Source organism: Pseudorca crassidens, chromosome X, assembly GCF_039906515.1.
Source record: "Pseudorca crassidens isolate mPseCra1 chromosome X, mPseCra1.hap1, whole genome shotgun sequence".
Lineage (NCBI taxonomy): Eukaryota > Metazoa > Chordata > Mammalia > Artiodactyla > Delphinidae > Pseudorca > Pseudorca crassidens.
Genome location: NC_090317.1, coordinates 2,080,605 through 2,329,751, shown reverse-complemented (window position 1 = coordinate 2,329,751; position 249,147 = coordinate 2,080,605). Strand labels below are relative to the sequence as shown.

At 52.2% G+C, this 249,147-nt stretch overlaps 9 protein-coding genes and 2 long non-coding RNA genes across 18 annotated transcripts; 6 read left to right on the top strand and 5 right to left on the bottom strand.

The window, feature by feature from the left end:
- Window positions 1-20,607: 20,607 nt before the first annotated feature.
- IRAK1 (interleukin 1 receptor associated kinase 1) lies at window positions 20,608-29,132 on the bottom strand. 3 transcript variants are annotated; one of them, XM_067724443.1, is made up of 14 exons: window positions 28,972-29,132; window positions 28,721-28,888; window positions 28,448-28,579; window positions 28,225-28,328; window positions 27,888-28,073; window positions 27,673-27,737; window positions 27,354-27,468; window positions 26,557-26,675; window positions 25,872-26,079; window positions 25,486-25,551; window positions 24,110-24,346; window positions 23,159-23,594; window positions 22,520-22,663; window positions 20,608-22,131 (listed from the first exon to the last, which is right to left on the bottom strand). In XM_067724443.1, the coding sequence occupies exons 1-14, from the start codon at window positions 29,105-29,107 to the stop codon at window positions 22,070-22,072; spliced, it is 2,178 nt and encodes a 725-aa protein (XP_067580544.1). In that variant the 5' UTR covers window positions 29,108-29,132; the 3' UTR covers window positions 20,608-22,069. The 3 variants fall into 3 exon arrangements, with proteins under 3 accessions (XP_067580544.1, XP_067580543.1, XP_067580545.1); XM_067724442.1 differs by having other exon boundaries at window positions 27,673-28,073; XM_067724444.1 differs by lacking the exon at window positions 27,888-28,073.
- A 423-nt stretch (window positions 29,133-29,555) lies between these two features.
- On the top strand, window positions 29,556-32,039 carry LOC137217128 (uncharacterized). Its single transcript, XR_010940015.1, has 2 exons — window positions 29,556-30,459; window positions 31,079-32,039. It is a non-coding gene; the product is annotated as an uncharacterized lncRNA (long non-coding RNA).
- On the bottom strand, window positions 31,562-93,604 carry MECP2 (methyl-CpG binding protein 2). Of its 2 annotated transcripts, none has more exons than XM_067723582.1 (3): window positions 93,452-93,604; window positions 42,807-43,157; window positions 31,562-41,529 (listed from the first exon to the last, which is right to left on the bottom strand). In XM_067723582.1, the coding sequence occupies exons 1-3, from the start codon at window positions 93,511-93,513 to the stop codon at window positions 40,446-40,448; spliced, it is 1,497 nt and encodes a 498-aa protein (XP_067579683.1). In that variant the 5' UTR covers window positions 93,514-93,604; the 3' UTR covers window positions 31,562-40,445. The 2 variants fall into 2 exon arrangements, with proteins under 2 accessions (XP_067579683.1, XP_067579684.1); XM_067723583.1 differs by lacking the exon at window positions 93,452-93,604 and having other exon boundaries at window positions 31,562-41,365; window positions 41,475-41,529; window positions 42,807-42,894.
- Window positions 93,605-124,577: 30,973 nt separating this feature from the next.
- On the top strand, window positions 124,578-135,956 carry LOC137216562 (long-wave-sensitive opsin 1). 3 transcript variants are annotated; one of them, XM_067722666.1, is made up of 6 exons: window positions 124,578-125,476; window positions 128,326-128,622; window positions 130,494-130,662; window positions 131,828-131,993; window positions 133,297-133,347; window positions 135,730-135,956. In XM_067722666.1, the coding sequence occupies exons 1-6, from the start codon at window positions 125,365-125,367 to the stop codon at window positions 135,838-135,840; spliced, it is 906 nt and encodes a 301-aa protein (XP_067578767.1). In that variant the 5' UTR covers window positions 124,578-125,364; the 3' UTR covers window positions 135,841-135,956. The 3 variants fall into 3 exon arrangements, with proteins under 3 accessions (XP_067578767.1, XP_067578766.1, XP_067578765.1); XM_067722665.1 differs by having other exon boundaries at window positions 133,297-133,536; XM_067722664.1 differs by having other exon boundaries at window positions 133,019-133,347.
- A 126-nt stretch (window positions 135,957-136,082) lies between these two features.
- On the bottom strand, window positions 136,083-181,498 carry TEX28 (testis expressed 28). Its single transcript, XM_067722667.1, is given in 7 exon segments — window positions 136,083-136,350; window positions 136,353-136,495; window positions 136,498-136,612; window positions 136,887-137,022; window positions 175,427-175,715; window positions 175,718-176,159; window positions 181,487-181,498. Coding segments are annotated over 7 exon segments (1,233 nt in total). The 3' UTR covers window positions 136,083-136,254.
- LOC137217026 (paraneoplastic antigen Ma6E-like) lies at window positions 149,970-152,784 on the top strand. Its single transcript, XM_067723224.1, has 3 exons — window positions 149,970-150,681; window positions 150,916-151,059; window positions 151,168-152,784. Exons 1-3 carry the CDS (start codon window positions 149,970-149,972, stop codon window positions 152,610-152,612), a joined length of 2,301 nt encoding a protein of 766 aa, XP_067579325.1. The 3' UTR covers window positions 152,613-152,784.
- LOC137216384 (melanoma-associated antigen 8-like) lies at window positions 162,545-163,318 on the bottom strand. The gene has a single exon (XM_067722355.1). The coding sequence runs from the start codon at window positions 163,316-163,318 to the stop codon at window positions 162,545-162,547; it is 774 nt and encodes a 257-aa protein (XP_067578456.1).
- Window positions 169,574-172,686, top strand: LOC137217024 (paraneoplastic antigen Ma6E-like). The gene is made up of 4 exons (XM_067723223.1): window positions 169,574-170,105; window positions 170,196-170,393; window positions 170,841-170,948; window positions 171,075-172,686. Exons 1-4 carry the CDS (start codon window positions 169,574-169,576, stop codon window positions 172,517-172,519), a joined length of 2,283 nt encoding a protein of 760 aa, XP_067579324.1. The 3' UTR covers window positions 172,520-172,686.
- Window positions 181,499-184,884: 3,386 nt separating the features above from the next.
- TKTL1 (transketolase like 1) lies at window positions 184,885-211,785 on the top strand. 2 transcript variants are annotated; one of them, XM_067724609.1, is made up of 13 exons: window positions 184,885-185,018; window positions 189,703-189,802; window positions 193,379-193,476; window positions 195,093-195,284; window positions 195,366-195,493; window positions 196,713-196,906; window positions 200,007-200,168; window positions 204,151-204,307; window positions 205,823-205,953; window positions 207,661-207,744; window positions 209,990-210,089; window positions 210,219-210,338; window positions 211,613-211,785. In XM_067724609.1, exons 1-13 carry the CDS (start codon window positions 184,885-184,887, stop codon window positions 211,783-211,785), a joined length of 1,773 nt encoding a protein of 590 aa, XP_067580710.1. The 2 variants fall into 2 exon arrangements, with proteins under 2 accessions (XP_067580710.1, XP_067580709.1); XM_067724608.1 differs by having other exon boundaries at window positions 189,685-189,802.
- Window positions 211,786-215,132: 3,347 nt separating this feature from the next.
- On the top strand, window positions 215,133-222,534 carry LOC137216742 (uncharacterized). Its single transcript, XR_010939837.1, has 3 exons — window positions 215,133-216,192; window positions 217,056-218,832; window positions 222,304-222,534. It is a non-coding gene; the product is annotated as an uncharacterized lncRNA (long non-coding RNA).
- Window positions 222,535-226,396: 3,862 nt separating this feature from the next.
- Window positions 226,397-248,448, bottom strand: FLNA (filamin A). Of its 2 annotated transcripts, XM_067724567.1 has the most exons (47): window positions 247,964-248,448; window positions 244,647-244,895; window positions 244,446-244,543; window positions 244,179-244,326; window positions 243,675-243,793; window positions 243,504-243,581; window positions 243,250-243,412; window positions 242,949-243,149; window positions 242,286-242,423; window positions 242,073-242,196; window positions 241,821-241,957; window positions 241,527-241,720; window positions 241,278-241,391; window positions 241,044-241,187; window positions 240,329-240,452; window positions 240,082-240,242; window positions 239,905-239,995; window positions 239,648-239,817; window positions 239,257-239,374; window positions 238,896-239,158; window positions 238,073-238,670; window positions 237,810-237,983; window positions 237,562-237,724; window positions 237,324-237,484; window positions 237,060-237,230; window positions 236,539-236,662; window positions 236,293-236,449; window positions 235,455-235,644; window positions 235,277-235,300; window positions 232,752-232,999; window positions 232,573-232,668; window positions 232,301-232,403; window positions 232,073-232,213; window positions 231,836-231,964; window positions 231,467-231,640; window positions 231,209-231,370; window positions 230,912-231,115; window positions 230,683-230,835; window positions 230,446-230,568; window positions 230,061-230,327; window positions 229,787-229,924; window positions 229,473-229,588; window positions 228,814-228,946; window positions 227,916-228,092; window positions 227,534-227,752; window positions 227,246-227,449; window positions 226,397-226,878 (listed from the first exon to the last, which is right to left on the bottom strand). In XM_067724567.1, exons 1-47 carry the CDS (start codon window positions 248,334-248,336, stop codon window positions 226,691-226,693), a joined length of 7,944 nt encoding a protein of 2,647 aa, XP_067580668.1. In that variant the 5' UTR covers window positions 248,337-248,448; the 3' UTR covers window positions 226,397-226,690. The 2 variants fall into 2 exon arrangements, with proteins under 2 accessions (XP_067580668.1, XP_067580669.1); XM_067724568.1 differs by lacking the exon at window positions 235,277-235,300.
- Between the last annotated feature and the right edge of the window lie 699 nt (window positions 248,449-249,147).

Sequence of the window (249,147 nt, the reverse complement as noted above, 5' to 3'; positions counted from 1 at the left end):
ACAGGGGCCTGACCCTACTCTCCTGCCCCAAAGGAAACCACCGTCCGGAGTTGGGCGGAGTCCACTCCCCAACACGTTCCGAGACCTTTCCCACAGGGGAGCGGGGGGAGATGACCAGCGGTGTGCACTGCCGTCTCGCTCGTGCTGTAGCCTTCCCTAGGTGCACCACGTGGCCCTGATCCGTCTCCCACCGGCTCCGGGACCGGATCTGTGGGTGTTTTTGCCCAGGTCTCCTGGCTGCCCATCAGGGTACTTCCTCCTTTGGTGCTGCTGTCTGGGCCTCTCTGCCTGCGTGCGAGCACGTCGCCAGGGGATCTGCCTGTGCACATCTGCGCCTCAGCTGAACTACAAGTTGCCAAGTCCCTCGCCACGGTGCTGAAATGACTGCCCAGCAGAGTTCCCGTTGCTCCGTGGCCTCACCAGCGCGCAGTACTGGGAGAGGAGTTACCGTCTGCTGCTCTGACGGCAGTGACCTAGAACTTCACTTCCTTATGGTTTGCCTTTCCCGCCTTAAAATTGAGGTTGCCTGGGAAAATCAAACACAGGATCCAGCAATTCCGCTTCTGGGCATCTCCCCAACAGAAGAGAAAGCAGAAAACCAGAAATATAGATCAAGGGAACAGGAGAGAGAGCCCAGAGATAAACCCACGCACCTATGCTCAACGAATCTATGACAAAGGAGGCAAGGGCATACAATGGAGAAAAGGCAGTCTCTTCAGTAAGTGGTGCTGGGAAAACTGGACAGCTACGTGTAATAGTATGAAATTAGAACGCTCCCCAACACCACACACAAAAATAGACTCAAAATGGATTAGAGACCTAAATGTAAGGCCGGACACTATCAAACTCTTAGAGGAAAACACGGGCAGAACACTCTATGACATAAATCACAGCAAGGTCCTTTTTGACCCACCTCCTAGAGAAATGGAAATAAAAACAAAAGTAAACAAATGGGACCTAATGAAATTTAAAAGCTTTTGCAAAGCAAAGGAAACTACAAACAAGATGAAAAGACAACCCTCAGAATGGGAGAAAATATTTGCAAACGAATCAACGGACAAAGGATTAATCTCCAAAATATAAAAACAGCTCACGCAGCTCCATATTAAAAAAACAAACAACCGAATCCAAACATGGGCAGAAGACGTAAATAGACATTTCTCCAAAGAAGACATACAGATGGCCAGGAAGCACATGAAAAGCTGCTCAACATCACTAATCCTTAGAGAAATGCAAATCAAAACTACAATGAGGTATCGCCTCACACCAGTTAGAATGGGCATCATCAGAAAATCTACAAACAACAAATGCTGGAGAGGGTGTGGAGAAAAGGGAACCCTCTTGCACTCTTGGTGGGAATGTGAATTGATACAGCCACTATGGAGAACAGTATGGAGTTTCCTCAAAAAGCTAAAAATAGAACTACCATATGACCCAGCAATCCCACTACTGGGCATATACCCAGAGAAAACCATAATTCCAAAAGACACATGCACCCCAGTGTTCATTGCAGCACTGTTTACAATAGCCAGGTCATGGAAGCAACCTAAATGCCCATCGACAGACGAATGGATAAAGAAGATGTGGTACATAGATACAATGGAGTATTACTCAGCCGTACAAAGGAACGAAATTGGGTCATTTGTAGAGACGTGGATGGATCTAGAGACTGTCATACAGAGTGAAGTAAGTCAGAAAGAGGAAAACAAATACCGTGTATTAACGCATATATGTGGAACCTAGAAAAATGGTACAGATGAACCGGTGTGCAGGGCAGAAATCCAGACACAGATGTAGAGCACAAACGTACGGACACCAAGGGGGGAAAGCAGTGGGGGGGGGGTGCGGGGGGGGGTGTGATGAATTGGGCGATTGGGATTGACATATGTACGCTAATATGTATAAAATGGATGACTCATAAGAACCTGCTGTATAAAAAACATAAAATAAAATTCAAAAAAAGAAAAAGGAAGGGAAAGCAGGGTCTTGAAGAAATACTTGTACACCTGTGTTCACAGCAGCATTATTCACAATAACTAAAACATGAAAGCAACCCAAGTGTCCATCAATGGATGAATGGACAAACAAGATGTGGTCCATCCAATCAGTGGAATGTTGTTCAGCCTTAAAAAGGAAGGTCGCTCTGACACCTGCTACAACATGGCTGGACCTACAAGGCATCATGGTCAGGGAAATCAGCCAGACACAAAGGACGGACACTGTATGACTCCACTTGTATGAGCTGCTTAGAGCCGTCAGATTCCTAGGGACAGAAAGTAGGATGGGGGCGGGGCACGGGCTGGGGGAGGGGGAGGGGGGCTAGTGTCTAATGGGGACAGGGTTTCCCTTGGGGAAGGTGAACGGTTCTAGAGATGGATGGTGGGGATGGCTGCACACCACCCTGAATGTACTTAACGCCGCCCAGCTGGGCGCCGAAGAATGGTTAACGTGGTAAACTTGATGTTATCTGCATTCAACTACACTTTAAAAATCGACATTGATCTCTGCAGTTCACTAGCTGAGACACCTTGAATACGTTTTGTCAGCCCTCTGTGCCTCAGTTTCCCCTCTCATACGGCATGGCTGGTTGTGAGTACTGGTCGAGGTGACCCATAAAAGCAGTTCAGGACAAAGTGTCTGCTCAGAACCAGCTGTGGGTCCTGGCCGCTCTCCCCAGCCCGGGGCTGCATCTCTTGGGCTGCACTGTAGACGAGGAAACACGAATCATACTGGGAGTAGCTAATGGTTACTGAGGGCTTACTGTCGAGGAAAGTTAAGTTTAGAGAAGTTGAATAGCCTTCAAGTTTGTGGAGGTAGGAAGTGGCCAAGGTGGGGTTGGCCCTGGGGCTTCAGAATTCCCTCCCTGCTCTCGGCTGCTACGTTGTTATTTGTAAATAGAGTCCTTGCCACCATGGCTTGGGAGCCAAATTTCATTTTGAAAATACGTTTAAAGATTGAGGGACTTCCCTGGTGGCGCAGTGAGTAAGACTCTGCGCTCCCAATGCAGGGAGCCTGGGTTCGATCCCTGGTCGGGGAACTAGATCCCGCATGCATGCTGCAACTAAACGATCTCGCATGCCGCAGCTAAGACTCGGTGCAGGCTAAATAAATAAATAAATAATTGAGATAGGAATCACATACCACACAATTCACGTTTCTAAAGTGTACGTTCGGGCTTCCCTGGTGGCGCAGCGGTTGAGAGTCTGCCTGCCGATGCAGGGGACGCGGGTTCGTGCCCCGGTCCGGGAAGATCCCACATGCTGCGGAGCGGCTGGGCCCGTGAGCCGCGGCCGCTGGGCCTGCGCGTCCGGAGCCTGTGCTCCGCAACGGGAGAGGCCACAGCAGTGAGAGGCCCGCGTACCGCAAAATAAATAAATAAATAGAAAAGTAAAGTGCACGTTCCAGTGTTGTTTAGTATATTCTGTGCGACCATCACCGTGAATTCCAGAACACTGTTGTCAGCCCAGAAGAAACCGCAGGCCTGCTAGCAGTCTTCCCACGCTGCCTCCCAGTCCCTGGCAGCCGCTCAGCTGCTTTCCGCCGCTCTGGCTTTGCCTCTTCCGGGCCTTTCGTATAAACGGACTGATACACCATGTGGCCTTTTGTGTCTGGCTGCTTTCACCCAGCATCACGTTTCCGAGCTTCATCCGTGTTGCAGCATCTATCAGTACTGCATTCCCTTCGACGGCCGTATAGTCCTCCACGGTGTGGTTAGACCACCTTTTGCTTATCCAGTCATCAGGTGGACATTCGGGTTGTTTGTACCTTTGGCTCTTATGAGTAATGCTGCTCTGCACACTTGTGCCTAAGTTTCTGTGCGGACAGGGTGTTTTCCTTTCTCTTGGGTCGGTAGCTGGGAGTGGCCATGCTGGGACGGGGGCTGATTCCATGCGGTCCGGGAGCGGCCGGACCGTTCCCACCGCAGCACACAAAGCTTGTTACTGATTTTTGATTATAAGCATCCTCGTGGGCGTGACGTGGGATCTCATTATGCTTTGAAAATATATTCTTAATTTTCAAAACCCTCTCATCGGCACTGCACGGGCACACGCACCTGGCTGTGTCATGGGGCATCTCAGCTTCCCCAGAGAGTGCCCTGCCCTTGCCGGGCAGCCATTCGGAAACGTGTTCCATTTGAAACTATCTGTCCTTGCCACTCAGATGGGCTTTCTTTCCAGACTGTTCTTTATAGTGTACAACCCAAACAGGTGGTGGAGCTGAGCCTGTGACACCCACAAGGAGCTGAGCCAGCCCCACTAGCGGGGCTTCTGGGGTGGCTGACACAATAAACAACAGATGCCACCTCTGAGAGGACTTCAGATCGGGGAACTGTCAGAGATTACAGAGATTGTCACGCTGCATCAAAACCACAACCTCCAGGCATATGCTGTTTACTAGACACTCACCTAAAACATATGTCTGCGGAAAGATCACACGTGAAAGAAGGAGAAAAAAGATATACTCGGCACCTCCTAACCAAGAGGGAGCTGGCGTGGTTATATTAATATCAGACAAAACAAGAACATGTTAGGAATAATGTTAAAATAGCTTCAAAATATATAAAGCGAAAATTGACAGAACTCCAGGGAGAAATAGACAAATCCAGCACCGTAGAGGGAGGTTTCCATGGGCTTTCCTCGAAGGTATTTAGGTCAAGCAGACAACAGTTCTGCGAAGATTCAGAAAACGTGAAGGAGCGAGTGACTAAGGGCACCCTGACTGCCCCCGTGGCCGCAAGTGGTGTCTGAAGACGATGGCAAGTTGGAAGCTTGGTGTCAGACCACTGTATTTGAAGACAGTGTGATTAGGTTGGAAGTCGGTGCACGCATGTGCACACACACAGACAGACACACAATTGCCACACATTGTGAAGTTAAAAAAAAAAGGTGACGAGAATTTTAAAATACTTAGAACTACAGTAATAAAAAGAACGAAATAATAGAAGTGGTGGGTGATACTGAAAATGTTATTTAAAGTAAAATTTACAGCTTTAGGGGCTCACGTATCTGCATTATTTTTACTGACCCCAAACATATTAAGTGTAATCACTTGGACTTTCCATACACACAGCGGAGGCGCCATCACACCAAGCCCCAAACTAAACGTTACTGTGACCTCTAGCACTCCCGATTGGTTGTGCACGTTCTAGAAGTTCATATAAACGGAAGCTTACAGCGTGGGACAGTCATACACGTATCAGCACATTGATTCCTTTTTATTACTGAGTAGTGTGCGCGATATGGATATCCGACAGCTCTGTTGATCTGTTAGCCTGTTGATTGGCATCTAGCTGGGGGCTCATATAAAGAAAGCTGCTGTGGACACGCAGGTACAAGTCTTTGTATGGACGTGCTCATTCATTTCTTTTTGGTACACACCTAGAGCGGAATGGCTTCCTGGGGGTAGGTGAAGTTCAAGTTCATAAGAAACCGGCCAGCTGGCCCACTTTGCACCGCGGCTGGCTCCACTCCCTTGACGACACTTGGTATGACCAGTCTTTTTAGTGTTAGTCATCCTGGTGTGTGTGCACAGCCCTGTCACTGCGGTTTTCTCTTGCGTTTCCCCGCGACTGACGACTGACGAGGCTGTGCAGGAGGCGGGGGCGGGGCTGTTGGAGGAGGGGGGAGGGCGGGGGAGTGGGCAGGGCGCCGCAGGGGGGAGCTGGGGCCTCCGCAGGGCCAGCTCCTCATTCCTGAACCGCTAGACCCCGAGGCCAGCTGCCTTCTGGTTCCGAGCTGTGGCCTCGCCTCGCCCAGCTTCTCTGCGGCTTGGCAGCTGGGAGGCGGGGAAACCGACGTCGCCGACCTTGACCCCAGAAAGTAAAGACAAGCTTCCAAGTGTGTTTGATGAAACCGAAGGAACCTTCTCCCAGAAGCGCAAGAGCAGCACACAGGCAGACTCCCTGTGGCTCCCTGTCCGGGCTCCATTCCGGAGGTCCAGGCTGGTGTCTGGTGCCCAGTGGGCGCTTCTGGTCCGAGTAACTGTATGATCTGGTTTCCAGACTTGACAAAGATAACACACACACACACACACACACACACACACACACACACACACACACACAGCACAAAGGAAACTGCAGATCCTTTTCACTGAAATGTCGATGCACATTTCAAAAATTAAAAATTAGCTCAGACAGTCCGAAAGCAGATTAAGAAATGAATACACCATAACCAAGTGGAGTTCATTCCAAGAGTGCAGAGATGATCCAATTAGGAATGATGTTACTATGATTAGTAATATTAATACGTCCAAGGAGGAAAACATGACATCAATAGTTGTCAAAAGGTATTTAAAGCAATCCCACTTGTGGGTATCCACCCAAAAGAATCGAAAGCAGGCACTGGGACAGATATTTGTACACCATTGTTCACAGCAGCATTACAATAGCCAAAAGGTGGAAGCAACCCAACTGTCCATCAACTGATGAATGGACAAAGCGTGGTAGAGACACACAGTGGAATGTCATTCAGCCTTAAAAAGGAAGGAAATTCTGATGCATGTTTCAACATATGGACAAACCTTGAAAACATTGTGCTGAGTGAAATAAAACAAGACACAATTGGACAGAGCGTATGATTCCATTCTATCGGGTGCCTAGAGTAGCCCAGCTCGTAGAGACAGAAAGTAGGATGCTGGGTGTCAGGGCCTGAGGGATGGGAGGGGGAATTGTTGCTTAACGGGGAAGATGAAGAGTTCTGCGGATGGATGGTGGTGACGGCTGCACGCCAGTGTGAAGCATCTGAACTTAAGTGCCACTGAACTCACAGTTAAAAGTGGTCAAAATGGTAAATTTTAGACATATTTTTACCACAATAAAAAATGAAGGGAGGGCTTCCCTGGCGGCGCAGTGGTTGGGGGTCCGCCTGCCAATGCAGGGGACACGGGTTCGTGCCCCGGTCCGGGAGGATCCCACGTGCCGCGGAGCGGCTGGGCCCGTGAGCCATGGCCACTGAGCCTGCGCGTCCGGAGCCTTGTGCTCCGCAACGGGAGAGGCGGCGGCGGTGAGGGGCCCGCATACCGCAAGAAAGAAAAAGAAAAAAAAGGGAAAAAGGTATTTGGTAAAATTCAATTCACTTAATAAGAGAGGAATTGGAATAGATGACATTCCAGTTCACTACGGCTGCACAAGAAACTACCCCAAAACGGTGGCTTAAGGGACTTCTCTGGCGGTCCAGTGGTTAAGACTCCGTGCTTCCAATGCAGGGGGCGCGGGTTCGATCCCTGGTTGGGGAACTAGGATCCCACATGCCACGCGGTGCGGCCCAAAAATAAAAAAGCAAAACAAAACAAAAAAACGGTGGCTTGAAACAACGCCAAGTGCCCATTTTGCTGGTGGGTCTGCAGCGTGGGCAGGGCTCATCTCTGCTCTATGTGGTGTCGGCCGGGGCCAGCCCACCAAGAGCAAGTGGGTGCTGGATGGCAGCTGGGCGCTCAGCTGGGGTGACAGAGGCACTGATTCCTTTGCACACATGACCTCCGCGTCACCTTCCTCACCGCTCGACACCTGGTTCCAAGGGTGGTGAGCCTCTCGAGAGACGGACCTAGCCTTGGATGTCACGAGTCCCTTCTGCCAGACTCCATGGTCAAGGGGACTCTACTTCTTGATGGGGGAGTGGAAACGTTCTGGAAGAACAAGTGGGATGGGAAGTATTACTCCACCCAACTTTGGACAGTGAAATCCGTAAACAGATGCTAGTAGCTTCAGAAGCTGATGTGTATGTCTCTCAAGCCAAAAGGCCACGCTATGCTTTGTGGTGAAAGACGACATCCCACGATCGATCAGCATTATTATTTCACATTGGAAAAGATACAAGGAATATGTGTTGGAAACGACAAAGTTCTCATTATTTGTAAATAAGATGATTGTACAACTGAAAGGTCCAAGATAATCAACTGAAAAAAGAATTCTAAAACATAAGGAAACGCAGTCAGTTGGCTGGTTAGAAAATTAACACCGCACCAAAAAAGGGGCGGGTTTCTACGAAAAAAGAAGTTAGGAAACGTTGCGGGGTATCCCGTTCCATCCCCATTTCCTAAAGCCACACCAAGAACGGGAAAACTCGACAGTCTCGAGTCTCCTTTGCTGGGGGTCACTGCTCCTTTCGGCAACTGGGCCCCGCGTCACTCAGGGAGGTGTGTTTCTGATCCGGGCTAATGAGATGGCACGTGAGGCGGGCCTCGCCAGCCCGGATTCTGGCGTTCTGTGCTGGGTCTGATCTGAGACCGGGCATGGTTTTCTCTTTGGGTTTGTCTGGTTTTAGGATCGGGCTTCATGCCTTTAATCAGCCTTCACAGGTAGTCTCAACTCCTTGGAAGCATATGCATGAAAATGGTTTTATTTTTACCAGTAATTGCCCCCTCCATTGGGCTGTAGGAAATCCCCCTTAAGAAATGGGAGGCCGAGTCCGCCACTTCTCATTGTAGTCAGTCTCATTCTGGGGCTTAAATCCAACGGTGTTCATTTCCAAACGTCCCCCTTGTACCCGATTCACATCTCTCCCCTGCCCAGGAGTCCGTCCGCCTCGGGCTCGCCTTCTCCCTCGCCTCTCAACCCTGCCCACCCCACGGCTCTTGCTGCTGGGGGGTCCCTCAGCAGGACATCCTTGTGGGTGGAAGTCAGCGAGACAGCCCACTTGAAACGCACCATCTCCTCACTATGCCAGACGGTGGCGGGGCAGGCCGCCCGCGGCCGGGCCCCCCAGCACCAGGAGCTCCGCCACTTCCAGATGAGATGGGGATGACTCGAGCACCTCTGGTCTCCAGGGTTGGTTCTCTGGGGGCACCCCTCCCTGGGCTTTGCAGAGGGCAAGCCGCCCATGCGTTCCCCTCCAATACTACAGCACCGCCACCGGTGGCCCTCGTTGCCTGGTCGTGGGAGGGCCGGTTGTGCTGGAAGGTGCCTCTCAGCCAGCCCCAGGGAGAGGTGGCTTCCCCCACCACCAGGGCAGCTTCTGACCTGCTCGGGTGAGAACTGAAACCACGATCGCCCAGCCCTTAGCTCCTGGTGCCTGTACTGTGCCCGGAAATTCTTGTCTAGGACATGGAAGTTGCAAATAACTCTATTGTTGATTTCAGGAGCTTCCTCAAAATCCATTTATCCAAACATTAGATTATTCAACCGGCCCTCATCAGGGTAACAGCCTCCAGCCAAGAACCACAGCAGGCTCAGCGGGGCTTTTCAGAGGGCCCTTTATTCTTCCAGTTACCTTCAAAGCCTTCGCTTGGCAGGATCCGCCAGTCCTGAGCTGGGTTTGCTCCATCCCGATCAGACCCCCTGGTTGAAAGACCTGCCTTACACCAGACTGGAAAAACCTAATGAAAAACACCTCATCCTTGACCTCGCCCCTCCAAGAAGCCTCTAAGGCTCTGTCAAGGTCGTGGTCTCTCTTACTGCAGCTGCAATGATCTTGGCCTTTTTTGACCAACAAGTCATCTTGGTGGCCTCCCAGGGGAGCGAGTGGGGGCCGACAGTGGCCGAGGGGGTCTTACTTGTGAAATCTGACACCAGTACCCTCTCCTAGTCCTGTGTTAAGCTGCACTGGGAACAAACAGGCCACCCTGTCCCCACGACGAACAATTCTGGGACTGGGCATCCTTTCCCATTGCCTTGTCAAACTGGGAACGGAGCAGAGGACACTAGCGTTTGGCTTCGGGACGGACTTGCCCTAGGAAGGTAAGACTGTAACCCAACCCTGGGTGGAGCCCCGCCCCTAGGCTGTGTCCGCCAATCCAAAGCCCTGTCCCCAGGTTCCCACCTGGAAACCACTGCACGGCTCTAAGGCTCTGCGCCTTTTTTCTAGGTTCCTCTGTCGAGGCGGGTGTTCTTCCTCATTGCCTTGGCAGTGAGTCCAGTAAACTCAGCTTTGCCAGATCAACAGGTTTTTCTGGTGGTCATTTTGGGGACTCTGCCCCCTTGGTCACCTCTAGTGGCTCCGGTGGCTGCACACAGGTAGCAAGGGGCCACGCACACATCCTCAGCATAGGCGGTGTTAGGTTCCCAGGTTAATTAGCCAAAGATGCAGAATGGTCCGAAGCCAGATGGCCACACGGGGTATGGGGAAGGGGTGCAGACGCGGCCTCAGCCCCCAACAGGCCTCAGCTGGGGAGGGTCCCCGAGTCTCATTTCTGCTTACACTCGGGGATCCCTGGGCTTGTCCCACCGTGGGAATGCCTCTGTGAAAGGTGAGAACAATTTGCTGAACACGGGCCCTTTTCATATGATTCCATATCATATGTGATTTTTGTTGTACTCAGTTTTTCTACTTTTTGAGACAATTTTGGAGATTTTTATTTTTCAAAGAAAATCATTCATTTACTCTAGAATTTCAAATGTACCGCCAGCATAGGGACTTCCCTGGTGGTCCAGTGGGTAAGACTCTGCACTCCCAATGCAGGGGGCCCAGGTTCGATCCTTGCTTGGGGAACTGGATTCAACAAGCCGCAACTAAGAGTCCTCATGCTGTAGCTAAAGATCCCATATGCCGCAACAAAGAGCCCGTGTGCCGCAACTAAGACCCAGTGCAGCCAAAATAAATAAATGTTAAAAAAATAAGCTATTATTCCCAATGTACTGGCATAAGGTTACATTTGGTATTTAGTATTTTAAAAGATTTAAATTTCCTCCTTAACCCATGAGTAGTATTCCGCTGTATACATATATCGCATCTTTTTTTATCCATTCATCTGTTGGACACTTAGGTAGCTTCCTTATCTTGCCCATTGCAAATGATGCTGCTACGAACATTGGGCTGTATGAAACTTTTCAAATTAGTGTTTTCGTTTTCTTTGGATACGTACCCAGGAATGGAATTGCTGGATCACATGGTAGCTCTATTTTTAGTTTTTAGAGAAACCTCCATACTGTTTTCCGTAGTGGCTGCACGAATTTACATTCCCACCAACAGTGCACGAGGGTTCCCCTTTCTCCACATCCTTGCCAACATTTGTTATTTGTGGTCTTTTTGATGATGGCCGTTCTGACAGGTGAAGATTAGTACATTTTTGAATGGAAAGTACCAGGAACAAAGTTAAAGACACATCACAAATGAGGATAGAATACTTGTAACACGTATGATCTCGATTATGGAAAGAACTCTCCGTACCAATAAGAAAAAGACCCACAGCCCAGTGGAATCTAACCACGAATATGACTAGATAGCTCACGTGAAAAGAAATTCCAAAGGCCAATGCAGGCAAACCAGTGAAGAACGTCCAGCCTCACTTATACTGAAACGAAAATAAAAAGCAAGATATGCCTTCTCACCGATTAGATTTGCAAAGGTGGGGAGTTCCCTGGGGGTCCAGTGGGTAAGACTCCACACTCCCGGTGCAGGGGGCCCAGGTTCGATCCCTGGTTGGGGAACTAGATCCCACACACATGCCGCAACTAAGAAGCCCACATACTGCAACTAAGGGTCCGCATACAGCAACGAAGATCCCGCACGCGGCAGGGAAGATCCCACGTGCCGCAACTAAGACCCGGCACTGGCTAAATAAATAAATAAACATTAAAAAACCCAAAAAGCTTGCAAAGGTGAAACCTTTGCCAATACCTGGTGCTTTGGAGGCCAGGTGGGCTACACGTACCAAAATGACCTAGCGATCCAGCTCCTGAGGGCCTCGCCTAAGTGTGTAAAAATACACCTGCGAGGATGCAGGATTGTTTATGGTGGCAAAAGCACAAACAGAAGAAAGAACTAGAAACAACCCGACTCTCCGCAGAGGACCACTTACGTCACTTGATAGTATATCCAGACAGCGTGCGCACCAGGGCACAGCCTTTGGGGGCCCAGCTGGGTGCAGGGGGGCGAGCGTGGTCTGGGTCTCAGGATGTGGACCACTGAGGCTTGCGCGGCTGCCCTCTGCTCTCGGGGAGGAGATGCAGGCGGGGAAAGTGAGAAGGGGTTTGTCTTCCTTTGTACACTACACTCATGTACCGTTTGGGATTCCTCATAAAAAGCAGGTATTTTTAAAAGGCAGTGTTCTGGCTAGGAAAACATGACCGCATGGTGGCCAGGAATGGGACTCCTGATCCCAGGCTGGCTTTGCTCCCAGCCTGCTCACTGGTTGCCTTAGAAACCGGCTAAGAGAGGGGGAGCCAGTTATCTTGGGGAGCCATTAAGGCAGTGACTCAGCAGAAAACCCAACCCAGGAGGGAGGTCTCCATTCACTGTTTGTGCCTGCTGACTTTCTCTTCTAGAAAAACAACAGCGAGGGAGTATTTCTGATGTCACATTTGCAACCTGGTGAGATGATAAAAAATGAAGGTGATAGGACAAGTCGACCGTCTCTTCTAATTTGTCACTAGCTGAGCGGTGTCTCTCTGCTCTCCTGTCCCTAGGAGACCACGGGTCCCCTGCCCTCTGCCAGCTTGGACCCTCCCGCTGACGGTGCAAAGAAAGCTTCCTTTCGCAAGTGTTTACTCCAGGTTGCCACAGCAACTGATGGCCCGTAGAGCACAAGCAAACCAAAAAAACCACCCAGCATTAGCGGTGGAACTTAGTACAGTTCGTACCTTCAACAGAGAGAAAAGTGAAGGGACATAGGTTTGCTTGGACTTTGCTCTGGCTTGCCTGGGCACAGACCTGTCTTGACTGACAGCACAGTTTAACCTCTGAGTTTTGTGAAGAGACCCGACTGGTAGGAGAGAAGGCTGGAGGGCCAGGCAGGGGCAGGGTCCCCGCAGCAGGGGACAGCTGCAGCCAGCCGTGACAGAGCTGACGGCGGTTTGGTCAAGGCGGGGCTATGGAGATGGAACGAGGCAGAAGGGAGAAATCGACAGTGTGCAAGGAGATAAGACGTGCTGGCGACTTCTTCTGATTCTGGCCACGACTGATAGAGTATATCAGACTGTCACTGCAAACAGCTAGAGAAGCGGGACAAAATGTATATTTTTCAAGAACCATTTGAAGGCACCAGAGAACAAGCAGGCAGCAGAGGCCTGACTTGAGGGGCTACAATCCTTGCGATGAGGGTGCACTGGCTGGTTCTCAAGCAGCAGAGGAAAGAGGACAGAAGCAATGTATTTGAAGAGATGGTGGCCGGGGATTTTCCAAAAGTGACAGAAAGACACCAAACCCCAGGTTCAAGGAGGTTACAAACATTAAGCAACACAGACACCAAGAAAATCACAGCTAGGCACGAAGCACGTCACAAAGTCAGACCGTTGAACATCCAAGACAGAGAAGAAGTACTGAAAGCACCTAGAGGGAAACAACACATCGACTGCGGAGGCACTGTAATAAGACTGATGATGGCTTTTCAACGGAAATAATGAAAGGGGATGGGATAATATAGTTAAAAGTGCTGAAAGAGAAAAACTGCCAACCTGGAGTTCTATACCGAGCAAAATAGCCTTTAAAGGTGAAGGCAAAATAAATACATTTCGGGCAAACGTTGGGGCAACTCAACGCCAGCCTACCTGTCCTGTAAGAAATACTGCAGGTAGTTCTTCAGGCTGAAGGAAAACGATCCTGCCCGTGAAAGGACGTTAAACGTCATCAGTCACTAAGGAAGTAGAAACCCAAGCTTCAATACACTTCACACTTACTAGGGCGGCTATCACTGAAAGGACAGACGATCGCGTGGCGCTGCTGACGACGTGGACCACAGGTTGCCGGTGCGGCTGTAAACTGGCGCAGCAAAATGTTACGCATGCGTTAGCATATCACCTAGCAACTCCACTCCCAGAGAAATGAAACACAGCCACAGGAAAACTTACACACAAACGTTCAGAGCAGCCCCAAAGTGGGAACAACCCACATTTCCATCTATGGAAGAATGGATAAACAAAGTGCGGTCTCGGGACTTTGCTGGTGGCGCAGTGGTTGAGAATCCGCCTGCCAGTGCCGGGGACACGGGTTCGAGCCCTGGTCCGGGAAGATCCCACAGGCCGCGGAGCCACTAAGCCCGCGCGCCACAACTACTGAGCCTGCGCTCTAGAGCCCGCGAGCCACAACTACTGAAGCCCGTGCGCCTAGAGCCCGTGCTCCGCAACAAGAGAAGCCACCACAACGAGAAGCCCGCGCACCGCAATGAAGAGTAGCCCCCGCTCGCTGTAACTAGAGAAAGCCCGCGCGCTGCAACAATGACCCAATGCGGCCAAAAATAAATAAAAGAAATACATTTATAAAAAAATTTTAAAAATGAAGTGTTATTCCAAAAGTACTGACGTCTAGGCCATGGGATCCATAGAGGGGTTTTGGTGGTTTGCAGTAGTCGAGGTCAGAAAACATCTGAGGATGGGTCATGCTCGTTAATGCCTCCTATGGTGATGTTATCCTCCGGTTATTTTCTTGACCTTATTTTCGGTCAAGAAATGAAATCATCTGAGAAAGAAAGCAAGGGAGGGAAGGAGGGATCCAGGGTGGAAGACCAGAGCTGCGGGAAGGCATGCAGAGCGTTAGAAGGGGACTCTACGAGGTAAACACAGCATAAGTCAAACCACGCCGATGTGAAGACAGCAGCACCAAGGCAAGGGGGACCCAAGAAGGATGACACAAGTGACACTGAAAGAAGGTGAGAAAGGAAAAAGGAAGGAACAAAGAGCAGATGGGACAACACGGCCATCTCAGGAGGGAGAATGGGGCGTCACTGGTTAGTGGGCACAGGGTTTATGTTGGAGATGATGAAAAAGTTTGGGGGTTTCGCTAGTGGTGATGGTTACGCAACACTGTGAATGTATCCAGCGCAACTGAATCGGATCCAAATGGTTCACACGATAAATACTATGTCATGTGTATTTTACCACAACAAATACACACACAACCATATGGACAATTACATCAAAATGCCAATGACTAAACAATGATTGCCAGGCTGGATTAAATGGAAAACCACCCCCCCGACAATATGCTGCTTAAAAGAGTCACGTTGTATTTTGAAAAAACAGCTATACTGAGGTAAAATTGACATAAAATCAACGGCACGTAGTTTAAAGCCTAGTCCTGGAAAGTTCTATCTGTGAAACCGTCACCACAATTGAGAATGGCCATATCCATGACCTCCGAAAGTTTCCTCTCGCTCCTGGTGACCCTTCCCTGCCGCCCAGCCCTAGGCAGCCACCTATCAGCCTCTGTCAGGAGACAGAAGTTAGCATTTCCTAGAATTGTACATAAATGGATTCATCCAGTGTGTATGATCCTGTCACTCTGTAGTTATTCTGAGTCCAATAGTTTGTTCCTTTTTATTGCTAAGTTTTCTGCTGTTGTGTGAACACACAATTCGTTTATCCCGTCACCTGATGGCCGTTTGGATTGTTTCCACTGTCTGGCTGTTGTGACTAGAGCAGCTGTGAGCATTCGTGAACAAGTTTTTGTGTGGACATAGATCGATGTCTCTCAGATCGATGTTGGCGAGGGAAGAGCTGTATCATGGTATACGTGGATGATGACGTTTTAAGACACTGCCACACCATTTTCCAAAGTGGCTGACCCATTTTACATTCCCACCAGCAGTGGAGGAGCGTTCCAACTGCTCTACAATTTATATGGAAGTGCAAAGGGCCCAGAAAAACTACGACAGTCTGGAAGAACAAACCCGAGGGCTCACCACTCACAGCAACTGACACTTCCTCTAAGGCTGCAGCGATGAAGCCGGGGTGGTGCTGGCAGAGGGACACCAGAGAGCCTGGTGTCATGGAACAGAGGCCACATCTGGCTAGCAGACTGATGACAAAGTCCCCACTTTGATTCGGTGGGGAAGGATGGTCTTTTTACTAACTGGTGTGGGACAGACTGGATGTCCATGTGGGAAAAAAGGACAGCCTGAGGCAGAAACAAAAATCAATTTGAGATACAGCAGGGACCTAAATAGGAGACGTAAAGCAATGCAGTGTCTAGAAGTCTAAGGAGAATATCCCCACGACCCTGAACAGAGCACAGAAAGCAGTAACCCAAGCAGAAAAGATCAACATGCTGAACTTCACTAAAATTAAGAACTGTTAATCAAAGACGTCATTAAGAGAGTGAACAGGTAAACTCCAGAGTGGCAGAAGATACTATGGGACATATATCATCCAAGACCAATCCTCTGAATGGACACAGGGCCTCGTCACACAATGTGCCTTTCCCAGGAGAGGACCTCCAGATGGCCAATAAGCCAACGAACTCACGTTCATCATTAGTCATCGGGGAAATGAGAACTCGAACCACGAGTCTGACCCCTGTCAGAATGATTACAGTGAAAACGTGCTGAGAACACCAAGTGCTGGGGAAGGGGGTAAACTGGAACAGCCACTCGGGAAAACGTCTGTTAGAAACCTGCTAAAAGCGACCGCGCGCATCCCGCGTGACCCAGAAGTCCTGCCCCGAGTACGATGCTTGGGCTACTCTGCTCCCGCGTCACTCTGGCTGAACCAAAACAACGTTTCCAGAGTCCCGCTCGCCGTGTGGTCCCAGGTCAGCGTTGGCCACAGGAGAAATCTGCATGGGATCTGGCAGCTGTGCGCGTGGCTTTGTGCTGTGGGGTGCCCGCTTGTCTGTAGGCCACCTGCATCGCCAGCACTTGGATGCAGCGAGAAAGACGCAGGCTCCATTTGGGTTTGCTCTCCCACGAACGGCTGTCTCTCCCTTCCAGAGGCCAGGGCTGCTGACCTGAGGCCCAACACCAGAGGCAGAAGCCACAGCCTCATGGAGATTTGCAGGGTCTAACCGTATCTGTAACAATTCTTCTCTTACCAATAGTCGCTCTGCCTCTCGGCCTAAACCCTAACGGATGTAACATCCAAGAGGAAGGGGGGCATCCGTAACCAAGACATGCATGAAAATGTCCAGGGAAGCTTTATTTATACCAGCACCAAACTGAAAACAACCCAGACGTCCGTGAAGGGGAGAAGAAGGGACGAAACGCGGTCTGTTTCTACAACAGAACACCCCTCGGGCGTGAAAGCCCGTCAGCTACTGCTGCTCGCAATAGCACGGCTGCATCTCAAAACTACGGGCCGAGTGAAAGGAGCTGGGCACGAAAGGGCCCGTGCTACACGGTTCCACTTATGCGAGGTTCAAGAACACAACAGACTCGTCTACGTGTCTGAAGCCAGCCTAGCGCTCCTCTCGCATGAGGGACCTTTGCAGGGTGACGGAAATGCCCTTGGGCTGCTTTTCAACCCGTCCCTGAATCTTGACGCTCCTCCCATCAAAAGGTGGACTGTAATTCCTTTCCCCTCAAGGGAGCAGCAGAAAGCAGACCATGAAAGGTGACACAGCCTCCAGCAGGCTGTCTCAAGAGGTTCGCGCTTAGAAGCCAGCCCCGCACTGGAAAGAGGCCACACGGCCACAAGGAAGAGGTATGTGTAGATGTCCTAGTCCCAGCAGGGCCCCTGGCTAACCACCAGACACGCGCGGGAGCCTCTGGACGGTCCCAGCAACCAGCCTTCTGGTCACTCCAGCTGACACTGAGTTGTCCCATCGGAGCCCCGCCCAGGTTGCAAGTTCACAGGCAAAGTTACTGTCATCGTTTCAGCCCCTCAACTTCGAGGTGGTTTGGAACAACAGATAACTGGTACCGACTTGGATCTCAGCAGTGGCTGGCACCTGGCTGTTTACAGCTACACAAAGTCACTGAGCTGATGAAGGTAGATCCAGGAGGGAGGAGGAAATGGATCGTGCAGGAGAAAGATGGGGTGATCTCAGGATTGAAGAATTCCGCAGAAAAGAGGGGAAAGTTCTGATTCTGGCCAGAATAGCCCTCTCGGTGTGAACAACTAGGAAACCAGTCAAAGTATCCGAAACAACTATTTTCAGATAGTGGCCAACGGGCAGCGCACGACTGTGATCAGAAGGAAGACAGATGTGGAGATGGCTCCGAGCAGCCTGCATCTCTGCCTGGAGGTACTTTCCAGAATATGGTGCAGGAAGAGGGGGCTCCTGAGCAGAACCAGTGGCCTCAGTTATCAGAGCTAACAAACCAACCGCAGAGAAAAAATAGAACGCCAGAAATATTTGATTAATCCAAAGAAACCAGGGATAGAGGAGAAAAGGAACAAAGAACAGATGGGACAAATAGAAAATAAATAGCAAGATGATAGACTTAAACCTAACCATCACACGTAAATGGATTAAACAGACCAATTAAAAGGCAGAGATTATGAGAGTGGTTAAAAAAGTAAGACTGAGGGACTTCCCTGGTGGCGCAGTGGTTAAGAATCCGCCTGCCTATGCAGGGGACACGGGTTCAAGCCCTGGTCCGGGAAGATCTCACATGCTGTGGAGCAACTAAGTCCGTGCGCCACAGCTACTGAGCCTGCGCTCTGGAGCCCACGAGCCACAACTACTGAGCCTGCGTGCTACAACTACTGAAGCCCGTGCGCCTAGAGTCGGTGCTCTGCAACAAGAGAAGCCACCGCAAGGAGAAGCCCACGCGCCGCAAAGAAGAGTAGCCCCCGCTCGCCACAACTAGAGAAAGCCTGCAGCAACGAAGACCCAACACAGCCCAAAACAAACAAATAAATAAAATTGATTCTAAAAAAAAAAAAAAGACTGAAAAAGAAACAAACAGACAAAAAACAAAACAAAACAAAAAGTAACACCAAACCATATGCATCTATAACTGCACTTTAAATACAAAGACACAGGTAGGTTAAAAGAACAGAACCGAAAAAGTTATACCACGGAACAAATTAGGCATAAGGAAGTTGGGAGTAGCCACTCACATTCATACCAGATAAAGCAGGCGTCAAAAGAAAGAACATTATCAGAGATAAACAGGGGCATTAAATGATAATAAAAGGGCCAATTTATCAAGAACACAACAATCCTAAACGTGTGTGCACCCAATGATAGCTTCAAAGTACACGCAGCAAAATCCGACGGAACTGAAAGGAGAAAGGCAAATTCAGTTACAGCTGGAGACTGCAGTCCCTTTCTCTCAGTCCGCCAGACACTTGAACACTGTCAACCGCCTTGGCCTAACTGACATTTACAGAACGCTCCACCCAACTGCGGAATATATACTCTTTTCAAATACACATGGAACATTCACCAAGCTAAACCATAGGTTAAGCCACAAAACGAGTCTCGATAATCGTAAAAGAAATGCAGCTATACGGAGTAAATTTTCTGACCACAACAGAATTAAAAACACATAACGAAAAGATATCTGCAAAATTCTCAAATATTTGGAAATTAAATACACTTCTAAGTAAGATATTGGTTAAATAAATAATCACAAGGAAAATTAGAAAACATTATGAACTGAATGATAATGAAAACAGAACTTATCCAAATGAGTAGAACGCAGCTAAAGGTGTTCTCAAAGGGAATTTATAGCTTTAAATGCTTATGTTAGAAAAAGCGAGGTTTAAAATCAGTGATTTAAGGTTATGGTTTAAGAAGCTGAAAAAAGATGAGCAAAATAAGATTTATTACTCCAAAACAAGTAAAAGAAAGGAAATGATAGAGTGGAAAATCAATAAAACAGAAAATGGGCAAACAATGGAGAAAAACCAGTGAAACCAAACTTGCTTCTTTGAAATGATCAATACAATTGATAAGCCTCTATTCAAGCTGATCAAAAAGAAGGAAAGACAAAAATTACCAATATTGGGGATGAAAGAGGGGCTATTGCTATAGATCCTACAGACATACAAGGGTAAGGGGGGATTATTAAGTTTATACCAACTGAGATGAAATGGGCAAATTCCTTGAAAGACACAAGTTATGAAAACTGACCCACGAAGAAACAAAACCTGAAGGGCTTCATATCTAATTAAAGAAATTGAACTTATAATGAAAAACCTTCCCACAAAGAAAACTCCAGGTGCAGATGACTTCACTGGCGAATCCATCAAACATTTAAAGAAGTAACACTGGGGACCTCCCTGGTGGCGCGGTGGCTAAGACTGAACTCCTAATGCAGGGCGCCCGGATTCGATCTCTGGTCAGGGAACTAGATCCCACATGCATTCCACAACTAAGGAGCCTGCCTGCGGCAACTAAGACTTGGAGCAACCAAATAAATAAATATTGAAAAAAACAAAAAAGAAGTAACACGAAGGATACACAAGCCCTTTAAGAACACAGGAGGAGAAGGAGACACTTTCCAACTTATTTTATGAGGCCCTGACACCAAAACCAGATAAAGATATTACCAGACAACTACAGATCAATACCCCTCATGAACACAGATGCAAAAATTCTCAAGAGATATTAGCAAATGGAATTCAGCAATATATAAAAGGATAACACATCATGACCGAGTGCTGTTTTTATCTAAGGAATACAAAGTTGGTTTAATATTGGAAAATCAATTTATGGGGTTTACATTGACAAAGTACATCTATGACAATCCTATAGGTAGCATCATACTTAATGGTGAAAAGCCAACACTTTGCCCCCTAACATTGACAACAAGGCAAGGATGTCCACTTGCACCGCTCTATTCAACGTTTAACCAGAGGCCCTAGCAAGTGTTAACAAGGCAAGAAAAATAAATGAGGGAATTCCCTGGCAGCCCAGTGGTTAGGACTCCGCGCTTCCACTGCCATGGGCCCAGGTTCGATCCCTGGTCAGGGAACCACGATCCCGCAAGCTGCGCGGTGCAGCCACATTAATTAATTAACTAATTAATTAGAAAAGAAAAAGAACTGAAAGGCACACAGACGGAAAGGAAGGGGTGAGACTGTCTTTATTTGCAGATGAAATGACTGTGTGCATAAACTGTCCCAAGGTATCCACCAAAAAACTAGAGCTAAGGTGTGAGTGAGAGCCAAGGCCACAGAATGCAAAGCCAATATACAAAACTCAGTTGTGTTTCTATACACTGTCAATGATCAACTAGAAAACGAAATAAAAATACCATTTACAATAGCGTCAAAATCCATAAACCAGGGAAAACTTAACAACCTGTGAAAGTACTGCTGGGTAGTAGTGTTGTGGATCTGCCGCCAGCATGGTGGCTTGATGGGAATGGAAACAAGAACCTCCAGAGGACCTGCGGGTGGGAGGCTAGGGTCTGGGTTTGGACAGTCAAGAACACCGAGATGAGAAGCACTGGAAAAGCTCAAGGCTTTCAGTGCCACAAAGCCCACAAGTACAGCCAGCGATCAAAGTGTACGTATTTATTACTCCAGGACGACTTGGACTTCACCAGTGCCTAGCTTCGCGGGGCATGTAGTGTGACTCGTGATCGCAGACACAAGATCATCCGAAGCCTGTGCTACAGCCCTGGGCTACTCTCAGAGACACTCAGTTGCACCAACGCCGACTTGCTTCCACAAACGTGAGTCCCATTTTCATTTTCCTTCCTCTCTGTCTTGCTGCCAACTTCCTGCTGTCTTGGGGCTTCTCACTGTCTGGGTAACACAAGGTTTGGGCCTAGCCAAACCTGGGGTAGTGGCCCCTCTGTCACGAGCAGTGCCCGGGCCTGAGGCTGAGCCTGTGGCCTCTGGAGCCCGACCTGGCTCGGTGGCCTGTTAGGCTGGCTCCCGGCTCCCTGGGGAAGCCTGCGGACGCTGGCCTGCCGGGAGGCGCTGCTGCACTCGCTGGGGCCTCTCAGAACTCCCGCTTCTAGCTAGTGGACTGAACCACGGGACGGCCACAGCTCACTTTCCCCTTCCCAATTACAAGCAGCTGGGAGGGCCCCTGGCCTCATCGGTTCCCGTCATCAGAGTGGCTGCTTTTCCCCAGGGCTTCAGCAAGGTCGGAAAAGAAGGGCTAAGGGCTGCTGCTGTAGGCCTGGGCTGCAGAAGCCCCGCCCAGCTCTCGGGGAGCTGGCGCCCCGCTAGTCCCACTGGACCACTCACCTCTCCTCCTTGGCCTGTGTGGCCAGCAGCCTTCAGACCTGCCCTCCTCCCCGCCACCGGCCCCTCCAACGACATCGGCTTTCCTCTCCCGCGAATGCTGGCCTCAAGGCAGGCTGTTGAGATGTCCTGCCCTACTGACAGCCAGCCGCAGCCGGCCTGGGGGGCCCTGAGCCCTGCCCGTGCCCACGCCCCAAGAGCAGCAGGGCCACCACCTGCCCTCCTCCGTGAGGACGGAGCCCCCAAGGCTGCCGAGGGTTCGCGAGCTGTGAGAACTTCCAACCGTGAGAACTTCGACTTCTGGGTTTAGGGATCTGACCAGGCGGCAGTTCAGCTCTGAAACTCATCACTCTCTTCGGGCCCCTGCCTGTTCCCGTGCTCCAGGCCCAAGTCTGCAGAGGGGGGAAGAAATGCCAGTCAGTTAGCAAACAGGGGGAGGCACTCGAGGGCTGGGCTGCGCTTCCCCCTTGCTCCCGGGGCGCTCTCTGGAATGGAACGTAGCTGTGGGGGCTGCCTGTGTTCTGGGAGCACGGGGGCTGCTGCCACCCCCAGGCTAAGGGAAGGTGCGTGTTGTCAGGAGGAGGAGAGCGAGCTGGGACAGGGCTGTACCCAGAATACACGATGTCCCAAAGGAGGCATGGGGGCCGGCCGGGCTCCCGGCCGCCGTTCGAGGGGGTGACGGGCTCGGGGAGCGGGGGCCCTATCTGGGCCCCAGCAGAACGAAGGCTCCGAGTGGCCCAGAGGCCAGCCGCCCGGCCGCAGAGCACAGTCCTGGGGTACCTGGGAGGGAGCTAGATGACAGCAGCTGCAGGCTGTCTAGGACCCCATCCTCGTACAAGGCCAGCTTCTGCAGCATCTTCTGTCGCGCCGGGTTGATGACAATCTGGGGGGGTAGTGGCGACGTGGAGCCGCCCAGGAGCGGTCCTGGGGTGGAGAGAGGGCCCACTGAGCCACAGGGGCCGATGGCCCTGGAACGCCCTGCTGACACTTCTGGCCCCATGAGCCTTCCCGGTCCCCAGCCCAGCTCCCTGCCCTTCGGAAGGACAGAGGCCCTCAGCGCTCTGAGAGCGGGGCCTGGAAGGGGCCGTGCTAGGGCCCTGGCTAGCTGCTGGGCCTGGAGCCCGGTCCTGGACTGGGCCTTCCTTGCCCCCAGCTTTTGGGGAGCAAGGTCCTGGCCTCTCCTCAGCCAGCTGAGGCCGCGGTCTGGGGAGATGAGACGGCACGGGACCGTCCTCTGTGGGCCTTTCCAAGGCCGGGTGGGGGGCCTCCCCGAGACAGTGGCCTGGAACTTGCTAAGGACACAGGGAGCTTAACGGTAGGCCCCAGTTCTCTCCTCCCAGAAGGCCGGGGGTGGGGAAGATGGGGACTGCCACCAAAGGAGGCCGCTGGTCCCTCTTCTGGGCACGTGTCCCCAGGTACCTTCCACAGCTGTGGGCTGGAGCCCCGGGCTGCTCCCCCAGCTCGACTGTCTGGTGGCATCCCCTTGAGTACAGCCAGCCTGTCCGAGGGGTGCTGGCGCCCACACGGCGGCCCCTGGGCCAGGGCTGCCTGGCCGGGCTGGGCCCGGGGGGCAGCTCGGGGTCAGGTGCCAGGAATGCAGGGCAGCAGATAGGCCGGACATGCTCTCGTCGCTCTCCACGGGCTGGTTGGCGCCTTTCTGCAGCCGCTCTGGAGCCTGGGCCAGGGCTCCCGAGGGCGCCGCCAGGGGCTGCCATGGGCTGGCACCGCTCAGGGTACTGCCAGTGGTGGACACGTAGGAGTTCTCCTGAGGGGAAGGGGGGCTGCGGCTGGTGGCCTCTGGCTCCAGAGACGGCCCTGCCACTGCCGCCTGCAGCGTCTCCAGCTTCTGGTAGGCCTGCGAGGAGGGAGAGGGGCTCTCAGGGCGAGTGGTCCTCACAGAAGGTGGTCAAACTGCACAGCGGCTCCGGGTCAGGGATGAAGAAGAGAGTTGTAGCCAGCAAAGCTAAGGACTTAGAATGGCTTCTCTCTGTCTTCTAGGAAGCGAACCTCGCTGCCCTGGTGCCCTCGAATGGGGCTTCTTCCTCTTCTCAGAGACAGAGAGGTGGGTGATGGGGAGGGGACTCAAAAAGTTAGGTGCAGTGGCACAGCACAGCCAGAAGGGGGCGCAGTAAAAAGCCTCTCGCCTCCCTCTGTGTACCAGGCGGGGTTCAGTGGAGCTCCGGCCACTCCTAGCAGAAGCACAGGCAGGCAAGGCACGTTTGGAGACTTCCTCCAGAAAGAGGTCTGCGAGGGGCTGTGTCTGGCTCCCTACACGGCAGTGCCAGGAATGTGGCATTTCCAGCAGGCCACGGTCTCCCACGGGTGGCTGGCATCTCAGCTGCTTCCCTTCCCCCTGCCTCACAGGCCTACCTGGGTCATGGCGGGTCTCCTCTTGGCCCGGCGGTGCAGGCAGCAGCAAGCCAGCTGGCCCAGGGCCAGGCCCAGCTCTGGTGGGCACGGCCCAGGCCTGGGGTCCAGGTGCTTCTTGGAGATCTGGGTGGCGATCGGGGCGGCCCAGGCATCTGCAGCCAGACCTGCTTGGAGTGTGGTCTGGGTGCTTTTCAGGGCCAAACCAGCCTCCTCGGCTTCCTCTTCAACCAGGTCTTTCTGCGGGACACATAACGTGAGTGTGGTCACCGGGGGCCGTGCCTTCTGCTGCGACCCCCAGACCCTCGTCGCTGGTGGCCCAGGCCCCAGGGATCCAGCTACACACACAGCACCCGGGCCCGCTTTCACAGAGTTGACTTCCTGGGAGGGGAGAGACGCCGACATGCCTCTTAACCAATGGAAACTGCGGTAGGGAGGCCCACGGGGCTTTCAACTGGGGCCCAAGCAAGTGACACTTCAGCGGGGATCTAAAGGGATGAACTAGCCGGGGAGGGCGGAGCCGAGAGGGGTGGGAACAGGACCAGAGGCCACCTTGAGTTCTGAGAGGGGAGGGACTGGCAGGAAAGACTGGGGTTGGGTGGGGGGTTGGCCTTTCAGGCAGAGGGAAAGGCTCTTACAAAGGCCCTGGGGCAGGCATCGGGGAGTCGGCCCGAGTCTGGGGGGCAGGTGAGGGGGCTTCCACAGCCTCCGCACGGTTACGGAAACTCGCTTTGGCTGTGGCACAGAGAACCAGCGGTCAGGCCCGAGGGGTGTGGTGCGCTGCTCCGGGCGGGCGGAGCGGCCCACGTGGAGGAGGTCTCCTGTTTGGCTGCCCGGCTCTGGCACAGACCCACCAAGACCCGGCAACGGACAGAAATAGCCCCAAGCCCGGGGCGGAAGGCCAGGAAACACAGCAGCTTGTAAAGCGTGAAGCACACGCGCCAACCGAGCAGACGGGCCTGGCGAGGAGCTGGGCTCCTGGCTCCAGGTCAGGCCCCGGGCAGCTTGGACCCGCTCCACAGCACTCGGGAGGGCTTCTCAGAGGCGGCCGCATTCTCTGCCACAGCCTCTCCCGTCCCCACGCGCCCACCCGGTTCTGTTTTCCACTGTGGCTGGCACCCTCCTCGCCCGCCCCCAGCCCAGGCGGGGTCTGGAAGGGCCCACGGCATCCAAGAGGACAGACAGGTTTCTCCTCGGCAAGGTAAATGAAGCCGTCTGGGGCCCTGACTATTTTCAACGATGAGTCAGCAACGGCAGAGGCTGGCTCCCGTGGGGCACTGCGTTCCAGATCATTCCGCCCTCCAGGTCTACGCCTGTCTGTCGCCCAGAGCAGCACCTCCCGGCCCACCTTCCTCCCTGCCCTGCCTCAGGAGGCTCACCAGATACTTGGTCTGGGCACCGTGCATCCTCACAGCCCGCTGGCCGGTCAGGGTCTCCAGCACCACCTGGAGAGAGGACAGGCTGGAGGGCGAGGCAGGCAGGCCCACTGCGGGGGGGAGCGGTGCACAGTGGATGGGGACGCCCAGCTGGGCGTGGACCGGGGCTGACAGGGGCACATCCCTCAGACAGGCACACGAGGACCGACTCTCAGCAAGGACAGAGCTGCAGCCGTGGGACTAAAGCTCTGGCGGTTTGGAGGGCCCACTTGAAACAAAAGAATTCAAAACTACAAACGTGAAACGAGGTGCGGGACCGAGGAAGTGGCCTGCGCCGGGGAGGGCAGGGCCCTGGAGCTGAAGCTTCATCACAGGGCCCAGTGGCTCACCACGCCGAAACTGAAGGTGTCGGTCTCCACAGCCAGCCTCCCCGTCTTGATGTACTCCTCGGGCAGGTACGCCAGGGTGCCACGCACAGTCCGAGTCTGGGCCACAGTGCTGCTCCGGCTGGGGTTGGCGCCTGCAAACCGGCTGAGACGGGCCAGGCCAAAGTCTCCCAGTTTGGGCATCAGTCTCTCATCCAGAAGGACGTTGGAACTTGGGGAGGGAAGAGAGTGGTGTGGGCCCAGCCTTGGCCCTGGCCCACTCCGTGACCCCCCCCCCACACCTGCCTGGTCCTGACAAAATCAGACTGCAGACAGTGGCCGGTGCGCCTGAGCGTTCCAGCCACCTGGGGCTCCGAGCACGTGGCCCCCAGAGCACCCTCACACGGTTCAGCCCCCGTTCATCGGTGGGGCCCGTCGTTGGCCTCTGCTTCCACACCTGTCCCACACCGGGTACTCAGTGACCCAGAGCCCCCAGCCCTGACATCCCCAACCTGAGTCTCGAGCGGGAGAGGGTAGGCCCACTCTCATGGGGGGCGCTCAGGGCAAGGCTTCTTGGGCCCAGTGGGCCGTGGCGAGCAGGCACCACGGCTCCCTGCCGGCGGAAGGTTTGGGAGCGTGACCCCTTGCCGTAGACTATGTTCCTGCCACTCTGAGAGGCCCCGGGGGCCTGGCTGTGTCCCCTCCTCACCTCTTGACATCTCCGTGGATGAGGCTGGGGCTGTCTTGATGTAAAAACTGAATTGCCCGGGCCGTGCCCAGAAGGATGTCCAGTCGCTGAGGCCAGGAGAGAGGAGGCCAGGTCTGGGTCTGGAAGGGCAGAAGGAGCAAAGGGGCAGAGGGGAGGCTGCGGGCCACTGTTCTTTGACCCCCATCCTTCCCTCCACCTGTCACCAAGGGGTCTGGACGAGCAGTTGACTCTCTGGGCCTCAGTTTCCCCTTCTGGAAAACGAGGAGCAAAGTCTCCATGAGCTACTTCAGAAGAGGGTGGCGACTAAGCTCCTGCGGTGCTCTCTCTGCACAGCGCACGGGGCTGGGATCATGCCCTGGGGACCCCCCACAGGCTCTGGCAGTCCTGGCTCTGGGGTGATCAGGATGTCGTCGGAGGCTCTTTCCCCGCCTCCCCGCACACAGCACACTTATCCTGAGCCCTTCAGCGTGAGGTTAGAGGTGCTCCTGCCCTGTGTTCGGTTAGCCCTTGCGTCTTGTGGGTGCCTCCCTAGATGGGGCCCCGGTGCTGTCTATCGCCTCCTTCCCTCAGGGCAATGCTGACGCGACCCTTCCGCTACCCTGCTTGCAAAGGGGAGAAGCCCAAGTCAAGCTACTCCGAGTCCAGAACCCCCTTTCAGAGGCACCACGAGCCAGGCTTCTGGGCATGCGGGAGCAGCAGGGAGGGGCCCCGCTCGCAGAGGCCGAGAGCCCAGGCCCCGTGTCCCGCTCTGCCCGGGTGCCAAGTGTGATGCAACGTGCCAGCCTAGGTACGGCTACCTGGACATGGAGGCGGTCTTCCAGGGAGCCGTTGGGCAGGAAGCCATAGACAAGGCAGTAGAAGCCACTCTGAGCACAGTAGCCAGCAAAGTCCACGATGTTCGGGTGACGAAACCTGCTTGGAAAAGTGGGGTCTGAGCACTTTGGCCCCCAGCATCCACCACGCCTTCCATCTGACCATCGTGGGGACAGTCCCTGCCGTTTCCTCAGCTAGCCTGAGCCTGGCAGGCTTTGGGAGACCAAGGGAGCCAGGTGCGTGACACACGGTCCTGGCGGGCCTCTCCCGCTGCCCGCACCAGGAGGGACACCACAGGCTCACCGTGACAGCTGCTCCACTTCGGTCCGAAAGCTCTGCTTCACCGTGGTCCACTCCAGGTCTGCCTCCTGTTTTGGGCCCAGAACAAGCAAGGGGCGGGGGCCTTGGACTGGGAAATCAGAGGGCTGAAGAAGCCGTGTGGGGTAGTGGGGGGAGGACCAGAAAAGTGAGGGTCGGCTAACAGCCTTCCAGAGCCTTTGCCTGGACGCTACACACACCTCCTTTAGCCTCTTCACAGCATATACCGTGTTCCTCATCACAGCCCGGTACACACACCCAAAGCCGCCCTCCCCGATCTTCAGCTCCTCTGAGAAGTCGTGGGTGCCCTGGCAAATCTCATGGAGGGGCCAGCAGAAAGAGGAGTGGGCCCCCTGCAGGATGGACGCTGGGCTCTCTGGGCTCCGCTGTGGGAAGAAACCCCAGATCAGGCGAGGTCCCGCCTCCTCCCCTCTGCCTAGCCCACCCCTGCTGGTCTGGCTGGGGCTCCCCAGGGTACCAAAGGCTGCCTTCTCATCGCTTGTCTCAAACCTCTGGGTGGAGGCAGGACCCACCTACCTTGATACAGGAAGGGGCTGCCGATGGCAGTGGTGGCTGGAGGGCAGCAGGGCTTGGGACAGGGCCGAGCTCAGGGTCAGAATGAGTCTGGGAGCCTGGAAGAGCTTCATAAAGACACCAGTGAGAGGCAGACAGAGACCAGTGGCCGGATCTACAGCCGTGGCCAGTGTCAAGGGGCTCCTTTCCTCCGGTTCATCAGGCCAACCCCCGGGAGCAGCCTTACCTGGGGAGAGGAGGGTGGAGGCCGACGAGTGCAACTTCTGGGGGCTGGGGGCCGCGGCCTCAGAAGGTGCAGAGATGCTGTTAGGCCTCGGGGCGGTGGCGCTGGGGGGCAGAAGCGGGGCGGGAGGGTGCCCTGGGAAGCAGAGGAAGGAAAGGGCTGTTAGGCCCAGGCGAAGGGGGGGGGGGAGGAGCTCCAGGGGAGGCCCTGGGCGGCCCCTCTCCCGAGGTCCTGGGGGTTCTGGGGGTCCCAGGGGCTCCGGGGCCGCGCGCTCACATGCCGTGATGATGTCCCGCGCGCGGAGCAGCTGCAGGTGCGTGAGGATGCGCACGAGGTCGGCCACGCGGGCGTTGCGGTTGATCCAGGGCCACAGGACGCTGGCCGTGCGCTGCCCGGAGCGCTCGCATAGCCGCAGCTCGGTCTGGTCGCGTACGATCAGGGCGGCTGCGGGGCGGGGGTGCGTCAGGCCGGGGCGTCCGGCCTCCGCGCGCCCCCCGCCCCGCCCCCGCCGGCCCGCCACCACCCACCGAACTGGCACCAGTCGGCGGGCTCCAGGGCGTCCATCACTTTGTAGAAGCGGCACATGACCCAGGGCGGCACCTCGTACAGGAAGTGCTGGGCGCCGGGGACCGCGGGGTCTCCCGGGCCCGGCCCCCCGGCCATGGCCGCCGCCGCCGCCGCCGCCGCCGCCGCCGGGCCGGGGCCTGTCGGGGCCGCGGCGGGCGCGAGCCTCGGCCGGCCGAGTCCGCGGACACTGACTCACTTCCCCTTTAAGCCGGCCTCGTGCGTCGCCCGGCGGGGCGGAAGGGGCGGTGCCCGGGCCCTCCGCCAGGTCGCCCGCCGCCGCCGCCGTCACGAGCCCCGGCCACACGGGGGCGCCGCGCGCGGTCACTCCCAGCGGAGGCAGCGCCCCTGGGCCCGGCGAGGAGGGCGGGGCGGGGCGGGGCGGGCCGCCGGGAGGAGGAGCCGTCTGAGCAGGGCCCCGAGGGCTGGAGGAGAGCGGTTCTCGGCCCGGGGACGACGGGCACAGCGCAGGCGTTCCAGAAAGGCTAGAAGCGGGCCTTGTGAGAGACGCTGGGAGGTCCTCTTCGGAAGTTTCGGTTTCATGCGGGAGGCTGTGGAGAGTGGTCAAGAGATCCAGGTGGGACAGGGTCAGATGGTGTCACACGAAGGCTCCCCGGCTGACTCCCCTCAGCTGGCCGTGAGGCTGGGTGCAGGAAGAACGGTCTGGAAGCTCAGAGCATCTCCACCCACCTCCTGGGCCCTGGATCCCATCTTTTCCGCTCCTTCAGGAACCTGCTCCAGCGATTGTTAGGTCTTTGCAGTACCTGCCATCTTTCCTTCTTCGCTGGCTCCTTCCCACTAGCACATACAACGTGTTTACATGTCTTAGAAACAGGCTTTCAGCTCTGGCTGTCCCTCCTCTCCTGTCACACGTGAGGACGGCAGGCTCCGGCTGCTCCCACTCTCTTTTCTGAAGCAGGCACCAAGCTCCGTTCCCGGCCTGACGTCTCCCCACCTTCGTCCCACCAGGCTCTGCAGCCGCTGACGTCTCTGGACTCTCTGTTCCCTACCCTGCTGCTGCAGCCACCATTTTCCTGTCACCCCCCTGAACTTCTCTGGAGTCCGTCTCTTCCCCGCAGGCCCACTGCCCCCTACTACCTCCTGCCTAGATGAACCTAGATCAACTGGCTTCCCAGAGGCTTCCCTGCCTCATCTCTGCCTGAGGGGCCTTCCTTAGGGACAAATCACTCCACACCGACTTCCTGCTTAAGACCGTCCCTCGGTTCCCGAAGCCCTCCGATGGGATCCCGGCTTTTCCGCACGGCCTCCACCGTTGTCACGATGTGGCCCCTTCCTGCCCACCTCTGTCTGGCTCTTTGCACACATCAGCAGCCTTAAGCCATCCAGAACTCCTTGGGGTTCCAAGAATGCGCCGCGGCTCCCGCACCCACGAGTTTGCACCTATAGCTCCGTGGCCCTCACGCGAAGGTGGAGCTCAAGCAGCTCCTCAGGTAGGAGCTGGGTTGAGAGCCCCCGGGCCCCTCGGGCGGAGCTGCCCTCAGCCCCTGCTACGCCTGGTATCCCTGGTGCGTCCTTCTTCAGCCTCGGCACTCACCTGCCTCCCCCACCAGATGGGGGAAGACCCCCCCCAGAGCGGTAAGGGTGGCTTCCTCTTTTGTCTCTCCAACTGGATGCACGCTTGAAAGGCAGCAGGTCTTCCCTGGCCACCCCCCTTGCCCTCTGGATCCTGACCCCAGAGGGCTACTACCCCCCTCCCCGCCCCCAGGCTGTCCATCCACAGACTTATTTAAGGCTCTTTCCAGAAAACAGGTCCGCCCAAGATGGGCCTCCGTTGCAGCCTCTTCCTAGAAGCTGCAGCCAACGCCGGCCACTCCCAAAGAGGAGGCCAGCCACACCCTGAGCCCCAGTGGCTTCCCACGGGGACAGCCCTTACCGAGAGTACCAAGCCGAGGATGGGAAATTATTGGGCACGCACACACTGAGGGAACAGGCACTTGCTCGGTCCTACTTGCTCACTGCTGGACTGCAGCTCCTGGGACAGCCCTGGCACCCGAGGGATGCTCAGTATGCACACGGGGCGAATTTCAACCCTTCGTTTTAATGTTCCAGGCCAGGACTGTCTAGTGCTCCTCCTAGTAGGTGTGTCCACATGTGCCTGTGATTCTGGACTCTGAGCACCTGTCATCCGCTCCAGGCCATCGACAGCCTGATGGAGGACGGCTGTGGGGATGCCGCCAGCTCCTGAGCGCCCACAGCCTCACGGGAAGCCAGGGAACACGGGCAGCCGGAGCCAGGTCAGCAGAGGCCATGGGAGGGTCTCAGGCAGGAGGCGCCAGAGGAGTCGGAGCTGGGGGTGAGGGGATGGGGGGTTTCCAAAAGCACCTTGGCACATCCAGGACGAGGGGATGGCCCTGCCCTGGCCCTCGGGGAGCCCCGAGAGGGGCCGGTGCGGGGCGCAGGCTGCCTTTTCCTCCCGTGGCCGCCCCCGAAAGCGGCTGGCTTCTGCGTGTTCGGGGACAGCCAGAGTGGATCAGGAAATGCACCACCGTGCTGTCCTAGGAGCTGTCTGATAATGAAAGCCCAGACCTGGAGTCACTTTCACAGAGAGATTTATCGAGAATGCTAACAGCACAGGATACAGTACTTCCCAACAAAAGGTGCGAACGCGTCACTTAGAAAGGCATGCTGAGTATTCTTGGCTTTCACACGTATTAAAAAACTTACAAAAATAAAATAAAACTGCGTGCTGCCCATCTTTTCAAATAGTAAAAGAACCTTATGAAAAAATCACTTGATTTTACAACAAAAGACACAAACGGACATTTTTATGTAAATTTATAAGGCAAACTCTTTATATAATAAATAGGTTACAGGGATTCAGTGGGGGGGGGGTGTTTTTGAAACGTATACAGGTACATTCAGACAGGTTTACTGAAATGGTACAAATTTCCTTAATAAATTGCCTTTTGTTTTTAAATATATCAGTGCTTTCAGTCATTTGGCTATACACAAAGAACCTTTTTTTGAACACTACAAAAAAGCAATCAATATTTTTTGTTTTTAAAACGACCTACTTATTTTTCTAAAGTAATTGTCCCAAAACACAAAAACTGAAGGTGAATGCGATAGAGGGCTTCTGGAGACATCTCCAGCCAAGTCTGTCCTGGGCGGCTCCCCACGCCCCACGCACACCTCTCCCGCCCTTGGTCAGGCTTCTGGGCTTCGGGGCTGGAGCCAGCTCCCTCTGCACAGGGCGACCTGTGTCCCTGCGACTCAGGAGGGGGCAGCAACCCTGCCTGGTTCTTCCCGCTCCTAAGCCCCATGCACAAATGGTCACTAGGGTCAGCACTGTCCTTGCCTTTCAGAGGAGGGGCCCCCCGGGCGCTAAGGGAGCACGCGTCTGTCCCTGTTCCATCAGCCCTAAACAATGGGAGGTAAACGGCTTCTTTGAGGAGGATCGGGTTTTGCCATGAAACAAGAAGGGGGTTTCTCATGTCCAAATTTTGCTGGGGATCGGATGACAGTAAAGGGAGTGCGCCCCCCTCCACCATCATCTTCTCGTCCAGGAAAGCAGGGGAATCGAGAGGTCACGTTAGTGTCGTGCACTGCGGGATGGGGTGGGATGTGATGATGGTGCCCTGAACAGTAATGCCCACCCTTAACAGTAATGCCCTGTCAACATACACCTGACCTGTGGCCACGGTGGAGGTCTCCAGGGAGATGGCCATCCTCTAGCTGAGCCCCGCCCCTCAGGCCCACCCCAGCCTTCTCCCACTGAGGCGAGGTTGGCTCTGCTCACACCCCTCCTGGCTCCCCTTGCAAGAACATCAACCTTGTCTGTCCTTAAAAAAAAATAATGATGCTAATAACCTGGCGTGGGGGCGGTGCGCAAAAGAATTCACTGAGTGGAACAAAACCTGGTTTTGCTCTGACTTTGCAAATGGCAGCACGTCAGCTATTCGGTCCGTTGGCTTTAGGCTTAACTTCTTTGGGTGGCTTCTGGCTGATCTGGGCAGGGGTTCTGTCTTTGGATCTCCCCTCCTGGGGAGAAAGGACAGACCCTCTCCTCTCAGTTACCATCCCCTCCCTCCGAATTCTTTTGTTTGTAAAGAAAAGGTGTCTAGAAGCATTTGTCTCTGGAACAATTACTTTAAACATGGTTACAATACAGACTTCAGTTCAAACACAGAAGAGATTTACTTCGCAAAGTTCCTTTCACCCACCAAAAATTACACAAATATAAGCCTCAACACCACAGTTAAGAGGACCAGTAGAGAGAACCTCATGTTTGGAACACAAAAGGAGAAATAAAAACCAAACCAAACCCAAACAGAAAAACCCCAGAGAGACGAGGGGAGCGTGGAGGAGGAGGGGGAGGAGCGCAAACACAGCACACGTTACAGTGTCCGGGTACACGGAGCCCAGCGCGAGGAGAGGGCTCGGCACACACTGAGTAACAGTCCTGGTGATATTTGGTCATGTATTCATCAACTACTGACTCTGGAGCGGCTGTTATTGATTGAAGCAGTGACAACTCAAACGGAAAAGGAGGCCTTGGTAGCAAGGGAAGGAGCAGGCTTCGAGTTCTGCAAGCCTTTTGCACTCCACCGTCCAGCTCCCCAGAAACACTGAACTGGGTGGGCCCTGCTGCGTCGGGCGGGCAGGGCGAGAGGTCACCGGGTGAGGCTAACTCGGCGCTGATTTCAGATCTCGGGCAGAAAGCATATGCGCGCAGATAACGCGGACACCCACCTGCGAGGCCGGACAGCAGCGGCGGCAGCCTCCTCTGCCCCCGGCCCCGGGCTGGGTGGGAGAGCAGGCAGGGACCCACCGCTAATACTGAACGAAGGCGGGGGCGAGCCCCCAGGCCGGGCCCGGAAGCTGCCCCTGCCCAGGTCCCCCGAGGGGCCCGAGGGGAGCCTGGCCACCCAAAGGGCCTACGAGTGTTTCTCTTTTGGATTCAGGCCTCAGAAGTAAGTAATGATGCGGGGAGGGAAGCTTTTGGCCCTGGTGATTATAATGCTCTCTGCTTTGGAAGAACAAGTTTCTGGATTTATTTTTTTTTGGTGTTTTTAATTACTTAAAAAAAATGATCAAAAAGAACTGTTACGGCTAAACTCTCTAGCAGATATTGCTCATTAAGAATTACAAAAGCAAATGCAATTACTCATAGGTTGGAGGAGAAGAGGAAGGGACATTTCTGGAGTCTTCGCTACCTCCTGGAGGGGACCCACTGAACCTCACGTGTGGTTCTGGGGTCCCTGGTGTTCTACCTGGTACGGCTCACACTTTCAGAGACAAGACACGGCCTTCTGCCTCCCCTCCAGCCCCCAGACTCGGCAGAGCGGGGGCCCTGCCGGTGGGGAGGCCTGCTGAGCCGGCTCTCCACATACCATCACTCGGACTGGGTCGCTGGAAGGCGTGGGGGGACCAGGCCACCCCCATGGACTCCAGCTGCCCCACCCAGAGATCGAAGGGGACCAGGCAGTGCCATTCCGGGCTTTGCCAGAGCCAGGGAGCACTCTTGCACCCACCCACTGAAATGAGCCGTCCCGCAGTGGCACCCTGGAGCCTCTCTCACAAGCTCGGGAGAAACAGTGCAAAACCCGGTGCTGCCCGGAGCCTCCTTCACTCGGCACTGGGAAGCCCTTGAAAGAAGCGAGGAAAGACCACAGATCTGCTTGGACCGAAGTGACCAGCAGACGGATTTGTCGGTTTTTTTTTGTTTTTTGTTTTTGGTTTTTTTTTTTTGTTTGTTTTTGTTTTTGTTTTTTTGTGTTTTTTTTGTTTTTGTTTTTAAAATTTTCCCTTGTCCTATGCTATGGTTATCAGAAATATTGTAATTAAGCAACAGGTATAATTTTAACAGGTCTTCTTTTGTGTGTGGAGCCACAAGCAAAATGAGTTTATAACTGTGCAATATACAGATATATATATATAAAACTTCAACTGCTTTGTGTGTCTAGTCGGTGCATTAAATAAAAGGGACAGAAGAACTTAAAGCAAAACTAAAAGGCAAAACAAAAGCCCAGGATAGAAGAGACCAAGCAGGTCTATGCGTATAGTCTATAAGATACTGGATATAATCAGGGTCACCAGGAAGAACAGCTTTGTCACTTGACACACAAACACTGTGGGGAGAGGAACTACCAGTGGGCAGGGGCCAAAGCTTGTGGCCTTTTGATTTCATTTTCTCTCACTGCTGAGCAGGACCTGAGGAAAGGGAAGATAGAGGGGGACCCAGCACAGCAAAGGTAACTTGCAAGTTTCCCAAACGTTCTGAAACTCAAAGCTGGATTTCCCTCCGTGAGGGTCCTCGCCCCCGCCCTCCCTCTGCCCCGGGGGCGCTTGCGGGTGAGGGGCGAGGGGGCACACCCCTTCACCCAGGCCCCAAGAAGAGCAGAGCCGGGGGCTGTCCTTGGGGGCAGGCTGCACCGCAGGCAGAGGCTGGGGAAGAGACATCACCCTAGTTAGAACTTCTTTTTCCTGACAAATCAGCACTTGGGGTAGGCTCTGCGGAAATCAGAAAGGAGCAAGGAACAGGTGGTGCCGGGTAGCGAGAAGGTCACGGGCCTTCGGATTCACTGGTGAGCACTCTCCTTCCTTCCCACACCCAGAGCTGGGCTCCTGCAGCTTTGCAACAGGCAGGCCTTCTCCCAGGACCGGTTGGCAGCTGAGCCCTCAGGGACTGCTACCCACGGAGAGACGGGCTCTCCAGTGACACGAGGGCCCTAAGGCTCAGATCCAGCAGTTTCAGGCCGGATTCCCCTTCACCCGCAGCACTTGCCACACGTTAGGCCAGGCTCCAAGTACTGTTAGATCAGCGTTTCTGCAAAAGCTTGCTCTTATTCATTCAGACATCGAAATGTAGTTTCCTGCTAAATGTTTTTTTAGGTCTTCCTTCTGAATTGTCGACAAGGGGTTTCAGTGTTCACTTTTTTTCCCCTTTAACATGGAACTTTAGACCCTGGGGGAGGCAGTATCCTAGAGAATTGTTAACCATTACACTATGTTTTCTGAAGATTGATAGAGTTTCTAAAAGAGAAAGAAGCAAAAACCGAGACTCAACAAACCCCTCGAGTGGACGGGTTCACGGATGAAGAGAAGTGAGATGGGGCCCTTGCAGAGAGCAGCTAAGAGCCAGAACACGACGTGGCGGGGCCATCGGGCAAGAGAGCAGGGGCTCTACTACTAGGCCTGGTAACGTGGCCGTGCTCCCCCCCACCCCGGGGCCACTGGCCGGGACTCAGGGGACTGGCTAGGCCAATGCACACAGGGCTCTAGAGAGAGCTTACTTCCCGAGGTCTGGATGGCCTGGGCCACCTGTGTGGGAAACTCGCATCAGGAAACAATTTGGGGCCACAACCCTGCTAGCGATGGCTGGACAAAGCTAGAGCTGGTATCTGTGACCTCCCCTGGCCCCGTCACCCTAGAGAGCCTGGCAGGAACGCTCCGGAAAGGGGGCACAGAGCTCAGCTGCCAGGCTCCACTTGGGTTCCAGGAGATCCAGGTGGCCACACCTGGTGGATTCACTTCACACCCTCTGTTCCCTCCTGGGCTTGAGCTGCTTATTAAAAGTTACTTAAAATCCAGAGGTCCCGTCAGCTAAGGAAACTCCTTTCCCACTGGTTTGTTTGTTTCTGGCTAGTACCCTCCTTCACGATGGCCATCACGACGATGACAAGCTAGGCAGAGGGGCAAGCGACCACGTGGGGCTGTTCCAGGTCCCACCGCCACCATTTGTGGCCTCTAGCCTGGAATGCCACTGCTGGACAAGACTGGTGCCGGCACCGGCATGGGGTCTCAGGAGTAGAAGTCAGGTGCTGGCTGTGGCCGTTCCGGCGTCCCCGGGCCACCACCACGGCTTCCACTTTCTGGGGAGCTGAGGGGATGGGGCCCTTGGCTAGTTTGGCACTGACGGACTAGGGGCCGTGGCATTTCTGAGTGTCTCCTGTGCCTTTCGATACGGGAGTACAGCAGCAGCGGAAGGAGCTGAACTGGATGGAGCCTGGCTGTGGCCCAGTGTCCCCAGCTCACTGCAGTGTCAAGGCCAGCAACTACACTGGTTAGGACAAGCCCACCAATGGGCGGGGCGGGGCTGGGCCGGGCACGGTGGGAGGAGCTTGAGGACACACAGAATTCCATCAGGTGAGGAGGTAGTCACTAATAACCAGAATGAGGGCCGGGGAGACCGAATGTGACTCTGACCTAGCCCACGGGTGTCTGAAAGCTGTCGGTCAATTCCTGCCTTCTTTACACAGTCCCTAAGAGATGGCCCCCGATCTTCATGGTCTTCAAGTACACACAAAATCGAGGTCACACCCCCAAATTGGGCCAGACACAGCTGGTGAGAATTCCGTGGCTTAGGCCTTCCCTCCAACCTCCTGTCAACCTGACTCCAGGACAGAGGTGGTATGGGAGCTTCGGGGCCCCTGCCCAAAGGTGACTCACTAGTAATGCCTTTATTTGGGGAAGAGGGAATGTGGAAGAAAGGGGGGCGGGGAGAGAAAACCCTAAGGTGCCTCAGGCGCCACCTGCAGCCTTGAAACTCTAAGGGAAGAAGCCGGGAGTGAGGAAGGCTGCAGGTCGGGCCAGGCCCAAAGAAAATGACACTTGAAACTTTGTGTTCTCGACCACCAATGCCAGTCAGCCCCAGAATGAACTGTTATGGGTGAAAGGGGGGCAATGGCAGGCCCAGCTCTCTTTTGCCCAGGACCAGATGGTACCAAGCTGATGGGGAGGCCAGCTCTTGATACTGGTCCCAGGAGCCACATTTTACTGGACGAAAAGTGTAATTAATGCCTAAAAACCTGACCGAGCAAAAGAGATGGTGCCCCACGACAAACGGGCTGGACACCGTGCTCACGTGAATAAGAGTCCTCTGGGGGTTACCAGGAGTGCGAGGCCACTGCAGGGTCAGGAGCCTTTTGTCCTTGGAGGAAGAGGGATCCCGAAGGACTCTCCCCCTACTCCGACGCCCAGCCCTTCCTGGGGAGGAGTCATAAGTGAAGCCCGGAGGGTCGACAGCAGAGCAGGTTTGGTTGTGAGACTTGCTTCTGCAGCATCAAGAAATGGATACAAAAATGCTAGAAAGGCCAGCTACGACTCCACAAACAGAACGGGGCAAACTCCCTTGCTTCTAACCACTCTGGGAGAGACAGACATGTTTTTTTCTTAAGCTACTGATTGGAACTGTCAACTATGGGTCCTGATCACTAAGGACTGGCAAGGAAGTGCTAGACGGTTTCTAAGATGTTTCACTCCTTCATGGTTACACCGCAGTGAGGAAGCCAGGGGACAGTAACTGAAATACACGAGACAACACGCACTTGACAGTTCATGGCAGCAGCTCACATGGGACGTGCTTGTGGGTGTTTCTGGAAGCATAAGACTGCTGTCTCGTTTGCTACTTTGATAAGGTACTTCTCAGTTGGACAGATTTAGATAAGAGACATCTCTGTAAACACAGAAAAGGATATACCAATATGATGAAGATATGCAGTTAGATAAGGACTTCCTGAACAGAGGGTGAAAGCACGGGATCCTGAATTGAAACTGGTCAATGAACACCCCAAAACAAGCCCAAGCCTCTACGCGCCCACGCCACAGCCCTGGTGCACACGTGGAGATGCGTGAGGTACGAGCGCACTCCGTCTCCCGCAAGCAGAGGCCACACGGGGCCCGCAGAAAAGAACCTGTGCTCTGAGGAGCAGCAGTGGGGCGTCTGCACTTGCTCTGCCTGCCGCCCCGCCCGACCACCCCGCCCCTAGCCGGGTCCGGCAGAGGCCAAGGTCAGGGCCGGGCCACTCAATGACACTGGCAGGCCACAGTGGGTCTCTGTGCTGCCCTTGGCTTCGAAATCCATATCCGGCCCAACTTCTCCCTCCCCCACTTCTGCTGAGTGGGAAGGTTGAGAAGGCCTGGGATCCGGGGTCTGACCAGGGAAGGGGACTCCTAGGAGAGCAAGACCTTGCCACTCCCTTGCCCCTCGGAGGCCGAGGCACACTAGGGCCAGGTGGATTTAGCAGAGCCTGGGGCTTCCTCAGGACTCAGAATGGGTGGGAGGGGGGCTGGGGCTGACGGCAGGAAGGCCAAGGGGGGTGAGTTCTGGGGCCCTGAGCTGACAGCGTCGGCTCAGGGTACAGTTGGGCACTGCGGCTGCCTGGAACAGAAGGGATGAGGGTGGGGGGAGGGGAAGAAATGAAAGGATGAAATGGAAGAAGGCAGAAATTGAAGGAGAGAAGAGAAACCAATCAGGAAGTCCTTATAAATTGCAGCAAACACTTAGAGTTTCGGAGCTTCGTGGGAACCCTATGTGCTGAGCCCACTTTAAAACAAGCGCAGGTATATACAGATCCAGGTAGTTGTCAACACCGTCACGTCTGGTGGCTTGAGGGACAAAGTGTCACCAATTCAAGCCAGTTTGCTCTCAGAGCGTGTTTGTTTTGAAGTGGGAACATGAAGACTCAATAGTGCAAATAGTTCTAAGCTGTCCCTAGAGGAGTTAGAATTGGAAAGTTTTGGAAGAACATTTCCCCCTCCTTCCCCCTGGCCCCTGCCCCATCTACTAAGGCTCTAACTACCAGTCACAACTGCTCTGAGCGACTAGGAATCCCTTCCGCCTGGCCTGCTGCGCTCGGCGGTCTGGAGCCTGGGCCTGCCTGCCTGGGCCTTGTCCTGCGGCCTTGGCGGCCTCTCTCTAGCGCCACCCGCGGGAGGCCAGCCCTGGGCCATCGTCTCCTCTGGCTAAGGCCAGTCTACACCCAGCAGCTCAAAGGATGACTCCTTCCTAGCCAGGCCAGAACTGGGGCGAACAGGTGCTACTTCCCCGTCCTGTGAAATGTCCTTGTCGATTTTGGATTGGGGCCGGCGTGGGGCCAGGTTTGTGCCACCACAGGTGGGATCACACGGGCTATAGCCACTGGCCATCCGCATCTTCTCTAAAGGATCCACCTGCCTCTCTTGCCTCACACCTCCTTGTCCCGACGTGGGTGGGAGTGGGCGAGGCGGGGGAGCTGGAGGCAGGGCAGGGTGGGGGGAGGAGAGCTGAGACTGGGGCGCCAACGGCACCAAAACCAGGAGTGTCCTCTCAAGTGCTCTCTGCCCCTAACGACCACGTGGGGGGGCTGGGTGGGAGGGAGGTGCAGGCGCACCCTAAGAAGCCTGGGCAACAGCTTGTCTGGTCAGTAGTATCTGCAGCAAGCCTTGTTGAAGGAGCCTAGTTTAGAAAAGTGCAAAGCTACTTCTGGCCCTGGTTAGGTCTTCAACCTGACTGTGCTTGTCGGTAAGAAAAACATCCCCAATGCTCCAACTACTCCCACCCTGAAGCCACGAAACTCTAAGTTTACTGAAAGAAAAAAAAATATTTTTTATTTCAGTTAATCGGGAAGCTTTGTCAGAGCCCTACCCATAAGGAGAAGAGACAACAGCTGCCTTTATTCTTGTTGGTTTGCTTTGCAATCCGCTCTGTGTAAAGTCAGCTAACTCTCTCGGTCACGGGCGTCCGGCTGTCCACAGGCTCCTCTCTGTTTGGCCTTGGCATGGAGGATGAGACAATGTCTTTGCGCTCTCCCTCCCCTCGGTGTTTGTACTTTTCTGTGGCCGCGGCGGCGGTCGTGAGCGCGGGCTGAGTCTTAGCTGGCTCCTTGGGGCAGCCGTCGCTCTCCAGCGAGCCTGCTCTCGGCATCTTCTCCTCTTTGCAGACGCTGCTGCTCAAGTCCTGGGGCTCGGGGGGGCTGGCGGGGGCCTCGGAGCTCTGGGGCTCCGGTGGGGGCGGGGGCGGGGGCGGGAGCAGCGGCGCGGGTGCCTTCGGGGGCTCCACGTGGTGGTGGTGGTGGTGGTGCTCCTTCTTGGGGGGCGAGGAGGCGCTGCCGCTGCGCCCCTTGGGGCTGCTCTCCTTGCTTTTCCGCCCGGGGCTCTTGCAGGTCTTCAGTCCCTTCCCGCTCTTCTCGCCAAGGGTGGACACCAGCAGGGGCTTCACCACCTCCTTCACCTCGATGCTCACCGTCTCCCGGGTCTTGCGCTTCTTGATGGGCAGCACGGTCTCCTGCACAGACCGGATGGAAGACTCCTTCACGGCTTTCTTCTTGGCCTCGGCGGCGGCAGCCGCCACCACACTGCCCGGCTTTCGGCCCCGTTTCTTGGGAATGGCCTGGGGGTCAGCCTCAGCTTTTCGCTTCCGGCCGGGGCGTTTGATAACCATGACTTGGGCCGACGTGGTGGCCCCACCCCCTTCGGCCTTGCTGCCCGGCGAAGCTTGGAAAGGCATCTTGACGAGCAGCTTCCCGGGACTTTTCTCCAGGACCCTTTTCACCTGCACGCCCTCTGATGCTGCTGCCTTGGGTCTCGTGGTGCCGCTCCCTTTGGGGCGTCCCCGGCCTCTGCCAGTTCCTGGAGCTTTGGGAGATTTGGGCTTCTTAGGTGGTTTCTGCTCTCGCCGGGAGGGGCTCCCTCTCCCAGTTACCGTGAAGTCAAAATCATTAGGGTCCAGGGAGGTGTCGCCTACCTTTTCGAAGTATGCAATCAGCTCCACTTTAGAGCGAAAGGCTTTTCCCTGGGGACTGTGGGAACAAACGGAGAGACACAAAGAATAATCAGAAGCTTCCACAGCCATGTCAGAGATGGGGCAGAGGAGAAGGTGGTGGCAAACCCTCTGACAGGAGACATTCTGCAACTGGCATGCCCGACGATACAGCTGAACAAGAGTCACATTTAAGAAAAGCTGAGATGAGCTAAAACTAGGGAGCTGCGGCCTCGGTTACACAGGAAGCAATCGGGTTGCCCAACGGCCGTGGGCGCCCACGAGGCCTGCTCTGGTGCCAGAACGGCTTGGTGCTGACTGGATGCCCACGAGCAGCTGCCTGCCACCAAGCTCCTCTGGCCCCCAAAGGGGTCTGGCCTGGGGACCCTGTCTAGCTGTCAGGCTAACTCGGGTACGCTGCTTAGCCTCTTTTGGAATCAGTTTCCTCATCCGTCAGTAGGATAACGCTTTGCTCACCTTTTTCTGAGTTGCTGGAATTAAATGAGGCTGTCTGAAAGCAGCCTTTGAAAACTGCTAACCTTTCTGGAACCATCTAAGGGGAAGAACTGAAATGCACGCATTCACACTTGTCCTCTGAAGCTCTGGCTTCGAAGTTACTCTGTTTCAACAGGTAACACCCGACGACCAGCCCACAGCTGGACAAAGGCCCAAGGGACAGTGGGAAAGGCACACGGAGCCCATCTGGGTCTCTCCCCAGAGGCCCTATCAGAGAGCCCATCTGTCCCAACATGATTCACAGAGCAGACTGAGCCCTATGAACTCCTGTTTCTTTGGGTTCATGACGCAATGTCAGAGAAGTACTGTCCCAGAAAGAAGAGGTTAACAGGTTCTGAGGAGGGCCCCTCAGCTGGGAGATGGCAGCGAGCCCAGGGAGCTCCCTTGCATCCCCAGCCCAGGCCAGTGTGCACGGCAGGACCTTGCGTCCTCACTGCTTCCCAGGCGGCCTCTCCTGGTGCCCTCACTGAGGCCCTGGGTAGGCCCTACTGCTATTCCAGCTCCAGATGAGGCCTTGACGGCAGGTGCGGAAAGCCACACTCTGCTACCCCGGGCACATCTCATTCAGGGCAGTGACCTACGTACGCGGTCATTCCAAGCATACCTGGTCGCGCCCGCAAGCAGTGGTCACTACTGAAGCCCCTGACCCGAGGTGGGGTTATGCACACACATTTTCCTGATCAAGGAGCAGCAAAGAGCTACCACTCCAAGGGGTCCCCATCAGTTTTTCAGCACCGGTCCCTGACCCCCCGCCCACCCGGCCCTCCCCGCTCTGTAGAAACAGGAGTCACCCTTACTTACTTGATCAAATACACATCATACTTCCCAGCGGAGCGGCCAGATTTCCTTTGCTTAAGCTTTCGGGTCCAACCTTCAGGCAGAGTGGGGTCGTCGTACATGGGTCCCCGGTCGCGAATGATGGAGCGCCGCTGTTTGGGGGAGGCCGAAGCTTCCGGCACGGCTGGGGCCGAGCCCGACCCTTCCGAGGTCTCTGCTTTACCTGCCTCTGCCGGCTCAGCAGAGCGGTGGGCCGCTGGCTGCAGGGGCTCATGCTTGCCCTCTTTGTCTTCTTTCTTATCCTTCTTCACCTTTTTAAACTTCAAAGGTTTATCCTTCAGGCCCTGGAGATCCTGTTCTTCTGACTTTTCTTCCCTGAAGTATTAAACGAGTATGTAAGTATCACGGAGAACACACTGGTTTGCAGAAACAGTGAGCAACAGCAGGCCCCGGGCGCCCCAGCGTGGGCAGGGCCCTGAGAGAGGGGCTGCCCTGCCAGTGCTCGCCCAGATCCAGATGCCCTTCCCCTGCACACATCATTTTAGAGCCCCTGGGCTGCTGACGGCGATGGCCCACCGCACCCTACCTGCGCCGCGGCCTGAGTCCCACTCCTAGCATGCCTGCACTGAGAAGGTGACTTCTCAGTGTTACGAGCTGTGCCCGAGGGCCTCCGTGTATGACGGATGACAAGAGGCCCTCCTCGACTGCCGGAGAGGGACCTACCCACCAAAATGGAGGGGGGCTCCTCGTCACGAAGGACTGGCTTGGCTGTTACTACAGCTTCTGTGTTTTGGGTTTTCTCAAACGTGTGCTCAGTAAAAACAGCACAGTACAACTTGCTGACGGGAACAGTCCAACAGTGCCCCTTGGGCGGTGGCGCAGAGCACAGCGCTGTGGAAAAACACGCAGATTCGGAGCCAGCCAACCTGAGCTCAAATGCTGACTTTGCCATTTTCAAACGCGACCTGAGCAAGTGAGCTCAGCATCCCGTGCCTCGGTCTCCTCATCTCAACAATGGGTCAACACCCCAGAGGGAGAAGAGTCACAAAGGCGTTGTATAAACACTGGCGGACGTGGGTAACCAGACACTGATGCCCAGGGTTCTGGCATGAGAAGAGGAGCAATCCCAGGTCGGGGAGCCTTTATCACCAGACGCTCCTGACGACACAGGGCCTTGGCCTTGGCCGATGGGATGGAAGGGCAGAGAGAACGGAAAGGTGCAGAAGAACACGCTCCTCATTCCAGGGCGGGCACCTCCTCATTCCTTCATGCCAACAGAACAGCTCCTTCCCTATGCTTCTGTCCCACCCGGTAGGGTCCCCTCCTCGTGTACTTCGGCAATGGTCACTGTGAGGCCCCGGGATCAGGGTCTGGCCATGATGCGCTCATGGCCAGGCCAAGAGGGCAAGAACACTACCCGGGCCAGGGAGGCTTGGAAGAAGAATCGTGGGCTCGGAATCAGGCACCTGAGAAGCCCGCAGTTAGCAGCTCATCTCATCCGGGAAAAGAGCCAGACTCCTCTGTCCTTCAGATCTCAGTCCCAGAGCTGCCTGGGCCCACGCGGCTCACGTCGGCCCACCCCAAGTGACTGCCCTTCTTGGCCAAACCGCGGAGACCGCAACAAAGGCACCACGGCGTGCCCTGGCAACCAGACTCCAATGACGTGGCTAAGTCACCAGTGGTGAGTTCGCACCAGGAACACTCAGGTCAGGCATATGGGGAGACAGGGTGTGGGGAGGGCGCGCCCCGACCTCCTCCCTATCCTGGCTCCGCCTCCAGAAGTTTAGGGCCCCGAGTGTGAGCTCTAGCACACAGCTGACTTTCTAATTCTCCAGGCTTAGCTCCTTGATGGGAGATGAGGAAGAGCCATGGGCAGCTCCATGCAGCCCGCAGCCCACTGTCACCACGGGAACCTGGGCAGTCCCGAGCCCGAGAAAAACACTGCACCGATGGCAAAGGCTGGCTTCTTGAGAGCCCTCATCTGCACTCCCCTGATAATTTAACTACGGTGAAGTCAAGCACAAACCACACGCCCCAGGAATGCCTCTTAGGTACAAGCAAGGGTGCCGATGCCATCTAGGGCCAGCCCTTCTAGAAACCTACCCTGAAGAGACACCCACAGAAATGCAAAACAACAGATGCCCGATGTTACTGGCGACAACATTCTTTTCATCAGCTCAAGACTGTGGCCAAGCCAGACGGCCGCCGCCAGAGACCTGCTGGGCAGACGCCGACGTGCGCACCACGGAGAGCCGGGCGGCCCGAACCATGAGTGAGGGACCCCCAGGACCTCCTGTGAGGGGAACACCGTACACTGTAGGCAGCCCTCTGGGGGAGAAAAGAAGGGGACTTTAGGAAGCAGATGGCAAAAACGAAGGGAATCAGTCCTGGCACAGGGTAGGCAGGACCAAGGTGAGGACAGGAGTGAGGCAAGACCTCGCCGGGTGTGTCAAACCAGAATTTCAATTTCTGAATCATGTAAAAGTTTACATAACCAAAACCAAAATGAAAACAAAAGGGAACAGAAGGGAACATGCCTAGCATCCACGGAGGGGAACCAGGCTAGCCTGGGGAAAAGTGGGGGCTCCAGTTCTGGGGTGGCCTGTGGGGTGGAAAGGCAGGGCAGTGCACAGGGGTGGCAGAAGGGTCAAAAGGACGTGGGTTGAAAGGGCTCCTCTGTTGGGCTACGCAGTGACCAGGTGACTGTCCAAAAGAATGAACTGATTAGAATATAGTTAAGAAAAAACCCACTTGGTGATGTTGGGGGAAGTAGAGAAAGACATAAAGGAAATGAGGGTCCAATGGGCTTAGGGGGGAAGAAGGTTCCAGGCAGCAGAGAGGCCTCGAGGGGGCACGTGGGGCTGTGTCGGGTTTTATTCTGAGTGTGATGGGATCCCTTTGGCTACTATGTGGAGAATGGCCTGCCAGGGACCTAAGTGGGCAGCAGGGAGCCTGTGGGAGGCCTCTTGGGGCGCTCTGGGCATGTGATCCAGGGCGAGGAGGGCAAGGACTGGGGACGTGACCAGGAGGTGGAGTAACAGAGCTGGCCGGTGTGGGGACGAGGGCCGGGGATGAGCTAAGGGCCATGGCCAAAGCCTGCGAGGATGGTGATGCCACCAACCGAGGATGACGAAGCCTGGGCCAGCAGCAGGGGGGAGCTACAGCCACACCCGCGTCGAGAAGCTGAAGGAGCAGCTAACACAGCACCGTAACCAGCTACACTTCAACATAAACAAACCAAAAGAAGCTCAAGGAGGGGAGAACATAGTTCTTTGGCTACAAAGTGGGGAGGCCCCTGTGCCCGGACTCTGACTTAGCCTAAATGAACTGTTTGGATTTTTAGAATTTTTTATTGTGATAAAACAGACATAACATAAAATTTACCTTTTCAACTGTTTCTAAGTATACAATAAATGAAGTTTCAATAGCACCAAACATGGGAATAAAAAGGCCTTTAACTCTGTGATTATTCTAGCTCTTTTAGATTGAAATTACTTGGGACTTCCCTGGTGGCGCAGTGGTTAAGAATCCGCCTGCCAATGCAGGGGACACGGGTTCGAGCCCTGGTCCGGGAAGATCCCACATACCGCAGAGCTACTGAGCCCGTGCGCCACAACTACTGAGCCTGCGCTCTAGAGCCTGCATGCCACAACTACTGAGCCCGCGTGCACAGAGCCTGTGCTCCGCAACAAGAGAAGCCCCCACTCGCCGCAACTAGAGAAAGCCCACACCCAGCAACGAAAACCCAATGCAGACAAAAGAAAAAAAAAATTGAAATTACTTGAAGCAACTGTGAGAATATGGTGATTTTCAATTCTGTGCATTGAGGAGCACAGAGGTGTTTGGTACTTTATTTTCTGACTGCTACTTCTCCGCTTAAAAACAAATAAAAGCCCACGAAGAAGTCTGGAAGCCATTCTGCTGGGTGTGGAGTGGAGGCAAAAATGATGGAAAACAGGTAATCCAAATGAGTTTACCCTCGGCCCAGCCACCTGCTCAGTGCCAGGGTAACCTGAGGAAGGGGGCCAGGCTGGGGTACTAGGTGAGTACTCAAGGCCCCCCACCAGGAGGATTATAGGGTTTGCTGAAACACACTTTTTCAAAGAAACCAAACAGGGACTTCCCTGGTGGTCCAGTGGCTAAGACTCTGCGCTCCCAATGCATGGGACTAGGGTTCGATCCCTGGTCAGCGAACTAAAATCCCACATGCAAGCCGCAACTAAAAGATCCTGCATGCCGCAACTAAAGATCCCGCATGCTGCAACTAAAAAGATCCCACACACCACAACTAAAAAGCCTGCGTGACACAGTGAAGATCCCATGTGCTGCAACTAAGACCTGGCTCAGCCAAATAAATAAATAAATATTAAAAAACAAAGAAGAAACCAAACAGCCCTCCAGACCGTGTATCTCTGCATGCATGTGCGCACACACACACACCTGCTGAGAGGACCGTGAGAACTGAGCACCTAGTTCTTAAGTTCACACATTTTAGAGTTGGGGGTATTCACCTGTTCAACTCTTCAGTGTTATAGGTGAAAAGAAAAGCAAGTACAACCAGACAAGGGAACCTGCCTGAGGTCATGCCTGAGCTGACGTGTGTTCATCGACTGCCCTTGCCCTGAGCCAGCCTCTGCTAAGGGCTGGGAGGCCAGGGTAGAACCAGCATCATTCTCTGGTCTTCTAGAGCTCCCAATTTCGGGGGCGGGGGTGAGGGGAGGCAACAAAGAAAGAGCATCCTCTCCTCTGTTCCAGGCACGGAGGAAGCCCAGACACAGCTGGGTGTTTAGGGCTGAGGAGGAGTGCTTATCCCAGTCCCAGGCCAACAAGGAGTGCTCGGGGCAGGCTAGACCAGGTGGGCCCGGGCCGGCACTATCAATAGCCCTATCCTGTCACCACTGTGACGCCCCTCCCTGGAGGAAGAAGCGAGTCAGGATAAGCATTCTGTGTATGCATTCTGTGTATGCATTCTGGGCCAGCCCTCGCTCTTGTCTTCCGATAGGCCTTCCCTGCTCCACGCACAGTGCATTTTGAATACGCCACCCCGCCGCTCAACCCCCCAGACAGCGTGCATCTTCCTTCCTGTCGTCTCCCTGCTCGGTGCACAGGAGCAGCGCTTAATTCTGCCAAGGGATGATCACAACGCACATGTTATGCTACCTCCGCTTCCTCTGACGGCCCCATTCCCCTGCCCATCAGCTTCAAGTAGCACGGGCCTGTTTAGCACGCAAAGCAGTAGGCCTGAGTCAGTGAGTACATGATGACTTTGGACGCCTGGGCCCCGGTGGGTCGGGGTTGGCAGGAGATGACGCCGGAGTGGTCACCGAGGGCCCAGAAAGGCAGATGGTGACGTCTACAGTGATGGAGAGGGAGGGGTCACGGAGGACAGTCATGCTGGGACGACAGGTCCCACCCAGGCTTCCACAGATCAGCTCCCAGCAACGAGGCGGACGGGTCTGCAGAGACTCCTCTTGCTGAAACTACTAAAAATGCCGGACCGAACATCTTCTAGAAGATATTACAGAGGACAGTGTTTAAAACGTCTTACCTGTACTCACAAGCTGGCCAGAAAGTAAGGAATATGCAGGCTAAAGAGGCAGGGAAGGAAGGGAGGGGTCCTGTTGACGGAGGAGGCCGGCAGAAGAGCCAGGGAGAAGGAAGAGGCCACGAGGAAACGCCTGGGAGAGTCCAAAGAGAGGGGCATCCTACACGTTGGCGGGCCTGGACTCTTCAAAATGGGCTGCGGTGTGAGGAGCAAAAGGAGACTGAAGAGACAGGACAACGAGGAGCGACTGGCTCCCTGGTCTGAAGGCGCTACAACGGCAGCAGCGGGGGGTTTGGGCAACGTGAATATGGTCGCACGTGAGCTTGATGCTGAAGCCCCCGAGTGCACGAACTGCCCCGGATGAATGCTCTGAGGAGAGCCATCCTTCAGGGCTCAGGAGCGCGATGGAGCGACTGCCAGCGGCGGCAGGGGCAACGTGTCCACAAAGGGGCAGACGACAGCAACATAACCGGAAACTGCTGCTGGACAGGAATACTTAAGAGCCGTTTCGGTCAAGCTTCCTAACAATTAAAGAGAACGCCTTCACGTTACATGAATACATTAAGAGAAAAGGCTGAAAACCTCGCAGAAGTGCCTTCTTGTAGTGGCTCAAAGAACTGCAATGTTTTCAACAGCGTTAAGCTCTGTATGGTGAAGCCGTGAGTGTGAATGAAGGTGTTGAGGTACTTCCTCGTGTTAAAAAAAAAAAAAAAAAAATCACTGCCAAAGGCAGCCTTGCCTAGGACCTGACTTCTAATATCGATGGAACAACTAATCTGTGCACTGTGTGGGGGAAATGCAGGTATCACATTGAAGCAGAAGGCCTTCACAAATCTTAAATATCTACGAAGACTGAGAGAAGGCTCTTGTGTGAAAAAAACATCATTTGGTAATTTTGCTGCTAAAACGAAAACATGAGATCAAATCCTTCCTTTGATCTAGCAAAGGAAAATGAGAGTTGCCGGAATCTTGATTTCAGGCCAAATCATTGTATCCCGAGGGGTCTGATAGCACTCATTTGACCCGAGGCTCCTGTGCATTCCAGCGGTGCAATCAGCCAACAGCTGACATGTGCAGCTGACCAGACAACTGCAGCTGAGGTGTCACTACTCAATCTCCAAGGCTTCCATATTGAAAAAGAAAAGAAAGGCCACAAAGCCAGGTGAAAGCCACAGCTAAAAGGTGTTCTTCACTTGAATCTGAATCCTGCCCCCTCCAGAGTGAGCTCTAGGAAACCTCCAGAGCACCAGCAATATCCTGACCTTTCCCAATTTCAGTCATGTTTGCATCAGGCCAATCTCAGGAGATGGAGTGTCTCAGCACCTTTCATTCCCAGTCATCCACCCCATGGAGCTACGTAAGGAGCCCAAGTACCACAATAAAGCCACGAACCGGAAGGACAGGGTGGCGGCCACTTCCCCAGGTCAATGGTCAGGAACCAGAGGAGAGACATGGCCTCCTGGCAGTGGCTGCTTCCATCCTCCAGTATGAGCTGCAGAATCGCAGAATCAAGGGGGCTTCTCTGCACGAATCAATAAACGTAGCAGCGCTTTGAGACGCCAGCTTTGGCCCCTTTAAAGATCTGAGAGAAATCAAACTGGCACTGGAAGAGGGTCTCAGTGGTCTCTGGGGAGCAAAAAAGGGGATGGGGTTCAGCTCAAAGGCTTCAATGGTGGAACCTGAAGTTTAGCGGACCCGCTCTGAATTCAGTGTATTTTTTAACACCCCAGTTTTTAGAAGATGCAAGAAACTGTCTATGTTTTGAAAAGCTAAATAAAACACAGTTCTTGCCACCCAAAGGTAGAACCCTCCCCGAATGAAGGCAATGAGCACCACACGGTAAGCCTCACCTTGAAAGCGTGAGTCTACCACACACGGGAGAGAAGAAAGTTTGAAAAAACACTGCCACCGTGGAGAACAGTCAGGCAGTTCCTCAAAAAGTTAAACGTGGAGCTCCCATGTGACCCAGCGATTCCCCTCCTAGGTATGGACCCCAGAGAGTTGAAAACAGGGACTCGAACAGATACTTGGACGCTGATGTTCATAACAGCACAGTTCACAGTAGCCAAAAGGTAGAACCAACCAACCCAAGTGTCCAGGTACACATAAATGCAGAAACAAAATGTGGTCTGGGGCTTCCCTGGTGGAGCAGTGGTTAAGAATCCGCCTGCAAATGCAGGGGACACAGGTTCAAGCCCTGGTCCGGGATGATCCCACATGCCGCGGAGCAACTAAGCCCTTGCACCACAACTACTGAGCCTGTGCTCTACAGCCTGTGAGCCGCAACTACTGAGCCCGCGCGCCTCGAGCCTGTGCTCCGCAACAAGAGAAGCCACTGCAATGAGAAGCCCACGCACCGCAACAAAGAGTAGCCCCCGCTCGCCACAGCTAGAGAAAGCCTGCACTCAGCAACAAAGATCCAACGCAGCCAAAAATAAATAAAAATAAATTTATTTAAAAAATGTGGTTCATTCATATAATGGAATGTTATTCAGCTTTAAAAAAGAAGGAAACTGGGGAATTCCCTGGCGGTCCAGTGGTTAGGACTCCATGTTCTCACTGCCAAGGGCCCAGGTTCGATCCCTGGGCCTCGGGGAACTTAAGAGCCCACAAGTCCCGTGGTGGGGCCAAAAAAAGAAAGAAGGAAACTCTGACACCTGCTATAGCATGGATGGACCTTGAATTGAAGACGTTATGCTAAGCGAAGTAAGCCACACACAGAAAGACAAACACTGTATGACTCCATTTATATGAAATGTCCAGAACAGGCAAATCCAGAGATTGAAAGTAGATTATTCATTGCCAGGGTCCGGGGGTAGTGGGTAATAGGGAACGACTCCTAATGGGTACAGGATTTTTGGGGGGGGGGGGCGGGGGGTGTAATGAAAATGTTCTGGAACTAGATAGAGGTGATGGTTGCACAACATTATGAGTGTACTAAATGCCAGTGTACACTTCAATGGGTGAATTTCACAGTATGTGAATTATATCTCAATTTTTATAAGAACCCACTAAAATGACAGCTGACTTCACCCATTACCCTAAATCATAAAGGCAGGTTTTACAACGCTCAGGCAGGTAGCTCTGCTGTCCATGTGAGAGAAATTGGCGAATGTGGGGACCTACGGTGACACATGCTAGGCTGGACCACGCTGACCTGAATGCCATCTCTGAAACCCAGGACACGGTAACCACGACGGTCAGAAAGGAATCTAGTCCAAGAAGTTTAATGACTAGGCATTTAGCCAAGTTGAAGGTTGTTGGCTAAATATTCTGAGGGTGTTTGATCTTTCTTTTTCTTGTGGTAAACTGCATGACAGAAAATTTACCATTAGCAGTACTTAGTATTACTTAGTACATTCACAATGCTGTACAGCCATCACCACTATCTAGTTCCAGAACATTCTGTCACCCCCCCGGAGGAAATCTTATACCCACTAAGCAGGTACTTCCCCAGCCCCCCTTACTCCCAAGCCCCTGGCAACCACTAATCTCTTTTCTGTCTCTATGGATCTGCCTGTTTGGACCTCTCATATAAATGGAATCATATAACATATGGCTTTTTGTGATAGGCTCCTTTCACTCAGCATAATGTTTTCAAGGTTCTTCCACATTGTAGCATGTATCAGAACTTCTTCCCTTTCTATGGCTGAATAACATTCCACTGTATAGACACACCACACTTTCTGTTTATCCATTCATCTGTTGATGGACATCTGGGTTGCTTCTACTTTTTAGCTGCTGTGAATATTTGAGTACAAGTTTTTTGCACGGGTGTATGTTTTCAATTCTCTTGGGTCTACACCTAGAGTGGAATCACTGGGTCACACGGGTACTCCATGCTTGACTTTTTGAGGAAGCTCCAGACTGTTTTCCACGTGGCTTCCTTTGGGGGTGATGAAAATGTTCTGGAACTAGACAGGAGTAAAGTAAGGTGGCAGAAACTGCTTCCACTCTGGAATGCCTAGCAAGGAGGGGCAAGCTTTGAACAGAAGTCATCATGACAAGGACACGGGGAGCGGGGTGGAGGTGTTTCATGTCACCTACTCAGTCATTCGGTAGCTGACAATCTAGGTAGTGGGCCCGAGCTGTGCTGGGGCCAAGGCTGCTCCGGTAACAAGACACACTTTCTACCTGCATCCGTTTCTTCTCTTTCTCCTGGTACAAACCGTCTTCTAAAGCATACAGTCAATAATGAAATCATAGCGATTTTGCTGAGTGCTGTGAAAGGGGAGAGAGCGGGAGCCGGGGGAGCGCTCCGGAAGGCGATGCGGGGCCGCTGTGGGTGGGGGAAGGATCGAGCCCGGCGTGAGAAGCTGGTACAGTCGTGGAGCATGACTAAAGCCAAGCTGGGTGGCTTCACCACCAACTGTCCCCATGCAGGCCACTGCAGAGGGGGCTGGCCAAATGAGTTAAGAATGGGAGAAAACCAAGAAGCCAGTCGTTATGACTGACATTTTTGTGATTTCATCTCTTCCCCTGGACAGCCTGTGTCGTGAGCATTTGCTCCCCGGCCTCCACATCTAGCTACGTCTCTTCCATCGTGTCTCCTCCACGCCGCAGGGTGCTCACGGCAACCCTCCTCACAAACGGGGCAAAGCTGGCCTCCGGTGCCCTCACGACACATATCCAGCTTTCAGGTCCCCACAGCCAGTCTGCACAGGCGCTCAGGTCACGCCTGCCTCTTTGGTCCCCAGCAATAGATTCCCACAGCTCCTTCCTGCTGCAGTTTTCTGTCATTACTGTTTTCCTCTCACTTGAGGTGATGCCCTTGTTTTCATTGCTGTGCCTCTCACTAGTGTACGTCACCCCGCAGCTGCATGCCTGACAGACTTGCTTCCCGATGATGACATAGGAGCCACTGAAATGACCAACAATAGAAAAAAGGGGAAATGTGTCTGTCAGAGCTGGCAAACAAGAGGGTGCCACCAGTGGCTGAGGCACCGTGAGAGATGCCAAGGAGGGACCTGCCAGGGGGGTCGGTGGTGACAGGATGCCCCCCCACCAACAGAGGCCGAGGAAATCTTCAAGGTCACAACGGTGGGACCCAGAAGCCAGGCTGGCTGAAGTGCGGTTTGCCGGTGGCAGACGGAAGGGCCTAGAGGCCGACACGGCAAGGCCAGCAACAGGCTGAGGGGTTTCCCTGGGCACTGCTGGGAGCAGGCAGGGCCAGAGAAGGGCAGTGGGCAGCAGTGGGCAAGCAGTAGGGACTAATCTCTATCCCGTAAACAACTCTGGGGACCGGCTAAAAAGTAACTAACATGGGGCTTCCCTGGTGGCGCAGTGATTGAGAGTCCGCCTGCCGATGCAGGGGACACGGGTTCGTGCCCCGGTCCGGGAGGATCCCGCATGCCGCGGAGCGGCTGGGCCCGTGAGCCATGGCCACTGAGCCTGCGCGTCCGGAGCCTGTGCTCCGCAACGGGAGAGGCCACAGCAGTGAGAGGCCCGCGTACCGCAAAAAAAAAAAAAAAAAAAAAGTAACTAACATGCCTGGTGACAAGACAAATATCAACCAGTCAGCGGCTTCCCTGTGTACAAATACTAACGGGGTAGAAAATACAATGGGAACATGACTACCAGCTCTCCAGCGGAGACTGACCTAGAATCAGTGCCTGTGAACAACCAGAGAAAAACACGGAGGGGTGGCAAGGCCGTGACGTGCTTCTTGTGACCACTGCATCCTCCCGCCACCCAACAGCATCAATTCCACACGGATTAGACGGTTAGGTTCAAACGGCGGGTTACAACGTCCCACAGAACTCCTCTCTCCCAATGCCTAATAAAAGGAGAAACACACAGACGTGGGGAGGAGGAGTGTGAAGGACAGAATTCAGCAAACGAAGGAAAGGGACATAAAATCGAACGCAGTACATTTCGAAACCTGGCAGCCGAAGAAAGGATTCCAGAGAACAAAGCAGCAGCAAGACTGAGCTCCTGCCCCACCCCTGGAAACCGTGCTGGGGAGCCCACAACACCCCGAAACCTCTCCTCACTGAGCTGGAAAGAAGCAACTGGGTAGGAGTCTGTAACTTTTTCCTTTTAGGCCCAGGAACTACAGAAGCTGCAACCGGGAGGTGCAGGAGAAACAGGTAAAGCACCCAGCGAGCCAGGCCAGGGGACCACTGGGAACCTGGGGTGGCCCCTTCCCATATCCCTTATAGGAATGGCATACGTGTCCTTCAAGCGGCTAGACTGAACCCTGGCGTAAGACAATTAACACAATTCCTAGGCTAGAGAGAAGACTCCAGATGCTGCCGAAGAGTCCCCCTGACTGCAGCTCCCCCACGTGTACAGCTTGTCTCTGCCCACAAGAGAACGAGCTCATGACAGCCCAGAGGGGAAAGCAGTGAGAGAGGATGCCAGAAGACGGGGAAGAGAGAGCCAGAACCCCCCTGCTGCACCAAAGCAAACAGAACGACTGGATGGAGCCGTCTAAGCCTGAGCCAAGTTGACAAGAAACAACATGGTAACTCTAGAAACATGGCCAAAAGCGACAAAATAAAAGTGAGGCGGATGGCTCAGGAAAGGCAAAATCCCACCAAGAAGAGAATACACAAAAGGAAGAGAAGGAAATTCCTCACAACTTTATAAGAACATGTTCTCAATAACAGTTCAAAGATGAGAAGATAAAACACAGTAAGATGAAAGGGCAAATTCCCAACCTAGGGAAATAAACTGCAGACCAAAACACATCATTACGGAACTAATAAATACATTTAAAAACAGCCAGAAACAGAATATACGTAGCTGAAAATCAAACTAGACAAACAGTGTATGCAGATGAAAAAGATAAAAGCTAAAGCAATTAGAGTGTAGCTAATAGCACTGGAAGAGAGACAAAGACAACCCAACATAAGGATAATTCGTGTCCCTGTAGCAGGGAACCCAAAATGGCACATAGATGCCATCAAAGATATATTATAAGAGGACTAATCTGAAACGAAGTGAGCTGCATCTGCAGCCTGAAAGAACACACCATGTTCCCAGGAAAATGTGATAAACAAACAAACAAACACCACTCACCAGCGAGAGGGACTGTGGTTAACCTCCTCAATTTCAAGGATAAAGAATTCTTCAAGCGCCCCAAGGGATCATGTAAAGAGGGGCCCAGGCGTTAAGGACTAAGGACCAGCAAGAGCCAAGGACCCGACCCCAGGAACAGTCTGGCACGTTCCAGGAAAAGCAAGAATGGCGGGCTGGAGCCAGGTGAGCAAGGCGCAGAAAATGAGCTCAAAATGAGGCAGGCCTGGCTACATAATATGCAGGGCCCAGTATAAAATGAAATTGCAGGGCCTCTTACTCAAAAATGGAGAATTGTGACATGGCCGCAGTAGAACAGTAAACCAAGTGTGGCTCTTCTAAGCCCTGGGCATTATACAGGCTGCATGTCCAGGAAGCCGGCCCTGCTTCCAGGAAATAGACTTCCGATTTTATTTTGTGAGGGATGAGAGGCCCTCAGAGGGTTTTTCTCAGGGGAGTGACAAGATCAGATGAAGAGTCTGAAAAAGTTCACTCTTAATGGAAAATACAGTGTGAGGCGGGGACGAGGGGGCAGGCAGACGCAAGGTGCTACGGGGTGGGCTCACGGTTTGGGGTACTGAACATTTATTAGGGATTGACACTCGTGAACGGAAGGGAGAGGAAGCAGATCTGGGCAGGGGATGAAGCTGAATTGCAATGCAGGCTCAAGAAAGCTCCAGGCCACCTTGGGCAGTGATGGCAGGGCAGTGGTTTTATACCCCCTGCCTCATCCAGCCACCTGGGCACTGCCCTGGAATTGGTGTGACCGAGTGAGGAAGTGCTCACAGCTGAGGCCAAGGCCAAGCCCAAAGGAGCCAGCAGCTGGAGGCTGCCTGCGGACGGCACTTCTGGCTGGGGATCCACACAGTGGCCTCCTTGCCTGCTGTGTGGGGCTACTGCAGAGTCTAAGCAGACGACGCGGTGGCTGCTCTACGTGCCATCAGTGGAGGGCATGTGTGTGCTGGGGGCAGGGGGAGCGCAGGAGATCAAGGACTCTGACTTCCGTATTTTACGTTTTCGATGTTGAGGCATTTCGCCTTCTACAGGTCTAGGCTGGAGACAGAGATCTGGTAGTCACTGGTGCAGAGGTCTGAAGAGCCAGGTGAACAAGTGAGGGCACCTCAGATGTTTGTGTGTGGACAACTTTCCTCCTGTTATCTGGAGTTGTGACAAGGAGAAAGAGTCAGCAAAGGAGACAGACAAAGAGGAGTGAGGTATTAGAAAGACGATCAGGTGTATCTGTCCAGATTATTGGTGGCAAGCAACAGAGACCAACTCTAGCTGATTTACACAGACAAGGACTTGATTAAACAGCTACTGGAAGATGGAAGGTGGTGGTGATGTCTGCACAGTATAAATATACTTCATACCATGGAACTGTACACTTAAAAACGGTTGAAATGGTAAATTTTTTCATGTGTATTTTACCCCAATAACAAAAACTGGGGGGAATAAAAGGCTATTAGGTGGCCAGAGGGTTGGAGAAACAGGTTTGAATCTCGTTAGCCAAGAACAATATTCCAAACCCTGCTGCCAGCACTGCCTCTGCCACCCTGCAGGGGGCAGCAGTGGCCGCCAACACAGCAGCCACTGCGGGAGCTGGCCCTGCTCCCTTGGAGAGGGTGGGTCTGATGTGAGAGCCCGAGGCGCAGGGCCATACCCCCTTGGAGGGCTGAGGCCATTTTCTTCCGTAAAGGGCCAGATAGTAAGCGTTTTTTCCTGCTCTGTAGGCCTCACCGTCTCTGTCACACTCACTCAACTTGCCAGTGAAGCGGGAAGGTAGCTTCAGGCAATGCATAAAGGAAGGAGTGGGGTTGGACTGCAATAAAACTTTATTTACAAAAACAGGCAGTGGGCCAGACTTGGCCTTGGCATGTAGTTTACCATCCACTGTACCAGCTGAAAGGGAAATTATGAAAAGAAGCGTATGGCATTTTCAGCGACTACAGTCAGAGGTCACCTGGTCTCTCAGCAAACTCATAGGATGGGGTAAGAGTTCCCTCAAACAAAGAAGGGGGCTCAGATGTGAAAGTGGCCAAAGAAAATAAAACCGACTAAGCCAGTGATGCTGCGCCAGGAGAGGCTGCTGGTGGGGGTCCCCGAAGAGACACAGCAAGGGGATTCCAGGAGGGAACAAGCCTGTCAAGAGGAGGAATCACCACTGGCCTGGGTAACACAAACATCCATTAGGGCCGGAGCAAAGTGGGAGGTGAGGAGGGGGAATACTGAGTAGCCAAGTCTTGAAAAGCCTGGCCAAAGAGGGAACAGAGAACTGGGCAGGAGCTGAGGAGGGAGCGCTTGGTAAAGATGGGAAATTCGAAAACACGTTTGTATAGTGATGGGTGTGATTCACGAGAGGAGGGAAAATTGACAGATTCCTGGGGAGCTAGGAAAACAGGAAGTCTCTGTCACCAGTGGAGCTGTCTGTTAAGAGCTCCGGGGTGGAGCAGTTTCCAGTGATGACAAAGTCCAGGCTGTGACCTTGGCAGTAGGTGGCTGAGGTCACTGGAACAGAGGTGATCAAAAGTTGGGGGCCAAGCACTAGGAGGGCCCTCTATGTGCATGCTTAAGCCACCTGTGGGATGGAATGGTCAGGAACAGAGAGACAAAGACTGTGGGCCTGGCACCAAGTCCCCAGTGGAGGGGGGCTGTCCAGGGTGGCAAGCAAGCTCATGACGGGGAGTTGAGGGGCCTGCGCATCACAGCGTGCTTTTAATCAGAGCGTATATCATGAACACGGAGGACGCGCTCCTGCTCGGGGTGTGTGGGCTGGGACAGTCAACAGGCCGCCCTCTGGTTGTGAGGTACCTGCAGGGAGCCAGAGCTCAAGAGGAGAGGTCTGACCCAGATGGGGCCTGGGGGCCTAGGAAGGACTCTCTGCAGGAAGGGATACCCGAGGCGAGTCAAGAACCAGGAGGAGGGGGAAATGCAGCATGGGGACCCGGACAAAGGCCAGGAGTATGAGCTCAGTCCTACGTGGCTGAGGGGCACAAGGATGAGAAAAGGAGTGGTAGCGGAAGAGTCGAGAGTTGTGTGAGGGGCCTTGATGCCACTGGAGGACAGGGGCCCCACTCTCACGTTTAAAGCAGGAGAGTGAGATCTGACACTAGGGACTGCGTGGCAGGGAGAAACGTGGAGGAGAGCTGGAAGGCTTGGATCAGGCCGGTGGCGGGAGGAGGGCAAGAGACCGGCAGGGCTGGTGACACTCGGGTTCCCAGCCTGCGGGACCGGTGCTGCTATCTACCATGACAGAAACCAGAGGACATGGGCTTTGGCTGTTTAGCCTTCTGACCTATCCACCTTCTTTGGGGGGGGGGGGCGGTCTGGAGGGTGGTAGGGCAGGCAGTGGGTTGAGGAGAATGGGAGGAAGAAAAAGGGCAAAGCCTTTTACGTGCCTTGCATGGTAAAACCTGACTAGTGCGAGCCTTTCTCTCACAGAAGTGAAAACAAGTTCTAGTTCCTTCATACTCCTTTTCAGTGCTCTCTGTCGCCACCTAATGGGATGTCAGCTGAAACCCCAAGATTCACCTGTGGGGGACGGGACAGCACCCGGGTGGAGAAGAACCTACTTGGCTAACTTTAGATCTCTGAAAACACCTCTAGGGTCCACGAGACCCCCTTCTGGAAAATTAGAGCTTCCTGGAGCTAACAGAGACAGGTGTGTGTTGGTAACACCTAATTCAACTTCAGATCATTTTCCACAGACGAGCTTTGACTTGGCTTCTGTGCACTCCCAGGATGCACGATCAAGTCGAGGTGGCTGAGAGAACCACAGCCCTGAAACAAACGGTCCCTCGATGGGACAAAAATTCCAGGGCACTTGAACCTAGCTGAGCTGTTTCTGGTTCTAGTGTTTCACGTGCCACCTGTAGGTTGAGGCGGACTTACTTTGTAAATCTGAGAATGCATTAAAGTCTTCTACTGAAATGTCTTAGCTTGGGGGGTAATTTACAAAGAGCCACACCCCTCGCTGCTAACTGCCTTCCTCCCAGACCTCTGACGGACCTACAAATGTCACTCACCGAACAAGAAGAGTAACGAGTGCCACACCAGACATGCCAAGGGGAGGCTGTGGTGGGCAAGCAGAGGCAGTCACCGCCCTCAGTGGCTTCACCCTAGCAGGGGGCACATGCGGCAACAGACAACTTCATCATCATGTGGGAATACTGGGAGAGAAGGCCGCAAAGCCCAGTGTAGCGGGAGGGGATGAAGAGACAAGGGCCAAAGGACATGACCTGGTTTAACTCCCCTTTCTGTCAGTGAAGAGCTGCAAGAAGGAAATCAATATTTTCAGATGCCACGGAGAGGCTACTAAGATAAATGCTGAGTCTGGTAAGTTCTCACCTGCAGAGCATGGGTAAGGACCAGCCTGCCTTGTGTGGGCTGCTGCGGATTCCATGAGTGGATCCTGATCAGGCAGGCAGACAGCAGCTGGTCCGGAAGCACCGCACGAGTGAGTGAGTGAGTGAGTGAGTGAGTGTGTGGGGGGCGGTGGGGGGAGCGGAAGGACTGAGTGGAGAGGTGATCCCAGGAGCTGATCAACGGCGATGTGAGATCACAAACATAAACTCCTCTTTTGGAGAGCTTGGCACAGAGAAGATACGAAGCATCCAGAGGTAAGGGGTAGGGAGTCAACAGAAGGCCAAGACAGAAGATACACTAAATTTGTGATGGAATCTAAGTTAGCTTTAAAAGGCTGTTCACTGTTTTTCTTAACATGGGTGTCTTAGCTCGGGCTGCCATAACGAAATAGAACAGACTGAGTAGCTTAAACAACAGAAATTTATTGCTCACAGTTCTGGACGCAGGAAGTCCAAGGTCAAGGTGCCGGCAGATTCCTTGGTGAGGGCCCTCTTCCTGGCTTGCAGACCGCTGCTTTCTCACTGTGTCCTCATATGGCACATGGCAGGGAGTGAGATCTTTGGTGTCTCTTCTTATAAAGACACTGATCCCATTGGGCTCCAGCCTCAAGACCTCATCTAATCCTAATTACCTCCCAAAGGCCCCATCTCCAAACATCCTCACATTTGGGGTTAGGGCATCAACATATGAATTTGCGGGGGGCGGGTGGGGAGACAAACAAACACTTTAGTCCGTAACAATGGGGATGCTTATGTTCTACTGTGAAATGGTAAATGAAAAAGCAGGGTATGGTACTACATATACTGCATGACAACAATTAAAACTCATTCCAAGAGATGGTAGTACAACAGTTTGAATGTATTTAGGGCCACTGAAGTGTACACTTAAAAATGGTTAAGATGGTAAATTTTATGTTATGTGTATCTTACCATGATTAAAAAAACAACTCAATCCAGGAGAAGGCAAGAAAGGAGAAAAAAATAAAGAACAGAAAATGTGGAAAAAATAGAATGCACAAAATAAAATGGTACAGACAAATCTAAATGCATCAGCAATTAAACAGATGTTAACAGATATGACAGAATGGATTTTTTTAAATCCAGCTATTTGCCATTTTCAAGAGCTACATCTAACCCATAAAGACACAGAACGGAGGAAAATTAAAAGTGGCAGCGCGGACCAAAAACACAGGTGCTGCAGCACCATCACTATCAGATGAAGCAACATTCAAGGCAAAAGCACGACTAATTACAAAGAGGATCACTTCATGATGCTAAAGGGTTCGATCCACCAGGAAGACAAAACGGTTTCTAAAACTGAAAACCTGGCCTCAAAATAAATGATAAAGCCAAAATTAACAAAGCCCCTGGAGAAACTGGAGTTTGTGACACATGCTCCCCAGTAGCGAGGAACTCAAGTCGAGAGAACAACAGTAGGAAGAGAGGACGCTTTCATAATCCCAGGGATGAGATGAAGGAGACGAGCTTCTTCTGGCTCCTGCGCCCCACCGACAGCCCATGCTCATCTGGGTGGTCCCGCACTGCTCCACAAGCTGTGAAGCGGATGCCCCACAGACCACAGTCTTGGAGCATGGTGCCATTTAGCTAGGATCTTATTATTTATTTATTTATTATTATTATTTTTTGCGGTACGCGGGCCTCTCACTGTTGTGGCCTCTCCCGTTGCGGAGCACAGGCTCCGGACACGCAGGCTCAGTGGCCACGGCTCACGGGCCCAGCCGCTCCGCGGCATGTGGGATCCTCCCGGACCGGGGCACGAACCCGCGTCCCCTGCATCGGCAGGCGGACTCTCAACCACTGCGCCACCAGGGAAACCCTAGCTAGGGCCTTATTTTTAAAAATAGTAACTAGGAAAAAAACCCCCACAAAGCCATGTACTTGGAAATTTAAAAAACACATTTCTAAATAATTTGTGGGTCAAAGAGGAATCACAGAGGAAATTAAAAAAAAACCCTTTGAGCTGACTTTAAGTGGAGATGCGACACATTGAAACTTGCTCGATGAGCAGAAATCGTTTGAGGATCAGCTTTAAATGCTTATGTTTGAAAAGAAGGTTGAAAACCAATGAGCTAAGTTTAGAATGTAAGAAGTGAGACAAAGAAAACCAGAGAATGTACTCCAAGAAAGTAGAAGATATAATAATAAAGATAAAATTTTACATAACTTAATGAACTGGAAAGCAGACATACAGTAATACAGGACAATAATGCCCACAAGTTCACTCTCTGAAAGACTAATAAAACCCAAACAATTTTTACCAAGACAGGGAAAAAAGGGAGAAGGAAAAAGTAACAGCACTAGAATGAAAAAGGAGATAAATACGGACGTTGCAAAGGTTTATAAAAAGGTAAGCATGGCTTCTTGCTAGTAAACTTAGTAACACAGATGAAATGGACAAAAATATACTTTAGCCACACTGACCTGAGCAGGTGTAGGGAAATAAAAATAGGTTTCGAAGTGCGTGTATGTGCACAGAACACCTCAAAGACACATACAAGCCCCTGGAGGCATCTGTTCCCTGCAGAGGGGCCCGGGTGGCAGCAAGGACACTGAGAGACCAAGCATCACTCTAGAGCTCACACTTCCTGAGTTGTGAACCATGTGCATGGGCCACCTGCTCAATAGCGGATCCAAATGCACCCAGAGACGAGGAAAGGCCTCACCTGACGGTGCGTGTAGGCCAGCCCAGAACATGGGGCTCGAACTACGCCGCAGGAGCCAATCTCAACATTCGCTGGCACTAGGTCTTTTCTTTCTATTTGTCCTTTTAATCTTTACAAATTTGGTAGGTCAAAATGCCATATTCTTTGTTTCCATGTGTGTCTCTTTGATTATCACTGAGGCAGAACTCTTTCCCTATCTTCATTGGCCACCTGTATCTCTTCTTTATGAATTTCCTGTTCATATTCTTTGTTCATTAGTGGTGACTGGTAGTAAGTTAGCAGTAAGAACTGCTGCATTCAAGTCTAGAATAAAAAGGAAATTTAAAAATCTGCCCCAGTGCACTCACAACAATCACTGTTCCCACTGCCCAGTGGCAGGCATTAACCCTAGGATGATTCGCTGGGTGGTGATCTGCAGCTTAACTATTTTCTCCAAACACTTCAGACTCGCCCAGATCCCAAGAAATTGCACCGCAGCATTCCTCCTTTCAGCAAACAACCTCTGGTTGTCAAGCACCACTGTGCTCTGCTGGAGGCCAGGGCCTGCCGAGAGCGCTGCTCAGAGTGGGCCCCAGGAGCGCTCCCTGTCCCTTCTCATCCCCTGCCCAGCGGGGCCCTTTGAGCTGCTAACAGTACTCCTAGGTTGCTAACCCACTGCCCAGGTGATATACCGTCCACCAAAAACCTCAGGCTAGGATATGTTCCCAATACTTTCACTATCATCGCTTTACATACAATCTCACTGAATGCTCAGCAACACACAAAAGCAACATTTAAATGAAGGCAACACTGAGGCTCAAGGAGGAAAAAGTGACCTGAAAGCTAGTAGGTGAACAAGCCGGGATTTAATCCTAAAGGAACCTGGCTCAAAAAGCCTATGTTCATCCACTCTACTCAAGATAAAACTGCGAAAGCAAGGTCCTGGCTGCAAGCAACAGAAAACAACTCTAGCTGACCCCAGTCACGAAGGAGTTCCGCAGCAGCATGTGTAAATGAAGAGAAGACTAGAAAACTAAGCCCAGAAAAGCAGCTGCATGACTGAAAACGCAGCCAAGGTTGCACTGAAGGGGCCGTGTGCTTAGGACACCCACCCTGGGCAGCACCACCAGCAACTTCAGACATGAGCCACTGACACTGCCTTCCTGCTGCATGTGCCACTACCATGACTTATCTCTCACTGTCTTTCAAGAGCCAAAGTCGGGGAATTCCCTGGCGGTCCAGTGGTTAGGACTACAGGCTTTCATTGCCGAGGGCCCGAGTTCAATTCCCGGTCATGGAACTAAGATCCCAAAAAAAAAAAAAAAAAAAAAAAAAAAAGGAGTCAAAGTCCCTGAAGGGAGAATGGGTTTGGCCAAGCCTGGGTCTCATGGCCGCCCCCTAGCTTCTGGAGACCAAGGGGCAGGAACATCGGTCCCCCATGGCAGGCACTACCAGCTGCCCCCCAACACCCAGGTCCTCTGTCTGCCTTCCTAACAGAACCTTGCGCTCAGCACACCTCCCGCCCACTGGCTCTGCACGTGCTCACACATCTGGCTTCACTGATGGGACCGAGGAGGAAGAGACTTTAAAAGGCCTCTGTGGGTCTGCTCACTCCTCTTGGGCTCCTGACATCTGCCTAAGAAGAGACCATCTCTGACAGTTGCTTCTCCCTCCTGGGTCCTGGAACGACAGGCTTGAGAACAGATCTGAATCCCACCTTGCAGCTGACCCAGACCCATGAGTAAGAAATAAATGATCGCTATTGTAGCTGCTGTTTGTTCCTCAGAAAAAAAAAAATGATGGACACGGAGATGGAAATGGAAATTACTGAATGGGACTGGAGGGTGTGCCAACAAGTGCCCTTTTCCCCTTCCCCCGTGCCCTCCTTCTCTCTCCCTGGAAAGCAAGATGCAACAGCTAGAGCTGCAACTGCCATCTTGGGACCACACGCAGCCTTGAGGATGGAAGTCACCTGCTCAGGGTGATGGGGGAAAAAGACTGAGGGGCCCTGGATCCCAGATACTTACAGCCATGGACAGCCTGCCCCCAGACGTCAGGGCACACAAGAGGACACCACAAGCCTCCAACCCCATCTTTAGGCTTTCTTAAGTAGAAGCTAGGATCCACCTGCTTCAAACCCAAGATCCACAGAGTAGGGGATTCTTTTAACACGAAAAGGTATCAAGGTACTTAGAAGTCAAAAAAAAATATTCATGATAAACCATATGTGAAGTTTACCTGATACACAGCTTTTTTCACCAAGTTATCACAATCACTATAACTGAAGCTACTGAAAAACGACATAAATTCTGAGCTTCTTTCTTTCTATTTCTGTTGGCTAAAAATGCAGCCTTTGAATTGTGTATAAGTGAATTCAAGAGACAAAAATAAATCCAGATAATTCAGAATGTACTGAGGACCACACATATGCCTTCTATGTGATAAACTCTCAGAATTATTTATTCAAAGAAAACTCATTGCAAAAATATAAAAAGCTTACAGATAAAACAATTAATGACACAACATACCACCTCCTACAACACCAGATTCCTTTTCTTTCCTTCATAGTAGTGGGTGTCATAACCCAACCAGAACAAAAACAAAACAGCGTTTGATTGAATTGCTGAGACTGAGAAAGTTCAATTAGCCAGAGCCACCAGGCAGGGAAAGGAGTGGCCCAAGCCCGCGGAGTGCGCCGGGAAACCAGGTCCAGGTAGCGGGCACATGCACACACGTGTGCCCAGAGGCTGCATGGTGAGCCAGAAACGCTGCCCCTTATGGCTTCCAGGAGACCCGGAGGGACACCATCGGTTGCTCATGCCAGGCGCTGTACTACGCAGGGGAAGGCCCCAAGGACTCATGTGGGGTCTCTGCTCCAGAAGCTCATGACCCACTGGGGAAAAGCAACATGCCAGAAACGGTTGTCCCTCCTGGCTACAGGGCCTGCACCAGATGTCTGTAGGGGTCGCTAAGGGCCCAAGGGAGTAGTGGTCAGGCCCCCAGGCCCAGGAGCTGGGGTGGGCAGTAAACACCTCTTCAAAGGCCATTCTCATGAGTACTTTAAGCTGCACGTCTGTTGGCAAAACACAAATACTGTTACACAAATACAAAGCCACAGATGGCAAAGGCACCTGACAGCCTTTAAAATTCATTTCTCCTGTTCTGCAAAGCTGCATTGGGAAATCGTGCTGTTAAATTATACACTCATAAAGGATGTACAGACATACCTCATAGATACTGTGAGTTCAGTTCTATACCACCACAAAAAAGCAAATATCACAATAAAGCGAGTCACACAAGTTTTTCTGGTTTCCCAGTGCATATAAAAGTTATGTTTACACTAGACTGTAGTCCATTAAGTGTACAATAGCACTATGTCTAAAGAAGTGTACAGACCTTAATTAAAAATACTTTACTGCTAAAAAATGCTAACCATCATCTGAGCCTTCAGCGAGTTGTAACCTTTTTGCAATAGTAACATCAAAGATCACTGATCACAGATCGCCCCAACAGATATAATAATAATGAAAAAGCATGAACTATTGCGAGAATTACCAAAATATAACAGAGAGACACAAAGTGAGCAAATGCTGTTGGAAAAACAGCACCAACAGGCTTGCACAACGCATGGTTGCGCAAACCTTCAATTTATAAAAAATGCACTATCTGTGAAGCACAATAAAGTGAAGCACAATAAAACAAGTTATGCCTTTATATTTAAAAAGTGGTGGGCTTCCCTGGTGGCGCAGTGGTTGAGAGTCCGCCTGCCCATGCAGGGGACGCGGCTTCGTGCCCCGGTCCGGGAAGATCCCACATGCCGCGGAGCGGCTGGGCCCGTGAGCCATGGCCGCTGAGCCTGCGCGTCCGGAGCCTGTGCTCCGCAGAGGGAGAGGCCACAGCAGTGAGAGGCCCGCGTACCGCCAAAAAAAAAAAACGGGGGGGGGGGGGGTGCTGGGAATTCCCTGGCAGTCCAGTGGTTAGGACTCGGCGCTTTCACTGCCATGGGCCTGGGTTCAAGCTCTGGTTGGGGAACTAAGACCCTGCGAGCCGCACGGTGTGACCAAAAAAGAAAAAGGTGGGGGGGGGGGACTAGGGTAGGTGCTATTTAGGCTTTCATCAATTTATGCCATGTTTTTGGATAACTGCAAATCCCCCCAAAGTACCTCAAACTCGAAGTCCACACATCCGCCCTTTGCGGGTACCTTCTGCTCCAGACTGCAGATTTGATTAAACCATAAAGAATATCGCTCCTCTTGGCCACGGAGAAGCTAACGAGTCAACAGCAGAGCAGGCTGCATTCTATTCTGCCCCTCTTAGTATAAGACAAAAGCTTAGGGCAAGGTCCCACTGCAGAATTCATCCATCTGTCCACCCAATAAGTATGCATGATTCCAGGCACTGGAGATACAGCAGGGGAGAGGCAAAAACAACCCCTCTGCCCTCCAGGGGCTTAGATTCTAGTGGGAGGAAGAGGGAGAGCGGAGGGGGCGGTAGAGAGCACGTGCGAGCACAAGTAAAACCACCAAGCAAAACAGCATATATCAGGTGATGACAAGGGCTAGGCGAGGCAGGGGAAAGTGGGAGGGTGGCATCAATCTTCAGGGAAGGCGACACTGGGAAGGTGACACTTGAGCTGACTTGAAGGAGATCGAAAAGGGAGCCGGGCGATTCCTGGGGGAAGAATGTTCCCAACAGAGGGAAGAGCGGGGGGTCGAGGCCTGAGGCAGGGGTGTACCTGGAGGGCCCAGGGGGGCCACAGTGGATGAGGGGCAGGAGAGGGGCAGGAGAGGGGATCCCAGATTGGGCCTTGCAGCCCACTGTAAGGACTTTGGCTTTGACTCTGAGTGAGAGGAGAGTCCACATGTTGCAGGACTGAACAGAGACAAGGCCGAGGTCAAGGGCAGAGGGAGGCGGGAGGTCAGAGCAGGATGGAAGAACGGAGCTGGGGAGACCTGCCAGCGGGAACAAGCGGCGCTCGTGCGGGAGGTGGTATGAGAGAGAGCAGCACGGGGCACTAGCACCGGCTTTCTGAGCTGAGGTGCAGGAAGATGGAGCTGCTGTTTACTGGGAAGGGAAGGCCAGGGAAAGGCCAGGCGCGAGGGATTGGGAGCTCAGGCTTGAACAGGTACAGTTGGAGAAGCCTGTTGGAAGCTGAGCAGGGAGGTCAAGTCGGTGCTGGGTGCGCGGGTCTGGGCTTCAGGGGGCCCAGTCACCCTGAAGACATGAAGCTGGTAGCCAGCGGCTCACAGGTGGAAGAGAGAGCCTTGACGCCGAGAAAGATCCCCTCGGGAGCGAGGGTAGAGAGAAGTCTGAGCCCAAGGCCCCCCGACAGCGCATGGGGCGCAGAGGCAGACCTGGCACACGCTCAGCCAGGACCTCTCAGGACTCAGGGACACCAGACACCATTCCAGGTGTCCAAGCCACCTCCGTGAACACGGCGAACAACCCCACCCCATAGAGTTCTGCCCCAGCAGGGACGACAGACAGTTAAGATAAACACAGTCAATCACCATTTCTATTAGAAAGGGACCAAAGCTATGGTTTGGAAAAAACAGGGCAGTCAGGGTAGGCCCAGCTGAGCAGGTGCACAGCCTCAAGGCAGGGGAAGAGGAAAAGTGACAAGTGGCCCCTAGATTTTAAAACATAAAGGTCATCATCCATGTCAGCAAAGGACCAGTTGGAAAGGGCCCAAGAGAGCACATGGAGACACAAAAGAAGAGTCCTGCCAATAACGAGAAGCAGAGCAGCTGGAAGGGTGCCGGGATGGAGGCAGCTCCCTTCCAGGTGGGAGAGGCGGCGGCTGGCTGAGGGGATGGGGAGGGGGGCCCAGGAGAGGAGCGGGGAGCGGGGAGCAAGGGCACACACAGGCTGCCGAGGGGATGCTGGGCCTGGGGACGTCCTCCTCGGATTGCTTCCCTGCTCTCCAGGAACCAGGAAATGAGGTATCAGCTTCGAGATGGTGTCACAGCTGGTGAGGAGGGTGGCAGAAGCCAGGAGAGACCAGGGAATTGCAGTATGACAGGCAGCATGAAATGCTCCTGAAGTGAGTGGACGTGAACTCAAAAAATGGGAGCAACCAGGGGGCCACATTCAGCTGCGGGGTAGGGCGGCAGAGCAGGTGGGAAGCCGGCGGATGGCTGCATTTTACCAGGGTTGGGGCCCTATCAACTGAGTATGACAAGGCCACAAAGTGGTGAAGCTGCGGGGTTGGTGCGTCACTGGGAAGGAGATGAGAGAAGCCACAGGGGAGGCAAGGGCCGGAGAAAAGATGGGAACATCAAAGGTGCCTGAGTGCCCGTGAGGGGAACGCATTATTGGAGTTGGTTACAGGGGCGGCGAGCTGAAGGTATGAGGAAAAAGATTAGGGCCAAATTGGCACCAGCACCAGCCAGTGTAAAAGCCTGACTTTGAGAAAGAATAAAGAGATGTGGCTACCCTTCGGAGCATGTGCATCTTTAAAAAGGTGTCTCCAAGAACACAATTTTAAGTACTTCCACTTTTTAATGTTTCATTTCTATGTCTTGTCATAGAACAAGGTACAGAAGTACGAGCACGGACTTAAGGGAACACTTGATTTCAACTACACAAACTTGCCAGTGAATAAAGAGGGCTGTCCTGTTAGAGCTGCCAAACTGTGGCAACCAGACAGCCAGGAGTCATATGGGTGCTATGTGAACGCTACTTAGGACAAAATGACCATCGCATTAAATCTACCATGAACCCCTTTAGTTAAAACTGTCGTTACCCTACGCGGAATAGGACCAAATTGCCTCTGCCCATCTTCTTACAGCCTGGATTCCACCAAAAACAACTGTTCTGTGGGGACTCCTGGCCTTCCCTGGGCCCTTCTATCCTGGAGATGGACAGGTTTCTATAGCGGGTTCAATGGTAACCCCCAAAAGGTACTGCACGTCTTAACCCCTGGACCCTGCAAACGTGACCTTATTTAGAAAACGGGTCTTTGCAGATATAACCAAGTGAAGGATCTCAAGGTGAGATCATTCTGCATTTAGGGTGACAAGACACACACACAAGGGAAGGCCAAGTGAAGATGCGAGCAGAGATTGGAGTGATGTGACCAGAAGCCAAGGAACGTCTAGGATTTCCAGGCAGCCACTAGCCGCTAGAAGAGGCAAGAGAGAATCCTCTGCTAGAGTCTCTGGAGAGAGTGGGACCATGTGGCACCTTGATTTCGGACCTCTGGCCTCCAGCACTGTGCGAGAATGCGTTGCTGTGGCTGGAAGCCGCCTGCTCTGGGGTCCTTCACTGCAGCTGTCCCATAAATTCACCAGCTTCTGCTTGAGCTCTAATTCTCACCAGACTCCTGGGCTTTTACTCAGGACCCATGCGCCTTCTACCCTCCCCGCATTTTTCAAGGAGGAAGTGCCTACCCAGGGCCTGCCCTCCCGTGGCCTCTCTCCAAGCAGACTGCTCATCCAGGACCCCAGGTCCTCCGGCTCCTTGTGCAAACGTGCTCTCAAGAGCCCCCCTGAAGCAGACTCTCTGCAACCCCCCCACCACCCCTGACCCCACCCAGCCCATTTCTCTGGTCCTCATCACAACAAAACTTCTCAAAAAGGACTGTCTACACCCAGTCTCCACTCCATCTGACCTCTGTTCCTCACCACCTCTGATGAAGGTCACGTTACAGCTAGTTCCTTGATTAAAATCCTTCACTAGAGGATGACCAACTGTATACATGCATTTGCTACCTGGCCCTTCAAACCTCAAAGAAACGAAGTACAGATGCATAAAGAGGAAGAAACCTCCAACAGAGACGACAGAAACGATAACAGGAGGGGACTTCTGAACAGATGAAATACGTTTCACAAATTTCTAAATGCTGGAAAGAGGAGTGTGTTGACTAATGGAACAGAGTGAATGCACTACAAGGGAGCTACAAAGGAGATGGGAGCCCCTGTGCCTGTCAGAACCCCCAGAAAGGCTCTCAGATCAGAGCAGACCAGACCAGGGGCAAGCAGTGCCCCTCAAACTCTCACGGACACACAAGTCACCTGGGGGGCTGTTGACTATCAGATTCTGATCCAGAAGGTTTGGGGGCAGGACACTTGCAGCAAGCTTCCAAGAGGGGCTGACAGTACTGGGGTTGGTTAGTGGAGCACATGTGGAGTGGCAAGGTGTCACTTCCTTCCACAGGCAAGAAACCAAAGGGTCTTTTCTAAATCAGAGGCTGGAACCTTCCTTTCCTTCCCACAAGGTTCCTGGTGTGGCTGGCAGCAGCCCAGGTGAAGCCCACCTCCGTCTGGCCTCCAAGGGTCCATGGTGTGAGGGAGGACCCCTGTCTGCTTCCCACCAAAGCCAAGTCTGCAGGTCAGCCTGTCCTGCTCTGCCCTAGCCCCCGTAGAACTCCTACTCCAACCCTCCCTAGGGGGAGGGACCCCACAGGAAATGGGTGACTCCACCAGAGCAGGGGTAGGATGCCAGCTACCGAGGCCTCTTGTCACCAACCCAAACAGCTCTCCAGGGTCAGGGGAAGAGACCCAGCAATATGGAAGAGAGATCAATTTTGTCCCTAGAGAAAACAGATAATATTCTCATATTTTAGAAGATAATTCAGCCATAAAACCAGAACAGAAACATCCACAAACAAAAAAGAAACAGAGGACAGGAGTTCAAAGATTAAAAATGGGTTAGTTACAAATACGAAACAACACTGTGTCATTGTTTACAACAGGAAAAGACTGAAAAGTACCCAAATGTCCATCCACAGGGAGCTGCTTGACTGAAGCATGCTTCATCTATACAACGGAGTCTGTGCAGCAGGAACAAAAAGAATGAGGAAGGGAGAGCTCTACGCCGCCATAAACAAGGAGGGTATCGACGCTGATAGGGAGCAATCTCCAGGATAGAGGAAGTGAAAACAAACTAAAAACGAGATGCAACAAAAAAACAAAACAAACAAACAAAAAAAACGAGATGCAGAACAGCATGTCAAGTATGCTTTCTGTGTAAGAAGGATAAATAAGAATACATATATTTACTGGTTTATCTTTTTGCAAGAGGAAACACTAGAAGGATAAGCAAGAAACTAATAACTTCTGAGTATTCTATAGGCTTAGCTTCTTAAAAATAAGAAAAAAATTTTGGCCTTATTTAAAATTATATAAGTTTCAGGTGTACAGCATTTGACTTCTGTATACATTACAAAGTGATCACCACCACAAGTCTAGTTACCATCTGAGGCTTGGCTTTTTTGCTTTTGTTTTTGTTTTTTTGCGGTACGCGGGCCTCTCACTGTTGTGGCCTCTCCCGTTGCGGAGCACAGGCTCCGGACGCGCAGGCTCAGCGGCCACGGCTCACGGGCCCAGCCGCTCCGCGGCATGTGGGATCTTCCCGGACCGGGGCACGAACCCGTGTCCCCTGCATCGGCAGGCGGACTCTCAACCACTGCGCCACCAGGGAAGCCCTTGGCTTTTTTTTTTTCTTTTAAATTCAAGCCTGTTATACTAGATTCAACAGATACCAAATTTCATTTCAATAAATGTAATCAGAATAAATATAACAAGAGAATTACAAAACCCATACATGTTGTTTACGTGTACATAAAGTGTGCATATAGGATATTAATATAAAGAATGATTATGACAATTGTAACTTTTTGTGATTCCACAATCGTAACTAAAGAAAGTTTGGTAAAGTAGCAATTCCCCAATCAGATTAGGCTTGACTTCTGAACCATCAAATACTTTATATATTCCAAAAATAAAGAGAAAAAAGCAAACCACAAAACTGAACACAAATAAACCTAACTATATCAAATCAGTAACATAACCACACAGAAAAGAATTATTCCAAGTGACATTTTTTCCAACACATTATAAAGAAAAATTTGAAACATACAGAAAAATTGAACAAATTGTACAAAGAACACCCACATACTCATCACCCAGATTCTACCATTGTTGACATGATTCATCTACCCATCAATCCATCTTATTTGTGATGCATTTCAAAGTTCAGCAGTACACTTCATCCCCAAACACTTCAGCATGCATATCATTAACAAGAGATGAAAATTCAGTTTCATTTTTTTAGGTAAAATTTACATCCAGTGAAATGACAAATCTTAAAGGTATCATTTGATGAGCTCTGTCAAGTGCATGCACCTGTATAAGCCAAACCCCTATCAAGATAGACGATGTTACCATGGCCACAAAAGTTCCCTGGCACCACTTTCCAGGCAGCCCCATCCCACATCCTCAGCAACATTTGGTGTTGTCAGTTTTCAGTTTTGGCCATTCCAGTGGGTGTGTAGTGGTACTTCACTGTGGCTTTAATTTGCATTTCTCTGATGACTAATGTTAGCACTTTTTCGTGGGAATACTAGTCATCATTCAGATGCCTTCCTTTATGAAGTACTTCTAAAATCTTTTCCTGTTTTAAAAATAGATTCTTTTTATTATTGAGTTGTAAGAGTTCTTTATATATTCTGGATATGTCCTTTGTCAGATATATGACTTTCTATTTGCGACTTGTCTCAACTATTTTCTCAGTGACTTGTCTTTTCATTTTCTTAATAGTATCTTTTGAAGAGCAAAAGTTTTGTATTTTAATGAAGTCCAATGTACCCATTTTTTCCTTTAATAATTATTGCTTTCTGTATCCTAAGAAACCTTTATCTTCAGATTGTGAAGATATTCTGTTTTTTCCTAATAGCTTTATATTTAGATCCATAATCCATCTGGAATTAATTTTCATGTTTGGTGTGAGGTAGTGTTACAGGTTAAATTGTGTCCTCCTCAAAAAAGATATGTTGAAGTCTTAACCCCCAGTGCCTAAGAATGTGATCAGCACCTAAGCATGTGATCTTATTTGGAAATAGGGTCATTGCAGATGTAATTAGTTAAGATGAGGTCATCCTGGAGTAGGGTGGGTACCTAATCCAATATGACTGGTGTCCTTATAAGAAGATAACCATGTGAAGATACAGACACAACACAGAGAACACCACATGATGAGGAAGGCAGATGCTGGAGTTACGCAGCTGTAAGTCAAGGAACACCAAAGATTGCCAGCAAATCACCAGAAGCTAGGAAGAGGCAAGGAAGGATTTCCCTACAGGTTTCAGAGGGAGCATGGGCCTGAGGACACCTTGAGTTTTAAGCCATCCAGTTTGTGGTATTTTGTTATAGCAGCCTTAGGCAACTAATATGGGTAGGGTCAAGGTTCCTTTTTGTCTGGTATGAACAGAACCATTTGCTGAAGAGGCTTTCCTTTCTCACACTGAATTGCTCTGGCGCCTCTGTTAAAAATCAATCATAGAAGTTTGGTCAATTTCTGGGCTTTCTAGTCTCTTCCACTGAACTATGTGTTTATCCTTATACAAGTACCAGGCAGTCTTGATTATTGTAGCTTTACAGTAAGTCAAAGTCAGGTAGTATAAGTGTTCCAATTTTGCTCTTTTTCAAGATTGCTTTGGATATTCTAGGTACTTTGCATTTCCATATACATTTTAGAATTGTTGTAAAGATTAGTCTTTCGATCCATGGACATGGTATATCTTTCTATTTATTTAGGTCTTTAATTTCTTTCAGCAATGTTTCCAGCTTCGGTGTACAGACCTTGTACATTTTTCATTAAATTATTCCTAATGGGACTGCATTGTAAATTTCATTGCCAGTTAATTTTTGTAAAATTGACCTTGTATCCTGAGACCTTGCTGAATTCACTTTTTAGTTCTAGTACATCTTTCTCTCTTATAGATTCTTTCAAATTTCTACATTACCTCCCAAAACAAACAGTTTCACTTCCTTTAATATTAATGCTTTTTACCTTTTTTCTTGCCTTACACTGGTTAGAACTTTTCCCTGATTTAAGGGTAACATGTTCAATATTTCATCATTAAATACAATTTATATGTATCTCTTTCTTAAGGCACTTTATCAGATGAGGAAGTTCCCTCTTATTCTTAATCTGCTGAGTTTCTATTACAAATGAGCACTGAATTTTGTCAAATACTTTTTCTATATTTATTGAGTTTATCATATGGTTTTTCTCCTTTATCCTCTTAATGTGGTGAATTACAGACTGGTTTTTAAATGTTACCCCACATTTGCATTCCTGTGATAAGCCTGAGTTGGTTGATATATTATCTTTTTAATATACTGTTAGATTTCATTTGCTAATATTTTATTAAGACTTCGACATTTATGCTCATGAGGGATAATGATCTGTAATTTTCTTTTTATGTAATGTCTTTTGTAAGATTTAGTATCAGGGTTATGTTAGACTCATAAAACAAACTACAAAGTATTTCTTCTTCCTCCTCTATTTTCTAAAAGCTTATGTTTATGTAAGATTGGTGTTATTTCTTAAATGGTTGATGAAATTCAGCTGTGAAACCAGATGGGCCTAGAGTTTTCTTTGTGGAAAATTTTTTTGATAATGAATTGAATCTTTTTACTAAATGAAGGGCTTTTTTCTATTTCATATTATGTCGATTTTTATATGTCCTTTTTTTCAAGGAATTTGTCCATTTCACCCAAGTTGTCAATTTAACTTGTTCATAACATTCCCTTATAATCCTTTTAATGTCTGAAGAGGCTTTGGTAATATCCCCTTTTATGCCTGATACTGGCAACTTACGTGCTTTTCTTTTTATCTTCATTAGTCTGGCCAGGGGATTATCAACTTTGTTGATATATTTTGGTTTTGTTAATTTTTTCTACTCTTTGTCTTCTATCTCATAAATTTCTGCTCTTACCTTTGTCACCTCCTTCCTTCCCACTACTTACTTTGGGTTTACTTTGCTCTACTTTGCCTAGCTTAAGATGGAATCTTAGATCACTGATTTTATACCTTTTTTCTTTTCTAATAAATGCATTTAAAGCTATAAATTTCCCTCTAAGTATTCCTTTAGCTGCGCCCTGTAACACTAAATATGTTGTATTTTCATTATAATTCATTATTACTTGAAATCTTCTCTAGTTTTTCTTGTGATTTCTTCTTTGACCCATGGGTTATTCAAAAATGTGTGGTTTAATTTTCAAATATTTGGGTTTTTTCCCCTAATCTTTTGTTATGGTTTCTAATTTAATCCCATTCTGATCAAAGAACATAATCTGTAGGATCTTAAGCTTCTGAAGTTTATGGAGACTTGTTTTATGGTCCAGCAAATAATACATTGTTGAACTGTATCATGTACACTTGAAAAGAATGTGTGTTCTGCAGTTGTTGAGCATGTTATTGCATAAATGTGGCTGGTAATACTCAGATCTTCTACATCCTCACTGATTTTTTGGTCTAGTTCTACCAATTATTGAGAGAGGGGTACTAAAACTGTCAAGTACAATTACGGATTTGTCTATTTCTCTCTGTAATTCTGCTAATTTTTCTTCATGTATTTTGCAGCTCTGTAATTAGGCACATACACATTTATGACAGTTAATTTCTTCCTGATGAACTGACCCTTTTATCATTATGAAATGTGTCTTTTAATCTCTGGTAATATCCTTTGTTTTGAAGTCTGCTTTTTTTGATATTAGTATTGCCACTCCAGCTTTCCTACGCTTACTGTTTGCATGGTATATCTTTTTCCATCCTTCTGTTTTTAAGCTAGCTGAGTCTTTATATTAAAACTGTTTATCCTAAAGACAACATATGCTGGGTCTTGCTTTTTAATTCAGCTTACAATCTCTGCCATTTCACTGAAACATTTAGTCCATTTACATTTAATGTGTTATTGATAAGACTGGCTTTTAGGACCACTAATTTGTTCTTTCATTATGAGCATATTTTCTTTTATGTTCTTGAGCACAGTTATAACAGCTTAAAATAGTTACTATGTACAGAAAAAAATTTGCTTATCCCTGCTCTTGAGTAAGGGTCACATTTTTCCTATTTCTTCAAACGTCTAGATATTTTGAGTGATACACTGTCAGACTTTGGATTCTATTATGTTCCAATGAAGAGTACCGATGTTTTATTTTAGCAGGCAGTTAATTTGATAGGACTCAGACTCCAAACTGTCTTCCCTATGGTGGGCAGCAGTTGAAATCAGTTTATTCCTTTGGCCTTAGCTAGAGTTTATATGGAGAATTTGCTGCCCCCCGCCCCCCGCCCCCCACCCTAACTGCCCGTGGCTATCTGCTTTCCAGGATTTGTGCCTTCAGTCCTCTGAGTCCTTAACCCTTGAGATTATAGGTCTCTATCCAAGTCTCTGTCTCCCTGAAGCAGCACTGACTAGGACTGCCCTTGGGTAAAAAGCCGTTATAAACAGGAAATTCATCTAATGCAGTTCCTTTCGTCCAAGTATCAACTTCCCTCCAGTTTCTGCCTGCTTTAATCACTCTCTAGTGCCTTTAAATAGTTGTTTTTTATTTTTGTCTTTGCGTTTTTAGCTGTTATCTGCAAGGGAGTGGGGGATACTCCAAGATGAGCTACCTCACTACTACTAGAAGCAAATTCCCCAAGTGACTTTTGAGCACAATAATCTTGATTTTACATCCTTGGTGAGATACATCCTAATGACAAAAAGAAACAAACTTCGTTCAGGATTTTTATTGTTAGTAGCAATACTGGTATTACAATTTTATAATTATTTTATGTATATTACAAGATAAAGCAAATAAGTAACTGTTAATGTTAATTAGGAATGAACACTTTTTGTGTAAGAAAAAGATATACAAGGATAAAATAAAAGTTAAAGACAAACGTTGTAATGTTAAATTTCCATTGTAGATATCATTATGTATTTATGAGTTAAGAAATTTTTTCAAAGTTTTCTAGCTTTGCCCACTGCAAGAGCCTAGATACAATATCACCCCAGTAAGAGTGTGCATATCTAACACCCAAATCTTGGATTCTAAATACCATTTCCCACTAAAAGGATCCAGAGCTCTTGGAACCAGTTCCAGGGTAGGAAAAGCACACATTGGGATGGAATGTCTTGTGCCAGAAAGCAAAACATCACTCAAAGACTAATTAATAAGGATATGCCAAGATGACACCAGCATAAAGGGAATCTCATTGACCAAATTTGGAATAATTTGATCAAAAACGAATAGTGACTTTGGCTGAACTGTAAAACATTTAATAAATAAAACTCCATGAGTCCATACTGACATGAGACAACAGAAAATACAACAGCAAATATTTTGCCACCATTTGAGATGATTACTACACCAACTCCTTACTCTGGAATTTAGTAATCAAAGGCAAAGATTCAGCATTTATACTGATGCAGGGTCATTATATCCCCTTATATAGTGGGGAAGTGCCATATGGACTAAAGGTGACAGAACAGGAACCACTGTTTACAGTTACAGAGAAAACGTGAATATGAATCTCAACAAGGGAGGTGATATAAGCTAAGTTGTCTTCTTTCATTTCAGGGAGTTAACATAACTCCCCAACGTTGTCAAATCAAAAAAGATGTATAAGCATACAATTTAGTTTTGACGGTAACCATCAAAGAAACTAAAAGTAGAAACCGTTAAAAGCTGGCATCTCTAGGTCATGGAACAGGAAGGAGGAGGGGTAGACTGCTGTTTTCACCATAACCTCCTTTGAGAGAGGTTATGTTGTTATCAAGTGGCTGTAATATTTTGATTAAAAAAAATCAAAATCCAAGCAACCTAACCCTTCAATAGTTTCCTACTGCTCTGACATTAACATCAAAAATCCTGCACCCAAGGCTTCCCTGGTGGCACAGTGGTTAAGAATCCGCCTGCCAATGCAGGAGACACGGGTTTAAGCCCTGGTCCGGGAAGATCCCACATGCCATGGAGCAACTAAGCCCGTGCGCCACAACTACTGAGCCTGTGCTCTAGAGCCCACAAGCCACACCTACTGAGCCCGCGCGCCTAGAGCCCATGCTCCGCAACAAGAGAAGCCACAGCAGTAAGCCCGTGCACCACAAGGAAGGGTAGCCCCCACTTGCTGCAACTAGAGAAGAGCCCGCGTGCAGCAACAAAGACCCAATGCAGCCAAAAATGAATAAATAAATAAATTTTAAAATCCTGTACCCAGTTCGTCAACCTCTCACCCTGCATCTCTGTCATCCCCCCACCCCTGCTCTGCTCCAGCCACACAGGGCTGCTTAAGTATCTCTCTCTGATGGTTAAGCTCCTGCCAGCCTCAGGGCTTTCACACATGCTCTTCTCCATCGGGAAAGCCCTCCTCCACTCTGTGCTTCGCCCACGTCTGTTCACCCCTTGGTTCCCCGTTTCAGCACTGCCTCCTTAGGGCAGGCCTCCTTATCCCTCCCAAGGCTCAGCTGTTCCTCCATTACATATGATCACAGTGAACACTCCCCCCAACTTGTCCTTTAGAGCACTTAACCCATTGTAATTACATAATTACTTGTGCATTATTTAAAGTCTGTCTCTCCAGCCAAACTTACGCTCCATGAGGAGAGATACCAATCTGTCTCAGTCACCCTACAGCCTGCCTACCACAGTGCCCCAGGTACTGTAGACACCTGACTCCATCATGGAATGAATGAATGGATGACAGCCTGATGAACTGCATATCCTTCAGCACAGAGCAGCAAGGAACTCAGTACTTAAACTGAACTGTATTGGTCAGATGAAAAAGTTATGAAATGTGGAACAATTCCATCATTTAGAATTAAGTGCCATTGTAACAAATAGGCCTATGAAACATGTAGTGTTTCCTAATGTTGGTGAGAAAGCTGTTTAATATGTCACCCAAAGTCCCACTGCATCCATCAGTGAAGTGACCTGTGGCGAGGACTAAGGTCTTAGTGGAGATGGTGGGAAGTTGTTGGTTCTGGGGTACATTTTGAATGTAGAGGCCCACAGGACTTGCTGGTGAATTAGAGGAAGGTGAGGAAAAGAAGGGAATCAAGGACAACTCCTGGGATTTTAGATCGGTAACTGGGTGGATGCTGATGTTATTTAATGAGATAGAAACTAGGAAGAGAAGCATATTTGAAGGGGGGGGAAAAAAAGCAAGAGTTCTGTTTGGGACTTGTTACATTTGAGATGTCTATGAGCAACTCCAGGGGAAACACTGAAGAGGCCATCCAATGTGGGGCTCAAGTGAGAGGTTAGAGACGCAAGCTGGAGACACAGGCACAGAGTAGAATGGTCAGCACACAGCCATACCCATCATCTGGAGCAATGAAAGCACAGAAACAATGGAAACAACCCTAATTAAATCAAGGTATAGCCATCAATAAAATGTCAGATGGTCATTAAAAATGATGTAAAAACATTATTCAGGGACTTCCCTGGTGGTCCAGTGGTTGAGACTCCGTGCTCCCAATGCAGGGGGCCCAGGTTCAGTCCCTGGTCAGGGAACTAGATCCTGCATGCCTCAACTAAAGATCCCATGTGCCACAACTAAAGATCCCACATGTCGCAACTAAGACCCGGTGCAGCCAAATAAATAAATATTATTTTTTAAAAAAGAGTCCTTCTGTAAAAAACAAATATTATCCAGACGTTATCTATCTGTAGACGGCAGATTTATGGGCAATTCTTACTTTTCCTCTCTCTATATTTTCTAAAAAACATTTTTTTTCATGAAACAGATATTACTTTTATAATTAGAAAATACAATTAAGTTATTTTCATTTTAGGGAAAAGTGATGATATTATGTTTTTAGTGACATGGAAAGATATCTACAACATTATCATTGAGGGAAGAAGGCAAGTTACAACAGCACATACTATATGATCCCATTTATCTAAAACAACATATATGCATGCACACAGGTGCATAAGGAAGACTCTAGAAGAATGTTTAAAATACCAATAGCAAAGGTAACTTTTAGGCTATTATTTGCCAGTTGTAGTTGCATTACACTTTGCACAGTATCTGGAAAACACTAAATGTGTTCATAAAAAATATTTGATATAATAATTTGAACTAAGTTTTAATGTCATTCTGTCTCTCTTTATTGCACCTGTGCTTTAGGGCTTTCCTTGATCTCTTTCCCCAACACAGTGACCACTCAAGTGCTGGCTGTTCTTGTATTTGTAGTTGCACAGTATAATGGACACAACCGGCATTCTTAATCTTTTTATGCCATGGGCCCCACTCTTCAGAAGAATGTTTTGAAGTGCATAAAATAAAATGCATAGAAATTGATTAACAACTTACTTCGAGAATTGGTGCTAGAGTAATGTGCTTCTTTAGTAAGCCACTAAACAGCCAAATCTACAGGTGGGTCTGATAACTAAGTCTGAATTGTGATGAACACAAGTGATATTTCAAAATCTCTGTAATTGTAATATGATATGAAAGCATCTTTGATCTCTATTGGTGACAAAATCACAGGTACTCCTAATACTACCATGGTCTGCTGCCTATATTTGTCATAAAATTTTCAGTGAGAGGTTAGTGAAAATAAAGATGGAGTGTTTTTTCCATCCAAGGTTACAGAACCCCTGACTTCTCAACCCTGAGTCAGAACTCTCAGTCTAGAAAGATATACACCGAACAGTAACAGCAGTTTCCTCTGCATGGTGGAATTTCCAGAGTGATTTCCATACGCATTTTCTAAATTTTCTACAATGATGCTTTACTTATGTAATTAAAAAATAAAGAGCGTAATGAATAGTTTTTGTTTGGTTGTTCATTTTGTTTTGTCTTAAACAACCTGGAAGAGTGGTTAAGAAATTTTATACAGTTGCTTACAAGCTGTATTAACAGTTTCTTACAGTGATACCACTTAAAAAAGACTTTCAACCTTCCCTAACTACTTATTATGATGAATTGAATCATTCCCGTGTTCTTACAAACCTAGAAAAAAATTCACTAGAATTATTTATTCTGGAGTTAAAAGGAACAAAAAGACAAACTGTCACAACTGCAGACATCTGTCTATTTTTTTGCCAAGTGTAATTCCAAAAACAGCTGAAAATATTAGAGCGAATTAGTACTTAATATGGACTAATAGCTTCTGCTGTTTACAAAAACACAAACCCCACAAACACACAGAAATTTATATTTTAAAAATAAGTTACTAAAAATGTATATACAAATTTTAAATACAACTTTTCAAGGAAATGTCAAAACTAAAGTACCACTAGAAACCCCAGAAAAATGAAAATGCTTTAATTTTTCAAAAATAATTTACATGTAGAAAGTCAGCTCATGCTGAAAAGTGCTCAAGTTGGTGTCTTAGCAGCAACGTGAAATGTTGCAAAGGAGATGGGAATGAAGGGAAATGTGCATATCTCAGAAGCCTTCTTTGATTTCTTTCAAATCTAAAAATAAAACCTTCGGACTGCTCTATTAATAAGTCTGGAAAATGGATGCCTTTTTTTGTGGAAAGCTTTCACAAACACAGAAATAAAAATATCTTCTTCTCGGTTAATAGACCCAAAGGATGTAAACATAAACCAGATGTCAATCCTTGTTTCTCCACAATTCCATTCTCCCTCAGGGCTCTGGTGGGACTTTGGTTGTAAAGATGTTTCCACAGCACAAGGAGACATGTTAAATGAATGAAGGTCTGCACAGAGCAACATGGACCAGGCTCAAAAGGCCAAGTATAGCGTGAAAAGAGCGAGCTGCAGAATGTCACATACAGTAGGATACCATCCTGTAAATTTGCAAAACACTTTTGAATGTTATATACTGGCACGTGGAACACAGCATAGAGCACGCATGGGGAGTATGCCCATCACCTTCGGGGGACAGAGCGGCAAGTGCAACCATAGGCTAGGGTGTCACTGGAGCTGTCCCATTCGAGTTCCGTAAGAGGAGGCTGACGTGAACTGGACAAACTGCTAACATTTCCGGAGTATGAAGAGAAAGTACCCGAGTCTACCCCCGAGTAGAGTGCAGAGGACAGGGAGTAAGAGGGCCAGGAGGCCTGTGGGAAGGCAGGACCTGAGAAGCAGCAGGGTTGGGATGGCCTGCAGGAGCACGAGCGCGGAGCAGCAGGCGCCAAGGAGCCCACCGCCCGAGCCCGGGCTCGCGGGGATGACGGCGGCGCCGTCCACAGGGGCTCATCAGGGTGGACCTGGTCCTTGACAAGACAGGAGTGAGCTTGTTCATGCACTGCTTCCTTCACCACGAAAGTCTTGGCAAAAAAATAATAAATAAAAATCAGAACTAAGCAGTGCGTTTGGTCCCATAGTTGACTCACACGCCAGGCAAGCTGTCTCCCTCCTCGCAGTATCGAGTGTCAGAGTGAAGCCCTGGGGCAGAAGTGGAGGGAAGGAAGGTTCCAGGAAGGGGTCTGGAGCAGGAGCCCCAGGGGCCTGATGGGTAGGCGACCAGCCGACTCAGGGCAGATGGCCTGGAGAGCAGGGGCGGGGTGGGGGGAACAGGCCGGGTGGCCAGAGCGCCTGGCACGGCCTCCGGGGGCTCCGGTGGCTCTCAGAGTGCGGCGGCTCGAAAGGGAAGCTGAGCCTATTTGGCACAGCCGGCGCAGCTGTGTCTGATCTCCCACCAGCACACTCTGCCAGCGCAGCTGCTCCGAGACCCCTGCCTGTCTCATCCCCGCACCCTGAGCCCTCGCGGCCAGCCTGACAGTTCTCTCTTATCCGAGCCTGCAGACGGGCTGCTCTCTCCCCCACACATACTTTCTCCTGGACTAGCTAATGTTGCCTTATCATTCAGGTCTTGGGGGGGGGGGGTCACTTTTCAAAGAAGTCTCTTCCCTGACCCTACCCTACAGTCTACGTGGGATCCCTCTAATATTTATGTGCACCCTCAGTGGCCACTGTAGCATTTAGCCCCTTGTAAAGTAATGGCCTATTTGCCTGTCTGTCTTCCTTTAGACCACAAGACCACTGAGGCTAGGAACAGTCCCTAGCATCTAGGACAGGAACTGACAAATAATAGATGCTCAATTAGTACAGGGTAAATGAATAAAGGATTGCAATATAAGAGTACCATGGTCAAAGACAAGTGAAGCAACTGCAATATGGTCCTGGATATTCCTTACGCATATTACAATACGAAAAAGACAGAACGTCCAGCAGCTGCGGCACTCTTCAACCCTGAGTCCCAAGGAGCCACTGCAACTTAGAACAGTACCAAAATAAAAATGCTCCATTTTCTTCAAGATTTCACAAACAAGAACAGGCTGAAGTTCCCCTTGCCAAGTAAAGGGTCCTGTCTCAGCCTCCGCTCACATGAGGTCATGAAATGGAAGCTTCTGAAATTTTGCTTTCTCGTGCTAACTGCTGAAAGCAATTTCTTCCTAGCCTAATAAACAGCTCTCTAATCTCTACAAATTGCAGTGCAGTCATACATTTTTGTGCTTATCTACTCATATGTAGTTTTTTCTCTAAAACTGTGCAATTAAAAGGCCATCCTTGATTTAGCAATATCTATCAAAGTTTAAAATGCATATATCCTTTGACCCAGCAAGTTCCATCTTTAGGAATTTCTTCCTACAGATAAACTTGGCTGTGAGCAAAATGGTATTATGTAAAAAACTATTCACTACTGCGTTAATGAAATAAAAAACACTGGAAACATAAATATCCAGCAAGAGAAAACCACTTAAAGAAATTACGGTGCATCCATAATGGACTACTACCCCAACCCTAAAAAGAGTGACGTGGCTCTACAGAAACTGATACCGAACTATCACCAAGATATATTAACTAAAGAGAGCAAACTCTGCAAATACGCACAGTATGTTACTGTTTGGTAAAAAAACACACACCTTTGTGTGTGTAGACACATACATAAAATATATACATAAACACATATATAAAAACATATAATAATATTAGGTATCTAGAAGAGTCAATTTCACAGGAGACAGGAAGTAGAAGAGTGATTGCCAGGGGCTGGGGGAGGAAGGAAGAATGGGGAGTTATGGTTTAAAGGGGACCATTTCAGTTTTGCAAGATAAAAAGGGTTCTGGAGATACACAGTGGTGATGGTTGCACAACAATGAGAATGTACTTAATGTCACTCAACTGTACACTTAATAATGGCTAAAACAGTAAATTTTACATTATGACTATTTTACCACAATTTAAAAATTACACACACACACAGATTAATAAGAAACTGGTAATGATGACTGCCTTCAGGGAGAGAAATGGATGTCTGGGGACAGAGTGGCAAGGAGATCTTACACCATGTAACCTTTTGTACCACCTTTTTCATTCCGTACTATATACCTAACTATTCTAAAACATCATTAAAAAAACCCCTCAGCCTTATACAAGAAGCCTTTTCCTTAATCACAAATCATTTATATCATTTCTTTAAGTAAAAAAAAAATCAGGATTCCACTTCAGTTTTGAGGGTATTTATTAGATTTAAATGATACAAGTTGCAAAAAATTACACTTGTTCCCCTAAGATTATAGTCACCAAAATCCTGTCTTTATTTTTAATCAGCTATTACAGAAAGCTTCAAAATCATCATAGAAGAAAATTACCATTTTTATCAGTACGCAACTTTTATTCCATCACAACCAAGCCAGCTGAATATAGAACTATTTTAACAGCAAAAAGCCCTCATCATAAATCAAGACACAAATCAGCCTTCAATTACATGAGTTAGAAAACAAACTATGCTTATGTTGCAGTCTACCCTAAAGCTTTAACTTCTATGTCAGAATTTAAAACACACACATGCACACACACACCCTCTGGATTCCTCCTAGTTTATCTAAAACCTACTTTTGTGAAGATCCACTATTTTCTTGAGTCTTCCGGAATGAGCACTGTAGCCATGCAGTTGGCATCATGACTTCTGTAGCCTACCCCGCCACCCCTTGCCTGGTCAAGAAGGTAGTACTTGCAGGGCCCAGCACCGTCCCTGGCTCGAAGCAGGGGCTAAAATATTTGTTGGGTGAATGAATAAATGATTATCTGCTGACAGGCTTGCCACCAAGCCTCACAAAGAAAAAATTCAGAAAGAAAAAAGTAAGAGATGCTTTGTTCACCTGAACTCAGCATATGATACACCAGATGAAGCATATGAAGACCGGATGACTGGTTCACCAAATGGCTATGATACAACTGGCTAGGTGGGCTCTAGACCTCATCCCACCGCAAAGTTAAATACAAAAACAAGTATTTTAAATACCATACAAAAAACACAGGACAACTTACCTATAAGATTCTTTCGCATGTATCAAATATGTATATATGGATATAGCACATCATCAAGTTTTTTAGGAAGAAAGGAAATACAGATGCACATTGTCATGTTTTTAGAGTAGGAAAGGACTTTCTAAGTATAAAAGCAAAAGAAGAAACCATAACAGAAATTTTATATATCAAAAAGACAAGCAGGATCAAAAGATACATGACATGGGCTTCCCTGGTGGCGCAGTGGTTAAGAATCCGCCTGCTAATGCAGGGGACACGGGTTCGAGCCCTGGTCCGGGAAGATCCCACATGCTGCAGAGCAACTAAGCCCGTGCACCACAACTACTGAGCCTGCGCTCTAGAGCCCGCGAGTCACAACTACTGAAGCCCGTGCGCCTAGAGCCGGTGCTGCGCAACAAGAGAAGCCACCGCAATGAGAAGCCCACGCACCGCAACAAAGAGCAGCCCCCGCTCGCCACAACTAGAGAAAGCCCACGCACAGCAACAAAGTAGGAAAAATATCTGCATGATGACAAAGAATTAATTTCCTTAATACATTAAGAGTCCTTATAAATTGACTTAAAAAGAAATATCCCGAGGGAAGGATAAATGCAGAATATGAACAGGCAATTCACAAAGACCAAATACAAATGGCCAATGACTACTGACATTCAACCCCAGTAATAACCCAAGGAGCACAAATTTAAAAGATGGATATCCAATTCTGGGAGGGTATGGGAACTGGCACTTTCTAAGACTGTCGTGGGAAATGGGATAGACATTTTGGAAGGTGATGTGGTAGTACCCACCAGTAACTCCAAGTCTAGGTAGCCATTCTTCAAAAAGACTGGCACATGAGGAAGTTCAATCCAACAGCATCTTAAAAAGTGAACCATTGGGAAAACCAATAGGGGGACAACACATGACAGTAAATTGGCACCAAACCACGCTGCTATTAAACAGAAATGAGGCAGAGAAACGCATCACATGGATAGATGCAGAATACGTACAATACCATTCTTGTTTTGTCAAAAATACAAAAGGTGCATGTTGGTGTAGCCTGAGAAGATGATTCAGAAGGATCTACGTTAAGCTATTAACAGCAGTTACTCTGGGTAGTGGGTACGGAGAGTAATGGGGAGCTTTCGCTTTTTTACTTGATATACTTTAAAATGGTTTGAACTTTCTATAAAAAGCATGTATTATTTTTATAATTTCTTAAAAAGGAAGAGAAAAATAGCAAGATATCAAGCACTTATCTATTAAAAACAGGTTCTGTCCTTTGAGAATTACCTTCTAAGTTCCTTGAAGCTCAAATGGCCGTGCCTTTCCCATTCATAAGTAATAAGAGATAATTTTAAAAACATCTCTTCCTTTCTACATTTCTTAGACGAAACTGTACAGAGTCACCACTGTCTTCTAAAATCCATTCGTAATCTGAGAAAAAGACTATTAAAACATAAATCACCCCCTTAGGCCTAATATCTATCAGAAGAAACCCATTCACTGCCTATGTTACATTTAGTCCACACAATTTCTGAGACAATGCACAAAGCGCCAGCCACAGAACTCCCACCAGCATAAATACGTGGCGTACAAAGAACGCCCTGTCGGCAGGGCCCAGAGCACAGCCCGCAGCGGTAAACGGGAATGACAATTTGAGTCACAGGATCAGGAGTGAAACCCAACTTGGGACTTGGAGGCAGTGTGATGCTCTTCACTTCCTTCTACACCTTTTATTCTCTGCCACCCAAACTCTGCCCCTCGCACAGCCCCGAAATGGGCGATCTGTTACGGATGTCCACACGGCTTTACACTGAGGCGGCAGAAACCACTAGAGAGATACAGCACAGTGCTACTTGAGGGTCTCAGCTGGAATCACAATGGCAGCGTATGTGTAAACTCACATTTTTTCTTAGGAAAAGAAATGGAAAAATCAAATTAGAACGTTCTGTCTTACCACATGGAATGTTTGAAATCCGGATGTCAAAACATCAAGTGTGGAGTGACCCCTACTCTAAAAAAGCTTAAGATATTGAGCCAGACAGTTGAGAAATTAGGGAACCACTCATTTTTACGAAATTAAGTCCACGCAGTGGCGCCAAAGTAGCCCAAAGCGCAGCTGATAGAGCCTCTGAGTGTCAGACTCAAATGACTTAGCTTCCCAGCTTTTCAAAAGGCATTCATTCTGCTCTAGAGTCTCAAGAGCCAGAAGTGTATCTGGGTGTTCTCTGCAGTCCCCGTGGGAGGAGTGCGGCAAGCACACACCATTAGCCATGGGCTCCGCTGTCTGGCAACAGCTTTCAGGATGTCATCCTTCTAGGGGACCACACACCAGTTCCCACGTCTGAAAATGCATTACCGCCACTCACTAATGTTGACCAGGAAGTCATTTACCCAATACCAAAGCAAACAAAGCACAGTGCTGAAGGCCGCTAGGCGACAGCAGTAGCGGCAAGTGAAGAGCTCAGTCAAAGCGCTCTCAGCTCAGCTGACCTGCTTGAAGGTGAACTGAAGGTGCAGGTCACCAGTTCCGGCTCTAATCTGACACCCGCCCCCAGATCACACTGTGGCTACCAAGTAGCCCTACCCAAACTGACCTTTCAGGGCTCAGGGAAGTGACTTTTTTTTATTATATGGCACAGTTTGGCACAGTTATGTCTTTAGTCTTTGGGGTACTTTTATACTGTCCAAGAGTAGTATAACTTGTTTTATTCCTTTTTTTTTTTTTAAAAACAGATGGCCAAACCAGGACATATACTAAAAAAAAAAAAAGGAAGGTTACTTACCTGAGCCCTAACATTCCAGCTACCATGGAATCTTGTTGGAGCTGGTCTACAGAAGCAAGATGTATTCTGGGGAGTCACATGTCACATCAAAGCAGGAACTGGTGAGTCTGTATTTTTATGGAGCCTAAAACAAAGAAAATCGTAAGTTGAAAGCCCCCATTGTGCTCCACGACCTTTTTCCCAGGGCTATTTGGGACATTTTGAAGATAAACATACAGACAAAGTACTATGCTATCTCCCGGCTTACCTAGCTAGAAACAAAGAATAAACTGCAATTTACTGACATATAACACACGGTACTAAAATAAAGGAAAGACTCATGCATGTTAGAACCGACACTATCACAGGTCTTGTCACCTCTGAGGGAAATTTTGACACTATAAAACATACCGTTAGTAGCGATCTCTGGTTAGTACTTCTTGCAACATGTCATACAGAAATACTCAGGGAGAGAAGACATGTTCAAGAGAACATGCAACATCAAAATGTCATCCCAAGAAGAACACATGAAATCCAGAGGCAAAGTCTCCCTTCATTTTAAAGCAGCTGAAGTTGCAACACGTTGCTGTAACATTACATAAAGGGGCTTTAACCGTGAGAGAAAAAAAGCAGCACCAACAGAAACCAAGTGCCCTGGGAGATCCAAAGCTATCCTCAAAAATACACAAGTCTGTTTTAGAGCAATCACTTTTAAGCCTCTCAGATCAGGAAATCGAAATGTTCAACAAACTGGGTTAATAGCTTGATAGTTTCTATTTTGCTTTTGAACACATGTTCAAAAAAGGTCTTTTGTCACTCTATTTTTTATCAAGATAACCGTCATTTCCTTGTTAAACCTAAACTGCCCCATATTAGCTAATCTCTGATACCTTGCTGGCCCGAGAGTGGCACTTTTATCTTTAGACTAAAAAAAGCCTAGAGTGTATAACTTAGAGACTCTTCACACAAACAATTACTCATGTAATCAAACCCAGAGGAAGGGCAACACCAACCAAGTCTTTTACTGCTGGTCTGTAACTACCAGGATGGTACCTGGAATTATCTGTTGAGGTGCAGTGAGGCCTTATAATTCCCTTAAACATTCGAGCCATAGAACACTTTGAAATCCCAGAAGTCAAGGTTACAGTATTACTCAGTTAGCCATATAATAAAAATCAAACTGGCACCCTGGCTGGGAGGCCCTGGAAAAGCCACAACTTCTCACAGCTGCATTTTTTTTTGGTAAATTGCATTTTTATTTGTAAACTGAGGGAGCTAGACTAAGGTTTCTTCTAGCTCTGAAACTTTAAGATCTCTGATAACTCAAGATTCCGTGGAGAAAAAAAAAGAGCCAGCAAATGAGAGCACTTAGGTGAAGATCCAATAAAGCAATGATTTGCAGGTCCATATACATAGTGCCCCCAGCTCTTAGGCACAGAAGCCAACTGAACCCTTCCTAAGGATTGCTCCCAAGAGTCCAGACCTCTGCAGTACTGTAAAACAGCTATGCTAAAGACACATTCATACACCAGCAGAACCAACGCAAGTGTGCCTTGAAGAAGTGAAAAAGGCCAAGGCTTTATTCTGTAATGGAATGGTCACAACTCCCCTTAAACACGGGAGTGGGCATGCCCTGCCAGCCCCCCAATTCCCATTCCCACTCAGTTCCCCCACACACCATACCTACCATCAAAGGGGTGGAACCAGGTATTTAAGCAATGGCATGCAAATCAAGCTTTCAGTAAGAAGAGCTTCCTTGCCAGAAGCAGGCAGAAGAGACCAGGTAAAGGCAGAAGAGCACAACTTTTGTGTCAGTGAGTCCCAGGAAGAGGAACTCATTTACATCCGTCCTACCCGAAATGAGGTAAAGGCACAGCGGTGACAATGGCAGTTTGACTGGAGAGGGCTGGTACAGAAGCATTGAGGACAAGGTCCTTCCATTGGAGTGGCAGTAATGCTCTACCCAAGAAAAAAGGTTGCGTCTGCCGGCCACACGAGGCTGGTCTGCATGCATGTCACCAGAGCAGAGGGTGGTGAGAACAAGCAGGTGTCCTGCCACACTCCCTGGAACCACCAGTCTAGGACCAATGCTTTACTACTTCTGCACTTAAAACACTAGTTACTACAAATGCCAAACATTTTCTGTGCTCCTCTTCTTCTCATACATAACTTGGGCAGGCTGGCCACAGACTGCTCTTAGCCAATTAAAAGCTTTTCACTGATATTCACCTTTATAAAAGATTACAGGGCTTCCCTGGTGGCACAGTGGTTAAGAATCCGCCTGCCAATGCAGGGGACACGGGTTTGAGCCCTGGTCCGGGAAGATCCCACATGCCGCAGTGCAACTGGGCCCGTGCGCCACAGCTACTGAGCCTGTGCTCTAGAGCCCACGAGCCACAAGTACTGAGCCCGCGCGCCTAGAGCCTGTGCTCCGCAACAAGAGAAGCCACTGCAATGAGAAGCCCTCGCACTGCAACCAAGAGTAGCCCCCGCTCGCCGCACCTAGAGAAAGCCCGCGCGCAGCAATGAACACCCAACACAGTCAAAAATAAATAAATAAATAAAATAGATGTTTAACAAAAATAAAGAAAAGATTACAGGTTCCAGGAGACATCATTTATAATGTAAATAGTCTGGGCAGGTGTATTAGTGGTGGAAACCGCCCTCGAGTAAGGAACTGACACTTTTCCGTCTGCTCTTCTTTATTCTAGGTTCAAGAAGCGAGCTTCTCATGCCATCTCCACATGGGGGAAGGGGTATTCGGGTGGGGTAAAATCATATTGGACTCATCTAGCCACTTCTTCTGTCAAATTCCACAGCTTGCCTCCCCACCCCACTAAATTCAGCCACACAGAGGCAGGGCAGGCAGGGAAACAATGGCTGTGGCTGGAAATTGCAAATAGAATGCAAAATTGTATTCTAACCCTCCTGAAACATAAGCAGCGCAGCGCAAAAGTTGGAGTACGGTTGGACTGCATCATGCTCTATCAAGTGAAACAAAGACCCGGGACTCTAGGTTTAAAGCATTCCAGGCAAATCTGTAACAACAAAAAAAAGAGCATGGTGTGATAGGCCAGTACTGGCAAGAAAGCCACAGAAGGTTTCTTCAAGCTGTTAGGACATGATGACTTCAGATGCCACCAATCACTTTGCAGAGAAACTATATTCTGGAAGCTGTCTGTGCAGTTTAAAGGGATAGGGATATGATGGAACAACTAACTGGAGGGGCACCCAAGGAGGCTAATGCACTGCCCATGACGCAAAACAAAGCAGAGCCCTTGTCCTGTCACGTCTCAGGCTTAGACGTACAAACCTTGGAATCTTCGTCAAGTGAGCTCGTGTTATCTGTGTGTGCAGACGGGAACGCACCTCAGTGATCGGCCGGCCACCTGGCTGACATGTCATGAATGGGTATTCTGTGGCAACTTATTCAATCAACTGGACTTCTACTAGATTGATTGTGCCCTTTAAGGTTCTGATATGTCTGGGTAACAAAATAAAAGCAAATGTTTCCTAGGCTCCGTGACTAGGATTTTAAGTAGAAGTCCTAAAAAACCCATAAATAAGCCTATTTCCGTAAATCCCTCGTGGAAATTCCCAAAAGACCAAAAAAAAATCCAGATTTTTTTAAAAAAAATAAAGATCCAGCATATTTCAAAGGACCCAAGAGGAGAGGTTAATCTCATTGTTAGCTGAAATCACTCAGATGCAGATGAAAATTCCGGCCATGAAACCCAAACTTCTCCTGTATAGTAACTGCCTATTAACAATAAATTTTACTACCAAGGCCCAAATATGCTTCATTTCTGTAATATAACAAAATGCCTAAAACTTGCCAGAGTCCTACAAAGTGTAAGCCATTCAGCCTCCAGGCCAGTAGGTTCGGTTCCACAATCACCAACCACCCCCTGAATTTGATCCTACCATCTTCCAATTTGGGGCACTGATCCCGCACAGCAGAGACACAACGTGTGAATGGCTCTGCAGAACCTGTTCCTGTTCCTGGAAAAACCAGAAGCACACATCTGCCTGACCATGAGTCAGGAATATGAATTTTGTGGTGGAGCCCATTTCTGCTGTGACCGATCCACACCGAACACACTCACAACAGAAGCGACGGCCACAGAGGTGTATTCCAGAGACAGCTTTTCCCCCTTGGATCCACACTCAGCAATGCCATGAACGGTCTCCTCTGTAAGAGCAATCTTTAGACTCTTCACAATGACCTTAAGTCTTCAGTGCAAAACCACAAAAACATTGCCACGCCACGAATAAGTCACCTGAGTTTCAGTTTGCGTGACTCAGAACCAAACTAAAAAGAAAATAAACTTTCAGGGACCAACTGATAGGAGCCACAGCGATGCGGTGAACTTGCCCCATCTGGTACTGGTGATCTTGAGCAGGGCACGCTCCAGGACTATGGAAGCCCGTCACATACTATGTCCCACTCCACTTATGTAACTGAAGATCGCCGGCGAAGGGGGGGAGGATGGGAGGGCGCTCGTATTCTGAGGCCACGGCACCCCCAAAGGCCCTGGGGGCGCGCTCCCACCGAAGAGCCTCAGGTGCTGCCGGACACAGTCCCCTACCCACGGCTCCTGATGGCAACTATAACCGCCTCTTTCTGATGAGCTGTGGGGTCAGGAACACAATGTCTAGTGCCTTTTGTGGGTGGACAATAATTCCCACCTACTTGTTCCTGGTAGATGCGAAAGAAACTCGCTCGCAGTGGGGGCAGAAAGTCATGGAATGGGCGAGAAGGAGGGGGAGGCAAAGCCTGGAGATGGGGGTGAAAGCGCAGGAGCCCTTGTGGCGCACTCTCCCGACGGGAGGCGGACTGCGCACGCGCGCCCGTGGGGGGGCCGAGTAACGGGAGAGGGGGCGCGCGAGGGAGGGAGACGGGAAAGCGCGATCCAGGGAGAGGCCGGGGCCGCGGGCGCGCGACGGCGCCTCGGGCCCGAAGCCCCGCGAAGGGCACGACGCGCGCGCGCAGCCCCGACAGGCGAAACCCCGGCGACAGGGGTGCCCGCGGGGCCGGGGGCCGGGATGCGCGCCGAAGGCGGGAGGGCGGGGGGAACCAGGCGAAGGCAGCCCTGGGAGGCCGCGCCGAGGACGGTCACCCGCAAGTGCGGGTAACGGGCCGGGGGGGGGGCGCCGTCACCAGCGGGAGGGGGAGGGTAGAGAGGAGGGACGCCATCCGCCAGCCGTGTCGCCCGACCCCGCGGGCCCCTCCCGCGCCACGTCCCGCCCCTACCCCCCGCCCCCCAGCAAGGGTCCCCACCCGCGGCCGCGGCGGTCCCACTCACAGTCTCTCCTCCTCGCCTCCTCCTCCTCCTCCGCTCGGCGCGGCAGCGGCGGCGGCGGCCATTTTCCGGACGGCTTTTACCACAGCCCTCTCTCCGAGAGGAGGGAGCGCGCGCGCCGCCGACGCCGAGACCCCGCACGGCCGACGTCGCGCCCCGCCCTCCCGGTCGGCCTGTGCGCTGCTGCACCTGCGCGCCCGCGCCCCGCCCCCGGCGCCGCTGCCAGCCGGCCCGCCATTGGGTGCGACGGCAGGGGCGGGGCGGAGCCTCGGCGGCGACGCCTCCAATTGGCGGGAGTTCGTGTCCGTTCCGGCAAAGGAAAAAGGGGCGGACGCCCCTTCTAGCTGCCGATTGGCTGCCGACGGTCGTCATTTGGGGAAAAGAGGTGGCTTGGGTGCCGAGGGGCTGGTTTAGTGGGCGGAATTTGAATATTAAGGATTAATGGGATGCTGGGGCAAGTGAAGGCCTAGGCTCGGGACGCCTGTTTGTGCGGCCATCCCGGGCCCTTGACCCGCTGTCCACAAACACACGAAGTATGTTACCATAAGCCTTTCACAGCACCCACGTTTTCTCAACATCACCACCTTCAGTACAAGCAGCAAAGTTGCCTGACATTGTTCCAGCCGAGGGACCTTGCTTTAAGAGGCCTACCCAATGCATTCTTTCATCTGAGCCTGACTTGTGCCACACTCTCAGAGGGGCAGGGAATAAACTGAACAACAAATCACAGCCTTGGCTTTCTTGAAACTCTGGTGGGGGGGAGAGGGTGCATGCCAAGGCTGCATGAGACCTGTCATTGTTGGATGAGACGGTTTGGTGTGGGTGGGCAGAAGGGGTAGTGGGAGCACAAAGGAAGCAGCACTTAGGTCTGCCTGGAAGACATGATTTGGGACCTAAGATCCAGCAACGCTGGTATGGAAAAATATTTAAGAGTATGAGAAAAGTTTTAGCTAATGGAGTGTTCAGGATAGGACTGTTTGTCAAGGCGACCTTACTCTGATTCCAGCTGTCATCCAATTCATCCAATGCTCTTTGTGCTAGTTCCATGCTTGACAAGGAACCCTCTGACTCTGATGTCACTCCCCAGCCCCCATTCATTTATTAGATCCCTCTTATGTGCCAGGCACTGTTCCAGGCTCTGGATGCACAGTACTGAACAAGACAGCAATCTAACGTTCTCGTGGGGGAAGACTCATAGTAAACATACAAATAAGTATATAATATAATGTCACATAATGATAAGAACTTTGAGGTAGATAAAGCAAGGGTGAAGGGGGTGCTATTTAGATATCCACAGGCTTTTGCTCTCATTTTATTCCCCCATATGGTTATCTGAGGAGAGAAGAAGATTCCACACAAGTTCAAAGGCTCTGAGGAGAGGCTATGCCTGGTACATTGGGGAGTAACAAGGAAGTTTATGTGGCTACAGGGTGGTAAGGTATGCGGTTGGAGAACTGGGAGCTTATTCTGAGATGAGAAGCCTTTGGAAGATTTTGAACGGGAGCTGACATCATCAGATGTATGTTGCAGGTGCAGTGTGCAGATCTGTGGTGAGACAAAAGGAGCAAGAGCCCAGTCAGGAGGCCCTGACAACAGTCTAGCAGAGGTGAGAGTGGTTTTTAACTAGGGTGGTAGCAGTGGAGGTTCTGAGAAGTTGTGAAATTCAAGCTATATTTTCAAAATTGAGCAGAAAGGATTGGATGTAGCGTACAGAGAAAGAGAAAAAACAAAGAGGGGTCCTGAGTTTTTGGCCTGAGCAACTGAGTGAATGGGTGATTTCACCATGATGGGGAAAACTGTAGGAAAAGCACATTTTGGGAGGTACAGATCAAGAATTTTGTTTTGGCCATGTTAAGCTTGGGGTGCCTATTAGACCTGCAATGTTGAGACGAGATGTTGAGTAGGTGGTTGAGTCAACAAGTCAACAAGCTCAACATCTAACTCAAGAAACTATAAAAGGAACAGCAAAGTAAACCTGGAGGAAACAGAAGGAAGAAAAATAAGGATAAGCAGAATTTGATTAAACAGAAACAACCGATTGAGAAGACTGAGAACATCAAAAGCTGATGGTTTGAAAAGCTGGAAACAAAAGCCAGCCCTCTTAGATAGAGAAAGAGAAGACACAAGTAAATTATATTAGAAATGAAAAGGAAACATAACCATAGATACAATAGATTATACAATAGATAATAGATAAAACAGGTAAATTTTCTAAAAGGTATTATAAACTACTGTATATCATAATTGGAAAACATAAGCAAAATGAATAAGTTACTAGAAAAGCACAGCTTACCAGAACTGATTCTAGAAACAGAAAGTCTAGATAGACCCTCTATGACCACAAAGCAATTGACTATGTTTTTTAAAAAATCTACCCCTCCCGCCAAAAAAGCTCAGAGAACTTTACAGATGACATCTACCAAACTTTTAATGATTGGGTAATTCCAATCATAAAAAAGAAAGAAATCTCCCCAAACTTGTTTTGTGAGACTAATATAATTACTATAACAAACCAATGAAAGGAAGACACAGGATATGGAAATAGATGTAAAAATTCTAGACAAATGTACTGAACCCAGCAGTATATATTGATATATCCTAACCAAGCTGAGTTTTATTCTAAGAATGCAAAGATGGTTTAAAATTAGAAAATCAAACTTAACAGATTTAAGGGGAACAAATTATGTGATCATGTCAATAGATGCAGGAAAAGCCTTTGATAAAATTCAACACCTGCTTATGATAAAAATAAAAACCAGCAGCAACTCAGAGAACTATGAATAGAAGGGAATTTCCTTAATCTGATCAAAGGTACCTCTTAAAAAACTTAAAGGAAAGGTCACATTTAATGGTGTTAAGGGGGAACAAAGCAAGAAATAGAACAAGATCTATGGTGCAACATCATTCATGTAAAATAAAACACACAACCTTCACCTCCCATTCTCTTTTAAACCTTATCCTTGGAGTTTCATCGTGAAGAGAAAGACCCATTAATCCCAAATGGATTCCCTTGCTGTTAGGACGCAGGCATACAGATCCAGCCAGTAACAACAAGCTGGAAAAGTAACGGGAAAAAAAAGATTCAACTCACTCCACAAAAATTATAAAACAACTGGGAATAAACTTAATAAAAAACGCCAAAATACTATATTAAAAAACTGTAAAACTTTACTGAAAAACATAAAAGAAGACCTGAAAAAAAAGAGAAACTACCACAATCCTGGAAAGGAAGAGTTGACATAATAAAGATGTCAATTCTTCATAAATTAATCTGGAAATTCTTTGCCTGAGTCAAAATCTAGGCGAGAAGAGTAGGTGTACAAGACTAGATGTCAAGACATTTTTGAAAGAGAAAACCAATGACGAGGGTCTTGCCAAATTCTTTAGTTTGAATAAACGGAACTTAAGTGATACAATTTCACTCTGCCATTGAAAAGTAGAAAAATATAGTAGAGTTTAAAGTATTTACTAGTAGAATTTAAAATGGGACATTTTTTAAAATGGGACTACTATAACAATTTTAAAATGCATCCCCTTGAAAATGGGTCTATAGAAGATAAAAAGAAGAAAAATATAGTATAGATAGCAATTGACAGAAAAGCCCCAACCTGAGGGATTTTATCTATATGGCAGACAGAGCCCAAACTTCTGCTCCGTCTAAATCCCTTGAACTGACAGAAAATATATATATATATATTTAGAGCAAATCCAAAATGACAACAGAAAATGAGAAGGGTAAAGCAGTTCAAAATTTTAGAACTAACATCCCAGATGATACCACAAAACATAAAACACACAAATATGTTTCAAACTCTATGGAACATTTCCTCAAGTTGCTTATGAATTAGACCTCTCAAAAAAAAATCTCAGTAAATTCCAAAACGTAGAAATCATGCATTTCAGTCTCTGGCAACAATACAATAAAATTAAAACTTAAGAACAAAAGAATGGGCAAAAGTAAAACAAAGCAAAAAGTTTTAAAACAGGCTTCAAAATAATTCTTTGGTTAAAGGGGAAACATAAACTGAAATTATAAACTCTTCAGATATGACCGACAATGAGAGCCGTACATATTAAAACCTATGCTGTGTGGCCCAAGTGGTCATATAGAAAAATTAATAACCATAACTACATTTATTAGAAAAGAAGAAAATATGGGAGAGGGAACAATTGGGAGTTTGGGGTTAGCAGATGCAAACTAGTATATATGTATAGTATGGATAAACAACAAGGTCCTACTGTATAGCACAGGGAACTATATTCAATATCCTGTGATAAACCAACATAGAAAAGTTTATGAAAAAGCATGTAAATAAATAAATATATATATATATATATATGTATAACCGAGTCACTTTGCCATACAGCAGAAATTAACACAACATTGTAAATCAACTATACTTCAATTTAATAAATAACTTATTTAATAAATAAATAATTGTAAATAAAGAAAGAAATATTTGACTGACTAAAAAGAGGAAAATAGATAAGAAATGGATTGATTCTTGCACATCATGCCCACATTTATGCGTGCACACCCACACATACACACACAGGGAATTTTCTTTCTTTACCCTTAGATGCTCACTACAAGAAAAGTATCTAGGAACAGAAAGGAATAGACTCGTCAGAGTGAAGAGAATGTGGTGAGGATGGGAGGTTATCCTCAGTTGACACATTTCAACAATTTTTTGGAAAGCAGATGGGAATTAGTTGAATAATAAAGTAAGAAGGAAAAATCCAGCCTAGAATATTTGACAAAGGAACTACAGAGGAGGTGGAGCCAGATATAACACCAGAGAGTAGGCTCAGAATCAGCAGGCACGTGGTGGAAGCAACAGAATTAAATGGGTCTGAACACATGGGGATTAATTGAAGGCCCCAATACAGAATGACTGCATCATTTGAGACTTCCTCTCCTCCACCAGACAGCTGAGCTAGCAGCTGGTGCAGGCCTGCAGGGAAAATACCTGACAGTTCTCTAAAGAAATTAAATGAAATGTCTGTAGAGAACTAGGGCTTCCAGCAGGGATGCGGGCAACTCTGTTCCTCAGCTCCCTGTTTTACACAGAGGAGTCATAGCAGGAGAATTGACCCATTGCCCTAAAGCCGATTAAATCTGCAAAAGCTATCCAGCCCTTCTAAACCACAAAGCATCATCAGAAATTTGAAGAAAGACTTCAACATGAAAAATAGTCAAGTATAAACTATAGGGGAAAAATGAGCTTGGAAGAATCCCAGAAAATGCAGAGGAAAATATAGGAAATTTTAAAAATTTAATTAGCATATTCAGAGAACCAAGAAAAGACTGTATCCACAGAACAAGAACAGAATATTACGTAAAAGGAGTAGAGGACAAGAAATAATTCTTGGAAATTAAATGTGATTACTGAAGTTAAAATTCCAATAGAAATATTTTTTAAAATATTTAATTAATTTATTTATTTATTTAGGCTGCTCTGGCCAGGTCTTAGTTGCAGCATTCAGGATCTTCACTGCGGCATGTGGACTTCTTAGTTGTGGCATGCAGACTTAGCTGCGGCATGCATGTGGGATCTAGTTCCCCGACCAAGGATTGAACCTGGGCCCCCTGCATTGGGAGCTCTGAGTCTTACCCACTGGACCACCAGGGAAGTCCCTCCAATAGAAATATTGAAAGATAAAACTGAAGAAGTCTCCTAGAAAATAGAACAAAGCAACACAGACCAAAAATAGAGAAAATATAAGGACTTTGCAAGAGATCTAGGAAGTTCAGCAAGCAATTAACAATAGTTTTCACAAGATAAAACCAAGAAAAAGGAATAGGAATCGGACCTCATAATAACACTGGATGATAAAAGATAATAGGGCAACATGGACATATATACACTACCAAACGTAAGGTAGATAGCTAGTGGGAAGCAGCCGTATAGCGCAGGGAGATCAGCTCCGTGCTTTGTGACCGCCTGGACGGGTGGGATAGGGAGGGTGGGAGGGAAGGAGACGCAAGAGGGAAGAGATATGGGAACATATGTATATGTATAACTGATTCACTTTGTTATGAAGCAGAAACTAACACACCACTGTAAAGCAATTATACTCCAATAAAGATGTAAAAAAAAGAAAAAAAAAGAAAAGATAATAGGGCAACAATTAAAAAGTGATAATAGGGAAATGCTTTCAAACTTCCAAGAGAAAATGATTTTCAGTTTAGAATTCTACACCAGCCAAGATATCCATCAAGTGTGAAATGAAATAAAAACATTTAAAAATATGCAATACCTAAGAAAATTTACCTCTCAAATATATTTTCTTAGGAAGCTACTTAAGGATGTTCTCCAGCAAAACAAGGGTGTAAGCCAAGAAAAAGGAAGATGTGGGATCCACAAGACAGTGGATCTAATCTAGGAGAGCAGTGACAGGAAATACCAGGGATGCCAACTGGGCAGAAGGCCTGACTGGCAATCTGTCCAGATTGGAATATGAGAATGGCAGGCTCTGGGAGAGAGGAAAAGTTATTTTATTTTTATTTTTTTTAAAGTGTATGTATGTGAACTCAACATATCAGATAGTGTGATTGGGAGTTTGAAGAAAATTAAATATGATGACGGTAATTAGTTCAAGAAAATAAGGAAACCAATTAGAAACAGCAGGGAAAAAAGAACTGTATCAGGAAGTTATGATCAGAATAAGAAGGAAAGTAAAATATAAATCTACCAGTTGATGATGTTTAAGAAAAGAGAATCCACTGGCCCTTGTTGCTAAGAAACTTCTCTTTTCAAACGGGGGTCATCAAATTAGATTTGATGTAATCCTAGTTATACGTCTTCTTGATCTGGCATTTTAAAATATTTACAGAAACATCATAATGTGAATTTTTGCCTTCGGCTTTTCAACTTTTAGAGTCAACCTGTGCACGAAACATGGAGGCAGGTTTTGTTACAGGTGGGACACAGCCCTCTTCCCCTCAGGTGTAGTGAAGGGTTAACTCGGCAGGCCTGGGTGTTCCTGAGGGTGGTCTTGGGGACTCCTGACACACCATATTTGATATTCGCACTGTTATCTTTAGTTCCTTGTAAGCTTGAATAATACACTCAGATCTCTTGTTCCCTTAACTTTCAATAGCCATGTATCTTTGACCACTTGGTATCAGCTACACTTTACTTGTATACTGTCAGAGTTAACATTTACATACCAGCCTGATAAAGATGAAAAGATAATCACTAAGGGGGAGGTAGGAGACTGGAGGAAGTTCGGGAAACAAAAGCATATTGGGGTTTGAAGGTGCCCAAGAAATGATACCCACTTTTTCCTACCTGAGTGTCATAGAACGTGACAATATGATTCTAAGGTTCATCAGAGTAAATGCACAAGATGGGTAAAGAAAATGTTGACTCGGGGGAAGACTTGCCTTACCAGCTATCCAAACACACGGGGAAATGACATTGAGGGAAATAGTGCAGCTTTCATGCTGAAAGAGACAAACGATCAACGGGACTGAGCAGAGCCCTTTCTGCCTCGTTGGTAGAGCTCTGCTTAGATCCTGCATTGGCAGCCGGAGTCTTAACCACTGGACCCCTGGAGAAATCCCTCTGCTTAGATTCTGAATCCCACTCTTTTCTTGTGTAAATCAGGAAGAAATCCTGCTGCAAGGAACTGTGGTGGCCCGTGACCTAGTTCCGGCCAATGAGAAGTTCAGGCAAACCCTTCAGGGGCTTCTGGGAGGCCTCAGCCCCTCTGCTCCGCTTGGACTGGGTTGACCCTGAAGGTGACAACTGAAATGGTGGCGGTAGCTCAGTCAGGCCTCAGAGGTCTCTTTACGAGAACTTTTTCTGTAGTTAAGGGTTCCCCTGCCATAACTACTTTTTCTGTTGCCTTGATCACAAGGTGCTTGTGGCCCTAGGGTGGATTATAGCCACTTCTGTGGGGTTTTGGGAGATTAAAGACTCCATCAGTATGTGTTGTTATTTCCTAGTTTGGGTTTTTTAACTTTGCTTTGTTTTTTGACCTTGCTTAGGTTGGCTACTGTTTTATCTTTTTGTCTTGTTTTTGCGTTCTCAAAAAACCAGTTTTGGGATTGATTTATTAGTTCTCTGATTTCTCTGTGTTCCAACTCAGTACTTTCTGTTCTCATAATTCCTGTTTTTTAGATATTCTGCAATTTTTTTTTGGCTTTTTTTTTTTTTTAACCAAAGATGTTTTTTAAGGGTGTTCTAAATTCTATAGGTAGGTTTTTGTTCTCTTTTCTTTTCCGCTTTTGTTGTTAACGTTCTATGCCAAGAATGTGTTCTGGTTACTTTCTTTTCTATTTTGGAAATTTCTTCAGGATCCTTTCTGGCTTAATATTTGGTCACTGGTTTGTCTGTCATTCCCCTCTGCCGTAGTACCCAGCAGAGGCATGGATGTGAAGCCATTAGGAAATTAACACACGCATCTTCCTTGCCACCTCCCTCCCTCCCTGCCCTCTGCTCCTCCAAACTTTCCGTTTACATTATTACTTTTAGATTTTCTCGTGGTTTCACTTATACCTTTAAATAATATAGTCAAACCTTCACTCCTTGATTGAACAACACTGAGCAATCGCTGTTATCAAAAATTAAGGAAGTCAGCCCACTGGGACTTTGTCCTACCTCTTCTCCCTCCAGCCCTGATTGCATTCTCTGAACTATTATTTCTGTAAACTCACGCTTCCAGACGTGTATGTTGTGTTTGGGGACAGCAGCTCCACAGTTCCCAATCTTCATGGATTTCATGCTCACCGTCATTCTTCAGAATGTTTCCTTTCAGATAATCACTCATTTCCAAAATGGGATGATTACCCCTGAACCAGTTACCAGAGATGCCCCCCAGCCTCCCTCCACCCTGTGGACCCAGCACTCCAAGCCAAGGCATGCTGGTTTGTCCCTTAGATGTGCCTCCTTCGTAAATTAACGGGAAAAGCAATATTAGTGTCTGACAAAGGAGAATTCAAAGTGATACTTTTATGTCAATAAGGAGAGCACTTCACCATAAAGAAGCCACTGTAATGAATCTTTATGAGCAGCATTTCACGGAAGCACAGAAAGCACGATTTGCTGGAAATACGCGAAGAAGAAATGGGCAGAAATATAACAGTCTTATACTTGGGGCAAAACAAAGAGAAGGCTCTGAGTGGTGTTTCGTATTCTTTTAAAGGGTGATCCATCTGGTGCGACCGCAAGAGGAGACAGAAGAGAGTCTCAGGAAGACAAAGTGCCTTCCCTTCCCGGGTCCTAGAGACAGGATGCTTCCCCTGCAGAGCCACATGGGGAAGCCCCGGGATGGTCGGGAGTCAGAGAACAGGACTGAGGGGAAGCTTTAGGCTAAGGCCTTTATTGGGGTTTCCGAGGGAAAGGCCAGGTGGGACAGGGTGAACACTCTCGCGGGCTTTGGGCTATGGGGGTGTCTCTAGTCGCCTGGCACCTGGCCTTTGGACGATGAAGGTGGAGGAGTATTGCCTCCCAGGCTGTCAGGGAAGATGGAGGAGGCCTGGCACTGGATTGCTCTTCACATCCAAGACATACTCCCGGCTGGGCCCTTTGCTATCTCGAAGAATTGGCTAGCCCTGGGAAGGGCAGTCTCTCCGGAGCCAGAATGTCAAAACGTCATAATATACAGAGACATTTTAAATGTTTACAGTACAGTACAGTTGGCCAAAACTATAACCCATGACATTGGTTTTCTATGTATCAAGCTGTGTATACTACAGGAATACATGTTTTCTGGTTCCAATGAGAAATTTACAAAAAGTGGTCACAGGATATGCTTCAAAGGAAATCGGAAGCAATTGCTCAAGTGTCCCGGCTCCGAGAAGCCCTCTGCACCACAACACGTGAAATCGCAGCTGCACACCTTGTTCTCCACCCGTCCTTGGCACTCAAATGTCAGTTGACCTAACAGAGACATTCTCAAGACACACCTGCATCTCTGTCGCCTTTATTATCAGTGTCAAGAGGAACTAGAATCTTTGTCAGATCATCACTGCAGGGTCCAGGCTCCCCAGAGACGGGAGGCTGCACAGAGTTTCCGGGTTGTGGTCTGGCCTCTGCTTCTCAGGGAGCTCCCTTCTGGAGATGCCAGCGGGCAAGGTCATGAGTGACCGCTGGGAGACAGGGCTCCCTGGTCGGGCGTGTGGCAGGGCCGGGATGGAGACCGGGGACCACCTGCGTCTGTCTTTTGCATAACGTTTTTTCCAATCCAGGCTGGCTCCTCCTGGATGGAACTCCTCCCCGTCTCTCTCCTCTGTTGGAGCTTGTTTCCCTGTGGCTCTTGCTTTCCTCTGTTGTGCTTACCTTCAGTTCCCTGAGAAAAGTGAGCAGGAGAGACACTTGTGGGAACCCAGTGATAATTTGGCTACTCACAGAATGCTGGGCTGGAAACGATTCTCCTCCAGCGTCTAGAAGAAATTGGTGCATTAGCTCTGGTTTCAGGGGTTGCCCTTCTGAATCCTGACTCTTTCTCCTAAATTCTGGCCCCTCTCTCTGGAAACTTGTTGACTCTTCCCTTCGTCCTCAGTGCTCTAAAGAAAGCATCAGGCTCTGTTTTCCTCCAAGCACTGGGCCTTCTCTCAATCTGGCAGCTCCTGTCCTGCAATCCTGGGCGAGTGACTGGAAGCTCAGTCCCACCTGGACTCCCCAGAGAAGACACTTGTAACACCCTGCCTGGAGGCCCCCATCTGGGTGCAGAGGGAAGGGCTCTCTGCCCTGTCCAGGTAGAATTTCACGGCCCATTGACTCCTTGTTTTGTCCTCTGACTTTCTGGTCGGCTAAGTCAGTTTCCACACACCTACCTGTTTTCTCAGCTCCCAAAACATTGTTGCTGTGGTCTCAGCCTCTGCCCTCCCCTTTCAGAGATTTATGTTGTTTTTTCTCTCGAAAGTCTCTCGACTGTAGCTTTACTGAAGGGCAGAATTAGATACAGATGTTCAATCTTAAACTCTCTGCATCTTTATGTTCAGAGCGGCTTTATTTGTAATAGTTCCAACTGGAAACAACTCAAATGCCCTTCAGAGTATGAATGGGGACCAGTCTGTGGTCCACCCACGCAAGGGAATACTGCTCAACAACAAAAAAGAAGGAAATATCGAAACATGCAGCCACCTGGATAAACCTCGAAGTAATCGTGCTGAGAGAAAGAAGCTGACAGAACAAGTGTATATACTGTGAGTCCATTGATATAAGACTCTAGAAAATGCAAGCTAACATATAGTGATAGAAAGTAGATCGGAGTTGCCCAGGGATTGGTCTATGAGGAGAGCTGCGGGGAGAGGATTTACGGGGGGTGCAAGGAACTTTCTGGAGTGATGGCTATGCTCATCATTTTGATTGTGGTGGTTTTTCAGGTGTATATATGTGTCGAAACGTGCCACATTGTACACTTTAAACAATATACTTTGTCGTATGTAAATTATACCTCAATAAATCTGTTTGAAATAAAGCGCATGAAATATACTGTACAGTTTAGAGAACAATTCCGAAGCGAACACCTGTGTCACCACTTCTCAGCCACAGTCCTCTTCCCACAGCCAGCTGGCACTCCTGTCTTCACTTTTGCATTTTTCTTTAGTGTTGCCCCCAAACAGGAGTTTCCGTTGGCCTATTTTGGGACTTTATGTGAATGGAGTAACGCAGTATAGGTTAGTTGGTGCCTGTCTTCTTTCACTCACTATTACGAGATTTACGTGTGTTATTCGATACAGCTATACTTAACTGTCACTCCTGTATGATCTTCCGATGTGTGACTACAGCACAGTTTATTTCTCTGTTCTACTGCTGATGGGCATTTATGTGGTTACCGGTTTTTGCTCATGACAAAGAGTCAAACATTCTGCTATGAAAGTTCGTCTTGGAGCCCGTGCGTAGCATGCCTCTCTGCTGGGCACAGATACACACCTGGGAGTGACTGCTTGGGGCCAAGGGCATGTGCCTGGTCATGCTGAGCAGACTTTCTCCCAGCACGTGCGCCAGGTTGCGGTCCCAGCCGCAATGTCCGAGGGCTCCTGAGACTTCGTGTCCCTTGCCGACTTGGTGCTGTCAGAGTTGGGACTGTTAATTCTTGCCAATCTGGTGCATGTGTCATGGTGTTTCATTGTCGGCTTTCTGTCTTTCTTCCCCTCTGAAGAAGCAGAGGAATCCCAGGAACAGACCCACGTGGCAGGACGGCAGGAGAAGTTGTGGGAAAGTTCCAGGAAATGTGGGCGCTCCACTCCACCTGCCAATTCGCACCCAGGAGCTCCTGACCCTATCGACCCCGCACCCAACGAGGACCCCCAGTTGGGGCACAGTTGCAGTGGGGGGGACTCCTTGACAGTCTCCAGCATACCAGTGAGTTCAAGAAGATGCTTCTGCTGGGCGACAGCGAGGCCTTTTCCTCCGTATGCGTATCAGTGGGAGGAGTTTCCTTGGAAAGCTACTTTTGCCCACTTCCGGAAGAAATGAACAAGCAAAGATACTGAGGTTCTCAAAGCCCAGAGAACTCCTGTTCTCATTGGTCTCAAAGACTCCCAGGAGGAAAACCTTTGGAAGTGTTAAGCCCGCACCTCTGATGCTGTAAAAGTCCTGGTCCCTCAAGGTGAGGACACAGAAGAAACCACAGGCTGGCTTGGAACACCGGCAGGGTCTGGGCCACGCTCACACCCACAGCTCAGCTCAGCCCCAAGGGCTGGGCCTCTGAGCAAAAAACCTCAGAGGAAGCTCTGAGGTTGCTTTCCTGACAAGGACCAGCGAAACGGAAACAGACTCTTCTAAACCATCCACAGTAAGCCGTTTCCATCAGGCAGGCTGGGAGGAAGACAGCTTTACTTACTGTGCTATTCCCTTAAAAGAAAATCCTGTTTCACAATCATTGTCCTATAAAGATGTGATCAGAGCATACAGGCAAAACGAAGGGAGAAAAAGATAATACAGTCAGCTGAAGTTGAAATTATAATACAATAGTAGAATTTTGCTTTTCTTTTCTTTTCCTAAATAAATATACACTTTTGGAACTAAATGTGTGTCTTTTTCTTAAAGAAGGATCCAGATTGTTTAAACTTCAGAACCCACACAATGTGGACCTGCCCTCCGGTCAGTATACCTATTCAGATATTTAAATAAATTAAAGAAATTGATCTTGTGGGGACAATATCACATCACGGGTTTCTTTCTGTGCACAAAGGTCATTTCTAAATGCTCAAAAAGGAAAACAGAAAAATTAATCAATAAAATCATAGAACTTGAGGTTATTATACTCTAATAAGTTTTTAAAAATGTATAAATAACCATATAAAACCAACTAGGCTATTATAGTAAAAGTCTAAGCAGTAGCCCTCTTTCCTCAATACATTCTTTCACTCTCTAAAAAAAGTTTTTGGAGGAGAGAAAATGGAAAACTGGATTTTTTTTTCTGTAATTGTCGCAATATCCTGGTTGCTAAGTTACAGAATAAGGGGAAGGAAACATATATTGCTATCAGGCCAAACGTTGGCAGTTATAAAGCTTTATTAAACACTCTCACCAATACGTCAAGGGCCTTAACAACGTAAGAGAGATAAATGGGGCAGTGGCCTGCAAGCCCGACGGGAACGCGAAAGCCAAGAGGAAGGCCCTGAGCCTTGAAGTTTGTCTGCCCCACACACCTCCAGGACCGAGGCATGGGTGCCAACACTTGGGCGGCTTCTCAAGTCCCCACCAGTCACCGGATTCCAGGGCCACTTAAGCTGGAAACTGGGGGGCCTTGGGTTGCAAAGGCCCTGGTCACTGCATTCATCTCCAAATGACACAACCCTTCATTTTTTGTGATTAAAATTTTTGAACCCCACTCATCAAGTCGTGACCTTAGTTGTACTCCATTTGATGAAATAAAGCCAAGGTAGTAATCTAAAACTCCAAGTTCCTTCAATATTTCTATGCAAGGTAAACCCTTCAATAAATCATTTTGTTAATTTTCATTTAAAAGATAGCTCTGTCTTCTCCCCAGTTTTATCACAATGTAAAATATCATGCAAACACTATATTTGGGTTTTTGCAAGATTTGAGATGTATTTATTATTAATTTTTTACAAGAAACTTTATTGAATGTAACTTCCTAAACTCATGATAGTTATAGATCAGATATGTTATCACTTCTTACATTAAATATCTATGGTTATGTAAATGTAAACACGTGAGTTGAACTAAATTGAGTTAAAATAATGCATTTTCTTAAATTAATTAATTAATTAATTTTTGGCTGCGTTGGGTCTTCGTTGCTGCACGTGGGCTTTCTCTAGTTGCGGCGAGCGGGGGCTACTCTTCGTTGCGGTGTGTGGGCTTCTCATTGCGGCGGCTTCTCTTGTTGTGGAGCACGGGCCCTAGGCACGCAGGCTTCAGTAGTTGTAGCACATGGGCTTCAGTAGTTGTGGTGCACAGGCTTAGTTGCTCCATGACATGTGGGATCTTCCTGACCAGGGTTCGAACCTGTGTCCCCTGCATTGGCAGGTGGGTTCTTAACCACTGCACCACCAGGGAAGTCCCATAATTAATGTTTTTGTTTTAAAAATTGATCCTTTTAAATTTCCAACAATAGCAGTAATTATGTAGCTCTACAAAGCTACTCCACTTTGTAAAGTGAGTAATTCTCATTCATCAACTGTGATTGTACTTTTCTTCTATCTCGACCCACTATAATTTCTAAGATTCCCTAATCCATTGACTTTGAGACCTTGGGTGAATAATAAATTGAGGTAATTAGCAAATAATCTTTACCTGGACAATCTCCAAAAGAATTAAAATTCATAGAGACAGAGAATACAGAAGTACATGATCACATTTTTTTTTGGCTGTGCAGGGTCTTAGCTGCGGCATGCGGGATCTTCGTTGCCGCGTGTGGGATCTTTTCTTTGTGCCATGTGGGACCTAGTTCCCTGATTAAGGATCGAACCTGGGCCCCCTGAATTGGGAGTGTAGAGTCTTAACCACTGGACCACCAGGGAAGTCCCCAGAAGTACATGATCAGTTTTTGCTGATACATTCTCGTCTGTGAAAAAACAAAATTGCTTCTCATAACACTCAAATTCAGAAAATTACTGTAGCATAAGCATTGCTTTGTGCTCTGCCTGGTGGTTTTGGTTGTGTTTGAAAACTTAAAATCTTAACGCTTTAAATAACATTGCCACCTGGACATCTTTCACTGTCACTGTATGTAAGTGTAAATTTGCATAATATACGTAAAGGTGTATTAAGTCAATAAATGTTTAAACAACTTATGTACAATACAGTAGAGAGGCCTGGGCGCTCAGAAGAAAGGGGTCTTTAAGTAATCAGTATCTTTTCAGCACAGGTGTTCTACCCAGAGGGCAGAGGTTCTTTTCTCACCCTAGTAGGAACTGACAGCTCAAAATTCCGTTAACACAGGTGCTTCCCTGCTGCCCCTTGGTACGGTTATTTCACAACTGAGGCCAATTGTAGGAAAATAAACAAGCAAACAAAACAAGTAGCAAAGGACCTTCCTTAACGGAGGAGCTAAAATTCTTACTGATTATTGTGTTACTTTCTCCTGTGGGTTGTTATCAAATATTGTGACTCTTGTTACACTGTCAAGGCCACAGGCATTTCTTGTTCTAGGGCATCTCTGCTCTTATCAAGCCGTTGACAACTCTCCTTTCACAATGCTCTTTGGTACTGGTCTTCTCCAAGGTCAGTCCTCAAATGAATAACAGTGCTGACGAGGGTCTTCTCCACGCCACCATCCTTGGTAGATGGCTGCCTAATAACAGCAAGGTTTGCCCCTTTGTCTGGCTTGGGTGACCCACTGCACAGTGCATGTGAACAAGGCGGGGTCAGGAATAACGAGGCATGATCAGAACGCACCATGTGTATGTTCCCATTGCCATTTTGTTAATTGTTTTGGATTTCTTTTTGTAGGTCTCTCTTCCCTCTTCTTTTGTTCTCTTGTCTTGTGATTTGATGACTATCTTTAGTGTTATGTTTGGATTCCTTTTTCTTTTTTGTGTGTATATCTATTATAGATTTTTTTTTGCTGCTACTGTGAGGTTTTTGTATAGCACTCTCTCTATATATGTGATTGTTTTAAGTTGCTGATCTCTTAATTTCAAATGTATTTGTACTCTCCTCCCCTCATGATGACTGTTTTTTTAAAAATTAATTAATTTATTTATTTATTTTCAGCTGCAGTGGGTCTCTGTTGCTGCACGCAGGCTTTCTCTAGTTGCCGTGAGCAGGGGTTACTCTTGGTTGTGGTGTGTGGGCTTCTCATTGCAGCGGCTTCTCTTGTTGCAGAGCACGGGCTCTAGGCGCGTGGGCTTCATTGGTTGTGGCACGCGGGCTCAGTAGCTGTGGCTCGCGGGCCCTAGAGCGCAGGCTCAGTAGTTGTGGCGCACAGCCTTAGCTGCTCCGCGGCATGTGGGATCTTTCTGGACCAGGGCTTGAACCCGTGGCCCCTGCATTGGCAGGAGGATTCTTAACCACTGCCCCACCAGGGAAGTCCCCATGATGATTGTTTTTGATATCACATTGCACATCTAGTTGTTTTGTGTATCGCTTAACTGCGTATTGGGGATACAGATCATTTTACTACTTTTGTCTTCTAATCTCCCAACTAGCTTTGTGTGTGGATGACTTCCTACCTTTACTGTATGTTTGACTTTACCATTGAGCTTTTCCATTTCATAATTTTCTTGTTTCTGGTTGTGGTCTTTTCTTTTTCACCTAGAGAAGTTCCTTTAACATCTGCCATAAAGCTGGTTTGGTGGTGCTGAATTCTTTTAGCTTTTGCTTGTCTGTAAAGCTTTTGATTTCTCCATCAAATCTGAACAAGAGCCTGGCAGGGTACAGTATTCTTGGTTGTAGGTTTTTCCCATCCTTCACTTTAACTATATCATTTCACTCCCTTCTGGCCTGCAGAGTTTCTGCTGAAAAATCAGCTGATAGCCTTTTAGGAGTTCCCTTGTACGTTATTGGTTTCTTTTCCCTTGCTGCTTTTTTAAAAAATATTTATTTATTTGGTTGCACCGGGTCTTGGTTGTGGCACGTGGGCTCCTTAGTTGCAGAACATGGGCTCCTTAGTTGTGGCATGTGAGCTCTTAGTTGTGGCATGCATGTGAGATCCAATTCCTTGATCAGGGATCGAACTCAGGCCCTCTGCATTGGGAGCACAGAGTCTTAACCACTGCGCCACCAGGGAAGTCCCTCCCTTGCTGCTTTTTTTTTTTTTTTTCCCTGTACGCCGGCCTCTCATCGTTGTGGCCCCTCCCATTGCGGAGCACAGGCTCCGGACACGCAGGCTCAGCGGCCATGGCTCACGGGCCCAGCCACTCCACGGCATGTGGGATCTTCCCAGACTGGGGCACGAACCCGTGTTCCCTGCATTGGCAGGTGGACTCTCAACCACTGCGCCACCAGGAAAGCCCCCCTTGCTGCTTTTAATATTCTCTCTTTATCTTTAATTTTCATCATTTTGATTACAATGTGTTTTGGTGTGTTCCTTTTTGGGTTAATCCTGTATAGAACTCTCTGCACTTCCTGAACTTGGGTGACTACTTCCTTTCCCAGTTTAGGGAATTTTTCAACTATAGTGTCTTCAAATATTTTCTCAGGCCCTTTTCCTCTCTCTTCTTCTTCTGGGACCCCATAATGTGAATATTAGTGTACTTGATGTTCTGCCAGAGGTCTCTTAAACTGTCCTCATTTCTTTTCATTCTCTTTTCTGTTTGGCGGCAGTGATTTCCACTACATTACCTTAAATGTAAATGGACTAAATGCTCCAACCAAAACACATAGACTGGCTGAATGGATACAAAAACAGGACCCATATATATGCTGCCTACAAGAGACTCACTTCAAATCTAGAAACACATACAGACTGAAAGTGAGGGAATGGAAGAAGGTATTCTATGCAAATGGAAATCAAAAGAAAGCCAGAGTAGCAATACTTATATCAGACAAAATAGACTTTAAAATAAAGACGGTCACAAGAGACAAAGAAGGACACTACATAATGATTAAGGGATCAATCCAAGAAGAAGATATAACAACTGTAAATATATATGTACTGAACATAGGAGCACCTCAATATATAAGTCAAATGTTAACAGACATAAAAGGAGAAATCATCAGTAACACAATAATAGTGGGGGATTTTCGGGCTTCCCTGGTGGCGCAGTGGTTGAGAGTCCGCCTGCCGATGCAGGGGACGCGGGTTCGTGCCCCGGTCCGGGAAGATCCCACATGCCGCAGAGCGGCTGGGCCCATGAGCCATGGCCGCTGAGCCTGCGCATCCAGAGCCTGTGCTCCGCAACGGGAGAGGCCACAGCAGTGAGAGGCCCGCGTACCGAAAAAAAAAAAGAAACAAAAAAACAGAGCTGCTTTTAATGTGACTGGGCCACTTAGTAGCTATGTGAACTTGGGCATTATTTCAAGAAGGAGAGAGTGCCTAACTTGTGTCAAATGCTGCTGAGAGGGATTCCCTGGTGGCGCAGTGGTTGAGGGTCCACCTGCCAATGCAGGGGACACGGGTTCGTGCCCCGGTCCGGGAAGATACCACGTGCCGCAGAGCGGCTGGGCCCGTGAGCCATGGCCGCTGAGCCTGCACATCCGGAGCCTGTGCTCCGCAACGGGAGAGGCCACAACAGTGAGAGGCCCGCGTACCGCAAAAAATAAAAAAATTAAAAAAAATAAAATAGTGGGAGACTTTAACACCCCACTTTCATCAATGGACAGATCATCCAGACAGAAAATCAATAAGGAAACACAGGCCTTTGATGACACATTAGATCAGATGGACTTAATTGATATCTATAGGACATTCCATCTGAAAGCAGCAGAATACACATTCTTTTCAAGTGCACATGGAACGTTCTCCAGCATAGATCACATGCTGGGCCACAAAGCAAGCCTCTGTAAATTTAAGAAAACTGAAATCATATCAAGCATCTTTTCTGGCCACAACACTATGAAGCTAGAAATCAACTAAAAGAAAAAAGCTGCAGAAAACACAAACACGTGGAGGCTAAATAATATGCTACTAAACAACCAATGGATCACTGAAGAAATCAAAGAGGAAATCAAAAAATACCTAGAAACAAATGACAACAAAAACATGACAATCCAAAACCTGTGGGACACAGCAAAAGCAGTTCTAAGAGGAGTTTATAGTGATACCAGTTTACCTCAGGAAACAAGAGAAGTCTCAAATAAACGACCTAACCTTATGTGTAAAGCACCTAGAGAAAGAAGAGCAAACAAAACCCAAAGTTAGTAGTAGGAAATAAATCATACAGATCAGAGCAGAAAATAAATGAAATAGAGACTAAGAAAAACAGTAGAAAAGATCAATGAAACTAAAAGCTGGTTATTCTACTCAATATTCTGTAACAACCTGTATGGGTAAAGAATCTGAAAAAGAATGGATACATGTATATGTATAACTGAATCACTTTGCTGTGTACCTGAAACTAACACAACATTGCAAATAAACTGTACTCCAATAAAATTTTTAAAAAAACCCTAAAAACTGGTTCAACAAACATGGTTACCAAAGGCAATAGCGACGGGGGGGGGGGGGATAAATTAGGAGTTTGGGATTAACAGATACACACTACTTTATATAAAATAGATAAACAACAGAGTCCTACTCTACAGCCCAGGGAACTATATTCAATGACTTATAATAACCAATAATGGAAAAGAATCTGAAAAGGAATATATGTATATGTGTATATATATATATATATATATATATATATAGGTGAATCACTTTGCTGTACACCTGAAGCGAACACAACATTGTAAATTAACCATACTTCAACAAAAAAGGGTTAGTTTGGACTTCCCTGGTGGCACAGTGGTTAAGAATCTGCCTGCCAATGCAGGGGACATGAGTTCGATCCCTGGTCCAAGAAGACCCCACATGCCTCAGAGCAACTAAGCCTGTGTGCCACAACTACTGAGCCTGTGCTCTAGAGTCTGTGAGCCACAACTACTGAAGCCCGTGTGCCACAACTACTGAAGCCCGCACACCTAGAGCCCGTGCTCTGCAACAAGAGAAGCCACCGCAATGAGAAGCCTGCTCGCCGCACCTAGAGAAAGCCCGCGCACAGCAACGAAGACCCAACGGAACCATAAATAAATAAATAAATAAGTAAATTTATCTAAAAAAAGGGTTCATTTAAAAACGAATGCAACACAGTTATTAAAAATCACTCAGTGGGATTATAAAAGCTACCCTGTACATTTATTTAGATGTTATTAATTTAAATATGTTTTGATAAAATGGAATAAAGTACTGATCCATGCTATATTTTGGATGAATCTCAAAAACACGATGCTCCATGAAAGAAGCTAGACACAAAAGGCTACATATTGCATTACTCCAGTTATATGAAACGTCCAGAACAGGCAAATCCACAGGGACGGAAAGCAGATTGGGGGGTTGCCAAGGCTGGGGGAGCAGGGAATGGCGAGCGACTGCTAATGGGCGCAGGGTTTCTGTTTGGGATGATGAAAGTGTTCTGGAATTAGACAGCAGTGATAGTTGCACAACATTGTGACGGTACTAAATGCCACTGAATTGTACATTTTAAGATGGTTAATTTTATGTTATATGAATTTCACTTCAATAAAAACAGTTAAAATATGTTTTGGCACAATGACTTTTATACCTACTGCAAGATCATATTGCAAGGTTTAAAATCCCCTTGTTTATTAATAGCTTTAGGGACACACAAAATGGACAGATTGTCAGGCCCAAGGTGGCTGGAAACACATGGCCCCGCAGGACAGTATCATGGTGGGCAGCCTGGCACCGATACTTAGGAAGGGGCAGTGCTGCTGTCGCCTACCCACATGTTCCCCTATCAGAGACCTCAGTGCCAACTTTTTTTTTTTTTTTTTTTTTTTTGGTACGCGGGCCTCTCACTGCTGTGGCCTCTCCCGTTGCGGAGCACAGGCTCCGGACGCGCAGGCTCAGCGGCCATGGCTCACTGGCCCAGCTGCTCCGTGGCATGTGGAATCCTCCCGGACCGGGCACGAACCCGTGTCCCCTGCATTGGCAGGCGGACTCTCAACCACTGCGCTACCGGGGAAGCCTCAGTGCCAACTTTTAACAACGTCTTCCTGTCTCTTGGGTTTTCTCTCAGATGTGGGGGCTGGCAGCACTTCTCACCGATGGGCGGACTGTTTCCACAGATGGCCACTGCAGTGGCTCCCATTCTGCACGTCCTTCTGCAATATGCCTGGGCCACCCCTCCTCCCAACAAGAGGTGGAGTCTATTTCCCCTTCTCTTGACCAGGTCTGGCCCTGCAACTTGCTTTGACTAATCAACTGTGGCAGAAGTGACACTGGGTGACTTCCAGGTCTAAGCAGAAGAGGCTTTGCAGTTTCTGTACTTGCCCTCTTGGAATCCAGTCCCATGGAAAAAAAGTTTGAGCTGTTTTGCTTGAGAGGCCCTGCAGGGAGAAAGACCCTGGAGGATGAGATGCCATGTGGAAGAGAATAATAGAACCTAGCCAACAGCCAGCACCAACTGCGAGACACGGGATTGAGGCCGTCTAGAACGTTCCAGCCTCCTCAGCTATGCGCCCAGTTGAATGAAGTCACAAGAGGGACCGCAACCAATACCAGGTGGAGCAAAGACCCCCCCAGAGCTTAGCCAACACATCAACTCATAAGAAGTAACAAACCACTGTGCTTTTAGGGTGGCTGGCTAAAAGCAGCACTGGATAACAGATACGGAGATCCAGACCAAATCGCAGAATGTATGTAACTCCTGAGAACAGCCTGATCTACCTGAAGAACCCACGTCAACCTGTACCGGACGAAGGCTCAAGATTCCTAGGATCAACCCTGACCAGAAGCAGGTGACTTCCTGGGGTGGGCTGCTGGCCAAAGACCAGTGAGCAAGGCGTAATTGCCAGAAACGTTCAGGGAACAAGTGAAATGGTTGAGGGAGAGCCAGCTATCATGATCTGTCCTGGCATTTTGCGGGCATTGTCCTTCGTGTCCCATTTTCTAATAGTCACACAATGAAACCTTTTCTTCAGGGGCTTCCCTGGTGGCGCAGTGGTTAAGAATCCACCTGCCGATGCAGGGGACACGGGTTCGAGCCCTGGTCTGGGAGGATCCCACATGCCGCGGAGCGGCTAGGCCCATGCAGCACAACTACTGAAGCCCACATGCCACAACTACTGAAGCCCGTGCGCCTAGAGCCCGTGCTCCGCAACAAGAGAAGCCACTGCAATGAGAAGCCCGTGCACCGCAACAAAGAGTAGCCCTCGCTCGTCGCAACTAGAGAAAGCCCACGCGCAGCAACAAAGGCCCAATGCAACCAAAAGTAAATAAATTAATTTAAAAAAAGAAACCTTTTCTTCTTGCTCTTTCGCTAGCTCTCCATTTAACAGGTTACACCTGTGCAGACTGTACTACGCAGCCCACTGACACCAGGGTCACGTTAGATTTTCCTGTTGCCACCATGCAAATGGGAAGCACTGCAATGCAGAAAATGCTCCAGAAAACCCGAGGACGATGAGTACAGAGCGAGATGCAGATCCGCTGTATCGCAAATGGATTCGAAAGCCCACAGCTGTCTTTTGATGGAGGAATTTGGGTTGCCAGGACATTAACCTTGACTTTTATTCATTCACATTTGTCTTAGCCTTCTGCCCCTGGACCCCCCCCCCCAACAAAGTGACGTCCTTCTCACATGCAAAATACATTCATTCCATCCCAACAGCCCTCAAAGTCTTAAGCTGTCCCAGCATTGACTCAAAAGTCTAGAGTCCAAAGTCTCATCTAAATATCATCTCAATCAGATACGGGTCAGACTTGACGTCCAATCCATCCTGAGGCAAAGTCCTCTCCAGCTGTAAACCTGTAAATCAAACAAGTGCTGTGCTTCCAATATACAACAGCAGGACAGGCAGAGGGTGAATGCTCCCATTTCAAAAGGGAGAAATCAGAAAGAAAGTCCCAAGCAAGTGCGAAACATCAAACACAAAGGCTTGAGTATCAGCTTCTTTAGCCCGATGCTCTGCCCACCAGACCCAGGGGAACAGGAGTCCTGCCTTCCAGACAACTGGGGCGTCCCTGTCCCCAGGGCTTTGCTGGGCACCGCCCACGCAGCAGGTCTCACGGACTGGAGTTGGGCGCCCGCAGCCCACCCAGGCTCCAGTCACATGCCCGTGGTTTGACCAGTCTTGGGCTCCGGGGGCAGTGCCAGCCCCACGGCTCCGCTGGGTGTTGCCCAAGCCGAGGCTGTCTGCCTGGGTCTCACGCCTGCAGCACCAGGTGCCCTCCATCCTTCAAAACCCAGGTGGAGGGATGAAACCCAGACCTCTTTTTGAAAAAGAGAAGGCGGCGCTGATGATCTCTGAAGCGCCCCCCTTCACTCCTTCCCGTCTCCGTCCCCTTCGGTTCCAGTTGGCAGCTCTCCGCTGAGGTGGCTGGCATCAAAGGCTCCTCGGCCACACCCTTAGTGTTTTCTTCCGAACACGCTTTCTCATTGTTTGCAAGACGGACAGGCTGAGAATTTTCCAAACTTTTAAGCTCTGCTTCCCTTCTGATTAATCGTTCCATCTTTAAGTCATTTCTCTGTTCTTGAATTTTCCTGTGAACATTCAAGAGAAGCCAAGCCACACCTTGACCACCTTACTTAGGTATTTCCTCAACCAAATAGCCAATTTCAGTGCTCACAAATTCTACCTTCTACAAAACACTAGAAGAACATGAACACAATTTAGACAAGTTCTTTGCCATTTTACAGCAAAGATGGCCTTTCTTCCTCATTTCCATCTGCAACCTCATCAGAATGGCCTTTACCGTCCACACTTCTACCAACATTCTGCTCGCGACCACTTAGGCTTTCTCTGAGAAGACTGAGGCTCTCCTCTTTACCTTCTGGGTCCACATCAAACTTGCTTCTAAACTCTTTCAGCCTCTACTCATGACGGGCTTCCAAAGCTGCTTCCACATTTTTCCGTACCCGTTACAGCAACACTCCCGCTATTCGGTACCAAGTTCCTGTCTTGGTCGGTTCGGGCCACTGTGACAAAATACCAGAGACTGGAGCAGCTTGTAAACCACAAACAGTGATTTTGCACAGGGCTGGGAGCTGGCAGTTGGAGATGAGAGTGTGAGCATGGTCAGATGGGGGCCCTCTTCGGGGTCTCAGACTTCTCGTTGTATCCTCACGTGGCAGAAGCGGAGGGAGTCTCTCTCAGGCCTCTTTTACGAGGACACACATTCACAAGGGTTCCGCCCTTGTGATTTTATCACCGTTCAGAGGCCTCACCTCCTAATACCAGCACATTGGCCATTTGGATTTCCATATATAAATTTGGGGAGGACACAGACATTCAGGTCATAGCAAGATCATAGTACATTGATAAGTAACCTCAGGTGAAGTTTATAACAAGTCAATGGAGACCTTGACCGAAGGCAGTTGGCGCATCCCTGAGCACTGTGCGGCCACGCTGGGCTTCAGAGCAAAGCAGTCATTTGCATCGGTCCACCCGCGTCGGGCTTGTGGGTAAATTGAATTTCTAATCACAACCTCACCAGAAATGTCACTTATAAAGGTAAAGCACATCTTATCGGATTCAGACACCCAGCCTTAGAGAAGAAAGCCCGAGTCGACCTTGCAGAAAACGGCCTGGGGAGTCCCCTAACGACGTGGAGGGTCACAGCTTTACAGAGAAGCAAGCAGGTCACTCCCCTAGAGAAAGAGGGGTGCCCTGCAATTGGACCCGGTGCGGATGAGCCTCTGTCCTTGGCTCCCTGAATCAAGACAGTAAAAAAACCTTTCTCGAACAATGGAAACAAAGCAGCATATCTCTTGTTGAACTGTGTATAAAAGGCAGGACAGACAAAAGGAACACACACAGTAACAGATAATGTGAATACACACAATAAAAACACGGAGCCCTGAGCTACAGCAAATACTACTGTTAAAACACGGATTCTCCCTAGGCTTCTGTTTGGAATTTCTTCCCTAACCATGGTGGACAATTAAAGGGAGTCATAGTGTATATGCACATCTTGTTGGTAATTTAATTGCGTATACATTGGGTAAGTTTTGTCTGATTTCCACTGTTTGTGATAGTGAAAATTTTAAAAATAATAATTAACTGGACCACAAACTGAATTAATGATCTTAATACAAGACTTTCCCGGTGGCACAGTGGTTAAGAATCCGCCTGCCAATGCAGGGCACACGGGTTCGAGCCCTGGTCCGGGAAGATCCCACATGCCGCGGAGCAACAGCCCTTGCGCCACAACTACTGAGCCTGTCTGCTGCAACTACTGAAGCCCGTGCGCCTAGAGCCGGTGCTCTGCAACAAGAGAAGCCACCGCAATGAGAAGCTCCTGCTCTCCACAACTAGAGAAAGCCCACGCGCAGCGACGAAGACCCAACGCAGCCAAAAATAAAATTTAAAAATTTTTTAAATGATCTTAATACAAAAATGACAATGAAGACAGTGCTAATGTACTAATGCCACTGAATTGTACACTTAGAAACGGTTACGATGGTTAATTTTGTTATGGGTGTTTTACCACAATTTAAAACCTAATTTTTTAAAAAGGATAATGAAGAGATTTCTGGGTTCAGGTAGGAGTAGGGAGCAGCAAAAAATCCGAACTCCCCCACTTCTAAAAGCACAGAAACATAAAAACGCACGAAACTCCCTCCACCCCCAATTCACGTGTTTCGGGGAACCAGAAAGCACAGACAACTGGCAACCAGAAGAATCTGTACGACCAGAAGCCACTAGGGTGTGGCGGGGCAGCAGGGCGGCAGGAAGGGTCCCAGGCGTCCCCAGGACGCACCGGCTGGGATCCAGCCCATCGGGACACGGCCCACTGCCGCGCGGGGACAGCGGTGGGCAGATCTGAGGGGGCTCACGACCGAGGCGGTGCGGGTGGAGGGATGGAGGAGGCTCAGAGAGCGGCACGGCCGCGCGGCGAGGTCTAGCTGGGCGCGCGGCACGACGAAGCCAGGAGAGGGCGCCCGAGAGCCGGCGCGCGGGCCCAGCGGAGTCCCTTCCCTCCCCCGCCCGCTCAGGGTCCCCGCGCTGAGAGCTGGCGGTTAGGAAAACCCGAGTCGTTTCACTCGCAGCGAAACATTTTGCGCGCCAGCATGGACTCAGAGGCTTGCACACACTCCACTGCTCTCAGAAATTCTGTTCGATGCTCAATGTGTCGCGAGTATGGCCGGGGGCAGCCCCTCAAGCTGGCTCCCGCGTCCTCTAGCCGGTCCCCTCCCAGCGGAGCCTAGCCCGGCTCAGCGCCCCATCGCCCACGTGCTGCAGTGTGGATCCCCCTCCCACGGGAGGTTCCTACAGACCAGATGGTGCCTCAGGTGTGCAGGGGCAGCTCCCAGAAACCCCAGGCGCTTAAGAAGTGACTGGCCCTGGCCCAATGCAGCTTCAAGCTCAAAGCCAAACGCGTGGTTGGCCTGTTTGGAGTGGACACCAATACCTGCAAAGGGACAACACCGCTGTCGTAGACCCACACGTTCCCCTATCAGAGACTTCAGTGCCAACCGTTTAACAACTTCGTGTATTTTTAGTCGCAGGGGCCGATGGGGTACACTGTTGCCAAAGGTGACTTTTGCCATTTTAATTTTGTCCTGCAGGAACATACATTCACCATGGATGTGATGTCGCTGACAGTGTCATGGGAAATATAAATATATTTTTTAATTGTATTTGCATCACACACTTCAACTCAATCATTTCTAGATGTACAGTTCAGTAGTGTTACACTCTGTGCAGCCAGGCTCCAGAAAGTTTTCATGAGGCAAAACCGAAACTCGGTCTCCATGAAACATTGACTCTACATCTCCCTTCCCCCAGCCCCTGGCCCCTACCCCGCTACTTTCTCTGTCCTTTCGTAACTGGCTTTGGAGAATATCTCTCTTTGAAGGCTCTTTCTATTCCAAAACAGATAGTTTAATTACAGTGGAAATTCTGTGCAAGTAAAAAGAAGAAAAATAAAATTTAAAACGCAAGGAAGAAGAAACAAAGAAAGAAAAAGCAACAAAAGCCCAACAGGTTTTTCTAGAGTAAAATTTCATAATATTGCAAACGAACAAAACTGTGTTTCTTCTCAGTGGTGATCATATGGGGGGGTGGAGGCGTGACAACTTTTAGTCCATTCAAATTTCGGATATTTGCAGCAAACGTTTTAAGCTATCACTTGTTAATTCTGATGTTGGGGCAGGACATAAAGACTTCTGGGGATGAGCTGCAAAGATGTGGGAATTACTGATGAAGATGATACAAAAAAGTCACAGTCTGGCCCAAAATTATCTGAAGCTTTGTGGGGAGGAGAAACAGAACAGAGGCAGTCCTTGTGGGCAGCTTTGAAGCTAGGGCTTCAATGTCTTCATAGATACAGAGCCCTTCAGATTTTCTATTTCTTCTCGGGCTCACTTGGTTACTTTGTGTCTCTCTAGGAGCTTGTCCATTTCATCCAAATGTTCACATTGATTTGAATCAAGTGATCAGCACATCCTCTTTGGAATAACTTGGGTTGAGGTGCCGGCCCCTTCTCATTCCTCACACTGGACATCTATGCTTGGATTCCTGACAGTCACACCTTCCCTCCACCAGCCGCACCCCCATTGCCCTGACTTCTGGGCTGCAGACAACTCCATCCCTCTAGTTGCTCAGCTCCCAAGCTATCCCCCAATCCACACCATTGCCAGGCCTGGGGCCCCTCCCTGCTGGGAGCCTTTACCCTCTTTCACCTGGATGCCCAAAGGGCCTGCCACCCGATACAATGCCGCTGCTTCCTGCCTGGCCCCCACCGCTCTCAGAACAGCAACCAGAGGGACTTTGTTAGCATCTAAAGCACACCGTGTCACTTTGCACTCCAAATCGTAAAATGTTCTCCATTTCATTCACAGTGAAAGGTAATGCTGAAAACAGGCTCCGGACACACAGTCTCTGGCCCTCATCCCCTCTCTGACCTTCCCTTTCTTAGTCTCCACTGGCTCACTCTGCTTCGGCTTCCCTGGTCTCCGTACTGCTCCCCTAACACGCCAGGCACGCTCCTGCCCCAGGGCCTTTGCACTTGCTGGGCCCTCTCCTGGGATGCCCTCCTCAGTTCTCCGCATGGCTCCCTCCCTCCTTTGAGTCTTTGCTCACATGTCCCTGTCTCGGAGAGGCCCAACAGGCTGCCCTATGAAAACGGGCATCCATTCCCTCCCCGACCTCCACAACCCGTTCTCTTTCTCTCATTCTCCATCCTACTTATCACAGCTTATTTATTATGTCTAGTGTTCGTGTTGTATTCTCCCCGCCCCCAACTAGAATGGCAGCTGCAAGAAGGCAGGGATCTCCATCTGTTTGTTCACCTGGAGCCTAGAACATGGCCTGGCCACCATAGGTGCTTGCTGGGTCGCTGTGGAATGAATCGCTAGAACTTTTCAAGGATGACCTCATTCAAGCTTTCCAGCAAGTAACTGTTATCCCCATCTTCCCGACGAGGACACACCCCCCAGAGATGGTGGCTGATGTGCTCAAGGTCACAGAGCGCGGCAGGGGCAGCACTTCGGGAGGCCCGCAGCAGATGGACGGGGTGAAAGTGTGGGCCTGAGGTGAGTGTCTGCAGACTAGACTGAGGACCTCTCGGCCAGTTTGGGGGATCAGCCACCTGGACGGGTGAGGGAAATCTGATGCATGTCGGTTCTGAGGTGAGCGATCGGGGACTTGGTGGGACCACCACAGAAACGGGGAAACAGCCCACCCCTTGTCTTTGGACTTCATATCTGTGGTGCCTGTTTGCAGATCTCTGAGGAGCTTAAGCTGGGAGAACTTTCCCAGCAGAAACCACAGGGAAATGGAGTCATATTTGACCACATAAAAATGAAAATTCAGTGTATATATATCTTTTCCAAACACAAAGGCAATGGATGATCCTTGAAACTACTGTGCTAAGTGAGATCAGCCAGACACAAAGGACGGACACTGTGTGCCTCCACTGTATGAGCTGCTAGAGCCGGCAGGTTCCTAGGGACAGAAAGTAGGATGGGGGCGGGGCACGGGCTGGGGGAGGGGGAGGGGGGCTAGTGTCTAATGGGGACAGTGTTTCCCTTGGGGAAGGTGAACGGTTCTAGAGATGGATGGTGGGGATGGCTGCACACCAACCTGAATGTACTTAATGCCGCCCAGCTGGGCGCCGAAAAATGGTTAACGTGGTAAACTTGATGTTATGTATATTTTGTTACATTAAAAAAAAAAGGTCAGGGCTTCCCTGGTGGCGCAGTGGTTGAGAGTCTGCTTGCCGATGCAGGGGACACGGGTTCGTGCCCTGGTCCGGGAAGATCCCACATGCCGCGGAGCGGCTGCGCCCGTGAGCCGTGGCCGCTGAGCCTGCGCATCCGGAGCCTGTGCTCCGCAACGGGAGAGGCCACAAGCTCCGCATCAAAAAAAAAAAAGGTCAAAGGCAAATGGCCAAAGGATTCCTTGCCCTGTAGCTGTAGCAGCCACCGGCTATTAAAGACAAAGCCACTGGTCTGCTGGCCACAGCCAAGAGTTGAAGGAAGGTGACAGCCAGCTCCCAGGGCCCCTAATCAGCACCTCCATGTCGAGTAACTTCGCAGTAGTTGGATTAGAGACAAGGCTGACAACTCATCTTCCAGCCTGGGCGGGGCGCCCCAGCTGGAGCGAGGGCGGGTGACCCAGGGCCCAGTGGAGGGCCTGGCCTCTGCCCAGGGGGCCGCTGCCTGAAGCACGCTAGCCTCCGGGCTGGGCCCTTTCTCCCCCGCCCCCCTCCTATCTCTCCTCACTCACATTTTGGCCCCACTCACTTTTCTTCATCTCCCTCTCGAGAGCCCCTCCCTTTTTCTCCACGCTTTGCCGGAGTGCAGGACCCACTGAGCTTTCGCTGGGCCTCGGCAAGCACACGTGTGCGCCCAGGTGCCAGGGGACTTTCCAGGGCAGTAATCTGCTTTTGGCTAAAACTGGACCTGATCTTCTGTTAGCCCTAATCATCAATTAGCACCCGACTCTGCAGACGGTCCAGGGGAGGGTCCAGGACTCACTGCCATCGCCACCTCCTCCCTTTGCCCTGTCCCCTCGTTCCCCAGGGTCTTGGGGCAGCCCTGCCGCTGAGCTCAGTCATTGGTGCCATGCTGGACAGGGGCAGGCTGGGCAAGCGGTGGGCCAGCTCCGGCTGGAGGCTTCACAGAGGGCTTCCACAGGGCCCACGGCAGCCCCGTGAGGGAGGGGGGTAGGCAGGGGCAGGCAGGATGGGTCCTCTCCTTTTAGACAGAAGGTGAACCTGGCCTGAGAGGGAGGGGTCACCCCACTCAAGGCCACCTGGCCAGTCCATGGCAGTGCTGGGAAGCCAGTGCTCAGAAGGGACCAGGTTGAGCAGGTGATCTCAGAGGGGGCCCACCTCCGGCTCTCACATTCTCAGATGCGCTGATTCTTTGACTCTGGTGGCGGGGGGACAGGCAGAGCCCCCGGGGATCCAGGAAGAGGGAAAAGCATGGCCTTGGAAGTCAGAAGAACCTGGGGTTGAGCTCTAGGCATCTGACCTTGTACCATCAAACATGCCATGTTCGCATCGTAAGCCCCTCAAAACCCCTTTCAGTTCTTTTGGTTACGTACCCAGAAGGAGAATTGCTGAATCACGTGGTAATTCTATTTTTCAATCTTTGGAATTGCCAAACTGTTTTCCACAGTGGCTGCACCATCACCATCTAATTTTAGAATAGTTTCATCACCACCAAAGGCATCCCCATCCCCGTTAGCAGTCACTTTCCATCACCCCCAGCCCAGCCCCTGGCACCACCAGGCTGCTTTCTGTCTCTGTGGATTTATCTATTCTGGACATTTCATATACACAGAATCATACAGTGTGAGGTCTTCTGTGTCTGGCTCCTTGCACCTAGCATCACGTTTCCAAGGTTCACTCATGTTGGAACATGTGTCAGAATTCCACTCCTTATTATGGCTGAATAATATTCCATTGCATGGATAGAGGGCACTTTGTTTATCCATTCAGCTGTCGACTCCCTTTTGACCTTTTGTGAATAATGCTGCTCTGAGCATTCCTATTCGCCGCCTTGTGTGGAAACACGCAAGGCTGCGGAGTTGGGCAATTAGCAGGTAAGCGATGCCAGCAGCCAGGCTGCAGTGGGACCGTGAAGGCAGCCTGCCTGCAACGCTCTGTTGAGAGCTTTGCTTTTGAAGGCAAGTCTAGAGCGAGGCTGTAGTCACGGGCAGGCCAAGGAAAGGTTGTCAACTCAGGGGAGGGAGAGTTGAGGTGGGGTCTGAGGGCTTCTGGGCACCCTCAGCTGCTTCGGGAGGGCTGTTGGGAGGGCCTGGCTGAGCTCCCTGGTGACGGAACGAGCTGCAGCCCACGGGGAGCAAGGCGGTGGGGTGAGGGAGAAGCAAGATGTGCGGCGGAGTCTCTCCCACCCCAGGCCTGTCCATCCCGTCCCAGGGAAGGGGCCCCACTGGCACGACTTGCATCCATCTGGGCCCCCGAGATGGTCTGACCCACAGGGAGGTTCCAGTTCCAGGCCTCAGCCCCGCGACGTCACTCGGGGGGCAGCCGCTGGGAAAGGTGGGTCTGGGCTTCGGGCTGAAAAGCCCGACACTCGTGCCTGCCCGGCCTAGGAGCAGACGCTGGACGGTAGAAGGGAAGAGAGGACAGGGAAACAGCAGCGAGGGCCCCCGGCAGCCTCCACAGCCACCCTGGCTCTGAGCCCGGCTCCCAGCAAATCCCTCTGAGCCGCCCTCGTGGGCTCGCCTGAGGAGCCAGGAGGCCCAGGGGTGGGGAAGCAGGAGGTCTAAGTCCCAGGCCCAATTAAGAGATCAGATGGCGAAAGGTTTGGGAGCTTTTAAGGTGAGGAGAGCTGGGCTGGTATAAAGCACCGTGACCGCCGGGCAGCGCCAGGTCCGCAGGCATCGGGGACGGGGTTCTCCAGAGCCATGGCCCAGCAGTGGGGCCCTCAGAGGTTTGCAGGTGGGCAGCCGCAGACCAGCTTCGAGGACAGCACGCAGGGGAGCGTCTTCACCCACACCAACAGCAACTCCACCAGAGGTGAGCGAGTAGGGGCCAAGGCTGGGTCACGCTGGCTACAGCGGCCCTCCTGGGGCACAGGCCCGGGCGGCCGTCTCTCTTAGCCTTCATGATAACATGAATGGGGGGTCCGCTCTGAACGTGAAAGGACACCGTAATATCGAATACTCATTTTCAAACCACATGGGCTTCCCAGACCCTCTGAGAATTCCTGTCCCAGGAAAGTTCATGAACTCTTCCCGTGTGGCCCCAGACTGCTAGTGGGCGCTCAGTACACTCATCCCTGAGCTTCCAGGGAAGGAACTGGGCCTGACTCGTCTTTGCATCTCCCAAAGCCAAATGGAGGCCACCAGCAGGAGTGACAGGCTGGGTTGGCCCGCAGGAGGGTGAGTGACTTCGAGAGCCTAAGGGGAGAAGAGACCGTGGTAGTGGTGGCCATCTTGTCCCAGTTCACGCCCAGAGCCCTCGGCCTCTGGCGGTACATGCTAGGGAAGAGGCTAGCTCGGCTCCCGGGACAGCTGTTCTGCTCCGAGCTGTCCCAGTAGAGAGGGCTTTGGCCCAAAAGAAAGCCGAAAAGTCCATCGAGGCAGCCCGAGTTCTGCCCTGGGCATGCCAGCCCACCTGAGGGCTGTAATGACCCTCAGCCCTGGCCCCCCTCCCCGGGTCCCTTCTTCAAACCAAAGACCTTCCGTTCCTTTAAGAATGTCTCACGCGCTGCAGTTTCCAGAAGCCACACCAGCTCCTTGACAGCCGTGAAGTTCACCTTGACCTGACTGCACCCCAGAATGTCCTCGATGTAGACACAGCAATGCTCTCCCCGGAGGCCCATGGGGCTTCATCGATGCACAAGATTCCTTATTGTAAAATGTTTTCAAAAGTTCAAGTGTCTACCAAAGTAGAGGGGAGAGTATAGTGGCCCCCGGGTATCCATCACTTGTCTTATTTCATCTCTAACCCCCTCCGCTAACCACTCCTGCCGATTTCTGCAAGCACATCCAAGACATCACATCATTTCCTCTGTAAATCTTCGGGTACCTGTAAGAAGAGAGGACTCTTTAAAAACACTACCACAAGGTCATACTTTTAGAGGTTCCCCCTCAACCTCCTTGCAATTTATTTGTTGAAGAAAGCGAGTCTGTTGTCCCCAGACTCACCCACTTCAGACTTTGCTGAAGGCTCCCCACACCCTTCTGCCACGCCTGTTTCCGTCAGCGAGCTGTCGAGCTGAAGGTCTGCCGGGCAGCCAGGCGGATGTGTCCGATGTTGGGGCGAGCCCGCTCCATTAGGAGGGGGTCCCTTTTTCCACAGTGCTGGCAGCTGCTCACACTCAATGCCAGGACCCATTAAACCACTGGGGATTTCGAAATGGTGACATTGGGATTCTTGTGACCCTGTCTTCATTTATTAGCTTCACTACTTTGATAAAGAGAAACAGGCTCACACGTGCCATCGGGTTGCCCAGGGATACGGTGTGCGTGGGAAAGGCAGAAGAGATGCTTGAGTCTCCTTCTATTTCGCCCAGTTCCAAATAGTGACTTGGTTCCCCAATGGAGCCAGTTGGGTTTGACCTCTGCGTCTCCTTTCTCTCCCACTAAGAATCGTGTTCTTAAGGGCTGTGGGTAGAGTTGGAATTAGAATATCATTTCGTTACTCATTTGCTTTATCTCAAACACACTCAAAATGGTCTCAGAATGACGACGCCAACACTATCGCCAACAACATCACTACCCAAAGCTTAACCTTTGGACGGGTCTTTTCATCCTTTGGGAACGTGCCACCAGGCTCGAATAGGCAGACTAGCGTCTTTTGGAGTCCCTCCGAGTAGCCCCTCTCTATGTGACCATGCCACCGAGAGCATATGCGGTCAGGTCCATTTGTTTTATTTTTGATTTTTCAGGGATTGCTTTTTAAAATTTAATGTTGTTTTCTAATTATGGAATAAAATATTTACAAGCTGGCTTCCTGCCAGCCCCCATATCCAATTCCCTCCCACCCTGTACTTCTCAGGAGACCCTTACCTGGGAGTTGACTGTGATACCCTTCTCGCGCTCATTTCTTCACAGAACTAGACCTGAAACTTCCAGGAGAAGGGGGCAGGCCGGTGCACCTGCTTTTGCTGCACTGCCGGAGGCCCCCTCATTTTGCTTCCCACGTTCGGAGCGCTCCTGTCCCTTCTGTGCCACGCACGGCCCTCATCCCTGCCTGATCCAGACTCCATGGGTGGTCCAGGAAGGACGGTTGGGCTGCCTTGTTTCGAAACCGTCCCAGCCCCTCTCACTTGCCTGCACGCCGGAGCGTTCCACACGCCTCCTAGTTCCAGATGCTTTGGGGGTTGCTGTTCTCGGGGCCAGCAGCAGCGCCAGTGCTTTCCCTCTGCTCCCTTTTGCACAGAAACGGGCACTACACAGGTGTTACGTAGTCAGAGCCCTGTTCCTTGGGAGCCTGTGGTATCTAGCGTGGTTGCAGATACTGTCGGCAGGTTTCTGGGAGCGCCCTGCGGTAGGGGCGAATGAGGCCCAGGCACAGAAGGGCTCGGGGGAGAGGACCAAGCCAGCCAACCACACTCCAGGAGGCCGACGTGGCATATGGCGGGGCGCAGATCAGACGGGGGCGCGGCACCCGGCAGCGATGATGAAGGGTGCTGCCTTGTTAAGTTCAAGGATGCCCGTGCAGGCATCTAGCAGGCCGTGGCCTCGAGCTTGAGAGACGGGATGGAGGGAAGGTTGTCTGCAGGCGGGCAAAGCTAGAGGGGAAGACCAGTCGCAAAGGTGAGCGTGGCGGGCGGAAGGCAGGAGGGCTGAGGGGAGATTCTGATGGGGTGAGGGGGGCGGCACAGATGTAGCTGTGCCCTCTGTGTCTCCTGCCTCCAGACCCCTTCGACGGCCCCAATTACCACATCGCCCCCAGATGGGTGTACCACCTGACCAGCGTCTGGATGGTCTTCGTGCTCATCGCCTCCATCTTCACGAACGGGCCCGTGCTGGCAGCCACCATGAAGTTCAAGAAGCTGCGCCACCCTCTGAACTGGATGCTGGTGAACTTGGCCGTCGCTGACCTGGCGGAGACGGTCATTGCCAGCACCATCAGCGTTGTGAACCAGATGTACGGCTACTTTGTGCTGGGCCACCCCTTGTGCATTGTGGAGGGCTTCACTGTCTCCTTGTGTGGTAAGCCAGCCGGGGCCTGGGCACAGCCTCCCGTGCGTAAAGGAAACACTCATGCGGCAAAATCCGCAGGTGTGCCTCTGGGGCGTGTTCGAGGCACATCTCTGAATGGGGACAGACAGATCCACATAATCTCAGAACAGTGTGGGAGGGGAGGCCTCCGAGATATTGAAACTAGATCCTGCCAGCCCCATTGCTAATATCTCCGGGGGTTGTGACCCTGTTCCCGTCAACTTTGCCCATAAGCACCTGCGCTCCCGGCTCCGTGCAGGGACAGAACCAAGGGCTGTGGGGTTGCAGCTTGGCGTCCACCTGAGATGACAGGGAGCCCAAGGGCCACAGCACTCACCACGTGCAGCCTGTCTCCAGGCCCCCGGCCATCAAAGCAGTGAAGGCTTGCAGCTGCCTTCCCATTTTTCAAGTTTCCCAGGGCCACCTGGTCACAATGCCTGGGTCCTTAGCTTCCACATCTAACTTGGGTTTGTCTTGTTACCGCCTGAAGTGATCTCCAATTCAGATTCTGAGGAGACGAATGACAGAAAGACACTAGGACTAGAGGGACAGGGGAGCGGGGACCTGGTCAATGACTTGAATTACTAGTGGTGTCAGCTCCACCAAGTTACTTTACCAGGGAAGGTTAGGCAGAGAAAGTCCATCCCAAGTTCCAACACTCCATGCACCTCGGTAGCTGGTGCCTGGCGCCCCTGGGTGGCTCCTCGCTTACGCCTGTCTTGCCTTTGTAACTGCTCGAGGTCTGCTCTCGGGTCGCCAGTTTTGGGGCCCTCTGGGGAAGCCCGTGGACCCCTTCTTAGAAGAACGCTGGCAAATGTGCACAGTGAGATCCATAGCATTACAAAGGAAGCCAATGATACTGAAATACAGCTATCAAAGTGTTAAACACTAGTGACAGACTCCTTCATTAAAAGCATTAGCATTGGGCTGCCCTGGTGGCGCAGTGGTTGAGAGTCCGCCTGCCGGTGCAGGGGACGCGGGTTCGTGCCCCGGTCTGGGAAGATCCCACATGCCACGGAGCGGCTGGGCCCGTGCGCCATGGCCGCTGAGCCTGCGCGTCTGGAGCCTGTGCTCCACAACGGGAGAGGCCACAGCAGTGAGAGGCCCGCATACCACACACACACAAAAAGTATTAGTATTAACAGTATTTTTAGAAGTATTCGTGACGCCATTCTTTATTAAGGTATCAAATAACTGTATCTGGCCAGACAGTCACTGAAATGTCAAAGTAGTAATGAATGTAGTCATATTGGGAAACGCCTGCCACCCCTGTAAAGTGACCAAGTCACGGGCACTGCTAATGCTACCACACTCGCAATGGAAGTAAAGAAGGCCAAGCGTCCAGTAGAGCTTAGTGGAAACAAAGACATCATTTTCCCCACCCCAGCTCATGGAGCCCCGGATTCCATCCACAGGCCGCTGCATGGTGGGCGGTGCTGAGAGGCCCGGGCTGAGGGGAGGCCTGCCCACCAGCAGGGGGGCACGGCTTTCTGCACACGTCCTGTTTCCTTGCTCTGGGCTGGGACTGCAGTACCTCAGTGTGGCCTCACGTGTGTACATGGCCATCAGGAGTTGCACTGACAGCATCACAAGAAAGGCTGGTGGCTGAGTAAAAGAGAGATGGGAAGCGAGGTGGGCCATGAGGCCAAATCAGAGAAGGCAAGGGGAGGCGGGTGCAGGCCCAGTGGGGAAGGAGCCGGGAAAGCAGGGGTTAGAGAAAGAAACTGACCAAGAGACCCGCTGCTCCCCGGACCGGAAAACACTTTTTGGAGAATTAGCTTTTGCAGGTAGCTGGGGGGTGTCCTCTTGATCTTGAAAAGCTTTGCCTCAAAGCCCTCCTCTGTCTGCTTCTACCCCTGCAGGGATCACCGGTCTCTGGTCCTTGGCCATCATTTCCTGGGAGAGGTGGATGGTGGTCTGCAAGCCCTTCGGCAGCGTGAGATTTGATGCCAAGCTGGCCATTGTGGGCATTGCCTTCTCCTGGATCTGGGCTGCTGTGTGGACAGCTCCACCCATCTTTGGCTGGAGCAGGTAAGGGTGCCAGGGTGCCAGGAAGGCAATTCGTTTAGAGCAGAGCAGGGAGGGTCAAACTCGTGATTCCCTTTGTGACCTTGGGGCAAATCATTTCCAGTCCCTGGGCCTTTGTGCCTCCACGAGTAAACTGAGGATGGACCTGACTCTCGCTGAGATCCCTTGGAGCGCGCACTGTCTGTGAACGCGTGACTCTGCCTGGCTGCAATGTGGAAATGGGCCCTGTGGTCCCCAAGCCTCTGGAAAAGTCTGTTTCTCCCAAACAGGAGCAGCTCATGAGAACACATAGAGAAACGCTGCCGGCTGAGGCCACAGGCACGTTTGGATTCCAGAGCCCTCTTGCCTACTCTGCCCCAGGCCTCTTTCTTGCACCTGCTGAGGGGCCCCCTTTCCGAGGCTCCTTGGGTCGTAGGTACACCTGGGCTGTCGGTTACAGTGTCCCCTCCAGGTGGCTCCTTTGGGGGAAGTCCCGCATTTCCAAGGAAATGGCTCAGGTGTTTGAGGGGGCTGGACGGGACGAGGCCGTTGCATTTGTATCTTGCACTGCAGGCTGGTGAACAAGTTCTTGTGGTGTCTGGAGAGGGTGTGGTCTTTCTTTGGGAAGCTGCCATCAGTGCGAGGAACCAGGCCCTGTCTGTCCCCTCCTCATGCTCCCGTGCCCACAGTGGCTGTGACTGTTGGACACGTCCTCATTGAATCCTGAGGGGTTCACAGGTGTTAAGACGAGGGTGCCTCGCCTTCCCTTCGTAAAGAGGGCATGTGATTGGGGCTATGAAGATGTTGTGGAACCAGATAGCGGTGACGGATGCACAACACTGTGAATGTACCAAACCTCATCATTATGTTATGTGTATCTTACCTCAGTAAAAAAAAGAAGGGAACGTGAGACCAGAGACGGACAAGGATTTCCTAAGGTCCTTCTGAAGGGCTTCCTTTGGGGGTGATGAAAACGTTCCGGAGCTACAGACGGAGGTGGCGGTTGCACAACATTGCGAACGCACTAAATGCCTCCGAACTGTTCACTTCAAAAATGGTTAATTCGTGTAACATGAATTTCACCTCACTAAAAAGCCCAGCAACCCTACCCGAGTCAGTGGTGCGCTGGGGCGGGCAGGGGCTCGGGTCCCTGCCCACCTCAGGACGGGCTGCCTGCCCTTCTCCCCAGGTACTGGCCCCACGGCCTGAAGACGTCGTGCGGCCCGGATGTGTTCAGCGGCAGCTCTTACCCCGGGGTGCAGTCTTACATGATCACGCTCATGATCACCTGCTGCTTCATCCCGCTCAGCGTTATCGTGCTCTGCTACCTGCAAGTGTGGCTGGCCATCCGAGCGGTGAGCCCCACACCCCCCCCAGCTTCACCCCTGCAGGCAGGCTCATGAACGCCAGGGAGGTCTAGGCTGGCACAGAGGACCGCCCAGTCCACTCTCCAGCCCCAAAGCCAGATACCTGGAATTGCCAGGATCTACCAATGCCTTCGAGGTGGCAGGTGCAGCCCTGGCTCCCTCGGCCTCACCCCTACAGGGTGGGAAGGGACTGCCCGCCTCCTCGTGGAGGGACCCCATAAGGGACCACAGCTGCATTTCCTCCTGATCCCGGGGGTGGTAAGCCAGCCTCTGCCACGGAGTGGAGCACAGCCGGCCAGATCCAGAGGCTACACTTGCCGGTCAAGGGGTGTTTTGCAAAGGCTGCTACCGGAGCGCTCGCGTCCCGTTCACGCGCCATCTGCCCCCCAGACCTGTACTCCCCCCTCCCCCTGGAAGGGGATCCCCTGGTGTGGGAAATCAGAGCGAAGCAGGAGAATGAGATCGGGGTCCTGAGCACCGTGGGTACGTTGTTCCTTTGTCAATCAGCTTACCTACAACCAGCCATCTGTCCCTGTTGGGCTCCTGCCTGGCACAGGGAATAAGAGGCCTCTGGGGCGGCACCTTTCCTCTACGAAGCGGCTTGTGCCCACAATCGGATCAGCATGTGCTTATGAGCTCTTTGTGGAGCGGAGGCCACGGGCTGGAGCTAAGCTCCCCCGACCTCACTGCCTTCAGTGTGTGACCTGTTCCCTCCTCGCTCCCCTTACCGCGCTGGCGGTCAGGGATCGGAAGCTGCTTAGCCGACTCCCACAGGTATCCGCACACAGCTGGGTCCGAGTGAGCTCTGGGCTGCGCAGCCCAGGCTCCAGAACGCGCTCCAGCCCTCAGTCACCCCTCGTCCCCATTCAGCTGTCTGCCGCCAGTCCCTGCCCGCAGCAGGTGGCGGCCGCCCCTGTGTCTTCTCCTGCCCGGCCCCTCAGACCTGACCATGGGAGGGGACACTGGTAAGGGACCAGGTGAGGCTAGGCACAGCCTCCTTACCTCCTTCACAGACTCCTAACAGCAAGCCAGCTAAGCCAAGAACTCAGCGAGCGCAATGCGGGGCTGTCTTAGCCGAGCCCGGCTGTACCACCTCCAAGCCTGGAAGAGCTCCCGCAAGGCTGGCCCCACTCGGGTGGCCCGGGTACTGCACAGCTGGGCCCGTCTGCTTCTCCCCGCTACCCTCCCTGACCAGCTACCCAAGCAGCAGCAACATGGAGTCCCCTGGGGTACGGAGCCCTGAGGGGTCCTCCCACTCAATGTCCCCAGGGCCACTCTCTGTCCCCCCCAGGTGGCGAAGCAGCAGAAAGAATCCGAATCCACCCGGAAGGCGGAGAAGGAGGTAACCCGCATGGTGATGGTGATGATCTTTGCGTACTGCCTCTGCTGGGGGCCCTACACATTCTTTGCGTGCTTCGCCGCTGCCCACCCTGGCTACGCCTTCCACCCTCTGGTGGCCGCCCTGCCATCCTACTTCGCCAAAAGTGCCACCATCTACAACCCCATTATCTATGTCTTTATGAACCGGCAGGTGAGTCACGCGGTGCACACAGCAAACCGGAAATGGACCCCGGAAGAGCCCAGGGATGGCCCCCACCTGGAAGCGTGTCTGTGGGAGGACTGACAATGACCCCCAGGACAATAACCGGGGAAGGCCGAGCATGCGACCCAGCCCCAGCCAGCCCTCCCTCTGGATCCCTTTATGATCTGGGGCTGAGGGTGGGCATTTCCTCCAGTGCACTGTGTGCTGCGTGCCCCTCCCCTCTGCTGGCCTTTGGGCGAGCCCGGAGCTCAGACAGCCTAGGATTGCCAGATCGTGTCTATATGTCCCCTAGGCATGCCCTTCTTGATTTCATAGACACAACTCTTCTCTTGAACTTAATCTTTCCATCTTCAAACGCTAACAGTGACCAGGACACAAAGAGGCCCTTCTTGCCTGGGCTGATCTTTGGCTGCTGTGACTTTATGGGTTAGTTCAGGCAGGACATGCTGTGGTCTTGCTAGATGGCAGCCCACAAGTCCTAGGCCTCTTAGTAGGTTACGGGTGATCCAGGCTCATCATCTTCCAAGTGCAATTTGCCTTATTCGTCCTTAAATCCATCGTATCCACTTCACTAAGGTGCAGCTGTGATGGGACTTGATGATGACCAGCAAGGTCTGTGGGTCAGAAATACCACCCCCTCAGGGGCGTCCCATCTCACCATGGTAACATCTAAGTATCAAGTAGGACCGGCACCACAAAGGAGTCCCCGGGACTCCACTGTTGGCACCTCAACACCCAGAGCACAGCTCTGCACCTGACCACTGTTTCCTGTCTTTCACATGGGTCTCTTTTTAGGTCTGGCTTTTGGTTGTGGAATCCTAGGCCATCTTGCCAAGTATTGTCTTTACTTGAGCCTTTCCATTCTCTCCTTCTGGAACTCCCCCTCCTCTACAATCATCTGCACTTCCAGACTCTCCAGACTTTCGAACTTTGCTTTCACCCTTTCCACACTGTTATCCCTTCCTGTTGCATTCAAGAGAGAATGTTCTGGAATTGAGCTCCACAAAGACGTGGAATTTTGCTCTTTTTGGTTTGCTGCTGATGCCCCGAGGACACAGTCTAGTACAGAGTGGGTGCCCGGTATGTAGATTATATCTCCTATCATCACTGAGTTAAGAACAATGCTTTGAGAATTCAAAGCAGAGGCATTTGCTGTATATTTCGGGCCTCTTCTCGACTACGTCCAGCTACTCCAACATCAAAACTCTTAAAAAAACCCATAATTGCTGAAATCAATAACAAGAATGGGGCTGGACAGCAGAACTGACTCAGCTGAAGAGCTGAACTCCTCAGCCTCATCTGCCAGCTCTTCAGCTGAGTCAGTTCTGCTGTCCAGCCCAATGTTATGGATTTCAGCAATTATGGGGTTTTTTTTTAAAGAGTTTTGATGTTGGAGTAGCTGGATGTAGTCGAGAAGAGGCCCAAAATATACAGCAATGCTTTGTATCCTCAAAGCATTGTTCTTAACTCAGTGACGACAGGAGATACCATCTGAGAAGTGAATAGAGCCCACATGCCTTTAGGGGTGGAGCAGCAAAGAGCAGAGCGCTCCTGACACCAGAAGACTCTCTTTGCCAAAGAGATGATCGTTCTGGTGGCAAGAGATCTGAGATCAAGGTGTGGGCAGTGTTGGCGGTTTCTTAGAAAGAGTCTGTTCCAGGCCCCTCTCCTAGGTCCTGACAGGTACCCATAACCTCTGGTGTTCCCTGGCTTGTAGACGAGTCTCCCCAGTCTCTGCCTTTACCTTCCCTCTGGGTCTGATTCCAAATTCCCTTGTTTTCATGAGGACACCAGTCATTGGATTAGCACCCACCCTACTCCAGCATGACCTCATGATAATATGCATCTTAATCACATCTGCAGAGACTATTTCCAAATAAGGTCACAGTCACAGGCTCCAGGGGTCAGGACTTGAACATATCTCTGGGGGGCACAATTGGGCCCACAGTAGTCACCGTCAACTGCTAAACTAGATGACTTAGATAATCGAATACTCAGGAATAGACCATCGCCATGTGCAAGGAGTAACTGGAGGCTGCCCCCATTCTCCCTGTAGATTGTGAGTGTGTAAGCCATCAAGGTGACACTGAGTGAACGCTCTCCTCGGAGTGCCCCAGCATTACATTTAGCCTAGCATGTTGGCCCTGCCTGCTCTGCTCAGTAACACTTTCTGTCCTGCAGTTTCGAAACTGCATCTTGCAGCTTTTTGGGAAGAAGGTGGATGACAGCTCTGAACTCTCCAGCGTTTCCAAAACAGAGGCCTCATCTGTCTCTTCGGTGTCACCTGCCTGAGTCGCCTGTCTCCCACTGGAAAACGTAACCGGTCCCACCCTCCGGGGCTTTGGCCACCCCGCCCCTGCCCCTTTTCTCCATCCCTGTGAAATAAATGTAGTTTCTCTTTGCCAAAAGCAACCGAGTCATAGAGGCTGCCACTGCAGTTTTGGGGCACTCGAGCCTCTGAGCGCTGGGTCACTGGGTCGTGAGAGAGCACGTGGGGGAGAGAGGGGCACAGCACCGTACTCTGGAGTTGCTCATCTTTTCTAAGCCTCGTGTCTACAGACGGGATAGAAAGATCGCAAGAAAGGCGAGCGCGAGGCGGGCGGGCGTCCACGTACCTCTCATTGGGCTGCTGGTGATGGAACAAGAAAGGGAGAGCCGAGAAGCAGCTGTCTGGGGAGGCGGGAGGAGCTAGCGAAGCCAGGCCCTTTAAGGCCCCTCTGGAAGAGGCTTGGAATCCCCGGAACACAGTCTCCATCTGGAGGGGACCCGGGCCTGCCAGTCTGCGGCGGGGACGGCACGCTGCTTCTCCGCCAGGCCAGGGCACCCAGCCCGACGAGCAGGAGCGCGGTGCCCGTGCGCAGGCGCGAGCTCAGCAGCGGCACTGGGCAGGCGCACGCGCTGGAGACCAGGACCCGGAGGACGGTGGCCAGCGTGAGCAGCGGCGCGCCCAGCGGCACAGGCAGCCCCGGGGCCGGCTACGCACGCTCTCCGTCACCTCCAGTTGGGTCACCTGCTGCAGAGCCTCCAACTTGGCTACACGGCTCTTGAACGTGTCCATAACCTCCTGCAGGAGGAAGAGAGTGACGCTGTCACGCCGACCTCCCGCCCGCCGGGGGCACCGGAGCCTCAGCGTGCGAGTTCCCAGATCGGCTAAGCCGGAGCCGGAGCCGGGGAAAGGGCGGCATGAGCGGGAACACGGGATGCTGTGGGGCACAGCTTGAGGACCTGCCTCTTCCCTCGGTTCAGGGGTGTCAGAGCGGATTCACTCATCTGCTTCTCTCGTCCCCACGGCCTTCTCACTGGCCGCTTCTCACAAGGTCCCCCTGTGAGGTTCTCACCCGTATCTCCTTGGCTCTCTCGTAGGACAGATAGGCCATTCTCTCCTCGGTGCAGGCCAGATTCTGTTTGAGGTGGTAAATGTTGTCCAGGTGCCCCTGTAGGTGCTCATTCACCTGTCCTTCCAGCTGCACTTGTCTTGGGAGCAAAAGAGAAAGTAACACTCCCTGAGCGCCCGGCCCCAAGCTTGTTCTGGGGCTGAGCGGTCCTCCCTCAGGACTAGACTTGGGTTCAGAATCCACCTTCCTCCTCCTCCTCCAGGGCTGCCTCAGAACACCCCAGGTGCACGTCAGCCACACACCCACACCGATATTCATGTATCTTTTATATATAGTCACTCTTTTGTAACGGCTTTACAAAAATAGCAATAAACTAGAAGTTGCACAAATCGAGATCTAAACTGTCCGTGAGTGCTGTTAAATTCCATACAGAGTCCCACACCAGTGTTTGGTTTGCAGTAGTTCTTCCATAAAAGTCTGTGGATTATAGTGATGGAGCAGTCACAAAAGACCACATGTTGTATGATTCCTTTTAGAAGAAATGTCCCGAATAGGCCAGTCCACAAAGACAGAAATAAAGCTGTGATCTCCGGGGGCTGGACGGGGTAGGAGGTGGGGACTGACTGCTAGTGGGGATGGAATTTCTTTTGGAAGCGACGACAATGTTCTGGACTGAGACTGCTCTGTGAATATTTTGCTAAAAACCCTGAACTTTACACTTAAGTGGCTGAATTGTATGGGATGTGAATTGTAGCTCAATAAAGCTGTTTAAAACAAAAACCAAAATCGGACTGTGGTAACGACTGCACGACTCAGTAAATTTACTAAAGATCATTGAAACAGTTAAAATGGTGCGTTTTATGGCAAGTAAATTATATCTCAGTAGACCTGTTAAAAAAAACACAAATAAAACATCACGACCTGTTGTTTATGGCCACGTATGTAAGTAGCAAAAGTCTAAAAACATGCCTGGAAAAGCGCCTAGTGAGGATAGCGAGGTGGGCAGAAAGGGGGACGGGGAATGTGAGAGTTTCAGGCGAATCATCTTTTAAACTTTTATTTCTTAAAAAAAAATTTGAAGCAAATATATTAAGACTTGAGAAAGCTGGGGGCGGTCATATAACCTTCATCATGTTCTTCTCTGTTTTTCCCTGGGTTTGGAATATTTCCAAACAGCAGCTCCTAGGTCTTTAGGGAAGAGCCAAGGAAGGCCTGACCTGAGCCAGGGGTGGTGAGGCTGGAGAACGGCTGGGGCCCGGGGCCCTGCAGAGAAGCACAGGCACCGACAGGGAATGGGAGGTGAGCGGGTCAACTAGGTCCTACTTCAGGGACTTGAATGGCACCACGTGGAGATGGCCCCCAGGCAGCTGAGAAGCTGAACACGCATTTGCTGAAGCCAATTAATTAAGAGCCAGTTCGTGATGGTATTTCAAGGACTATTCCATCAGTCTCTGCCTTGTTCCCTGTTGAGAAGAGATTGGTCTGACAATGTGGCTGAGGCTACCACCCACAAAGACAGGGAGATGGTGGGGTGTCCACCCCGAAAGCAGATTCCCCATTTACATGAAGGATGGAGCTGCAAGGACATTTAAGATACTAACCACGTCCAAGTGTAAATTCATGAATATGTTCTTCACAAGTACGAAGTCAACACGTAGATTCTTCATTAATATATATTTATAAGAATGTTTGACTATACTCTTTTTAAAAATTTTATGATTTTTTAAAAATTTATTTATTATTTATTTCGCTGTGTCGGGGCTTAGTTGTGGCACGCGGGATCTTTGTTGTGGCACGCGGGCTACTCTCTAGTTGTGGCGCGTGGGCTCCAGGGCTCCAGAGCACGTGGGCTCTGTAGTTTGCAGCACACAGTCTCTCTAGTTGAGACGCACAAGCTCAGTAGTTGCAGCCCATGGGCTTAGTTGCTACGCGTCGTGTGGGATCTGTTTCCCGACCAGAGCTCAAACCCACGTCCCCTGCATTGAAAGGCAGATTCTCAACCACTGGACCACCAGGGAAGTCCCATGACTATACTCTTTTTTTTTTTTTTTTTTTTTGCAGTATGCAGGCCTCTCACTGTTGTGGCCTCTCCCGTTGCGGAGCGCAGGCTCCGGACACGCAGGCTCAGCGGCCATGGCTCACAGGCCCAGCCGCTCCGTGGCATGTGGGGTCTTCCCGGACCGGGGCACAAACACTTGTCCCCTGCATTGGCAGGCGGACTCTCAACCACTGCGCCACCAGGGAAGCCCCCATGACTATACTCTTAAACACATTCTTGAAGGGATTCCTAAATAAGAAGATGTTAATTTATAAGGCTATTCCCTCCATCTCCCCTTCTCTCCAGCACCCAGCCTCCTCGCCCTCTGCAAGGCAGCAGCACCGTCCTGGCTTGTGACACGGCTGACTCTCCTCTCTTGTCCCTCCCTTGGTCAAGGACTCCTCTCTGTCCATCTCCTACAGCCGTGGAGGCAAATGCACCACTGTGGAAAATGCTCTTACAAAGACAAAATCATGGTCAGTCAACCAAAATGCCCCCCAAATCTTCCAAAGCTGTTAAGGCCACCCTCTCCAATACAAGTGGTCTCAGACATTATTGTTGTTGCAGAAGAGTATATTCTTGTTCACATCTGAGCATGGGCTTTGACAAACTGAGCTAGAACCTAACAGCCTGAAACTTGGAGGAGAAGTCTGAGGTGGAGAAAGAGGTACGAGGGGTGAGGCAGCACGGGTCAGATGGGGTAACATGGCAGGGACAGAGCAGCTCCTCCTGAGCACGTGTGCTATCACACGCATCCTCAGAAGACGGAACAGGCACGTGAAGACCGAGCAGAGGGAGAGGGGAAGATGCTGCCCTTGAAGACTGGCGTGACAAGGCCACAGGCTAAGGAAGCCAGCAGCCCCTAGAAGCTGCAAGAGGCCAGGAACAGATTGTCCCCTAGAGCTTCCACAGGGATACAGCCCTGCTGACACGCTTTGCCCAAGGAAAACTGATTTCAGACTGCTCAACTCCAGAACCATGAGAGAATAAATTTCTGTTGTTTACAGCCACCAAGTTTGGCATACCTTGTTAGGACAGCCAGACGAAATCCCTCCGGGGTGCTACTGGCATCTAGTGTGTAGAGACCAGGGACACTGCTAAATGTCCTGCAATGCACAGGACGGCCTCCTACAACAGAGAATCATCTGGTCAAAAATGTCAGTGGTGTTCAGGTTGAGAAAATCTGGGCTATGCTGACACAATCTGGAGCTTAGGGTCACCAAGTGACACCTGAATTTAAGGGGCTAAAGTTGCAAAGACTGACCATACCAAGTGTTGGCAAGAACGTGGAGCAACCAGAACTCTCACACACTCCTGGTGGGAACATAAAATGGTACAACAATGTTGGAAAACAGCTTCTTTAAAAGTTGACCAGGGCTTCCCTGGTGGCACAGTGGTTGAAAGTTCGCCTGCTGATGCAGGGCACATGGGTTCGTGCCCCCGTCCGGGAGGATCCCACGTGCTGAGGAGCAACTAAGCCCGCGCGCCACAACTACTGAGCCTGCGCTCTAGAGCCTGCGAGCCACAACTACTGAGTCTGTGTGCCGGAACTACTGAAGCCCGTGTGCCTAGATCCTGTGCTCTGCAATAAGAGAAGCCACCACAGTGAGAAGCCCATGCACCACAATGAAGAGTAGCCCCTGCTTGCCACAACTAGAGAAAGCCCACGTGTAGCAAATGAAGACCCAACACAGCCAAAAATAAATAAATAAAATTTTAAAAATTTAAAAAAAGTTGACTATACGTCTACCCTATTATCCAACAATTCCACATATGAAAGCATATGTTCACAAAAAGATGTGTAGAACAATGTTCATAGCAGCTCTATTCATAACAGCCCCAACTGGCAGCAGATGAATGGGTATCGCACTGCATTCACAGCACAGAGCACTGCTGAGCAAGAAGGAATGAATTGTTTCTGTGTGCAACGTGGATGAATCTCAAAATCATTACACTGGGTTGAAGAAGTAAGACACAAAGGCCTATATAAGATATGCTTCCATTTACATGAAATGTCCCAGTATAGACAAATCCAGAGAGACAGAAAACAGATTGCTGGTTACCAGGGGCTGAGGGAAGGTGAATGGGGAGTGGCGGGGTCTCCTTCTAGAGTGATGAAAATGTTCTAGAACTAGATAGGGTGGTGGTTGCACAGCACTGTGAATGCACTAAATTCCACTGTAGACTTTAAAATGAATAATTTTATGTTTTGTGAATTTTGTCTCAATTGAAAAATTCAAAAGCCCTCTTGAAAGCAAACAGATATAACGTGTAAGAAGTGTCATAGAACTTTTCATTTTGAAACCTCAGTTTGTGACGCACCAGAGAAGACATGACAATTGCAGGGGCCTGGGTAGTGACCACACATTTGTGGACACTGGGTGACACTTCATTGAGCTGAAACTCTGTTTCCCTGTCTGTAAAGTGGGCGTTGAACGCTACAGGTGATCAATGCTACACGCTCCCTGTTGTCACTGTTACTACATTAAGTCTTCTTCAGCCCATTCTCCATTTCTCCTGGTAAATCCGAATCGTGCAGACCTGCTCTTTTGTTTCTAATGTATATTAATCAGCGTAGGCTAACTGCTGTAGCCAACGACCAGAAAATGTCTGTGGCTAAAGACGATGAAAGCTTATTTCACACTCCCACCACAGTCCAATGCTGCTGGTGGTGGTGATGTGTGAGGAGGGTGGTGGCTTAGAAGTGCACGCTTGCAGAATTCATGCAGAGTCTTGCAGGGAGGTAGGTCTCTCTGCTCCCCTGCATGGCTGGCAGCTTCTGATTTGCTACGGGTTAAAAACTTACTAGAGCACAACAGTCCCATTGGCCTAGGCAGTATAGAAACGTATGAGGATATTCGTAACAGCCATCGAGCTCTGGTCTTGCTTTATATAAATCTGACCTTGGAAATCTTATTTGGGCAAAGGAGTTTTTAGGAATCCCAAGATTTCCAATTTGGTTGTAGTGTCCTATGAAAATCACCTCCACAGATCCTGAAGAGATTGGAAAGGAAGGGCAGGGGCTGCAGAAGAGGCCACACATGAGGAGGAATTTCACAGTGAATGGACTGCTCCAGCTCCCGAGGTTACTGCTCCTCAATCTGAGGCCACGGATGCTGATAAAAGGTGCTCAGGAGCCCCCAGTGCCCATCCTGACACTCCCTGCTGAGGACCAACTGGGCCTCAGGCCTCTGCTGGAGTCAGGGCTGCAGCTCCCACTGCTCAGGGCTCTGAATGAATTCACATGTTGACCAGAGGGCAGACAGCAGAAGCAAGAACTACTACAGTCCTGCAGCTTGTGGGACAAAAACCACATTCACAGAAAGACAGACAAGATGAAAAGGCAGAGGGCTATGTACCAGATGAAGGAACAAGATAAAACCCCAGAAAAACAACTAAATGAAGTGGAGATAGGCAACCTTCCAGAAAAAGAATTCAGAATAATGATAGTGAAGATGATCCAGGACCTCGGGAAAAGAATGGAGGCAAAGATCGAGAAGATGCAAGAAATGTTTAACAAAGACCTAGAAGAATTAAAGAACAAATACCTAGAAGAATTAGAGAACTAACAAACAGATGTGAACAATACAATAACTGAAATGAAAAATACACTAGAAGGATTCAATAGCAGAATAACTGAAGCAGAAGAACGGATAAGTGACCTAGAAGACAGAATGGTGGAATTCACTGCTGTGGAACAGAATAAAGAAAAAAGAATGAAAAGAAATGAAGACAGCCTAAGAGACCTCTGGGACAACATTAAACGCAACAACATTCGCATTATAGGGGTCCCAGAAGGAGAAGAGAGAGAGAAAGGCCCCGAGAAAACACTTGAAGAGATTATAGTCGAAAACTTCCCTAACATGGGAAGGGAAACAGCCACACAAGTCCAGGAAGTGCAGAGAGTCCCATGCAGGATAAACCCAAGGAGAAACACGCCGAGACACACAGTAATCAAATTGGCAAAAATTAAAGACAAAGAAAGTTTATTACTGAAAGCAGCAAGGGAAAAACGAAAAATAACATACAAGAGAACTCCCATATGGTTAACAGCTGATTTCTCAGCAGAAACACTACAAGCCAGAAGGGAGTGGCATAACATATTTAAAGTGATGAAAGGGAAGAACCTACAACCAAGATTACTCTACCCGGCAAGGATCTCATTCAGATTCGAAGGAGAAATCAAAAGCTTTTCAGACAAGCAAAAGCTAAGAGAATTCAGCACTACCAAACCAGCTCTACAACAAATGCTAAAGGAACTTCTCTAAGTGGGAAACACAAGAGAAGAAAAGGACCTACAAAAACAAACCCAAAACAATTAAGAAAATGGTAATAGGAACGTACATATCGATAATTACCTTAAACGTGAATGGATTAAATGCTCCAACCAAAAGACACAGGCTCGCTGAATGGATACAAAAACAAGACCCATATATATGCTGTCCACAAGAGACCCACTTCACACCTAGGGACACATACAGACTGAAAGTGACGGGATGGAAAAAGATATTCCATGCAAATGGAAATCAAAAGAAAGCTGGACTAGCAATAGTGGGGGACTTTAATACCTCACTTACACCAATGGACAGATCATCTAAACAGGAAATTAATACGGAAACACAAGCTTTAAATGACACAATAGACCAGATAGATTTAATTGATATTTATAGGACATTCAATCCAAAAACCGCAGATTACACTTTCTTCTCAAGTGTGCACGGAACATTCTCCAGGATAGATCACAGCTTGGGTCACAAATCAAGCCTCAGTAAATTTAAGAAAATTGAAATCATATCAAGCATCTTTTCTGACCACAACACTATGAGATTAGAAATCAATTACAGAGAAAAAAAAGTAAAAAACACAAACACATGGAGGCTAAACAATATGTTACTAAATAACCAAGAGATCACTAAAGAAGTCAAAGAGGAAATCAAAAGATACCTAGAGAAAAATGACAATGAAAACACGACGGTCCAAAACCTATGGGACGCAGCAAAAGCAGTTCTAAGAGGGAAATTTACAGCAATACAATCTTACCTCAGGAAACAAGAAAAATCTCAAATAAACAACCTAACCTTACACCTAAAGCAACTAGAGAAAAAAAAAACCCAAAGTTTGTAGAAGGAAAGAAATCAGAAAGATCAGAGCAGAAATAAATGGAATAGAGACTAAAATAAAATAAAAAGATCAATGAAACTAAAAGCTGGTTCTTTGAAAAGATAAAATTGATAAACCTTTAGCCAGACTCATCAAGAAAAAGAGGGAGAGGACTCAAATCAATAAAATTAGAAATGAAAAAGGAGAAGTTACAAGAGACACTGCAGAAATACAAAGCATCCTAAGAGACTACTACAAGCAACTCTATGCCAATAAAATGGACAACCTGGCAGAAATGGACAAATTCTTAGAAAGGTATAACCTTCCAAGACTGAACCAGGAAGAAACAGAAAATATGAACAGACCAATCACAAGTAATGAAATTGAAACTGTGATTAAAAATCTTCCAACAAGCAAAAGTCCAGGACCAGATGGCTTCACAGGTGAATTCTATCAAACATTTAGAGAAGAGCTAACACCCATCCTTCTCAAACTCTTCCAAAAAATTGCAGAGAAAGGAACACTCCCAAACTCATTCTATGAGGCCACCATCACCCTGATACCAAAACCAGACAAAGATACTACAAAAAAAGAAAAGTACAGACCAATATCACTCATGAATATAGTTGTAAAAATCGTCAACAAAATACTAGCAAACAGAATCCAACAACATATTAAAAGCGTCATACACCATGATCAAGTGGGATTTATCCCAGGGATGCAAGGATTCTTCAATATATGCAAAACAATCGATGTGATACACCATATTAACAAATTGAAGAAAAACAACATATGACCATCTCAATAGAGGCAGGAAAAGCTTTTGACAAAATTCAACACCCATTTATGATAAAAAAAAATCTCCAGAAAGTGGGTATAGAGGGAACCTACCTCAACATAATAAAGGCCATATACGACAAACCCACAGCAAACATCATTCTAAATGGAGAAAAACTGAAAGCATTTCCTCTAAGATCAGGAGCAAGACAAGGAAGTCCACTCTCACCACTGTTATTCAACATAGTTTTGGAAGTCCTAGCCACGGCAATCAGAGAAGAAAAAGAAATAAAAGGAATCCAAATTGGAAAAGAAGAAGTAAAATTGTCACTGTTTGTAGCTGACATGATACTATACATAGAGAATCCTAAAGATGCCACCAGAAAACTACTAGAACTAATCAATTAACTTGGTAAAGTAGCAGGACACAAAATTAATGCACAGAAATCTCTGGCATTCCTATACACTAAGGATGAAAAATCTGAAAGTGAAGTCAAGAAAACACTCTCATTTACCACTGCAACAAAAAGAATAAAATACCTAGGAATAAACCTACCTAAGGAGACAAAAGACCTGTATGCAGAAAATTATAAGACACTGATGAAAGAAATTAAAGATGATACAAACAGATGGAGAGATATGCCATGTTCCTGGATTGGAAGAATCAATTTTGTGAAAATGACTCTACTACCCAAAGCAATCTACAGATTCAAAGCAATCCCTATCAAATTACCAATGGCTTTTTTTTTTACAGAACTAGAACAAAAAATCTTAAAATTTGTACAGAGAAACAGAAAACCCTGAATAGCCAAAGCAGTCTTGAGGGAAAAAAATGGAGCTGGAGGAATCAGACTCCCTGACTTCACACTATACTGCAAAGCTACAGTTATCAAGACAATACGGTACTGGCAAAAAACCAGAAATATAGATCAATGGAACAGGATAGAAAGCCCAGAGATAAACCCATGACCTATGGTCAACTAATCTATGACAAAGGAGGCAAGAATATACAATGGAGAAAAGACAGCCTCTTCAATAAGTGGTGCTGGGAAAACTGGACAGCTACATGTAAAAGAATGAAATTAGAACACTCCCTAACACCATACACAAAAATAAACTCAAAATGGATTAAAAACCTAAAAGTAAGACCGGACACTATAAAACTCTCAGAGGAAAACATAGGAAGAACACACTTTGACATAAATCACAGCAGATCTTTTTGATCCACCTCTTAGAGTAATGGAAATAAAAACAAAAATAAACAAATGGGACCTAAGGTAATTTAAAAGCATTTGCAAAGCAAAGGAAACTACAAACAAGACAAAAAGACAACCCTCAGAATGGGAGAAAATATTTGCAAATGAATCAACGGACATATGATTTATCTCCAAAATATATAAACAGCCCATGCAGCTCAATATTAAAAAAAAAACACCCCAATCCAAAAATAGGCAGAAGACCTAAATAGACATTTCTCCAAAGAAGATATACAGATTGCCAGCAAACACTTGAAAGAATGCTCAACGTCATTAATCATTAGAGAATTGCAAAACAAAACTGGAATGAGGTATCACCTCACACCAGTCAGAATGGCCATCATCAAAAAATCTAGAAACAATAAATGCTGGAGAGGGTGTGGAGAAAAGGGAACCCTCTTGCACTGTTGGTGGGAATGTAAATTGATACAACCAGTATGGAGAACAGTATGAGGTTTCCTTAAAAAACTAAAAATAGAGCTAGCACACAACCCAGCAATCCCACGACTGGGCATATACACTGAAAAGACCATAATTCAAAAAGACACACATACCCCAGTGTTCATTGCAGCACTATTTACAAGGGCCAGGACATGGAAAAAACCTAAGTGTCCATTGACAGACAAATGGATAAAGAAGACGTGGTACATATATACAATGAAATATAACTCAGCCATAAAAAGGACCGATATTGGGTCATTTGTAGAGACGTGGGTGGATCTAGAAACCGTCACACAGAGTGAAGGAAGTCAAAAAGAGAAAAACAAATATCGTATATTAATGCATATATGTGGAACTTAGAAAAATGGAACAGATGAACTGGTTTGCAGGGCAGAAATAGAGACACAGATGTAGAGAACAAACGTATGGAAACCGACGTGGGAAAGTGTTGGGGGCAGGGGTGTGGTGGTGTGATGAATTGGGAGATTGGGATTGACATATGTACGCTAATAGGTATAAAATGGGTAACTCATAAGAACCTGCTGTATAAAAAAATACATAAAATAAAATTCAAAAATTAAAACAAACCAAAGAAATAAGAATAGGTTTATGACATTATCAATCACAGTAGAAAACCACCTGTAAAGACAAATGGACGTACTTGCCACAACGGGCTCTGCATCGCCAAGTTCGCTCCCCAAACTCCGCAGCCTCGCAGGAGGCCTTCCTATTGGTGGAAGGCCAATGGGCGTGTCTTTTGCTTCCGGAGGCGCCAAGCCTTGGGACCTCAGGCCCTCAGTGCGCATGGCTACTGCTGCTTCCGTAGCAGAGCGCCTCCTCACGTGCTCTTCTGATCCAACCAGTTTCTCGGTAAAGAGACGTCTAGAACTTTCTCCCTCATCTTCCTGGGGCTTCCGGGAGCACCCGGAAGCCCACGTGGCGTTCGCACAGAGTGCCTGGGACAGTCGGCGGCACAGTTCCTGGCTGCTCTGCTGAGACGAGCTCTTCAGCCCCTCGTGAGCGGGACTCCGGAGCCATCCACAGAGTCAGAGCGAGTCAGGAGACAGGCGGGGGCTTTGCCGGGGGCTGGACTCCGCAGGTACCGGGGGCCCCGGGAAGGAGTGGAGGTCGGGGGAGGGCTACGGGCTGCTCGGTTGGGAGTGGGGGAGCGGCGGCGGAGGGTAGCGGGCTGAAGGGGGGCTGAGGGAAGGGTCCCCCAGTGAGCGGGTCAGAGGGGAGGACCGCTGGCTTCCGGGGTGGCTGGTGGGGGGCGTTCTGGAGTCGGGGTGCAGAGGGTGGGGCTAATGGCTAAGCGTGGGGGGGGCCTGAGCGGAGGGCTTCCTGCTGGTCGGGTGGGGCCGGCCTTGGGGGCCAGAGGAGAGGACGACTGGCTGCGGGGGTGGGGAGGACGGGACGGGCGGGCCCCACCCCCGGGGCCGAGACGGGAGGGGAGGGCTAACGGCTGCTGCGTGTGGCGGGAGGAAGGCTGAGGCGGGGGTCGATGGGGAGGACTCCCGGGCGCGGGTGCGGTAGGCGTTAGGGGAGCTCCCGGCGGGGCGGGGCGTGGGGTGGGGGGGGAGGACGCTCGTGGCAGTTAGGGGGCTCCGGCTCCCGGGTGGGCGGGGGCAAGACGGGTGGGCTCTGCGTCTGGGGTACGAGAAGCGAGAGCCCCTGGCGCTGAGTGTGCTCGGGGGAGGACTCCCCGGTGTGGGGAGGTGAGAGAGGCAGTCTGACCTCTACGCATGGCGGGGCGCCCGGCTTCCAGGGCCCAGAGCGGAGCGCCACCAGCTGGTGGGTGGGGGAGGGTGTATGGAGGGGATGTAGTGCGAGGGGTCGCGGAGGAGCCGCCTGGCCACGGGGGGGCGGGGGGGTGGGGGGCGTAAGTGAAGCTGAGAGGGGGAGGCGCTGGGGCTGCTGTGATCTGGTGGAGGCTGTTGGCCATGGCAGATGGATTTGTGGGGGTCCAGGGAGGGGCTCTGGCCCACTGCATGAGGCATCGAGAGCTTCAGGTCGCCTCTGTCCGGGTGGCACAGGAATTGCAGAGGTGGGTGGGCTGGTCAAGGCCCTGGCCTCCACACACAGTACACAGATTCTTTACGAGGGTGCTTTGCACATTCACCCGGACACGCCATACCAGAGTTGTAAAACAGTCTCCATAAATTTAGCAGTATTGCAAGTTTCCATGATAAGTTTTCTCATCACGGGGAATTTTATTTGATGGTACTAATGATAATATATCTTCAAATATTGGGAAACCCATGGATCAAAGAGAAAAATCACAGAGGGACTTAGAAAATATTTCCAAGTGAATACTAAAAAAGCACAACTTACCAAAATTAGTGGGAGGCAGCAAAAAGCGACAGGAGGAAACTGTATTCCTCTAAATGCTTCTGTTAGAAAAGAGTCAGGACATAAAATCAGTGAGCTAACAGTCCATTGAGAGATGCTAGAAGAAGAAGAGCAAAGGAAACATAAAATGAAGTAATAAGAGAGCTAAGAGAGGAAATCAGTGATAGAAAGCAAATTATGGACACGGTGAACAAAGCCATGCGCTTCTTTCAAAAGAGCAAGGAAACCGAGCAAGTCCTAGAACGATGAATCACGGAAACATAGAAAGAACGCTGATCCCCAATATGAGGAATGAAAGAGGGCCAACGTTACGGATCAGATGTACATTAACAAAGAGGATATAGGGGAATATTATGGGACATTATGGAAATGTTTATGCTAACAAATTGGAAGACTTGAAAAATTCCTTGGGAAAAAGGCAGCTTCCTAAAACTGAGGCCAGAATGTAGAAAAGGTGACGAGCCTTCTATCTGTCTTTTTTTTTTTAATTATTTTATTTTATTTTATTATTGTTTCTTGAGTCGTACGCAACAAGTGCTCTTTTGTTATTTTTTTTAAATTGTATTTTTACTTTGGGCTGCGTTGGGTCTTTGTTGCTGCGCGCGGGCTTTCTCTAGGTGCAGCGAGCGGGGGCTACTCTTCGTTGCGGTGCGCAGGCCTCTCATTACGGTGGCTTCTCTTGTTGCAGAGCACGGGCTCCAGGCATGTGGGCTTCAGAGGTTGTGTCACGTGGACTCAGTAGTTGTGGCTCGTGGGCTCTAGAGCGCGGGGTCAGTGGTTGTGGCGCGTGGGGTTAGTTGCTCCGCGGCTTGTGGGATCTTCCCGGACCAGGGATCGAACCTGTGTCCCCTGCACTGGCAGGTGGATTCTTAACCACTGCGCCACCAGGGAAGTCCCTAACCTTCTATCTTGTAAATAAATGTAATTTATAAAAAAAGTGTCCTAAAGTCAAACAAACCAAACAGGGCAGGGAGGTGCTCCAGGCTGCTGCTGTGAGGGGCACTAGGGTGGGCTGTGTGGCACAAACATGATTCTCTCCTCTTTGCACCCACAGGCCGGTTCCCACACTTCAACAGCCTGTGCACTCCTGTTTGATCGCTTCCCCCCACCCTCAGGTACTCGAAGATGGCGATGGCTCTGGCGGTATTGCGGGACTGGTGCAGGTCGATGGGCGTGAACGCTCAGCGATCTCTGCTCATCCTGGGAATCCCAGATGACTGCAAAGACCAGGAATTCCAGGAGGCTGTCCAGGCTGCCCTGCATTCCCTGGGCAGATACCGAGTGCTGGGCAAGGTCTACAGAAAGGAGCTGGGGTCGAGTGTTGCCCTGGTCGAGTTTGCTGAGTGTTTAAATCGAAGCTTGCTCCCCCGCCAAATACCAGGCAAGGGAGGGCCCTGGACTGTGGTCTGCCTGCCCCAGGCCCCTGATGCTGATTCACAGGATAGACCCAATTTCCCTGCGCAGCCCCAGGGACAAGCAGTGGTTGGCAGGGCGGGTGAGGCAGGAACTGCAGGGGAGGAGGAAGCTGCAGGGGAGGAGGAAGCTGCAGGGGAGGCGGGAGTCGCAGGTATGGAGGGAGACACAGGTGAGGAGGAAGCCTTAGGTGAGGAGGGAGCTGAAGGTGAGAAGGGAGCTGCAGGTGAGGAGGGAGCTGAAGGTGAGAAGGGAGGTGCAGGTGAGGAGGGAGCTGAAGGTGAGGAAGGAGCTGCAGGTCCGGAAGGAGCTGAGGGTCAAGCAGGAGCTGAAGGTGAGGAGGGAGGTGCAGGTGAGGAGGGAGCTGAAGGTGAGGAGGGAGCTGCAGGTGAGGAGGGGGCTGAAGGTGAGGCAGGAACTGCAGGTCACTCAGGAACTGCAGGGGAGGAGGAAGCTGCAGGGGAGGCGGGAGTCGCAGGTATGGAGGGAGACACAGGTGAGGAGGAAGCCTTAGGTGAGGAGGGAGCTGAAGGTGAGGAGGGAGCTGCAGGTGAGAAGGGAGGTGCAGGTGAGGAGGGAGCTGAAGGTGAGAAGGGAGGTGCAGGTGAGGAGGGAGCTGAAGGTGAGGAAGAAGGTGCAGGTGAGAAGGGAGCTGCAGGTGAGGAGGGAGCTGCAGGTGAGGAGGGAGATGCAGGTGAGGAGGGAGCTGAAGGTGAGGAAGAAGGTGCAGGTGAGAAGGGAGCTGAAGGTGAGGAGGGAGCTGAAGGTGAGGAGGGAGGTGCAGGTGAGGAGGGAGCTGCAGGTGAGGAGGGGGCTGAAGGTGAGGCAGGAACTGCAGGTCACTCAGGAACTGCAGGGGAGGAGGAAGCTGCAGGGGAGGCGGGAGTCGCAGGTATGGAGGGAGACACAGGTGAGGAGGGAGCTGCAGGTGAGGAGGGAGCTGCAGGTGAGGAGGGAGCTGCAGGTGAAGCAGGAGCTGAAGGTGAAGCAGGAGCTGAGTCAGATGAGGAAGGAGCTGCAGGTTACAGAAATGTTGCAGGCGTGGCAGGACTTCTGAGTGTGGCAGGACTTCTGAGTATGGCAGAACCCACGGGCGGGGCAATGGCTGCGCCTGAGGAAGCAGTTGTGACAGCGGCAGGCGCCATGGGTGAGGCAGGGCCCGGGACCCAGCAGTGGAGGCAGGCCTCACAGCCCGTGCTGGACAGCATGGGCTACCAGGAGCTGGGAACCTTCTCTGGGATGGAAGAGCCGGGCCACGGGGAAGGGTCCTCTGAGAGCTGGCTGGAGCAGGCCAGCCACACGCTGCACCTGTGGCGCCACGTGTCTGAGAGGGAGAGGAGGAGGAGGCTGGTGGAGAGCTTGCGCGGCCCCGCGCTGGACCTCCTGCGCGGCCTCCTGGCGGAAGATCCCGAGCTGGCTGCCCAGGACTGCCTGGCCGCGCTGGTGCAGGTGTTTGGGAACAAGGACCCCCGGGGGAGTGCTCGGCTGAAGTTCGTGACCTGTGCCCAGCGGCCCCAGGAGACTCTCTCTGCGTACGTGATGCGCCTGGAAGGCCTGCTGCAGTCGGCCCTGGAGAAGGGGGCCATCCACCCGGCCATGGCGGACCAGGCGCGCGCCCGGCAGGTGCTGACGCGGGCCCGGCTGAACGACACGCTCCGGGACACGCTGAGGCGGAGGCGGCTGATGAGGAGGCCTCCCGGCTTTGCGGGGATGCTGCGGCTCATCCAGAAGACAGAGGCCTGGGACGCCGACCCGGCTAGCAGGGAGCACTTCCCAGGGCAGGAAGAGGCCCGTGTGGACGTTGCAGTCCTGGCAGCAGCCGCCCAGGCCGCCCCGGCCCATGAGGCCATCACCGCAGGCACCACTGCACATGGTGAAGATACCACCGCCCAGGCCGCCCGTTCCAAGGAAGGGAGCGCCGAGGACCACCCGGCACGTGAGGAGGCCAGTGCGGCAGTTGCCGGCACTGCCAAGGCTGGCGAGGCGGCCCCTGAAGACCATGGTGCCGCCAGGGCAGCCCCTGAAGACCATGGTGCCGCCAGGGCAGCCCCTGGCCCTGGGGAGACCAGCAAGGCGTCCGCGGCCACTCAGGAAGATGGAAGTGCTGCCGCCCCTGCGGGCCTAGGTCAGGCAGGACCCTCAGATGCCCCCGGGGTCCCCATGCCTGGCCGGATGGGCAGTGCTTCCCCGGTGGCCCCAGGAGGTCCTGGCTGGGAGCCAGAGGGCCTCGCCGAGGCAGGAGGCCAGGAGGCCGAGGAGACCCCCGAGGAGGGGCTCAAGCCCATCCCAGAAGAGCCGGGAAATGAGGACGGGGCTGCAGAGATGAGCCCCCCGGGGTCCACCTCGGGCCACTAGGCTCAGCAGGCCCCAGGGCCCCCACGCTTGGAGGCAGGGGGAGGCCAGGCCTGGCAGCCTACTGGCCCCATATTAGGGGCCACTCCAGGTGCCTGGGCCTCCCTCCTGAGAGGGGACCCCTATTCATCATCCCCTGGGGCAGGTTGCTCCCTGTACTGGCAAGCCCAAATGTGTCCCTGTAGGCCCCAGAAGGACCCAGGTGTCAGGGAACCCCCCAGCCCCCGCTCCCCTCCCCCCAACACACACACCCTAGCCATCGTCCCCCCGCAGAGCCCTGAGGTGCGCCACGTGCCAGCCAAGGCTCTGGTCTCTGTGGGCCAGTGTCGTGAGCTCAACGTGTGCTTTCTGGGCATAGATTCAGGCCCAGCGCTGCCTGTTGTTGTGGAAATGTGCATGTGTTCTCCTCTGAGCAGTTCCCCCAACCCCTGCGCGGCGTGGAGACCCCGAGCCCAGTCCCAGGAGCCGGCGGGAAGGACGGGATGGACGAGGTCACAGCCAGCGCCCACCCCAGGACCTGGGAGCCCACCTGCGACCTTCGAAGGAAGACCTTGACCGGGGCTGCAGGAGGTCTGCGGGAGGCCCCCCAGGGCTTGTGTTCTGCTGGGCCACCCCGTTGTTCCTCGGGACTCCACGTCCCCGGCTCGGTGGCGTGCGCCCTGCTGTGGGACTGTCCTGTGCCCGCCATAGGGCAGGGCCAGGCCCCGGGCATGTGGGCCAGAAATGGAGGGTCTGCCCTGGGGGGAGCGGGCATGGCCGGCGCCCATCTTCCTGGCGAGAGGCCACCCGCGGGGCCCTCAGGAAGGGAGACTGTGGGGAGATGGAGGGCCGCCGGGTGGGGTGTAGCGGAGGCACCTTTTCGAGGACCCTGGGGTGGGGCGGGACCCGTGAGCTCCGGTGGCCGTTAGAAGTTCCTCTGTGTGTTGTTATGCCCTCTGTTCAATGGTTTCAGTCAATGTTTCTGTTTAATAAATTTCCCTGAACGTTTCATCTGAGTCTGGCCTCTGCTGTGGGCAATGGAGGGAAAGGGCTGCTGCGGGTGAGGGCGGGGGTCCAGAGTCCGATTCCTGCTCAGCACCCATGGGACACCTCTCCGGGGGGAGGGTAAGGTAGGCACTTTGCAGACCCAGACATCGTGAGGGTTTTTCTTCCAGTTCATGGGTGAATTGTAAAGTTTTAGCGCCCTTGACCGTGGGCCGCGTCTCGGGCGATGCTCGTGCTTGAAATCATGGGTGCTGTGCACGGCCCGGAAGGCCAGGGGACACACAGGAGGACTTCTGACCTCGTGGATCACACGTGGGTCCGTGCACGTCTGCCTGGCCCGGGGGCTCCGGGACCAGAAGGCCGTGGCCGGTTTGCACGAGCGCTCGGCCTGTGGCTCTGCACCCGTGCACGAGTGTCTTCGTGCCCCCTGCGATGACGGGCGTGAAGCAGGAGGCTGACATGCTGACGGGCCTGCCCTTTATGATGTCACTTCCTGGCTGGGCTGTGCTGTCACCCCCGAGCAACCGGAGCACTTCTGTGAGGGGCTGAGCGGGAGTGTGAGCCCAGGGTGCTGCCGGCCGCGCTGCACTGTCCCGTTTACGGGGCGGAGGGGCACGCCGCGCTCCGTATGGCTGCGGACGAGAAGGGCCCCGCCGCGGGCAGGGCACCCGGCTTCGGCGAGGCGCCTCTTCCTCCCGACACAGCGGCTCCGGCCCTCGGCTCAGGGAGCTGCACCCCCCAGTCCCTCGCCCTGGACCAGCCCGTGCCCGCTGGGCACCCCGACCTCGGGCTGCTGCCTGGAGAAGCCGCTTTCCAGGATTTGACGGAAGAGCCTTTGTTGAAAAGGCCTCGCACCGCCTGTGAGGCCGTGTGGGAAGGCAGCCTGCTCTTCCACCCCTTTCCCAGGAAGCTGTGGACAATCGTCCACAGCAGTCGCTTTGCATCCATTGGGTGGAATGAAGACGGGACTTGCATAGGCGTCAACAGGCCGCTGTTTCAAAAGGAGGTTTTGGACAGGGACGGCCTAGACAAGGTGTTCAAGACAGAACATGTGGAGAGCTTCATCCGCCAGCTTAACCGCTATGGATTCAGCAAAGTGTACCAGGACATGCACACGTCCCTCTGCGTGACCAACGTGTCCACGAAGGAGCGGCCCGCCCACGTCCTGAGCGAGGTAAGGAGGGCGGGGGACGGCGGGGGAGGAGCCCTCTCCAGGGGCTGAGCCGCTGGGCCCGGGGGTGGGGGGCGGGTGCCAACCCCGGGGCCGCCTGGGACGGCTGCAGGCGTGTCGGGAGAGCTTCCTTTAAAGGTGGTACTTGGGCACCGGCGTGACGGCCGGAGCTGGCAGTGCCACGTGCTGTGTTGGGACGTTGTTATGGGGGGACCCGAAGCGTTCTCAGCACAAGGACGTCACTTCTCTCCTTCCTCCTTTTCCCTTTGGTGTGTCTGTGTGAGGTGATGCGTGTGAACTGGACCCCCTGTGGTGATCATTTCACAGCACACGCGGGCAAGGCGTCATCCTGTACTCCTGACACGTGGGCAGTGCCGCTCGTGCCTGACACGCAGTCACAGCGGGGGACAAGAGGACACTGCTGCAACGCTGGCCCTTCCCGTCCTCCTGCTCGGGGACAGTGGCCCGCCGGGGGGAGGGGGGAGGTCTGTGTGCCCCCTTGACTCCCATAGCTCCAGAGCATCACTTGAGTGGGGGCGCAGGTCCTTTCCTGGGAAGCAGTCAGCGTCCCCGGTCTGGCCCCTGGAGGTGCTGGCCAGGGGGCGATTCGGACACTTCCTTAGAAAGCTACCGAACCTTGTTGCAGTCTCGTACCTGCAAACGCCAAGTCCCCTTTCGTGGGCCTTGTACTCGTCCTAAGGGGCCATTTTCAGTCATTTTCCAAGGGCGAAAGGTGATGGTGAGTGAGCGAGTCTCGGGGATGTCAAAGCTGGGGCACAGCGTCCTGCTGGGACCGGGTCCCGCTTTCTCCAAAGAGGCCCTGGGTCGGCTGGGGGAGGGCGCCCAGGGGCCCAGCCAGGCGGCTGCTGCTTGCGAGCAACTCTTTTGTGACTCGGGGTTTCCTTTTCTCTCTCAACCGCGACCTCAGTTACACTTCTACCACAGTCCCCTGTTTCAGAGAGACTGCCCGCACCTCCTGGTGAGGATGAAGCCGAGAGTACACACTAAACCAGCATCCGGGCAGGTGGACGGCGAGCCGGCAGCCCCGGGGCACCTCCCGGCGCCCAGCGCCGCGGAGCCGCAGGACGGCCTCCCACCGTCTCCTGAGCACATCCAGGGGACCCCGAGCTACCCGCAACTCGACCATGCCTCCGCCCTGGCCAGGACTGACTCTGTCGCTCCGGCCCCTCCTTGGACAGCAGCGGAGCCCCCCGCGCCGGATCCCAACGTGCAGGTTCTGGTCCCTCTAGTCCCTGTCCTGGCAGAGGTGGCCCAGTCAGCCGAGGTCCCCTGGCTCTGCTGCGCCTGGCCTCCCGCCCAGATGAGTCCTCCCTGGCCCGTGCCGGGCCTGGCGGCCGTGCCCTCCCAACTCCTCAGCCTGCCCCCCGCGCAGCTCCCGGGGGCCGCGCTGCTGCCTCTTGCGCATCCTGGATGCCTGAGGTGGCCGCCAGGCCTGCCGCCTCCCTGACCTTGATCCGTCGGCCGCTGAGCCACTTCTGCCATCGCTGCGTGGGCTCCCGCTCTTTCCTGGAATACCCGGCCCCTCCAGGCAGGCCCACAGAGGACCCTGACCAGGCAGACCCTGCAGACACATGGAGGTGGTAACGCGGCCAGAACCTTGCAGGGCAGTAAAGAGCACGGGGACATGAGAGTGATGTTCCACCCAACACGTGTTTGGCGCCTCCGTCCTGGGCGTGGCTGAGCAGTTGAGTCCCCTCAGCAGGAAACGATGACAGGTGACAGCCCACCCCCGGCACAGTGCGGGCACCTAGCAGACACCTGGAGAAGCCCCTCAGACGCCCTGTGTCCACCCACTAGAAAGACCCTTCAAGGGCTGGACAAGCACAAGGAAGGCCCTGGCACCCGCGGGTTCACAGTTGCGGGGGCATCGTGTCCAGCAGGGTCTCGATTTGACAGATGAGAAGAGCTCAGGCCTCCCCTGGTCAGAGGCCTGAAAAGAGCCCTTACTGTCCTGAGACGCACAGGTGTGGAGGTGACGGTCCCTGGCAGGGGCCTGCGGGTGTTCAGTTTGGGGGTGCTCTGGTGTCTGGACAGCAGGATTGAGGTTTGCTTTTCACTGCGGGTCCTGCGTCTGGAGACATTTTCCTGGTTCTCTTTTCCTTGCCTTTCGAGCTAAACACTTCAAGGGCGCCATGCTCCACCACCCTCTGGGCGCTGGGGTGTCGCGCTTATACCGCGAGTCCTTGTGGTCAGCGCCCAGTGGTGTGTACAGAGCACTGAAGGCCAGGGCGCACCCCCAGCTCACAGTTGCTGCCTCCACGTGTGGGGGATGGGCCGAGGGACCTGGCCAGGACTCTGTGGCTGTCACAGCGATAGGGCGACATCCCCTCCCAAACACTGCTAAGGAGGGGGCGGGGAGCGGGAATTGCCTGGAGTTCCAGGGGTTAGGACTCCATGCTTTCACTGCGGTGGCCCGGGTTCAATCCCTGGTCGGGGATCTAAGATCCCCCAAGCCTTGTGGGGTGGCCAGAAACACAGAAAAGAAAAAATAGGTGGGTTGGGGGAGGAGGGGAAGTAGACCCAAGGTACCAGGAATGATCCAAGCACCAGCAGCCAGAGGAGCCCCGGGTCTGCCCGGGTGAGGGGTGGTCCCATCTGCCGCTCCCGTCTGTCACAATGCAACAGCTAGTGCACGTCAGGGGGGTCTCTTGAGCAGCCCAACAGCAGTGCCCCAAATGAATGATGCAAAAATGGACAGAAGGGACGGAAGAAACCGGTCTACAGTAGAAGTGGGAGACTTCGGTCCCCCCTGTGATGGATTCAAATGGATCCCCCAGCTCCCACCCCAACCATTAAGTCCACCTGTTGCAGTGCTAATCCCAAGGCGCATGTATTTGGAGATAGCACCCTTGGGGAAGTCAGTAAGGTTAAATGAGGTCACAAGGGTGGGACCCCAGTCCGACAAGAGCGGTGTCCTTTGGAAAAGAGGAAGAGACACCAAAGATCTCCCTCCCTCTCTCCCTCCCTCAGCCTCTCTTCCACCCTCCCAACTTCCCTCCCTCTCTCTCCCTCCATTTCTCTCCCCCCCCCCACTCTCTCTCCCTGCCTCCCTTCTCCCCCACAACCTGTTCAGAGAAGCAGCCAAGTGAGGGACCAAGAGAAAACCAGCTGTCTGCGAGCCAGGAAGAGACGCCTTCCCTCACCTGAAACTGCACTTTCCAGCAAGTTGAGGTTGGACTTCTAGCCACCAGGACTGGGACCCAGTACATTTCTGTAGTTTTAGCCACCCCCTCTGTGGGACTTGGCTATGGCAGCTCTAAGCAGACTAACACAGCCTGCTTTCATTATGGGTACAGCGACCAGACAGCACCGCAGTAAGGGAATCACAGATTTGAACAGCACTGTACAAAGACTAGGTCTCATGACATGTGTAGACTATTAGCCCCAAGAACAGAGTAGACACGTGCTCGTCAAGCGTACCTAGAACGTTCTCCAGGGTACTCCACGCGTCAGGCCACACAGCATCCCTCAGTAAACTTAAGGGGATACAAACAAAAGGGCTGAAATCATACAAAGTATGTCCTCTGGCCAAAATAGAGTGAAATTAGACCTCAATAACAGAAGGAAATGTGGGAAATCTGCAAAGAGAGGGAAATTGAGCCGTGCGTCCCCAAATAACCGCATTAGTCTGGGACGATGCCAAATCCCACAGCACAGGATGAGGGGCTGAAACAGCAGACACAGATTCTCACGGTGGTTCCGACCAGGAGGCCGAGAGGGAGGGTCCAGCAGGGGTGGCTTGTACTGCGGCCGGTCTCCTTGGTTGCAGGTGGCCGTGCTCTTACCGCCCCTCACGTGGTCACCCTCTGTGCACGCACCCCCAGCCCCTGCCTTCTCTCCTTGCGTGTGCTGATCCGCTCTTCCCTCAAGGGCACCAGCCATCTTGGATTAGACCTCATCCTAATGGCCTCATTTCAACCTAAGAACCACTAACTCCAGTCACAGTGACATTCTGAGGTTCTAGGGGATTGGGGCTTCAACATGCAAATTTTGGGGGGACGCAGTTCAGTCCATAACAATAGCCCAGGGAACGTACAAGACATCACAAGGGAAACTAGAAAATACTTTGAAATGAAGAAAACACATACCAAAGGCCCCAGGACTTATGGCACGCGGCCAAAGAGGCACTTGGGACCTAAAGCTGCAAACACCCGTGTTCCAATGGAGGCGACACCTCAGATCAACCGCCTCATCTTGAACGGGGACAAGCGAGAAGACGAGGAAGGCGAGCCCAAGCATTCTGACAACAAATGTTCACGAGGAAAGAAAAACTGCGCTAATCCACGTACGCGGGGATCCCAAGACGTGCACTGGTCGGGAATCCTCACAACATGGGGGAGGGCGCATCCTTCTTACACACTCAGTAACAAGAGCTACAGCCACCGACCACTTCATTTGCACAGGCTTTTTACAAGCAGGTCACATCATGGGGAAACCCACACCAATGCTTTTGCCTGGTACTATTAGGAGGCCCATTTTACAGATGGAGAAATCGAGGCGTAGGGAGTCTCCATGATTTGATCAGCTTGTCACTAGAAGGACTCTTATTCAAGCTAAGCATCATATGCGTGCAAAGACCCATCCCCGCACTGGCCTGACCTGTCTCCCCAACAGTCAAGGGGGATTCAGCTGTCCTCCACGGGGTCCTACTACCTGACGCCTCAGGCCACATAATGGAGAAAACACAGGGAAGCCAGGCGTTAGTGCCCATGAGAGCCTGACGCTGGATTCTGCCCACGTGGCCTCCCCAGCCCCATCAGGTCACCATCTCTCGTGAAAGGGACACGAGGGCCAGGGAGGAGGGTGAGGGTCTAGGACTGAGGGCGTGAGGATGGAGAAGGGCCCCGGACGTGGGGGTCCGAGGCACGGCCCTCTGAAGGCGGCTCCTATGCTCAGGCTTGGGCCCTGCTCTCTCCTTCCACTGCCCACTCTGCTCCCTTCTGTCCCAGCGGCGTGGTGGCCCCACGTTCTCCTGCAGGCTCACTTCCCCGGGCACACTGGCTGTCAGGCAGGCGGCAGGCCTGCATTCAAAGCACGGGGACCGCCGGGCTGGAGGACTCTCCGCATCCCCACGGGGCGTGAGTGTCTGTGCCCTTCAGGGCCCTGCGGATGCCCCTCCTCCTGGATGCTTGCTCACACGTGGCTTTACACCCTGCTGCTGTCTTGTGAATGTCACTTGGCTTCACACCCTGCATCCCGCCACCAACCCAGCCCTATGCTGTGCCCAGCCCCAGCTCAGGGACCACGGACAGGCACAGGCCCGGGCCTGGGCCCCCGCACTTGCTCACAAAGGCCCCTAAAGCAGCAGCCGGCGATATTTGCCACAGAGGAGTGTAGGCGAGAGCCAGGCAGGAGGTCAGCCCTTTGCCAAGGAGGCTGGAGCTCAGAGCAGACGTTAGCTGGGGCTGGGGAATGGGGGCTTCTCGGGAAACAGGGCCACGGCTGAGACAACTCACACCAGCCCCTCAGGGGGCAGGCTCAGTGCACACAGAGAACGTCAGAGCTTCCCGCTGATGGGCAGCAGCTCCCGTGTGCCCTGCCCCGCCCTGGTCAGGACTGGCTGTGTGCCGGGGTGGTGTGTGCTCGTCCAGAGTCTACTGGGGAGGGTGCTGCTGCCCCCCTGAAAAGTGTCTTCCTGAATGTCCCTGGGGCGCTCTTGGCGTGTCCCGGCCACTGCTGCGCTGCCTGCCACGGCCGTCCCTGGGCTAGCACTGCCCCCCATCAGTCAGTTCACTGCACGAACAGGCACTAGGAATCCCTGCTTTCCCCCGGGAGTGCTTACCATTTGTGATGACAAAATCCCCTTCTTTTCCGGCAGGAGTGTCTGAGCAGGTTCCATTGGCCCTGAAATTCTCCACCTTTTCCAAGTGCCCACCTGCTATATGGCAGGTGCTTCAAATCCAGGATCCCACGTAATGTTCACGTTGTCGTACGGCGCTCAGCAGGGAGGGCTGCCTCTTTAGCCCCCGGCGCCGTCTGCACCTCCCACTGCAGTGACCTCCCAATCCCATTAGGCCCAGAAGTTGCCCCTTCCTTTCGATGCCAGGTCACAGCCCAAACCTGTGGGTCTCTGATGCCGCCATATTTCTGCACCTGCCTGAACGCGGGGACACTGGCGGACGTTGCCTCTTAGTGGCTAGGACTTATTTCTAGTATTATTCTGATCCCAGACTCTGTCCTTCTCCCCTCTGGAAATTGCTTTCTTTTCATGACATCTCAGAGAATTTGCAGCTCCATAGGAAACGGAATAGAAAACCAGTCAAAATTGCTGTTCTGTGTGTTTTACTCCTGGAGGATATATTATTCAATTTGGATGTGTGTGTGTGTGTGTGTGTGTGTCTGTCGGCATGGAGGGAAGGGTGGTGATTTCCCCAGCTGGGTGCAGCTCACGCAAAGCTCCCAGGATTCCAGTCGCACGGCGACTCCTTTCCACTTCGGCAGCCTCTCTTCTTTCAAACCCCCTATTTTCATTCATTTCATCCCACTGAAATCTAGACCTTGCTCACAAGTGGCCAAAGTAAACTCCAGGTGACTAAAATGGTCGTTTCCATACAGTTGGTAATTGGCTCTCCCAGGGCAGGGAGAGGAGGGCCAGCCCCGGGAATACCGAGCAGGGCTTCAAAGAGCAAGACCCTCATTTCTCTGGAAATCCTTGCAGATGGCGGCTATGAAACACCTACCTCTTCACTGTGGCCCACTGCAATGCAACAAGAGCCAGCACCCCTTCCTTCCTGCCCCAGGGCGAGATTTCTCTCGGCTTTATCCACGACCCAGAAGGACATCTCACAGCAATGTCCCATTTCAGACTTTCCCCTGCAACCCAAGACACACCCTCTGCATGTCTGGCTGCTGCCACCACCCAGCTTCATCACCATCACCTCCCACAGAAGGAACCCCCACTTCCCAAAGGCCCGAAGTGCCCTGGCTCGGGGCACTTAACACTCCAGGGCTCGCTCCTGGAGCCCCACCGCCTCGTCCCATGTTGTCTTATTCTGTGGGACTTAGGGGACGTCTCACCACCTTCCTCATGTGACAGTGGCTCCTAGACCATCACTCTAGGTGTGGGTGTGTCCTGCTTTTCCTAGCGTTCCCGCTACTAACACAGGCCCTTCCGGAGAGCAGAGGCTCCGTGGAGGTCTGCGGAATAAACAAGCCGGTGGGCAGGGGGCTTATTGACGCAGATGAACCTTCTCCTACTTTCTTAAAATACCCGTGCAAATCCAACTCAACAGAGATAGTTCGTTTTATTTACAGAATGACAGACAAGACAGGGAAGCAAGAATTGGAACAACAATGGCTCTTATTTTCTATTTCTTCCGCCATCTGTATCACTGCTAAGGACTTCCACATTTCCAGAGCAGTTCTGATTCCAATTCCCTGTTATCTTGTACACGGTCACAAAACGAACTGGGAGATTTCCCAACCTCTCTTACAAAACAGCAAAACTCTTGTTCTTGAACTGAATTAGTGCAAATACCTGTGGGATTAACGTCATACACAAAGTTAGACACTGAAGCTTGTTTAGTCTTCTATTCAAAGAACCAACATTTGAAAAATTCCTAAAGAAAACAGACATGGAAGTCCATGTCAACATACACAACAGGAACCCAAAATGCTGCACACCGGCTTCCCCCAACTCGCCCGGCTCTCACTGCTTAGAAGGCTGACCGCTCCCTCTTCAAACTCAGAGTGAAGGAGCAGCCCCCCTTCCTGCCCCACGGGAGAAGCTGCTGGACGTGGGACTGGCTGCTGCACTGGCTCAGGCTCCCTCTTCCTCATCGCTCACACTCCCTGCAGACACGGATGGGAAGAACCTGGGAGCCATGCTATTGCTCCTGAGCAGATGCTGCAGGACCTGACACTCGCTGGCCTCCGCGTAGGCCCGGGGACCCCACAGGAACTCGTAGCGGGCAGGGTCGCTGTGGGGCACCTGCCGGTACTTCAGGTAGCCCGTCTGCACCCACACTTCGGTGAGCAGCTCCCTCCCGCCACAAAACCCCAGGGTGTCTAGCATTCCCCACACCTCCTCCTCAGGGACGTGGTCACCGAACAGGGTGACCATGGTCAGGACCAGCAGAGGGAGGCTGGCCTCGGGCGTGCACTGCCAGTCGCTCAGCACTGCATCCCAGGTGAGGCCCAGGGTGGGGACCAGGACGTAGGTGCGCTCGCGGGGGTCCACCACCTTCACGTCCACGCCAAACAGCAGCTGCAGGCACTCGCAAACGAGGCGGAAGACCACGGGGAAGTGGTCCCGATGCTCCCGGACGACCGTACTCAGCATCTCCGCCTCGGAGGTCGGCTCCCCGGTACGAAACTTGACGAGCAGGAACCCCACCAGGTCAGCCATCAGCGCAACAAGTGCCTCGCGGGACAAGGGCTCGGCATAGGCGGAGAGGGAAGGGGCACCAGGGGAGGCGGAGGACGAGGGGGATGCGGCCTCCTCCCCCGCAGCCCCCAGCAGCGGCGCCTCCACCGGACCCTGGACCGGGACTGGGGCCTCAAGGTCGGCCTCAGGATGGCGGAGCTCACTCATCTCGACCGGGGGCCTGATCACTGGGGTCGGGCCGCCCACGGGAGTGTGGGCAGGGGACCTCGTACCTGGGGTAGAGAGGGGGTGTGAGCGGCCTCGGCGGAGAAAGGCACCCTGGGCAGCCCTGACAAAGGCCACTTACAGGTCTCGTATCAAGGGCTGCCCTCGGGCCTCACAGGGGCGCTCCTCCCGGGTGGCCTGTCCCCTGCCAACCTGAAGAAGGAAGTGAGGGGGCTCCTCAGGGTGCAGCCAGCACGGCCCCAGGTTCTGGGGCTGACAGGGCGGTGGGGTGACTTGGGTGTTGTGGGGTCCCCTCTGTTCTGGGAGGGGGAGCCCCTGGGTACACACTCAGGGCACGCACCTCCCCTTGGCTCCTGGCGCTGCCTGGGCCTCCTCTGCTCTGTGCCCTGAGGACACGGTCCTCAGACCTGGGCCTTCGCCTCCCGGGTCCTGGAGCCCCTGTAAGAGGAATGGAGGGCGCACCTCTTGTGTACACTGTGGCACAGCTCTGGGCCTCGGTGCTGGTAGGAGGATTGGGCCGGACTCTGTGAGGTCCCCCCAGTTCTGAGTTCTGGGGTGGGTGGTCCCCTCGGGGTCGCTCATCGTGCTCACTGTTCCCCTTAAGGGCCTGGACCCTCCCCTTTGCAGGCCGGAGGGGAAACTCAGAACAGGACCCCGAATCTGAACAGAAAGCAGTGAGGGGGCCCCACAGGTGGCTGCACCTGCCCAGGGCCTCCCGAGGGTCCTAGGAAGGGGAGATGCTGGGTCCTCACCTCCTCCTCACATCCTGCCTGGCCTCCCAGCACTGACCACAGGGGCAGGTTTCTGTTGAGGCCCCTGTTCCAGGGCTGGGGGTCTGCTCAGTCCTCCCTCGGGGTCCTGGGAGTCCACCCTCTGGACCTGAAGGCTCACCCCTCACACCAAACACCTGACCTCCTGAGGACCCCGACCCAGAGGTCAGGAAACATCTCATCTGCTGACCGCGCTCTGGCGCCTCCAAGGCCCCCGCGGAAGGGCAAAGGATCCCTCCCTGTGTCGGGGTCTAACGTCCTCAGTCCTTCCTTCCTCGCGTGCAGGCTGGACTCTGGGCAGGACCTGGGATTGTCCCGTCTGCCAGTGTGAGTCCCTGCTCCTTATACCAGGTCTCCAGTCTCTCCGAGACCGTGACGTCAGGACGTCAGGACAGGCCTACCGTGCTCATCCCACCCCGGGGCCTCCCACGGCCACCTGCAAGGGCGGTGATCTGGTGGGTCCCTTTTGTCCTCCCTCAGGGTCCCCTCAGTCCTGCCTAAGGGCCCTAACCTTAGTCCACCAGGGACCTGACATTTTACCCTCTGCCCTCATGAGACCCCACCCCTTATCCCAGGTCCCCAGCTTCTCTGAGACCCGGATGTCAGGAAGTGCTGCACGTGGCGGCCTCCCAGAGCCAACTCAGTTCTGGGTTGCAGGCTGCCCTCAGTGCTCCCTCAGGGCCCTCACCTTGACTCCACACAGAACCTGGGATTCTCCGCAGTGCCCACCAGACACCCCGCCCCTTATACCCCCTCTGCAGCCTCTCTGATACCCCGCCCCGTGCTCCCCCTCTCCAGGGTGTCTGAGACCCGGATGTCAGGAAGTGCTGCACCTGTTCATCCCGCCCTATGGCTTGAAGGGCCAACTCGGTCCTGGGATCCAGGTTCCCCTCAGTCCACACTCAGTGCTCTCACCCTAACTCTACATAAGACCTGGGATTCTCTCCTGTGCCCGCCTAGGATCCCGCCCCTTATACCCCCTTCCCAGCCTCTCTGAGACTCCACCCCGTACTCCCCCTCCCCAGCGTCTCTGAGACCCGGATGTCAGGAAGTGCTGCACGTGCTCATCCCGCCCTCTGGCCTCCCATGTCCAACTCTGTTCTGGGGTCCAGGCTCCCCTCAGTCCTCCCGCAGGCCCGTCTCCTTGACTCCACGGAGGACCTGGGATTCTCTCCCGTGCCCACTGGACAGCCCGCCCCTTATACCCCCTCCCTAGCCTCTCTGATACCCCGCCCCGTGCTCCCCCTACGCAGCGTCTCTGAGACCCGGATGTCAGGAAGTGTTGCACGTGCTCATTCCGCCCTATGGCCTCCCAGGGCCAACTCTGTTCTGGGGTCCAGGCTCCCCTCAGTCCTCCCTCAGGGCCCTCACCTTGACTCCACGGAGGACCGGGGATTCTCTCCCGTGCCCACGAGACACCCCGACCCTTATACTGCCTCCCCAGCCTCTCTGAGACCCCGCCCCGTACTCCCCTCGCCACCGTCTCTGAGACCCGGATGTCAGGAAGTGTTGTACGTGCTCATTCTGCCCTATGGACTCCCAGGGCCAACTCTGTTCTGGGGTCCAGGCTCCCCTCAGTCCTGTCTCAGGGCCCTCACCTTGGCTCAATGAAGGACCTGGGATTCACTCCCGTGCTCACCAGACACCCCGACCCTTATACCCCCTCCCTAGCCTCTCTGAGACCCCGCCCCGTACTCCCCTCCCCAGCGTGTCTGAGACCCGGATGTCAGGAAGTGCTGCACGTGCTCATCCCGCCCTATGGCCTCCCAGGTCCAACTCTGTTCTGGGGTCCAGGCTCCCCTCAGTCCTCCCTCAGGGCCCTCACCTTGACTCCACGGAGGACCTGGGATTCTCTCTCGTGCTCACCAGACACCCCGACCCTTATACCCCCTCCCTAGCCTCTCTGAGACCCCGCCCCGTACTCCCCTCCGCAGTGTCTCTGAGACCCGGATGTCAGGAAGTGCTGCACGTGCTCATCCCGCCCTTTGGCCTCCCAGGTCCAACTCTGTTTTGGGGTCCAGGCTCCCCTCACTCCTCCCTCAGGCCCTGGGAAGTGATTGGCCCATGAGGGGGGAGCCCTCATGAATGAGATTACCTCCCTTCTAAAAGAGGCCCCAGACGGCTGCCTCATCCTCTTGTGCCATGTGAGAAGATGGCTAGTTGATACAGCTAGACAAGAAACCAGTCCATATAAAGAAGAGCTTTATTACTATTATTTATTACTCAGCCGTACAAAGGAACGAAATTGGGTCATTTGTAGAGATGTGGATGGATCTAGAGACTGTCATACAGAGTGAAGGAAGTCAGAAAGAGAGAAACAAATACCGTGTATTAATGCACATATGTGGAACCTAGATAAATGGTACAGATGAACCGGTTTGCAGGGCAGAAATAGAGACACAGATGTAGAGCACAAACATATGGGCACCAAGGTGAGACAATGGTGGGGGCGGGCGGGGGGTGTGATGAATTGGGAGATTGGGATTGACATATGTACGCTAATAGGTATAAAATGGGTAACTCATAAGAACCTGCTGTATAAAAAAATACATAAAATAAAATTCAAAAATTAAAACAAACCAAAGAAATAAGAATAGGTTTATGACATTATCAATCACAGTAGAAAACCACCTGTAAAGACAAATGGACGTACTTGCCACAACGGGCTCTGCATCGCCAAGTTCGCTCCCCAAACTCCGCAGCCTCGCAGGAGGCCTTCCTATTGGTGGAAGGCCAATGGGCGTGTCTTTTGCTTCCGGAGGCGCCAAGCCTTGGGACCTCAGGCCCTCAGTGCGCATGGCTACTGCTGCTTCCGTAGCAGAGCGCCTCCTCACGTGCTCTTCTGATCCAACCAGTTTCTCGGTAAAGAGACGTCTAGAACTTTCTCCCTCATCTTCCTGGGGCTTCCGGGAGCACCCGGAAGCCCACGTGGCGTTCGCACAGAGTGCCTGGGACAGTCGGCGGCACAGTTCCTGGCTGCTCTGCTGAGACGAGCTCTTCAGCCCCTCGTGAGCGGGACTCCGGAGCCATCCACAGAGTCAGAGCGAGTCAGGAGACAGGCGGGGGCTTTGCCGGGGGCTGGACTCCGCAGGTACCGGGGGCCCCGGGAAGGAGTGGAGGTCGGGGGAGGGCTACGGGCTGCTCGGTTGGGAGTGGGGGAGCGGCGGCGGAGGGTAGCGGGCTGAAGGGGGGCTGAGGGAAGGGTCCCCCAGTGAGCGGGTCAGAGGGGAGGACCGCTGGCTTCCGGGGTGGCTGGTGGGGGGCGTTCTGGAGTCGGGGTGCAGAGGGTGGGGCTAATGGCTAAGCGTGGGGGGGGCCTGAGCGGAGGGCTTCCTGCTGGTCGGGTGGGGCCGGCCTTGGGGGCCAGAGGAGAGGACGACTGGCTGCGGGGGTGGGGAGGACGGGACGGGCGGGCCCCACCCCCGGGGCCGAGACGGGAGGGGAGGGCTAACGGCTGCTGCGTGTGGCGGGAGGAAGGCTGAGGCGGGGGTCGATGGGGAGGACTCCCGGGCGCGGGTGCGGTAGGCGTTAGGGGAGCTCCCGGCGGGGCGGGGCGTGGGGTGGGGGGGGAGGACGCTCGTGGCAGTTAGGGGGCTCCGGCTCCCGGGTGGGCGGGGGCAAGACGGGTGGGCTCTGCGTCTGGGGTACGAGAAGCGAGAGCCCCTGGCGCTGAGTGTGCTCGGGGGAGGACTCCCCGGTGTGGGGAGGTGAGAGAGGCAGTCTGACCTCTACGCATGGCGGGGCGCCCGGCTTCCAGGGCCCAGAGCGGAGCGCCACCAGCTGGTGGGTGGGGGAGGGTGTATGGAGGGGATGTAGTGCGAGGGGTCGCGGAGGAGCCGCCTGGCCACGGGGGGGCGGGGGGGTGGGGGGCGTAAGTGAAGCTGAGAGGGGGAGGCGCTGGGGCTGCTGTGATCTGGTGGAGGCTGTTGGCCATGGCAGATGGATTTGTGGGGGTCCAGGGAGGGGCTCTGGCCCACTGCATGAGGCATCGAGAGCTTCAGGTCGCCTCTGTCCGGGTGGCACAGGAATTGCAGAGGTGGGTGGGCTGGTCAAGGCCCTGGCCTCCACACACAGTACACAGATTCTTTACGAGGGTGCTTTGCACATTCACCCGGACACGCCATACCAGAGTTGTAAAACAGTCTCCATAAATTTAGCAGTATTGCAAGTTTCCATGATAAGTTTTCTCATCACGGGGAATTTTATTTGATGGTACTAATGATAATATATCTTCAAATATTGGGAAACCCATGGATCAAAGAGAAAAATCACAGAGGGACTTAGAAAATATTTCCAAGTGAATACAAAAAAAGCACAACTTACCAAAATTAGTGGGAGGCAGCAAAAAGCGACAGGAGGAAACTGTATTCCTCTAAATGCTTCTGTTAGAAAAGAGTCAGGACATAAAATCAGTGAGCTAACAGTCCATTGAGAGATGCTAGAAGAAGAAGAGCAAAGGAAACATAAAATGAAGTAATAAGAGAGCTAAGAGAGGAAATCAGTGATAGAAAGCAAATTATGGACACGGTGAACAAAGCCATGCGCTTCTTTCAAAAGAGCAAGGAAACCGAGAAAGTCCTAGAACGATGAATCACGGAAACATAGAAAGAACGCTGATCCCCAATATGAGGAATGAAAGAGGGCCAACGTTACAGATCAGATGTACATTAACAAAGAGGATATAGGGGAATATTATGGGACATTATGGAAATGTTTATGCTAACAAATTGGAAGACTTGAAAAATTCCTTGGGAAAAAGGCAGCTTCCTAAAACTGAGGCCAGAAATGTAGAAAAGGTGACGAGCCTTCTATCTGTCTTTTTTTTTTTAATTATTTTATTTTATTTTATTATTGTTTCTTGAGTCGTACGCAACAAGTGCTCTTTTGTTATTTTTTTTAAATTGTATTTTTACTTTGGGCTGCGTTGGGTCTTTGTTGCTGCGCGCGGGCTTTCTCTAGGTGCAGCGAGCGGGGGCTACTCTTCGTTGCGGTGCGCCGGCCTCTCATTACGGTGGCTTCTCTTGTTGCAGAGCACGGGCTCCAGGCATGTGGGCTTCAGTAGTTGTGTCACGTGGACTCAGTAGTTGTGGCTCGTGGGCTCTAGAGCGCTGGGTCAGTGGTTGCGGAGCATGGGGTTAGTTGCTCCGCGGCTTGTGGGATCTTCCCGGACCAGGGATCGAACCTGTGTCCCCTGCACTGGCAGGTGGATTCTTAACCACTGCGCCACCAGGGAAGTCCCTAGCCTTCTATCTTGTAAATAAATGTAATTTATAAAAAAAGTGTCCTAAAGTCAAACAAACCAAACAGGGCAGGGAGGTGCTCCAGGCTGCTGCTGTGAGGGGCACTAGGGTGGGCTGTGTGGCACAAACATGATTCTCTCCTCTTTGCACCCACAGGCCGGTTCCCACACTTCAACAGCCTGTGCACTCCTGTTTGATCGCTTCCCCCCACCCTCAGGTACTCGAAGATGGCGATGGCTCTGGCGGTATTGCGGGACTGGTGCAGGTCGATGGGCGTGAACGCTCAGCGATCTCTGCTCATCCTGGGAATCCCAGATGACTGCAAAGACCAGGAATTCCAGGAGGCTGTCCAGGCTGCCCTGCATTCCCTGGGCAGATACCGAGTGCTGGGCAAGGTCTACAGAAAGGAGCTGGGGTCGAGTGTTGCCCTGGTCGAGTTTGCTGAGTGTTTAAATCGAAGCTTGCTCCCCCGCCAAATACCAGGCAAGGGAGGGCCCTGGACTGTGGTCTGCCTGCCCCAGGCCCCTGATGCTGATTCACAGGATAGACCCAATTTCCCTGCGCAGCCCCAGGGACAAGCAGTGGTTGGCAGGGCGGGTGAGGCAGGAACTGCAGGGGAGGAGGAAGCTGCAGGGGAGGAGGAAGCTGCAGGGGAGGCGGGAGTCGCAGGTATGGAGGGAGACACAGGTGAGGAGGAAGCCTTAGGTGAGGAGGGAGCTGAAGGTGAGAAGGGAGCTGCAGGTGAGGAGGGAGCTGAAGGTGAGAAGGGAGGTGCAGGTGAGGAGGGAGCTGAAGGTGAGGAAGGAGCTGCAGGTCCGGAAGGAGCTGAGGGTCAAGCAGGAGCTGAAGGTGAGGAGGGAGGTGCAGGTGAGGAGGGAGCTGAAGGTGAGGAGGGAGCTGCAGGTGAGGAGGGAGCTGAAGGTGAGGAGGGAGCTGAAGGTGAGGCGGGAGCTTCAGGTGAGGAGGGAGCTGAAGGTGAGGAGGGAGGTGCAGGTGAGGAGGGAGCTGCAGGTGAGGAGGGGGCTGAAGGTGAGGCAGGAACTGCAGGTCACTCAGGAACTGCAGGGGAGGAGGAAGCTGCAGGGGAGGCGGGAGTCGCAGGTATGGAGGGAGACACAGGTGAGGAGGAAGCCTTAGGTGAGGAGGGAGCTGAAGGTGAGGAGGGAGCTGAAGGTGAGGAGGGAGCTGCAGGTGAGGAGGGAGCTGAAGGTGAGAAGGGAGGTGCAGGTGAGGAGGGAGCTGAAGGTGAGGAAGAAGGTGCAGGTGAGAAGGGAGCTGCAGGTGAGGAGGGAGATGCAGGTGAGGAGGGAGCTGAAGGTGAGGAAGAAGGTGCAGGTGAGAAGGGAGCTGCAGGTGAGGAGGGAGATGCAGGTGAGGAGGGAGCTGAAGGTGAGGAAGAAGGTGCAGGTGAGAAGGGAGCTGAAGGTGAGGAGGGAGCTGAAGTTGAGGAGGGAGATGCAGGTGAGAAGGGAGCTGCAGGTGAGGGAGATGCAGGTGAGGAGGGAGCTGAAGGTGAGGAAGAAGGTGCAGGTGAGAAGGGAGCTGAAGGTGAGGAGGGAGCTGAAGGTGAGGAGGGAGGTGCAGGTGAGGAGGGAGCTGCAGGTGAGGAGGGGGCTGAAGGTGAGGCAGGAACTGCAGGTCACTCAGGAACTGCAGGGGAGGAGGAAGCTGCAGGGGAGGCGGGAGTCGCAGGTATGGAGGGAGACACAGGTGAGGAGGAAGCCTTAGGTGAGGAGGGAGCTGCAGGTGAGGAGGGAGCTGCAGGTGAGGAAGGAGCTGCAGGTGAAGCAGGAGCTGAAGGTGAAGCAGGAGCTGAGTCAGATGAGGAAGGAGCTGCAGGTTACAGAAATGTTGCAGGCGTGGCAGGACTTCTGAGTGTGGCAGGACTTCTGAGTATGGCAGAACCCACGGGCGGGGCAATGGCTGCGCCTGAGGAAGCAGTTGTGACAGCGGCAGGCGCCATGGGTGAGGCAGGGCCCGGGACCCAGCAGTGGAGGCAGGCCTCACAGCCCGTGCTGGACAGCATGGGCTACCAGGAGCTGGGAACCTTCTCTGGGATGGAAGAGCCGGGCCACGGGGAAGGGTCCTCTGAGAGCTGGCTGGAGCAGGCCAGCCACACGCTGCACCTGTGGCGCCACGTGTCTGAGAGGGAGAGGAGGAGGAGGCTGGTGGAGAGCTTGCGCGGCCCCGCGCTGGACCTCCTGCGCGGCCTCCTGGCGGAAGATCCCGAGCTGGCTGCCCAGGACTGCCTGGCCGCGCTGGTGCAGGTGTTTGGGAACAAGGACCCCCGGGGGAGTGCTCGGCTGAAGTTCGTGACCTGTGCCCAGCGGCCCCAGGAGACTCTCTCTGCGTACGTGATGCGCCTGGAAGGCCTGCTGCAGTCGGCCCTGGAGAAGGGGGCCATCCACCCGGCCATGGCGGACCAGGCGCGCGCCCGGCAGGTGCTGACGCGGGCCCGGCTGAACGACACGCTCCGGGACACGCTGAGGCGGAGGCGGCTGATGAGGAGGCCTCCCGGCTTTGCGGGGATGCTGCGGCTCATCCAGAAGACAGAGGCCTGGGACGCCGACCCGGCTAGCAGGGAGCACTTCCCAGGGCAGGAAGAGGCCCGTGTGGACGTTGCAGTCCTGGCAGCAGCCGCCCAGGCCGCCCCGGCCCATGAGGCCATCACCGCAGGCACCACTGCACATGGTGAAGATACCACCGCCCAGGCCGCCCGTTCCAAGGAAGGGAGCGCCGAGGACCACCCGGCACGTGAGGAGGCCAGTGCGGCAGTTGCCGGCACTGCCAAGGCTGGCGAGGCGGCCCCTGAAGACCATGGTGCCGCCAGGGCAGCCCCTGAAGACCATGGTGCCGCCAGGGCAGCCCCTGGCCCTGGGGAGACCAGCAAGGCGTCCGCGGCCACTCAGGAAGATGGAAGTGCTGCCGCCCCTGCGGGCCTAGGTCAGGCAGGACCCTCAGATGCCCCCGGGGTCCCCATGCCTGGCCGGATGGGCAGTGCTTCCCCGGTGGCCCCAGGAGGTCCTGGCTGGGAGCCAGAGGGCCTCGCCGAGGCAGGAGGCCAGGAGGCCGAGGAGACCCCCGAGGAGGGGCTCAAGCCCATCCCAGAAGAGCCGGGAAATGAGGACGGGGCTGCAGAGATGAGCCCCCCGGGGTCCACCTCGGGCCACTAGGCTCAGCAGGCCCCAGGGCCCCCACGCTTGGAGGCAGGGGGAGGCCAGGCCTGGCAGCCTACTGGCCCCATATTAGGGGCCACTCCAGGTGCCTGGGCCTCCCTCCTGAGAGGGGACCCCTATTCATCATCCCCTGGGGCAGGTTGCTCCCTGTACTGGCAAGCCCAAATGTGTCCCTGTAGGCCCCAGAAGGACCCAGGTGTCAGGGAACCCCCCAGCCCCCGCTCCCCTCCCCCCAACACACACACCCTAGCCATCGTCCCCCCGCAGAGCCCTGAGGTGCGCCACGTGCCAGCCAAGGCTCTGGTCTCTGTGGGCCAGTGTCTGAGCTCAACGTGTGCTTTCTGGGCATAGATTCAGGCCCAGCGCTGCCTGTTGTTGTGGAAATGTGCATGTGTTCTCCTCTGAGCAGTTCCCCCAACCCCTGCGCGGCGTGGAGACCCCGAGCCCAGTCCCAGGAGCCGGCGGGAAGGACGGGATGGACGAGGTCACAGCCAGCGCCCACCCCAGGACCTGGGAGCCCACCTGCGACCTTCGAAGGAAGACCTTGACCGGGGCTGCAGGAGGTCTGCGGGAGGCCCCCCAGGGCTTGTGTTCTGCTGGGCCACCCCGTTGTTCCTCGGGACTCCACGTCCCCGGCTCGGTGGTGTGCGCCCTGCTGTGGGACTGTCCTGTGCCCGCCATAGGGCAGGGCCAGGCCCCGGGCATGTGGGCCAGAAATGGAGGGTCTGCCCTGGGGGGAGCGGGCATGGCTGGCGCCCATCTTCCTGGCGAGAGGCCACCCGCGGGGCCCTCAGGAAGGGAGACTGTGGGGAGATGGAGGGCCGCCGGGTGGGGTGTAGCGGAGGCACCTTTTCGAGGACCCTGGGTGGGGCCGGGACCTGTGAGCTCCGGTGGCCGTTAGAAGATCCTCTGTGTGTTGTTATGCCCTGTGTTCAATGGTTTCAGTCAATGTTTCTGTTTAATAAATTTCCCTGAACGTTTCATCTGAGTCTGGCCTCTGCTGTGGGCAATGGAGGGAAAGGGCTGCTGCGGGTGAGGGCGGGGGTCCAGAGTCCGATTCCTGCTCAGCACCCATGGGACACCTCTCCGGGGGGAGGGTAAGGTAGGCACTTTGCAGACCCAGACATCGTGAGGGTTTTTCTTCCATTTCATGGGTGAATTGTAAAGTTTTAGCGAAAACTGATAATTGCCTAAAAAGGCAGTAGAGAAGTTAAAATGTAAATGAAAACCTTGATTATCTCAGCAGGAAAAAGGGAACATAGGAGCAACAATAGTTGGACAGACACTGCTATGGACTGAATATTTGTAAACCTCTCCCCCTCATTCACCTGTTAGATTCTAACCCCCAAAGGGATGGCGTTTGGAGGTGGGGCCCTGGGAAGTGATTAGCCTATGAGGGGGGAGCCCTCATGAATGAGATTACCTCCCTTATAAAAGAGGCCCCAGACGGCTGCCTCATCCTCTTGTGCCATGTGAGAAGATGGCTAGTTGATACAGCTAGACAAGAAACCAGTCCATGTGAAGAAGAGCTTTATTACTATTATTTATTACTCAGCCGTACAAAGGAACGAAATTGGGTCATTTGTAGAGATGTGGATGGATCTAGAGACTGTCATACAGAGTGAAGGAAGTCAGAAAGAGAGAAACAAATACCGTGTATTAATGCACATATGTGGAACCTAGATAAATGGTACAGATGAACCGCTTTGCAGGGCAGAAATAGAGACACAGACGTAGAGCACAAACATATGGGCACCAAGGTGAGAAAATGGTGGGGGCGGGCGGGGGGTGTGATGAATTGGGAGATTGGGATTGACATATGTACACTAATATGCGTAAATGGATAACTCATAATAACCTGTTGTATAAAAAATAAAATAAAATTCAAAATTTCAAAAAGAAAATCACCTCCAAAAGAAATCTGAATTCTCACTGGCTACCTTATTTGACCATGGGTTGAACCTTCGTACTCCTTAACTGCTCTTGAGGGATTTGTCAGGTGGCGTCAATGTGGGTAGGATTTCTCTGTGAAAACAAGACGATTGATTCCCATCACCACTTCCCCACAAACACACAGATGCTAAAGGGATTGCAGAGTTCTTCCGTGAAAGTGCTGGGAATGTGGGCTCATCTCAGCGAATCCCTCCCTGCCTGGTGAAGCTGCTGTAAGGATTATTTAATGCAGAGGAGGGTGTACGGCACCTCTGAGGGCGGCTGGGACCCCAGGAAGTGTCCAGATAGAAATGGAGGGCTTCCCTGGTGGCACAGTGGTTGAGAGTCCGCCTGCCGATGCAGGGGACGCGGGTTCGTGCCCCGGTCCGGGAGGATCCCACATGCTGCGGAGCGGCTGGGCCCGTGAGCCATGGCCGCTGAGCCTGCGCGTCCGGAGCCTGTGCTCCACAACGGGAGAGGCCACAACAGTGAGAGGCCCGCGTACTGCAAAAAAAAAAAGAAATGGGGGGGTCCTTTGAGAGACTGAGTTCACCTTTTTTTCTGTTGGTGGGCCCTAGTCTGACCTTAGATGAAAATAATATCAACCCACCACAAAGGGGCAGGGGGGCGGGGGGAAGCACTCTGCAGAAGGCAGTCATTGTTGGAACAAATAACCCACACAGGACCTTGTGCCCCAACTTAGCCATGAGCCCAGGTGAAGGAACCAGGGCTGGCAAGGCGATTCCAGTCATGCATCATACACCTCTCCGGCACATGGGGACCAGCGGACACCTGCCTGGCTGACGATAGGCATCTGCTGGCCCCCCCGCCACCGCAGGCCGGTGTGAGCCCAGTCAGAGCCCCATTGGCCGGGAGAGGGCCAGGCAGGCGTGCACGGTGGGCAGGGGATGAGAGGAACACAGACACCCCCCACCCACCCCAGAGCTCAGGCGGCCAAGGGGTCTGCCTCACCTGCACTTCTCCTCCCAGAGGGACTCCAGCGATGCCTGCAGATTGGTCACATACCGCTCCTTGAGGCTCTGATAGGACACCTGCAAGCTGAGGTGGAAGGTCTTGACTTTGATCCGCTCTTCCTTCACCTTCTGCCACAGCAGGGCTCACAGCTGGGCCCCATGCTTGGTCTCCGAGGACCTCCCCTGCTGCAAGGCTGCGGAGTGACTCTCTGGAGAGAGGTGTCTAATTACATCAAACAGGTCGGTGGATGGGCAGTGTTCCGCACCTGGCTTGGGGGACTCTGAAACAGAGCCTTCTCGCTGGGCTGCTCACGGTTGTACCCCAGGCTGCTTTCTGCCCTCAGCACTAAGCCCTTGGGCCTGCAGCCCTCCTCCAGCTCCTGCAGCTGCTGGTGACACCGGTGGAGCCTTCGCTCAATCTGGGCAACGGTGGCAGAGGCACGCTGGTTCACCTTCTCTAAGGCCTGCCAGATGTGGGGGGCCTGCTGCCGGCCAGCTGTGGACACCAGCTTGAGGAAGCCCACAGTGTTCCTGTCCAGGCTGGCCTTTTCCACTCTCAGCTGCTCTGAGAGGTACAGGATGCGGTGCTTGACGCTGTCCTGTAAGTTCCGGGCCAGCTCCCCATCTGAGAGGCTGGAGGGGCCACTGGGGCCAGCCTTACTGGATGACAGGGATCTGCAGGACAGAACATTGGAGGGGAAGTTTGCAGTTGGGCTCTTAGTGTATTCCGCCTGCATTGGGAAACGAGAATCACAAAACAGGTACTTCTGTGAGATGCAAATGGTGGGAGAATTAGACACAAATTGCTCCACTCTATAACAGTACTTATGCATATGCGCAAGTACTTCATTTGCAAGATTTGTGCATCTGAGGTGGGCCCGACACAGACTGGACATTCTCCCCTCCTCTTCAGCACCTGGCTCCTTGCTCTATGGGTGTACCTCACTATGACCTCCAGGTGGCTAGCAACCCCCTCCACACCTGCCCTGTCTGTTCTTGGACTTCTCTTCCAAGAATTACCAACAGTGGGTCTCGTTTTATAGAGAACTGTTCTTGTAGAGCATGGAATAAACTCATTTCCATTAATCCATACAGCTTGCTGTATTGCTACTGCCAGATGGATAGAAGAGATAGGCAGGGAGATTTGCATCCTAACAGGTTCATTCCTTCATCTAATCATTCATTCAACACATATTTCCTGAGCGCCTACCATGTGGTACAGAAGCCAGACATATTCCTTGGTCTCACAGAGCTGACAGCCTAGGGTGGACAGTTCTGCTGTAACACAAACAAATGAGTCTGTTGCATGGTGAAGGATAATAGTAAGAGCCTTGGAGATAGAGCCCAGTTCAAATCCCGACTCTACCACTCTTGAGACCTTGAGTAAGTTAATAAACCGCTCAGAGGGTCGGTTTTCTCATCTCTAAAATAAAGATGGACATAGCAGCCTAACTGGAACACAGGAGACCATGGTACAGTGGACAAGGATGAGGTAGGAGAGGTAGGTGAGGCCAAGACAGGTGGAGCCTCTGTTCTGTTTCTACTTTTTAACTAAAAGCACCTTCATGACTGTTTTTTTAAATTAATTAATTTACTTGTTTATTTATTTTTGGCTGCGTTGGGTCTTCGTTGCTGTGCGCGGGCTTTCTCTAGTTGCGGCGAACGGGGGCTACTCTTCATTGCGGTGCGCGGGCTTCTCATTGTCATGGCTTCTCTCGTGGAGCACGGGCTCTTGGTGCACGGGCTTCAGTAGTTGTGGCACGTGGGCTCAGTAGTTGTGGCTCACGGGCTCTATAGTGCAGGCTCAGTAGTTGTGGTACACAGGCCTAGGTGCTCCGCGGCACATGGGATCTTCCCGGACCAGGGCTCGCACCCGTGTCCCTTGCATTGGCAGGCGGATTCTTAACCACTGCACCACCAGGGAAGCCCTTCATTACTGTTTTCAATCTGAAAATGCTCTCCCAGTGGGAAGCAAGGAGTGATTATAGTGTAATAGATATTTTGGTTCTGTGTATTTTATTCTATGCAAATTATTCCTTGATATTTTAAAAAACATGTGATACCACTATGCACCTAGCAGATTGGCAAAACTTAAACTATAATAAATCTCAGAAAGGACATGGAGCAACAGGAACCCTCAATCACTCCTGGTGGGAGAGTAATTGGTACAAATATTTTGGGAAAGCATTTGGTAATATCATAAAGTTGAAGACATCCATACTGAATGGCCCAGCAGTTGCATTCCTAGATATATCCTTGAAAGGCAGGTACAATAATACTCCCAATAACCAGCTGCTAGAAACAACCCACCTGGCCTATCATCATAGAATGTGTAAGTGAACTGTAATATATTCAACAGTTTACTGCTATACAACAATAAAAATAAACTACAGCCTTGAAAACATGAATGAACAAGCATAATGTTGAACAAAAGAAGCCAAACACAGAAGAATCCATACTATATATGGTTCTGCTGATATAAAGTTCAAAAGCAGGCAAAATGAAATGATGTTGTTTAGGGATGCATACACAGGAAGGAAGTAAAGCTGTAAAGAAAAGCATGGGGACTTCCCTGGTGGCACAGTGGTTAAGAATCTGCCTGCCCGTGCTCTGCAACAAGAGAAGCCACCACAATGAGAAGCCTGTGCACTGCAACGAAAAGGAGCCCCCGCTTGCCGCAACTAGAGAAAGCCCACAAGCAGCGATGAAGACCCAATGCAGCCAAAAATAAATAAATTAATTAATTTTTAAAAAGAAAGAAAAGCATGGGCTTCAGTAGCATAAACATCGATAGTGGTTCCCACTAGAGTGGGAGAAGGGGATGGTGATTGGAGAGACATGAGGAGGCTAGTGTACTTGATCCGAATAGCAATTAAATGTGTGTTTACATTAACATTACTTCCTAAACTAAATGTTGATGTTTTCTGCACCTTTATATGCATATGCCGGATTTCACAATTTTTTTAACATCTTTATTGGAGTATAATTGCTTTACAATGGTGTGTTAGTTTCTGCTTTATAACAAAGTGAATCAGTTATACATATACATATGTTCCCATATCTCTTTCCTCTTGCGTCCCCTCCCTCCCACCCTCCCTATCCCACCCCTCTAGGTGGTCACAAAGCACCGAGCTGATCTCCCTGTGCTATGCGGCTGCTTCCCACTAGCTATCTATTTTACATTTGGTAGTGTATATATGTCCATGCCACTCTCTCACTTCGTCCCAGCTTACCCTTCCCCCTCCCCATATCCTCAAATCCATTCTCTAGTAGATCTGTGTCTTTATTCCCACCTTGCCCCTAGGTTCTTCATGACCTTTTTATTTCTTATATTCCATATATATGTCTTAGCATACGGTATTTGTTTTTCTCTTTCTGACTTACTTCACTCTATATGACAGACTCTAGGTCCATCCACCTCACTACAAATAACTCAATTTCCTTTCTTTTTATGGCTGAGTAATATTCCATTGTATATATGTGCCACATCTTCTTTATCCATTCATCTGTTGATGGACACTTAGGTTGCTTCCATGTCCCGGGTATGGTAAATAGAGCTGCAATGAACATTTTGGTACATGACTCTTTCTGAATTATGGTTTTCTCAGGGTATATGCCCAGTAGTGGGATTGCTGGGTCATATGGTAGTTCTATTTTTAGTTTTTTAGGGAACCTCCATACTGTTCTCCATAGTGGCTGTATCAATTTACATTCCCACCAACAGTGCAAGAGGGTTCCCTTTTCTCAACACCCTCTCCAGCATTTATTGTTTGTAGATTTTTTAATGATGGCCATTCTGACCGGTGTGAGATGATATCTCATAGTTTTGATTTGCATTTCTCTAAAGATTAATGATGATGAGCATTCTTTCATGTGTTTGTTGGCAATCTGTGTATCTTCTTTGGAGAAATGTCTATTTAGGTCTTCTGCCCATTTTTGGATTGGGTTGTTTGTTTTTTGGATATTGAGCTGCATGAGCTGCTTGTAAATTTTTGAGATTAGTCCTTTGTCAGTTGCTTCATTTGCAAATATTTTCTCCCATTCTGAGGGTTGTCTTTTGGTCTTGTTTATGGTTTCCTTTGCTGTGCAAAAGCTTTGAAGTTTCATTAGGTCCCATTTGTTTATTTTTGTTTTTATTTCCATTTCTCTAGGAGGTGGGTCAAAAAGGATCTTGCTGTGCTTTATGTCATAGAGTGTTCTGCCTATGTTTTCCTCTAAGAGTTTGATAGTGTCTGGCCTTACATTTAGGTCTTTAATCCATTTTGAGTTTATTTTTGTGTATGGTGTTAGGGAGCGTTCTAATTTCATACTATTACATGTACCTGTCCAGTTTTCCCAGCACCACTTATTGAAGAGGCTGTCTTTTCTCCACTGTATATTCTTGCCTCCTTTATCAAAGATAAGGTGACCATATGTACGTGGGTTTATCTCTGGGCTTTCTATCCTGCTCCACTGACCTATATTCCTGTTTTTGTGCCAGTACCATACTGTCTTGATTACTGTAGCTTTGTAATATAGTTTGAAGTCAGGGAGCCTGATTCCTCCAGCTCCATTTTTCGTTCTCAAGATTGCTTTGGCTATTCGGGGTCTTTTGTGTTTCCATACAAATTGTGAAATTTTTTGTTCTAGTTCTGTGAAAAATGCCAGTGGTAGTTTGATAGGGATTGCATTGAATCTGTAGATTGCTTTGGGTAGTAGAGTCATTTTCACAATGTTGATTCTTCCAATCCAAGAACACGGTATATCTCTCCATCTCTTTGTATCATCCTTAATTTCTTTCATCAGTGTCTTATAATTTTCTGCATACAGGTCTTTTGTCTCCTTAGGCAGGTTTATTCCTAGATATTTTATTCTTTTTGTTGCAGTGGTAAATGGGAGTGTTTTCTTAATTTCACTTTCAGATTTTTCATCATTAGTGTATAGGAATGCCAGAGATTTCTGTGCATTAATTTTGTATCCTGCTGCTTTACCAAATTCATTGATTAGCTCTAGTAGTTTTCTGGTAGCATCTTTAGGATTCTCTATGTATAGTATCATGTCATCTGCAAACAGTGACAGCTTTACTTCTTCTTTTCCAATTTGGATTCCTTTTATTTCTTTTTCTTCTCTGATTGCTGTGGCTAAAATTTCCAAAACTATGTTGAATAAGAGTGGTGAGAGTGGGCAACCTTGTCTTGTTCCTGATCTTAGTGGAAATGGTTTCAGTTTTTCACCATTGAGGACGATGTTGGCTGTGGGTTTGTCATATATGGCCTTTATTATGTTGAGGAAAGTTCCCTCTATGCCTACTTTCTGCAGGTTTTTTATCATAAATGGGTGTTGAATTTTGTTGAAAGCTTTCTCTGCATGGATTTCACAAATTTTTTAAGTTTTTAAATGTTCAAGAGATGGTTTAATCACAGATAAGAAATGGCTGGAGAATTAGTAAATTGTAAAACAGAACTAAAGAAAGCATCCAGAATGCAGCACAGAGGCACAGAGAAATATAAAATTTGAATAAAATTGAAAAATAGGAGACACAGAAGATAGAATGAGAAAATCTAACAAAAAATCTAACTGCCATGCCTCAGGAAGACAGACTAAGGTAACAGCAAGGTTTTAAGAGATAGTCACTAAGAATTTTCCAGGACTGATGACAGACATAAATCCACAAATTCAAGAAGCCCAAGGGACTCCCCTGGTGGTGCAGTGGTTAAGAATCCTCCTGCCAATGCAGGGAACGTGGGTTCAATCCCTGGTCCGGGAAGATCCCAGATGCTGCGGAGCAAATAAGCCCGTGAGCCACAACTACTGAGGCCTGCATGCCTAGAGCCCGTGCTCCACAACAAGGGAAACCACCGCAATGAGAAGCCCGCATACTGCAACAAAGAGTAGTCCCTGCTTGCCGCAACTAGAGAAAGCCCATGCACAGTAACGAAGTCCCAACACAGCCAAAAATAAATAAATTAATTAATTTTTTAAAAAAAGAAGCTCAAGAGATCCCAAACAGGATAAAACGGAAATAGATCCACACTTAGACACAGATCTTAGAAGCAGCCAGATTGTAAAAGTTGATTACCTTTAAAACCATGACTTTTAGACTGAAAGCTGCCTTCTCTAAGGCATCAATGAAATCCTGAAGAGTTGAATAATATCTTCAATATGCCGAGAGAATAACTGTCAGAGAGAAAAAAAAAAGGTCACATTCAAAGAATCAGAAGACAGAATGTCTTCAGCCTTTTCAGTGAAGCACTAAGAATTAGAAAACAATGAAGTAATGCCTTCCAAATTTGGGGGGAAAACGATTTTCTCACCTAGAATTCTATAACCAAACTGTCAATTTTTAGGTTAAAGGCGTTTTCTAACATAAAAGAACTCAAATAGTTTACTTCCTCTGCATTCTTTTTCTGGAAGCTACTAGAGAAGACGTGCCACCAAAACCAGACAGGAACCTACGACAGAGGTAGAGATGGGATTTATGAAACTGGGGCCCCAAGCTAAAAGAAAGGCAAGTGCAATCTCCAGGATGATGGCAGCTGGGCAGTGGGCCTGGAGGGCAAGTCAAAAGGCTCCAGGAGAGAGTGCTCCAAGTGAATGAAATATGCAGGACATCTTTCAGCAGCTGGAGAGGAGATATAGCCAGTTTGGGGAAGTGCTGACCTATAATAAGTAGTAGAGAACAAGCAACACGGGGTAGGGAGAGACAAGTGTTAACTCTAAGGAAAACAAAACATCAGGAGAGAAAGGAAAAGTCATCAGAGTTGCTGTAGACTTGATAACGTGAACATCAAAGAATAATCTAATGCAGATGATTGTATACTGTACTGGAAGGATGGGGGTGGTGAAAGAGCTACATCATCATCTTTAACTGTGAGAAGTCAATCAATAATTCCCAAAATCTAAAAAATAAAGAAACAGCACTATAAACAACTTATTTACAGAACTAGAGGTAAATGCCAAAAGAAACAGCTAAAAGGGTTGAATGTAGTTGATTCTGGGGAATGGATGGACCACTGTGGGTGGAAGCAAGAGATTGCTATTTTTTAAAAATATATATTTATTTGGCTGTGCCAGGTTTTAGTTACAGCATGCAGGATCTTTAGTTGTAGCATGCAGGATCTTTAGTTGCAGCATACGATCTCTTAGTTGCAGCATGTGGGATCTAGTTCCCTGACCAAGGATCGAACCCGGGCCCCCTGCATTGGGAGTGAGGAGCCCTGGCCACTGGACCACGAGGGAAGTCCTGTAGAGATCGCTATTTTTTGTAATAAACCTTGTAGAACCATTTAACTCTTTGAACCAGGGGTTGGCAAACTACGGACTGGTTTTGTACAGGTGTGAGCTAAGAATGGTTTCTACGTGTTTAAATGGTTGAAAAAAATCAGAAGAAGGAGGATATTTTGTGGCATGTGAAAATTATATGAGATTCAAATTTCAGTGTCCACAAAGTGTGACTGGCACACAGCCACAATGATTAATTTACATATAGTGTATGGCTACCTTTGTGCCACAACAAAGGTCTAGTTGAGCAGCTACAACAGAGAACATGTGGCATCAAATATTTACTATACGGCCCTTTACGGAAACAGTGCGCTGACCCCTGCTTTAAACAATGTTCATACGTAGCACTGATAAATGAAAGAACTAAGTATTTTTAAAGAAAGTAGCTAATAGGGAAAGTTAAAATTTGCTAATGACTTGTTCTATTGAGGAATTTTATAGATATCATATAAAACTAAAAACTGACAGAAGAATATGTTGGTGAAAAAAAATTCAAGGCAACCAGTAGAAAAAAGCCAGGTAAATAACATCCAAATAATCAAGGGCAGAAAAAAAGGAACTTGATTAATCCAAAAAAGGGAAGGAAAGGAGGAACAAAAAGAAATGAGATATCAGGTTAAGTAGAAAATACAAAATAGGATGGCAATAAGATGTGATTATCAATGGCTGTATACCATGTCCTTGAGAAGACTCAATACTGTAAATATGTCAGCCCTCTACATATTAACTTATAAATTCAATGAAATAACAGTTAAAAACCCAATGGGAATGTCTTATGAATGTTAGATTAGCTAATTCCAAAACGCAAAAGAATAGCTAAGAAATTTTGGGAACGAAAAATAAATATGGTCTTGGGATACTTGGCTATCTGAATAAAACTAAATTAGAGCGCTACTTCACATCACATACAATAATAAAGTCGAGACAGAATAGAGAACTAAATATAAATATGAAACTCTAAAGGTATCAGAAGGACACAATAGGAAATGTTTTTATAATCTCTCTGTGGAGAACACCTTTTTGAACAAGTCTCAAACTAAAATGCCATAAAGGAAAAGATTTACATATTGTACTACAGTTTAAAAAAATCTTTAAACCTTCTTATGGTGAAGGAAGCATAAAGTTAAGAAGCAACATTTCGGTTTCGGTTCAAACACTTGCTTCTTCTTAAAAATAAAGTATCTCCATGAACATTTTTAAAGAGCAACAGATTAAGAAAAAAAGATTTGCAATTATCTCTAAGAGATAAAAGGCTAATCAACATATAAAGAACTCCTACAAATTAGGAAGCTAAAAACAAATCATCAAACATAAAAACAGCAAAGGGTAGTCATAGACAATTCAGAAAGGATGAACTATGAATACCAGTAAACATATGAAAAATGTGCAACTGCAAGGAAATCAGGCAGACATAAATCAAATGATTAAAAAAGATGTTCTCGGGCTTCCCTGATGGTGCAGTGGCTGAGGGTCCGCCTGCCGATGCAGGGGACGCGGGTTCGTGCCCCGGTCCAGGAGGATCCCACATGCTGCGGAGCGGCTGGGCCCGTGAGCCGGCTGGCCGTCCAGAAAGTTCTAGAAAGAGAAAGAAGGTCCGCGCAGAGACGCCACACTGCCTCAGAACGCTCAGGCCGCCTCACTTGCTGTGAAGACCTCCCAACCCCCACTGCCGGGGGCTGGGCTGCTAAGGGGCTGGAGGGAGGCGGCTGCAAAGGGGAAGATTCCAGCGTGGCTTTTTTTATAGTGTGAGGAAGTGCGCAAAACAAACTGCACTATTGTATCAATAACTCTTTTAAAGCCTGTGAATGCATCGGCCCTCCTTTACTACAGTCACCACATCGCGCAACTATCACACCATCTACTTCCAGAATTTTTTTATCACCCCAAAAGTAGACCTGGTCCTGCGTGTAGGCAGCCCTCTTTGAATTGATAGGACGAGGGCAGATATAAAAGAATTAAATTATTTCGAATAATGTGCAACATATGAATAACAATTGTTCAAAATCCATGGAGTTGGAGGGCGCGCGTAGGGAGCGGCACGCCTGCGGCCAGCTGAGGAGGCTCCGCGCCATTTGCTCCTCAGACGCGGAGAGAGCGGCGCGCGGAGGGGGCGGCGCGCGGAGGGGGCGGCGCGCGTGCGGCTAGCTGAGGAGGCTTCGCGCCGTTTGCTCCTCACACGTGGGCGAGATCTCAGCTATGGCTGAACAGGAGGCGAGCGGAACGATGGCGGAAGAAGCCAAGATTGACGAGGACATCTTGCAGGTGCTGCGAGACATGGCCAATCGCCTGCGCCTCCACGCCATCAGGACCCTCTGCGCCTCAGGCTTTCGGTACGGCGCCCTGGTCGAAGCTCCGGTCGTTGCGCGGCCGGCCCTGCGGCGACGGCCGGGGAGAGAGTTGAACGGAGCCGTCGGGGGCGGGGTGCGCTTCGTTATTTAGTGGCCCCATTTCAGGCCCTCAGGGCTTGGCAGCCACCCGCACACTCGTGGCCGCCGCTGGCCACGTACTCAGGTACCGCGCCTCGCTGGCCCGCGGCCGGCCGACGGTGGCGGCCCAGGGCCTCCGGCCTCTCCTGCTCGCGGAGAGAAGCCGGGACGCGGGCCGGCGGGCGGAGCGCCTGCGTCCGCCCGGCTAGAGTGGGAGCGGGAGCGGCCCGGCGTTTTCCGTGTGAGTGGTTGTCCTCGACGCCAGGGTCCCGACCCAGGACGTGGAGTTAAGGAAATAAAGCCTAGAAGAAAGTAATAGGCGAGTAGGAATCGGAGCGAAAGGGGACTGTTGGTTCTGCTGGTGTTTTGTCGAGGATGTTTGCGTCAGCATTCGTGAGAGATGTCAGCCGTCAGTTTTCCCCGAAGGTATTTGTCTGCCTTTAGTGTGGAGGCAGTTCTGGCCCCAGAGCGAGTTTCAGTGTGTTCCCTTCAGTTTTTGGGGGAAGTTGGAGGAGGATTGAGGATTCACCAGTGAGGCCATCACGTTCAAAGTGTTTTTTTTGTCACGGAGCTTTTCGACTACTGATTCAATCTCCTTATTGTAGGTTTATTCAGATTTTCTATTTCTAAAAATTTCTTCTAGGTTAACTGATTTATTGGCGTACAATTGTTCACAGTCCTTTATAGTCCTTTTTATGTCTGTAGAATCGGTGGTTATATCCTTACTTTCATTCCTGAAATGTAATTAGTAATTTCAAATCGGATTTAGTAAATTCAGTAATTTTCTGTTTTTTCCTTACTTTAGCTAAAGGCTTTTGTTTTTGTTTTTGTTTTGGCTGCGTTGGGTCTTCGTTGCCGCGCGTGCGGGCTTGGGGGGGGGGCGGCTATTCTTCGTTGTGGTGCGCAGGGCTCTCGTTGTGGAGCACGGGCTCTAGGCGCACGGGCCTCAGTACTTGTGGCTCGCGGGCTCTAGAGTGCAGGCTCAGTAGTTGTGGCGCATGGGCTTAGCTGCTCCGCGGCATGTGGGATCTTCCCAGACCAGGGCTCGAACCCTGGTGGGTTAAGGCGGATTCTTAACCACTGCGCCACCAGGGAAGCCCAAGGCTTATTAATTTTGTTGATCTTTTCAAAGAACCAGCTTTTGTTTTGGTTCATTTTCTACATTGCTTTCCTAGTCTTTTATTTCTGCAATAATATTTATTACGTTTTCCATTCTGATAGCTTTGGGTTTAGTTCTGCTTTTCCTAGTTACTAAGTTGTGAAGTTAGGTTTTCTTCTTTGAGATCGTTCTTTTTTTTAAGTTTTATTTACTTATTCATTTATTTATTTTGACCGCGCTGTGCAGATTGCGGGATCTTAGGTCCCCGACCAAGGATCGAACCTGTGTCCACTGCAGTGAAAACGCCGAGTCCGAACCACTGGACCACCAGGGAATTCCCAGAGATCGTTCTTTTTTAATGCAAACATTTACAGCTATAAACTTATCTCTTGTCACTGCTTTTGCCACATCCCATAAATTTTGGTGTCTTATGTTTTCTTCTTCATTTGTCTCAATACTTTCCAACTCTCTTGAAGTTTCTTTGACCCATTGTTCGTTTAAGTGCGTTGTGGGGGAAGGTTGTTTTCTTTTTTAATCGAAGTATAGTCGACTCTTACATTAGTGTCGCGTGTACAGTATAGTGATTTAATGCTTTTATGTATAATACCCCATTTAAAGTTATTATAAGAGTGTGTTGTTTAATTCCCACAAATGTGTGAATTTTACCATTTTCTTTCTATTATTGACTTCTAACTTCACCCTGTCCTGGTCAGATAAAATAGTTTGTGTGATATCTTTTTTAAGTTTTGTTCTCCAGCCTGTGCTATAACTTTAAAAAGGCAATGTCAGTGAGTTTAAGACCTGCATGGTTTTGGATTTTTTTTTTTTTACGTTTTCATTTTGCTCCCTTCACCTTCAAAATTAATAACAGTTTGCATTTTCTCAAGAGATCCGTAACAGCTTTTAAATCCAAATTATCCACTTGGGATACTTGCAAAGGCAAGAGGTTTAACTCTCCATTTTCTGTATTGTGAAACTTGAAAGGGGAGATTATTAATACACATGAGCTGGGCTTAAAATGTTACGCTTCTGACTTTTGGGGCGTGGCAGGGCTCTAGGGAGTTGGTTTTGTCCTCTGCCCTGCCACCTCCTCCCCTTATTAATTAATGGCAGACTGTCTGGACTCCCATGCAGGCTGCTTTCTAAGAGCAGCAGTTTCTTCATTCTATAAGGGCCTCAAGTTACACCACAACGAGAAACTTCTCGGTCTGACCATTCACTTCCTAAAAGAAATTCATTTTAGGAAGTAGAATGCGTTTTCTTTGTTGGATTTTTTTAAAATTTTCTTTCCCAGTTTTATTGAGATGTAATTGAGCACACAGCACTATCTAAGGTATACAGCATAATGATTTGACTTACATATATTGTAAAATGATAAATACAGTAAGTTTATTTATTACCCATCATCTCATAGATACCAAAAAATGGAAAAATGTTTTTTCCCTGTAATGAGAATTCTTAGGATCTACTGTTAACAACTTTCAAATATGTCATACAGCAGTGTTAATTATAGTCATTTTGTTATATATTACATCCCAAGTATTTATTTATTTATTTTTAAAATTTATTTACTTATTTGTGGAGTTTTGTGGGTTTGTCTGTTTGTTTTGGCTGTGTTGGGTCTTCGTTGCTGCACGCTGGCTTTCTCTAGTTGTGGTGAGCAGGGGCCTTATTGCAGTGTGCAGGCTTCTCATTGTTGTGGCTTCTCTTGTTGCAGAGCACAGGCTCTAGAGCACAGGCTCAGTAGTTGTGGCTCATGGGCTTAGTTGCTCTGCGGCATGTGGAATCTTCCTGGACCAGGGCTCGAATCCGTGTCCCCTGCATTGGCAAGCAGATTCTTAACCACTGCGCCACCAGGGAAGCCCTGTATTTAATTATTTTATATCTGGAAGTTTGTAACTTTCGACACCTTCATCCAGTTCCTCCTCCCCTCAACCCCCACCTTTGGTAACCACAAATCTGGTGATCTCTTTTTCTATGAGTTTGGGTTTGGGGTTTTTTTTAGATTCCACAGTGTAATAATACAGTATTTCTTTTTCTGTGAGTTACTTCATCTAGCATAATGTTCTCAAGGCCCATCCATGTTGTCATAAATGGCAGAATTTCCTTTTTGTGCCTGAATTATGTTCCATTATATATCTGTACCACATCTCCTTTGTCCATTCATCTGTCAGACACTTCAGTTGTTTCCATAGCTTGGCTATTGTAAATAGTGCTGCTGTGAACGTAGGGGTGCAGATATCTCTTCCACATAGTGTTTTCATTTTCTTCAGATATACTCCCAGTAGTGGAATTGCTGGATCATATGGTGGTTTGTTTGTTGGTTTTTTTTTAAGATCCTCCATATTGTTTTCCATAGTGGCTCCTCTAATTTACATTCCCACCAACAGTGCACAAGGGTTCTCTTTCCTCCACATCTTTGCCAGATTTGTTAACTCATCTTTTTGATGACAGCCGTTCTGATAGGTGTGAGGGGATATCTCATTGTGGTTTTGACTTGCAATTTCCCTGATGATCAGTGATGTTGAGCACCTTTTCATGTGCCTGTTGTATGTGTTCTTTGGGAAAATGCCTATTCAGATCCTTTGACCATTTTTAAGAGGACTTTTTGTTGTTTTGTTATGGAATTGTGTGACTTCTTTATATATTTTCCATATAAACACATTATCAGATATGTGATTTGCAAATACTTTCTCCTATTCAGTAGGTTGCTTTTACATTTTTTTGATGGTTTCCTTTGCCATGAAGAGTTTTGTTCAGTCCCACTTGGTTTTTGTTTGTTGTTTTTGTTGCTTTTGCTTTTGCTTTTAGTGTCTGATTCAAAGAATCCTCATGAAGACTCAGGTCAAGTAGTGTAGTGCCTATGTTTTTCTTCTAGGAGTTTTATGGTTTTTGGTCTTACGTTTAAGTTTTAATCCATTTCAAGTTAATTTCTGTGAGTGGTATAAGATAGGTGTCCAGTTTCATTTTTTTACATGTGAATATCCAATTTTTCCTGTATCAGTTGTTGAAGAGACTGTTTTTTCTGCCTTGAGTATTCTTGGCTCCCTCATCAAAAATTAGTTGACCACATACGTGTGGGTCTATTTCTGCTTTGTGAAATTTCTGATTAATGATATCACAGATGAATTCATACAAGTGAAATGACACTCAAATGCTTACAGAGTCACCAGGCGAACTTCCCCAAGTATGCCGGTGCTCCACTGATAGAAGGGGGCTGGTCTGTGTGGTCTTGCTCCCTACAGGGAGAGGAGTTGTGAGGTTCCAGGGCCTCAAAGCATCCTTAAAAGCTGTGAACTTGGTGGGCAGTGGCCCAGCATCCCTTTTCCTTGGCTGGATTCTTTCAGGCTGGGAGAAATGACTGCTGCTTCCAGTTTGAGGAGACCATGTGCTGAAAGCCCTCCTCATGCACTGTGTGTGTCCCTGGTGAGTCACTTGCCTGTGAGAAACGACCTGTGCCCTGTCTTTCAGCCACCCCACATTGTGCAGCAGTGCATCTGAGATCATGTCCGTGCTGTTGTTCTACATCATGAGGTATAAACTCACGGACCCGGAGAACCCGAACAATGACAGATTCGTCCTCTCCAAGGTAAGCTGGCATAAGAACCCATGCTCAGACACTTGGTTCCTGAACTCATTTTAAAAGCCACCATGTGGCAACAAGACCTGAAATGGCCTCTGTTTATCCTTTTGGTGCTTCTCTCTTTGCCTCATGGCTTCATCTGTTCAGGCTGGTATAATAAAACACCAGAGACTGGGTGGCTTATGAACAGTAGAAATTTATTTCTCACAGTTCTGGAGGTTAGAAGTCTAAGATCAAGGCGCCAGCATGGTCATGCTCTGGTGAGGGCCCTGTTCCTGGTGGCAGACTTCTCACTGTATCCTCGTGTGATGTAAGGAGAAATGGTCTCTTTTATAAGGGCATTAACCCCACTCTTCAGGGTTCTGCCCTCATGACCTAATCACTAACCAAAGACTGCTACCTCCTAATACTATCACCTTGGGCATTAGGTTTTCAACGTAATGGATTCTGGGGAGGGGGCACAAACATTCAGACCATGGCACCTCATAAAGATCTAAAAGGTGTTCTAGTGAGGGCTGCGTGGTGGGAAGGAAGACTTGTGGCAGCTGGCAGTCCTTCTTTTCCTTTGATGGTTGCCTCACTTTACCCCACTAAAGCCCCCCTTGTCAGGGTTGTGCTGCTCCGATCCTCTGCCACCTGGGTAGAGGAGGGCCACATGAGTGAATCCAACTTGTTGAACTCGAGGAACGTTGAGCTTGATTTGGAGGGATGTCCCACCTGTCCATCAGCTTTCTCTTCCATTTCTCTGCATATCTGACCTGATACCAATAAGGAGTTTCTCATTAGGCTATAGTACGAGATACCTCATGACATTGGGGGACAGGAAAGAAAAGAAATATTAAAAGCAAGGTCGATCTAGAAGAACAAGCAGCTCTTTTGATGCTGTCTGAAAGTTTGCTGTGTTCTGAGCAAAGCATTTAAAGCTCAACTGGTAGAACGACATGTGCAAATAGAAACCCCAGATCTGGGCAGCGGGAAGTAAAGACAGAGGCAGAGTATAGGCAGAATACCTGGAGCCGTAGTTGTGATCCTTGTCTTGGTGTCTAAAACATAATCTCAAATGAGGTTTGGCAAAGGATAAATAAAACGTGTGTGTAGAGGAAGAGAGATGAAGCAAACGAAGTCCATTAGTAATAGTCGACGAATTTAGGTAAAGAGTATATGGAACTTCATTGTACTATTTGTACAACTTTTCTGTAAGCTTGAATTTCCTTCATCATAAAAACTGAATAACTATAGGTGTACAAACAAAGTATGGGTGTTTAGAGCTTTACTTTAAAAAAAGGGAAAGATGTGGGAATTCCCTGGTGGCCTCTCACTGCTGTGGCCTCTCCCGTTGCGGAGCACAGGCTCTGGACGCACAGGCTCACCATCCATGGCTCACGGGCCCAGCCGCTCCGCGGCATGTGGGATCTTCCCGGACCGGGGCACAAACCCGCGTCCCCTGCATCGGCAGGCGGACTCCCAACCACTCCGCCACCAGGGAAGCCCATAAATTTAGTTTTTTTAAAAAAGAAAACACTCAGGAGCATAGTCCATCTTGGCTCTGGTTGGGAATGGAGTAAATGGATTTGCTAGAGGCCGAGAAGCCAGGGTCTCCATAATCTGTGCTCCCGGGGCAGGAGTGTCTATGTAGACAGCTGCATGAGGAGGCCGCTGGCTAAGGCCTGGCCATGGCACTGACTGAGGTGCTCATGATCTCTCCGTCCACCACCCAGGCCTTAGTTTTTGTTTTATCAGCTCTTTTGTTTTCTTTAGCCAAGGAGGCCTGGGAAGTAACCAAAAAGCCTTCTTGTAAATTTGTTCTTGAAGCATACTTTGTGTCAGGACAAAGATGAGAAGTACCACCAGGAAGAGAAAGCTTTCTTTCCTGGGTGCCTTCAGCAGCTTGTGTGCATCTTTATTATTGGCCCCCAGTTGTGAGTGTCCCCCCCACAGTGAAATGATTCTTGGGAAAGGAAAGGGAACCCATGTTGGCATGCTTCCACCATACCAGACATCATGTTGATGCCCCATCAATCTTCTCAATTAATCCTACAGCCTCTTGCTTCCTGAACGGGGCTTTCCTCACCATCATACCCAGAGAGCAAAGCCTTATGGAAGTGGGCTTACTTGTCCCCCGCGTTAAAGCTGGGGGGAAGTGGAGTTGGTCTGAGTGTAGAGCGCAGGCTCGCTCCAAGGGCACATAAGGCACCTGGGAGCCAGAGCTTGTTACAGGAGTAAAATAGGAGCTGTAAGGAGAAAGACTAAGCTAGCGACGTTGTCAAGAGAGACTTCAGTGGGACAGTTCTTGGGGCTAGAGATGCAAAACAGGAATCTGTGAGGGCACAAAGCACGTAGAGAAAGTTAAGGAAGGTCAGGAGCCCCAGGAAGAGCAGAACAGTAGGGTGGAGCAAAACAGGAGAGGAATCTGAGACGAACAAGTACCATCCACTCATCGTGGTAGTGAGAACACAAACCAGTCTCTGAATGGAGTTGACATCTGAATGGAGGAAGGGGGCAGACAAGAAACAAATCCAGAAATAGCATGTCAGATGGGGCTGAGTATCCTAGATCCAAGGGAAGTGGAGGGCAGGTACTAGGTGAAAGAGATGGTCCAGGAAAGCCTTGGTGTTGACATTTGAGCAGAGACTTGGAGGGTGTGAGGGAGTAAGCTGTGCCCTTATTTAGGCACAAGCACTGAGCACTCAGCAGAGAGGGAGCCACACCTGCTAAAACCCTGAGGCAGGCATGTGCGTGGCGTGTTCAAAGGACAGCCAGGAGGCCAGGCACCCGGAGCAGTGGGAGGTGATGGGGGTCTGGAGTGAACAGGCCACTGCAAGAACTTGAGCCCTACTTGACGTTAGATGACAAGACCTTGGACAGTTCTCCGCAGCAATTGAGGGGCGGACTTCGGTTTTATCGTGCTCCGCCTGGTGGCTGTGTTGAGAACGACTGTGGAGGGAAGCAGGGAGGCCACTGCTCTGACAGAGGCAAGAGATGTTTGTGGCCAGGCCAAGATGGTGGCAGCGGAAGTGTTGAATAAGTTTGATATCTCTTCAGAAGCTTGGGAGTGAGTGAGGCCTTAGTGCAGCAGACCTTTGGCATTGGCACCACCTTGTGGCCCTCATAGGGCCACATTCTCTCCATGGGACAGTGATAGCCTGTGCGTACAAGCAGGTCAGTGGGGATAAATGGAGCGGTGGTAGAAAGTGATTTATTTCTAGCATAACCTCCTACATCACCACTTCTCAAATCTCAGTTGACTTGAGTTTTACAAACCAGGGAAATTGAAATCTTCTTCAGTGTTTCTAGTTTCTATTTAAGAGTCCATATTCTCCAAAAACATTGAATATCTGGTCTGTATACAACTAGATAAAAGGTCTTGTGGAAATGGCAAGACTCGTGCTTATATTTTTTTTCTGCTTTGCTCTTGGGCTCTGTTTAGGCTGCTGTGTGCAGAAGCTTCCCACTTCTATGTTGTCAGAGCTCCAGTTGCCCTCACCAGCTGGATTACGTGTGACTCTGTTGTCTTTGTGACGTTGATCTGACACTTTGGGGTGCATGAGGGTGTGTAGATTAATTTGGTCCCTTCTCTTACAGAGACTGTCGTTTGTTAATGTGGCAACTGGATGGCTGGGGCAAGGACTGGGGATCGCGTGTGGGATGGCATATACTGGCAGGTACTTTGACAAGGCCAGGTAAGGCGCTTACCCAGAAACCACTTAACTGTTCCCACCCCCCGACCCCCTCCCCCAGCACTTTGGCTTTATTTATCGCTATTAGTTTGGGAAGACAGTGATTGTGTTAAAAGTTCAGGTTACCAAGTATTCAAGGAGTAAAAAGAAATCATATTTCATGATGCTGTTCTACCATCTCCTTTTGGGTCCTAAGTGCTGCCTGCAGTATAGAAATCAGTTCATTAGGGACTTCCCTAATGCTCTGCCTGTTCGATCCCTGTTCAGAGAACTAGATCCCACATGCATGCCGCAAGTAAGAATCCCGCATGCTGCAACTATGAGCCCACATGCCACAACTGTAGGATCCCACATGCTGCAACTAAGACCCAGCACAGCCAAAATAAATAAATAAATATTTTTAAAAAGAAAGAAAACAGTTTATTAGGATTCAAGTCTAAGTTTTTTTTAAACATTTATTTATTGCTTGTTTGTTTATTTAGCTAGCTGCACTGGGTCTTAGTTGCGGCATGCGAGATCTTTAGTTGCGGTATGCAAGGTCTTAGCTGCAGCACTGTGGGATCTAGTTCCCTGACCAGGGATCAAACCCGAGCCCCCTGCATTGGGAGCATGGAGTCTTAGCCATTGGAGCACCAGGGAAGTCCTAGGATTCAAGTTTTTACTAAGAGATACATCTTCCTGTTTCCCATATCTCAGTGAGGTTCACTATAGAGTGAACAGATGGTGTATTTGCCTTTCCACTGGGGACCCCTACATGTTAATCAAAGGTCTCTTTTTCTGGAATGGTCCACCTTCCTGAAGACAGGCAGATCCATGCCTTTCTTGCAGGGGTGTGTGCCCAGGTGCTGCTGATGTAGGAGCAGCAAGATGGAGGATCCTGGGGGGCTCAGGGTTGGCCATGATGGTGTGCATGTTCTACTCCCATGGTTCACCCAGCGTGCCTGAGTCTGCAGCCCCTCAGTCCCAGGTTCCAGCCCAGGTGGCCCCTCTGGAGGCACTTTGTTGTGCTTCCTCCACAGTTGACCTTTTGCATCTCTCACTGTTGCCTCTGTTAGTCCCTATCCTGTGGTTAATCACTATTTTTATACTTCATTTATAGCATTTTTGGGGGGTCTGGGTTGTGTTTTAGTGGTTTAAACATTTCATGTTTCTGCTGCGGAGGAGTTTAATATTTATAACAGAACAAACGCTCCTGAGGTCGGATGTTTTGATTGTTATTATTTTATATAAATTTGTAAGATCAGAAATAGAAGGTAGCAGTGCTTAACATGGAGCTTATCAAGAAACCATATATGTAAACGTTTGGGCATTTAAGGGAGCTGCCTTCTCCCCATCTTCTCTTATTCGTTGGGCCCAGAGGAGTGGCAGAAGAATGTAGAAATTACTTTTACAGCTAGAATGAGAAGACTAGCCAAAGGTGCAGCCCGTGTCGTGAGGCCCAAGCTTTTAAAGCTGCATTTCCTCAGCTGTGGCATTTGGGCAGCGTTGACAAGGAAAATTGTCTTAGGTCTGAAGCAGCTGCTTCAGTCTCCTCCTTTGTTTCTCTCCATGAAATATATTTGCTTGAGCCGCCCAGAGGAGCCCCAGGCAGGGTCCTAACATCTCTTGGCTTGCCCCAGCTACCGGGTGTTCTGCCTCATTGGAGATGGCGAGTCCTCGGAAGGCTCCGTCTGGGAAGCCATGGCCTTTGCTTCCCACTACAGTCTGGACAATCTCGTGGCCATCTTTGACGTGAATCACCTGTGCCACAGCGGCACCCAGCCCCTCGAGCACTGTGTAGACCTCTTTCAGAAGCGCTGTGAAGCCTTTGGGTAACTGTCCTGTTTTGTGGCACCTTCTTTCTGCCCCATCCCCCCTTCGCCTTCTAACCTGGCCCACTTCTCGGTTGACAGATGGAGTACTTTCGTGGTGGATGGCCGCGATGTGGAGGCACTGTGCCATGTGTTCCAGCAGGCGGCTCAAGTGAAGAGCAAGCCCACTGCTGTAGTTGCCAAGACCTTCAGGGGCCACGGCATGCCACGTAAGGAAGTGTTGCTTTCCTGCTTGTGGTTATCAAAAACCTGCCTAGCGTATGAGGTGGAGAGAGGCTTAGTCTAGCTGGGCAGACAGCTGACTTCATGCACGGTGATTATGCCTGTGACGTGCGCCCAGCGCTTTTGCTCTTTTTCATGCTTGTAGATAGCAGATCTGGTCAGGGCAAGGGGGAGGAAGCCCAGACCCCCAGCAAGCGAGCGCGAGGGAGTGGCTGAGAGGATAGTCCGTCAGTTAGACGACCAGCAGGGAGCCATCTCCACGGGAGTGCAGAGCCAGAGGGGGGCTGAGCGTGAGCAAATACGTAAACATGAGTGTATGTGCCTGCGAGCACCCTAGCCTGTTCCCATGCTACCTGGGAGGACACACAGGCCACTAGTAAAGCAGCGCCTCTGGGAAAGGTAACTGTGGAACTGAGGGTCGGGGAAGGGAGGGGGTTTTGAAAGTCTTCTTGCAGATTTCAAAGTGGACATCTGAAGTTGTTCATCTCAAGTATAAATAGTTGCAGTAGGTGTGATTCCTGGTGTGTTTTTAGTGTTGACATTTTAGAATAAAACTCTTCTATGACTCCTTCTCAAAATACAGTCTTATTCTGGTACCCCCGTTCAGTAAATGACGACTGGACCAGTTTGCTCCTGGAAGAAACCTGGGTATTGTCCTTGCCTCCACCTCTCCCTTATGTGCCCCCTACACACATACCCAGTCTGTCATCGATTCTGATTGATTCTGCTCCTGACATACGTCTCAAGTCTGTTTGCTCCTCTCCATCTCTCTTGCCCAGGCCCAGTCATCTCTCCCTAACTGCAGTCTCCCCAAGCCAGCCCCCACATGACTGCTGTGGTGACCCTTCTACAACATGGATCTGATCAGTCACCATCCCCCTTCCAAACCCGTCAGTGGTTTCCCATCTTGCTTTGGACAGAACTCAAACTCCTTATACCCATAAGATCCTCCATGCTCTGCTCTGCCTGTCCAGCCTCATCTCCCTCTCTCCCCTCCATTCACCAGCACATGGGCCAGTGGCCCCCTCAGGAGCCTCTCGGCCTTTGTCAAGGCTGTCTGCTGCGACTGTAGTACTATTTCAGGCCCCCTGTGCCAGGTTTTTACTCTGTGGCTGACATCTTCTCCATCTGGATGTCTTTCAGATGACCAAATAGGAGCTCATTAGGTACTTAGGGAATGAATGTGTTTTATCCATTGGGTTGCAGATGTTGAGGATGCAGAAAATTGCCATGAAAGGTCAATGCCAAAAGAAAGAGTGGAAACAATTATCAAACTAATTGAGAGCCAGATACAGACCAAGAAGAAGCTTAACCCAAAACCCCCTGTTGAAGACTCACCTCAAATCAACATCACAGATATAGAAATGACCTCTCCACCTGCTTACAATGTCGGTGACATGGTAGGCAAACTGCTTTTTTCTCTGCTTTTCCTAAATACAGAGGACTCTGTTTACTCTGATCTCCAGGAATGAATAAATTGTTAGGTGATGTGATATTTAACTAAAGATTATAAGCAACAAATATGGATTTACCTTCTCCTTTACTGTTTCTGATATTTATTCTTTGATTTCAAACTTAACTCAGGTCTGAATTTTCTTACCAGTCAGTCGCTGCTTATTTGTGTCCATTGCTATGCAACTTTTGCTTGCTTCTGTGTCTTCTCAAAGGATGGGGGCCTGGCTGGATTGATCTGTTGGGCTTATTCCCTGGATTACACAAGGAAACACGTCAATTCATCAAAGACCAGTTCTTCAAAAAGGAAACAAATTAGGCACGAAACCCTGAACATAAAGCCTTTCTGCTTTTAGTTACCACTTTTGTATTCAAAGTGTGCAGGGTCTTCACAACCTAAGGAAATAAGGTGGCGAGCCTGGGAGGAAGGAAATATTTATTTATTTGGGGACATTTTGAGTGTTACCTACGTTTTCTTAGCCTGGTAATATGGGTGTAAAATAAATGAATTGACTATTTGAGAAATTAGAAAACAAATTTAAAAGCAGAAGAATGCTATTAATAAGGGAAAAGTACATATAAACAGAGGGTACTTTGGTAATATGCGTTAACACTTTAGCTGTTCATACCCTTCAAACTAGCAGTGCAACTCACAGGAATTTATCCTACAGAAACACCTGTGCAAGTGTGCAGAATAGAATGAATGTCAATTGCAGCATTGATTATGATGAGGTGTTTATGTCTGTAAGGTAGGTGGGATTATGGAAGCTTTTCATTTTTTGGAAGCTTTTCATATTTTACTAATAGGAAAAATTAAGGAAACAGGCCAGTTCGTAAAAAGTTAATGAATTAAAGAACAAGAAGTCACATTAATACACAAATCAAAGAGTTGGCTCTTTGAATTACTAATACAGTAGACAAACTATTATCTAGCCTACTTAAAGAGATGAAAATCATAAATGAATAAAATTAGTCGCTAGAGGAGACAACCACAGATGCAGAAAACAGAATTTTGAGAAAACTATGCTAATTGGTATGAAAACCTGTAAAAAAAAAAATGGACCTCTTTTAGGAATACATAAAATACCAAAATTGACTAAAAAGACACAAAACACTTAAGTAGATCAACAGCCATAGAAAAATTTGAGAAAACTGTCCAAGAGTTATATACCTCCAAAGTGCCAGGCTCACTAAGTTGCAAGAGTGACTTAATTTTAACCTTCAAGGAATAGGTGAATTCCTAGGCTATTTCAAACCTTCTTGAATATGGAAAAAGACATTTATGAAGCCAAAATGTTATAGTGCTATCCCAAAGGAAAAAACTACAGGCCAACCTCACTTATGAATATTGATGTAAAAATTCTAAATAAAATGTTCGCCGGTCTCAACTCAGTACCTTAAAGAAGTATATGAATCAGTGAAGTTCAAATTAGTAATGCATATCATTCACCAGTATTAGGAGGGGGGAAATTATGATCATTAACAATAAAAGACTCAGTCCTGACAATGAAAAGGCAAACCTTTTTGCAGGTGGTAGAGTTGTATGTCTGGAAAGCCCAAGAGAATCGACAGAAAATGGTTAGAAATAAGAGGAGTCCAGAAAGAGAGCTTGTAGCAAAACTAATATGCAAAGATTGATTCTTATATTAATAAAATGGAGAGGTTATCCCTTTTACAGTGGCAGTAAAAACTAAAATAACTAAAAATAAACTTAAGTATATAAGGTCTATGTTAAGATACTTATAAAACTATAGTCCTAAAAGAAGCTCACATGCCTTGTATGCATGAGATGCTCACCAAGTATTTGTGAGTAGACCATTGCCAAAAGGATGCTACACAAACCTGTCATTTCCCTTCCCTCTGGGGAGAGGAACTGGGAGAGTGGGAGGAAGATGGCCTTTTCACTCGATATTCTTTCATAACTTGACTTTTGTACTCATCTACATGAATTGCCTGTTTTAAAAAATATTTTTAAGAGTGTTTAGATGAATGAACAAAGACAAATAAATGAGGAGGCAAACCTTGTTTTTTAAATAACAGCTTTATTGAGATAATAAAGATATATAAAGCTATAGATTTCTATATAATCTACCCATTTGAAATGTACAATTCAGTAGTTTCTAGCATACTGACAGAGTTGTGCAACCATCACCACACTCGATCTTACAACATTTCCGTCATCCCGAAGAGAAACCCTATACCCATTAGCAGTTACTCTCCATTCCCACCCAGCCCCTAGTAACTGCTAATCTACTTTCTGTGTCTGTGGATTTGCCTATTCCAGACATTTCATGTAAATGGGATCATATAATATGCGAAGTTTTGAGTCTGGCTTATTTCACTTAGCACTGTGTTCTCGAGGTTCATCCATGGGGTGGCGGTACTCCGTTTTATGGGTATATCATATGTTTTATTTATCCATTCATCTGTTGCTGGACATTTGGGTTGTTTCTACCTTTTGGCTATTGTGAATAATGCTGCAATGAACATTTGTGTACAACCTTTCGTATAGATGTGTTTTTCTCTTGGGTATATACCTAGAAGTAGAATTGCTGGGTCGTAGTAATTCTGTTTAACTCTTTGAGGAAATGCCAAACCTTGTTTTTTTTAATAGAAAAACTCAATATTGTAAGGATGTCAGTTCTCCCCTAAATTAATCCATAGGTTGAGTCCAATCTCAAACAATATCCTAATGGAATTGTTTATTATTTGTATTATGTTTCTAAAGTTCTACATTTTAATATTTACAGTGAGTGTCATCAGTTTTATAGTTAAACACTCACAGAGGCATTTGCATTTTGGGAAATTTAAATTTTTAAATCAACTATAGGAATGGGACAGAAGAATAAATTTATTTGGGGGAAATTGATACCCAGTGAGCCAAGTATGGATTTAAGATTGGCTAGCAGTCCTTTTTTATTACCCTAAAGGAGATTATTGGTGAATCACAAATTTTCTTTCTTCATTAAGGTAGATGACAATTTATAATTCTACCAATTCACCTTCCTTCTAAACCCATTCTAAGAAACTCTGCTGTTTAACTTCCAGATAGCTACTCGGAAAGCATGTGGTCTGGCCCTGGCTAAGCTGGGCCGTGCAAATGACAGAGTCGTTGTGCTGGACGGTGACAGCAAGAACTCCACCTTCTCTGAAATATTCAAGAAGGAACACCCTGAGCACTTCGTTGAGTGTTCTTCTGAGCAAAGCATGGTATGTATGCTGGGAACATCCATCTGGAGCCTTCTCATTGACAAACAGTGGCCCACCAGACATAGGAGGCCTGTGCTGGGTTACAGTTTTTCTTTCCACTTATAAAAGCAAAGGAAATGGAGGAAAAAAGTGTCGGGAGAAACAAGTACAGAGCAGCCCGGCAGAGTCTGAGGGGTGACTTCCAGGACTGCAGGGAGGGGCTCCAGCCATCTGCCCTCAGGCCTCCAGGCCTAAAGCATGCACAGCTCCCTGGTAGCTCTAGGTGACCCCACTCTTCCTGCCCTGCCCATCCCACAACCAGGCAATCCTACAACATCCCAGAGGCCAATAGAGTGAAAGCTACAAGGGACTGTGGTTTTTCTTTCCACCTTGTTGCATGGGACCTAATATATCCTAGATATTCAAATGTTGCCCTAATTGCAGCCTCAAGAATGTCAGTAGTGCTGTGGACTTAGGTAGAGCTGTTCTGCTTATCTGTGCTTCAGTCTCTTCCCAGGATGACGTTAATGCAGGAGTCTCTTATGCATGCACATATCTGCACACACTCCCCTCAAGAGAGAGAAAGGAGTTTGTGCAAGTAAACGCCTTGACTTGTAAAGCTCTGTGCCAGTGCAGAGGCCAGCGCACATGTACCTTCACATCGTAGAGGCCAAAAACAGCACTGGCCAGAAATCTGTGGGCCAGCAGGCCTTACGTGACCACCAGAGATATTGTATTTGGAACAAGTAGTATTTACAAATATTTTAAATTAGTTGCCAGCTTTTTTTTTTTGCCTGTACCATGTGGCATGTGGGGTCTTAGTTCCCCGGCCAGGGATCAAACCCGCGCCCCCTGCGTTGGAAACACAGAGTCTTAACCACTGGACCGCCGGGGAAGTCCCAGCTGCCAGCTTTTAAAAGTCAGGAAATTTTATATGGAATCCAAATTTCTGGATTCTCTTGAAGATTGGGAAGATCTGGCAACATTGGAACGACATTCCTTCCTGCCTGCCACCAGTTAGCTGGAGCCAAGCAGGGGCCCCATTTAGATGGGGGTCCACAGCCAGCTCACCATGTCCCTGCATCCTGCTGGCCCGCTCATTTGTTCACGGTGCTTCCCTGGCCCTGTCAGTGTTGGAATTTAAGCCCCCCCTGTTCAGTAAAGTAGGTCATTGCAATTGTAAGAATATGTACATTTTTCTGTGGGTCTCATTAAGCTAAGCTGTTTCCATTTTGAATGGAAAAAAATACAATTCATAATTTTCTGAATTAAGCCGCCTATCAAAAAGCTTGCTTCCTAACTCATTGATTCTTTCAATCAGCAACTGAAAAAAATGAATAAAGAAGCAGCCAGCAAGTGGGTAGTATCCAGTGCTACTGGGTGAAACTGGTGACTACAGTGGTAGCATGACTAGGGCCAGTCAGGAGCAAGGTCTCAGAGGACGTGACATTTAAGCTGAGACTTAAGTGACAAGGAGTCAGTCATGCATAGATCTTGGGGGGACGGTATTCCCAGCAGAGGGCCCAGCTAGCTCTGTGGCATGCCCAAATCTGAGCTGTTTAGGGAGCAGAAAGAAAGGCCGGTGTGGAGAATAGCTTGTTGGGGGAAGTGGGGGAGGTGACAGGAGATAGCGACTTGGACCAGGACAGTAGCTGTGGGGTTGGAGAGAAGCAGACTCATCCAGAATCAGCTTTGACAGGAGAGTCGGCAGGATGCCATGGGGTAGGCGTCAGGGCAGGAACCAAGGCTGGCACTAGGGCTTAGGCCAGAGCACTTGGGAACAGAGGAGTGTCGCTTCCTGAGATGGACAAGACTGGGGGAGGAATGGGTTTTGGGAACACAGCTCTCTTTGGGCCCTGGGGTGGGGGGGTCAGGGTACCTGTTAGAATGGGGATGGGGGTGCCAGGTAGGTTAGAGGATAGATCATTTATCTCCAAATGTGTTTGCTTTCCAAACTGCTGAATGTGTTTTTCTAAACTAGATATTTTTCTGCCTAGCTTTAAGTTAGCATCTAAATTTTTCATCACAGATTTAAGTAGATGCAAAGGATATAATTTCCCGTATATTGAAATTTGTGACACTTTAATACTCAAATCATCCAATTACATGAAGGCTCTCTTTGTCAGAAATTAAATCCGTTTTTCTACTTGAATTCTTATTTCCGTTCTGCTTCCCCAAATATATTTGTGCAGGAAAGCCTTTTATTGGCAGCTCTTTTCTGCAGTAAAACTATGCATATGCGCTGATAGTTTTAAACGTTTCCCTATGTCCATAGGCCTTGGGGCGCTACAGTGGTTTCTTCTGGATTGAGCCACAGTTACAATTATTAGCTTGTGTGGCATTGGCTACGCACACTTAAAGCTAGAGTGAGGCGGGCTTCAGAACAAAATCTATTCGCATTTTAATGATGGAGGTGCAAAGAGATGTTGTTTACATAAAGAAGGTGATGGGAAGGGAAAGAGTTTTGTTGTGGCAACATCATCCAATTCATTTGAATTCCTTCCCAGTTACAAGCCAAAAATCACACAGTGATCTTTCATGTACAGTTGTCGGTGCAAAATTATTTATAAAGGGTTGACAGTTGCATTAGGTTCTCTTTCAGTTTTGTTAAAAGAATTGGAAAACCCCTGACTTAAAAAAGAATTTGTTATCCAACCTTTTGAGTTCTGTAGTTTCTCAAGGCTGCTATGATTATTTCGAATTGTCCTTTCTGTTTTGATCCGGAGCTCTTACACTCCAGGATGTTGCCCGACTGAAGGACCCGATGTGGGTGAGAGAGCGCCTTTTGGCAGTCAGTGACTGGGAGGCGATTATCAGGGAGACAGCGGGAAGTAGGCCCTGGGCCCTTTTGCTGGCAGACAGACGTGGGAGTCAAGGATCTTGATGTTGAGACCAGCCACGGCCATGTTGCCCTTGGACGGTCTTTGTTTACCCCCAAGATGTTCATCTTCTAGTTTGAAACCTGCCAGGGTATGTGAGCCTGGCGTTCCAGGGGAGGTGAAGAATAGAGAGAGGGAGGGGTGGTTAGCATCAAGCACATCAGAGTGACACAATGGGACCACATGCTGGTTCCCGGGGAGGGCACAGATGAGGAGGAGTGTGGCCCGAGCCCCAGGACTCAGTCTAGGTGCCCCGCCCAGCAGAACCAGCCTGGGCAGGAGAAGCAGCGTTCAGTGAGACGGGTGGTCTGTAGTGCTGGGGGCTCCCGAGAGGTCAGATATGATGCAGACAGGGTCAGGTGACCTCTGCATTTGGCAGCTTCTGGGTCCCTCACAGGGAATGGCAGCCTAGATGAAGGGAAACGGGCAGAAAGTGGGAAATGAGGAAGGGTGCGAAGTTTCCTGTGAAGGAGAACATAGACGAAGGGCAACACCTGGAGCGGGAGGACAAGGTGAAAGTGAGGGGGGAAGATGGAAGATACTAGCACACACTTCAGTGATCAGAGAGGGAGAAACTGAGGAAACATGGGAGGGGAGGGAATAATTGCACGGTCAGAGGTGCCCTTGAGAAAGCAGGAGAAGGATGAGGTTCAGCAGGGTGGGCAAGTGGGGGCCTCAAGTAGGTACTGGTCTGTCCCGTCTCCTAATGACACGGTGGGGACGTGGGGATGGGATAGGAGAGCCTCCGTTGTTCCCCTCTCTGCCCCCGGAAGTGCCCAGGGGAAGCATGCGAAGGGGCAGGGAGAGAGGGGACAGAAGGTAGGGGAAGAGAATAGGAAGGAGACCCACGGGGACTGCAGGGCGGCCTTGAGTGTCCCGAGCTTCCACATCTTGGATTTGAAGGAGCAGGGTTAGCACTGCAGTTCCTCTCTTTTCTGGCAGCATTCAGGGGACACCGTGGATTTGCCAGGTTTGGGTTTTTCCCAGGTAGGTGCCTGGGGGAGGGGTGGCAAGGTGAGAGGGTGCAGAGTAGAGATTTCCCTGAGATCCCCACACTCTGTGCTGGGGAACGGAAGGGGCAGTGGGGTCCGGGAGCGTTCTGATTCACCTTCTTTGTGTTGCAGGTGAGCGTGGCACTGGGATGCGCCACCCGTGGTCGGATGGTTACTTTTCTTTGCACCTTCGCTGCCTTTTTGACCCGAGCATTTGATCAGATCCGGATGGGAGCCATCTCTCGAACCAGCATCAACCTTATTGGGTCCCACTGCGGGGTATCCATAGGTATGAGTCCTCAATGCCGTCATCTTAATCGCCTTCCTCCTTTACAGAGAAAGATTAGCCTGTAAGAGATTGAACTGCCGGCGTACTTAAGGTTCCATAATGTTCGGTTATCGTAACCTCCTTTTTGAAAAAAGCCGTGTCATGTTCTAGAAGTTCCAGACACTCTGGGTAACTTTTGAGCTGATCTCTTGGTATTACTGAAAAGTGCCCATTTTTTCTGTCACCAAGAAATAATTATCTGTCCTGAGTGCCTCTTCTTTGTCAAACCACATACTAGGTAGGGATTGGGTCACCCTGGCATCACCGAATTGTTTACTGCTCTCTGGTTGCCTTAGTCTAAGTGGGGACGAGCAGCATGGGCACAGCAAAGCAAGGAGCACAGCCTGCCAGGGCTCTGCTGGCCCGAGCAGCCTGCTTGGACAGAATGGGAAACCTCGAGGCACCCAACACATGGGCATTAACCGTGGATGGGCTACATGGAAACTGTGGGAAACACGGGAGCCAGGAGGAGGACCGAGGTGTGTGTTAGCAGTGGATAGAAAATCGGGCGAATCTGTGAGAACCTGAAGAAAGATTTCAACATTGCTGACAGAAGGAGGAGTCTCAGACTGCAAGAACAGCAAAACCCCAGTCCCCAGGGGTTTCTTGCCCGGGAAACATCCGGGAGTCGTGTCCGTGGATGACAGAAATGGGGAGTCTAGAAAGATGGGGCACTTGCTGCCACATGCTGGAGGGAAGAGCTGGAAGTGCATGTTTGGGTGTCGTCTTGGGGACTTCCTGGGAGAGCTGGCTAAGAAGTCTCTGGATGGGCCAGATGCAGGGGAAGAGAGCAAGGAGAGAGGGGGTCTGGGCTCTCTGCCTGGGGCTGGGTGAGGAGTAAGTATTCAACTCAGCTAAGTGGAGAAGTGGCTCTAGGTCCAGCCCAGAGGAGCTGGGGTTCTGAGGAGAGACAGCAGTCCCAGGCCAGGCAGTGTACACGGTGACAGTTCCCTTCCTAGCTGCAAGAGCTAGGCCACCCTAGTGTACATTGGGCTTTCTCTTTCCACAGTTTCTTTCCCCCACACACGAAGGCCCCCTGAGTTCCAGCAGCACCCCGAGGGCACCCCAAAGGTTATGTTCTGTAATGCTCAGCTACTTTGAAGGCCATGAGAAATGAATGAGACCATTTGAGTCTGAAAACTTTAGTCTCTTGATGGAGAAGGTAGAAGAGCAGAGAAGAAATGACAGAGTCTGAGGGGGCCCTCCTAGGGAGAAGAGAACAGGGCCAGAGGCCTGGTGCTCAGGGAGGAGTGTTGGGTCACTTAGGGCAGCAGCACTGTGACTGTGTGCCAGGTGTTGGCGAGGCTTGGGGCCAAGAAGAGGCCCTATGCCATGTTGCTAGCAATGTCAGTGAGGAGCCTCATGCGGAGTGTGGCAGTGGCGTGTGCTGCGATGGTGGCCACCATGCCAGCACACTTGCTTGACTGACAGAGAGTAGGCTCATCTTTTTGTTGGCCTATGGCTTTGCTTTCTCAGGTGAAGACAGCCCCTCCCAGATGGCCCTGGAGGATCTGGCCATGTTCCGAACGGTTCCGAACTGCACTATTTTCTATCCAAGCGATGCCATCTCAACGGAGCATGCTGTGTTGCTGGCGGCCAATACCAAGGTATTTTTAAGGGGACACTGGTGCAGACAGAAAATGTTTCTGGGCTCTGATGCTAGTTTGGTACTGATGGTTTGATTTTTTTTCCCATTTTTTTCTCAGCATAAAGAAGATAGATATTCGTTATAGGAAATTTGGTTGTAGGATTCCTTTTAAAAGTAGAACCATTGCCCCAAAAAAGGGTGATGAACCACGAAGAACATGAATACATTCGCATTGTAAAAAACAGTGCAGAAGAATTTCGAACCCCTGATGACCTGTATCGGGTGGGACTTGGGTCAAGAAGGAGGAAGTGCTCTGGGGCTCTGAGACAGGGAGCCCTTGGCAGGGCCACGGAAGTGGGCTCCAGCGACAAGCCATCATGTGCTGGCCTTAGACACAACCCGTGCAGCTGCCACCTCGTGATATCAGAAAACTGGACAGTTGCCAGCGGGAGGCCACTGTAGACAAACCCTGGGGTTCCCAGCCCTGTCCCGCCCTCAGAAACAGCTGAGACGGGTACAAGTCTGGCTTCTGCCCTGCCTGCCCCTCCTGAAGTCTCACCCAAGGGCATCAGATGGACACAACCTAACTCCTGTCCAGAACCCAGCTGCAGCAGAGGCTACGGGACAGAATCTTTATCTTTCTAACCACTCTAGCTAGCGGTCGCCAGACTCACCTCACCCTGCAGCCCTGCACACACCCATGCCCCTGCACGGGCAACCCTGGGCACAGTTGGGGTGGGTTGTGCAAGTTCCGTTCCAAGCATTTCCAACGTGTTAGAGACATGAGTTTCTTTGACTTTTTTCCTTTAAACCTAAGTGGCCTCACACATAGTTCTGGATTTTTCTACTTGCTATATCATAGACATTGTTTTATGTCCTTGCATGTACAGTGCAATCTTGTGTGCTGCAGGATCTTATTTGTGGGAAGTTCAAAAGAGACAAAGCTGTGGTGACGGAAATCAGAATAGAGGTTGCTTCTTGGGTGGGGAGAGTGACGGGAGAGAGGCATGAGGGAACTTTCTGGGCAGGTGCAAATGCTATCCAGACTCAGGAGATGGTTACACGGTGTATAACTTATCAGAATTCAGGGCATGCTCCACTTAAGTCAATTGTACCTCATAAAAATACACCGAATAGAACTAGTTCATAACATGTAAATGAACAAAAGGAATCAGTGTTCCTACATTCATATATTGGTTTATCATGTATGATTGAAATATGTATGTAAATTAACAAATACTCTAGACATTTGAGTGTTCATTTACATTCCTGTTTATATGTTCAAGGTGATAAAAAACGTATTTACATCTTTTTGTTGGAGAAATAGTCATTTTAGATTCTGGTGTCTAAGGTACTTCTGAGGATGGAGCATTAGAAGCTGTTGGGACAAAAGTTGTTTCCCATGTGTTGTAGGCTTTCTATTCAAGGTGAGTCAGTGCTCCTGCCCCACGTTTATGTTCTGTGGAGACACAACACATCGATTTATATTTGAGAAAGCTTTCCTACATGGGTGAGCCGGCACAGTGTGGAGGGCTCGTCACAGGGCACCCAGCAGGGTCCTTCGTAGTAACCTGACCCCGTGACAGCTGGCCCTCACTCCAAAAGGCACATTTTGTTATTAGTACAAAGAATTGTTAGGTGCTCCCCCACTTCTTTTTGAGGTTTATTAGTTGGAAATTTAGTTTGATTTTCTAAACTGTGGCTCTGGTGTTCATTTACACCGTAGGGGATGTGCTACATTCGGATCAGTCGGCCAGAAACTGCAGTTATTTACACCCCAGATGAAATCTTTGAGATTGGACGGGCCAAGGTAAGGCCTTAAGTTCTCCAGTGTCTTCCAGTATCAGTTCATGAGGAGAGCACTGTTGTTGAAGCCAGTGCTAGAGACATCCACAGTTGACGCTTCATTCTTTCTTTGCACTACTTTAAAAAACATTCGTGACCTTTGCCTGCTTTTCTTCAGGAAGGAACATTCTGCCAGTATCAGCCTGAACTGAACTTTTCTCCTTTCTGAAAGGAGTCTCTTTGTTGAGCCCTTAAAGATAAGCTGGTAACAACTTGTTGCTTTGCTGTACCTTATCACAGCCTCAAGCTAAACAAAATAATAGAACCCATTTCAGATGAATAGTATATCTGTTAGGTTCTGGTTTTGCAGGTCCAAGGCCAGGAATATAACAAACAAATATGAACCATCTTGCCTCTGGCCATTGTGTGACCCTGAGGTTGTTTTTTCACACGGATTGTGGCCTCGCCCCCAGGCCTGCTGATAAAGGCTGGCATTGCAAGGTGCCTCCTATCTCCCGTATCCTTGAGAAAGCCCTAGAAGCACAGATTGTTAGCAACCAGCCATGTTTTGTAGTTGAGGGCCAGAGAAGGTGTTCAGGAAGAGCAGGATTCAAGCCCCCACGGCGACCTGGCGTCTGTGTGCCTGCCTGTCGGAGCTGTGCGCGCAGAAAGCCAGCAGCGTCTGTGGAGAAAATAAGCGATTGCCCGCCACCTAGGGGGCAGTGCTTACAGACATTTGGGCACATTTTCTTCTGGCTTTTTCTGTACACACGCATAGATATGTGCATATCTTAGTTGGGATCGTACTGCGTAGGAAAGCTTTCTGTCCTGTCTTTATCTTATAAGCCTTTTAGAACACCATTAATACTCTCCTTAAGTATGTGAAAGACTGATGGCCACTCTTGAAGAGTAATAGGTGGCTTCCAACTTGATTGCTAAGGGCTAGGCTGCTCCAGAATTCACAGCGGCTAGTGCTCAGAATGAGTGAATGAGCGCGGGATGGCTTTAGTGCCACAGTAGAGCAGGTGCACCCAGAGCAGTCAGTAGTCCCCCATAGCTCCATTCTGCTGAATGGAAAAGCTGCACTATTCACTGCAATGTGAACTACACGTTCACACTATTGTTCCCTGACTCCCATGTTTAACTCAAAGCCATATGTTTGCCTCCAGGGGCGGTGGGGAGTGTGTCTTGGTGATAGTCATATGGTTTTCAAAGCTTTCTCATCTCTCTCTTTTTTCCCCCCCCGATGTTTGTCCTGTCCTGACAAAATGAAGTAACTTCCTGATGTGAGTTAATACGTGTATGATAATATGCCACGGATAATTCAAGGGCTGGGTTTGCAAAGGGGGGCGTAGGTGTGTGTATGTATGTGTGTATATGTATGTATCTATACATGAGTGTGTGTGTGTGTGTGTGTGTGTGTGAAAACGCTAGAACATTCTCGAAGAATGGGGATGGGTGGTTTGAAGCCCTGAATATCTGTAGTCAGCAGTGGTTCTTAAGCTACAGCAAAATCTGTACAGAGGAATGCAATGCAGACTTCCAGATGCCTTTGGTTGGGTGACTTTGGAGGAAACAAAACGATGAAAAAAAGAGCAGAGAACCCTGTCTGCTTACAGAATAGCGAGTGGTTGGGAGCATGGGCTTTGAAGGCAGATGGGCCTGGCTGCTGGTCTCAGCCCTGCCCTGGGCGAGTTCCTCCTGCTCTGAGATTTGCTTTCCACAGCCACAGAAGGGGTCCACTGATGCACAGGCTTCACGGGGCACTTGGGCATGCACCTCAAAAATGCCTCCAAATGGTCCCCATTAGCATGTTCATGATCGGAGTCCATCCTGTGTGAGTGCCCCACAAGATGTTCAAGCAGTCCAGAGGTGGTGCCTTTTCAGACCCCTTGGTGGGTGTGAGTCCATGCTCTGGAGCAGATGGGCTGTACAACTCGCTTCCGGCCTTCAGCCTTTCACATCCCAGTTGGAAATCCACCTGCTTTGCTAAAGGGTCATTTTGCATACATATTGTAAAAGAACTTAGTAATTTGGCATCTTGAATCCTGAGGAAAAGTAGGTGAGTTTGTTAAACAAACACGAAGTGGGGCTTATTAAAAAGAATATGTCCTTGTTGGTCAGTGTGCTGACTCGGCCTTTTTTATAGTGAGCTATTAAGGGGTGAAATTGGTAGGCTCAGGAGAGCACTGTAGCAGAGGGTCCTCCACTTTGAGACACACTCTGTGTGTAGTAAGCACAGCATTTTTGTTTTGTGGGTGCAACACCAGGTCGTCCGCAACAGTGTCAACGACAGGCTCACAGTTGTTGGAGCTGGAGTGACTTTGCATGAAGCCTTAGCAGCCGCCGATGATCTTTCTAAGCAAGAAGGTCAGTTGGTTGTTGCTGAATGCTGAAGTTCAAGCTGGGAGTGGTAGGACTCGGGCTGCCTGTGTGCCCCAATCTGTCTTTTATTCTGAGTCTGCTTCATACACCAAGCTGGTTATCTCTGTTCTCCAGATATTTCTATCCGCATCATCGACCTGTTTACTGTTAAACCCCTGGATGCAGCCACCGTCATCTCCAACGCAAAAGCCACAGGTGGCCAGATTATCACAGTGGAGGATCACTCTTCAGAAGGTGTGTGCAGGCCTTGGGGACCACTTTGAAAGTCTGCTTTGGTGCAGCGTGTTTTTGTTTTCCTTGACCAGAGGTGTGCCATGATCGTGGGCAGCACCTCCAGCCAACCACTCACCCAGCAACCTGTATTACTCGCTCTTTGCGACGGTATGGGTATAGGATCTCTTGCCCGCCTACACTGGCTGGCCAAGGGTGGGGCCATGCCCATCCTCGTTTGTGTGTGCTCAGCACAGTGTGCAGTGCCTGGTCCCCGGGTAGCTGGTTCAGTGGCAGTGCAGAGGAGTGTCTAACTTGGCATTGTGAGGGGAGGCGTCATAAGAAGCTTCACAGTTGCTCTTGAGTATTGAATGATTAATAGTTTGCCCCCCACAAAAAAATGGCAATGGTGCCTTGCAAGCAGAGAACACAGCAAACGCAGGAAAAGTGTGGCCAGGGAGAGGGGGCTGGGCAGTGTTTGGCTAGGGAAGGTCAGGTGGGGCAGAGGAGGGAGTGGGGAGCTTCATGTGTTTGCGTGTCAGGGGCCCCAAGAACACCCCGTGACCTGCAGGAAAGCACTCCAGTGCCCTCCCGGCTGAGGTTGATGACAGGGACAGGGCATGCACCAGCACCCCCAAGGACAGAAGATGCGGGTCGGGGGTGGAGAACCCCACACCTTCGGCTTCCCCTCTCCCTCCCATGAGGGGCCAGCCGAGCACTCTCCCTTCTCCGACAGATGCCTCCCTGGAGACCCAGGGAGCCCACTCGAGACTCAGCGCCCCGGGTTTCATTGAGGGCTGGTCGCTGCCCGGCACGTGCCAAACTTCCCGATTCCCAGAGGAAAGCAGGTGCGCCCCCTAAACCACCCTGTGGTGCCAGAGTCCAGGCACAGGGACCACCCTTATCAGTAGGGAAAGTGTCTTGTTGTTGCAGGGCACTCGCACCAGCCCACTGCCCGGGCACCACCCCGGGGCCAGCCTTGCAAGCCGGCCCTTCCGAAGCCGGCATCCAGTTCATAGGTTCCTGACAGCTTTGAGAATCTGAGTTCCACAGACGCCTGCATCCCTGGAGCCCCAGTGGAAAGAGCCCCTGCCGTAAGTGAGGCTGGGAGCAATTTGGAGACCTGCACTTTTGAACGAGAATGCTTCTGGTCAGCCAGGGAATGGTTGTTTATGAATCAACGGCCAGTGAAAGATATTTTTCCCTGGGAACCACAAATTCAAAGGCCTCTATGTGATGGGGATTTAAGGCTGACTAGCTGTTTCCAGAGCAGAGCCTAATGTCCCTTGCTTCTCCAGGTGGCATCGGGGAGGCTGTTTGTGCAGCGGTATCCATGGTGCCTGATATCCTGGTCCATCAGCTGGCAGTGCCAGGAGCACCTCGGAGCGAAAAGCCGAATGAGCCGCTCAGTATGTTTGGAATCAGTGCCAGACAAATCACAGTGGCTGTGAAGTGTATTTTAATGAATTAAAATAGCTGTTGGCTTTGGGCAGGTAAAGACTGGCCTCTTTACCTTTCATTTATGCTTATTGCCAAACCATTACTTAAATCTATATTGTTGCGCTTTATTCTTTTTAAAAGCAAAGCCAGTTAACTACTTTCCTGTTAAGCCATAACTACGTATACAAGAGTAACTTTCACCTTTGAATCATAAATATGGGTTATAAGATAAGGTTTTAAGTGACAGAATAGCTAACAAAACAACCACCTAAAAAATTTTCTGATGAGACTACAGATAACTGGGCTGGGGACCAACATAAGGTAACAGTTTCTTAAATGTGTGTCATGAGTAAAGAAAATGCGAATTGAGTTGTAGCCCGCAGTTGCCCAGGTTTGGCAGCACTGTACGCCACGCTGTGCGCTGCTGTCCCAGTTCAGTTCGCCGGCTGCCATCCTACCTGTGGCCTCCCAGGTACTGTGTGGCTGCAGTTGCCCTAGAATTTCCTCTGGGGTTTGCCTTCATCTCCCCTCTTCCGTGAGGAGGCTGTGGGGCAGCAGGGAAAGCTCCTAGTATGTCCTGTGCTGCTTGCAGTGACGGTTCTGTGAAGAGAGGACACAACCCGTTCTAGTCCCCACACGGCACTCTCCTGGGAGGTCTCAGAAATGTCTCATTTGCCTAGTGACCAAACCAAACTGTTATCTCAGTTGTACTCATCTGCTAAGCATGCTAGTTAATGTTAATAAAGCAATTACAAACCGGCTGCCTGCTTTATTGCATTTGTGCCTTGTATGTGTAATTTGGTTTCTCCTTGATAAAATCCTAAATGAGGAAGGAGCTGTTATCTAAACCAGCAGAGAGCCAAGTCCCCTAACAAGCCCTGGAAATGGTACTGGGCAGGAGATGCACCACTAGAGGACAGTATACAGCCTGAAAAGCCAGCCCAGAGCTGACTCCTTAATTTCGCTCTGAGCATGTAAGCCATGTGCCTGGAATACAAGAAGAAAATACCTGCCAGGTAAATTAAAGACAGGCCCCGCCTCCGCAGCGCCCCCCCGCCCCCCCCCCCCCCGCCCGCCATAACCGAAGAGTCCTGAGCCCTCTTGTTTGCGAGCTGTACGCCAAGTCCTCCTTTCCTGGAGACCCGGGGCGGGGCCTGCGTCGGCCCCAGGAGGTCTGTGCCCTCCCGCGAGAAAGGCCAAGAAAAAGCCGCCCCGCAAGATCCAGGGCTCAGGAGAGCCCGTGAGCACCGTTGGGCCCGCCCTGACCCGGCAGAGAAAAGAGACGTTGTGCTCCCCAGGGTGACTTGGAGAAGGGGAAGAGGAAGGTGGCGACCCCACCCAGATGGCAAACGAGCACCGTCACTCCTTGTCCGGCTGGGCCCAGTCCTGGCCTCTGAGAGCTGCCTTGATCTGTATCCCGGGAGCTTCCACACTCCCGGGGCCCAGAATGTGGCGCCCACCCCCACACACAGTTCTTGCCTCGCCCACTGAATTCCAGCGCCTCCTGAGTGTGCCTCTGAGATCTTCTAAGGTAAAGCACGGACCCGCCCCCCGCCCGCCCAAGGATACATCCAGAGAAGTGTCCAGAGCTAGTACCCATACCACCAGGGATCTAGGTATCCGCCAGAGGTGCCCACGCTTCTAGAGCTGGGGATAGCAAGAAGGTAACAAAGTCTTCCCCATGTCACTTGACAGGTGTGACACACCTGTTCTTCTCCAGGACGACCTTTCACTTTAGTGAATGGGTCCTTTAGGAAGACTTGGGAAGATTTGCGCTGTGCACTTCCAGCAATGCTGCAACTAGGTCCTTCCCAGGGAACACAGCCTCCCCTTCCATCAGGGGGCTCTGGGTCTGGAAACTGGGTGAGAAGGTGTGACTCTCCACGGGGGCAACTCAAGTCAGGTTTTTGCTCCCAGAACTAGAGGATTTAGGGTTATACGCATCAAGCAGTCCTGTAGCAGGCTGCCCAACTATTTCCTTCTTAGAGGCTCATTTTCTTTTCTTTCTTTTTTTTTTTTTTTTTTTTTTTGCGGTACGCGGGCCTCTCACTGCTGTGGCCTCTCCCGTAGCGGAGCACAGGCTCCGGACGCGCAGGCTCAGCGGCCACGGCTCACGGGCCCGGCCGCTCCGCGGCATGTGGGATCTTCCCGGACCGGGGCACGAACCCGTGTCCCCTGCATCGGCAGGCGGACTCTCAACCACTGTGCCACCAGGGAAGCCCTAGAGGCTCATTTTCTGTGCCTTGCTCACCTGGCTCCAGCCCGTCATTCTTGCTTTTCCTGGAACGTGCCAGACTGTTCCTGGGGTCCTTAGTCCTTCCGCTCGTGTTCCTGCGCTAATGGCTCTCTCAGCACCTTGCTGAAAAGAGCTGCTTCTGGACCTATCCCTGGAACACAGTTGGGGGATGGAGTGTTCAGGCTGGATATGATGAATGTACTCTCAAATTCCTCTCTCCCTAAGCCTAGGGATTCTGTCCTGCACCTCCTGTCAGGGCATTTCTGGCATCAAAACCCATGAAATGCAGGTCAGTAGTAGGTCCAAGCCAAGCATGTGAGGTGCTAGACTACACACCAGCTGTATGTCCTAATACTTTTCTCATTTTAAAATTTATTTATTTATTTATTTTTGGCTGCATTGGGTCTTCGTTGCTGCGCGCGGGCTTTCTCTAGTTGCGGCGAGCGGGGGCTACTCTTCGTTGCGGTGTGCGGGCCTCTCATTGCAGTGGCTTCTCGTTGCCCAGCACGGGCTCTAGGCGCGTGGGCTTCAGTAGTTGTGGCTCGTGGGCTCTAGAGCGCAGGCTCAGTAGTTGTGGCGCACGGGCTTCGTTGCTCCACGGCCTGTGGGATCTTCCCGAACCAGGGCTCGAACCCGTGTCCCCTGCATTGGCAGGCGGATTCTTAACCACTGCGCCACCAGGGAAGGGAAGCCCCTGTCCTAATACTCTTAATCTGGAACCTCTAGTAAATACGCTATCAGTTAATCCACCCCATCGAGTGGCCCACCTCACCTACTGAGTCGCACACCCTGAGAACCTACTACCACAAACGTTCAAATACAGTTCAGTTGGTAGATATCAGTGAAGTCTGGAAAATTAATATCCTTATGGAAAATATGTATTGACGCATGAGCTCTTTCCTCTAGGGTCAGGCTTTGGTCTGTCCCCCTGGATCATGCTGTGATTAGGCCCCAGTTATGGGTCTAATGGCAACAGGGTGTGGTGGCACAGGTGTGGAGGACAGAGGGTGTCCCCTTGCAAGGCATCTGCGCCAGGTGAGGTGATGACACAGTCCTCAAGGGAGAGAACAGCAGCCTGCCAGAGACGGGAGGGCAGGCTACTTCCACCCGCAAGGGAGGCTGCAGGGGACCGGGGGCTTCCCGACTGTCAGCCTCCACCGAGGGCAACCCGATGTCCCGATTCTAGGCTTCAGGGTCCCACTCCTCCAGCCAGTGCCGTAGCCTTCACACGAGAAACATGGAGAGGCTGGGAATTCAGGTGACCTTGGGATTCTGCAACCCGCACAATGATGCACGTTTCGTTTGTGTTTGTAGTGTTTGATTTCCAGTACCGTCAGCCCTGCAGGTTACAGGAGGAAGAGAATTTTTAGGGCTGCCATGGAAGTGCTCTGGCTGGCATACTGTGCCTTGAGCTGAGAGGTAAGGAATCGGACCTTGTCAGTTTTTTCTCCGTGCACTCCCGGGGACACTGTGGAGTCACCCCACACACAGCCTTGATCCCCAGCGTCCCCTCCACGACAGTTCAGGGCAGCAGCCGCTGCGGCTCCCCCGGGCACTTGCTGCACTGGCCCTTCATCCCAGTCAACCGCAGGGGAGAGCTTGATGAGTGGTGAGGCCCCCGCAGGTCATGGGTGCCTCGAGCCCCACTAGGTTACCCAGGGATCGGAGGGCTGGAGGAACAGAGATGGTACAGGAAGAAGCTGCCCCCCAGCCCCGGAGCCTGGGGAAAAGGGAGGGGGTTGAGGTCATCTGAAGCCTAGAAGGCAGGATAAGGGGCCTTGAAGAACAGAGGCTGGATCTCTGAGGAGGGGCTGCGGCAGTTTCTCAGGGAAGGAGAAAGCAGCAGCATCGCTAAGAGGGGGAACGGGACAGGAGGGGCAGGAGGTGATTTCCGAGGCACCACCGATCTTCCAGGGCACTGCTTCCTTCTTCGGTGGCATCCGATCTGTGGTTCGATTCATCTGTTGAGATTTTTATTTCAATGACTGTGGCTTTGTTTTTAATTCCTAAAGTTCTTTTTCTTCTTCAAATCGGCCTGGGCTTTTAAAATTAGTCTTACCTTTGTGATTCCTTCCTTGGTATCTTTGTTTTGTGTCTCGAGGCTGCTGAAGATTTGGGGAGTTGGAGTAGCCTTCTATCACAGTAATGCAAACGACTGGTAAATACCCATGAGAACTGCTCTGATCTCAGGAGAATCCAAAGGTAATGTCAGTCTGTGTTTCAAAGGCCGCCCCCCCCCCCCCCGCCCCCGATTAAGCACAAGAGTAGAAGGTGTTTCTCTTTCTCACCCTCCTTCCTTTATGGGCTGGCCCAAGGCCAGGGCGGGGATAGTCACCAGGACTCACCTCTGAGGCCTTCAGGACAAGCTGACGTGCCACACCCACCACGCCCAGGAGCCTCCCTGCGAGGGAGCAATCCAGATGCAGCTCCTCCCCGCAAAAGGACATCAGGCTTAGAGGCCAGTGTCCTTCATCCACACCTCGCCTCGGCCACCTGCTAGCTAGTGATTCAGAACAAGCTCCTCAACCCTTCTGCCACGTTGGCCTCATCTGCTCATCTGGAGAATGGGGATGACATGCTCCCAACTTCCTAGGGCCGCCGCGAGGGTGGAATGGACGAGTCCAGGCACGGAGCCGGCACTCGCAGCCCTCACTGAAAACTATATTATCTGGCCTCTGACAGGGATGCCCTGGGGACAGGACGTTGACAGGGCCAGTCGTCCGTCCGATGCTCCATGAGGGTGGGCGGTGTCTTCAATTTGAGCTGGCAGACCCGTCTTCCGCTGGGCCTCTGGGAGTCCCGAGGGGGAAGCCGGGGGTGAGGTGTCCCCTTCCAGGGAGCGACTGCTCTTCGGGGAGCCCAGCAGTACTACCACGATGGGGGGCACTGGGCATCGTCTCTCTCAGCCTGCGGTTCTCTGAAGCCCCTCTGTCTGCGGCAGGGCGGGGAGAGGCAGCCCCAGCTTGTGGATGATGGGGGCAGGGGCTCCTCTCCTGCTCACTCAGACCCATGCTGGGATGGACCCACTTCTTCGTACAGCCCTGTCCTTCCTTTTCACTGTGCAGGTGACCGTTCAAGAGCGCTGCTTTCAGGCGGATTTCAGTTCTGCTCTCTCACCTTCTGCGGCCCATTAACTCTGAGCCCCTCGGAAAGCCTGCCCGCAGCTCCTCTCCCAGGCCCAGCCTCGGCCCCAGCCACCCCACTGATTCCATTTGCGGTTTCCCCCATGGATCTCCCTCGCTCCCCTGCGGGCCACCTATGCACTTAAATAATATAGCTAAACTCTTCTCCTTACACATTTCCTTGTCTTCTCCCCAAGTGGACTGGCACCCTGGAGGGCAGGGGCTGGGTGTCTGAGAGGCACTGCCCCCAGTCCCGGTCTACATAACGTGGGGTCATGTGACAAACACCACCTCCCCCAATCTGCCGCCCTGCGCGCACAAGCGCAAGCGCAAGCGCGCGCGCGCGCGCACACACACACACACACACACACACACACACAGAGTGATCAGCCGGCAGGCCGAATGCCAGCCAGGGTCAATGAGGAATTTGCTGTGGAACTCAGAAATCCCGCCCGCCCCATCCCCCCGCAGTCACAACACTCTCCTCACACGAGGGAGGAGGCCTTTGTGCCCAAGATACATAACCCAGAAATCATCAACTGAGAGTTTAATAAATTTGCTCATATAAAATTGTATAGCTTCTCGGGCTTCCCTGGTGGCGCAGTGGTTGAGAGTCCGCCTGCCGATGCAGGGGACACGGGTTCGTGCCCCGGTCCGGGAAGATCCCACATGCCATGGAGCGGCTGGGCCCGTGAGCCATGGCCGCCGGGCCTGCCCGTCCGGAGCCTGTGCTCCGCAACGGGAGAGGCCACAACAGTGAGAGGCCCGCGTACCGCAAAAAATAAATTGTATAGCTTCTTGACAGCCCAAACCAGCCAGCCTAGTCTTTCAAGACAAGAGACAGACTGAGGGAAAATATTTACAACACATGGAACAAAGGACTAACAGCCCAAGTGTATGACAAGCAGGGTCTTTTGGGGAGGCAATTATGTGCTGTCCATTAAAACTGTAAATGTCCATAGGCTTTGACCTGGCAGGGCCACTTAGAGGTAATTATTCTAGGGTGACATTGACACATGTTCAGAGCAGGTAGCAAAAACAAAGGAAAAGGAGAAGAAGAAGGGAAAAGGTAAAAGTTCATCAGTTGGGGATTTGTTATGTAAATTATAGGGCGTGTACTCTATCAAATACCGCGTGGCCAGAGCAGAAATGAGCTAGATGTTTCTGTACTGACATGGAAGAATTTCGAAGCTATATTATTGCTAGTTAAAAGAAAATCACAATTGTATGTACAGGGTTTGTGATTTTTAAAACTGTGTGAGTATAACTATGTTGGTGATTGCATACAAGAACATACTTAGAAGTGAGAAACAGAACTGTTAACAGTCTTGCTTAAGATAATGTTCTGTAAAAACTTTCAATTATGTGCTTTAAATATATGCGGGTTGCTAACGTGTAAAATGGTCCAGCCACCGTGGAATGCAAATTGGCAGTTTCTTCCAAGGCTAAACTTCCACCTCCTTAGAACGCAGCAGTTGCACTGTTGGGCAGGCATGCCAAAGAAATGGAAACTTCTGACCACAGGAAAACCTGTACACGAATGTTCATAGCAGATTTATTTGTAGAAGCCTAAAGTGGGAATCGGCACCATGTCCCTCAGCGGGTGAAGGCCTGAACAAACTGTGGCTGATCCAACCACGGACGACAGCTGGCAATACAAAGGAAGAACTAACTATTGATACCTGCAACCGTTCCGATGGATGGATCTCAAGAGCAGTGTGTGAGTGAAAAAAAGCCCTGGGTGGCTCGCGGGATCCTAGCTCCGGCCCGGAGCAGGGATGGAACCCCCGCCCTTGGCAGTGAGAGCGGGGACTCCTAACCACTGGACCGCCAGGGAAGTCCTTATGTAATGTCTTCAAATGACAAAATTACAGAGCTGAGAATAGAACCCGGTTGCCATGGGTTGGGAGGAGGAGGGAGGGGGCTGTGGCTACGAAAGGTCCACAGGAGGGGTCCTTGTGAGGGGACGGGCTGGATACTGATGGCAGTGGGGGTCACCTGAGCCCTACACACACACACACACACACACACACACACACACACGGGGATAAAACCCGGAGCAGCTCTCCGCTGGCACCAATGCCCTTTCCTGGTGTGCGGTCCCACCAGCTGTGCAACAGGCTGACGCTGGGGGAACTGCGGGAGGTGCTCCGGCCTCTTGGACGTTTCTCTGTAACTTCCTGTGAACTTAATTCCTTCCGAATACAAGTTCACACCAAAAGCACACAAGCAGGGCTTAGCGTGTACACATCGGACCACTCGCGCCACTCTGCACGGACAGTCCCTGCTCTCCCGGCAGGGACACCTAGAGGCCCGCAGCCGACCCGGTCGCCGGCTGAAGAAAAACCGCGGGGGGGGCAGAGCTGAGAGGGGCGCGCGGGGGCAGAGCTGAGAGGGGCGCGGGGGGGTCTGCTTGTTTTGATTGGGCAAAGGAGGTGCCCGTCACACCAGAAGGGCCGGGTTTCCTGGGGGCGGGTCTCGTCACGAGTCGAGCTTGGTCATTGGCGGAGCCAGCTGGAAGGGGTGGGCAGGAAAGCGGTGCTCCGCGGCTTACGGTGGGCGCGCTGAGGGGAAGTGAGGAGACCCGCGTGGGGGCGGTCAGGGCGGGGCTCGACGCGCCGGGACAACGGCCCGGCCTTGTGGTCACCGCCCAGCTTCCCCGGACTCCGCCCCCCACCCCTGTGGGTCCTGGGCCTGGCCAGAGTCCCCGTTCCCCGAGTCACCGGGGGCCTTTGGCTCCGCGATCCTGAGAGCTTGCACCCTCCCGCCACCCCACCCCTTGCCTGGCCCACTGTGTTCCAGCGCCCCTGAGTGTGATTCGGACGGTTCCCTGTGAAGCACGGATCCGCCCCCCTCCACACACTCGTGGTATCCAGGGAGAGGTGGGCAGAGCTGCGGCCGTGCCCAGAAACTTGGTGTCGGCCAGGGGGGTCTGTCCATGCTGCTGGAGGAGGGGACGGCACGAAGTAACAAAGTCTTCCCCATGTCACTTGACACGTGTGGCCTGCTGGGAAGGAATCCTGCCCAAGCACGCCTGTTCTCCAGGACAACCTGTGGGTGCCTGCCTGCCTGCCTCTCACCTGGGAGGTCAAGGTGAGCCCCGCAGAGAGAGAAAGCTCATGGCTTCTCTAGAAGAGGGTGCGATGAGGAACCGTCCATCCCGGTGCTGGTTCTCACGCTGAGAGGCGCGTAGGAACACCTGGAGGGCGCGTTCAACCCTGGGTTGCAGGGCCCCACCCCAGAGGCTCTGATCTGGCACACCTGGGGTGGGGCCTGCGAATTTGCTAGTCCAGCAATCCTGGGTGATGCTGCTGCTGGCCAGGGACCCCACTGTGAGAAGCACTGCTCTAGAGGGCTGAGACTCCTAGGTGTGTGCCCCCTGCCCTACCCCAGACTGGCTCCTCTGCAGGGTCCCCACGGGCCTGGGAAGCGCCAGGAGGATGCTGGCTCTCGCGAGATCTGGGGCTTCCCATTGAGCAGCCTTCACCCTTCCCCGCCTGAGGATGTGGTCCACAGCGCACCGCCCCCCCCGCCCCCCCCCCCCCGCACCCCGGCAGGATCAGGTGTCAGGTTTGTACACGTGCTCAGCAGTTCCCCGACTGGGGCTGATAACATCTGGACACTTAGGAGGGAGGGGCGGAGGCCTGGGCGTGGGGATGGGAAGAACTCTCTGATGAGGCAGAGGAAAAAGACCTGACCGCCGAGCTCAGAGGTGGGAAAGGAACACGGGCCCTGAGACCAAGAGTGTGGATTTGGGGGAGCGTGGAGGCCAGAAAGGGGGTTGTCTGCCCGGGAACTGCCCTGACAGTTGTCTGGTCTGTGGGCGTGGCCAGTCCTCTCCAGCCGCCGCCGCCGCCGCCGCCTTTCCTGCCAAACGTTCCTCACCAAGAGGGTCTCCCAGCTCCTGGGTGATGCTGCCCAGACCTGCCCAACGCCCAGCGCCACCACCCACCGTTTTGGCCAGTCTTTGCGGTGGCTGGTCTTTGTTCGGCTCCAGGATCGCCCGCCTTCTAGTTGGAGGTGCAGAGCAAATGCAGTGCCAGTCACCAGGCACCATGTGTGCCCGGAACCAGCAGCTCTGGGACCCCAACGCTCGAGCACGTTCTGGCTGTGGGATCAGATGGGGGGTAGCCTTTGGCTTGCACTTTCCGCGGTCCCCTCCTGCACCCCCTTTTCCTTGGCGTCGTTGAGCTTTCCTTGTTGACTGGTTCAAGCTCTCTATGCGTTAACGATACGAGCCCTGAGTCACGTCTTGCTACTATTTTTTTGCCCCACTTTGTCACTTGTGTCTTGACTTTGTGGTTTGCGGTTTGTGTTGGCCAGGCATACGATTTTAGTGCTTGTGTCATCAGACTTTCCAGGCTTCTCCTGATGGCTTCTGGGGCTTCTCGTCGGTTTGTTTGCTTCAGACTGACTTGGAGTGGTCTTCTCCATTTAAAATGATCGTGTATTACTTACCCATTGCTGCGTAACAGATTACCCCAATCGTAGCACCTTAACACAGCCAACCGTCGTCATCTCCCGCGTGTGTGAAGGACAGGACTCTAGAAGGCTTGGCTGGGGGCTTCCGGCTTGGGGTCCATCACAGGCTGCAGTCGAGGCCTCCGCTGGGGCCACAGCCCCATGGTCTGCCTAGGGTGTGGGGATGGGCGGGGGCAGCTCTGCTTCCAAGATGGCTCGCGTGGCTGTGGCGGGGCCTCGGGCCTCCCCACCGGGCCTCTCCCTAGGGGTGCTCAGGGTGGGGCTTCGCCAGAGCCCACGACCTAGCACAGAGCAGCCCCGAGATCGAGCCTCAGTGTTTCTCTAAGAACTTCACCTCGAAGTGACACCCCCTCACCTCTGCTGTAATTTTATGGCTTACACGGGTCAACCCAGGAACAGCGGAGGAGGGGACGGTACCCGCTAGGGCGTAGCTTGTTCGCGTTCATGGCGGATGCGAAGGCTCAGAGGAGTGTCCTCGCTCCAGAATCTGTGTGCGGGACTCCTGGTCCGCACAGGCCCCTTGGGAATGCGTCCTTTGTCTGAGCGGGGGTGGCAGGTTCCAGCCCGGGACCCAGAGAAGCAGGGCCTGTGTTTGCAAGGGCACAGTGGGTTTTCACCTTTAAACGGTTGCAGACAAAACACACAAAAAGCCAGAGAAAGAGGGCCTTCCCTGGTGGTGCAGTGGTTAAGAATCCGCCTGCCCATGCAGGGAACACGGGTTCGAGCCCTGGTCCGGGAAGATCCCACGTGCCGCGCAGCAGCGAAACCCGTGCGCCACAGCTACTGAGCCCACGAGCCTGAACTACTGAAGCCCGCGTACCTGAGCTCGTGTTCCGCAACGAGAGAAGCCACCGCGGTGAGAAGACCGCACACCGCAACTAGAGAAAGCCCGCGCGCAGTGACGAAGACCCACCACAGCCAAAAATAAATAAAATTTTAAAAACAGAAGTTAAAAAAAAAAAAAAGCCAGAGGAAAGAAAGAACATGTGACAGGACCCCAGCGTGGCCCACAGAGCCAGCGGTGCGTGCCCTCTGCCCAGGAGTTTGCAGCCCTGATGGGAGTCCTGGCTAGTTGCGCTGCCATGGGCGCGGGGGCCAGAAGCGCTTTCTCACCACAGCAGCCCATCCACTGCCAGGGCCCTGCAAGTGCGCACCCAGGCCTGGGCCCCAGTGCTCCCCGACCTCCAAGGTCCCCGCCCCCTCTCCTTCTCAGTGGGGTGGGGGCGGGGGCAGCTACCTTGCCTGAGGCTGGGGTGGCCTCTCTTGTGCCCATAGGTGCAGGCCCTCCTCTCCCAGCTCTCCTCCCCACCCCGCCAGCCTCCCACCGTGCAGCTGGGAAGTGGGTAGGGCCAGGGAGCAGAGAAGGGTGGGCCCCATTGTGAGGGTGCAGGCTGGCGAGCCCCTGTCCTCAGTGACCATGCCAGGTAGCCCTGGGCTGGGCTGTGACGGCTCAGCAGTGGCAGGCGCCAGCCCGGGGTGGCAGGCGAGTGTCCCTTTGGTCCCAAGAAGGAGCTCCCACTGTGGCCAAGGGAGAGGTGCCCGCCGCATCCTTCTTGCCTGGGAGTCAGACGTGACTCCCGATGACACGCTTGGTGGCTCTGAATTTGTCACGCAGGTTCTGTGGGTGGTGAGTGCCTTTCCTGTTGGCTCTCGCTGCTGGGCAACGCCGGGGCCCTTGGCGACAGCTCTCCGGCCCCGTCCGAGGCCGCCATGCACTTCTTGAACCCCAGGACCGTGGGTGTCGGGAGAGCCGGGCTCTCTGTCTCCGTCCCAGGAGCAGAGGCTGAGGCCGAGGCCGTGCTTGCTGGGCCCGGCCTCGTGGCTGTGGTGGTGGCTGCCGGGGACACCCTCCGGCCGCGATGTGGGGCCGCGGGGTCCTGGGGCTCCGGGAGACGCTCGGGCCCGCTGCAGCCCCACACTCCTGGGCCATCTGACTGTCCCCCTAAGTAGAGCCATCTTCCAGTCCCTCAGCCCTGGGCAGAAGGCACGACAAGGCGGGCCCGGCTTCCCTGCGGTCTTCCCTCTGAGGCGGCCTGCCCACGGGGGCCCAGGGCACTGCGTGGGCGCTGGTCCTCCCTTGCCCGAGGGAGCTCTTCCTAGCGGCCTGCTCTGTGGATGGGCATAATCAGGGCAGCGGCCAGGCCCTGTCCCCACCCGGCCGCCACCCACCTGCAGTGCTCATCCTTGGCCCTCACCCTCTCCGCCCGCCCGAGGACCTGGGTGCCTCCCCCCCGCTGAGTACCGGCGTCAGTACCTGGCCCGTCCTCAGTAGGTGCTCTGACCCCAGGGCATTCCCCCGGCCCCGCCCATTGTTTAGCGCTTTCCTCAGTCCTGCTCCCCTGGCTGCGGCCTCGCTGGGCTTGTGGGGACCTTCCAGACACACACACACACACACACTCCCATCACTGGCTTCATCGGGGTTCCTGGGGGGTGTGGAGGTGGCTGCCCTGGAGCACCCTGGCCCTGCGCCCTGGCGTTGGGTGAGGCTGCCCGTGCTGGGGGCCTGCACGGGAATCCCAAGGGTCTCCAGACTACTGTCTCCCTTGTTGAAGTGCTGGGGCTCCCTCACTGTCGGGTGGGCGGCAGTCCCATCCTGAGGGGCCGGTGCTCCCCTTTCCTCAGCCGGGTCCCTCCCATCCTCCTGGGGGAGCGGGCAGCACGGAGGGTCGGGCGCAGAGGTGTGGCCAGAGCAGGGGTGGAGGCTGGCCAGCCTCCAGGTGGGGTGTGGGTGGTCAGCTCCACCATCCCCCTGCCCTGCCCTGCCCTGCCCGCAGCTGGACCTGCAGGATGGGGGGCTGCTCCCAACTGGAGTGACCAGCCACCCCGTCCCTAGGCTTAGTAGGTGAGATGGGGCCAGCCTGGGGGAAGGCGTGTGGCCGGGACCTCGCCTCTGCTCCTGGCACCGGCTGGTGAGCGGGGCTCGGGCGTGGGCGTGGGGCCTGTTGGAGCTGGGCCACCACCCCTGCTGGCTCTGGGTGGGTGGCCCGGGCTGGACACCCTGCGTGGGAACCTGGCTGAGGCCCAGGCCTCGCACTTCCCCGTCTCCTAGCAGCCGGGGTGTCCTCTGGGGGATTTGCTCAGTGGGGCCAGGTCCCAAGCCATTTCTCCCCAGCAGGATGGGGTCTCGGTGGTCCTTTTCCTGGTGCCATCTGCCTGTTCCCCACCCACCAGAAGCCCTGGCAGGGATGGCAGCCCAGTCACGCTCCCTCCTGACCCCTGCCTGGGCGGGCCTCAGGCTCAGGCCTGGTGTGTCCCGTGGCCTCTGTCCTCAGGGCTGTCGTCAGGGTCCCGTTTCCCCCCTCCAGCGTGGCATCTTTTCCGCCGCTGACGCCTAGCATGCCTCATGGCTGCCTGGGTGTGATGTGGAATCCGCGGTGGGGACGGAGCCTCCCGGTTAAGCTCAGCCTGGCTCTGGGGCCATTCTCCCATGGGGGCCCATCCAGCAGGCGGGGTTCGGAAAGGTTGGGAGACAGGACTGTCTCCTCCTGGCGGAGTGGTAGAGGGAGCAGGCAGGAGGCTCTGGGCGAGTCGGCGGGAGGGGCGTCTGGTGGGCCGAGGGGAGAAGGCGGTGCCTGGGGGGGACCATCTCTATCCCCCCAACTGCGGCTGGACTTCTCTGGGCCTGCCTCTGCCCCTTCTCCACCTGAGCAGCTTCTAGAAGTAGAGTGTCCAGGGACTGGCCGTAGGCCAGCCCAGGGGCAGTAACGCTGGGCACCATGCCCCTTTCCTGCAGACCAGTGGCTGCCCCTGCTCTGCCTGCCCCCTGCATGCTGGGGACGAGTGGCTGGAGGCTGGGGGGCCCTGGGTCTGGGTGTTGGGGAGCTGCCACTCGCCCCTGCCTGCTCGTCTTCCTGTCCCTTCCTGAGCTCATGCTGGGAAGCAACTGTGATCTGAATCTGAGCTCATGGTGGCCCAGAAAGTGCTTCCAGAAGGGGGCATGGCCAGCATGTTTTCAGCTGCCCAGTTGGGAGAGGAGGCCTGAAAGCTTGAGTCTTGGCTGGCTCTAAGGCCCTTCCCCGCATCCGGGGGGTGAAGCTGGCTGCCACGCAGGGGAGGAGCAGGGTGGCTGTGCGGCCGCAGGAGGGACTTCAGAGTTGCGTGCAGAGGGCGGAAAAGCATGGAGGGCTCGGGGTGGGGCACTGGGCACAGAGGTGAGGGAGGCCCTGAACAGGGCTGCAGAGGAACGGTGACCTGAGCGGCTGGGATTGCCCTTGCACACCGATGGCAAGAGGGAGGTAGGGCAGGACAGGCGCAGACACCTGTCACTGGAGTGGGGATGGGGCAGACTCTGTGGCCAGTGCCTTGAATGCGTCCACCTGCTGCCACCTGCCCACTGAGGGGCCTGGAGACCCACAGCCTGCCCCCCGGGGCGGGGGGCCTGGTGACAGTCCCTCCTCAGGGGATGGTGGCACGTTTAAGCTGTCTGAGGGATGGCCAGGGCTTGCTGTGATTTCAGGTCCTGCTTATCTGGTCCTCCCACCCAGCGCTTTACCTCCTGTAGCCTGGCCATGGCCTGGCCCTTCCCTGGGAGAGCATCCGCTGCTGGTGGGGTCTGGGATGAGCACACTAGCGTCAGGCCCTGTTCTGGGGGCACGACACACCCCTTGCCCCACATTGGTCTGAACTCAGGGAGGCAGAGGAGGCCAGTGCAGATGGGACCCGAGTCGGGACCCCCTGGGTGCCAGGGCAGTGGGAGGGGGCCGGGCCTGGAGATCCAGCGGCCTGTGGTCTGGGCCCGTGCTTCCATCCAGCCTGTCCCCCGTGTCCGCACCCTTGCCAGAAAGCTCGAGCCACCCTCGGGAGAATGGAAGCAGAACTTTATTCCTCTTGGCTAGAGAAGAGAACTAGCAGGTGGTTGTGCACTAGACCCCCACCCCTCACCCCTCCCAGGAGCAAAGAAGATAGGCAGGCTGCCTCTGCTCGCCCCTCTCCTTTGCCCGAGTGGAGGCAGGGGAGCGCAGCACAGGGCAGGGTCGGCTGCGGTGACAGGGTGGCCAGGGCTGGCCAGGGCTGGGGCGGGTGCTGCTTGGGTGGCGGAGGGCGGGCGCAGGGGCACTTCTCATCCTGGGAGCTGCTGGCTGGCACGGACACAGAACTCAGGGCACCAGGACGCGGTAGGGGCTGCCTGGGATGTGCTCGTCACCCCATTTGACCACCAGCGTGTACTCCCCCTTGTCCTTGAGCAGGTAGGAGACGCTGTAGAGCCTGCTGCCCACGTGCTTCACCAGGATCTCCTCGCAGGGTGTCCGGGGCCCGTGTACCCCTACCAGCAGCATGTTGTTGCCTGGGGGTGGGGGAAGGGGCCTCAGTGCCAGGCCCCAAGTCCCTCCCCTCAGCTGTGACTGCGCTGACTCCCTTCTCCTGTCTTGTAACCTCCCCTTCCCACCTCGTTGCCTGTTTTGGGGTGACAGCCCTTCCCAAAGAGCTGCCAGCAACCCCCCACCCCCCCCCCCACCCCGGGCAAGACCAGCAAAGGAAACTCCAGCTCCTCCAGGGCACTTTCCTGAAGGGTAGAGGAGACGGCAGGGAGGCCCAGGTTGGAAGCGGCCCGCTCCCAAAGGCATTCCCACCGCCCTCGTTCCCCTTGCCATGTTCCCAGGCACTGGCTGTCCGCTCTTATGTCTAGCCTCATCTCCTGGAAGGACGCCCACCTGCTCTGCTGCAGTCCACCGTGAAGCTGCTCTTCTGGCCCATGTAGGCCTTGCTCAGCCCCACGCCCTTGGCCAGCACCTTGCTGGCGTCGGTGGGACCTGGGCCTGGGGCCCCGTGCTGGGGGGCGCTGGCAGTCTTGGTCAGGGAGTCCACAAACACTGATGATGTCTCATGGAGGCTGTGGTTGCTGACCAGACGGTGACCTGCAGGGCAGAGCAGGAGGGGCTAAGAGGTGGCCAGAGTGTCGCGCACTGGGTTGGGTAGCCGCAGTCTGGTACAAGGCTCACCTGTAACTCTGGCCTTGAAGGGGCTGCCCCCAATGTGGTAGGGGCCGCCGTACTTGATGGAGATGAGGTAGCTGCCAGGTGCCATGGGGGTGTAGGTGACGCGGTAGCCCTCAGGGCACTCCTGGCAATCCATCTTCACCTTGGAGGGCCCGTCGATTGTGACCGAGAGGGCACCAGCGCCCGCATTGCTTGTGTTCACGATAAACTCAGCTGGGCTCCCTGGGGGCACGGGAGGTTAGGCAGAGCTGGCCTGGCCTGTTTCCCCCCCCCCAGCCCTCCAGCGTAGCCTTGTCACCTCCACACGCCTCCTGTTGTCACCGAGAGCTCGGAGGAGGGACCCGAGCAGTTGTTCACACACTGGAAGCCGCACCCGCTGACCTACCTGTGACGCCGCCTTCCAGGCCAGCCCCGTAAGCGGACACCAGGCCTGGGTCCCCTCCATGCCCAGGCTCCCCAACTCGGATCTTGAACGGGCTTCCAGGGATGTGGGTGCCATTGAACTTGACATCAATCAGGTAGATGCCATTCTCCCGTGGGATAAAGCGCACGGCGTACTTATCTGAGGGGCAGAGGAACATGCCGTGGGCCTGGGGTCTCTCCTCCAAAACTGAGCAACCGGCATCGGCGAGGGGCTTCCCTTGCCTGCCAGCGTTGAGTCCAGCAGGTCTAGGGGGCCACTCAGCTTGTTCTGGAGGCCGTGCTGGGCACCCACACCCCACTGCACAGGCCTCCTGAAGCCTGAGGGGTGAAGCTTCAGATGCCCAAGCTACCCATAGGACTCATTTGGTTACCATGAGTGCCTTATCCCCCACGTGTTCACTGGGACCCAGAGACAGGCAGGAACTTGCTTGAGGTCACGCGGCTGGGAAGGGGCAGGATGAGGCTGTGAACCAGTGAAATTGGGCTGGGCAGCTCCTCCCACCCCCGGGCTGTCCCCGGGTTCCAGGCCTTGGCCAAAGGCCTGGGCAGCCCCCATCACTGGACTTTGGGTCTCTCCCTCAAGAGACTGCACTATACGGCCTGCAGAAGGTGTTTTCCTTCCTAGCAGCACGGCTGCTGAGCTAGGTACCCCAAGGGCTTGGGTCACATGCTGGGGAAGCGCCGCCCGGCTGGAGGAGCCCAGGCCTCTGGGCCCCGTCTCGGCTGCTTCCGGAGTCTGCGCCTCCCCTTTGTACCCTCAGCCTGCTTCCCAGCCAGTGGGCCAGGCCCGGGGGGAGGCGCACTGCTCCCAGTCGGGCCAGGGCGGACGGCTGGCTGGCCGGGAAGGGCCAGGGCCTCACCTTGGTCGATCTCCGTGACATAGCACTCCTCCAGGGCTCCTGAGGGGCTGTGCACCTTGGCATCGATCGCCCCCTTGGCCCCGTTCAGGCTGACTGCAAAAGAGGCTGGCTGGTTGACCTTTAGCCCTGACTCCTGGAAGCACAGCAGACGCGGTTAGGGGCTGGGGCGGGGCAAGGGAAGTAAAGGGCTCCAGAAGCAGGAATCCCACTGGGTTGCACTTACCCATCTGGCGTCCAGCTTGGTTTAAAGAGGGAGAGCCATGGATTCTCGAGGGGCAGCAAGCTACAGGCACACACCCCCGCTCCCAGACCCACGCTCTACAATCACACACCGGGCGGCAGGAAGGGGGTGGCCCCGCCCTGCGGGCAGCACTCAGCCCTGGCAGGCTGTCCCTCTTTAAACCTCAGCCCTGGTGCTCAAGGGGCACAGGCTTCTGTTCAAAGCCTTTAGAGCTGAGACACGAGAAAAACTCCACGCGACGGTCAGGGGTACTTCCTCCGACCCCAAGCGTGGGCTGCACCCGGCCAGAGCAGAAGCCCGGCGCCCCGAGCTGGGCTGGGCGGGTCACTCGACACAGGGCCAAGGCCTGCTCTGTGCGGCGGCTCTGGTCTGGCCGGGCCCAGGAGCCCCAGGCGGGCGGTTTCTCTCGGTGCCTCACCTGAAGACTAGAAACAGTAAGGCGGCGGGCGTCACCAGACGGAGAAGCCACGGGCACCACAAAAGGGCTATCGGGGATGTGCTCCTCGTTGAACTTGACTGAGACCTCGTAGTCACCTGAGCAGGGAGAGAGAACAGAGGGCGTGCCGGGAGGTCCCCACCTGTCGGCATTCGAGCCTGCCACCTCCCGCAAACAGCCTGAGTGGCCCTGGGACCTCAAGGTGGAGGGTGGGAGCCGGGCAGGGCTGTCCGCGTAGACCCAGACCAGCGCCCAAAGCCGAGTCCTGCCTCCCAGCCCCAGCCACGCCTCAGTACCTGGCTCCTGGACCACATAGGCCACGCCACAGGAGCCATCCTTGCGGTCCTCGAAGGAGATCTCGGCCTTGCTGGGGCCCTCGACAGCAATGGCCAGGCCCCCGGCGCCAGCTTCCCTGGTCCAAATGCTGAATTCGGCTGCGGGAAGGTACAGTGTGTCCTCACGGAGGGCTGCTCCCCCGGCGTCGGCCCCCGCCAAGCATGGCTGGTAGCCCCCTCCTGCCCCCCAGCCCCCGCCCAGGAGGGGCAAGAGCCCCGCAGGAAGCAGGCCTACCTGGCACTCCAGCTTCAGCCCTTTCCAGGCCAGGGCCCCCTGCGCGGACCTTGTGGGCTCCCCCTTCCCCCAGGGGCCCTACGGTGAACTGGAAAGGGCTCCCAGGCACGTGCTGGCCCTTGTACTTGACGCTGACGGTGTGCATGCCCATCTCGGCGGGCACGAAGCGGATGCAGTAGGTGTGGTTCTCCCCTTCCACGATCTCGGCCTCATGGCTCTTGCCTGATGGGCTAGTCACCTGGGCTGTCATGTCCTGGATGCTAATTTCTGTAGGTGGGGGACAGCCTGGTGAGCAGGAGACCGAGGGCCCGCCCCTCTGCTTGGGACCACCTCGGGCTGGCACCTAGGGCTCCCTGGGACCCTCCCTGGCTCCTGTAGCTCCTACCAGGGATCTTCAGGCTGAGGTCACAGTGACTGCCAACGTTAGCCACCGACGGCGCCCGTCGCCTGCGTGTGATGCTCTCTTTCACCCGGCCCTCGCCTGTCACCTTCACGGAGAAGGGGCTGCCTGCAGGAGGAAAGCACAACCCACATCCCACACAAGTTACGTTCTGCAGGTGGACCCTGGGTGTGGCAAGAAGGTTGCCCAGCCATGGGGAAGGCGCGTGGGTGCCTCACTCACCGGGCACGTGCTGGTCAGCGAACTTGATGTTGATGATATAGTTTCCAGGCTCCGTGGGGCAGTAGGTGACCCTGCATGTGCCATCCTCCAGGTCCTCTGTGTTGATGTCCACCTTGCTGGGACCCTCGATGGACAGGCTGAGCCCACCATAGCCTGCGGGAGGGACACCCCTGAGCCAGGGGGCCAAGTACAGTGGTCTCACCCCAGCTTCCAGGCCGCCACCGCCTACCTGCATCACGGGTGTCGATGATAAACTCTGCGGGCTCAAAGGTGCGGCCTTCGTGGAGGCCCTGGCCTGAGACGCGCACGCGGCTGGCATCCCCAATCTCCGACTGGCTGATCACCACTGGAATGGGGCTGCTCGCCACATGCTGACCATTCTTCTTCACGTGCACCAGGTGCTCCCCGGTCTCCTTGGGCACGAATGAGATCCCTGGACACGGGGAGGGGCTGTCAGCTGGGGAGAGGCGTGCCCCCACCCCCAGCCTCCCTCCTTTCCAGAAGGCCCTGCTCCCCAGCCTCTTACCCACGTGGCCATTGCGCAGCCGCTTCAGCAGACAGGGCTCCTCCCGGCCCGAGGGCGGCACCACCGTGGCTGTCAGCAGGCTGAGGTCCGTCTCCGAGATATTGATGGGGATGTCAGCGGCAGAGCCCACCTTCAGGTGGGACATGCGCATCGAGTCGTCACCTGGCAGGGGACGGTCACTGTGTGTCCAGGCACAGAGGGAGACTGCACCCACCCTGCCACCTGCCTCCTTTTGTCACCGCTCTGGGTATCACCTACCTGTGACCCTGGCAGTGAAGGGGCTGCCCGGGATGTGCTGCTCGTTGTACTTGACCAGGATGCTGTAGTCACCAGGCAGCACGGGCAGGTAGGAGACGCTGCACGTCCCGTCGTGGTTGTCGGTGCAGCTGATTTCTGCTTTGGATGGGCCCTCGATGGCCAGGGACAAGCCCCCTGGAGAGAGTTGTGGGTGAGGGTGCGAACTGTGCCCAGGGACACTGCGCCAATGAGGAGAAGCCCCAACGGGCAAGCAGAGGCCGGGGGTGGGGCAGGGAGCCTCATCTGGGGAGCATGTCCAGTGTCCAGCTCCCCACCGGATGACAGTAGCCCGTGACACACAGGCGGGTCAAGACGAGAGCTGCCGCTCACCCTCTCCTGCATCCTTGGTGTTGACGGTGAAGACAGCAGGCTTGTTCACCACCCCGTGCGTGAGGCCAGGCCCGTAGGCTGTGACGTGGCCGCAGTTCACATAATCCACGTAGAACTGTAGGGGGCTTCCTGAGGCAGGAAGAGGGACCACGTGGAATGGGGGCCTCGTGTCGTCCCCAAGCCCCTCCCCCAGCCCCACGCCCCCGTAAGGTGGTGGTGGCATGCTGAGGGGCGCACCTGGGATGTGCATGTTGTCGTAGCGGATGTCCATCTCATGCAGGCCGGCCTCGCTGGGTGCGTAGCGCACGGTCACAGTGCCATCCTTGTTGTCGGTGATGGCCGGCTGCGCCACCTTGCCCGAGGGCATCCGCACCTCCCCTGCAGGGCAGTGGGGCGCGGGTCAGGGCAGCCCGTTGGCACACTCTGGCCTCTGTGGCTCCCTAGCTCCTTCCCGCCCCCGCTCACCAGTGATCTCGCCCTTCTTGATGGTGAAGGGGATGACAAGGTCGAAGGGCCTCAGGCTGGTCACATCCAGCCCGTTGACACCCACCAACGGTCTTTCTGGGGCCTGCAGTGGAGACAGAGGGCCTGAGTGAGGAGCTGCAGGAGGGAAGGGGTCCCGCGTGGGAGGATCCGGGGTCCCTCCTAACAAGCGGCAGAACAGGGCCTCACGGGACGCCCAGCTGGCCGGTCCCCGAGTGTCCCCTAGGGCTGGGAGGAGGTGGGCCAGGCCATACCCAGGTCTGCTGACCGCCCTGGGCGTAGGTGTACGGCGGGGCCAGCTGCTGAGGCCGTAACGGGGGCTGTGCCGTGGGCTGGTCCCCAGCCAGCGCCTGCAGAGCAACGCACAGGAGCTGGAGACTCTGTCGTCACACATGAGCCCCGCCCGGACGCCTCGCCCCCGACCCCTCCTGACCGTCACTTGGAAGGGGCTGTTGGGCACGTGTTCGCCACCGAAGCGCACGCAGATGACATATTTGCCCGGCTGGGGGGCCGTATAGAAGATGTCAAAGGTGCCGTCCTCGTTCTCTACCACGTCCACGTCCACCTCGGAGCCGTCGGGTGTGCACACGGTGCAGGTCACCTTGCCTTTGCCCGCCGCCTTGGTGTCCACGGTGATCACCGTCTCCTCCCCAATCTGGATGGTGGGGCCGATGCCAGCGCCTGGTGGGGTAGGGTGGGTCCCCAAAGGGGGGGCCAGCGCATGAGCTCGGCGCTCGGGCCGCTCCTGTCCACCTGCCGCCCGCCCAGGCCTCTTACTGCCACCACCAAGCACAGCCAGGCCTCCCGCCCCCGCCCCCCCAAAGCTGGGATGGTGAGTGATTTCTCAGAAGGCAGGAAAGGTTCCCCCGAGCCACCTCAAGCCTGGGAGTCCTGTCTCGGGGGAGTCCCCCACATGGGAAAGGCCCAACGGATGGCACCCAGGAGTCTGAGAGGAAGGAAGGGCCGGGAAGCCCACGAGGTCACCGCCGCCATCAGGGCACAAGCATTTGCCGCCACCGCCCCCACCCACTTGGCTTCAGCCTGTGCCGTGGACCACGCTGACCGGCGCCAGCGCGCCGGCTGGGCCCACGGCTGCCTTCGCCCCTGCGGCCTGGCCCCGGCCCCCAGTGCCGTGTGCGGACGCGGTGAGGCGGAGACCTGCTGCAGCGTGGGGAACGTGACACTCGCCCCGTGCCCCCCGGGCCTGAAGGTGAAATTGGAGTTTCCTGACAACTGAGAACGCTCGCTCGACCGGAGGCTTGCAGAGAGGGGCGGCCGGGCGTGGCCCGGCGCAGGCAGGGAGCTGGGAGCAGGGAAGCAGGTAGGCAGCAGGGTTAGCACCCAGGCAGCACAGCGCAGCAGGCAGTGGCAGCACCCAGGGGGAAGGGGGGCAGGAGGCCCAAGCCAGAGCCACGGCTGCGAGGTGGCGAGAGCAGAGCAGCTGAGCAGCCTCCAGGGCCCCAGAGTGCCCGAGGAGAGGGGAGGGACAGTGACGTTATGATCTGGGCTCAGCCGTGGAGGCTCGGGGGGCTGTAGGCTGTGAGGCCTGGCAGCGAGTGCTTTCTGGAGCCCGGCCCCTGCCAGGGAAGCAGCTGGGGGCACCGGACCGACTCGAGGGCTGAGTGCAAGGGGGTCCCCCGGCCAGCCTGCCACCGAACTCTCCTGTCCGCCGAGGGCTCCCGCTTTGCGCAAGGGCTCCATGCTGGCCTTCCGCGGCTCTCCTGAGCGCTACACCTGGCCCCCCGCTGCCCGCCCCTGCCCTGGGAGGCCTCACCTCGCACACAGCCACACCTGGTCTCCCTGGCTCGGAACCTGGACCCGCCACCTAGCTAGTAGCTCGGGCCCCAACCTCACAGTCAGCCCCGACTCCCCGCTTTCCCTGCCCGGCGCCCAGCCCCTCAAGCCCCACCACCAGCAGCCTAGCCCAAGCCACCCCTCCGACTGGTCCAGAGGTGACTTCAGTTCCCCAGCTGGGCGCCCTGTCTCCATTCTGCACGCGGTGGCCAGGTAAACCGAGACCACTCCCTCAGCCCAGCCCTGCCCCTGCCTCTGCTCCCCCCAACCCCGGCCCTACCCCCTGCCCTAGGCACGCAGGGCTGGCGTCTCAGACCCCGAGGCCTGCTGTCCAAAGTCGTCGAGCCCCTGCCGTGGAGCCCCAGCCACCCTCTAACTTTCTCCCTGGCTGCCTCGGCCAAGGTCCCGGCCGACAGCCTTCAGAGGCTCCCGTGTAGTCGTTGCCTCTTCTTGGTGTCCCTGGCTGGGGCTGGCTCTCCCCTCCCATGCCTGAGCAGGAGAACCTCCGTGCCTGGTTGGGGACCATCTGAATAACGTCACTGCTTGGGGAATGGGGGGAGGGAGGGGGGAGGGGGGCCACCGAGTGCACTTTGGGGCTCTGAGGCCGGGCCGGGCCCCGCCATGCTGGCCGCCCAAGCAGTCGACGCTGGTGCTACGGCACTACCAGCCAGCCCCACCCACTCATGCAGCCTGCACCTCCCCCGGCCTGGGACGCAGAGGCCCCCGGGAGGTGGGGATGGGGGTCTGTGGATCCGGCCGGGGCCGGGGACTCCCGCTGCTTGGGGGAGACCCCACGCGAGAGCCCTGGACGCGGAAAGAGGAAGTGAAGAGAAAGGGCCTGCTGCCCGCCCCCGGGACTTCCCCGGGAAGCCAAGATCCCCAGACCCCAGAGCCCCCAGGGGGGCGCCTCTCAGGATGCACCTCACCCCAAAGCTCTCAGCTGCAACCCGACTTCTCAGATGGGGAAATGGAGGCCCAGAGGGGGAGGGCCGGAGCACTCATGCTCAGCTCCGGAGGCCTCCCTGGGCCCTAACCCTCCAGTTCCCCCCTCTGTCCCTGCCAAGAGCTGCAGCTGGAACTGTCCTGGGAATCAGCATGGAAGAGGAAAGGAAGCTGCCCTCCGGGCAGGAGGGGCATTGGGAGTGGCCCCAGCAAGCAGCTTACCTAGCCCGTGACCTCCGATTGACACTGAGGTGAGAGGGCAGAGAGCAAGGAGAAAGGTCAGGTGAGTCACTCAGGGGGCGGCCCCCACTCCCACACGCCGCCCCAAGCAGCGAGCCCGTGCACACAGGCACACCCAAGCCCCGTGCTGAGCGCCGCGGCCGCTGGCGGGCTGGCTCACCTGTGACGGTGCACTTGCTGGCATCCCCAGTGGGCACGGCCCGAACGCGGTACGGGGAGAAGGGGATCTCGTCACCACCATACTTGATGAGGATGGTGTAGCGGCCCGTCACGTCTGGCACGTAGGCCACCGTGTACGTGCCGTCGTGGTTGTCTTGGATGTGCGTCTTCTTGGGCTTGCCCTCAGGGTCCTGCATGGCAGAGCACAGGGGAGGCGGTTGGCCCAAGCCCAGCCAGGCCCGGGGTTCCCTCAGGCCCTCTCAACGGACCAAGCGTCGAGCGCCACTGCTGCAGGGACAGCCTCTGAGCCGCTCAAGCACCGTGGCCCAAGACGGCTGCCTGCACCCACCACTGTCCTTTACTTCCCCACGGGCAAGGCCCAGAAGGGAAGCGCCAAAATGCCCAGTGACCCCCCCGGCCCCCCGCACCCTGCGTGACAACAGGCAGGGGCAGGGACCTGGCGCCCCTCCTGCTTTACCCCCACGAGGACCTCTCAGCTCCCATCCTCTACCCCAGGGCCTGCCCCAGCACTAGGACGAGCTCCCCCAAAGATCTCAGAGTCCTAGCCTTACACCTGGCCCCAGAGAATGTTACAGGCAGAAAAGCTGAGGCACTAAGGGCTTTGGTGACACCCGAAGTGAGCAAGTGCGTGCGTGGGGCAGCCCGTGTCTGTCACCACCATCCTAGAGGCTGGCACGGCTTCTAAGGGAGACCAGAGAGCTGGGCCGCGGACCCGCGCGGCGCCCCGCTCCAGCCTGGGCCCCTCCCCTCCCTCGCCTTCCCTGTGCCCGGAGCTGCACCGCAGCTGGAGCAGGCGGCCACCCGTGCGGCCGGCTCACCGTGATCTGAACCGCCAGCAGGCCCTCCCCTGCGTCCTTTGCGTCGATGGTGAACTCCACAGGCAGGCTGGCGGGCACGCCAGTGGTGTTGAGCCCGGGGCCGCTGGCCTTCACCTTGCTGGCATCATGCGTAGGCAGCACCTTGACCTTGAAGGGGCTGTTAGGCCAGGACGCTGTGAGCGGTCAGGAAGGCTCTTGGTGCCCAGCCCAGGCCCCTCCCCACACGCAGAGGGCCCAGCCTCTTACCTTCGGGGCACCTCTTCTTCCCCGTACAGCACCGAGATGCTGTAGGGCCCCTCACGGCTGGGCACATAGTTCACGGTCTGGGTACCATCGGCGTTGTCCACCACATCCACTGGCTCCACCAGGCCTGGCCCCAGGCCCACAGACAGAGCCTTAGCCGGTGCCCTGGGCCCCTAGGCCCACCACACTAGAAAGCCGAGTTTGGGCCACGCACCCAGCCCTCACCCCAGGGGGCCTCGACTTGCCCTCACCTGCCCGTCCCCAGAACAGCCCTGAGCCCCTGTGACATCTCAGACCCTTGCCCGCTCTACCTCCCTCCCGCCTGCCACATCTGCTCAGCGGTCTGTTCTGCCTCCTTTAGGTCCCCTGCCCCAGGGCACTGGCTCTGGGGTCACCTGAGGCTCCTCCGTCAACTGCCTGCCCACCGGCCCCGCTCCCCGCCCCCCGCCGTCGCTGGGTCCCCTCCCTCAGAGGACCGCACTCTCCTGACCTGACCCCCCACTCCCAGGCACAGGAACACTCACCTTTGGGCCCCTGCACTTTGACCTGCAGCGGGGCCACGCCGGCCTTGCTCGTGTCCACCTGGAAGGACTGAGGGAGGTTGGCACGGACCATGCCTGGGCTCAGGCCAGGCCCAGAGCACTTGACCTTGGACGCGTCTGTCACATCATGCACAGGGACCTTGAAAGGACTGCCTGGAGGCGGGCAGAGGGATGGCAGCTGTGTGAGACAAGAGCGGAGGGCGGACAGGTGGTCCCAGCCCGGCCCCAGCTGACCTGCCTCCTCACCTGGCACCTGATGGCCGCCGTAGGTGACGTTAAGGCTGTAGGTGCCGGCCTCATAGGGGACGTACTCGACCGAGCAGCTGCCGTCCTTGTTGTCCATGCAGGACATCTTGGCCTCGGAGGGGCCCTCTACAGCCAGGCCCAGGCCCCCTGTGCCAGCTCCCCTGGTCCAGAGAGACAGCCCGTCATCCCCTGGGTTCCAAGGCCCCCTGCAGCCCCTGCCTCCGGGGCTCTCACTCACCTGGTCTCCACGGTGAACTTGTTGGGCTTGTTGGTGGTGCCGCTTTGGATGCCCGGCCCATGGACGCGCACTCGGGAGGGGTCACAGCCCTCGGTCACGGGCACCTGGAAGGGGCTGCTGGGCACAGGGCTGCCGTCGTAGGTCACATCCACAGAGTGGAGTCCTGCAGGAGGGCAGGCTGAGTCAGAGGGAGCCCAGGTCACCCTGCCCCCACCCCCGGCCCATCCCTCCAGCGCCCTGGCACGCACCCTCCTCGTAAGGCGTGTACTCCACTTTGTACGTGCCGTCGCCACAGTCCTGCACGTAGGTCTCGGTCAGGTTGCCCGAGGGGTTGGCCACGCGAGCCTTGACGTGCGGCCCTCCGGTCTGCGTCAGAGCCCGGGCATCCACACTGAACTCGGTGGTGGCTTCTCGGAAGACGCCTGCAGGGGGGCAGGGAGAGGAAGAAGAATGGGGCTCCCAGGGCCCCGGCTCCCGCTGCTCCCACGCCCTATGGTGGGGGGCCTCTCACCTTGGCCCTCAATCCCGGGCCCATAGCACTGGACGCCTGAGGTGTCCACTGCGGGCTCCACCTGCAGCTTGCTGGGGAAGTTGGGCACGGGCTGGCCGCCGTACTTGATGGTGACAGTGTAGGCCCCGGGGCACAGGGGGATGTAGGTGATGGTGTGCGTGCCGTCGCCGTGGTCCTGGATGTGCACCTCGGCTGGCAGCCCCGCCTCGGAGCGGATCTCAATGGTCAGCTCTGCGCTGCCTGCGCTCGAGCAGTCCACGTGGAACTGGCCCGCCTCACCGGCGGTGGCCCGCTCCAGCCCGGGGCCCGAGCACTTGACCTTGGATGGGTCAAAGCAGGGAACCACGTGGGCCTTGAACGGGGAGCCGGGGATGTGGGTGTCAGCGAAGAGGATGTTGATGTTGTAGTCCCCGGGCTCCGTAGGCACGTAGGACACAGAGCACGTGCCGTCCCCGTTGTCCAGGCACTCCAGCTGGGCCTCACAGGGGCCCTCCACTGTCAGGCCCAGGCCGCCTGTGCCGGCGCCCTTGGTGTCGATGGTGAAGCGGGCAGGGGAGCCTGCACTGCCCCCCTGCAGCCCGGGCCCAAAAGCTTTCACCTGAGGGAGGAGGGGCAGGTCAGGAGCCAGAGCCACGCCACCTCCCCGACCCTTGACCCTCAGACCCCCAGCCTGACTCCGTCTGCCTCCTCTCGTTCTGGCTCCCCTCCCCCACCAGACGGGCACAGGCAGGCCTGAGCAGGGCCACCGCTCAAAAGGACAAAAATGAGAAGGGGTGAGGGCGAGTCTGGAGAAGAGAGGGGGTGGCGCCTACACCCCAGTTACCTTGCTAGGCTTGGTGGGGGGCACAGCTTCGAGAGAAAAGGGGCTTCCGGGCACAGGCACGCCGTCGTAGGTCACCTCGACCTCGTAGGGCCCCTCCTCACGGGGCACAAAACGCACCACGCTGTTGTCAGCCCCTAGGCCTGGCTCCACCTTGCAGGGCACTGCTGTCCCCGAGGGGCCCACAATCTTGGACACCACTTTGCCTTGGCCACCGGCACCCTTCGACTTGACTGTGAACTCCTGGTCTTTGCCAACATCCACCTCTGTTGACGCGATGAAAGGAAGGGGAGAACTGTGGCATGGGCCCAGGCAGCCCCGGGGCGCGCTCAGCGGCTGGCTGTGACAGGCCCCAACTACTTACTCTCTCCCAGGCCGGACACCTTGATCTTGCTGAGGTCCAGGCTTGGAGACACCGCCACCGAGAAGGGGCTCTTGGGGATCGGATCCCCTCCATAAGTGACACTGACACCCACTGGGCCCTGGGAAGGGTACAGAAGGGCAGGGTCGTGGGTCATGGCCCTGGTCCCCCTGGCCTGGGGCTTCCCAATTTGGGCATGGGGAGGGGCTTCAGAGACAATGGCTTCTCTCTGCCACTGCACCGCCTGGACTTCCATGCCTTCTCTCTCCCAGGTGGGAAACGAGAGTGGGCGGGAAGCCCCCCGGAGCTGCCCACCCAGCCCACCACGTGAGGGGGGCCCACGGGCTCAGCAGGTATATGGACAGGCGCGGCCACAGGGGGTCAAGGTAGCTACCTGCTGCACAGGAGTGTACTTGACGGTATAGGTATTGTCATGGTGGTCAATGAGGTCCACATCACGCACCGCGTCCCCCTTGGCCAGCCCCGAGAACTGGACATCCAGCTTGCCTTTGCCGGCGGCTTTGGCATTGACCGTGAAGTGGGTGGGTTTGCCAAGCTCAACACCTGAGGAGACACAGCTACCCTGTAGGGGCACCTTGCCCCACGCCCCCTCGGGGCTCCCCAACCTCCCCATGGGGTACTCGTCCTCACCGGTACGACTGAGGCCAGGGCCCTCGGCCTTCACCTTGCTGGCGTCATGGGAGGGGTCCACCTTGACCCGGATGGGGCTGGTGGGCGTGGCCTGCAGGGGGCGGGAGGAGGAGGGCTGAGAGGAGAGCCACACCCCAACACCCAGCAGCATTAGGGGCCGGAAGCACCAGCACCCACCTGGTCCGCGAAGAGGACCATGATGGTGTAGCTGCCAGCCCCGCGGGGTGTGTACTTGACCGTGAAGGTGTCGTTGTCATTGCGGATGATGTCGAAGTCAATGTCGGCCTCGGCGGGGCCCACCACGCCGGGGGCACACTTGATGCCGATGCTGACGTCACCTGCGGGGGAGGAGGGAGTGGAGGCTGGAACCTCACGGGGACGCCTCGCCCACCCGCCCACCCGCGCTCTCGAGGCAGGGCCTCACCCTGGCCGGCCTCCGTGCAGTCCACAGTGAAGTAGGTGGGCTCGTGAGCCTTGAGTCCCGTCTTGGCCACTCCTGGGCCGTACACCTTGACCTTGTTTGGGTGGCTGCCGGCTCCCACATTCACCTGCAGGGCACGGGGGCAAATGCAGGGGCATGACCAGTCTGGAGGAGGGGCAAAATGGCGTGACCACCCTGGGGAGTGCCATGTAAAGCAACCATTTGATGCTGCAGTGCCGCCACCCTTCGCCGTCTATGCAACCAGGGCAGTGAGATCGCTCGTCTGCACTAACGCCTGTACTGGAACGTCCGTGGCAGCACTGCTCATGACAGCCAAAAGGTGAAAAACCCCAAATGCCCGTCAACCAATGACTGGACACCTAACACGTGGTCTATCCGTGCAGGGCCTAGGAGCCCGTCCCCAGGGAATGTCTAGAGAAGGTAAACCGCACAGCCAGAAGCGGGTGCGTGGCTGCGTAGGGCCGGGGGCAGTGGAGGCGCAGAGGAGTTTCTCTAGGGGACGGTGAAAACGTCCCCATCCTCGACTGTGGTGATGGCCGCACAGCTCTCAACTCACTCACAACCACCGAGTTGTTTAATTAAACGGGGTAGGCTGTACGGTATGCGAGTTTCATGGAAGAGGGCCGTACCACAGCAAAGCGGGCACCCAGGGAAGTGGGCCAAAGGCCCGTCTGAGGCCTGCAGAGGGCAGGCTCACCCGAAAGGGGCTGCTGGGGATGCTGACGCCTCCCCAGGACACCATGGCCGTGTGCTTCACCGGCTTCCGGGGCACGTAGGAGCAGCTGTAGGTGCCGTTGCCGTTGTCCTTGACCACTGCCTCCACGGGGCAGCCCTCGTTGTCCTGGAGAGCGGGCGGGAGCAGGCGGCCTCCTGGTCAGTGCCCGGGCTTGGGCACCTGCCCACCCTGCCCCCACCACAGAGGGCACCACACCTGGACTTGGACCCTGAGAGGAGCCTTCCCGCCGTGCTTGGCATCCACCGTGAACTCTGCCGGCTTGTTGACGGCCACACCCGTCTTCTCCAATCCAGGCCCACGTGCCTTCACCTAATGGGAGGCCACCCAGATCTCAGGGGACCAAGTGCTGGCCTCCAAAGACAGAGTGGCAGGAGCACACTGCCGGCAATGCCAGCCCAGGGCCCTAAAGCCCAGAGACCCAGCCCAGCGGCCCGCACCCTTTACCCTGTCTGGATGGAAATCCTGGGGCGCCTCGCGGATGTCGGCCATGAAGGGGCTAAGGCGGATGTCTTCACTGTTGCACAGCACGTGCACAGCATACTCGCCAGCCTCCTGGGGCCAGTAGCGCACATCACAGGAGCCATCGCCCTTGTCATCACATTCGATCTTGGCCTGTGACGGGCCCTCCACAGAGAAGCCTGAGAACAGCCGCCAGCTCCGTCAGTGCCCTGGAACCTCGGGAGGGTGGCCCTTACCAGCCTCTGCCCCCAGGTGCCCACATCGCAGCCTCCAACTTACCCAGGGTGCCCACGTCGTCCCCAATGGCCTCCACCACAAAGTCTGCGGACTTGCCAACGACGCCGCCCTCCAGCCCGGGGCCCCAAGCCCGCACCTTCTGATTGCCACACTCGGTGCCCACCTTCACCTCGAAGGGACTGCAAGGAGAGAGCCACCCAGGGGAGTGCCAAGGGGCCCCGTCTTGGAGGGGGGCCGGCCCAAACCCAGCAGAGGGAGGAGTGCGCCACCTCCGAGCTCAGCCCGGGGTCTCACCTGCGCCCGATGTTCTGGCCACCCCACGTGATGGTGACAGTGTATGTGCCGGGGACCATGGGGTAATACTCGAAGCCATAGACACCATCCCCCAGGTCCTTCTGTTTCACGCGCTCCTCGCCCTCTGCCGGAGACAAGGGAGGGCCTCAGGCCTGCCCAGCAGTGGCCGGGGACTGGCACCGCCCACCCCAGCCCAGCCACAGGCCAACTTACTGGGACCCTTCACGGTGACCTTCAGCTCCCCACTGCCCGCGCCCTTCGTGTACACCTTGAAGTCGGCAGTCTCCTTCACTCGCACACCCTTGGGCTGGAGGCCCCGGCCGACGGCGCGGCAGGCCCCTGGGTTACAAGCTGTGAGCAGAAGGCTGGCTGAGCTGCTGGGAGCCGGCGCTGGGCGACCCCTCCCTTGCTCCCACAAGGCTGGGCCATCGGGCCACACGGGCCGGTGAGGGACGCGTAAGAAAGAAGTGGAAGGGACCGTGACCCTAGGACCTGTGTGGCCCAGGCCAGGACACGGCAGGCCTCCTCCCACCTGCTCCAGCCATGCCAGCCCCCAGCCCCCCGCCTAGCCCCCCCTAGGAAGACAGATCCAAGTACCGTTGACCCTGTGGGCAGAGCAGAGAGCAGCAGGTTTCTAGACAGCTGGAGCGAGCTCTTCCGAAGGTGAAAGCGTGGAGAGACAGAGAGAGATGGAGAGGGCGAGAGGAGGAGAAGGAGGAGGGTCCCAGCCGGGCCAGAAAGAGTGCGCCCGCACAGCGGAAGGACAGAAGCCCGGGGAGCCGGGGCGGGGGCTGGAACGGGACCTGCCCGGCTGCCCCCCTCCGAGACCGCAGGGCTGGAGCCGTGCCCAGCGGGGGGCGGCCGGGACTGGCCTACCTTGGCCAACAGTGACAGTGTAGGGGCTGCGAGGGATGGGCACACCAGCGAAGGTGACATGCACCGTGTGGACGCCCTCCACGGTGGGCTGGTAGCTGCAGCGATACGTGCTGTCACCCCGGGCCTCCAGCTGAGGCTCCACGGTACCCTTCCGTCCTGTGGGGTCCTGGATCACCACTTCCACCTCGCCTGTCCCCGCTCCTGCCAGGAGGCATCGGTTCAGATCCCGGAGCCTCCAGGCCGCTCCCGCGCCCCCCCAGCTCTTCCCCCAGACCTGCCGGCCTCGGCACCCTCCCCTCACCCGCCGTGAAGATCTCAAAGTAGGTGGTCTTGTTGGCGATGTTGCCGCTGGGCTCCAGGCCAGGGCCCTGGGCCGTCACTTTGCTGGCATCTCCCTGGGACTTGTCCACATACACCTCGAAGGGGCTCTTGGCGATGTGCTGGCCGGCAAAGAGCACAGTGACCTGTTCCCAGGAGGGGCGCACCGTGAGGGCAGGGTTGGGGCACCCTCGCCACTGCCCTCGCCACTGGCCTCCCCTTGGGCTGAGGGCTCACCTTATGAGTCCCCGTCACCTCGGGGACATACCAGACAGAGAAGGTACGGTTCTTGTCGTTATTGGCGGTCACCTTTGCCTAGGGTGGAAAGGAGTCCGTGAGCCGTTGCTCAGAGCGGCCCCTCCACGCGGAGGCCCGGCAGCGCCCTGCCCTGCCTGCTGGCCGCCCTACCTCCTCCTGGTGCCCGGCCGGATCCTCCACGTACACCAGCACCTCTCCCTGCCCGGCGCTTCTGGTCTCCACAGTGAACTCTGCCCGCTTCTTCACCATGTTGCCTGTGGGCTCGATGCCTGCCCGGGGATTGGGGGGGAAGCCACAGGCTGGCTGTGAGGGCTGGCGCACCCCCGCCGCAGCCCCATCAGGCTGTTCGGAACGGGGTGAGTCAGTTCGGTGTACACCCCAGCGCGCAGAACCCGGCCTTCGGCCCCAACTGCGCTCCTGCCGTGGGACAGGCCTGGGCCTGTTTTCTAGAACGCTGGCTTGAGTTTGCCTCGGGCTGGTGTGGCGGGGGGAACACAGAGCCAGTGGCCAGTTTTGACCAGCCCTGACCCACTCCTGCCTGACTCACGGGGGGGCATTTGATAACCTGGCAGCCACGTGACTGAAGCCTCCCCGGGAGCTCACGTTCAGGGAGGAAGTCACCTTGCAGGAGGACCCCCCGCCTGGCTCTCTCACCTGGCCCGTAGGCTCGGGCTTTCTTCGGGTTCAGTTTGGGCCGCAGGGGAGCCCCTGGTTTCAGCTTGGCCTTGGGGAACTGGGACAGGTAGGTCATGACGGAGTGCTCATCCACATTGGGGTCCACGATCTCCTCAGGGGTGATCACCTGTCACGCGCGGAAAAAGGAGCCAGTTGGCCTCCAAGCCTCAGGGTCCTGGGACACGCCACCTCTCCGCACTGGGCCCTCAGCCCCCAGACGGCCGCGGTTGGCCCGGCGGAGCGTACCTGAGGGATGCCCAGCCAGTCGTCGGCCTGCTGCATGGCTTCCCTGGCGTTGTTCACGGGCTTGCTGGCATCCCAGGAATCCCAGTCAGGGCACAGGCCTGCGGGGCAAGGAAGGCCATGAGTCTGGGGGGCCAAGAGACCTGGCTGCAGGCCATCCCCTCCGGCCCCCTACCGGCGGCCCCGCCCCCCGCTGCCCCTCACCCGGGGCACAGCTGTCGACAAGGGCGCCCAGGGCCCTGCCACTCTGCCAGTCCCGGCTGAAGTTGGTGATGGGCAGCTGCGGCAGCTTGTTCTGGATCCAGCCCAGGAGCCTCTGCTTGGGCGTCTGCTTCTTGGCCTCCTCGTCCTCCTCCTCGTCCCACATGGGCATGGAGATGGAGTAGTGCAGGATCAGGGTCCAGATGAGGCCCAGGATCAGCTTGAGGTTCCCGTCCACTATGGCCTTGCTGTCTGTAAGGGGAACGAGCGGCAGCGCTGGGCGGGCAGGGCTGACCCGGGGTTTGGGGGTGGCACACATTCGGGGTGTCAGGCCACTCCCAGGCACTGGGAATGTGGCAGCATAGCAGGCCCCAGGGAGGAGGCACAGGCCCCCGTGGGCAGGGTGGGGTGTGGGTCGGGGCCCCTTTGGGGGTGTGAAGGAGGTTTGGAGGCAAAGCACCTGTAGACACATGACAATACAGCACAACGAGGGGGCATTGCTGGAAGCCCTGGGGGCCGTGGGGACCCAGAGGAAGGACAAGAGACAGACCTAGGCGGCAGACAGGGCCAGGGGAGGCCTGGGGAGGAGCCCCCTTCCGCAAAGGTGGCTCTGGAGTGAGTGGGATGAGTGCTCTGCAGGGGCCCACCGCCCATCCCCAGGGATCTCCAGGAAAGGGCCCCTGACCTGCACTGAGAAAGAGGAAGGCCGGCGGGTGGAGAGGTTGGGAAATGTGGCGGCTGCCCTGGGGTCGCGGGGGCGGGTGGATGGGTGGATGGCATGGGGCTGGGGAAGCGGAAGCGGTGGCGCGCGTTGGGCAAGGACCCTTTGGGTGGAGGGTGTGAGCCCCGCCCCCCACTGCCATAGTGCTCCCCCTCCCCCCACAGAGCCAGGCTGGGAGTTGGGCAGCAGCCCTGATGCAGGGGGAGGGGCTGGGAGCCCCAAGGAACCGGTGGTTGGGCTGCATGGCCCTGACTCACTGGGGCCCGGCAGAGATGGCCTGCCAGCCAGGATGCCGGGCAGGACACATTCCAGGGGCCCCCTCACCCAGCCCGAAGGGGAAGGGCGGAGCCAGTGAGCCTGGGTTGGGCGCTCAGGGCCCAGCTTGGGAGTCTGGGTGGCAGAGGTCATGGGTGGGGTCCCCAAGTCCTGCTGCCTCAGCAGAGCCTGCTCAGCTGCTGCCCGCCCTCCTCGCCACCTAACGGGCCACTGGGCTACAGGCTGGTGGCCGCCAAGCTCACCACAGGGGAAGTGGTTAGGGCGGGCACCCTGCACCCCATCCCCATGGCAATGCCTCTGGGCTCTGAGCCCCACCCAAGGCCCTTCTGGGTCTCAGCCTCCTCAAGCGAACGGGGTGGGGGGGCCGGGGGGGGGCCTCTGAGAACTCAGGAGGGCAGCTCATCTTTGGAATCCCTGCTGGCGTGTTCCACCTACCCTTCCCCAACAATCAGTAGAAAATACTTGTCTAGTGAGTCAACTTGGGGGTGGGGAGAAGGGGATGGGCGCCACCAGAAGGGTCATCAATGGCAGGTAGCCTGACTCCAGCGGGCAGCAGCTTGCGGACCAGCTCAGTGCCACTCAAAGCACAGCGGCCTTCCTGCTCCTAGGCTGCGGTTGGTCCCGGTCCCTCACCACTGCCTTGCACTGTCCCCAAATGGCAGGTAGGAGGGTGGAGTGGGGGCTTCAGGCTAGGGGTTACTGGAAGGTTCAGAGAAGCCCAAGGACACAGGAGTAGCCAGGCCTTCCCGCCAGGCTCCCACCCGCAGAATCGCGAGTCTAGCACAAGCCCTCAGCAGGCCCGAGGTCCACTACGACCCAGGAGGGGAAACACAAGGCCAAGCTCATCAGCCATCATCGGGCTGGGCCCTCCCCACCGCCGGTCCATAGGAGGCTGGCCTAGGCCCTCCCATCCACCTCACAAAAGAGGGTGGGAAGGACCGGGCTCAGAGTTGAGAGACTGACTGGTTGGATGGCCCCGCCCCATCCCACCCCCTTTCCCCAGCCCCCCGGGCCAGCCTGCCCCCTCCCTCCCCTAATCACTGCTGCTTTCCAACATTTTTTTGCCTTATATGGCAAAGCTCTGGGAACTAGGCCTGCTCCAGCCAGCTCACAAGAGGAGGAGAAGGAGGGAGGGGGGAGGAGGAGACCCCCCCCAGACAACTGGGGTGTGGCCCGCCTCCCCACATCCGGTTGCCCCCCCACCCAAGGCTCAGAGATGACTCAGCTTGGCTAGACTGAGGCTGGGACTGGGGGGTGGGCCTCGGCCTCGACCTGCATTCCAGAGAAAGAGGTGGGGCCCTTGAGACCAGCCCTGAGTGGTTGGGGGCACCTGAGTCTCGGTCCCTCCTTTTCTCAGGCTCCGCATGGACCGGGCCAGGGCTGTAGGGACAACTGGAAGGCCTCTTTCGATTCTGAAGAAAAGAAAGCTCGTGCTCCTTCTCTCCCTGTCGCATCTCCCCGCCCCCCCCCCCAAGTCACCAGTTCTGGTGCCTGTCCCTGTGTGGCTCTCATCTCCGAAGTGCCTGGGATGATGCAGTAGGCCCGACCACTGCCAGCCTCACCAGCCCGGTGACACGAACACTGGGCTGGCAGCGAGCCCAGCACATGCTGGAGTACCTCCCAAACAACTCCTGCATATTCTAGATGCAGGAAAGCAAGTCCTACATGGAGGCAAGAGTTTGGCACAAGCTCGACAGTAACCAGGTATCTAAGAGACTACAAGCCAGCTCCCTTCACTGGCCAGCGCCCAAACCCATCTCAGGTGCTGTTTTGCTAGCTATGGCCCTCTCTGGCCCCCTAGTTCCCGAAAGAAAATCTAAACTTGCGGTATGAGCCATCTTCACTGGGGGGCACTAGACAATGGGACCCACAAGCTCCAACCCCCGTTTAAGGAACCACAGGGGTGCCTGAAGCCCAGAGGGCCCTCTCCAAACTGCTGTAGGGGGTGGAGAGCCCCGGCCTCCCCCTCGTTAGAGATGGGGCACCAGGCGCACGGCCAGAGCTTGGCCAGTGCCCGCCCCCCCAGGCCCTCTCCCACCGCGGGCGCAGCGGCGGGGGCGCGGCCTGTGGAGGATGTGAGCTCAGCCTGGGCGTGGGCCAGCCGGGGACCGGCGGGCGGGGGCGCGTAGCGGTCCGCACGCACCGCCGGCCTGCGAGCCTTTGTTCTCGAGGCCCACACGGAGCTGGGCGGCCCCGGGGACTCCCGGGGCGGCGCCACAGCTTAGGGGGGGTGTCTGCGAGGGGTCGGCCCGGAGAAGATGGGAGGACGCGCGGAGCCCCCCTCCCTCGCCTCCCAGCGCCACCGGGCGGCCCGCGCCCTCACCGATGGACACGAGCTTGATGCTCTCGCGCTCCAGGAACTCGAGCGCCACCGACACATTCTCGAGCTGCATCTGGCGGAAGGTGGGCCTCTGGTTGTGCTTGCGGTGCATCTTCTTCTGGCTGAGCACCTCGAGCAGCGCGATAAGCCGCAGCCCGTCGCTCAGGTCCGTCTGCAGGTTGGCGATACGCTTACTCACGCACTTGAGGTGCTCGTTGCACCAACGCGTGAATGTGTTCTGCTGGATCTTCTTCCACGGCGCATCCTCCGCCAGGTCCTTCTCGGTGGCCGGCATCTCGGCGTCTCGCGTGTCGGCGCCACTGCCCGGAGCCGCGCCCGCAGCGCTCTGGCCCGCCCGGGAGTGGGAGCTACTCATTTTGAGGCGCGAGGAGCCGAGGGGCGGTGCTGCAGCCCAAGCGAGGGGACGGCCCTTTAATTAAAGTCGCAGGCACCTCAGCGAGCGCGGGGCGATGCAGACAGCAGAGGTTGCGCTGCGGAGAGAGCGAGCCCTTTAAATGCGGGCGGGGGCGGGGCTGGGAGGCGGAGTCACATCGGGGCGTGGCCTTGGGTGGGGCTTCGGGGCCGTGCCCGCCCCGCCCCACCCCACCCGTTGGAATGCCCCCCTGAGTACCCCCGCCCAGGCGATTTCGACCCGACCCCCAGCTCCGGGAAGGGTCGTTGGGCCCCGTAGCGGGCAACGATGCGCTCAAGTCCTGCGATCTCCCTCCTGCGCTGCAGGAAACGCTGCAGCGAGGAAAGGCTGAGCAGCGTCTGGCGCTGGACCTCTTGGCTTCCAGCGGGCACACCATACAAGGGACTTTCCTTCCCCAAGGCCCCTGCGGGGGGTGGGGTGGCTCGCCCTCCCTGAGTCACGTGGACTCCGCTCGGTCCCCGCAGCCCCCCGTCGTCCCCTCTCCCCCGAGCTCCGGCGCTTGGGGTTCCCTGGACGCGCCCCAGCCGGCGGCCCCGGCGGCAGCAGCAGCAGCAGCGGGAAGGGGCCCGATCTGAAGGGCGAGCCCTTGGAGAGCGCAGGTCTGGGCCAGGCGCTGCTGGCAGCCCTTTGCGCGCGTGCGCCAAGCCAAGGAAGCCCGTAGCGCCCGAACCCTAGGCCGCCCCCCTCAGACCCCCTGCCCCAGCCCGCCTTCCCGCTCTGCAGGGTTTGGCCTGCGCACCTGCGCCCCGCCGGT

What these genes read in the sequence shown, in the direction of transcription:
- IRAK1 (XM_067724442.1), bottom strand. Translation starts at nt 29,107, where the DNA reads ATGGCCGGGGGGCCGGGCCCGGGAGACCCCGCGGTCCCCGGCGCCCAG. An exon ending in GTGCCCAGACCAAGTATCTG is followed by an intron (nt 24,347 to 25,485) that starts GTGAGCCTCCTG and finishes TGTGTCCCGCAG; the next exon opens with AAAGACCTGGTTGAAGAGGA. An exon ending in CCAGCCCACAGCTGTGGAAG is followed by an intron (nt 22,664 to 23,158) that starts GTACCTGGGGAC and finishes TCTCCACCCCAG; the next exon opens with GACCGCTCCTGGGCGGCTCC.
- MECP2 (XM_067723582.1), bottom strand. Translation starts at nt 93,513, where the DNA reads ATGGCCGCCGCCGCCGCTGCCGCGCCGAGCGGAGGAGGAGGAGGAGGC. An exon ending in GGAGGCGAGGAGGAGAGACT is followed by an intron (nt 43,158 to 93,451) that starts GTGAGTGGGACC and finishes TTAATACTTCAG; the next exon opens with GGAAGAAAAGTCAGAAGAAC. An exon ending in TATGATGTGTATTTGATCAA is followed by an intron (nt 41,530 to 42,806) that starts GTAAGTAAGGGT and finishes TTGTTCCCACAG; the next exon opens with TCCCCAGGGAAAAGCCTTTC.
- LOC137216562 (XM_067722664.1), top strand. Translation starts at nt 125,365, where the DNA reads ATGGCCCAGCAGTGGGGCCCTCAGAGGTTTGCAGGTGGGCAGCCGCAG. An exon ending in CTTCACTGTCTCCTTGTGTG is followed by an intron (nt 128,623 to 130,493) that starts GTAAGCCAGCCG and finishes CTACCCCTGCAG; the next exon opens with GGATCACCGGTCTCTGGTCC. An exon ending in TGTGGCTGGCCATCCGAGCG is followed by an intron (nt 131,994 to 133,018) that starts GTGAGCCCCACA and finishes CCTCCTTCACAG; the next exon opens with ACTCCTAACAGCAAGCCAGC.
- LOC137217026 (XM_067723224.1), top strand. Translation starts at nt 149,970, where the DNA reads ATGGCGATGGCTCTGGCGGTATTGCGGGACTGGTGCAGGTCGATGGGC. An exon ending in AGGTGAGGCAGGAACTGCAG is followed by an intron (nt 150,682 to 150,915) that starts GTCACTCAGGAA and finishes AGGGAGCTGCAG; the next exon opens with GTGAGGAGGGAGCTGCAGGT. An exon ending in AGGTGAGGAGGGAGCTGCAG is followed by an intron (nt 151,060 to 151,167) that starts GTGAGGAGGGGG and finishes AGGGAGACACAG; the next exon opens with GTGAGGAGGGAGCTGCAGGT.
- LOC137216384 (XM_067722355.1), bottom strand. Translation starts at nt 163,318, where the DNA reads ATGAGTGAGCTCCGCCATCCTGAGGCCGACCTTGAGGCCCCAGTCCCG.
- LOC137217024 (XM_067723223.1), top strand. Translation starts at nt 169,574, where the DNA reads ATGGCGATGGCTCTGGCGGTATTGCGGGACTGGTGCAGGTCGATGGGC. An exon ending in AGGTGAGGAGGGAGCTGAAG is followed by an intron (nt 170,106 to 170,195) that starts GTGAGAAGGGAG and finishes CAGGAGCTGAAG; the next exon opens with GTGAGGAGGGAGGTGCAGGT. An exon ending in AGGTGAGGAGGGAGCTGCAG is followed by an intron (nt 170,949 to 171,074) that starts GTGAGGAGGGGG and finishes AGGAAGCCTTAG; the next exon opens with GTGAGGAGGGAGCTGCAGGT.
- TKTL1 (XM_067724608.1), top strand. Translation starts at nt 184,885, where the DNA reads ATGGCTGAACAGGAGGCGAGCGGAACGATGGCGGAAGAAGCCAAGATT. An exon ending in AAGCGCTGTGAAGCCTTTGG is followed by an intron (nt 195,285 to 195,365) that starts GTAACTGTCCTG and finishes CTCGGTTGACAG; the next exon opens with ATGGAGTACTTTCGTGGTGG. An exon ending in TGATCTTTCTAAGCAAGAAG is followed by an intron (nt 210,090 to 210,218) that starts GTCAGTTGGTTG and finishes TCTGTTCTCCAG; the next exon opens with ATATTTCTATCCGCATCATC.
- FLNA (XM_067724567.1), bottom strand. Translation starts at nt 248,336, where the DNA reads ATGAGTAGCTCCCACTCCCGGGCGGGCCAGAGCGCTGCGGGCGCGGCT. An exon ending in AGTACACTCCTGTGCAGCAG is followed by an intron (nt 239,375 to 239,647) that starts GTAGCTACCTTG and finishes TACCCTTCCCAG; the next exon opens with GGCCCAGTGGGTGTCAGTGT. An exon ending in TTACTGTTTCTAGTCTTCAG is followed by an intron (nt 228,947 to 229,472) that starts GTGAGGCACCGA and finishes CTGTGCTTCCAG; the next exon opens with GAGTCAGGGCTAAAGGTCAA.